Source organism: Theropithecus gelada, chromosome 14 (genome assembly GCF_003255815.1).
Source record: "Theropithecus gelada isolate Dixy chromosome 14, Tgel_1.0, whole genome shotgun sequence".
NCBI classification, from domain to species: domain Eukaryota; kingdom Metazoa; phylum Chordata; class Mammalia; order Primates; family Cercopithecidae; genus Theropithecus; species Theropithecus gelada.
In genome coordinates, this window is record NC_037682.1 from 53,217,015 (window position 1) to 53,485,212 (window position 268,198).

The 268,198-nt window shown below is 46.9% G+C and overlaps 2 protein-coding genes across 21 annotated transcripts in view; one reads left to right on the forward strand and one right to left on the reverse strand.

Moving 5' to 3' along the window:
- Nucleotides 1-9,976: 9,976 nt before the first annotated feature.
- On the reverse strand, nt 9,977-162,076 carry MICAL2 (microtubule associated monooxygenase, calponin and LIM domain containing 2). 17 transcript variants are annotated; one of them, XM_025356018.1, is made up of 28 exons: nt 161,925-162,076; nt 134,217-134,287; nt 111,251-111,591; nt 70,202-70,409; nt 66,141-66,257; nt 64,633-64,734; nt 60,749-60,904; nt 57,553-57,653; nt 53,392-53,649; nt 52,091-52,206; nt 51,105-51,231; nt 50,342-50,432; nt 49,024-49,171; nt 47,485-47,684; nt 46,828-46,934; nt 37,770-37,838; nt 34,121-34,270; nt 32,587-32,709; nt 31,319-31,537; nt 30,979-31,080; nt 29,631-29,756; nt 24,514-24,576; nt 18,016-18,123; nt 16,808-16,994; nt 15,265-15,353; nt 13,921-14,023; nt 11,228-11,287; nt 9,977-10,207 (listed from the first exon to the last, which is right to left on the reverse strand). In XM_025356018.1, exons 3-27 carry the CDS (start codon nt 111,512-111,514, stop codon nt 11,247-11,249), a joined length of 3,375 nt encoding a protein of 1,124 aa, XP_025211803.1. In that variant the 5' UTR covers nt 111,515-111,591; nt 134,217-134,287; nt 161,925-162,076; the 3' UTR covers nt 9,977-10,207; nt 11,228-11,246. The 17 variants fall into 17 exon arrangements, 11 of the variants coding, with proteins under 11 accessions (XP_025211803.1, XP_025211804.1, XP_025211802.1 ...); XM_025356019.1 differs by having other exon boundaries at nt 134,213-134,287; XR_003115585.1 differs by having other exon boundaries at nt 9,979-10,207; nt 11,130-11,287.
- Nucleotides 162,077-261,438: 99,362 nt separating this feature from the next.
- The window catches only part of DKK3 (dickkopf WNT signaling pathway inhibitor 3), a 47,666-nt gene continuing 40,906 nt past the window's right edge, over nt 261,439-268,198 (forward strand). For 2 of the 4 annotated variants that reach the window (XM_025357026.1, XM_025357028.1), the window contains exons 1-2: nt 261,901-262,096; nt 262,661-262,899. In XM_025357026.1, coding sequence (XP_025212811.1) covers nt 262,687-262,899 — 213 coding nt within the window. In that variant the 5' untranslated portion in view covers nt 261,901-262,096; nt 262,661-262,686. Of the gene's footprint in view, nt 261,635-261,900; nt 262,097-262,149; nt 262,400-262,660; nt 262,900-268,198 lie in introns of those variants that run through there. The other 2 variants (XM_025357027.1, XM_025357029.1) reach the window with 2 other exon arrangements.

The following is a 268,198-nucleotide window of genomic DNA, read 5'->3' on the forward strand; positions in this document are numbered from 1 at the left end:
CTCAGCCATCCAGTATTCCAGCCAACTCTTAAACAACTGGGTTCTCCATGCATCCACCTGAGCCCTCTCATCTTTTTACCCATGTGTTCTCTCTGGGAGATATAATCTCTTCGCTAACTGTATTTACCACCTATGAAGACGACTCAAGAAATTTTGATTTTTATGTAAAATCCTCATCTTAAAATATCAGACAGATCAAAATAAAACATGTCTGCAGCAGACTGAGCAAGTGGGTTGCTAGTTTGTAGCCCCCCTGGTGTGCATGGATGCTTGCTGTGTGCATGTGTCTACACTTCTAAATTAGTGTAACTGGGGATGGAAGGCATTTGAGGAATATAATCGGATGCTTCACTAAATAATAATAATGACATGGCGATGGTGGTGGTGGTGGCAGCATTAGTCATAATAAAAGCAGTAGCAGCTTACTTTTATTGGGTGCTCAATATATACCAAGAATTGTTTGAGCATTTGACATGTATTAAGTCTATTAAATCTCACCTGATCCTCTCAGAAAAGCATTGTTATTACCCCCATTTTCCTGCTGAGAAAACTCAAGCATAGAGAGGTTAAGACACCAGCACACGGTCATATATTCTGTCAGAGGACGGGCCTCAGTCTGCGTGTCTGTGAGCACAACAGAACCACAAATGGACAGTGTTTCGCGGGACCTTTGTGCTGGGAGTTTTGCTGGAAAGCGCCCCCAGTTCTTTACTCCCTCCCTATAATAGAGTTGCGCTCTATGCTGTGACTTTGCAGTCCTTCCTGCTGGAGTTGGTGGGGTGTATAGCCCTGCCCCATGGACGTGAGGCTTGGCGGCAAGGCTTGCTTTGACCTGTGGCAACCCGTGGATGGGACGTGAGCGGAGGCTTTAAGTGGGCTTGCTGGTTGGCTGTCACTCACGCTCCTGCTAGGTTTCTATGAAAAGAACTTGTCCCAGGTGGCCACTGCCCCTTCAGTCGGGGTCCCTGATGGAGGGCACATGGAACAGACCTGGGGCCAAGCTATAGCCTGGAGTCAACCCTGTCAATCCTTTGGGGCCTCCCTCGCCCGTTAGACCTACAGCCTGAAGCAGAGCTACCCAGTCAACCCACAGACTCCTGAGCAAGAAAATAGGTGCCATATGCCACTGAGACTGGGGAGGCTTGTTACATAGAATGACTGTGGCAAAGACCCAGCTCCATGCCTCGCTTCTTGTGTGCCTGTGAGCTGTGTGCCCAGATGCTTGTATATCCAATAAATGCTGTGTCCTCCTCAGATCCAGGCCTGTGCTAGGGGTTTGGGAATGAATCTGCCACCAGTCCCTGCCTTCAAGGATCTCTTTCTGTCTCACAAGGGAAATAAGGCATGTTCACAAATATCTATGTGATAAGATAAAGCAAGTAAGAGTGAGGCATGGAAGAGGCAGAAGGGGAGGGAGATCTGACTTCCATGCAACAGCAGCTTTGGGTTAAAGGCACTGCTATGATTGGGCTTGGGGATGAGGGGAGAGAGTGGTGGAGTCCAGAGTGGCCTAGTGGGATGAGGTGGCTGCAGGTGGCTGAGGTAAGCTCAGCTATGCCAGGCTGTAGAGGTACCAGACCCACAGCCACCACACCTCAGAGTCCAGACCAAACCTGTGAGGAACATCCAGCATCCTGCTTTTCTCTTCCCTCCTTCCATGAAGGGATGGAACAGACCAGGGCTCAGCCTGGCTCCCTGGGCTCGAGGAAGGTGGAGGGCGCAGCTGACAGATGGCCTCTCAGAGCACAGGGCTAGGGCCAGCATCTCTCACAGTGAACCCAGACATCAGGGCAGGGGGAGAGGTGTTGAGGTAGAGACTCGGTAAAAAAGAAGCTGGTACTTCTTCTGGGCCCCCTTTTGCCAATGTGCGGAGGCAAAAAGCCCCAAAGGAGGCCAGGCTCCTCCCCCGCTTCTGCTGTTTAAGACTCAGGCCATGGCTACTGCTGGGTTTTATGGGGTTCAGTGCCACCTCCAGGAAGAAACTCCTACAGTCAAGTGGCTACTTCCAGATATCTCTTTTCATTCCCAGACAGCTCCATCTGTGTGTGTATAACAGTAGTAATACTAGTAGTACTAGTACAAATACTGGACATAATACTAATGACAGTAACACTGACTCATCGAGTGCCCATATGCCTTCATCCACCCTAGCATCCCAACAGCCCTAAGAGAATGGTATTAGCATCCTCACTGGATGAGTGGAAAAGAGTGAATGCCCACCAGGCCAGCCAGTGAGCGCACAGCGCTGGGTGTCACCGCAGCTGGGCCTCCGGCTGCTGGGCACAGAGCAGCTGCACTTGTGGCCAGCCCCAGGTGAAGAGCCAGGTGTGCCCACCTGTGCTTCGTGCCCATACCACCAGACCTCTTGCTGCTTCCCCGAGGCTGGCTGCTCTTTAAGACTGCCTGAAGTCATCTTTGCTCATTTGGAGAATCAAGGACTCTAATGGGGGTTGGAGGTAACAGGAGAGGAGGTACATAGGAATCATGGGTGAGGAGAAGGATCCAGCACCCCGCAGGGCAGCTGTTGCCAGCCTGTGGCACGAAGCAGCTTTGCCCAGAACTGAGCACCTCAGCCTCATCTCAGCTCTGGCCAGATACCTGCTCCCTAACAAAAGATAAGACTCCAAAAATTCTAAGTTCCGGGTCCAAGGCCTACCCACAAGCCTGGGAAAGGCAGAGCCAGGCAGGGTCTGGGGAAATGTCTGTCCTCACACACGGCTCCCAGCAGCCAGGCCCCAAGGCCCTTTCCTGGCCAGGCCTCTGCCGCAGGGTTATGGAGAGGCATGGGGCTCCCTGGTTCTGCTGGTGAAATTGCTGCTGCTTTCCACTCAAGTCTGAGACTCTTCCACTCACTCCCAGAACCCAGGGAGATAACAACACAGCAGGCCTCCTGTGTGCTGCTATTAACCCCACTTTGCAGGAAAGGAAACCAAGTCTTGGAGGAGTTACAACACTTGTCTAAGGTCACATAGCTCCTAATGGCCAGAGCCATCTCTGGCCCCTGTCCACTGTTCTCTCTGCAGAAAAAAGTGGAGAAAGAAAGCAGCAAAACTAAGAGGATCAGGATCCAGTCAGGAAGACAGGGCCAAGCCAGGGAGTTCAACAGAAGCATCCAGACAGGAAATGAACTGCAATGGTGCTGGAAGAGCTGAAAGCCTAACAGGGATGATGAGGCAACCCAGACAGGAGCAGCAGCAGGCCACTGTCCCTCAGCAGCAGAGGGACGAGGAGAAGAGCTGGTGCCACCGGAGCCCAGAGGCCACAACACTGCTGCAAGGCAGGGAGCTGGGAGGGACACCCTGGCCTCCCCTTGGACCCTGCCCTCCAGCCCCACACCAGCGCGTCCAGCGGTCAAAACTAACAGTAAGCCAGTTGCAAGGGAGCTAGAAAATGTAGCTTGCAAGGGATACGCCTTTTCAACACAGTGCCCAGCCAGAGAAGGGCGGGGAAGGCATCTGAGCACACACAGGCAGATACCTGGGATTCTGAGCAGAGCGGCCTCTTTGCCCTCTTGTAAGTGGGGATACTACAAGCCCCCAGAGGGATGAAGGAGGGTCCTAGGAAGATGCTTGTGGCAGGCAGTCCTTCTGTCCACTGCCAGGGTATGTCACAAATGCTCTGGGAAGGAGACTTGTCGGTGCCAGAGCCAAGGTCCTTTTCAGTGTGTGGCCCTTTAGAGAAAAGGCACAGGTGCCAAGATGGGCTGGCTGCCCTCATGGGGGCTTCTGAGAGTGACTCCTCAGGGTGCAGTTGTGGGAATGGGCGTCTACGGATCTTCAGGGGGTGAACAAATTGATGGGCAATCCTGGGCCTCTGGCCCCTCTGCCCTGGGGCATGGCCGCCCTGCCTTGCTGTACTCCTTCCACGAGTGGGCCTGGCCTGTGTGTGTAGGTGTGCAGATACACGCGGACACACGCTCCACTGCCCATAGGCCAGGGTGGATAGCATCATTCAAGGGGCCCTGGCTGGCCCTAGCAGTAGCCTTCATGCAGGGAACAATACATTAAATGTAAACCTGAAGGAAGATGCAACCTTTGACAGGTAGTGCCAAGCCTCAGCCCCTTCCCCACGGCCCTCAGCAGAGCTGAGCTGCTCCTCCCGTGAAGCCCTCATCCTGGACACTGGGCCAGACACAGGGAAATTCTGCCACAGACGGCCGGCAATCTGGCACCAGCCCTCAGCACATGGCTCCCTCTGGACACCAGGACTCCTCCTTTGAGGTGAGGGGTAGGGGCACACGTTGTATCATCCCAACAGCTCTGCAGCCTCCAGAGTGTCAGGGAAGCTGAATTTCTTTGCTAATGGCAGCAGGTCTGGAGTCTTTTTCTTGGACCCTGCCTCTTTTCTTCCCTCTTCTTCCACCACTACAGGCATTGTGTCTGGCCGGCTGTGAGCCTCGAGCTTTGGGCACCAGCCAGGACCTATACCCACGTTCCTCTGAATGAGGTGGGCAGGAAGAACTCTAAGTTTCTGTGAAGGCAGCCCAGCAGCAACCCCATAAAGCAGGAATGAAAGTAGCCTGGGGCCCACCGTCCTTCCCTCCTGTTCAGATCCCGGCCAGAGCAGCAGCAAGACCCCAGCACTGAGTAAACAATCCCCATCCTGCTGCCACATGTCCCCAAGGGAGTCACAGCCAGGGCCTGGTGTGGGTTGGGGTGGGAAAAGAGAAAATCTGCTCTGGCACTTCTAGGCTCCTACAAATGGAAGAGTTGGCCTGTTTATCTGAGGGCGGGCAGGCAGCCTCTCTTGGTCTCAGTTACAGGCACTTGAGGATAACTGGACTCAGGGAATCAAAGCCATGCTGAGCCACCCACATGCCTTGTCATGGGGGCCGCACCCTCCAGCCCAGGTTATGGTGGGCGGAGTGTTCCCCACCCTGTCCCTTGTCTCACATCTGCCACCTGGATTCCTGTGTCAAGACCCCAGAGCAAGGCACAGTGAACAAGGGACAGAGGATGTGTGTGAGGCCGGTGGCCTGGGCCTTGATGCCCCAAAGGGGATGCTGCTGGAACAGCTCTCTGCTGCCAACCTTGGCTTGTCCCTGAGGGGAGGCGTCCAAGGCCCACCTGGTTCTGTGCAGACCCAGCTCTCTCAAGAGTTGTACATGAAGATGATGCCCCTCAGAAGGCAACACAGAAGCAAAATCAAAACTCCCTTCTCACAATCGGGAGTCTGCAGTGGCAGCCAGGACACACAACGTCAGATTTCTCTTCCTCCTGGTCTCCCTCCTGAACCACACTGGATGCCAGCCAGATCTTCCCCAGCCTGAGATGGTTGCATGCTCTGCAGTCTGAGGTCCAGGCCAGAGGGCATATATCCTAAAAACATTTTTTGAGGACCCACTATGTGCTAAGTACTGTTCTGTCGGGGTTATACAAAGCATTTAAAGGCAACCAAGATCCCTGCCCTCATGGAGTTTACATTCCAGCAAGGTTGGAAAACATAAATAAGCAATACACATAATAAAGGAGTGAATTACACAATACGTTGAAGGCAATAAATGTGTGCAGTGGAAAAACTGTCTAGTAGGGTAAGGGGGAGCAGGGATTGCCGGGGAGTGCAGGTCTCAGGACTAAAAATAGACCTCACTTGTGGGTATTGGAGGACACATGGACAAATTTGAATAAAGGACAGACTCAGCCATATGAATGCCAGGGAAGCACGTTCTTGGCAGAGGAAACAGACAGCACAAACACTCTAAGAGAGAATGTGGCTGGGTCAGAGTGTGTAAGGGAAAGTAGAAGAGGAGGTCAGAGTAGGGGCCAGACCCCACAGAGCCCTTCGAATCCATCATGCCTTTGGCATTTGCACGCAGTGAGCTGAGAGCTGCTGGAGTTTTGAGCAGCAGTGAAACATACATTCTAAAAGGATCATCCAGGCCAGGCACAGTGGCTCACACCTGTAATCCCAGCACTTTGGGAAGCTGAGGTGGGAGGATCACTTGAGGTCAGGAGTTTGAAAACAGCCTGGCCAACATGGCAAAACCCCGTCTCTACTAAAAATACAAAAGTTAGCTGGGTGTGGTGGCAGGTGCCTGTCATCTCAGCTACTCAGGTGGCTGAGGCATGAGAATCACTTGAATCCGGGAGGTGAAGGTTGCAGTGAGCCAAGATCACTCCAGCCTGGATGACAGAGTAAGACACTGTTTCAAAACAAACAAATAAATAAAAATAAATAAAAGGATAATCCAGCTGTTTTGTTGAGGATGTTGAGGGGTGAAGGGAGAAGCAGGGGCCCTCAGAGGGGTGGCTGCAATAACTTGGATGACAGTGGGCGGAGGTCAGTTAGTGTAGAGGTGGTGAGGAATGGACAGGTTCTGGATGTTCCTCAAATTTGCTAATGGATTTGGTGTGAGGTCAAGAGAAAGAAGAGTCAAGAATGACTCCAGGGCCTTTGGGCCAAGCAACAAGAAAAGGGGAATTACAGTCTCCAGAAATGGGGAAGGCTAAGGATGGAGCCTGTTTTGGGGAAATCAGCAGTTGAAGTGGACATTTGGGCTGGACATGTGCAATAGACATCAGGTGTGGATGTTAAGCAGGCAGCTGGGCACAAAGTGAGAGCCTGTGCCCCCTCTTTGCACTCACTAAGGCAAAACCAAAGTCTGCTGGCAGGTGGTGGCAGGGAAAGGGAGCTCCAGAGCTGAGGCCTGGGTGTCCGAAGGGAGATGGCTGTTGCCTTTAAAAAGGCTGGGGAATCAGAAACCTGGAGAAAAACATGGTGCCACCAGTGTGAATTGGGACCGCTGTCTAGCTCCCAACCTGAAGGTATCCTGTCAGGAGTTCTGAGCCCCAGTTAATCGAGAATGCCCAAAAAGTTTTCCTCTGGGCTCTCTGTGCTGTGCAAAATCAGGAAAGTGCTATTTAGAGCATGACAAAGAGATCTTGCTGTCCTGAGAGCCAAACACCTTGGAAAACCCTACGCTAGAGGCATCCTTAGCCCCAGTTCACAGAAGGGACCTGCGCAATGCCACTGAGTCCGTACCAAGTGCTGGAAGCAAAGCCTGGGCTTTGGTGGAGCCCAGACCCTCATCATGCACCGAGGTTCCTCTTAGAGCAGGCACCTGACTCCTAGCCTGGGCTGTGGGACTCAGTCCCTTCTCAGTGGAAGACGTGGCTCTAGACTCGCCTCTGCCTCCTCAGTATCAGGAGCTTCTTTAACATCAGTACTGACCTCAAGGCTGACACAAGGAGGTGAAGAGCTAATGAAGTTCTGCACATAAAGTTCTTGGCCCAGTACCTGGCACACAGAAAATGTTCCCTATATAACAGCTGGCTGGGGGGTGGGGGGCAGTAAAAGATTTAGTAACTTCTTTTACTTACTTAAGCCTTTTTTTTCCCCTTAAGTTGTAAAAATGAATGCATTTACAGAAATAAAGGGGAACAGCCCACCCACTCGGCTTGACCGACTTACACATTCAAGTTTCACAGAGATTTATTTCTTCTGCTGGATTATTTCCTCAGGATAAATTCCCTGCAGTAGAATTATTAGGCCGAGAAGTCAGAGCCCTTTTCTGGATCTCAATCAGGGTTGCCACAATGCTTCCCAGGAAAAGATTCTCCCAGTTTACTTTTTACTCAATACTTGGGATGAAGTTCATATTTTTTTCTTACAGTCAGTTTTACTTTTTTCTTTACTAATTCAGTAGATGCACCATAATTTTTATTTTCTTTTTGAGACGGAGTCTCGCTCTGTCATCCAAGCTGGAGTGCAGTGGCATGATCTCAGCTCACTGCAACCTCTGCCTCCCGGGTTTAAGCGATTCTCGTGCCTCAGCCTCCCAAGTAGTTGGAATTAAAGGCATGTGCCACCATGCCCAGCTAATTTTTTTTTAGTAGAGACAGGGTTTTGTCATGTTGGTCAGGCTGGTCTTGAACTCCTGACCTCAAGTGATCTGCCTGCCTCAGCCTCCCAAAGTGCTGGGATTACAGGTGTGAGCTACTGCACCTGGCCCATGTACACCATAATTAATTTACTTCCTTTAAAAACCAAGTAGGAATACTTTTTTAAATACTTGCTTTTTCTTTTTAGTGTTTACTTTTAAAATTTGCTTAAGTGTAAACCGCCTATTCATAGCCTTTGCCTATTTATCATTGACTCTTTAATCAACAAATATTAACTGATCATTTACACTGTGAGGGGTGCCCAGGAACATCTGTTTTAAATGAATTTTGAAAATACCATGCAATGAACTTCTTTGTTATTACATTTAGTTTATTTTTTCTCTATCTAATGGTCTATTTAATATTTTATTATTCTACACTAAGTTTTAAAAATGATATAATCAGATTTGTGCCATGTTTTTCCTATGTGTTCTTCTTCCTATTAGAGGATTTATGCTTAGAAAGTTGTCACCCCGTTATCTATTCAATATTTAATTTCATTTAATATTTAATTCTATGGTTTTACCTCTGAAATTTTAAGTCTTTAATCCAATATCTCTGAATTAAAGACTAGTCTACTAAAACTATGTATGTAGAATGCAATATTCAAAAAAACCAAACCAAAACCAAAACAAAATATTCAAATAAGTATGAGACAGCTGACTTTCACAAAGTTGATTAAACTTCTCTATGAGGATGCCCCAGAGACTTGACAGGCAAATGAATCTTGTGAGTCTCCAGGGCTGGGGAGGACTGGCAAGATCGGTATAAAATATCCCTCGAATGTCGTGACTATGGACCCCTTTGTTGGTGAAGCACCTCTTGGGGTGTCACGCTTTGACAATAAAGTGAGGATTTTTGTCTGCTTTACTCCCTGCTGTATTCCTAGTGCATTGTAGATGCTCAGGAAATACCACCTAGTTGAACAAACAAATAAGCACATGCAGTAAAATAGAACAGATCTCATCCAGTATAGCAATACTGAGCCACATCTCTAAGGTGCAGGGAGGTGTGGGGACTTTGCATGGTTTGCTGCTTTATCTAGGGCTTAGAATAGGCCTAGGACAAACATTTGCGGAATAAATGAATGCATAAAGGAATGAGTCACTTGCACAGCCCAGCACCTGACTTATAGTCCCTAACATCCCTCCTTGAATGGAAGTGGGAATACGTCACCCGGGTAAGAGTACAGAACCCTTCGTCATGACCTGAGGCAGCTCTGAAGGTAGATCCAGGCATCAGAGACCAGAGCCTCAGGCACACCCATCTGGAGGTGCCAGGGACCTCATAAAGTCCACAGGTGACTTTTCATACCAGTGTCAGAAGCCCAGCTACACCCAGCCAGGAAATGGCAGGCATCTCACCCAGGGTAGGCTGAGGACCAGATGACTTTGGCACTGCCCAGGCTAGCCAAGTGAGGCTCCAAATCTTTCCCTTAAACACAGCCTGGAGTTGCCCAGGGCCTGCCATGAGTGTTCTACTTAGGGTGGCACTAGGGCAGGGCCTCCCACCATAGGCACTGAATGCCCTGAGCCTTTGGGACAGGAGAGGTCTCTTAGGATGGCAGTGGCTGTCCATCTGATGAGCACACTGCCAACTTCATTGCCATCCTGAGACTGATGCCCAGTCCTTCCTCCTTACCTTCCACTCGCCACTCAGCTGTGGACCAGCACGAAGTGTTCAAGACCAACCTTTGCTAAATAGGAGCCTAAATTAGTGTAAGGTTCACAGGGAAAGCCCTCCTGTAGAGCCACGCTTGGGTGTGCGGTGGAAATGGGTGTAGATAGCTGTCAATACAGTCTGTTTCTAATCGCTGAGGGGACACTGACCCTCACCCACTATGCCCAGCATCTAGAACAGCAAAGTACAGTGAGTGTTCAAGAAAGAGACCCCAAAGCCTGGCCCAGGAGCATTGATGACAGTTTCCAAATATTACCCCTGGGTAATATTTCCTTTCAGAGCGCCCAGCGCAGACCGAGAGTCCTGTGTCACCTCAAGTGCAAGTCCCGCCAGCAGTTTAGGGAAAATGAACCCCCTACACCAATCCCTGTGTGTGAGGTTTTAGAAGCTTCCACGGCAAAGAAGAGAGGAAACAATGAGCTTTATAAAGAACAATATTTATTTCCATTTACAGCATCAAATACCATAAATAAAGCTAAACATTGTTTGTTTTGCTGTGTGCAAAATACAGGGTTCCGTGTGGCACTGTAAATGATTACCAAAGGTCACAGACATGCGTTGTGATGAGATGGGGAGGCTAGCTAAAGAGGAGGCTGAGAGGGGAGGAGGGCACTCTTTGGTTGACATTCTATAAAGGGAGGGAGACTCTGTAAGAGAAGATAAGACAAGAGCAACGACTTCGTACTGGCCAGGATCTGCACAAGCGCAGCGAGTGTGCAGCATGCAGGGCCAGGCAGGCAGGCCCAGGGGTCAGGGTGGTCTGGGCCACATGCAGGACAGACGCCCCCACAGCCTGAGACCGGCGAGGGTTGCCCAGGACAGCTCCACTGTGCTTGGTGTGTTGTTTCTCATTAAGAGCACGCTGGTGATTATCCTGCTGCGCCAGGTACAAGAGGCAGCAGAAATGTGTGCTTTAAGCAGAGTCACAGGGGCCTGGGGCTGAACTGAGTCATTTCTCAAAGATATCCCTGCCTGGGATGATGATGGCTCTAATTGAAGCTCTGGCATCATCTGGGGCTTTATGAGCCAAGGGACATAAGAAGAACCACAGCAAAACCCTTGCATCTACAGTGCAGGCTGCAACCAAGGCAGGATTTGCTAGAATACTTGTGATTACGTGTTCAACCTACAGAGCATGGCTCAAGCTTGGGATGAGGCCTGAGAGTAATTATGCTTTTTAAATCCCTCCAAAGAATCACCTATGGTTTTGATCAATGACATTAACAATCTTTACATTAAAGCCAGTTTAACAAGGGGCTGATATGTATGAGCTTTTTGAGGCTGCTCGATAGGTGTTCTTTTCAAAGGTGACAGAGGCCCCCTCATGGTACTGTCTCATGATCAAGGTCGACCCTCCCAAGAAAGTAAGTGGCTTCGCAGGTGCAACTGGAGAAGCATGCACACAGGCAGGCCCAAGGGAGACAGGAGAGGCGGGGCATGCACTTGGGGTAGACCAGGCTGCCGGCTCCACGGGAAATGAACACAGACATGGGTCTCAAGCTGGACACTCCCTCATGCTGTTAGCCAACCATGCCACCATATGAGTCCATCAGCATGCAAGACACTCACAGTTAGCACAACCAGTACCGCTGGCCGGGAGGACGGGGTGCGGAAAGCGGGTTGGGGGTTAGTACCACTCTTTGAAAATTGGCAAGAAAACCAGTCACCTTAGAGCAGAAGTGGGTGTCAGCCAAGAAGTGGGTGTAGCACTGGAAGGCTGAAATGAACTGATGGCCATGGTGTAAGATTGGAGAGAGAGAGAAAGATGGAAAAGAGAACTTAGTGTGGGGAAAAAAGGAAATGATTAACATCACGAGAAGGCACTGGAGTTGAAAATAAGGCAACAATTGAAAGAGGGAAACCTCCTCTGAAAGAGTCAAACCTCCTCTGAAAGAGTCACTGTTTGCTTAGACGAGAGGAACCTTTCTGGTTGTGACCAGCTACTTGTTTACAAGAGAGGATGCACACAGTTTGCATCTTGCTCCCTGATATCCTCTCGGCCCGCAGTTTACTCTAGTGTCTCCTATTCATTCTTGAACATGTTGTGGAGGCCTAGAGGCATTCACCCTCTGGGGTCCACCCCTGGGTGTTGGTGCTGCCCACCAGAAAGGTTCAACATCTCAGAGCATACAAACATCTCAGATTTCCGACAGGCACACCCTGTCTCACCACAGTGATTCAAACCAGTCTCCTTATGGCTGTACATGACAGTCTTAGAGATTCTGACTCTGGCTTCATGGAACACTCCACAAAGCATCTCAGCCTATCCTGAGCTGAAGATAATCACAATAACATGGTCATTCACATCATGACCTCGAGAATTTACTTTCTGTACTCAAACAAAAGGAATCAAGGGTTCCTCCCCCCATGCTGAACACTAAAATCCCAGCAAAAATTGGAGAAAACACAATGCAAGTCATCAGACTGAGAACAGTGCCAATAAGGACAGAGGCGCCAGTTCCCACAGAGTTGGCCATGGCTATGCCTCTGTTTTTCCCAAGGATTTCAGGGAAGTGTTTGTAGAAATGCACCTCCTCCTTTCTTCCCGCCCCACAGAAACTGTCATCTCAAAGCTCTCAAAGGTTCTGGCTCCTCACCCACACCCAGGCACACCTCTTAGTTAATCCAGAGGCATCTCTAGTGATGACTGCACAGAGCTATCTTGCGCCCAGCAACTCCAGATACACTGAGCCCTGTAGATGGCCTTTCTTTGGCAGCCCCTTGATTGTTCAGCCAGACCCTGCAGCTGTGTATGTCTAGGCAGCGTGGAGCAGGGAGAGCTGAGGACTCTTCTAGATACCCAGCGTGAAGAATGTAGGTGGGCCTGCATGCTCATTTTAACCCTTGCTAAGGCATATTTCCTTTGGATCAGTCCAAAAACAGCTTCTACTCCCAGCCTTCCCTGCCAGTCAAGATACAGTAGAGCTTCCCCTGGAGGTCAGACCTATTCCTTTCCCAGGGCATTGTGAAAACGGTTTCTGTTTTGATCACATATGCATCGCAGCGGAGCAGCTAAGCCGTCAGGATGTCCACAGGCAACGCTCACTGGGCAGGTCATGCTTCCCAGCAATAGCCTGATGTGCTAACAAACCCCCTCAGTCTCAAAGGACACCACATGAGTGGGCGAAGTCTTCCACTCCACTCGGCCTGACCAGTATGGACCCTGCAAGGCCTTGGCTCAGCCTGTAGCCTGGGCTGGGGGATCTGCTGGGAGCCACGGGGGCTAAAATGCCATCAGCTGAAAGAGCTCATCTTCAGCACTGCATCAGCTCCATGGTCAAATGCCAGTGGGCTTTCACTGCACTGCCCATTAGTGGAAAGGGAAAATGCATGTTTGTAGAATCTGTTGAAACCCCATGGTTCTTCCTCATTTGGCTGTGAGTTGGTATGAGGGGGAAAGCCTTTAAGCTACTATTTAACATCAAAACAAGGGAGCAAAACAGTCCTCCCCGCAAGGGGACAGATAACAACCAAACACACACTACTCCCTGCTTTTGTAAGTTGAATTCTATTCTGCCCTTCTACTCTTTTCTTCTAAAATAATTATGCTTTCGTGTTGTAAAAAGTATCCTGCTGCTGACAAGTGGCATCTGGGTACCTAAGCCAAAAGGCACTGGTCAGGAGATGGCACACTCACTTCCATATGTGTAAAATCTTAAATCATCCACTTTGCAGGCAGTGGCTCTGATAACTCACTGCAATGTTCAAGGGGTTTATAAAACTGGTTATAAGCTTCAAACCCATGTTAAGAAAAATTGACACTCATAGAAAAAAATGCTTTCTCTAGGCTTATTAAAATTTAAAAAATTGAAATGTAAACCCAGAAGTATGGCTCACTTTGGTGTACATATATATAAGTACAAAGCTACAGAAAAGATCCTTCATATCGTCCCTGGCCCTAGCACCGTGAATAGATGTTCACCCTGATAAGGCCAGGCAGAGGTGGCCCATGTGAAACTCTTTGGCTTTGAGCTAATTGCTTAGAGAATGGTAGGCTTCCTGGCTAGAGCCTGAGCAAACTGTAAATGCACTGCCATCTGAAGCCTCCCTGGAAATGTGAAGGCACTTTGGGGCGGCCAGGCATGTCAGCGGAGCTTGACTGGGAAGCACCTGAGCACCCAGTTGCAGATGCTCTCGAGGGAGCCCTCAGATTCCCTGTACATGGCTGCCAGGACCTCAGAGAACGCCCAGAGAAGTGGCAGCCCCAGGCTCAGGAGCTCGTACATGTAGCAGTAGTTGTAAGCATTGTCCCTGATATGGAGGCCAACGGCTTGCAGGAGTCCCTGCATCCAGTTACACAGGTCCCTCGGCAGCCTGAGGGGCCAGCCCAGCGCCTTCCTAAAGAAGGAGGTGGAGATACCTGGGGGGCTGCCTTCCAGGGTGCCAATGGCGGCCACTGCGCAAGAACTTTCAGTGGGAGTGTCTCGCAGAGGGGCTTCCTGCTCTTGCCATGTTGCCTCCTCCTGAGAAAGAGATCGAAATGAGGGCATTAGTCTGCAAGTCTTCCAGAGGACTACTTCAACAAAGCAAGCAGGAAGCCAATACAAACCGAACTCGCCAGACCCTGCAACCAGCCCCCACAATAATCTCAGCCCCCCAACTCATGCTGAAGCCGGTGCTGAACACGGGCACTTTTCTAGGCGGCCAACTGACCATAAGAGTCACAGGCCTTCAAAAATATGCATGCCTTTTGATCAGGAGTCTGACTCCTAATGATAAATACCAAGTAAATAATTTGAAATATGGATAACAATATGCATACCAGGATGTACACTATAAAAACATTTGTAAGATAAAAAATTCAAATGACATAAAGATCCAGTAGTGCAGAAGTAGTGAAGTAAATGATTGACCATTTATAGACTAGAATCTTCCAAAGGCATTAAAAATTATGCTCCAACAGGATTTTTAATGTCATGGGAAATTATTCTTGATATACAGTTAGTGAAGAAAAGGAAGAATATAAAACTGTAGGCATAGGATTCCACTTTGGTTAAAATATATTCCCATAGAAAAAAGTCTGGAAAGGGATGTTACAAAATGTGAACCGCGGTTTTCTCAGGGTAGAGTAGTTACAGGTGATTTAACTTTGCTTCTTTATATTCTCTCATTCCCATGTTTTTACATTGAACCTATATATTTGGGTAATTAGAAAAAAGTTTTAAGTTATGGGTTGTTGCTAGTGGTAGATGATTAATCAAGCTCGAGAGAAGATATTTGCTAAGAGATGCCAGAAGAGATGCTTCCAGAAACCATCTATAAATTCAGTGGCCTGGTCACTTGGTTGACTTCGAGAGCCTGGGAGAGGACTTAGAAAATGTAGACGGGTCGGTCCTATACCAGGCATTCTTGCAAACAGCACCTTGTGGCCAGGTGGGTTCCAGGTATGGAGGGCCACGTGGCTTTTGTGTGGCTAAGAATATCACCCCATCCCTGCCACATGGGCAAGCTCTTCCAGGCTTCTTATGAGAAGCCATCATGGCTACCGTCCTGGGAGCTCATCTTGAATGGGACACGCCCCAGAGGCTGTGGAACAGACTGAAGTAAAAGAACCCTCCACACCAGTAAGCAGAGGTTTTCTTCTTTATCTGTGAGTCATCTCAATCCCTCTAGGGCCAGAAAAGCTGGCCTAACTTTGAGGATCACTGGAAACCCTTATCAAGGGGCCCTCCCTGTTTCACCAGCATGTTTGAGACAAACATACCTCTCTTTGTTGCTTCAACTCTGCCCGTCTCTTCCGTTGTTTGCTATTGGTTTTACAGTGAATGAAGTGAGGCTTGCAGTAAAATTTGCCTGTAAAAAGAGGCACACACATCCAGAAAAATTTTTCTCCTGTAAACTAGAGCCACAGTAGACAAAAGCCAAGTGCACACCACTGTCCAAGTCAGAAAATAGCAACGATGGAAATAGCCCAGGGTGGCTCAAACTTGGGAAATGGCTTCCATCACCTTCCTTAAAGAAGTGGCACTGAGATGAGGTAGGAGGTGCCTCAGAGACAAGCTCCAGCAATGGGGGCTCTCCCGGGGATGTGGCTAAGACTTCAAACCATGGAGGCTTCCGTAGGACGGCATGCCGGCACCTGGAGAGGGCATGGGAGCTCTGAGACCCTACTCCCATACCACACCCCATGCCTCTTTTCCATCTGGCTGCTCCTCTGCATCCTTTATAGTAAATAGGAAAACATTAAAAAAAAATCCTCAAAGCAAACTGAGGCCAAGTTTCTTCATAAGACCAGTTGCCAGGCAGCAAAATGGACAGCTTCGAGTATGGACACCCTGAATCTTTCTTTGTGGAATACCTGGTGGGTGGGAAAGGCTGAGAGCAAATGGCAGCAGTGATGGTGAGGAAAAGACCCAGACGGGGCACACACTGGGAAACTGGCCACTGCCCAGGACCACTGTGCACCTTCCAGAAAAGCCTTCCTTGCTCACTGCTATGCTGGTAACAGTAGCAATAGTAAAAATTTTAACACGGACACTTACATAGGAATGCCTGTGTGCCAGGCACAATGCTACGAGCTTCACATGCATTAACTCGTCAGTCCTCACAACCACCCTGAGAGCTAAGGACTACCATTAACCTCATTTTACAGATGAGGAAACTGTTTAAGTAACAGGCCCAAGGTTCTATGGCTAGGAGGTAGTAGTTTAGTTTGAGGGCGTGTATTGAGCGCCATGCTATACTGCCTCTTGTTATAGATGACAGAGCAAATGTCAAGCGCTGAAAATTAGAAAATAATCATTCGTTCCAATGAGCACAATTCCTCCATCAATGTCTTTGTTAGGCCACTTATCAGAGGGAATGTCATTTTGATGGTTATTTTTAAGACACATACTATGTAAATAATATTAACATTGCATCATATGGTGAAACTTACTTCATGCCAGGTGTGGTGCTGAGCATGCAACAGAGGGTATTGGGTTGGATTTTCTTGGCCATACAGGGACAATGGAGGGTGGTGAGGCTACATAAGAAGAGGTACGTAGAGCCCTGGGCACACAGCAGGTGCCCACCAGGACCTGGTATGCCACACCACAGTGCTAATGCTACCCCTTCCCTGGGACCACAGGCAGCCTCCCCTTCTAGCAGGAGCTCCCAGTCTCCCTGAACAGCTTTCCTGATGACATCATACTTCCTTTTGGGGGTGTGTTAGGTGTCCTAGAGCCGCCAGAGGGACAGGAACCCGAGTCAAGGTCACATCTGAGGCCAAGGCCAGAGCCCAGTGCTGCCCTGGTCCCTGGGGTTACCTTCATCGCAGTCAAAGGTGTAGGCAGCCAGGCGCAAGGTGGTGGCACAGACGCTGCAGCGGAAACACTCCCGGTGGAAGAAGTGGCCCTCGGCGCTCAGCCGCTCCATCACGTACACACGCTTCTTACAGAAGTAACACGTGTCGCTGCCTCCCAGGTTAAGGGGAAATGACTTTCGCATAGATTCCTGGGGATCGGGAGAGAGGAGTGGTGTATTAGGGCTTATCCCAAGCTTTCAAATGCCAGGCTGAGGCTTTCAGAAATTCCACACTGAATGCTGGGGACCTCGTGGGCTTCTGTTTCCTGCTCCTGCCACTGCAGCAAAGAGGGAGGGGTAGGAAGATACGTCCTTAACCCAGACCCCAACCCTGCAGGGGCTGCTGTTAACCATACTCCCAGGAAGGCCGGAGACAACAAGGTAGGCCCCCCACCGAGGTTGGCTGCTCTGGTTTTTGGGGTGGGAGTGATCCTGGTCTGACAGAGTGGGCTTTACTCAAACGTGTCCTCCCCACGATATTCTTTCCAGGATCTGTCCTTGGGATTAAGTGTCACCTGGTTCTGGACAGAGGTCCTGAAACTGGCCTGCCGAGGATGTTTTAGGTGTCCTGTTCCCCTGCAGTGGCACAGGTCGGGTGAGGAAAGCTTGTGGCATCAAATCTGGTCAGTTATAGTCCTAATTGTGAATTGGGAGGGCACGGGCTTGGGCAGCAGTACCCCTGGGCAATTCCAGGGCAATGTGCCAAAAGGAAACAGAAAGAGTGGTCAACTAAAATTCCTGGTGATGGCAGCGAGCAGCCTAGTTTAGAGAAAGGGAGAATTCTAATCAAAGGGATATTTTCCCCATGACTTTTTTCTCAATCCAATGCAAAGAGTCTGTTCAGGTTGGACACTAAACATTGAAAGTGAGACCATTCAATTATGCTCACGGCCTCACCTGGGCCTTTCTACCAGGCCGTTCTCCAGAGCCACAGACAGCAGGAAGATCTCTATTTTCAAAAAGACCACAGGGGACCTGAGTGAGGTCTGTCTTTAAGGAAATGTAGGTTCCCTCTAACTTCTGCCCTGATCCAGCTCATTCTCAGCCCCCTCTTGGCCCAAGAGAAGAGGAGCCTCGGAAGGGCTAGAGCATCCTCTCCGCATCCCATGTGCCCGCCTTGGGATACCAGAGCCAGTGTCTGTGGGTGAAGGCTGGGGATGCATGTCCTTACCAGGTCTGGAGAGGTGGCCTGGGCCTTAGGTCTGTGATCATTCATGTACAGATTGACCAGGACTTCAGCTGCAGCCCCTATTCCGCTGGATACTTTCCCTACCGTCAGCTAACCAAGAGCAGAGGCAGAGGAGACAGAGACAAAGGTAGAGGCCAGTTAGCACCCAGGAGGAAAACACAAGCAGGATGGATGGGGAGAGTGCTCCTCACCCACATGCAAATAGCACCCCACGACCCAGGAGAAGCAAAACCAGAGAGGAGCAGACCGCGGGGATTCTGGAGATGGAGAAAATAAAATAAATAAAACCCTGTGGCCACAAAATCACAAATGCTGTAGGATTCCACTTACATGTGGTACCTAGAGTAGTCAAAATCGTAGCGACAGGCAGTAGAACAGTGGTTGCTGTTGTTTAATGGGTACAGAGTTCCAGTTTGACAACAACTAAGAGTTCTGGAGTGGGAGGATGGTGAGGGTTGCACACAAAGGATGTATTTAATACCACTAAACTATATCCGTAAAAAATGGTTAAGGCTGGCTGGGCATGGTGGCTCATGCCTGCAATCCCTGCACTTTGGGAGGCCGAGATGGGCGGATTACCTGAGGTCGGGAGTTCAAGACCAGCCTGACCAACATGAAGAAATCACATCTCTATTAAAAATACAAAATTAGCCAGGGTGGTGGCGCATGCCTGTAATCCCAGCTAGTTGGGAGGCTGAGGCAGGAGAATCACTTGAACCTGGGAGGCAGAGGTTGCGGTGAGCTGAGATCACGCCATTGCACTCCAGCCTGAGCAACAAGAGTAAAACACCGTCTCAAAGAAAAAAAAAACAAGGTTAAGGTGGTAATTTTTATGTCATGTACATTTTAACACAATAAAAAAATTCGGGGAAAAAAAAGATTAAAAACCAAAAGCCTTTTAGTCCTGGGTGGGCCACAGGACTATTACATCCACTGCGGGGTGCAAGGCCTTCCGAAGTTCCTGAGCCTCTCATTGCACAGATGCATACATGAATCCCAGAGAACGGAAGGGTCTATCTGAGGCCACTTAGCAAATAGATCTAAGATTCCAGACTGTACTCTGGTCTCCTGCCCCCCAGCCCTGGGGCATTCACAACTTTACTCAGCAGGGGGATGGGGTAAATGTAGTGCTCAGACCCAATCATTACCCAAAAGGCCCCAAAAGCTGCGAGTCAGATAAGCCAAGCAAAGAGAAGAAAATCAGGAGCCAAGTCCCCTCAGACAGAAAGGTAGACTGCCACACTGTGGCCACCGTCTTTCAGAGACCCCTTGACCCTGGGGGGCCGCAGGCAGCTGCTCAGGGACCAGCAAGACCAGGGGAAGGGTACGGTCCCAGCTCCACCACAGGCCAGTGCTGAGACTTGGCATAAAGCACAGAACTTCTGAGCTCAGTTCCTCATTTAGTAAAATGGGAAGAGCTATACCTGTCTCCTGAGTTTGTGGGAAGGACTAGGCGAGAGAATGTGCGTCCTAGCACCTGGCACTGAGCAGGCTCTCGGCCAGGACTACCTTGTGTGATATTGTGATATCATTGGAAATACATATTTGGACTCTGCCCCCTGGTTCCCGAGGCAGAGCTCCTAAGACCTTTGTACCTTCTTGAGTGACAGCAGCATCTGAGGCAGAGCTCCTAAATCCCTTGGGATTTCCTGCGTGACAGGAGCATCCTTTGCTGGAATGAAGTGACTCTTGAGCTCCTGGATAGCTTCAGGATGGGGCTGGTTGCCAGGGGAACCAACCCTGTGATTAAAGGGTTGGAACTTTCAGTCCCATACACTGACCTACGAGGTCAGAGGGGCTGAAGGTTGAGTTAATCACCAACAGCCAATGATGTAATCGATCACACCTTCATAACAAAGCCTCCATAGAAACCGAAAAGGATAGGGTTTGGAGCTTCTGGAGGGCGGACCATGTAGAGGACCCTGAAGGGCAGTGCCCCAGAGATGGTGTGGAGGCGCCTACCCTTTCCCACATGCCCTGCCCTGTGCCTCTCCTCACCTGGCTGTTCCTCTGTATCCTTGATAAGATCCTGTATAATAAACCAGTAACCGTGTTTCCCTCCTCAGGTTTAACTAATTTGCAAGGATGGCTCACAGAACTCAGGGAAAACATTTCCATTTATAGACTTTGTTGGTGGGGAGAAACATCCCCACTCTATTTGGTGACCAAAGGTGAGTGGTGTGAGAGTGGAGAGAAGCAGCTTTTGTTTTTTTCTTATACCTTGATTCCTCCCTCCCTTCCCTCCTCTAGATTCAGCCTGCCCCAGCCTGCCTTGAAGCTCCTAGGTCCCTCCAAGCAGGACCACAGCCCACCCTGTCAACAGCAGCAGTATGTGGAATGAGCGCATACTGGGCAGGTGGGACAGGATGGGGACTGCAGCAGGCTCCAGAGCCAGCGCCGGGTAAGGTCAGCTTGGAGACAGGGAGGCAGCAGCTCTGCATGGGCCATGGGGTGCATGGCCCAGTGACAGGCTGTGGGTGCCTGTGCTCCTGAGGGCACCTACAAATGCCTAGACCCCCACCAAGGTGTCAAAGAGCTGGGGAAGGGGTGGAAGCTGACAGCCTAAAGAGCATGGCACAATTACACATACCCGCTTCTGCAAACCACAGCTTGCTCTCCCCTTCACCCCTTCACCCCTCACCCCCAACTCTGGAAGCCTACCCTGGTATTGCTGCAGTCTCTTCTTGGGGGAGGCAAATACATATAGCACGAGATTCTAGAAACACTGCTCCTGATACCAAGATCGTAGAGGGAGGGAAGCTCTAGGTCCTCCCCAGCTTCTGAACCCAGTCTCTGGGAGTTGTGGCCAGCGAGAACAGCAATGGAGGCTGCAGGGCCTCTGGGCAAGAGTTGATAGCCATCGCCACACCAAATAACAGTAACTTGTGTGTGGGTGAAATGATGACCTCTATCAAAACCCAAGACTGCCCTTGGGAGGCCACATCTAAACTGATAAGAGAAAGCCTCAAATATAAAGCAGGGAGTCCAGGGAACTGCAAAGCAAATGACAGGCTCACCACAGCTCCCCTATTCCTGGTAGCAGTGCCCATCTTCGGGGCCTAAGGCTAACTCACTGGCTTCCAGCAAAAGCACAGGCACTATATAGGGCTGAGCAGGAAAAGGAGCGCCTGGCAGGCTGGTGTGAACAAAGCCCAGGAGCCCCTTGCTCCCTTTCTCATTAGGAAGCCCAACATTACAGTAACTTTGAAATGGTCACTCCAGACCATGTGTGTGGCTTTGGGGCCTACAGAGGACCTGGATGCATGCTTGCTGGGGGTGTCTGATCCCTTGAATTTAGACAGATGGGACCTCATCAGAGTTTACCAAGCCTGCCACTTCTTGGGAGCAGCTGTCAGGCCTGGCACCCCCTTCCACCCTTGCCTCTACTGTGGCCCAACCTGGGAGGGATTAGGATTCTGCTTCCAAGCACACTGTCTGCCATTTTCAGGAGGCCACAAATGCCAAGAAATTTTGCCCCTGCTTCCAAGAAAGGTTCAGGTGTATAGCTCAGGACAATAAGTCATTGTTTGCCTGATGTTCCATCCCCTGCTGGGACCCCCAACTTGGCCACTCAGATAGGGGATACAAAGGACTTCCTGGGCTTTTATCAAAATAAAGAGGGGAGGAAAGTCAGGGAGGTCAGTTATACTCTTAGCACCGCCTGCCCAGCCCCTTGTGTGACTGCTTCCACTGGCCCAGTGTGTGAACTGGCTCCATAGTATTCTCCCAGAAAGGCACCACAGTGATGCCAAGATACCCACGCACAATTACTGCCTTCCCTGAATAAGCAGAGACTATACTTTCTGGAGCTTTTACTACAAATCCCTAATGAGATCTTATTAACCACTTAGCTAATAAGCACTTTGTGCACTGAGCTTCTGAGCAACCCTGACTTGGGGAGGCATTACTGAAGCATGCAGAGGGCTGCGAGGTTGCTAGGAGGTACTGCCAAAACTGAGCAGTTGCAGAGCTGCTCTATTGTCCTACAGCACAGGGCACAGTCTGGGTCATCTGGGCAGGGGATCCAGGATGAAGACCACATCTGGTTCCACCTGTCATTAGGTCCAAAAGCCCCCTTTCTCCCTGTGGCACCCACACATCCACCCTGAGAGGGTGACATTCTTTCTTTTTTTTTTTTTTAAGTAAAATGAAAGCACCCTTAAGGAAATCAGTATTGGGTCTCCTACTTGCCCTTTCCAACCTGATGAAATGCATTCCAGAATCACCAAGAGGTAGACCAGCACTTCTTTGAGAGGTCACAGGGAAATGAGGTGATGGAGAACTTGTCTCCTGGGATGAGGGGAGAGGCTTTGAAGCCCACCCCAAAGGCCAATGTGAAGGTGAATGTTGCCCTGGGCATCAAGGGTTATCTTCTATTTCCTGACAGCAGGACGGCCTTACCGGCTCTCAGAGTGAGGATATAACTAACTAACTGGCTTCTGCTAGCTCATTGCTCCTCAAACTACCTGTGGCTAATGACAGGTTTTTTTCTTTTTAAATATTTAATCCATTATGGCTGATTATTTCCAGATACAAAGAAAATAAACTAGAAATACGAGCACACACTTGAATGTGTGGCAGTATCAAATGGTTCTACAAGTTTCCAAGACTTAACTCTCTCTCACTTGCTATCATGGGATTATAGCCCAGTCCCTGCCTGTGGACCACACTTTGAGTAGCACTGCTCTAGTCAACTGGGGGAATCACCAGGTTCTCAGGATCCTGAGAAATAAATGCTCAACTCATGGAGAAATCCCAGATAAGTCATCCTGGTGTGGACCTCAGGGTTAGAGCCAGTGGTTCCTACCAAAGAGAAGCATGCACTGATGGCAAGCCACTAGGCTCCTGGGGAGGCTGGTCAAGAGAAGAGCTTATGATTAGGCTGGGAACAATTCATCTGAATGCAAAGTTGGGCAATCTGATGATCTAGTCAGAGATGATCATGTTCCAGCCACCAGTTTTTTAAGAATTAGTAATTTCAAAGTCTGCTTTTTAGTAATTAGTAATTTTAGTAATTAGTAATTTAAGAATTAGTAATTTCGAAGGGAGTGCTTTTGCAACCCTTTATACATCTCTCAATATTCTTGTAATTTTCAAGAATTTGGGTGTTTTTCATTACCTTCCCCCCCTTTTGAATTCTAATTATTTTTCAGCAAATTAATTAGAACATTTCAGGAGGGCAATCATCTTGCAACATATGCCATTTCCCTTCTGTGAGCCTCAGCTTCCTCATCTGTAAAATGGAGAGACCACCACCAACCTTGCAGAGCTGCAGAAAAGACTCCTGAAAGAACCTGGGCCATGCAGGAGGTACTCGGCAGATAGTGAGTCCAAAGCACGGCCACTGGGAGAAATGCTGGAGGGAATGGATACCCCATTCTCTGTGATGTGCTTATTTCACATTGAATGCCTGTATTCAAATACCACATACCCCATGCATATATACACCTACTACATAACCACAAAAATTAAAACAAAGCACGGCCATTTGTGCAGCGTTGCATTTCCATGTTCTAGGACTTCTCTCTTGTCTTAAATCACTTTCCGCTGCACAAGAATGGCATGGCCCACACAGGACGAGCCCCCTGCCTCCTCTCCCCAGAGCCAATCTAGATAGAAACACGGTGACGCAGCTGTTTTCACACACACTCATGCCAGAGACTGCAGAAGATGGCTAGACCTCTACAAAGAGGCATTTTCCAAGTGATCCTGTGACCCCAGCGTAGAATATGACGGGCCTCGTCTGGATATCAGAGCGTTCCTCACACTGCACCTAGCTGGCCCATCTCCCCCTCAGTTTGCACTGCCTGAGTGACCTGTCTTATTCACCTCGACATTCTTGGCACAAGGCAGATACTGTGAATGCAGGAAAAAGCAGGCTCCAGGCCCTGTTTGTGTGAGAACAATGGAAACGGCCCCTCCCTGCACCTGGAACTGAGCCAAGATTACCAGGTGTCCCAACTGCACTTCTCTACTGAGTTTGGCCACCTGCAACCATACAGCCTGCCAGGAGCATCGAGCAAGTCCACGTGGGTAAGGCAGCAGTGAGAGCAGAATGTGCAGGGCCTCAGAACGGAGGGCTCACAGGAAGAGGAGCTTTTGACAGGTAGGGCCAGAGGGGGTCTGCTGCATCCACTTGGGCAAGGACATCCTCACTGAGGAGTCCCTGGATAAGAAGACATCAGAGGACAGCCTGTTGGACCTGATTCCTCAGCCATATGCCCAGGGCTGGGGGTAGGCGGGCAGGCAAAGAACTGAAATCACTATGTTCAAGGGTGTCTGGAATTACAAGTTCAGAGCTAAGACGGAGGCCTTAGGGGCTGTGAGCTCCCAGTACAAGCACATGTCTGCCCACCTTCATCCCTGGTGCCAGGCACTGTGCTGCTGATCATTGCGCTTAACTCCCAGAGCCCTGCAGGTGGGTCTGATAATCCCCCTTTGCAGGTGAGGCAGCTAAAGTTCAGGGAGGCTCTAACTCACCTGAGGACGCACTGTTCTCAAATGGCTGGGATGAAAATGGAACCCTGAAGGTGACTTCTTTTCCTTTAGAAAGAGAGGGATCAACATGCATTTTAGGTAAATAAGATTTCTTTCAGAATTCTCTTCCACTGGGGAAAGAGAAGCTTTACAGGACACTTCAGGAATTTTGCATAGGTTAGGACATTGCAGTGTTCCAGTTACCCTCAGGAGTAGCTGCTTTCTTCTCCATTTTATAGGTTAAGAAACTAATGTTCAGAGAGGTTCACAAACTTGTCCAAGGCCACACAGTGAGTAATTTGTGCTCTGAACTCAAGTCTGATTTGAAACTCATATCCTTCTTCCATACCAGCACTCTGCAAATTAAAACCCCCCAGGCTGGGATGCACACAGGAGACCTCCAAAAGGTTGCCTAGCTCTATTCCCAGGATAGGAGGAGGAACAGTGAGGTTGGAGGCAGCCTTGAGACCTGTCCCTGAGATTTATCCTCCTACCAGATCAAAGGCAGATTGCCCCAGACAAAACTTCCCAGCATTTCCCTGTTTCCTTCTACTATGCAAATCTCTAGAGTAAACCCTGCAAATCCAGTTTTAAAACAAACACCCCCAAGGGTAGAGAAAGCTCCTTTTAAAATGCTCAGTGATCTTCTGACCCTGGAGGACTGAGGGGCAATTCCTAGCCCAGTGAAGGCCACCCCCAGCCCCCGCCCCGCCCCGATTGCCCAGCTGTGCAAACGCTCAGTGCCTTCTTATTCTTGCAAGAGCTCACCAGCATGGCAAACAGCCAGCAGCCAATAGCCATCCCATGGGCCAGATCAGCAAAGTGGCCTCCCTTCTGGAAAAGCGAAACTAACTAATGGCTGATAGGGAGCCGAGATCACAGAAGAGGGCTGGTTTGATGGGATGGTGCTGGGGACATAAAACTGGGCATAGGTCTCACAGTCCACAGCCTGGAAAGACAGACTCTGCCAAGGATCTGAGCTCCCCATGAGAGCCCTCAAGACTCCCTGTGACCATTCAGGCCAAGAAACCCACAGCACCACTCTGAATTTTACAGTGGAATATCAATCTGAGACAGTGGGCAAGTGGAGTCTGAAGGCAGAGCCCTGGCTCCCTGTCTTGGAGTCAGCAACTCAAGTTTGCATCCCTGTGAGTAACAAGTGCTCCTCATAGTAAGTTTGGCTAAGTCAGTTCCCATGAGGAGATGATTATTCCTGCATCCTCGGAATTGGCGTGGAAGACCCTAGGGCAGGAACAGAGACACGCTGCCTGTCAGGAAGTTGCCAAGGACTAACCATCAGTTTCCACGTGCATTTTTCTTCCTCTTGCTCCCCTGAATTCAGGCAAACTTGGGTCAATTGAGCAAAAAGAACAGCCCAAAATCTGTTTGGAAGAAGCATTAAGACCCCAGGCTCTAGGACAGAAGTTCCCTGAGCTGCACCAGGATAGAATAAATCTGTTTATCACCAAGTCATCACCTACTTTAAGGAACAGCCAGTTCTCTCCCCAAAGAAGGTTGTGATTCTGCCAAATTCTGCATGTGCAAAGCCCAGTGCTGAATCAATGGTGGGGCAGAGTTTGGGGAGGGAGGGAAGTCAAGGCAATGGGTGAGGCTGGCAATATCCTTTCTAAGACTGCTTGAAACTAGAAACTCACCACTCTATCCATAGCTGCCTAAAATGGACTCACAGTGTGACCTGCATGAGCCTGCAAGTGTAGGTACTCAGAAAAACTGAGACACAGAGAGGCTAAGTGACTTGCCCAAGAGTCCATTCTAAGAGTTCCTCCACCATTCCCAGCCATACTGTGAAAGAAACAGCCAAAAATTAAGATGTTGGAAGCTGTCAAAATAGTCCAATTACATCATCATCTAATGACCAATGCTGGCTTGGGAGATTGAATTTTTTAAAAGAACAAAAATAGGGCAATTGTTCTACCACAACTGGGGAGAAGCAAGGAACAAAGCTGTAGAGTTGGGGAGAGCAGATCTGGGGTTGGACCCCAAAGCCCTCCCTGTCCCTGAGTGTGGGGGTTTACATGGACACAGCCTCTGGGCCTCTGACAAGGCCTCCATGCACACGTGGCTTCTGCAGGACACAGGAGAGCACTGGCCTGGGAGTTGGAACACTGGGCTCCAGTCTCCTCCCTGAGCCTTTGCCTTATCTGTGACTCTGCTCCTGCTCAGTTCTCACGATCACAGGAAGAGCTCTCCAGCCCCCACCCAACCACTCCATTTAAAATCGCCACCCTTCCCTCCCCAGCATTCCAGGTCCCCACCACCAGCTCTAATTTTTTCATAGGAAATAGTGTCTTGCCCTCTAACACATTATATAATTTACTGATATAATATGTTGATTGCTGTAGGCTACTAGGGTGTAAGCCTCATTAGGGCAGGGATTTAACTCTTATTCATTGATGCATATCCTGACAGCCTGAAGTGCCTAAACATTGGATTTTCATGCAGTAAATACTTGTTTACTGAGGGTGGCGGTTCACGTCTGTAGTCCCAGCTACTCAGGGGTGGAGGGCTGAGGTAGAAGGATCGCTTGAGCCCAGAAGTTTGAGGTTGCAGTGAGCTATGATTGCACCACTGCACTCTCTGGGCTGGGTGACAGAGAAAGACCCTGTCCCCCCGCCAAAAAAAATTAAATTTGTTGAATGAATGAATGAATGTTCACACATTGGCTTTCGGAGTGACACTGGTGGAGAAAGCTCCTTTTGCAATGCTCAGTGCTCTTCCGACCCAGGAGGACTAAAGGGTAGCTCCCAGCCCAGTGAAGGGCGCCCCTGCCCAGCTGCGCAAACGCTCAGTGCCCCCTTGTTCTTGCAAGCGCTCACCAGCATGGCAAACGGCCAGCAGCCACGCCACAGGCCAGATCAGCAGTGGCCTCCCTTCTGGAGGAGAAAATTAACTAATGGCTGATAGGGAGCCGAATCTTCAGGGGAGGGCTGCCTGAAGAGCCAGAGACAGCGGCAGGCAGGGCCTCAGCAGGAGTGAAGATGATGTGATGGGGACACGCTTAGTGGCTGAAAGCATCTCTGTCTTACCCAGCAGCTGTGCATGCTCCCAGCAGGCTGCTCCCTGCCCTCTTAGAAGGACCGAATGCCCAGTGGAAACCAAGTCAGGGTATTTCAGAGGTGTGGGGGCTTTTTTTGCAGCAGTTCTGACCCCAACAGTGACCATGCCAGACTTTCTTGGGGATGAGAGAAAGGCAGGGACAAGAGACGGCCTTGCCTGGTTCTACCCTGAAGGGCCTAGGCAGCTAGAGGGGGCTGGGCCAGAGAGAAGCAAGGTGTGGGCCTGGCTGACCAACTACGGGCACAAGCCACTGCCTGGTCTGTGCCCAAGTGCCTTCTCCCCTCCCACCATCCTGCCAAGGGTGCCATGACCTTTTCCCATAGCAGACAGTATGTGCCTGGGGAAGGCACCTTTCCCTAACTGGGCAAAAAGCCTACCCTGCAACCTTGCTGACGGTGATGACAAAAGTGCCTGTCTCCACCCACACAGCTCACTGGAACGTGAGCCCAGAACCACTCTTACTGAGGCAAAGAGGCCCAGATAGGTCAGGAGACTTAAGGTCAAACAGCCGGCCTGTGGCTGACCTGGAGCAGGTGGCTGGGGATCTTGATATGCTGAACATGGCTATTTTCAGTGGCATTGAAGATCATGTGTGTGTTTCTCTGTGTTACCCGTTTCTGGGGTGCTTCCCATTCACATTGGGGGCCTCAGATGGGGAGGGGCTGGTAAGATTCCTTGTTCCTTTATTAGGGACTCTACCTATGCCGTTCTCCTCACAGAGGTGGGGGCCAACAGGGGTGGGACCCCTAATTACACACCAAGAGGCAGTTTCTAATTTTTCACTAATGCAATAGCATGGAGCTGGTTTGTGCACCAGTTTAACAGCACAGAAACAGACCAGCACTCCTTCTGGCAGTGGCACATTCAGCATGACACACAGAGCCTCGGTGGGAGCCAGACACACTGGCTGTGAACAGAGAAGCACAGTTGGCGGGGTGGAGTGGGGGAGACTCCAAACCTACTCCATGAGCAACAGCTCATGAGGTAGGCTTCACACCCATTTCTAGATTCATTCATTCCAGAGGCCAGGCTTCCCAGAAGACAGACTGTCTCCCACCCCAGCCTGGTATTGTTCTCCACACAGGAGGTAACAGGAGGACAAGTCAAACACGAAAAGCACCCCCAAACCCAGTCTTAATCATTGTTCGTGAGTGCATTTCATTAACTGCTTAACCAAAGTTAGCTCCCCACTCTTCTTATCCTCCATGCCGATCTCTGCACTACTGAGTCGTCCTTCTAGAACGGAGTAGATCCTGCAGTGGCTTCCTATGACCCAGAGGATAAAATGAAATTCCTTTATACAGAGTGGGCTCACTTCCACTCTCCATGCCACCATAAATGCTTTTATTCCCAAGTTCAAGTCACACCAGACATTCCATCTTTTCATGTCATGCAAGCTCTGCCTGCCTGCCTTTGCACAGGCTAGCCCCTCTCCAAAACGCCCTTGCCCTAAACTTCTCTCTAGCAAAATCCCCCCATGGAACCTTCAACAGTCCCTCAGTTCCCATATTACCTTCTCCGTATTACCTCCCAGTCTTCTCCCCTCTCCATTCCTACAACCTTGCCCTTTATACCTCTTATAGAATGAATGGTGTTACGTTAAGTTTATCATGTGAAATTGCCATCTTATTAGGACAAAACAGGCAAGTTTCGGCAGTATGTGATGTGATATTTGGTATCATCAAAATGTCATTTATTTCTATGCTAATGTGCTATTTCCCATCTCAACTGTAGTAAGGGAACGGCACTACCCTCTCTGTTTTCTCAGCATCTGGCACGGAGGTTGGCATATGGTGGGCCCTGATTAATGCTGGCTGGATGAATGAGCCCTGTTTGGCAAGCTTCTGTGCGCCGCCTGTTCTGCCGTGTTGTGTGCTCTAACACAAAACCAAAATCGAATCCAGCACTGTTGTAAAATATCTTACAAATTTTTATTCCAGCCAAGCCAGGCTCAAGATGTGTGTCTGTGCAGGTCAAGTGGAGCATGAGAACATCTGGGAACATGCAGGCAATGGGGAAAGCAAATTGTTCAGGACAACTACCTTTCTGGCAGGAGAAGCAGAGTCAATAGTTGATGGAGAGGAAGAAGCAGCTGGATCAGGAGACGGGAGGCAAGAGGGAGGAGACGGAGGATGAGTGTGAGACAGGCCTTTAGAGAGTAGTTTATTCTGCACAGAACAGAAATAGAAGAAACAAGGATTATCCCAGGAGTCACACCTGGTCATCATGCCTCGATCATGCAGTCCCATGCCTGTGCAATTAAGGGGGCAAAGAAAGGAGACCCATGTCTCTGGACAACACAGAAACCCCTGTCTTTGGAGCCAGAAAGAATTATCTGCCTCCTGGTTATACAGAATTCTGCTGCAACTATTCCAGCTCCCTTGTCACACCAAAATAGCTCATGCAGATTCAATCTGTTCCTGCCTACATCCGCCTCAGACACCAACGCCAATTACCAAAGCCCTCACCCTGGAGCTTGGTATGAAGTAGCAGCTGCGAGCTTAGGAGAGGAGAACCCTGGGCTGCTTTAGGGCAGGTGGCCACAGCAGGGGCCTCTATAGCTGCAGCAGGCAACTGTGCTAGCGTCCTGGCAGGCATGTGGAATCCTAAAAATGAACGAAGTGTAAAGCATCCTTCCCATACCAATGATTCCACCAAGTAGCAGAAGATGTAGGTCTGAAGGAGACTAAGTGAAAACAGCAGAGAGGTAAGTTCTAGGGACAGGCGTGCTGTGAGGAAGGGAGGACTTTACACATGCACCCACCTGCAGGATCTCATTATCAACTCATTTCCTCTTGAGCACACACTCTTCTTTTCGCGAATTTCCAAATAAGTACCTGGCTTGGAGGAGGCTGTACTTCCTAATTCTAAGGCAAAGCCATTCTTGTTAGCTTGAATTTATCCCATGGGGAAGTAGAGCTCCAGTTACCGCATATGGTTGGCCTCATCATTCAGTATCTTCCTGATCAGGGCCACAGGGAGATTTCTCTCCCACTCAAAAACATCACAAGCAACTGGGTAAAGGCACTGTGATTCTGCAACTGATGACTGTTTCCTCTTTGTGTTGACCCTTAGGAAGCTCAGAGCCTGCTTGGAAAATATCTAGGGTCTACTGGCTTGTGCTTCTGTTTAGTAATGCCTTTCTTGATCGGAGTTTACTTTCCTGTCTTAGTTTTCCCTTTCTCTTGATGTATTTACTTATTTTGAATCTTTGCATTTGGGTCTTTTTTAGATGCCAGCTTGTGTTATTTGATGGCTTGAAAAATAAATAGCTCCTCATGCTATAAAAGGAGGAAGGAGGAGAAAATTGAGCTCAGAGCCTGATTCAAGGTCACTAGGCTGGATGTCCAACATCTGGGTTCCTGGGGGCTCTGAAAGCCCCATGTTTACCTGCGGGAAATCCTCGTGTCCAAACATGGAGGCAAGGTGAGCCGCCTTCTCTTTAATGTTCTTTGTGTGAAATTCCCTGTTGGCCAAGTTCTGAGCCCTCTTCTGCAGTGAAGGTGAGAAAGGAGAAAGAAAAGAGAGAGAGTGACAGAGACTGAGACAGTTGCTTCCAAGAAGTGGGTGAGGGAGGCAGCCGGGGGCCTTGTCTGCTCACCACACACAGCAGGATGGGAGACAGGGCATGGGCAGAGGGAGGAGGAACCCACCTGGGTAGGAGGAGGGAGGGGAAGAAAGGAAGTCACCCAGACGTGGACAAAGACAGGGCAAACAGTGAGCCTTTCACCTGGAGAATCTTTTCCTCCACTTGCTGCAGCCGCCACAGCACCCCGGAAAGAGCCTGTGCCCTCGGGCGGGTAGAAGGCAGGGTAGCGAAATTTTCTGTCCCACCCAGCTGTAGGTCAGACTTGGCTCTGGCTCTCCAGGGCCTGCTCAGGCACTCGCTGCCAGCAGACACTTGCTTGAGCTCTCTGAGCACATGCCCCGTCACGACCACAGAAGGGAACTGGGAAAGAGGGAAAATTAAGCTTCCTTCCCTACTGTGGCCCTTTCACACCCCTCCCCCATGAGGGATCCCCCATGAAGACCAGAGACAAAGGGCGCGCCAGGTGCAACCCTAAGTAAGATTCCAAACCAGCCCCAGGTGTTGACTCTCCACCACCTGCAGCAAAATTGCCTGGCCTCCTCATTCACAACACACCGTCCGGGCCTCACCCCCAGGCCCTGAATCAAAACCTCTACAATGCTGGTTCTCAATCCTAGCTGCATATTGACATCTAGGGTACTTAAAAAAAAAAAGACCCAATTCTGGGGCCAACCTCCAGAGATTCTGATTGGATTGTTCTGGACTGGGCATGAGACTTTGGTAGTTTTTTAAAAGCTCCGCAGGTGAGGCAGACAGACATAAAATTGCGGCATTGTATTCACACCAACCTTACTCAACCTCCACCACCTGGGAGCAACACACAAATCCTAATGCTGACCAGACAACTTTGTGGCTTATGGTCAATGATAGTGATTTGGTTCGGATTCCAAACCCAGGAGCACTACCTGCCATAAGCCACACTCTGTGACTGCCAGCTGCCTTCTGCCCACTATGTAGGTCCTCAGCTACTCTGGCACCGGGAAGGCCTTTACCACAACCCAGCCTTACCCCTTCAATGGGTCCAGCCAAGTGGCCACCTGGGCCCATTCCAACATCACTTTTTCATTGATATGGAAATCAGCCTATTTGAACGGTCTGCAAATAATGCTTAGCATCATAGGGCATCATACAAAATACCCTGTGGTACAGTTTATTTTTCCCTAGCGGCACCATTGAGAACATGGTATTTGCTCAATTGATACCTCTGACTGGCTAAGGGATCAATAACATGTATTTTGTGATGTTGCATACTTGGTTATTCTTACCTATAAGTGTGGTGACATCAAGGTATGTCCAGAAAATCTACAATCAGCTCTACTTGTGGTGTGGGAAGAGCCACTGACCCCACCCCTCTGGATCAAAGTCCCCTCTGGCTTCACCAAAACAGCATCCACTGGAAGGAGCCCTACCTGCCTTTTCAGAGGAGGTGATGGGCTGGGTGTGGCCTCCTCCAGCTTGAGGCAGCAAGAGTGAACAGGAGGGCCAGAGGAAGAGCACAGGACGGGCTTACCTATCCCTGAGACACAGCGTTCCTGGGAGAAGAAAGGCGAGTCCAAAAAAGCAGCCACAGGAGACATGAAGGAAAAGGTGAGTCAGATTGAGAGGCTCAGAAGGAGGAGAGAAGAGGAGCAGGGAGACAAAGTTTGCAAGTGCAGAGGAAGCACTGGGCTGAGCTCCTGCAAGCCAGGCCCAGCTGGGAAACTTGAGCCCTGGCTCCCTGTCCATGTGAACAGCAAGTCCTGGAGTCCCCTTCTCATGGACAATGTGTGAATCCCAGGGTGGCTTTGCTTAAGCACAGACACAGGGCCTTAAGCAGGCACTGTCAGAGCCCATGCCAAGCCAGGGTGGCTGGCCCAGGAGTCCACCTGGAAACAGAAGAGCTTCCTGCACACTCAAGGACAGGGATGCTCTGGTGCTTCCGATGGAATTGAGCCCTCATCAGCACTTGGGGACTGTGAGGGACCAAGCCTCCAGAATGGGCAATCAAGACAATTTGTGGAGAATTACAAGTCTCCAGGAAATGACCCCTTATAATAAAATCCCTTCCCTTCCTGGAGAAGGTCAGTTCTCCCAGGAGGGACACAGTCCACATCAAGACTAAGGAGACATCTATGGTTGCCTCTAAAGCTAATTAACTATAGAGTCTCATTCTGTCATGTGACAGGCGTTCACCACAGAAAAACCAAATCTCTTTTCCCAAGCTTCTGTAATGTGAAAACAGCACCCTAAAGGAAGTTCAGGGGAGCAAACGGAACCACGAGGCACAGACCTCAGAGCCAGAGTCAGGAGGAAGCCTACAGCCTGATGCAGCATTCCGTCTCCTCCAACCTCACACTGACCCCCATCAGACAAAACAGCCCTGCCAGGCTGACCCTGGTGCAGGGAGAGAGGGGAGGGCCAGGAAACACCTGGGAAGATGGCCTTCAATACTGTGAGCTCGGACTCAGTTCCTCTGGTTTGGATGGATCTTCTCACTGTAGACTTTGTACTTTCCCAGCCAGCCAGCCTCTCAAAGCTCCCTTAAACTGTATCATCTCAAAACTGGCTGCAAACCAAGCCATGGTTGGAAAGCAAAACCAAATTAGGGAATGGATTTATTTAATGCAGAACAACCATCAGCAAACTAGGCCTATGGGCCATATCTGGCCTGCTCCTGTTTTTTGTAAATAAAGTTTTATTGGAACACAGCCAGGCTCGTTTGTTTAGGTATTGTCTACTGCTGCTTTCCTACTATAATGGCAGAGTTGTAACAGACAGTAAGGCTTCCAAAGCACTAAAAATCTGCTATCTGGCCTCTTACAGAAAAGTCTGTTGACTCCTGATCTAGAAGGAGTCTCCTTGAGACCAGGCCTGGCTGGCATATCTGAAGTCTACCAGTAGCCAGAACATTCCTGCTGAAAAGTCACCAGGAAGTCAGTCCAGTGAATATTTGACATGACTCACTTGCTTCATGAGTGAGGGGTTCCGAGTGCTCTCCTCAAACTTGGCCAGCAGCTGATTCGCCATGGACTTGACTTTGTTCTGATTTCCACCTTCTTTACTGCTCCCACACTCTTGATTGGAGCCCACGCTACGGCTGGAAAAGTTTGAAGGCTGCAAAGGTTGAAACGGGACACTGATGGTTGGATCCTGGAATCCAGATATCAGAAAGCAGACTTGGGGACTCAGGATGTGGGACTAGTTTCCTGCAGAAGGGCTCCCTCCATGGTCTGAGGAAGGGAGGCACAGGCAGCAGGGCCACCCCGCAGAGGCAATGCTCACAGGAGGGATGTAGGTTTCCAAAGGATGAGCACAGCTAGGCTTGGGAGCCAGGCGGTTGGGATTTGAATCCCGACTCTGATTTCTTAGCCCTGTGATGTTGGCGATTTACTTTACTTCTGTGACATTTTTTCATGTATAAAATGAGAACAGTAATCTATTTCACATGATTACTGCAAAAACCAAATATAATCATGAAGTGTTGAACAAAATGGTTTTCAAAAATACATCATCTGGCTGAGAAGAGGAGAAGAGCGGGGGCGGGGGGGCAATGAAGGAAGCAGGGTTGGGGGTCACTCAGGCAAGGCCTGGGCTCTGGAGATCTTTCTCCACTCTCCTCTGTAACCACCCCCAGCTTTAACCAGCCCTGCTCTATTTTTGCTATCTTTTTAAAGAAAACTTTTAATTTAGAAACAATTTTAGATTTACACAAAAGTTGCAAAGATAGCACAGACTGTCCCTGCATACCCTTCACCCAGCTGCCCGCGGTGTTAAATCTGGAATAATTGCTCCTGTCATCAAGATTGAGAAATTAACATTGGCACAATACTATTAACTAAATTATACACTTTATTCGGATTGCATCAGTTTTTCCACTAATATCTTTTCTGTGTCCCAGGATTCAATCCAGGATCCCACACTGCATTTCATCATCCTGTCTCCTTGGTTTCCTACAAACGCTAACAGTTTCTGTTACAGAATGACACTTTTTGAAGGGTACTGAGCACCTGTTTTATAGAAAGCCCCTCAATCTGGGTTGGTCTGATGTTCTCTCATGATTAGACTTCCGGGAAGGACACCACCGAGGTGAAATGCTCTTCTCATTCCAGTACAGCGGGGTGCATGATATCAATGTGACTTATAGGTGGTGATGTAGACCTTGGTCATTTGGTTATGCTATTTTATAAAACGGAGTTCCATATAAGATTTCTCTAGCTCAGCCGGGCGCGGTGGCTCAAGCCTGTAATCCCAGCACTTTGGGAGGCCAAGACGGGCGGATCACGAGGTCAGGAGATCGAGACCATCCAGGCTAACCTAGTGAAACCCTGTCTCTACTAAAAAATACAAAAAAAACTAGCTGGGCGAGGTGGCAGGCGCCTGTAGTCCCAGCTACTGGGGAGGCTGAGGCAGGAGAATGGCGTAAACCCAGGAGGCGGAGCTTGCAGTGAGCCAAGATCCGGCCACTGCACTCNAAAAAAAAAAAAAAAAAAAAAAAAAAAAAAAAAAAGATTTCTCTAGCTCATCTGCTAACAGTAAAAAATTGAAAATGACCAGTGTTTACTAAGAACGTCTGTTCCCCCTTACTGCGGGATCTCCTCCCACAGGCCTCAGAAGTATAAATGGTGCTGCCACAGCAAGTGGGTAGTAAGTTTTCCCAAGGACACCAGGAATGTCCCTCACAGGAAGAGACATTCTCACGACAACAAAGTTGTGTTCATTTAGAAGAAATTCACCAGAAAAGGCAAGCTATAGTTAATTTTTTAAAAAAGATCCCTAGGTGTGGCAGCCCCATGGAAACCTTTTATGTGGAGCCACTCTGAGTATCGGACAAACACAAACCGAAGAGGCACACCCTCCTTCAAAGTGAAATGTAACTGTGCACAACAGTACATGCTTGAGTGGGAAGGGGTATGCTTACTTGAGTGATCACTGTTTGTACAAGACCTGGCCCAGGACAGTGGGCCAGATAGGCCAGCACTTTCAGACATCAACAGGCCTACAAATCACCAGGAAATCAATCCTCAAAAGCAGATTTGCTTTCCGTAGGTCTGGGGTGGGCCCTGAAAGCCTGTACTTCTAATAAGAAACCAGCTGCTGACTAAGAAGACTCCCCTAAGCTGGATCTTGGATCACATTTTGAGTAGCAAGAATTTAGAAAGAATATCGCTTTGTTAAAACTGAGTTTAAGCAAACCGTTGCCCCAGGAGACTGTCCAGGGCCATCTCAGAAAGGGTAGACACAAACCAGATTTCTTCCCACTCCAACTCCTGTGTTGCCAGTAACAGAAACAACACTCACATACCCTTACATAAGCCACGGGTGAAAGGCAGGAAAAGACTTCTGCCTGAGACAAAGTGTACCCAAGGGAAGCTTCTTGGGAACAGGCAGGAGCAAATCCCATGTCCTGAAGCTAGAGAGCCAACACCCGTAATCTGGGAAATGGAACGTGTCTGTAGCCCTGTGCAGCCTCTGCTTCCTCTCTGTGTCTCTATTTGCTGGCTTCTTGCTTACACCACAGCCAAGAGGTGGAGAAGCAACAGTGCTTCTCGAAGTGCACCTTCAAGAAGCTCTAGGCAAATGTTCAACCCAAGGTGTTTTGAACTCATTGGGTAGAATGGGTTTGTTGATATTTTAAGATGTGAACTGAACTTGTTTTCCTTTGTCAGTGCTTCCCTTTGACCATCACAGATAATGGGTTGACTGGCTGGCTGCTGCTTTTCCCAAGGTGAACCTCATGACTCTATTTATTATAAAGCTCACTGTTGTGAGATGCAGCAAGTCAGACATGAACAACCATGTCAGCAAATATACAGCAATAAAAACTCTTTGACCATAAACAGTAGAAAAGTCCCTTCTACCTCCTATCCATCGGATATCAATGTATTATACAGCTCATTCCTCATGCCTCTGTGTCATCATTTTGAGGTCAGCCAGCAGGCTGGCGAAAGCTGGCATCCCACACTTCGCTGACAATATGCATGCTTATGGAGTTGGAATGGTTTTTTTTTTAATGATGTGTATATCTCAGGTCTCTTTTAAAAGCTGCCCAGGGAAGCAGGAACTGATACTCCTTCCGCTTGATCAATTTTTCAGAAGCAGGTGAGAGATTCAGGCTCTCCTTTGACAAAGTAACCTGTAATTTTCTTCTTTCACCAGAAGGTGGCACTTGTGGGCACCAGGACATTTGCCTTAAAGACTAGAAGCAAAGGAAACGCAAAGGGATACAAATGATGATTGGGAGAAAAGTGGGAGTGCTGATGCCTCTTTACTATTTACTATTAATAGTGGTTGTATATTGATTAGCATGTATCAGATACCATGTTCATCTTATTCATCTTTAAAAGTCCTGCAAAGTTTCATGTATTTCAAGTGTATCATTGCATGTTACAGACAAGAACATCCTGGGAGGTTGTGTTTCTCAAGGTTACATAGCTAGTAAATAGTGAAGCGAGATCCAAAACCCCAACTGTTTTTCCATCACGCCAAGTTTGGAACCCAGTGGTTCATGAGAGAGGGAAGGAACAGGGCCAGGCTGCTATCACAGTGAGGCCGCCTGTGGCCACTGGTTGTCAGGAAACAAGCCTCTGTTTAAACCCACACTGTGTACACAAACCTCGTCCAGGTTATTGAAGCCCTTCCGCCTCCGTTTGTTCATGTCATTCTCTCCGATTTGACCATCCACCTGCAATGGCCAAGAAAGCAGGGTGAGCTCAGGGGGCCACGAAGGGCTTCAGTCCCACTAAGATCCCTGAGGGTATAGGGCTGGCTTTGAGCTGGTGCTGTGGATGTGTCCCTGCCCACAAACAGCTGTCAGCCTACAGGCAGGCGTGGTAGTAAATTACTCTGCACTGTGACAAATGCTGTCACAGAGTTTTGTTCAGGCACAGTGGAGAGAACCTCACGCCACCTAGCAGCCAAGGCTTTGTCAGAAGGGGCCAGAATTACATCCCAAAAGATCTTCATGAAATATCAAAGCAAAAAGAATCCCAGTGACATAAGCAGGACAGGGATGATCTCCATTGCAATGTGGCCTTGGGCTCGGAGCAGTTCAACGCTTTGCCCAAGGCCACAGCCAGGTCTGCTGATGCTTTCAGTGTGCTGCCTTATGGAGACCACCTGGGGTCTCTCTGCACCCAGGGAGCCTCTCTCCTACAAGAGGGTGACCGGGCTCAACTTACATGGACTCTCAGGGCTCAAATAAGTTGCCCAGGGATTTGATGGCAAATCAAGTCTGCAATTCAGTCAGCATCACAGATACTAGTAAACAGTATTTTATTAACTTCAAATAAGCATTAACTACAGCCTGATGACTAGCCTGACCATACAGCCTGGTTTGCTGGAGGTGGGGGTAGTTCTGATTTACTGCTGTTTAGCCCCAGCCTGATTGTTAACAGTGCCCCCTTCACTGTCAGAAGTCTCCTGGTTTAGATGACACATGACATGGTTGCCCTATGAGAACTCCTCACAGCCCACTCTCTGCTGCCTGAATCTGGACATTGAAATCCAGAAAGCCCTGCTCTACCCAAGCCCGTTATATCACCCTGCAAGGGCTCCCTGAGGGCACTCAGCTGTCAGGCTTGTCTCCTCAGGGAATGAGCAGAACTCTAGAGGCCGAGCTGATGCTATGGCTGGAGTAGGAAAGACTGAATTTAGTAACTCCTCTGTACCCATGGGTAAGTCTACCCTTGTCGCTGGGCTAGGGTCCACCTAGGCTCCCCCATCCTTTTCTAGGGTAAGACCTCTCTGCTACCAGTCTTCAGCCACTGGAGCCTTCTCCAAAGAGCAAGCTCTGTCAGGATCAGGGAGCCATGTCCCACTGACCATAGATCGCTTCTTCAGGGAGCCTCCTACTGTCTCAGAGGGGCCCTCCATCGCAGGCCCACATTAAATCCAGTCTTTCTATCATTTTAGATGCAGGGGGAAGTGCTGCAGACCACCTGCTCACCTCAAACCCAGGCATACAGCCCAATCAGCCCCATAAATCCTAATCTACCCAATCACAGGAGGATTCTTTCACCTCCGGGTTGTTCTGAAACAACAACCCTAGGTATAGGTGCCCCAAACACAACCTAGTACGCACCCCCTCCCTCCAACGGAAAGCACCTGTCTCTTGTCCTCTTCCTCATCCCCTGCCCTCTCCCCACATTTACCAGCACCAGATTGTTTTGTTTTTAAAGACAAGATCAACCATAGTTTAGTCCATTGATATTTGCTCAAAAATTTGCCCCAGGCAGCACAAAACAACACATCAAAGGGCCCTGCCTTCTCTTGAACATTTTCCTCAGCTTCTAATAAATCATTATTCTGTGAATGGAAATGATTTTAAGCCAAAAGCTTGGGCAAACACCAAGAGAAACAGATGAGCTTATTTGCAACAATGTTGGGTCTTAGAGGAACAGGCTGTCTGGACCCCCAGCTCCACAGCCTGGGAATGCTGCTCTGGCCAGCCCAAACCTGGGGCCTGTGAAAGTACAGAATGTCCTACCCAACAAGAATGCTTCATGCATAATCTTAGGGTTTTCTGTTGTGTGTGTGTGTGTTTTTTTTTGTTTTTTGTTTTTTTTGGTTTCTACATTAAATGAGGATTTGGCTTTTCCTCCAAAGGGCAAAACATTTTACTCTCTTTTGTACTCAACAAGTGGGACTGTTCCACTGGAGCCTAGATAGATTGAAGACAGCCATATTAGCCATGGGCTTATGAAGGGCATTCCTGGGAAGGCCGTGCCCAGCCAGCAGCTCCTAAGAAGACTCCAAATCCTTCAGGGGGAATAAAGGACATGGACGGGGACAACCTCAGCCTCTCTGACCCACCCTGACCCATGGGACAACCAAATGTAGTCTCTGGAAAAGTTAGCAACACACATATCCGAATGGTTTCTACTTTTCTTTATGAATTTAACACTGAAGCACTGACTAAGAGCTAGGCTAAAACAAAAAGGTTAAGAACATTCGAACCTAGAGATTTATCTAATTTTTTCTTATCTGTATATCTATATTTGTGAACCATAATTGCTTCAGTACTCCCTTTTCCTCAGACCCTGTTTCACTCTACAAAGAATTGAAAGTACAAGAAGAAAGAAAATACTTATTGTGCCCAAAGAGAACATGAGAATAAATAACTTACGTTCTTTTCCCATTAAGGTTTCCAGCTCTTCCGCCCTAAGAACACTTTATCATGATTTCCCAATGATTTGAAAGAGTCTATATACCAAAAGGCATTTATTAAACTAATTCATTTTCCTATAAAAAAATCAAAGATGTAGATCTGCCAATCTGAACGTTTATTTGATCAGCACAAGATAACCATGTTCCCATACTGCCCGAGTTAATGTGATTTTAGCTCAAAGCAAACAAACTTTATACTTAGTTAGCTGGTATAGCCTAGCCCAGGAATAATTTAGATATGGGTCACAGGGGGAGAGGTTGGCCATTGCAGGCTATGGTTTTGTTGATTTGGGCAGCAGCTGTGATAGTTGGGAAGATGGCCAGTGATATCAGCAAGAGAGCTCTTTCTTCAAGGAATCATGGATTTGAGCATTGGTACTAATTATTTCCCAGCTGTGTGATCTCAGGAAAACCATCCAACTACTCTGACTTCAGTTTCCTTAACTCTAAGAAGACATCTTCTATTGTTTAGTTCATAAGCTGTTGTGAGAGTAATGAAATCACAGACATAAAACACTTCTTAAACTATAAAGTGCTAGACAGTAGTCTCCCCTCATCCATGGCAGATACGTTCCAAGGCCCCCAGTGGAAGCGAGAAACCGTGGATACTGCCAAACCCTAGATATGCTGTTTTTTTGACCTAGTGACTGAGACAGCTAAGGTGACTAATGGGTGGGTAGCGAGTGCACCGTGGATATGCTGGACAAAGGGATGATTCACATTCCAGGCATGATGGAGTGGGATGCTGTGAGATTTCATCATGCTACTCAGAATGGTGTGCAATCTAAAACTGTGAATTGTTTCTGGAATTATCCTTTTAATATTTTTGGACCATGGGTGAACACAGGTCACTGAAACCTTGGAAAGCAAAACTGCAGATAAGGAGGGTACTACTGTACAAGTATTAGACACTATTGGTGAGGTCAGTGTTAGTCACAGAATTTTATTTTATTTATTCTCTTTTTGGGGACAGGGTCTTGCTGTGTTGCCCAGGCTGGAGTGCAGTGGTGTGATCTTGGTTCACTGCAACCTCTGCCTCCCGGATTTAAGTGATTCTCATGCTTCAGCCTCCCAAGAAACTGGGACTACTGGTGTGCACCACACCGCAGGTTAATTTTTGTATTTTTAGTAGAGACAGGGTTTCACTTTGTTGGCCAGGCTGGTCTTGAACTCCTGGCCGCAAGCAATTCGCCCACCTCGGCCTCCCAAAGTGCTGGGATTACAGGCATGAGACACCGTGCTTGGCAGAGTAACAGAATTTTAAACATCTGAATTCTACTTCTGGCTTTGACATTTACCACCTACATGACTTATCAAAATGTAATCTCCCCAAGTCCAAGTTTCCCCACCTAAACATTGGCATGAAAATGTGTTCCCAGCCTTCCTCCAAAGGTGACAAGAGCAAATGGGATGTATATGAAAGTGTTTTGTATGCTGTAAAGGGCTCTATTGATTGTGGTTGCAGTACAGAACCAAGTGTTCAAGCCAGATCGCTTTACTCATCTTTTGAGAAAATAAGCGTCTTCATTTAACCATCATTTCTAAAGGAAGAGAACTATCATTTACTGAGCACCTTCCACCTGCCAGACACAGTGCTCAGACCTGCGGCACACATTTGCTCGCCTCATCTTTGCTGCAGTACTATGATGTACATGTTGTTACCCTCATTTTTCAGACAAGCAAAGGAGCTTTCTGAGAGGCTAGAACATTTGCCAAATCCCCAGCAGATGTAAATCTGTGTTTGTCTGCTTGACTTCTAACTGCATTCCCAATCTGTAAATCAGCTCTGAATCCTGGACTGAGACTGCACAGAGGAAAGGAGAGAGAACAGCTTCAGCCATGACCTGCGGGCACCTGGAGGGGTACTCCAGGGCCCTGTGCTGGCCTGGCCTTGGAAAGCGGCACCCTTGACTCCCCCAAGGCTTCTTTAAACCTCTGCAATGAGAAGTCCTGGAAACCTAGTGGGGAGCTTTGGCTGCTGGGTGTGTGGTTCTGTGAGAGAAGTCGGGGAAGTGAGGTGAGAGGAAGTTCATAAGGCAGGGTCCTTGCTTGTTTCGTTCACTGCTGCAGCCCCCGTACTGAGGAGAACTCCACATAAAATAGGCACTCGAGAAATGGTTGTCGAATGAGTGGATGGAAGGAAGAGGCACCTTCGCACATAATGCCACCCGGCTCTTCAGAAAGTGTCTGTGCAGGTGGCTCAGGAAGAGGAGAGTTGGGGAGGGGAACCTGGACCACTCAGACCGGACACTGAAAACGTCCGTCACATTTTGTGAATGCCACTCTGTCAGGGACCAGTGCTGGAGGATGAGGAGGACCTGGCTGAGCAGGATCAAACCTGGGGCCACCCACCTGGCTTCTGGGATGAGCTCTCCAGGGACAAGCGACAACTTCTGTTTTATCCCCCAAGGAGTGGGCTCAGGATGGGACAAAAAGTAGTGCTCTGCATATGTGTACAGTAATGACCATAGTGGCCATAAGTACAGGTGTCACCATGTATGGTAGGTCTAGGAGAGTACTGGTGGGTATTGTGAGTCTGAAGGTGTATGTCTGTGTGTGTGCCATGCACACAGGAATGACAGACGCCATGGTTATATGTTCAGGTGTCACCTGCATGCATGATGATAAGAGCCCTGGAGCCCCCAGGAACTGTCCCTTGCTATGAGGCTTTTAGATGCTCACCAGGACCACAGACAGATCTGCAGAAGCAGACCAAGGGCCTTTTAAGGGAAAATATAGTCCCCAAGTTCTCCTTTTTCCAGGCGTGGGCTGCCCAGTTTTCAGAACGAATCAACCCAATGGGTTGCCACTCACGGTGGGATGGAAAAGTTACTCTCTCTAAAAGTAAACAAGATCCTTGATGGAGAAAAAGGCCTTTCATTTTGCTTGAAGTTGATACATCTTGCTTGGATTGCATGTTATCAGGAAGATAAGATTAGGGGGGAAAGAAGAATTTAACGTCAGTGAAAATCAGGAGGGAGGTTCTTAAGCCTGACTCAGCAGAGAACCAGTGTATGCTTTTCAGATAAAGATGCCACATTGTAAACAAATGTGCACTCACAGCTCAATTCCCATATCAAGATATTCCTCTGGAAGATGGAGAGGAAGTTAGGGAGGGGCAGGGAGGAAGGTCAAACACAGATGCACCTACATGTACAGATATTGTCTGTATTTGAGGGGAGGGCTATTGTATAGACTCGTGCAAGCATGCCTGCCCTGTAGCTCCACTCCAGAAAGGCTGATGAGCAAGGTCATTGAGGGCTGCGTGTTTTGTTGTACTGATATCTTGGTGTAAATGTGAAGGAGCCCCTATGTATAGATGTGGAAGTATGCATGGATTTCAGAGTCTTATGTGCAGACATCCCCTGTGGCTGTGCAGGACCAGACCAGGGTGGACTCAGCGTTCTTTGCTAGTGGGAAATGTTGAGGCCAAAGAGCATTGCCATTAGATTCCCAAATCAAAAAATCATTCAGATACAACAAGGTATCTGGTAGGATGGGGCGAAGGAGGAAGGTACTTTCTATGTGGCCCTGATCACTGTGCTGGCATTGAATGGTAGACAGAATGCAGAGGTATCTCAGTGATGGCCAAGGCACAGTGTGGTGACCCAGTAGCCTTATGAAAGCACCCAACCCACCCAGAGGAAATGCTCCATCGCTCTGAGAACAAGTAATGCCCATGCCAGGCACTTCACTCAATGGCCACATCTCTACCTATCCAAAAATGGGGCAGAGTGCAAAGATTAAATGAGGCTGGGGGAGAGAACAGATCTATGGGCCTTGACTCCTCTCAAAATGGGTAGCCAAGGGACACACCCTGAAGAAGACTGAACAGGATTCAAAAGGGGCCAGAATTGGGCTGGGCAGAACCCTCCACCGCAAGCATTTTCTAGCAGAGCCAGAGGGAAGTGAAGTAAGGCCCTCAGCCCTTGGAAGGCCTGGCCAGCCTTGCTGATTCCTGACTTTTAACCATCCCCAGGTCCCAAGCCAGTGCTGGCCAGGCTGTTTCAATTCTGTCACTCCGTAAACAGAGGTGTGGTGAGTGAAAGGTTGAAACACCCCTCTCCAGTTCCCTCTGTGGGCCAAGCGGGAGAGACGCAGTGAATGGAGAAAGGCAGTACATGTCTGGCTCAGAGAGCTTCAAGAAACACTGACTGGCTTGCCTGGGGCCAAACAGCCGAAGACAGGGGTCCCTGGGCTGGAGGTAGAACAAGCTGACCACTGGTATCCAGAAGAGAGCCCCATTTGCTCAGTGGGAACACGGTGGGCAATGCAGCCCTCACACAGAGCCTCTAGGTGGGGCCAGCTCAGAGGCGGAGAGCGCTGGGTGCAGCTCATCATTTTAATTGCTTTGTTGCCATCTTCCTTGCCCAGCTAAGGCCTTGCTAGCCCATTCCTTCCTAGAGCTAGGGAGCCACAGAAGCATGAAGTATCCTGCTCCTGGAGTTGGCAAAACAGCTGCTGCAGCATCCCAGGGAGCAGGGAGTTCAGGCCTCAGTGGAAACAGTGACCACTGCTCACACAGCCCAGGGAAAGAAGGAGGCTAGGCAGCCCCACCCCCCCGGGCAGAGGGGCTGACTGGATATGGCTCCCTTGGCCAAGCTAAAGAGACTGTTGGCCACCTAGAGAGACTCAGAAACTTGCAGAGGCCTCCAGCCCACTGTCTTGTTGGTGGAGGGCACCCTGCCATGCTGGGGAGGGCAGGCAAGCTCTGGACAGGTACTTACAACTGCCCCCACCCCAAGCCACCCCTGCTCCCTCCAGTGCCTTCACTCTGGTCCTATTCTCCTCCACCCGTCTTCTCTTGTCTGCTCCCACTGACCACCCCAGGAGCTCCCCACTCTAGTCCTAGAACTCTGACATTTGCCATCTGCCCCAATGCATCCACATCTCATAGCCTGTCCTCAGCCCTCAACCTGGCTGGCTTCCCTGTTGCCTGGCACAGTCTCCAGGGCCCATCCCGTAGAAGAGCTCTCCTCCCTGAGCTTCCCAACTCCCTCCCTGCCTTTCCAACTGTCCCTTCCCCTTCCCATCTTCTTTCCTGGCTGCTCTGCCTCTGCCAGCCCCTCAAACTCCCTTGTTCCCTAAGGTTCGGACCCTTGGTTTTCAGTTTGCTCCCTATCTTCCCAACTGGACTCCAAGGTCAAGACTCACATCACTTCTGTATGTCCTATAACTAGATACACAACAAATGCCTTTTAATGAGTGGACTAATTAGTGTGAAGAAAGCATGGGGTAGGGGCAAAGCAATGAAGTACAACAGAGTAGCAGGTGACCTGGCCGAGGCACCCAGCCTCCATTTTTTTTTTTTTTTTTAGGTGGAGTTTTGCTCTTCTTGCCCAGGCAGGAGTACAATGGTGTAATCTCAGCTCACTGCAACCTCCGCCTCCTGGGTTCAAGCGATTCTTCTGCCTCAGCCTCCCAAGTAGCTAGGATTACAGGTGCCTGCCACCATGCCTGGCTAATTTTTTGTAATTTTAGTAGATACGGGATTTCACCATGTTGGCCAGGCTGGTCTCAAACTCCTGACCTCAGGTGATCTGCCTGCCTCGGCCTCCCAAAGTGTGGGGATTACAGGCGTGAGCCACTGCACCCACAGGCCTCCATTTTTATCTGTAAAGTGGGCACATTAAGCGAGAGAACTGGCATCATGCCTCCCGTGGAGATGTTAGCATCCACACGAAACTGTCACTGCTCCTTAGGTATGTGATGCCCAAACTATGTCCCGTGGCACCATGTGAACTCACAGAGGTGCCACAGAATATTTTTAATTTTCTAGGAGAACACTATCAGGTCTGTCAGACACCTTGAAAAATGCTCCTATTAAGTTATTTGGTCTTAACTACTTAATAAATGAAACTGTTAGGTATTTCTTTTGGTATAGGGACACCATGAAAAAAATTACGGAGACACTAAGGGTGCTATAAGTTGAGAACGTTTGGGAACCTCTTTATTAGGCTCTGAGCTCCTCAAAGGCAAGGTCCATATATTGTTCACTTCCGTATATTTGCTTCCCTCATCAGAAACGAAAACTGTAGCCCTAAAGTTGACCTATAGGAGAGCCCAATGTATATTTGTTGAATAAATGAATAAATACAAATTAATGGAACAAATGTGTAAATGGAGCATCACCACCATGCACTTCTGCCACTAAACTGATGGCCATCAAGTTCTAAACTGCTCAGCACAGTGAGAAATCATTTCATCCCCATCCCTCAGGAAGCAGAGCTGATCTGATTTACTTCTAAAAGCATTCACCAATGTGTCCTATCAGCTCGCTACCATGTCCTTCCTATAACCACTTTGAAGTCATGAAACTAGCTACACAGTGCCAGGAAGAACTTCCAAAAACACTCATAACTAATTCAAGTTCTACTAGTGTTTTCCGGGAGCGCCTGATCCATGTAACTTACTAGCCTCAACAGTCTGAGAATGTGACAATCTCCATTCCTCATACCCCGTCCATGTGCAATGGGAAATAAAACAAAAACCAGGCCGAAACTTACTCGTGGAGTCCTCTTCCTTGGAAATGTGAGGTTGAGATAGTTATTAGAAATGGATGATTTGGCCAAGCTGAGGTCAGCATTTTCTCCATAGTTTTTGCGCCAAGAATCTGTTGGGAAATAAAAGTGCAACTGTGATTTGGAACCAGGCTCCAGGAAGTATGGCTATAACAAGGAGGTGTTGGCCGGGCACGGCGGCTTACGCCTGTAATCCCAGCACTTTGGGAGGCCGAGACACGAGGATCACGAGGTCAGGAGATTGAGAGCATCCTGGCTAACACGGTGAAACCTCATCTCTACCAAAAATACAAAAAAATTAGCTGGGCGTGGTGGGTGCCTGTAGTCCCAGCTACTCAGGAGGCTGAGGCAGGAGAATGGCTTGAACCCGGGAAGCGGAGCTTGCAGTGAGCCGAGATCGTGCCATTGCACTCCAGCCTGGGTGACAAAGCGAGACTTTGTCCCCCCAAACTCAAGATGTAAATGACATACAGATCCACTTACATGCACAGAGGCTGGGTGAATGGAGTTTGGCCTCACAGTCAAGGGGAACACACTGGGCAGCCCCAGAACAGACCATACCAGTGTTAGGAGCAGTTAGACTCAGTGACAGGGACAGAGACGGTCCAAGGGGCCAAGCAAAATCTCTGTCCAGGTGCTTACCCACGGGCCTCAGTGGGGTGCCCCGGAAGAGCTCGTAGAACTTGGAGAGGTACATGACCATGCTGAGCTCGTCAGGCTCCTGGGCAGACACCATCTCTCTGCCCGTGGTCACTGGAGGGATCCCAAACTCTCGCTCTGCCACATCAAATGCGAGCTGGTTGTTCTCCACAGCGTCGTCTTCATTCAAAGAGTCAAAGTTGCTAGAGAATCAAAACAAAGTAGAGAAATTCAGGGAGAGGAGGCAGAGGTGCGGCGAGCTGAGCACCTTCAGGTGGTAAGGAGCACTGAGGGTGACACTCTGCCAGGTGTTGGCAGGGTACGGGGGGGAACAGTGACCCCACCCCTGCCCCCAGTTCTCACCCCACCACCCCACTGGTCAGGAAGGGACAAAATCAGACTCGGGCCATGATGACATTATTGCTGTCTGGACTAAAGCCATCAGAAGATGATTTAAACCTCTTGGGAACATTTATGAGCTATTTTACTTTTAAATACATCACCTTTTTAAAATTACAAAAGTAAAATGGGCATCTTGTAAAAAACATCAAATTATATAGCATATAAAGTAAAAAGGGAGCCCAGGCGCAGTGGCTCATGCCTATAATCCCAGAAGTTTCGGAGGCAGAGGCGGGTAGATCACTTGAGCTCAGGAGTTTGAGACCAGGCTGGCCAACATGGCAAAACCCTGTCTCTGCTAAAAATACAAAAATTAGCTGGGTGTGGTGTAATCCCAGCTACTCGGGAGACTGAGGCAGGAGAATTGCTTGAACCTGGGAGGCGGAGGTTGCCATGAGCTGAGATTGCATCACTGCACTCCAGCCTAGGCAACAGAGTGAGAGACTCCATCTCAAAAAAAAAAAAAAAAAAAGGAGAGTCCATCCTCTTAAGGTCACCTCGCTTCCTAAGGTACCAATTGCTAGCCCTTGGGTAGGGTTTGCTGTCAGTCTTTTTTGTGATTTGCACCTGGCTGTGAAGTTCTGCTGCTGCTGATTTAAATACAGATGCATCATGCTTCAGCATCACAGTGTTTCCTCAAACATCACCTGATCTTCCCGATGACCCTGCTGCTCTTTCTAATTTGTAGATGAAGAATCTGAAGCTCAGAGAAGGTAAGTGGCTTGCCCAAGGACACACAGCTTATGGATCTGGGTCTCAAACCTAATTCTATAAAACCCTCAAACTAGTCCCTGGAATTAGGTCTGGCCCATACTCCTCTCTTGAGGGTGGAGCTCCAAGGTGTGAATGCTCAAATTTCCAGAGTGTGGTGATGGGGGTCGGGGGGTAAGGGTAGTGGGGGGTGAGGTGTCAAGAATAACATCACTAAGCCTGAACCAATTTTTATCCTCACATATTAGGAACGCAGATCAAATGCACTGCTGACAGAGTAATCAGTGCAAAGCGAAAAGAACAAATGTTAAGAAAAATCTCAAATCGAAACACAGAAAAAGAAACATTGAACCAAGTAATGAAGATTCTGCATGCAGCAGAATAGCCTTGGCATCCCTTGTCTCCAGGGGCCAGCCTGGGCCCCAGACTCACATGAGCTCAGGCCGGAAGCGGTGAATGATGGCACACAGAGCCAAGCCGCTGCGCCAGGATGTGGTCAGGTCGGTGACGTTGACATGCTGGTAGCCCTCTGTCTGCTGCTGGCACCAGGTTAGGAGCTTGCTGGGCCGGATATCTGACTCTGCAAGAAGGAGAGCACAGGCAGTGAGGCTCTGCAGGAATCTCACACAGTCTGCCCTGGCGATCCCCTCTCATTGCCACCATGGCTGGGGACCAGGAGGAGCAGCCCCAAGGCAAGGGGGCAGGGCAGGGGGCCATTGGCATGGGTGCAGCTCCCTGAGGACTGCTGCTTGGGGGCCTGGTCAAGAGTGTGGCGGGAGGGGAGGGGAAGCATGTTCTCTTCCAGCAGAGTCCCTAAGACCTACTATGTTTAGGCCCTGCCAACAACATGCTCATCTAGTGGGGAAGACAGTCACAGAGGGGGTGACGATGACACAGTGCTGCAATGGAGGGAGAAACGGGTGCTGTGGGAGCACATTAGCAGGTTTGCCTGAGTCTGCTCTGGGAGAGGAATTCTCCAGAGAAAAGCGTAATGGGGAGGTACATTTGAGCTTGTTCTTTAAGAGCATCTAGGAACTTATCAGATGGAAGAAGTCATTCCAGGAAGATAGAAAGGACTGTGCGGTGGCAAAGAATCTAGAAAAACTTGCTATGTTTGTGTAACAGTGAAATGGTTGATTATAGTAAGTGGTTTATTACAGCAGTGGGGCACGTCGTGGTGCATGGAGGGGAAGAAGGAGTACAGCTGAGTTTGCCTAAGGAAGGAGAGGAGGCAAAGTCTGGACAGGCACAGGTAGCCAAAGAGGTCTCTAAGCAGGAGAGCATCCTGAGCCGAGTTGGGTGCTGGGAATTCCTCATTTAACCATCCCATCTCCCTGTGTTGAGCACCGGCCCTGTGTCCAGCGCACTGCTAGGCCCAGGATGACCAGGAAAAGGGTGAAGTGCATGAACCTCATTTCTACTTAAGGGGACAAGGCCCCCATGCTGGAAACAAGAGGAAAATAAGAACAAGTCCCAGTGAAATAATAACCCAGTTCATGTTTACTGTGCGAAGCTCTCAACACATACTAGCTCCTTTCATCCTCACAATGATGCTCTGGGCAGGGGTTCTCTTGGTCTTACAGAGGAGGAAACTGGAGTACAAAGAGGAGAGGTGCCTGCCCATGGTCTCACAGATAAAGGGGCAGAGCCAGGCTGGTTGCAGAGCCTGTGTCACCACAGCCACTGAGCAGGCCTCCTCCCCTCAAAGCCCTTCCCAGCCACCCACCAGGGTCCCAGGAGGGCCACTTACCCCTCCTGGAGAGGTTGACAGATCTCCTCACTGAACCCAGTCTCTCGAGAGGGTAGTGCTCCAGCTCCTTGGTGATGTACAAATGCTTCACCTATGAGCAAGAGAGACAACATGCTTGCCCACCAGTTTTCCCCCAAATCCTAGTCTCAGGGCCCCTAAACTCGACCTACCCCCAATTCAGTGCCTGCCACCATTTTCCTCTATTGCTAGGAGGCATGACCTTCGGCCAGGGAACCCAGGCAACTTGAATCATAGAGCAATGGGCCTCAATCTCCACCCAGATGCAGGCAAACTAAGTGGGAATGTGTGTAGCTAATTTGTGTGTATGTAATTAGCTAATTTTAAAAATTCACACAATTTTCTGTTCTATTGACCAAAAAGGTTGAGAGTTTGGTGGCTTTAAATCAGTGGAAGAAGAAAGTGACCCTAGGACCATGCGTGGTATGCAGAGAGCATGTTTGGCCAAGTAAATTATTTGAGACAGGTAAGATCAGCAATGCATATGCACAGTGACAATATATGTAAATACATGCACATATACATATATATATATATCTCCCCCGATATGTGTTCTAGTTCTGTCCTGTGGGCTAGAAAGAATGCTGACTCTAGTGGGGAGAAGAACTGGTCCCACCATTAGGCCAGCAGGCCTTGGTGGCCTTAGTCCCAGGAATGGACCAAAATTTAATGTGACCCCTCCCCACCGCCTCTTCCCACTGTTCAGTGCACAGTGACTCAGACAGGGCCCCAGGGATGCACTTGCCTGATGGGGCCTAACACAGTGGGAGTTGAGGTTTGGGTACCGCGTCCCTGGGTCCAACGTGTACTGCTCAAAGTTCTTGTTGATGTTCTCTGGGGTTGTCTGAGGTAACAGCCGGTAGAGACTTTCCCTGGAGGGAGGCGGAGCCTGGAGGTCAGGGATCACTTTTGCCACCTCAGGCCTTGTCCCCACCCTCCCCTACTTCCCCCTTCCTCTGGTTGAAGGGCTTCCTGGACATGTTTGTCTAACCCTTCCCTGAAATACCTGACACTCCTGGTTCTTGAGATCTGCAAAGTGGGGAGAAGGTCAAAGGAGCCGAGAGGAAAGGGGCACCTGGGTGACAGGGATGTTGGACTCCTCCACCCAGGCAGAGGGGAGGGACGCAGGGCTGGCAGCACGGTGGCCTGTGGTTTTGCCATAACCATGCTCAGCCACGCTGCCTCCTGCGGCCTGCTCCCCACGACCACAGGCTTCCACACCCAAGACTGTCAGAGGCCTGCCTCCGCCTGGCAGCCCTGACCTCCCCCTGTCCACCAGCTGTCACAGCCACGTGGCCAGCAGCAGGGGTCTGGGAGGAAGCCCAGGATCTCAGCAGTGGGAGAGGCCTGGAAAGCCAGAGAATCCAACCCCCATCCAGGACAGGGGACTCAGTACTGCCCTGGAAGATTCCCTTAAATAAACCTCTCTGGCTCTTGGGTGAACGAGCAATGCTGGGGAGTGCCAGCTGCAGGGCCAACCCAGATGAAGATTTCTCTTTGTCATCCAGGGCCCAAGGTCGTGGCCCCCAGAGCAAGTCACTGTAAGAGTCAGATCATGATGGAGAAAGCGTCCTGGGGATGCTGATGATCAGATCAGACCACACATGGGAAGGCAGAATGGAGGAGGCAGAGGCTCCAGGTATATCCAGCAGTCACCTGAGGGGTGATCTTGCCCCCTTTCCTGCCTGAGTGGCCCTGCCCCCCGTTAGCAGCCCTGCTGTCAAAGCTCACCTTTCAGCCAGCAGCTCCAGCGGAGGGGTGCCCTGGTTCCAGTTCTTCACCATCCATGCCGTGTCAAAGGCTGCCAGGAAGCCACGGGCACAGCCTGTACCCATGGGCCAAAATGGCTGCAAAAGAAAATGTGCAAAATTCCAGTTGATTCTGATAACTCCCAGTCTATGATCTCATTGTACCCAGCACACACTGACTACCAGGCCTCTGCAGGGCACTGAAGGGACAGAGAGGTGACAGGGCAGGGATGCTGCTACCTGTGAGGATTCACCACAAGGTCAAATAACTGTAGCAGAAAGTCAAACATAAAGGGTGCTATGATGCAGGCATCGCAAAACTGCTTTAGGGCTCAGAAAAGGCGAGACAAATTCCCACCCTGGGAGAGGGAGATGGAAATCAGAATAAGCTTCTTAAGAGTTGCATTAAGCTGATTTTCACAAATGGATGGGATTCTGATCCTGATCTACTTGGGAATGGTGTGGGCTACGGCATGGTGGTTGGAAAATGCTGGTGCCTGATGGAAGAACAGCCATCTGTTCTGGGTGTAACATGGAGCACGGGAGGAAGGCAGGGAGAAACCAAGCTCGGAAAGGAGTCTGGGCCAGCAGCAGGATGGGTACTGAGGGCTCAACCAAGGATCTTAGGTTCGAGTCCATGCACAATGGTTCCCAAGGACCAAGTCAACCAAGCTAAGTGCTGACTAATCTGCTCCATGAGCACCCAAAGCATGGTTTGGAATTTGACTCTTAACTTGGAATAAATACATAATCAGTGCTCACGCTAAAGAGAAAACTTTCTCCTTTCTGAAAACATTCATTTAATCTAAGGGTCCTTGCACCCTTGCAGATTTTCTGGGAAGAATTTTCAGCTGGGGAGCTGTGAATGGAAAAGAGACTTTGGGGCCCATACGCCTCTCCTGCACCCTGTGTGATCTCAAAGGCCACAAAGGGCCACCCACATGAGGAAGAAGTCTTGGCCCAGCTGAGGGTCCACACACTCTGAGAAGGATGGCCCACATGGCCCAGACCGGGGCTGCCTGATTTTGTACTTCATCAAAGAAGTCAGTGCAAAAGAGCCAGGAGATAGAAGAGAAGGCTCTCCTAACTACACTGAGTCCAAACAGGCTCCTCTGAATGCAGCAACAGGACAGGCTCTGAGGCCGGGACAGGCTTGGCAGAGTCCTGCCAACTGGCTGAGAGCCTGTCCTCTCCCCACTGCACAACAGCAGATACTGCCTGCCAGAATACAAATGTGGGATCTGTCTTGTAGAGAAATGTGGGGGCTCCGAGCGCAGGCGGTACCTCAAGCAAGCTGTCACCCACGAGGGCCACAAGCAGCTGGTGCGCCTGCCGCTCCCGCACCAGGGCCGCGTTCTCTGAGGCATACATGCAGGTAAAGTCAAACATGGCCACGTCAGGCTGCCCATAGTGGTTCATGGCAAAGTCTAAGGATGGCAGCTGGTAGTTGGTGGCAAAGTCTGCAGCTTCCCGGGCATAGGATAGCAGGTTGTCTTGGTTCACGTTCTCCGCACACAGCAGCATCTCTGTGTCGATGTAGTCCTGGGGAAGATGAAAACACAGTGAGGCAACCTCCCCCTCTAAAGGGCTAGCCTTCATACCCACCTCTTGGCAAAAGGACTTGGAATGGGTCTATACAGTGAGGCTAGTCAGAAAAGACATACAAAAACCAGGGCCAAGGGAATAAAGAGGAAATAAATCAGCCAGCTGTGAGGGTTAACACAGTTGTGATTAAGCATCAAATTGGGCTTTGAGCTTCCTGGCATCCAAGGCAAAAGGGAAATGTGATATGCTACAGAGCTTTCCTTATCACAAAGAAGGAAGCATAGAAATTCCTCAGGGGAGGCCATTTTTCCCTGGCATTAAATTCTAAAAGATCTATCTCACATAGGAATTGCAATAGGGCGCGTTGAGAGCTGGAATGAACAGTGCACTTGATAACGGTCTTGGAGCAAACAACGAGCACATTTCATAGGGCTGGTTCTCGTGAGAACTTTCAGTACAATTAAGAGACAAAGGAACCATCAGAAAGTGTGATTTTATAATAAATTCAGCTAAGTTAATGTGATCCAAATATGCCATGTTTAGTAGTCAAACAAGACCAGAAGAAGAAAATGGGTAACCTCTCCCACTTTCCGACATCAGTGACCCCTTCACTTGATGGGCTGAGGGCTCCTCAGAGCTTAGCTTTTTTTTTTTTTTTTTTTGAGACAGTTTCACTTTTGTCTCCCAGGCTAAAGTGCAATGGCGTGATCTCGGCTCACTGCAACCTGCAACCTCCGTCTCCCAGGTTCAAGCGATTCTCCTGCCTCAGCCTCCCCACTAGCTTGCTTTTGGTGCTAATTGTTATGCTCCTCTCATGGGGAGTGCAGAACCCTGAGCTGCAAGGACTGGAGTATCCATCCTGGAGGGACACTGGCAGTGAATCACAGGATGTCAGGATTGAAGAGAGCTGACAAGCTTAGTGTATCCCCAGAGTCCAAGCTGCTCACCGTGTGGCTAAAGAAACTAAAAGACCACCTTTCTCAAAGGTGACACAAAAAGTACAGACACCTGGAATGGGAGGGGACCAGTGTGTAACATGAACACAGGCTTTGGGGTCAGTGAGAGCAACAGGTCAAAGTCCACCTCTGCTGTTTACCAACTAAATCTGGGCCAGTTATTTAACTTGTCAGAGTCTCTGCTCTCTCATCTGTAAAAAGGGAATATCAAAACCTACTTCACAGAGCTGCGTGAGAAGACGGAATGAGTGTACACACGAAATCCCTAGCCCCATGTGGGAAGTGACTGATGAATAGGAATTCCTGTACCCTGTAATTCATGCTGGCTCCATATATGGCTTATGATGAAGTATATCCTGGACCCAGCCAAGGCACCCTCAATCACAAAGGTCTTCACAGTCACAGGGTACCGCGTCTACAGCCAGACTGACCACTGCCTCAATTTTCTGAGTAGCCATGATTTCAAATAGCCTGTTCTGGAAACTCATATTTCCCCCATCCAAACCAAACCCTCCAAATTGCAGCCAGCACTGGTCCAAGAGCTCTCCGTCAGGCCCCAGTGTCCAGGATGGAATTCCTGTTATTTGATTTCTTTTCTGATCCCTGTTTCTGCGGCCACATGATCACTTCTCTCTCCGTAGACGTGGAGGTGAGATGGGGGAAGACAGAAGGGAGAGGTCTCAAATACCCCCCCTCAAAACATGCCCCAAGCATCCCTAAGATGGAGTGGGTGACATTACACAATGAAGACAGTGCCCGGCATGGACTCCTCATGCAGGAGAGTGGGGACTCAGCAAAGGGAAGACACTGGGCTAGAGCTGGCTGGAAGCCTAGTGGCCTAGGGCTGCTGTGGGGTCTCTTAGCGGCTGGAGGGTCCCAGATGATTGGGGGGAATGGAAGAAAGAGCAATACCATAGGGAGCAGATGAGGAAAAGGACAGGAGGACAGAATCCCAGCCCACACATGTATGGGCCGGCAGAGGCAGGGGCCCAGGGAGGTTGTGGGCTGGGACATCCTCCTTGTGGGGAAGAGAAAGATGGACACAGCTGAGAGCCCAGAGGCACAACTGCTTGAAGAGAAACTGCTCTTCCGTCGGTAGCCATGGAAAGAAGCCCAGAGATCAGCTGGAATCAGTGGGGAAGCTGGAAAACCCCTTGTCCAGAGGTTAGTCATTCATTCAACAAACATTTACTCAGCACCTTGTGTGTGGCTATGCGGATCCATGTAGGGAGAAGAAAACAGAAAACTTGCCATGCCTCCAGGGAGCAAGAGAAGAATGTAAATTTAAACAGCCCCGGGAAGATGGGTCGGGAACTCGGCTGGACACCTGGAGTTTCAGGCTATAACTCTTGTTCCAGTCAGGTGTCCAGCCTGTGGCCTTCAATTTCTTTCCCATCTTGTACCTTAGGCTCCTCAGCACCAGCCTCAGGAGCTGCTCCCAGGGGCCTCTGAGGGAGAACGAAAGGCCTTGATGAAGACAAGCATGGGCCTGGAGGGGCTTTGACAACTGCCAGGGAAGCAAGTTGCCATAAGCAACAGGTTGCTGCCTGGGCAAATACCCTGGGATGACCTGAGGGTGATCTTTAGCATCCCAGGAGGCCAGGGTGCTCTGCAAAACACAAAACCTATCAAGCTTTGCCTGCCTGTCTAGCCCCTCCTCTGCAAAGGTGCCCACTACCCCTACACCCCTGCATCCCCCAGTTTCAGATGAAGGCGGCAACTTCAGGAGGCAGCTTCTGTGAGGCAGAGGGAAGAAGGGGACGCCGCCACTCCCAGACTGACAGCCAGCAGTGGGACACTGCGGAAACCCATCGCCCACCCATCTGCTGGCGTGCTCAGCCCACTTGACCAAGCCCACATTCACAGCCTCCGTCCACAGCTTAGGCTCTCAGCAAAGACCTGAGCTGAAGTGGAGAAGGCCTACGGGGCGGCTGGGTTACTAATACCACCCAGCCGGCTGCCAGCACACGCAGGAGAGAAGATGGGCGCATTCTTCTCTAACAAGCAGCAATGAATGGCCACCATGCTGCCTGGGCTCCAGGCAGACACCCAGACAGCAGGCTGACCTTGGGCTGCATGATCCTTATCTTGAGGTGGCAGCAGCAGTAGTGACAGTGGTAGCAACAACAGGGGCTCTGGAAGGGTTGAACACCTGACCGAAGAAGCTTCCAGTTAGGGGCCACTACTCCATGTTTCTTCCTTCCAACCCTGCTCTGTGTTTAAGCATGAAGTCACAAAGCCACAAGGCAGAGGCCAGGACGCCAGCAGGACAAAAAAGCCAATGTGCAACCAAGGCTGAGAAGTTACAGAGGGAATCTACAAACCCGCCCTCTGCCAGGCACTGTGCTGGCTTCTCTGTATATATCTCCTATTTGCTCCTTCCAAGAACCCTTTCGGGCAGAAACTATCATTCCTATTTTGTAAATAACACTGAGGTTCAGGAAGGATAAATAGTTTGCCCACAGTCTGGAGTTGGTACGTGGCAGTGTCAAGATGCAGATTGAGTCTTCTTTGACTGCATGAATAATGAAATTCCCCCACAAGGTGACAAGGGTCCACAGCGTGAAATTCACAAGTCAAAGGATGCCTATGTCTCATTACGACATGGAGCCCCCATCTGCCTCCAAATGACATGTGACCTCCCAGAGAAGAGGCAAGGCTGGATGAGACTTGGGAAGGAAAAGACTCAGTCAATCCACATTAACACCTGGTAAAGGTCTCACAACGGCACACGCCCATGTGCAGAAAATTCTCTGTGCATATTGGCGTGGGCTGCTTTATCCACCACTCATGTAACACCAAGAGAAAGAAGGGTGTGAGCGGGTGGCACCTTCCCCACTCCTCCCCTCGCTCAGTTTCTGGCAGGACCACATCTGCTTTCACACCTGCCGAAGTCACCAGCCCAGGTCACAAAGTCGGGAAATCGCAGCCAAGAGGTACGTACGTTAATGATGACACCTTTGTCGAGCAGGCTCTGCTTCTTGGCTGTCATGACAAAATAGTGGGTGCAGTCCTTGTAGTAAACAATGTTCTCAAGATCTATGCCTGAAAAGAGAAGCATTCACAAGCTCAGCGTTACTTCCTCAGCACCAACTGTGTGCCAGGGACTGTACTTTGCCTCATTATTGGTCTCGTTATTTATCTGCAGACTATTCATGTTAGCCCAGTTTTTAAGGCATACAAGGCTGGCAAAGATAAAACAGAGTGTTAGAATCTACCCAAGTCCAAGCAGCTAGCTTCTATAGTTCCATAGAGGCATTATTCTTGTTAAAACTCACAATGTCTGCAGGGGTTGTGGGCCAGCATTTATAACTTAGAGGCAGGTAATTGTGCAGAAAAGCCAAGTGCCGGCCATGGCCACAGAAGCTCAGCAATGACACGGCTGGGATTTGAACCCCAGGCCATCTAGCTCCAAGTCCTGTCCACTGTGCCCTCCGTGTGCCCATGGCTGCATAGAGCTGTGGGAATTCTCCAATGACCATGCCAAGGAATATTTCTACCATTTCCCTGCTTGGATGTGAAAACTCAAGGGCAGTGGTAGGAACAACTCAGGGTAGAAGGCTGGGCTATATCTTTTGGCACTTTCCACCAATCACAAGACACCTTACACACTAAGTTCCTGCATTTAAAACCACGCTGTGCAATGAGAGCTTAGCTGCATTGTTCTCAAAGGGAGGTCCCTGGCCAACAGCATCAGCATCACCTGAGGACATACTAGCAACGCAAATTATCGGGGCCCTTCTCCAGACTCACTGAATCAGAAACCCTGGGGATAGGGCCAGCACTCTGTGCTTTAACAAGCTCTAGGTGATGCCAATTCATACTCAAGTGTGAGGCTGACTGGCTTATTTGAAGGGAGATAAAGGAACAGCCACATGGCAACATAGCATTTACACAAGGCGTGCTGGGTAACTCTAGGAACACCTTTATTATAGTTAAATAGGATACAGGCATCAATGCAGAGGGCCCCCAGGAGAATCAGGAAGGTCACAACTGTCACTTTCTGAGGGCACTGTTGTGAAACAATGGCCGAAGGTGACAACCACAGCAAAGTTTAAAGGAAGTTCACTGAAACGTGGAAAAACACACTCAATGTCCTGCTCTCATTTCTATTGAGTGGCTTAAATAGTTACTTTCTTGGGTTTTAGGGGAAGGGAGGGTTGGAGGATTCTCAAATCATTCAAAAGGACACCATATGTTGGCAGGAAATATTCAAGCTTTTAATGAAATAATGCAATGGAGGTGAAACTCAGAGGGTCATGCAGTGGGCACACACCCTCGTGGCCAGTGAGAGGCACAATCTCGCTCAACAACTAATGCCATTCCTAGAAAATGATCTTAAATATCTGTAACAGTAAATAACTGGAAGGCCTACATCAGAGGTCAGCAAGTTTGTGTGTGTGTGTGTGACAGACCAGCTAGGAAATATTTCTGGCCGGTGGGCCCTATGGTCTCTTTCATGACCTCTCATGGTGGAAGCAGCCATCAACTGTCATGTAAAGAAATGTGTGGCTGGGTGACCATCAGCTTTTATGTATGGATGCTGAAATCTGATTTTTAAATCATCTTTATGTATCATAAAATATTTTTTTGATTGTTTTCTTCAGCCTATATATATAACCATTCTTAGCTCGAAGGCAGTATAGAACCATGTGGCCAGCCATAGTTTGCTAATCCTTGGTTTCAATGCTTAGGCAGTGACAATACATCAATTTGATGAGATCCTCCACAGCCCCTAAAAGTGACCAACAGGAGGATGATGTTTGGAATGTGATGCTGAATGAGAAAAGCTGAATAGTGTGGACACCGTGATTTGAGCTGCAGTCACGTAACAAGCAAGCACGCCAGTGGAAAATGACAGAAAAAGAGTAGGTGAGTCTGAAGACTATTCCTGTGTGAGGTGGTCAGATTGTGGATGATTTATTTTCTGTATAAAGATTTTATTTAACATTGTTGTTCCATTGCTTTTCAAGGAGAAATACGTGGGGTTTTTTTGTTTTTGGTTTTTGAGACAGTCTCACTCTGTCAACCAGGGTGGAGTGCAGTGGTGCAATTTCGGCTCACTGCAACCTCCGCCTCCTGGATTCAAGCGATTTTCCTGCCTCAGCCTCCTGGGTATGCTGGGACTACAGGTGTGTGCCACCACGCCCCGCTAATTTTTTGTATTTGTAGTACAGATGAGGTTTCACCATGTTAGCCAGGATGGTCCCGATCTCCTGGCCTCATGATCCGCCTGGCTTGGCCTCCCAAAGTGCTGGGATTACAGGCATGAGCCACCGCACCCGGCCGAAATAAATGTTTTTAATCAGGTTAAGAAGAAAGGAAAAATATCTGGAATTTGCTTAATTGGAGACAGGCGACTCATCCCCCTTTCCCCTCACCCTGTTTTTCTCTGCTGTCCCTATTGCCACCTGATGAGTCACTGGTTTATTTGTGTTTTGACTGTCTATTCTCGTAGAACATAAGCCCAAGAGGGAGGGATTGTGTTTTGCTCACTGCTCGTTCTCAAGCCCTAGAACAACATCTGGCACATAGTAGGCATTCAATAAGTATTAGTTGAGTGAATGAATCAATACCTCCTATCCTCTAGGCCCGTGGCCGGGTGACAACTGGTGCCAGTACAGGTTATGTTCCTGGGCATACCTGGATGTCCCTCTTGGGGAAGGGCAACTGCTACATTGCACAAAAGCACCTGGGAACCTTCAGGAACCATCCATAGGTGACTGGCTCCCTCCTCAGCATTCCCTAAATATCCTGCTGACCTCGGGCACAGTGCTGGCCACCTGCCTTAGGATGGTTTACACTGATATCCCTTACTGGACAGGGAGCCACTGTGGGAGGGATCGTGTCAACCTCCACTTTGTACCCCACAACACTGAGAATTGACACGTAATGAGCACTCAGCAAATGTCCACTATCTCCTTTCATGTACAACATCTAGAACATTCCCTCAAGAATCTCTCTTGTCCCAGAAGGAATCCTGTCTGTATTCACTGTCCTAGGGAAAATCGTTACTTCCACTGTATCAGAGTGAATCCCTCCAGGCCCAAGAGCCCAGAAAGCCAGCATACGCCTCTGCACACCTTAGAAACTGCAAACTTTAGACCTTGGCCTGGCTGGGAGAAAGGTGAAGGTCCCACCTGTTTCTTCTTTAAGGTCCTGAAAAAATTTCTGATTGAAGATGAAAGCCACGCCGCTAATCTCTTCCACCTTGGCCTCTGCTGTGCTGTTTCTGTTTATGAAGTTGGCGGTGATGGCAATTGCCAGCTTCCCACGGAATTCTTTTCTTCTGAACCCTGCATGAGGAGAAAGGAAAAAGTGTGTCTATCTTCTGGATTTGGTGTGAAAACTGAAAATGATTATTGGGAGAGCTGTTCCCAGATGCCTCCCAGGCCAGAGAAACCAGGATTCTGGATCTCTAGAGGACAGGAGCGGGCAGAAATGCTGAGGTTTGCTCCCAAGGCCTTTAAAAGTCCGTGAGATTTTGTCCTTTTCTAAAACCTATAGGACTTGGTTAGGCTTCAACAAACAGAAGGCCAAAGGGATCCTTCCCAACAGGCAGTCACAGGGCGCACCCTTTTAAGGATGTGTCAGGCATTGTTGCTAGATACACTCATGAGAGACCCGCACACACTTTGAATTTATAGCATTAAAACTACTCTGTTAGCATTTCTCATGGTGCCACCACCCCTGGCCCCCTTGAAAAGTAGATTACGCAGGACAGGGATTTTAACAAAGTTTCTTTGTATCTCCATTTTTGGGGGCTGTATTATGTCCCTCTCCAACACACACACACAGATTCATGTGTTGAAGTCCTAACCCCAGTACCTCAGTATGTGACTCTATTGGAAACAGCGTCATTACAGGTATAATTAGCTAAGATGAGGTCATACTGGAGTAGGGTGGGACCCAGCTTACTCCAGTATGACTGGTGTCCTTTGAAAAGAGGAAAATAGTGCACCAGTTCCCAGTAAGTGGCACTTAGTACATCTGCAATGCATATATAAATGAATAGATGGCATTCTAGCTCTCATTCGTTTTTTGTTTTGTTTTGCTTTGCTTTTCAGACAGGGTCTCACTCTGTTGCCCAAGCTGGAGAGCAGTGGTGCCAATCATGGCTGACTGCAGCCTCGACCTCCCAGGGTCAAGCAATCCTCTCACCTCAGCTGGCAAGTAGCTGGGACAATAGACATGTGTCACCATGACTGGCTTATTTTTTTTTAACTGTTTGTGGAAACAGGGTTTCATCATGTTGCCCAGCCTTAGTGCTCTAATTCTTGTTTTCAATGATTTACATTAAAATTGCTCTTGAATGGCAGTGCTATGGAGGATCACAGCAGCTGGTGCAGGGTAAATGCACCAGATAGCAATAACTGAAGCATACCTTTAGAATGACCCTGTATGGCTGATGCACCTGAATGTGTGTTCTGAGCTGGGGAATCCAGGAGTGGCCAACCCCAAAACTTGTTCCTTCTCTATGAGGGACATTTGAGCTCCTGGCCCATCCTGTAGAACATGGACCATACAGGGGGATCCAGGCCCTGAGTTCTGGGTTGGATGAAGGTTGCCAGGTGGAGGTTAAGAGGAGGGTGTTAAGTGAAAATGCTGTATAAACTGCCCACTGTTTACAAGCAGTTGTGGTTTTCCTGCCCGGGCTGCCACCACTGGGCTGTGAGGTTGTGCTGTCCAGCCCGCCGCCATTGGACCATTTCTGTAGGGAAGCCGGGTCACCTGTCCAGCCCACCGCCACTGGACTCTCTCCCTTGTGAATCCCTAATAAAACCCCATGTCTGTTTTGCTGGCTCTTGGTCTCTTCTTTGGCCTCTTGAACTTGGTACTTTCCCTATTGAGGTTCATGGGGGTTCGACATAACAGATGGTCACTTTTCAACAGTGTGTCTCCCTCCTAGTCCCCCATCTTGCTGTCATCTGACCTTTCCTGAGTGCCCCTGCCCCAGGCATGCTGTGTACTTGGTGTAACGCCAGGTGCCTGTCACACAGGTGCAGACCTCCAGATATAACCTTTCCTTAGCCACCTTTGGGAATACCCTGCACACCTGCTCGCCATATACTCCAGCCTCACATTGATTCTCAACTATCTGTCAAAAATCCCTTTTAGTGACAACCTTGGGTTTCTTTCTTTCCCTCCCTTCCTTCCTTCCTTCCTTCCTTCCTTCCTTCCTTCCTTCCTTCCTTCCTTCCTTCCTTCCTTCCTTCCTTCCTTTCTTTCTTTTTTCTTTTGAGATGGAGTCTTGCTCTGTCGCCTGGGCTGGAGTGCAGTGGTGTGATCTTGGCTCACTGCAACCTCTGCCTCCTGGGTTCAAGCGATTCTCCTGCCTCAGCCTCCCGAGTAGCTGTGATTATAGGCGTGAGCCACCGTGCCTGGCTAATTTTTTGTATTTTAGTAGAGACAGGGTTTTACCGTGTTAGGCAGGATGGTCTTGATCTCCTGACCTCGTGATCCACCCACCTCAGCCTCCCAAAGTGCTGGGATTACAGGCGTGAGCCACCACGCCTGGCCAACAACCTTGGGTTTCTATTCAATAGCCCTCCTTTAAGTTGTCTTTCATTAGACCTTTGTCAAAAGGGTCAGCAATGGCCATTATTCTCATCTAGCATTTCTTAGCTGGGGGTGATTTTGTTCCCAGAAGCGACTTGGCGATGTGTGGAGACATATTTGGTTGTCGCACCTAGGGGTGCTACCAGTGTCTGGGGGACCAGAGGCCAGGGATGCTGCTAAACACCCTGCAATGCACAGGGCAGTCTCTGTGACGAAGAATGGTGTGGTCCCAAATGTCTGCAGTATTGATACTGAGAAGCCCTGCTCTAGTTTACCTGTTTGGCCCTGAGTGGCTCAAATGGCTCCATCAATTTCCACCCTTCTTTCCAAGTTCATGAAATGCCCAACTATACTCAAGCTGACAATAGGTCCTGGATTCTCAAATATTCTAACTTACACTGTCATCAAATGTGCAAATTCCAACAGTACTACACCCAAGTCGGCAGTTTGCCTGTCAGGTATTGATGACCGATGGTTGGGGAGGTGGATATGGAAGGTAAAAGGGGGATGGTAAACAGCCCCGGTTACGTGGCAGATGGGAAGGTCCTGGGCCAGGCGGCCCATAAATCCTGCGTTTTCTAAGATCAGCCCTGTTCCAGGGAGCATGTCCCATCCTCAGAGTGATGTGTCCTCTCAGTCAGGCATCTGCAGCCTGCGGCTCTTGAGGTGGCAGGCTCAAAAAGCAGAACTGCCCTAATCTAAGAGATGCCATCTGGGGCCACATTGTTTACAACCCGTGGTCTCAATTTAGCATGGTTAGTATCAATGAGTACAGCCTGTGGGTGGATCAGTCTTGGCGTTAGGGTGGAGGGGGTGGAAGCATTTCCTGGCAATGGGGTTTCTCTCAAACCTGACTGGATCTTACCCCAAGAAAGATACTATGCTTCAGCTTTAGAACTCAGAGAAGTGTGGCCTTTGTACCTTGACAGTTTGGCAAGACATACCTGCCTGCCCAGCAGTGGGTGTACTAAAAGTTACAAAAAGAAGTGAGTTCCTCCTTCAAGTATAAATATTACATTTGAAAGTAAGCAAATACCATTAATAGTATTATAAAAATGTTTATCTTAGCTGAAGTAAGTATGAAAGTGCTTGGCACCACGGCTCACCCTCCAGGAGGTGCTCAATAAGGGATGTTCATTTTCTCCCCCATGGCACGTTATCTTTATGAAGCATTTTCACACACTAGTCCTTTCCCAGCCTGCATAACAACACTTTGAAAGGGTTCTGTGATCCACATCTTACAGGTGAGAAAACTGAGGTTCAGACGGAATGAGATGGCTGTCCCCTGAATTGCCCACCCCACAGGTGGATGGGCTGCTCTACCTCGAGAGGGACAGGACAGTCTGCGCTCCTATCAGGACCTCCATCCAGCTCTGGCATCTGCATCTTGCCCACTTTCTCCAACTCTTCCCCAATGTACCCTCTCCCATTCCCATCCCCCCATTCCCACAAGAAGAGTCTTCACCTTCCAGGGTGTTCCTGCGGCCATCGGCACCAATGATGACGTCAAACTCAAACTCCGACAGAGAATGGTCTGCAGGGAGAAATTCTGCCCGCCAGCCAATTTCTACCAGGACAGAGAAATGAGATGAGTTGGCAGAGAGAGGTGGGAAGAGAGTGATTATAACCCCCGTGTGGTGGCTCTGAGAAATGGACAGTGCAGCCAGGTCTATGCATCCCAGAGAGAGCCTCCAGGGGAAAGCTAGAGCAGTCCAGATTCACTCTCTAATCTGGTGTCCTCTGACCTGAGTGTCAGTTCAATCCAGGATGAAGTAAACCAGCAACACCAACTCCATGCCTGGTTTTGCTGGCCTCTGCTAGGAGTCTATCCTCAGTGCTCCATAAACTACTCTCATTTGCACCTTATTTTTCTCAACAGAGTCCACCATCTTCTCTTCACATTCTCCCACATTCTTCAGTGATTCTCATTGCTAAACAGACCCAAAAGGATGTGTAGGGTGTAAGGAAACCAGTTTTAAGGAAACCAGTTTTAATTTCTATTGCATGCTCAAAATGTTCTATTGTACAGTACACTGTCTTTTATTTTTTAAAAAATTCAGGTGAAGCCTGGATAATTAAGATTTAATGTCCACCAGAGGTCTGGAAAAGGTTAAGATTACAGTCTCCGAATGCCAAATGGTGAATGCTGTCCTGCTCCAAAAGCTAACTAAAGCCTCCCCTAAATTTTCAAATAATCTGGGCAGAGAACAGGATAAAACAGAAATGTACCCTAAGCAGGGAACTACAAGGTCTCTGACACTAATCTGGTCCCAAACTCAAAGCCCTTCCCAGGCAGTAGACGATTTTAATAATAAGTAAGATGCAGAGGCATCCGGAATAAACTCTCTGACCATGGTGTGTGTAAGGGATAAGAATTTAAACAAACATGCTAAAAGGAAAAAAGAGAAACATTAAGATATGCCTATATGGGTGAATATCATAGTTTATAAATGATACCTCAGTATGGTTAAGAGTATTATATGTAAAATAACATCTTGAACCTTATTTCACAGTTGCTCTAGAAGCTTCACTTCACTGGATTTTAAAATGTGCCATGGGTATAACAAGTACAACCACATATCTATGTGTGAAACACACACACAGCTTGAAGAACATGTGAATGAACCTTACCAAACAACCAAATCTATGTCTTCTGTCCTACTTATTGATTAGATTTCCTTTGCCAAAGTAGCATCCCCTTGGGACAGGGTAACCAAAGTATAGGTGTAATGGCTTAATCATAAATACCCTCGGAACCAAAGAGCAAACCTAAAGTCATAGCAATGGTAAAAAAAACAAAAACAAAAAACAAAAAACAAACAAACAAAAAACAGTAAAATACTCTTCAGTGGCATTATGCCAACCGGCTCTCAATAAGAATAACTCTTACAGAAACACCCTCTGGAAGCAGCAAATGGGATTTCTATTTTGTAGTATCTGCTTTCTAGGCAGAAAAGGAACATTATACTGTACTTTGATTTTCTTGATCTTCAGGAGGCTCTAGAACCTTCACGAACTCCACATTCACATGGATTTCAACTCCCAGCATCAGGGCCACCTTGAATAGGATGAGCTGTAGTTGGCGAATACCTGTCAGGCAGGAAGGAGAGAGGAACTGTCACAGCAATGCCTGAACACCACCTATATGCAGAATGCTACGTAATCACTGCTGCTCAGTGACCTTTGAGCACAGCAATATACCAACAATGATCATTACTGAGCCGGATTATGCACCAAGAGCTCTACGTTTTCTCGTCTAACTCTTACAGCGGCCCTTTGGAATCGTTATTCTCATTCTGTAGATGAGAAACTGAGGCTTAACAAGGTTAAGTGACTTGCTCAAGGAGACACAGAGCAAAGCTAGAACGTGGACTCATGTCGGTCCAATTTCTAGACCCTGTTCTAGCTGCTAGATGATGCTGTAACAAGAGAGACTCTGTCTTTCCAGCCTCCTTCCCCAGCTGGGCTCTAGGTTTGATGAAGTGAAGATGGAAAGAGGAGTAGGCAAAGACAGAGTAAAGGGCCTCAGTGAAGTACCTGATCAGTGACTCATTAGATGGGGCCTATGCCTCAGCTCTTAGACATCCAGTGGTGAGGAGTGGGTAGGAAATTCTCCCTACAAAGCTGGGTCATGGTTCCCCATCTCTTACCCACATTTCAAAACTCCCACAGTGAGTAGAATCTCATTTCTCTGTTTTGTCTCCTGCCATTCAGCACAAATGGGTATGCCTCCAAATACTTTTCTGCAGAGTGAAAAGTTTTAAACTTTTTTTTGTTTGTTTGTTTGTTTTTCTGAGATGGAGTCTCACTCTGTTGCCCAGGCTGGAGTGCAGTGGTGCAGTCTCGGCTCACTGCAAGCTCCGCCTCCTGGGTTCATGCCATTCTCCTGCCTCAGCCTCCTGCGTAGCTAGGACCACAGGCACTCGCTACCATGCCCAGCTAATTTTTTGTAATTTTAGTATTGACAGGGTTTCACCGTGTTAGCCAGATGGTCTCGATCTCCTGACCTTGTGATCTGCCCGCCTCGACCTCCCAAATTGCTGGGATTACAGGCGTGAGCCACCACACCCAACCAGAAGTTTGAAACTTTCTGTGGGCCCTTCTGTATTTGGTGGGCTTGACTCATTTAGCATTTATTGAGCATCTATACTGTGCCAGGTGCCATGCTAGGCACAGGAGATACAGAACACGCCTTCTAATGGAGGGAACATAGGTAAACAGAATGGGGCAAGACATGGTGGTTGGGGGAGGGTGGCAGTGGTAGAACAGGGCCTTAGTTGGGGTCCTAAAAGCCAAGAGAGGAGGGACTAAGAATATCAAATCCCACAGAGAGATGAAGGACTGTGAAGGTGACAAGAGGCCAGTGAACTTGGGGGTTTGGGAGCTTTTGGAGACCCTGGTGAAAATCTCTTTAGCAGAACACTCAGAGAGCTGCAGTGTCAGCTTTCAAGATGTGCTTGAACACAGCAGACTGCGAGGTTAGGAGGTTTGAATGGAAAGTATAGACCAAGTCTACGCCCTTCTTTCTAGAATAAATACCTTATGGCAAGGAAAGGTGGTGGGGCAACAATAGGGCTGGAGGTCTGGCATGAGGGGAGGAGCAGGAAGACTCAGTGACGAGGCAGGTGGAAAGGAAGGAAGGAAGCCAGAGGGACTGGAACTGGAAAGGAGGTGCCAGCTGTGATTTGGCATGACACATGAGGAAGGAATGGGTGCTGGGGCAGCAGCAGAGAGAAGCGGGCCTAGACCAGGAGCACTGGAGGGAGGCCATCTGCTAGGAATGAGGTCACCGTGCTGGAGGTTTGGAATGGCCACAATGGGAAGTGGAGGATGATGTTAACACAGACATGGAGAACTGTTGAGCAGTGCTGAGTATGATGATGTAGCTGGGGCTAGAGATGTGGCTGGGGTGATCCAAAGCCAATCAGCTTAAAAAGCCCAATCCACCTTCTGCCATGAACCAACCTACCAGGGGAGGCCTGACCTCTCCTTATAGTTATGAGGTTCCTACTCAGTCTGGTTCCAGCACACAGTAGGCACTCAATAAATTCTCCTTGCCTCCTTTCTCACAAGTACTAGAGCTACCCTTGACAATGATCATTCTGACTGTCTCCATGTTATTCTAGAGTCCCACCAGCACTACGGCACGCTGCAGTATTTCCAAGGACTAGGGGTTCAATTAAAGCCCCGTCAATGAGGGCAGAGAAGGGTTCCTGGCCAGGAAGCCAGCCCAACCAGCCCAGGGCCCCACAAGGCATCCTGGTACCTGGCTCTGCCCCATAAGAGAACTTGATGAGAAAGCGGTGCTCAATACAGTGGTTCTAAATTGGTAACCGACATACATTCTTCCATGGGTGGGAGAGCACATCTTGAAAGCTGACACTGCAGCTCTCTGAGTAAATCCAAATTTCCACTAGACTCCTGGAATTTTCTCATCTCAAAGTGGGAATAAATTCTGGGGCCACAGCTGGTAAATTCTCCTGTGTCTGAATAAATTATACCCTACGTGACTGATAATTCTCTCCAGTTGTTCCCACCCAAGCTTCATTCCTTTTTCCCATCAATTCTTGTCCTCATAAGAACATGGCTCTCAGGGCCCTCCTCCCAACCATCTCTACAGAGAAACACTGGTTGGGAGAAAGCAGCTTTTAATTCTGAAGTCTGGGGACCATGACTGCTTCTTGCTCACTGTACAGCATGGGATGCAAAGCATTTTCCTGAGCACTTACTATGTGCTAGGCACAGTGCTAAGCACATTACAAACTTGACCTCATTTAATCTTCTCAGCAATTCTAGGAGACAGAAATTAATCACACTTTACAGGAGATAAAATTGAGGCTTGAAGAGTGTAAGGGATTTTCCCCAAGTCACATAGAAATGGAAGAGACATATTTTGGACCCAAATCTGTTCAAACTCTTGAGCTTTCCCCATAGTGTTAACCTCCCTTTCATGGGTCACTATTGCTATACAATCATCCCTGAGTATATGCTGGAGAACCCCTGAGTATACCAAAATCCATGCATACTTAAGTCCTACAGTTGGCCCTGTGGAATTCAAGTATACAAAAAGTCGGCTTTCTATATAGGTGGGTTTTACCTCCTGCAGGTGTTTGGCTGAAAAAAACTGAGGTATAAGTGGACCCTTGCAGTTCACACCAGTGTTGGTCAACGGTCAGCTGCATAGAAAACAGCGAAAGACCTCCCCGCTGCAAAGCTGCAGGAAGGGAGTCTGCCTTTCCCAAAACCTGTCTGCACATACCTAGTCCTGAGAGCTCCAGGCTTGAGGAACATCAGAGCAGAAGGGCCTCAGCACTCATCTCTCCCTATATGAGCATTCAGGGATGCCCAGGACCTGAAGTCCACGTTCTCTATTTTCCTTCCTATTCTGGCTGAAGTCCCACCATGATGTTCTCTCTCTCTTTTTAAAACTCGGATTTTTAAAACTTTGGTATGGGATCCATCAGGAAACAAGGATCCAATTGTTTCTTTCCTCTGCTCTAAAACCTGCCATGGCTCCCCAGTAACACCAGCACAATGTCCAAACTCCTTTGTATGGAGGGTCTTGACTATCTGGCCCATTAATGGTTTTGTGTGGCCCCTTCCTCCATATTCCTTTAGCAAGTGTAACTAACCCTATTAAAGCACATTACCACCGACAGAATCTCAATGAGCTCCGTCAGGGTACAGACTATGCTATTTACCTCTGCCTCTGTTTCTCTGTTTCACTCATTCATCCAACAGATGTTTATCAAGCATCCGCTATGAGTCAAGCATTCTTTCATGTCCTGGAGATAGTCTGGTGATTAAGGCATACTGCAGTCCCTGACCTCATGGTGCTTACAGTCCACTGGGGGATAACCCAGGGCCCAGAACAAGGCACAAAGCAGGCCTTTTACTAGATGTCTGTTAGTCTGATATATGGTGTCCCCAGGGACTAAGATGGAACAAGCTGGGGACTCCTACACATGCAGAGATATGTCTCACCCAGGGCCAGTCCCCTCCCTTCATGGGATATCACTATAGACTCCACTCACTGATATGGTCGATGGAGCCAGCACAGAACTTCCCGTAGAACTTCTTGGCTCCCAGGCCCCGAAGGTCGTGGATGGTGAAAGGCCAGAGGTGTAGCACATTGTTCCGGGAGAAGGTGTCCCTCTTCTCCACCACGACCACTTTGGCTCCCAGATAGGCAAGTTCAATGGCAGTGCGCAAGCCACAGGGTCCTCCCCCAACAATGAGACACTGCAGAGGTGAGAGAGGAGAGAGTCTTGGTAACCTCTAGCATCACAGACACAAACCCCCAGTCAGCAGGGAAACTGAGGCACAAACCCCACTCTTCCTGAACCAACCAGCAAGTGCAAGCTGTGTACCTGTTAGGGCCTGTCATTCATCCACCCAATGTACGTTACCTGTGGGCCTATCACGCACCAGCCACTGCGCCAAGCCCTGTGAGGAGTGCAGAGGTAAAGGGACTTGGCAAGCAGGCACAGTAAGATGCACATGAAGTTCAGAGTCAAAGTGAACTGGGGTTAAGTCCCAGCTCCAGTATTTGACCACTTAGTTTCCTTATCTGTGTGGGTCTACTACTCTGCTCATAAGGTTATTGTAAATAAGATCACTTTTAAAAAGCATATGGTACATCTTTGTGGTCTTGAATTAAGTGATAGTGTCTTAGATATAACAGGAAAAGCACAAACAACTAAAGAAAAAATAAATGGGACTTCAAAATTAAAACTTGGTGCTTCCAAGACCACCATCAAGAAAGTGAAAAGACAACCACAGAGAAGGGAGAAAATAGTTGCAAATCATATATCTGATATGGGACCTGTATCCACAATATATAAAGGATGTACAACTCAATAATAAAAATACAAATAGCCCCACTAAAGACTGGGCAAAGACCTTTCTTCAGAGAAGATATACAAATGGTCACTAAGTACATGAAAAGATGCTCAACCCCATTTGCCTTCAGGCAAATGCAAATTAAAGCCACGGTGAGAAATCACTTCATACCTACTAGGATGACTATGATAGAAAAGAGGACAGCAAGTGTGGTGAGGATATGGAAAAACTGAAACCCTCATACATGGCTGGTGGGAAAATAAATTGGTGCAGATACATGAAAACAGTGTGGCCATTCCTCCAAAAGTTAAACATAGAGGTTTAAACCATAGGAGCCAGCAATTCCACTCCTAGATATATATACCCAAGAGAAAAGAAAACATGTTCACACAAAAACCTGTACGTGACTGTTCATGGCAGCATAATTCATAATAGCCCCAAAGAAAAAGCAACCTAAATGGCCACCACTGATGAAGAAACCAAATGTTGTATATCCATACAATGGAATATTATTCAGCCATGAAAAGGAAAGAAATTCGAATATACAAATGAACCTTAAAAACACTGTGCTAAGTGAAAGAAACTAGATACAAAAGGACACATATTGTATTTTGTTTATATGAAATGTCCAGAATAGGCAAATCTATGAGACAAAAGTGGATTAGTGATTGCCAGTAAATGGGGGAGGGAGAATTGGGGAATGACCGCTAATGGACACAGGGTATATTTTTGGGAGGTTCTGGAATTAGATAGTGGTGATGGTTGCATAACTTTGTAAATATACTAAAACCACCGAATTGTGTACGATAAGAGGGTAAATGTGAATTATGTCATAATAAAAAACAGTGCATGAGAAAAAAACATGGTACAGAGCTTGGCACGTACTAGTGTAAATGGTGTCATTCTTATTGCTGAAACCTAGGCCCTGTCTTCTGGGAATTCTCAGGCTAGGGATAAAATACATAACTTATGAAATAAATAACTAGAACCTCACGTGGCTTTTTTTTTTTCTGGAGCCCAGAGGGAAAAGCTAATCCTGCCTGGTAGGTTGGAAAGGATTTTCACAGAGGAGAGTCTTTAAAATTATTACTTTAGCCTACATTTGTTGAGCACTTACTATGGATCAAACAGTTTCAAGTGCTTTCTGTGTTTTAGCTCTTAATCCTCACAACAAATCTAAGCAACTATTATGGTGCCCCTTTCACAGATGGGGAAATTGAGGCACAAAGCAGCTGCTTAATTGGCTCATGCTTTTACAGATTGAAAGGGGGAGAGCTGGGATTCAAACCCAGGTAGTCTGATTCCAAAGCCCACCGTGTTGGACTGCTTCTGGTTTGCCAGGAATAAAAAAGAAAAAAGAACATTTCAACAGAGGTAACTGCCCTTTTCAAAGAGAAAGAGAAAGAAGCTCAAGGTGGATGGAGAGAAGGATACTTTGGGAGAAGAGATGGGAAGGAGAGAAAAGAGAAAGAGAGTTGGTCTGGAGCCAAATGGTGAAAGTCTTTTTTTTTTTTTTTTTTTTTTTTAAGACACAGTTTCACTCTTGTTGCCCAGGCTGGAGTGCAATGATATAATTTTGGCTCACCGCAACCTCTGCCTTCTGGGTTCAAGTGCTTCTCCTGCCTTAGCCTCTGAGTAGCTGGGATTACAGGCAAGCACCACCATGCCTGGCTAATTTTTTTGCATTTTTAGTAGAGATGGGGTTTCTCCACATTGGTCAGGCTGGTCTTGAACTCCCAACCTCAGGTGATCCGCCCACCTTGGCCTCCCAAAGTGCTGGGATTACAGGCGTGAGCCACCGCGCCCAGCTGGTGAAAGTCTTAAGTGCCAAAGGCATATTTTACGACCTTGGTCCTGTTGGCATTTGGGCCATGTGGGCAGAGGTGACAAAACAGGATTCTGCACAAGTCCCACACTCGGTCCCCAATGGACACTGCATGCTAAAAAGACAAGGATCCTTCCCCAGGGAAGACACACGATGACCTAGGAGAGCTATATTGGGCAAAAGCCTTTTCATTCATAGAAAATCTTACGAGGAGCACCAATACTGTCTAAAACCAGAGGAAAATGGCAATGGCAATACTCTGGCTGAAAGCATCAGAAGAAACTCTTTCCTAAGGCAGGAGTTTGCCTGGGGGATCTGACTACCCGCAGCAAGGCAACAGGCAAGGGCATCTGCACCCACTCCTCAGTTCTTGACATTGCAGAGGCATCTGGTAACTGTCCTTCTGCTTGAGATCAAACCTTATCTTAAAAAAACACATTCCCCTTCCTCTAGCAAATGTTCCATCATCCAGTTATCACTCAGCTGGGCCTGCAGGGTCCCAGAGGGAGAGTGCAAACAAGCATATCAGGAGCTCCCACACCACAATCAGTGTGGCTTACTGGTTGGAACCTTCCAGAGAGTTTGTAGACACCTAATTAGGGGAAATGAAGTCACCACTGAGATCCAGCTCAAGACTTCAGGGAGTGAGTGGGTGTGCAAGCCCATGTGCTTCCTCTCTGGATAGAGCCACCGGGAAAGGACCAAGCCCCACTTCCCAAGCCTGGCACTAGTCTCTACCTCACTCTCCACAAACAGCTCCTTGGCTTGGACATAGCCAGACAATGAGAGTCATTTCAAAGCACGACTCCAAGCCCCGACACTGGTGAGGTTTGCTTTGGGGTTAAGTCTGGATTCACTGCATTTCTTTGCAGTTAGCACATCTTTTCCTGTTTGCTGAGTTCTGTCCCTCTGGGGCCACGGATGGAGCAGGGGTAGAAGGATGTGGGGTGAAGAGGGGCAGGAAAGAAGGAAGGGAGGCCCCTGCATCCTTCTGTCCACCAGGCCCGACACAGCACTGCTCCCTGGACAAGGCAGGAGATCCCTTTCCCACCAGTCAGGGGGCTGCCATGCATTTTGCGGGCAAACAGTAGCTGGTGTACAGTTTCTGATTCTCTTGGCTAAACCTAAAATCCCATTGGCAAAAGCTCAGTTTTCCCACCATCCTGGGCCCCAGTACATATTTCGGGCCTGAAATTTCAGAGATGCCAGTCATACCGTAATCTAAAGTCAAAGCAAATACCAACGGGCCTAATTATATAAAGGGAGAAAATTTGGTACAGATGTTATCGAGGCCAGAGAGACGGCTTGTTGGCAGAGGCCAGGCCAGGTTTTCTCTGGACGTACTTGTTGTGATTAATATGGGAACTCGGTGTTCTGACAAGACGCCAAATACCATGGCAGCCACATGCCCGGGCAGAGGAGTGGGAGAGAGGAGGACTTCCCCAGCATGCCCACTGTAGATACTCTGGACACTGGATGTGGTCCAAACAGACCACAGATGCAAAGGGTTGTGGTAACTCGATCTGAAGGAGCTCTTTCCTCAGACCCAGCCAGGCCTTATGTCCAAGGAAGGAAAGCTTTTCATTAAAACTCAATGAGATTGTATGCTCCTTCCCTGTGCTCCCGTGAGCTCTATCCTTTCTGCTTCCCCAGAACAAGCTCTGCGAGTCATATTGTCTGTGTCTGACCCACAGCCAGTACAAGGGTTCCTCTAAGGCTGCCCCTGTCCTCTGCATTTCTGTGTGTTCAGAGCCCAGTACCAGGCCTGCTACCTAGGAGGCCTCAATTGATAGCTGATGGATGAACTCTCCACACCCTCTCCACCTACCCAGTTCTGGCTCTGCATCCACAACTGGGATGTTCAGTTCACACCAGTTGGGGATTCACGTTTACAGATTCCCACCCAAACTAGGGGAGCCAGGGTCTGCCAGGGCCACCAGTATCGTGGATGTTAGCATATCTGTGTGATCAGGTGACATAAATTATTACCCAGTGGGGAGCAGGGCAGAGCCAACACCAGCAGGAAATCCATTGTATAGATAAGCTCGGCGGTGTTCAGGCCTCCACGTTAGCACAGAGGAGAGACAAACGCTACATGGAAAAATCAGCTCTTTATCAAGGGTCAGGATGGGGGGATGGTGACCAATTAACCGACAGTCAGGACACAAGGACTGGGCAGCCCCAGCTCACGTGTGACTCCTGCTCCTCCCCAGGAGCCCCTGCAAACACAACCCACTTCTTGACATGGTGCATCTTCCAGCCACCCCTCTCGCCAGCCCACAAGTGGACAAGTGTGCTGGGGCTATGTCAGGAATGCATAAGAGATTCAGCCCCCAGAGGGAGATGCTGAGGGGACCAAGACCTAAGCCAGGGGTTAGCAGTCTGCAGGCTTCATTTCCGCTTCTGAATCCCACCCTCGTGTTCCTTGAGAGCTGTGTGTGCAGACACTGCAGTGAGGGGGAGTGCAGAAGCCAGCACCTGACCAGGGTGTGGTGTTCTCTAGCCCGCTTACCCACCCTGCACCTCACCTAGAAAGGACGGTTGTGAGACCTAACTGCATGGTGCCCAGCACATTCTACTTGCCAGGCACTGTCCTAATTGCTTTGTGTATTTCCTCCTTGCAACTGCCCCATGAAGGTGTTATTATCACCCCCATTTTATAAGTGAAGTTAACTAAGGCACTGAAAAGTTAAGCAACTTCCTCCAGGCACCCTTGTTAAGTCTCTTTTTGAGTAAAGACGGTAAGAAATGTCTTTAAAGTCACATAACGAATAAGCTGTCAGATCTGGATTTGAACCCAGGTGGGATTGGTCCAAAGTCTATGCTCTTACCGGCGTGACTGACAGTGAAGCCCGACCTCAGTGGTGAGCTCAGGATGAAGTGAGAGGACTTGGCTCCTTCCCTGCATTGAGCACACTGCGGCCTCCTGAATGGAGCTGGGGTTCAGGCTGGGTTCACAGGGGCTCTGCATGGAACGAGCAAGCCATGTCCAGCCTGAGCTTCATGTGCTTCCACAGGGTGGGAGGTCATAGGCTGGACAAAGCTTGAGCCTGTGCAAGTCACACTGGCAGGTGCCACCACAGTGGGAGTTTGGGCTTGGATAATGCAAGCCTCCTTTGGTGAGGGTGGCCCTGGCAGCAAGCTGGGCATGGGGGAGGTCATGCATGGTGCTGTCTCCCTGGTAGCCGTAGCCCTCCCAGCACACTGACCTGCAGGCCAGCTCCCCAGGGCAGTGCACTGGTGCCAGAGACGTGCCACCATACTTCCTGGTGTGGCTCTGCAGCCTCCCTGGCTCTCAGGACCAGCCACTTATCTGAATCCAGGCAGGAAGCCCCTGGCTGTCACTGGTTTACCGTGAATAAGAACAGCTTGATTCAGAATCGCAGGATGGAGAGTTTTCAAATCCAAGGTGCCACCCACCTGCCAGAATGTGTGTGTTGGGGGAGAGTTTGCAGTAGGGGCCTGGCTGCACGGCCTCAACTCTGCAGGGCAGTGCTGGGGTTTACTCACGAGAGATGGGGCTAACACTTGCTGCCTGCTTATAATGTACAAGAGCTGTGCTAAGCATGTTTGAAGAAATACATCTCACTTCATTCTTACAGTAACCCTGAATTAGGCATATTCATCGTCATTTGGCACATAGGAAACTGGAGCTTGGGAAGGTTAAATGACATGGCCATGGTAACAGAACCAGGGTGAAAACCTAACCTCTGATCCCAGGGAACATGCTCAAAATCACCTGAGGTTCTAGCTGTGGAGGAATCTCTGGGAGGGGGTTGGCCAGTAGGGGCTCCCCAGGGGAACTTGAAGTGCTGCTCTGGGCAAGGAGTTCCATCTCATCTGAATTGACATGGCCCTGACATCTCCAGACTCTCTTCTGTATCCAGTTATTCCTGAGTAAAAATTACACACCACTTCTCAATCTTAGAAATTTACAGAAAGAAAATGGAAAAAGGTATCCTATGCTTTGTACGTTCCCTAAAAAAACACAACTAATTCCTCTGAGAAACATTCCGTTTCTCTCTGTCCTTCCCTTCCATCCTGAGCCAGTGTTCTCCTCCTCCATGACCAACTGTAACCAGTAGCTGCAGGGTCTGGATTTTCAGGGACAGTTTTATTTGCAGACATTCTGCCTCTTGGCCTCAGAAGTTCGCTCACTGCTGTCTAGTTTAGAAGTTATAAGGACAATCCTCAAGGCTTGTACATCTCTGGATACTGGTTGGGTCTCATGGCATCTCCCCATTTAACACATAGGTTCCCTGAAGTCAGGGTGTGAGGGCTACCCCTGTACTCCTGCCAGCAGCAGAGTCGAACATCTCACTTGAGATCTGAAAGTGTGGAGGGAACAGGCCAACACAGACCCATCTTTGTTGATGCCTGTGCATCTTTATCGGGAAGACTTAGAGTAATAATAGTATTAATAATAGCAATAATGAAAACAAAGCTACTGCTTATTGCCTGCTTATAACATACGTGAATTGTGCTAAGCACATTATAAGAAATGCATCCTGAGTCATTCTTACAATCGCCCTGAATTAGGCATGTTCATAGCCATTTGGCAGATAGGAAAACTGGAGCTCGGGAAGGCTAAATGACTTGGCCATGGTAATAGAACCAGGGGAAGAACCTAGCCTCTGACTCCATACTCAAAATCCCAATCCTATATTAATCCTTCCAGGTTTCCATGGAGTGTTATGTGGCAGGGCATTAATATTCTTCTTCCCATCTAAGATATGTAAAGGACTAGTGAGATGGCTCTGGGGATTACAGGCTCATGTTCCCAAACCTCAGGAAACTGGCTGGCTGGGAACTAGAGAAGAAGAAAAAAAGATACGATGAATGCTAGATTGTTTGGTATTACCTCTCACTACTTTAGGAATTTAGAGAAGGAACAGATTAGTGACTTCAGTCAAGAAAGGATCCCTCCAGGAGATAGACCATGAATGGGGAATCGAGGCTGAAGACTGGAGAAAGAGAACAAATGGCATGCTGAGAAAGACGTGGTTTGCAGGGCAGTGGCTAGTGAAGTGAGGGTCAGGGTTGGTGAGGAAGGCGAAACCAGGCAGTAGAGAAAGAAAGAGCCAGATCATGGAGGGTCTTAGATGGCAGACTGAAGAGTCTGGACTTTATTCCCCCACTTTGGCTTTTATGAGCTTGGAATAGGATGGAGGTGCTACTATAGGACAATTGGTTCCAGAGCAATAACAAAGATGGTAAGAAGACAGAAAAGAAACTAGAGGTGGAGAGGCAGTCAGGGCAGCCTTTGAAACAGTTGACCTACTTTCTTGACTGTCTCGTGCCCTGCAGCTGCTGAGGCACCCTTGCTGCTGCTCCTCATCTTCCTGTCCTCTATACCTGGTAGTGCCTGGGCTCAGCCTTTATACCCTTCCCTTATTGATCTTGACACCGTCTACTTCCCCGCCTACATGCTGATGGCGCTCAACCCTGAATTTCCCCCAGAGTCTGGATTCCCCTAGCCAACTGTACACTGATATTTCTACCTGCTCCAATAAGCACTACTCACATAACAGATCTACAACTGAACTCTTATTCCCTCCCTGCAAAAACATGCTTTTCCCCCATCAACACGGTCTTGGTAAGTGTTACCTACTTTTCTACCTGCTTAGACCAAAAATCTTGAATCAATCTTGCTTGCTTCCTCTCCTCTTTCCTCACAACTAATCCACCAATAAATCTTGTTGACTACCTTCAGAGCAGATATAGAACCCAATCAATTTTCACCTGCTCACACAATGCCCCCTTATCCAAGTCATGGCCACCTTCCTTTGACCTGATGTCAGGGCTCCTATCTGGTCTCCCAGCTTCTAACCTTGTCACTTTGCAGTCTGTCCCCACACAGCAACCAGAGCAGTCCTCCTCAAGTCAGATCATGTCACTCACTCCAAGCTCACATCCTTTCATGTCTGCCTGTGGCACTTAGAAGTCAGAATCGGAGGATGTGGCTATGGCCTTAGGGGCCTATATGATCTCACCCTCCAGTTTCCCTTCTGTCCTCTGCTCCCACCACCCCTCCTCTCACACTCTAGCTGTACTGGCCTCACTTTGTTTTCTGTCTAGAACACTCTTCCTCTAAATATATATATATATATATATATATAGCTATTTTCTAATACAAAAAAAAGAAATCTATTGCAGAAAACACATGGGTCTAGTTTTATTTGTCTTCATATTAAACTCTACTTTTCCAAACAGCATTTTAAACATTTGTAAATATTTCCAGCATCTACTTTTATATTTTTCCATTGTGATTTTTTTTTGTTTTTTTACTATTAGTTTTACAATATTTTTTGGCAATATTTCATTATAACATTTTTCAGATATATGGAGAAACCACAAGACATCCAAATTCTCACCATCTAGATTCTGTGATTAGATTTTCTTCTCCTTGCTTTAGCACATATCTATTTACACCTGTCTATCCTTCTACTCACTCATCAATTTATCTTATTTAGTGGTGCATTTCAACTAAATAGCAGAATCAATACATTTCCTCCCAACCAAATATTTTAGGATGTATCTCATTGACTAGAGTTCAATATTTGCTCAAGTTTTTGTTTTGTTTTGTTTTGGTTTGGTTTGGTTTGGTTTTTAGAGACAGGGTCTTTCTCAGTAGCCCAGGCTGGAGTACAGTGCCACGATCATGGCTCACTGCAGCCTCGAACTCCTGGGCCCAAATGATCCTCCCCCCTCAACCTCCCTAGTAGCTGGAACTATAGATACACACCACCACACCTGGCTAATTAAAAAAAAATTCTGTAGAGACAGGGTCTGCCTATGTTGCCCAGGCTGTTGGGCCTTCAAGCAATCATCTTGCCTCGGCCTCCCAAAGTGCTGCTGGGATTACAGGTGTAAGCCAGCATGTCTGACCTGGGTTTAAGGTAAAATGTATATAAAATGAAATCTGCATACTTTTTGTTCCTACTGCCTGTATAATTGCAGAAAGGTGCACATATCTTTTTTTTTTTTTTTTTTTTTTGAGAGAGTCTTGCTCTGTCACCCAGGCTGGAGTGCAGTGGCACGATCTTGGCTCACTGCAAGCTCCACCTCCTGGGTTCACGCCATTCTCCTGCCTCAGCCTCCCGAGTAGCTGGACTATAGGCACCCACCACCGCGCCTGGCTAATTTTTTGTATTTTTAGTAGAGATGGAGTTTCACCGTGTTAGCCAGGATGGTCTCGATCTCCTGACCTCGTGATCCGCCTGCCTTGGCCTCCCAAAGTGCTAGGATTACAGGCGTGAGTCACCGTGCCCGGCTGAGGTGCACATATCTTAAACATATCATTTGATGTGAAAAATTACAATATATTTTCTTCTTACAGCCTCGGTTTTCTCCCTGTGAATGGTCATTCTTCAGCTGACCCTGCGAGTTCTTGTCACCTGGGCTCTGGTGCTGGTACCCTGGTGTGTTCTTTTAACAGCACAGAGCTCCTAGTCAAGGAGTCAGGCCTGGGTCTGGCCAGTTGTCTTCTTCAGGAGAACAGGAGACACAGGGTCTTCCAAGACCCAAAAAGGGGTGTCAGAGAAATCTCACATTTCTTTAGGAGGAAGAGGGGAGGCTTCTGAGATGGGCTGAGTCAAGATATATTCAAGGCTAAAAAAATGTAGGGCCGGTTATAACCTACATGTGGGGAAAAAGGCAGAGCTAAAATATATAAACAATATAACATCCAGAAATAGAGCAGTTCATTTTTGCCATTTTCTCTTTTTCTTTTTAGTTGCTTAGTAACTGTTCAAGTCTATCAGTTCAGTCATGCAGGGGTCCCCACACTGCAATAATAATAGCTAACACTCTTTACTACATGCCAGGCCCATTGTAAGGCTGTATTAACAACAATGCATATCCATCATCCACATTTTACGGCTGTAGCTATTCAGCAATGAAGCTAGGATTCAAATCCTGGTATCTGGTTCAGAGACCATGCTTTTAACCATTGTGCCACAGAGATAACAGCAGATAGGGAGAGGGCAATGGCATCCACCACCTAGACTTTCCTAGCCCAGAGAACTCCAGGCAGGACTGTAAGCAATGCTGTCAATCTACCCAATAACAAACATTTCCACTCGGCAGGTGCCATGGCCAGGGGCCACTGAGGTCACCAAAGGTGTCTATTAAGTGTCTTCCATATTATTGCCAGACCTGCTTGAAATATATTCACTCATTTAGTCCCTGCAGGAACTCCTAAGAAAATGGCATTGCTGCTCACATTTTGCAGTTGAAGAATTGAGGTCCAGAGGCAAAATGATGTAACATAGCCAGCATGTGCTGAACTCTGACATCATATCCAGCACCAGTTCTAAGTGTGTCACATGTATCAGTTCATTCAAATCTCACAACCAGCCCAGATTATGAAACCAAGGCATGAAATGCTTAACTAGCATGTTCAAGGTCACCTCACGCGGTATGTGGAGGAACTGGCATCTGAATCCAGGTGGTCAAGCTCCAAAGCAGAAACTCACATCCATCATGTTACACCTGCCTGACTTCACACAGCTGATAAAGGGCAGAGCTGGGAGTCACTGCCAGGTGAGACTCCTACATTGCCCTCTCTGCCACCTTTCTTTGAAGTGTTAGGGCCCACTGTCTTTCTAACTCCTTCTCTCTCCCTCACAGGCACTTGAATCCTCTACTGGCACCACCTCATCCCATGACCACAGACAAGGCTGACCCTATCCATGGTCAACAGCTTTGTTGTTATAGAGGCTGGCCTCTATAGAAAGCCCATGATGAGGCCTGGAAATGGATCTGCATGAGAAAAGTCCAGGGATTCCTTCAATTTCACCAATTCCTGTTGCTCTAAGGTCAGCAAGGGAGAGACTACTCATCTGAGCTTAGCAGCTGTTCCTGCAGCCCAGAGCTGGAGCCAAGGAGTGCAAGGCTATCATGCTGTTCTACAGCCATATCTGGACCGACTGCTATGTCCACAGCTAACCACCTTGCCAAGAACCTTAGAGTGTCCCCCTTCTCCTTTTATGAAGTCTCTTGCCCTATAGACAGGTGCTGAATGAACATAGCTTAGGGGTCTAAACACAACTTAATTCAGGCCTGCAAACAGGAAAAGACTCGCCAGCCCTTGACTGACGTTACTGGGAAAATAGCGGATATGGCTGCATAGTGAGGGACCTGAGATTAGAAGCAGGCGGCCTGTTTGCTCGCTGTGTAGCTTTGAACACAGCAGCTTATTACATCTGATGTCAGTTCTCTCAACCATAAAAGAGGAATAACGCAGTTCCTACCAGGCAGGATTGTTATGGTGATGGAATCAATACACTGCAGAATTGTTCATAAAGCAGCCTCGTATGGCATATGGCAAGCACTCAGTAAATGGTAGCAATGACCCATGGCTCCTCTCCTCCCTCCTTTCTCAGGAGGAATCCTTTATTTTATTTTTTGAGACTGAGTCTCACTCTGTTACCCAGGCTAGAGTGCAGGGACGTGATCTCAGCTCACTGGAACCTCCGCCTCCTGGGTTCAAGTGATTATCCTGCCTCAGCCTCCCAAGTAGCTGGGATTACGGGTGCCCACCACCACACCTGGCTAATTTTTGTATTTTTAATAGAGACGGGGTTTCACCATGTTGGCCAGTCTGGTCTTGAACTCCTGACCTCAGGTGATTCACCCACCCGCCTCAGCCTCCCAAAGTGTTGGGATTACAGGCGTGAGCCACCGCGCCTTGCTTCTGAGGAGAAATCCTTTATGTGAAATCAGATTTTGACCTCTAAGAGCTCAGAGTTCAGTCCATCCCATTTGGGGACATGGACACGGCGATCCCAGCAGTTCAAGGCTGGTGGCAGTTTGCATCCACTGACAGACACACTGCCTTTGCTGGGGTATCTCCAAGCTGGTGAGTGAGCCCCACCTGGAGCTGGGGTGCCCAGGAGGCTGCTGAGCTGACTTTTCCTGCACTGGCGAGCTGCCCTGCCCACCTGCACTTGCACGTGTGTGCACTGTCCAAGCTGAAAGGGACCTTAGATCCCTCAGATTCACACATTTTTTTTCTATAAAGGGCCAGATAGTAAATATTTCAGCCTTTTCACCAAACGCGGGCTTAAATCATGCTGTTCAATGCACCCCTCCTCATAACCCCTTGCCATTGGTGGGTTTTGGGAGGAGTGGGGTGGGGGGCGAGTCCAAGAAGTTATTTCAGGGATCCCAGAGGCCATTTTTTGTACCTCTGAAAGTCTAATGGAGCTCCTTGCTGGTCCTCCTGCCCTGAACGGCCTTCCTTTAGATCTTTGAATGTAGCTCCTTCTTGCCATTCAGGTCTGAGCTCAAACATCCCACTCCCTGTAGCTGATACCTTCTCAGCCCTACCCATTACTCTCTCACATTTCCGTTTGTTTTCTGCATAGTGCTTATCACAACCCAATCTCTCTCTCTTTTTTTCTCTTTCTTTTTGGAGACAGGGTCTCACTCTGTTGACCAAGTTGGAGTGCAGTGGTGCAATCACGGCTCACTGCAGCCTTGACATCCCAGGCTCGAGCAATCCTCCCATCTCAGCTTCCTGAGTAGCTGGGACTACAGGTGTGTAGCACCATGCCCAGCTAATTTTTTTGTATTTCTTTGTAGAGACGGGGTTTCACCATGTTACCTAGACTGGTATCAAACTCCTGAACTCAAGCAATCCACCTGCCTTGGCCTCCCAAAGTGCTGGGATTGCAGGCACATCTGGCCTACAGGTTTTTTTTTTTTTTTTTTTTTTTTGAGACATAGTTTCGCTCTGCTGCCTGGGCTGGAGTGCAATGGCATGATCTCGGCCCACTGAAACCTCCGTCTTCCAGGTTGAAGCAACTCTCCTGCCTCAGCCTCCTGGGTAGCTGGGATCATAGACACATGCCACCACACCCGGCTAATTTTTCTTTTTCTTTTTTTTTTTTTTTTCAAATAGAGATGGGGTTTCACCATGTTGGCCAGGCTGGTCTTGAACTCCTGACCTCAAATGATCTGCCCGCCTCAGCCTCCCAAAGTGCTGGGATTACAGACGTGGGCCACTGTGCCCGGTCATCTTTTCTATTTGTTAAATAGATCACTTTGTCTCCCTCTAGAATATGAGCTCCACTAAAGCAGGGACCTTGTCTCTCATTCATAGCTGTATCCCCAGAGGCTAGAGCAGTTCCTGATCCTTAGCAGGTACTGGTAAATATTTGCCAAATCAATCAGTCAATCAAATCAAATCAAATCATACCTTTACCCCAAATCAGGATGTACACTGAGGCTGACTGAAATACAATAGTGCATATTTATGAAGATACTGTCTTGGGGCTTTACATATATTATCTTATTAAATAAGGGATAAACTAACTTATAAGATAGCAACTATTTTATCTCCTTTATTTCAGGTGAGGACATTGAAGTTGAAGTCCTGCTACTTAAAGATGCTTATCTGGTAAAAGGCAGAGCTAAGTTTCAAACCCAAATCTGTTCAACTCTGGACTCATGCTATTAATCACCACTCTTGCTAAATTTTGCATGGGATTGTGACAATTTAGTGTGAACACAAATTATCTGTGGCTGATTAGAAATGCTGACGGCAGTGATGTGACTTTACACTTTACAAAAATGGAGAGAAGATATTGTCACCTAACATATGCAACCTTGTCTGTGAAACAACTTATTTTGAAGCACAAATTTTGGGGTCAGGGGAGAAAAGGAATAAAAGCTGAAAATAAGTAGGGCTTTTACTACCTTTACCAATGAAATAACTAGCTTCAGGTACAGGAAACAACTTCAGATGTCACAAAGCCAGTTAGAGGTGACAGAAAATCCTCAAGTTTCCCAAGGGAAAAGCCATTTGGTCAACTGCACCTTGATCCATCTTCTGGGGGTTGGATACACATCTGATATCCAGCCCACAGAAGATGGTTATGTAGGAGAGTCCAGAACCCTGATTCTTCAAGAGACAAATCCCAGTGTCTTTGCAGAAGAAAGCCTTTCCCACTAGAGGAACTTTGAGGCCTTGCAGATAATAAGAGAACAGCGAGCCCCTTAGTACATCTCACACATGCCTTCCAGGCCAGACAACCCATACTCACCAGTGGAATGTAGTTTTGAGTCAACTTGCAGCTGCCACAAAAGGAGTTAGCAGACTTTCTCAGAAGTTCTTGATAACTCCAAGTGGGTCACCTTACACCATAAAGTGGTTTGTAATTAAAATGTTTTTGAAACTGTGAACAGACCAAAGTGTCTAGACATTGGGAGGCTCCAATCCTACACCATCCCGACTGCCCATGATTACTGTATGATAGATACCCACAACCTGCCAAAGAACATGTTATGTTTTCTCTATCAGAGCATCTTTAAGGGCAAATTTCTGGAAAGCCTCTCCTCACAGCCTGCTGGGAGTTGCCTGGGAAATCTTTGGCCACCAAGAGGAAGGCATGCCTGGGCATCTAGGGCACTTTCCCTCTGGAGGCAGGCCTGGGCTTGCAGAATGTGAGCCATAGCTGGCTCAGGCTGGCTGCGGAAGCCCACATATGGAAGGCAGGATTTCCGGGACCCAGGTCTGATGCATCATCACTGTAACCCTTCAGAGAAAACAAACTGATTCTCCAGCTCAAAATCAGGAAGGTGGTGGAGGTAGTGGGGGTGGTGTGATAAGTTAGGTTAGCGAATACATAGTTTAAACCCCGCAAAACTATTAAAGGAAAATCGGGCATTTGGAAACCACTACCCTAGCTCCCTGCAATACCTGATCCTACCCATGTACCAAGGGGAAAAGCATATGTATCATTTATTTTTCATCTATGCGTTCATTCAAAAAACACTGAATGAACAGCTATTTTCTAGGCATCATATCGCGTGCTAGGGAAATACAGATGGACACATCACATTTTTTGACCATAGGTACTCACACTTTAGCAAAAAAACATAAAACAAACAAAACAACAACAACAACAACAAACACCAAAGGTTCCTGAGCAAGAGAACTTTACACATAGTGGGGACTGGGAAAGAGCAGAGGCAAGGACCTGGAAGGAAGCCACTTGCAGCAAATGCAGAGGTCCCACTAGGCAGGAAAGTAAAGGAGGGGTTGGATGAGACACATTTAATGTATAAAGGTTAAGAGATTACACATTCAGGCTGGAGGGTAGAAGGAAGAAATGAAATTGACTTATTTCTCAGAGTGGGAGAATGGTGATGCTGTGCACTAAGGCTGAAAGTCAGAAAGAAGAAATTTAGGGAGTGGGAGGGGTGAGGAAGCGTAAAATTATGAATTTAGTTTTCTACTTGTTAAGTCTGTCAGGTACTCATTGAAAATCTAAAAGATGCGTAGAAATCCTAATAGTTGATCCAGAGAGTCCACAGAGTAAGTGACACAGATTTTAACAATAATGCTAGTTTCTATTTAGTGGAGGTCTACCATGTATCAGGTATGCTACCTTCAATTTCATTGAGCCCTAACAAGAATCCTATAAAGTAGGTATGATTGTGTCCATTTCACAGATGAGGAAGTGGAGGCTCTGAAACGTTAAATAACCTGCCCAGGGTCACAGGTATCTGACTCTGGCCATTATGCTCTTTCTACTATGCCCTAAGACCTCCAATTTTAGTGTCATTGTCAATGAGAAAAGATTGGTTCATCAAAAGTGAGAGTAAAACAATGCTATCCAATAGAACTGGATTTCTCAACCTCAGCACTACTGACATTTGGGGCCAGATAATTTTTGTTGTAGGGGGCTATCCTGTGCATTGTAGGATGTTTAGCAGCATCCTTAGCCTCTTTCAGCTAGGTGCTAGTACCAACCACGCCACTCCCACAACAGTATGACAATAAAAAATGTCTTCAAATATTGTCAAATGTCCCTCTAAGGCAAAACAGCCACCAGTTAAGAATCACTGCAGTAGAAATATAATGTGAGTCACACGTGCAATTTTAAATTTTCTGATAGCCACAATTTTTCTAAAAAAGTAAAGAGAAATAGGAATTTAATTTCAATATTTTAATCTATTATATCCAAAATATTATCATTTCAACATGTAATCAACATAAAAGTATTGATAAAATATTTGATAATCATTTTTTATATTAAGCCTTTAAAATGAGGTGAGTATTTTACACTTACAGCATAGCTCAATGTGGACTTAACCACAGTTCAAGTGCCCCAGCCACGTGGCTTGTGACTCCCATAATGAACAGCAAAGAGCTGGAGAAAAAAAGGAGGGAATTGCCCACATACATGGATGGGAGGAGGAGGAGCAAAAGCAACACTGAACAGTGGGCAGAGAGGGTCACAGACAGCCTCTGGGGTCCTAGCAGTTCAAGCTTTTCCTTCCCCACCCCACCCCAGGAACTGCCCCTCCCTATCAACAATCTGCCTACCCCAGGGAACATGGGCAAAAGACGGGACTGAAGAAAGCTGGAGGGAAAGCCCAGGGAGGGTGCCCTGGGAAGCCCACCCACACAGACAGTGGGGAGTCACCCTGGGCTTTCAGGGAGGCAGCTGCCAGCCTCCAGCAAGATAGCCGAGAAGACAGATACGGACAACTCATCCACTCTCGGGAACACCCAGTCACCTCCACCAGCAGCTGCTGACACAGCGCCGATTCCAGCCCAAGGAACCGCTGAAACTAAGCCTTCAAAACCACAGCGTCTCAGTCCAGCTCGAGGGAGTTCCAGAAAAGCCGAGGCCGCTCCCTGGGACTACTCAGCAACAACTGACATATCCTAGTGGTAACTCAAGTGGAAGGGCCGGGGCCTGCCACTGTCTGGAGGCATTCAGTCCCTCATTTGGCCACTGCTGCCCCAGAGCGGGAGGTGTTGCTCTCCCCATTGTAAGGATGGAGACACAGAACCACACCCCTAGAAACAACCCTGGCCAGGATGCTTCTCTAATTATTTAGAAAAAAATATTAACTGAAGCACACATAATTCACAAATAAAGCAATCTTAGAGATGTTCTCCCTTGACTACAAAACCATTTAATGAATTAATGTTTGATGTAAGGAACAAGAAACCAAATACAGTTAAAAAATAGTCAGCTCCATGGGATTCCAGAGGAGGGAAAAAGAGAAAGAAAAGATGAATGAGGGCAGGAAGAGGGCAGAGGAGGACACACAGAAAGAGGAAGAGGCAGAGCCCCACACAGGGAGAGGGCAGAGGGAACACAGGATCAGAGTCCTCACTGGAGCCTCAGGCAGAAAGCACACCGCTGCTCTCATTCACGGAGGGAAATCCTATTCACCACTCAGGGGCTACACACAAGAATTAGCAGTCGCGGACAGGGACACAGGCAGATCACCTTGAGAACCAGGTGTAGGAGGACAGATGGGTACACAGCCCAGCTGCTCATAGGCCGGTGGGCCTCAGCCTCCCCACCTGGCTTCAGGAAGAGGCAGCTCTGCATCCTCTGAGCTGGCAGCATGTGAAGTGGACCTCCCTGCCGCTGATGTCTGGGGTTCCCACCACCTGTGCTGGGCACCCTTGAATGGCCCGGTATGTTCACAGTCAACTCAGCTCCCATTCTCCACACTCCCAGTAGGCTCTTGAGCCTTTAAGAGGCAAACTTCCCTGGATCCATCTCTCCTACTGTCCTCGCTTTGCAGCTGGGCAAACTGAGGCCCAGAGACTGGAAGCCTGCCTGTGTTCTTTCCACTATACTACAGGCAAAATGTAAAGACCGTGCATCTCTTTCAAAAAAAGAAAAATCTTTTTTTTTAAATTGGCCAGGCGCCCTCAAATCATGGGATAAATAATCTTAAAGAGGAAGGTCACATACAGTATTTATATACACATACAGTGCATGTGGAAAGGGCTTTGTAAATTATAATGCCTTTTACAAATGATAGTTGTCATTAAATTTACTCTACACAGAGAACTCATTGTCCTCTACACAAGTTTATGGACCTACTTTTAAAGGGTCTAAGGCCCACTTTGAACTTTGAGAGTTCCTTCTAGCCTATTATTCAACTAAACCAAAAAAAAAAAAAAAAAAAAAAAAAACAGAAGAAGAAAAGAAAAAAGCTCCCCCAAGCCATGTCTAACCTTTGCTTCATTCCTATTCTTGCGTAGGCAAGATCTTGTTTGTTTTCCAAAAACCCACTTCTTAAGCACTGGAGAGCTCTCAGCCACTTCCCACAAGTTTCCAGCAAAAGTGCAGGCGCCAGTTAATCCTGTAACGGAAGACCTCCCCCTGCAGCTGGCAAGAGGGCTCTCATCTCCCTGCCTAAGTGGAGAGGAAATGCGCACCAGTGCCCAGAGCTGGGGCTCCGTCAGAGCTACTGGGCCAACCCATTAGTTCCAGGACTCCTTTGCTGAGCACCTGCCATGTGCCTGGGAAGCACATCATATGTAGCAAAGGGAATTTCAAAGCCTTGGCAGTATTTTGAAAACGTGATCGCAGGCTGGCATTGGGGTTCAATTTGAAGCAGTTTATAGGAAGTGTGACAGAGTACAAAGGGTCACTCTGGCTTCCTCCAGGCCTCCAGAGATCCGAGATCTTCTTTTTTACACACTGTATATGGGTTTGGACGTCTTTACTGCCTCTGCGGGGAGAGCTGAGCAGTGCAGAGTATAGAACAAAGAACACTAAGAACTAGGGCTGAACAGAGAACTAAGAATTAAACACTGAAGTTCTCCTCCCCTTCAGGCACCTGTTCTCCTCCAGCCACAGTCTGCTCATCCATGAAATGGTAACAGTAACCTAACACACATCAGAGACTTGCTAAGAGGCTCAGTTTCCAGCCCCAGGCAATACAGCAAGTGATGGCTTTGAGATGGGTAGAGTCTGTCACAGGGATGGGAAGGAAGCATGAGTGGATCGGATCAAGATGAAAGGATGTAAGGAAAGAAGCTTAACTTCTTTGTGGGAAGGCACTATGGAATGGCCAATGTGTATACTTCTTCACAATTCCCTCTAGCACTGAACAACAGTAATGGTTTTTATCCCAGCAGTACTTATTGAGTGCTTACTGCTTTACCTCCAGCATCTAGAAGAGTGCAAACATGACTCCACCCATTCATCCACCCATCTACTTACCCACCCACCCACCCATCCCCCAGCAACCCATCCACCTACCCATCCATCCAGCCAGCCAGCCATCCATCCACCCACCCACCCACCCATTCCCCGACCCATCCAGCCAGCCTTGCTGAATGAAAGTTAACTTATTCTAGGCCTTCTACAAACACCTCTTTTGAACAGGAAGAATCTTGGAGAGGGCAGATGGGGACACCCTCCTTGGGCCATCAGCCTTTTCCTAACTCACTAGGCTACATGAAGCCTTGCTTCCTCTCCTCCTGCTATGCAAACTCACAAGGCAGATAGACTCAGGAGGCCTGGCTAACTAGAGAGATTCTGAGCACAAGGCAGCTGAGCTGACAGTTCCTTCGAGCAATCTGTGTGATGGGATAACCTCACCAACACCTGAGGCTAGATGGGGGCATTCGAAACTGTAAGGCTCAGTATGGGTCAGTTACTGCTGTAGCTACTAGCCACCAAATTAAACTCACCCAAACTCCCTCCCCGCAACTGACTGAAACAATGATTCCCCCCAGCTCACTCTTGTGACAGTTAAAGTACAGAAAGGCCCAGCAGCGGGCTTGGTTTACTACTGTATCTGGAATTTATTTATAAAATCTCTCAGAAGAGCTTAATTCCATCACAAACCTTAATGTCAGACATTCGCTGGGATAGATGACAGTTCAGGACACTCAGGAGGATGGCATTTCCTTAGTTTGCCGGAATTTCAGGCTGGAATTTCAGAGGCAGCTGACTACCACATTTGCCACCTCTGTGGGCAGGTATGCTGGTGGTCAGGGTCTGCAATGGAGCCCTCTCTTGGCACACAGATGCCCATTTTTAACCAGGAGGAGAATGGTGAACAGGGAGCAGCTTGCAGGACAGGGAGGCAGCCAGATAGAGAGCCCTCTGCTCAGAGTCCTTTCAAACAGTCCTGACAAACAGTAATCATGACGAAGGTAATCATCTTCTTCTATCCTGGCCACTGTTCTAAGTGCTTTAGACATATTAATTTATCTAGGCCTCACAGTCCCCCTCAAAGTTGGAGACTATTATCATTTTTCAATTAAGTAATATGCTTAAGGTCACATAGCCAAGACCTGGTGTGGTGGCTCACACCTCTAATCCCAGCAGTTTGGGAAACCAAGGTGAGTGGATTGCTTGAACTCAGGAATTCAAGACCAGCCTGGGCAACATGGCAAAACCCATCTCTGCAAAAGCACACAAAAATTAGGCAAACATAGTGGTGCACACCTGTGGTCCCAGCTACTCGGGAGGCTCAGGTGGAAGGATCACTTGAACCCAGGAGGTGGAGGTTGCAGTGAGCTGATGTGTGCCACTGCACACCAGCCTGGGCGACAGAGTGAGACCCTGTCTCAAAAAATAAAAAAAAAGTCACACAGCCATAAGTGGGATGCAAACTTAGGTTGGTCTGACCTCAAAGACCATGCTCTCAGGCCCTGTGCCATGCCACCGTCTCACTCTGGCTCGAAGAAATGAGAGCTTTGAAGGCAGTCTATGTCAATAGTGTCCACAGCACACCTACTTCTCCTATATGCTGAAGCAAGAGTGTCCCTCTCACCTCCACAGTCCCTAGCCAGCATCCTACGAGTGATAGTTAAGACCCCAAACATACCATCCACCTCTCTTGGCTCAGCTCAGTCTCAGATACATCTGTTTCCTTACACTCAGTTCCCTCGTGGGCCTGAGAAGGGCACAGGCAGTTAGATTCTGGGCTCTGAACTGGAGTGTAGGCTCTGTGTCTGGGCCAGGAAAAGGGGAGGACATGCTGAGTGTGGACAGATGTCCACCAGACCGAGACTCTGGCAATCATTTTAACGAGCAATGCAGTGGTCAGCCAGGCACACCATACATGTTCACCCACTCTGAAAACTGAACTGAAATAGAGCATGATTCCAAGGCCCAGGTCAGTTAAATGACCGAGCAACAAAACCACAGCAATGCATTACATCCGAACCCAGTGACTACAAAACTTTTCTGATTCAGGATTTTTTAAAAGGAGTCAGGACATGGTTTCATGAAGGCATTAAGCCATTTCCCCCACCCCACATGCTCCTAACTTCCTGAACAAAGAAAGCATCCCATCATTTTAGCGCCAAGATAACAATAGGCTGCATTTTCCATCTAAGAACAGTTGGCTTGGAACAGCAGATAGAGAAGCAGTGAGAGTAAACGCGGGTCTGCAGGGCCACTGAGGACAATGATTAATGGGTTTCCCAGGCCTGCTATCAGCTGGCGCAGGCAGTGTAGGAATAGGTCTCAGAATGTGTTACCCCAGGGTCCTCTTGCAAGCACTCCAGTGAGCAGAGAATCAGCCTACACATTCCCAACCAATGAGCTCAGGCTGGAGGTGAGCCAGGGAGAGCCAAGGTGGACAGTGGGAGGAGGGTCAGGAAGGGTCTGAACGTCTCGCTGCTGCTCCAGGAAGGGAAGACTAGCCATTCATGGAGGCCTTACGACACCACCTCTGACTCAAACAATGGACTGTGTGGTGTGACCTTAATTAAAGGAAAAATGTAGAATCATAGTGCATTTAAAAGACCTTAGAGAGGCCATCTACTAAAATCTCTCATATCACACAAGAGGAAACAGAACAGAGTTGGGAGGAAGGGAAAGAGGAATTTCTGTTTCTGACGATTTCCTATTGCTAGGAATGGTGTCATGTGTGTGTTAAAGCAGCTAAGGTGTGTTAGAATATTGCTGTTTTACAGATGTGGAAATTCGGTCTCAAGCCAGTAATTGGCCCCTGGTCACTAAACTAAAAATTAGAGGAGCAGAGATTTGACCTGGATCCCTTCCAAGCTCTTTTCAGCAACTCCCCCACCCCCCACCCACTATACTGGCAGGCCCCACATGGCTCCTGACCCCTCTATTCCCAGCTCTATGGCATCAGAACAGGCGTCCTTAACCATTTTTATGCCACAAACCATCTCAGTAACTTGATAAAACCTATGGACACCTTCTCAGAATATTTTCTTTAAATGCATAAAACAAAACATTAACAGATCTAGCATAGCTAATAGTAAGTAACAAGATCTAGTTGTAGATCTAACACCTTACAATAATCTCAATAATTATTCACTTATAATTTCTAGTTATTAGTGTAAATCCTAGCTTGAGATATCTGCAACCACTTCAAGAAGGAATGAAAATATTTGAGATTTCTAGTAGTGATGAAGTCACAGGCACTCCTAAGATGGATTTGTTGCCTACAACGTCCCTGTAATTGGGGAATATATTACATTTCAGTTAGAGGTTAGTAAAAATAAAGGGTTTTTTCTTCATTCAAGTTCACAGACCCCTGCAAATTAAAAATCCCTGTACCAGACCAGCACTACCATGAATCCCCAGCATGGGGGACAGTTGTCAACTTTTCCTTAAACCTGTAGGACAAAATAATAGCAGTTGCGATTTATTGAATGTTTTAATGTTGCAGGCCCCTGTGAAGCTAACTCATGTCCTACTGATAACTATTCTTTGAAGTGGGTGATACTGCCTTGGTCATATAAGGCAGAAAAGTTCGGTCTCAAGGTTGATTCCTAAAGCAAGTTAAACACATCTACCTACTGCATGTTCAAGTTTACAGATTATTGTAACTGAAGAGATTGCAAAGTAAGCTGTTAAAAAAAACATTTTACTTGAAATTCTCTTCTTGGCTGGATGGATTTTGAGTTCACATAAACAAAACAAAATAAATTAGACATTGAGGATGATATAAGGCTACAAATGCCATCCTTAACCCCAAATTGAAAACTACTAAATCCATCAAATTCATAGTACCAGGACTTTAACTGAGAATTTCTAATAAACAGGTGAAATTCTAAAACCAGATATTCATAAATATAAAATAATGCTGTTGCCCTCCTTAAATATTTCTGACAGAATTTCTTTTGGAAATAAAGATAAGAATAGGCCGGGCATGGTGGCTCACACCTGTAATCCTAGCACTTTGGGAGGCCACAGCGGGTGGATCACCTGAGGTCAGGAGTTTGAGAGCAGACTGGCCAACATAGCAAAACCCTGTCTCTACTAACAATATAAAAATTATCTGGGCATGGTGGCAGGCACCTATAATCCCAGCTATTTGGGAAACTGAGGCAGGAGAATCGCTTGAACCCAGGGAGGGGCGGAGATTCCAGTGAGCTGAGATTGCGCCATTTCACTCCAGCCTGAGCAAAAGAGCAAAACTCCATCTCAAAAGAAAAAGAGAAAGGAAAATAAAGACAAGAATAATATCTGAGCCCTCTCTGTATCCTTATCACCCAAGATTAACTGTTGAGGAAATAGTGTACTTGAAAATACAATATATCTCATATCTTTCCCAGAATCATTTTCTCCATTGAAGTCCTCAAAGGTTGAGTGAGTAGATACTAAAGTCTAGGACTGTTGGTTTTGAACACTGTCACAGTCTTCCGTTTATCCCCATGAAATTCTAGGCAAGTCCCTTAACCCAAAGAAGCCTCAGTTTCCTCATCTGTAAAGTGGGGATAATAATCCCAGCCCTTATTACCGCAGAGAGTTATTGTGGGAATCAAATGAGATACTCGATACAAAATTCCTCTGTAAACAGAAAAGCTTTATACCATTGTGATGTTATTAAACCCCAATAAGGGACAAGTCATTTGGTATGATCAGGAGCTTCAGAATCAATGTGGGAAGCAAAAATACAGGAGGTTCCTTCAGCACAAGAGATCATAAATCAGTGTCACTCACACCTGTGACTGCGCGCAGCAGCACCAGAAGAAAGACCAGTGGTATACCCTTCATGGGAAACCTTCCTGCCAAAAAAAATATATATATGAAAACACTGCAAGAGTCTGGACCTCTTAAAACTCAGATTTACAATTCCTTGCAAAGGACCATAACCCTCATTCTCCCCTCCCTCAAGGTGTCTCTTCAAGGAGAAGAGACCTTCAAGAAGATGGCAACCCACCACGCCCAATGTCTGAAAGAGGCCAAGTAGACAATACAAGGTAGCCATGGTCTTTGCTAACCCCAAGGCCTCTAGTGGCCCTGAAAAAAGCATTTCTACTAGCACAGGAGAATGAACCTTGGTTTCAGTGTGTTAGGGGATAAGGGGAAGGTGAAGATATGGGAGCAAGGAGTACAGAATTACTTTCCCCAGAAATTTGGTAGAGAACAGAAGAAGAAACAGAGCTGATGATATTGATTTTCATAAGAAGTCAGATGGCTGCTTAAAGGGAAGGGGCTGAAGAGACAGAGAAGGAGGTAAAGGATGGGAACAGCTGCTATGGGAATTGATACAGACAGGAAACTGGCTAGATTTTCTGAAAAGGCTGTCCCAGCAGCACTGAGAGGCTCAGCATTAAGTTATCATAACTTGGTAACAACACCAACCAGCTGGGCTCTGCAGCTCTCTCTAACAGTGCCAGGCAGCCCTCGAGAGCAGGACACAGAATTAGAGACACCAGAGTCTCTTTGCGGGGCGGGGGGCAGCCTGAAGTCAGGAGAACTGAGAAGCTGCTGAACATGATTGCAAAGGCACAATGTGGGCTCCAAGATAGACAAAAGAATGAAGCCCTTGGGAGGCAGGTGGATCAGGAGGACAGGGAGGCACTGGCTAAGGATGGGAATGTGGATTTGCAGCAGGTCTCATGAGAATGAGATGGTAAGAGAAGCAGCAGCTTCAAATCATGGTTAGAGAGGAGCATTCCAGTGGGAGTTTAGGTGGGACAGTTCTGGGCAGTGGAAAACTCCTAGGTGCGGCTCTCAGCTGGGCTGCTGGGGAGAAGGCGAGAGGTGGGAGGAGGTGGAGGCTGCTGGAGCTGCAAAGGTGGAGGATCTCCAAGGACAGGATTTCAGCAGACTGAACACAGAAAGTGCCTACAGTGCTGGGCAGAGGTAGGTGGAGGAGAGGCTGAGAACTAGGGGAGGAGCCTGCCCAGAAGGCAACCTGTGAGAAGGGAGTTGTGGGAAACAGGTTGGTGAGGCAGGAGCTGGGCTGATCAGACAGGGCATTGGGCCAGGCTAGAGCTGGAACTTTAATCCACAGGCACCGGGAGTTTTGAATCTGGGCAGTCACAATCTGAGCTGTGCTTGCGAAGAGTGACTCTGCAGGGCCAGTACTGGACTGGAGGGGAGGAAAGGCCAAGAGAGGTTAGAGGCTGGCGGGTATGATCACTTGAGTAAGAAATTAGTCAGTCCCTGAACAAAAGTGGGGCAGTGGGGGTGAAGAGCAGGGGACAAGCATGAAGAGAACTGCAAAGGAAGGTGTGATTGCATGTGGGAGGAAGAAAGGACATGGGCCTGGAGTCCCAGCTACCCGGGAGGCTGAGGCAGTAGAATTGCTTGAGCCCTGGAGGCAGGGGTTGCAGTGAGTTGTGATCATGCCACTGCACTCTAGCCTGGGCAACAGAGCGAGATATTGTCTCAAAAAACAATAGTAATAATAATGATAATGAAGTCTGATATGAGACATTTACCATCTAGTTTTTCTTAAGGAGACCATCTAGTCTCCTATTACTTGGAGGCTTCATTTAGGTAAACACGAACCTTAGCTTCCATAACCCCTTTATCTTAACTCATATATTTCTTTATGCCAACTTCAACTCTTCAGGCAAAGCTTAACTTTCAACCAATTGCCAATCAGAAAATCTTTGAATCCGCCTATAGCCTAGAAGCCCCCATGCCTGCACCCCCATACCTTACATGTATTGATTCATGTCTTTGCCTGTAATTTCTGTCTCTCCAAAATGTATAAAACCAAGCTATAACCCAACTACTTCGGGCACATGTTCTCAGGACCTGCTGTGTCATGGGCCATGGTCACTCTTATTTAGCTCAGAATAAACCTCTTCAAACATCTTACAAAAGTTGGGGTTTTTTTGTTTTTTGCTTTTTGTCAGCAGCTTCCATGCCTTCCCTGAACTCACCACCCTCCAGTCACTGCCGCGTGTTCAGCTAGTAGAAGATCCCTGAACCCAGTCCTTTTGGGGTTTTATGGCAGCTTCATCATGTAGGCACAGTTGATGAAATCACTGGCCATTGATGAGCGAGTTATCCTTCAGCCCTTCGGTCCTCCCTGGAAACTGGCTAGGCCTTTCAGGCAGCAACCTTCATCCTGAAGCTGCCTATGGGCTGCCAGCCACCAAGCATCTCATTACCATGCAAAGGACACTCTTATCACCCTGGAGATTCCAAAGGGAGAAGACCAAATATATATATTTCACAATATCAGATTACTTCAATGGGGTCATGGGGTTCAAGAGAGAGGTACAGGCCAGAAATAGAAATGTGGAGATTCATCTTCATGAGGGTGACAGGCAAGTATAGCTGAGATTTCCTGAGAAAGTAGGCCTCACAGAAACAAAAGGAGTTGGAGACAAACTCAGACACCAAATATGTACTACAGAAAAGAGAAATAAAGCATAAGACCCTTAAAAATTAATCAGAAAAGTTGTGCCATACCTGTACCTTATACCATATACAAAAATTAATCGAAATGGATGAAAGGCCTAATTGTAAGAGCTGAAACTAAAACTCCTAGAAGAAAACGTAGGGCAAAAGCTTCATGACAGTAATTTGGTCAGGATTTCTTGGATATGACACCAAAGCCACAGGCAGCAAATGGAAAAATAGACAAATTTGACTTCATCAAAATTTAAAACTTTTGTGCACCAAAGAACACTATCAGCGCAATAGAAAGATAACCCATAGAATGGGAGAAAATATTTCCAAATCTCTTATCTGACCAAGAGTTACTATCCAGAATATACAGAGAACTCTTAAAAGTCAACAAAAACAAAACACAAAACCTGATTCAAAAATGGGCAAAGGACTGGAATAAACATTTCTCTAAAGAAGACTTATGAGTGGACAATAAGGACATGAAAAGATGCTCAACATCATTAATCATTAGGGAAATCCCAATCAAAACCACAATGAGATGCCACCTCACACCCATTAGGATGTCTACTCTAAAAACCAAAAAATAAGTATGGTGAATATGTGGAGAAAATTCAACCCTTGGACATTGCTAGTAGGAATATAAAATGATACAACTACTTGAAACAGTAAGACAGTTCCTCAAAAAAGTAAAAATAGAATTACCATTTGACCCAGCATTTCACTTCCGGGTATATCGTATACCCAAAAGAATTAAGGCGTGATCATGAAGAAATAGATATGTATATCCATAGTGGCTGTGTCCCTAGCACCTGGCATGTAGCAGATATTTAAAATGATTTTCTTTTTTTTTTTTTTTTTTAAGCAGAGTCTTACTCCATTGCCCAGGCTGAAATGCAGATGTGCAATCTTATCTCGCTACAGCCTCTACCTCCCAGGCTCAAGCAATCCTCCCATCTCAGCCTCCCAAGTCGCTGGGACTACAGGTGCATTCCACCACACCAGACTAATTTTTTGTATTTTTTTTTTTTAGAAATGGCATTTTGCCATGTTGTCCAGTCTGGTCTCAGTCTCCTGAGCTAAAGTGATCTACTCACCTTGGCCTCCCAAAGTGCTGGGACTACAGGAGTGAGCCACCATGCCTGGCTGAAAATGATTTTTTGAATGAATTAATAATTATGAAAAATTTGACTCAGGGACGGCAATATAAAATATAAGGGTAAATGGAAACAGTTTGGTGGTTCCTCAAAAAGTTGAATTACCATATGAGTCAGCAATTCTACTCCTAGTATATACCTAAAATTACTGAAAATGAAGACTCAAACTGATACACGTCAGTGTTCATCACAGCATTATTCATCTTAGCCAAAAAGCAGAAAAAAAACCAAGGGTTCCTCGCTGGATGAATGGATAAACAGATGTGGTACATACATAGGATAGAATATTATTCAGTCCTAAAAAGAAGGAAATTCTGGCATATGCCATAGATGAACCTCGAAGACATCAGGCCAAGTGAATAAGCCAGTCACAAATACTGTATAATTCCACTTAAACGAGATACCTAATAGTTAAACTCTGGAGACAGAAAGAGAATGGTGGTAGGTGGGGACTGGGGGTGGGGAGGAGTGGGGAGTTACTGATTGTCGGTACAGAGTTTCATTTTTGCAAGATGGAAAACCTTCTGGAGATGAATGATAGTAATGGGTGTACCACAATGTAAATGTACTTCATGATACCAAATTATACATTTTAAAATGGTTAACGTTTTATGTTAGGTATATCTTACCACATTTTGCTTGAAAAAAACCTCAAACTCAATTCAGCACTGGAAAAGTTTTAAGTATGACTGGAATAACTTAGATATGCAAATTTACTTTTTCAACTGTAAATTTTATAAAATTTAAATACAGATGAAGCACTTCTGATTAAAATTTAGCATCTGAATTGAGATGTTCTATAAGAGTAAAACACACACCAGATTTCAAAAACTTAGTACAAAAAATGCAAAATAGCTTTAAATAATTTCATAGTGATTACATGCTGAAATAATAATAATTTGGATATATCAGTTAAATATATTAAGATTAAAAAAGAAAAGAATGAAATTCTGACACATGCTACCATATGGACAAACCTCAAAAATATTATGCTAAGTGAAATAAACCAGACACAAAAAGACAAAGATGATATGATTCCACTTACAAGAAACATTACGAACAAATTTACGCAAACAAAAAGATGAGAGGGTACCAGGGGCTGGCGGAAGAAGGGCAGAGGGAGTCTTTGCGTAATGGTTACAGAGTTTCTATTTGGAGTGAGGAAAAATTTTGGAAACAGGAAGCGGTGATGGTTGTACATCGTCCAGAATGTAACTAATGCCCTGAATTAATTGTACACTTAAAAATGGTTGAGATGACAAATTTGTTATACGTATTTTACCACAATTTAAAAAGACACATTGGGAATGCCCAAGGGGAAGAGTAAATGCAAGAGCTCGTTTTCTTAAAGCTAGAGAGGATCCACAAGCAGCTGCAAGTAAACATCAGCAAGTTCTCCTCAGCTGGAAGGGGACATGAAACCTCCCCTGGACTTAAATCTTATCGATTTGAACTTAAAAAGAACCTCCCCCTATATGTTCCTCAGATTTTGACAGCTGTCCCCTGCAGAAAGGGTCCTGAGAATAAAATCTTCCCACTGCAGATTTCCCATAGACCAGGCTTTGGTATAGCTCACTATCCTGTATTTACATCTCTTGAGACTGTAAGACTGATAGCAGGAGGTGTAGAATACACCAGGTTGCAGTGAAATCTGTCACATATAGCCAAAGGCTCTGAGCAGCCTCTGAAATTATAATAGACTAGGTTTATCTTTCTAGGAAGCTGTATAGAAGTTTGAAATGAGTAACTTTTTTTTTTTTTTGTGGTTAATACTTCTTTTTTTTTTAAATTTATTTTCTTATTATTATTATACTTTAAGTTCTAGGGTACATGTGCATAACGTGCAGGTTTGTTACATATGTATACTTGTGCCATGTTGCTGTGCTGCACCCATCAACTTGTCAGCACCCATCAACTCGTCATTTACATCAGGTATAACTCCCAATGCAATCCCTCCCCCCTCCCCCCTCCCCATGATAGGCCCCGGTGTGTGATGTTCCCCTTCCCGAGTCCAAGTGATCTCATTGTTCAGTTCCCACCTATGAGTGAGAACATGCGGTGTTTGGTTTTCTGTTCTTGTGATAGTTTGCTAAGAATGATGGTTTCCAGCTGCATCCATGTCCCTACAAAGGACACAAACTCATCCTTTTTTATGGCTGCATAGTATTCCATGGTGTATATGTGCCATATTTTCTTAATCCAGTCTGTCACTGATGGACATTTGGGTTGATTCATGCTGCTATAAAGACACATGCACACGTATGTTTATTGCGGCACTATTCACAATAGCAAAGACTTGAAATGAGTAACTTTTTAATGTAATCTAATTCTATATATAACACATAAAAATACATGTATATACTATATTTACAACTTCTCTTAAGTATATATTTCTATAACTATGTATGTTATATATTTCAATATTTGTATCAGGATATATGTTAGTACATGTTACATGGAGAGCTGGTAGCTTATGGCTGACCATCCTAACGAGACAGCCAAGTATAAAGAGGTCCCCGGAGAACCTCTGACCAGCCTGTGCACTGGGAGGATGGGGTGGGGCCTCGGGAAGTTTGCATCATTAGCAGGGGGAGGAGCCTGGCCTCTCCTGTTCCGGGTGGTACCTGGGATTCAATGTGTGAGATGGGGGCCTGTTAACAGGAGCCTCTCTCACTTTGCTGAGTTTTTTTTTTTTTTTCCTTTTCGCCCAATAAAGTCCATTTTTCTCACCCTTCAAGGTGTCTGTGAGCCTAATCTTTCATGGCCATGTGACAAAAACCCGGCTTTTACCTGAACTAAGGAGAAAGTCCTAAAACACTAATATCAGCTAAGAAGCATGCTGTCTCCCACCTCGTTTCTTGCAAAACTCACTTACTGAAAGGCCAAGTAGGAAGAGACCTAACTGCTTGAACCTGCAGACATTTGGTTCTCTTATACACAATTTGACTTCTTCCTCAGCTCAGTCGTCTTCCTCAGCTCAATCATTGTCATTCCTTTCACAGGTGTTGACCGCTAAGGAACACCCTGCACTCCAAACACCTACTAAGCATCTGCATTTGAAGAACTTAACCTGAGGCAAATACCTGTTACGTGTCAGGCATGATCCTAGGTGCTGGGAATCAGCCAAGAACATATAGGCAAAAATTCCTGTGCCCATGGAGCTTACATTTTAGCAGAGTTTCTGGGAACACTTTTGCCTGCATGATAAAGAGATGTATGTAGCTACAGCAACCCCTTCTACCTTCTTCCTGCTTTGAAAGCAAATGTGATGGCTGGAGCTACAGCTGCCACCTTGTAACTACAAGGTGACAAGCATGAGGAAAAGCTGCACTGTCCAATTTGACAGCCACTAGCCACATGTGACTAGTAAGCACTTGATGTGTAGCTAGACTTAACTGAGATGAGCTGTAAAACACACAGTATTTCAGAAATGTAATATACAAAAAGCAAAATATCTCAGTAATCATTTTTATATTTACTACATTTTGAAATAGTGTGGATATATTAGGTTAAATAAAATATATTATTATAATTTCAATGCTTCTTTATATTTCTAAAATGTAACTAATAGAAAGTTTAACATTATACATGGGTTTACAGTATATTTCTATTGGGCAGCGCTGGCCTAGAGAATCAGAGAATACAGCTACTGAACCTCCAGCCACCACCTCTCTCCTGACTTCTCCTTAAAAACATAAGCCCCTATTTGTTTTCACCTCTGGTCGCATCTCAGTTACCCACAGCTGAACACAATCTTACAAATTCAGCGCAGGAGAACAACCTGAGAATCAGGCTCACTGAACTGCCCAGGACCTTCCCTGTGGCAGGAGGCCGAACTGAGCGTGGTACTCCACCCTGTTGAGTAGGAGATAGATATATTCACACCAAGTGGGACAATTATCTGGTCAAGGAATATACTGATTGCCAAGATATTTTTAATTGTGGGAAAAAAATCAAAGCAGAGCAAAAGTCTCCAAAGAGCAAAGAAGAGGGAAGCCAGGGTTTACCTTTCAGTCTGGGAAGGAGAGTGTTAAACTGCTTCCTGGTTTCCTTTTTTCCTGCCCATAGATACAAATTTATTTGGATAATCCTGCCGGAGACTCCCTAGGGCCTTGTACAACCCTGGGTGGGCCAGGAGCTGCAAGAGGGTTTTCTTTTTTTCTCCAAGTAAAGGGAGACTCAGTCTTCCAGCTTCACAAGCCTATTGGCTAACTTCCCGTCTCTTTTGAAAGCTCCACGGGCAGCCAGATGCTAGGCAAGGGCCAGACAGGGCTGTGGCCACCATCCCCGCCTTGAAGGGAAGGAATGCTCAGATGCAAACTTAGACAGATGCTTAATAAGGAAATGAAAGGATTGTCTGGTATTGATTCCTGCTAACCCAGCATCAAAGCTTGGAAATATCGGGGCTCACACAGTAAAGCTCCAGAAAGAAGCCCTTTGAGCCACAGAGTTCGCTCCTCCATCCATGTGCATCTTCCCGTGCCAAGCCCTGTGCTGGGGGCTTTGAGACCCGGGGATGAGCCAGGCACGCTCCCCGTCCTTAGGAAGCTCACCATCGAGTGGGAAAAAGACAAAGCAATCAGTGTGGAGCACTGATCAGCAAGATAGCAATAGGACCAGAGAATCTAGGAGCCCAATGGGGCACCAAACCCAGATTGGGGATGGAATAAGAGGAGGCAGTGGGGAGGAGATAGTCAGGGAAGGCTCCCAGGAGGAGGTGATGTCTGCTTGAACTGAATCATAAAGAGAACAAGTTAGCCAGGCCAGGCCCCTGTTCAGCACTAACAGGACAGATCCTCTGTGGGCCAGGGCCCTAAAGTCTCCCATTATTTGATGAAATTTTCAAGAGAAATATAAGTGCATTCGATTTGATACACTTATATGTGTTCTTCTCTTAAAGAACATTCACTTTTACCAATACAGCAAACTTTTTTTTTCTTTTCTTTTTTTTTTTTTTTTTGAGATGGGGTCTTGCTCTCCACCCAGGCTGGAGTGCAGTGGCACAATCACAGCTCATTGCTGCCTTGACCTCCCAGGCTCAAGTCAGCCTCCCCACTCAGAATCCCCAGTAGTTGGGACTATAGGCATGCACCATCACACCCGGCTAATTTTTGTATTTTTTGTATAGACAGGGTATTGCTGTACTACCCAGGCTGGTCTCAAATTCCTGGTCTCAAGGGACCCGCCCACCTCGGCCTCCCAAAGTGCTGGGGTTATAGGAGTGAGAAATGGGGACTGGCAAACCAAACCTCTTAATGAAACAATGCATATGGAGCTATGTTGTGAGCTGTAAAGCTTGGTGGTGGTAATAAAACTGTTGTTGTTAAAAGGATGGCAGTAATCCCTGCCACATCACTGCTGGACTGCTCTTCACCCAGTGGCCCTGTTCAAGGTCACCTAGTCCAGGCTGCAGGACTCAGAGGACTCTATCAATGCCCACTCAGCATGGCCCAGGAAATCTAAGGAGGCAACGTCTTCCTGTGCTTTCTCTTTTTAAAGAAGGACTGTTTTTGGTGCTCCCTTGCACTATTGGTGGGAGTATCCACTCCAGGGAGGAGAATCTGACAATGCCTATAATTTTTAAATGTAGCATACTTACCCTTTGTCTCACAATTTCACATGTATACAAACAAGTGTGGTTAAGGAAATGCACTGCAGCACTGTTTAAAATGGCAATAGATTGGAAATAAGCTAAGCTAAAGAAATTGTGCTATAGACTGGGTACGGTGGCTCATGCCTGTAATTCCGCACTTTGGGACTCCGAGGCTGGTGGATCATGAGGTCAGGAGTTCGAGACCATTCTGGTCAACATGGTGAAACTCCATTTCTACTAAAAATACAAAAATTAGCCAGGCATGGTGGCACACGCCTGTAATCCCAGCTACTTGGGAGGCTGAGGCACGAGAATCACTTGAATCTGAGGGGCGGAGGTAGAAGTGAGCCGAGATCATGCCACTGTACTCCAGCCTGAGCAACAGAGCAAGATTCCGTCTCAAAAGAAAAACAGAAAAAAGAAATGGTGCTATTGTGCTCTAGCCATAAAATGGGAAACCATAAAAGGCCATGAATAAAAGAGTTAGATCCACACCTACTGAGAAAAAGCAATCTCGAAGATTCATTTTTCAGTGAAAAAAGTTCAGAACAAGTGCAGAAAAAATGTTTGTAGATTTTTTTCCCACTAAGAAAATACAGGGGGCAGTGCATGTATCCATATCACACATCCACAAACATGCAGAGATTTTCAGGAAGGTCATACAAGAAATGGGAGAGTACTTGCCTCTAGGAAGGAAAACTGGGGGAATGGAGAAAAGAAACTTCTTCCACACTAAATTTTCTTTCCTTTTTTTTTTTTTTTTAAATTAGCTTGGCTGAGGCTCAAATCCACTCTGTCTTGTCTTGTCTTTTTTTTTTTTTTTTTTTTTTTTTGAGACAGGATCTTGCTCTGTTGCCCAGGCTAGAGTGCTGTGGTGCAATCATAGCTCACTGCCGCCTTAACCTCCTGGGTTCAAGCGATCCTCCCACCTCAGCCTCCCACATAGCTGGGACCACAGCATGGTGGGGCGCACCATACTTAGCTAATGAAAACACATCGTTTTCTAGAGACATGGTCTCACTATGTTCGTCCCACTTGCTCGGTCTCACCCTATATTTTCTTATCCTACTTGAGTTATTTTTGATCATGAGCAGGCATTTTTTTTCAAAGAAACCTTTTCTTTTTCTTATAAAGAAAAAAATATATAAAGAAATACATACGGAAATATATAGATAAGTAAGGGGGCAGAAATATATGTTTATTTAAATAAATATATATGTGTACATATAAAGAAATAGTTATGTGTATAGTGTGTGTGTGTGGTGTTACGTGTGTGTGTGGTGGGTGTGTGGTATGTATGTATGTATATGTGTGTATAAGTGCATGTGTATGTATGTGTGTGGTGTGTGTATGTGTGTATGGTGTGTGTGGGGTTATGTGTGTATGTGTGTATGGTTTGTGGTGTGTGTAGTATGTGTGTATGTGTGTATTTGTGTATACATGTGTGAATTTGTATATATGTGTGTATGTGTGTGTGGTGTGTGTGTGTATGGTGTGTGGCGTGTGTGTATGTGTGTGTGTGATGTATATGTATTTGTGTATATATGTGTGTGTGGTGTGTATATGTGTATATGTGTGACTAAGTGTATGCGTGTGTGGTGTATGTGTGCAAAGGGTGTATGTGTGTGTATTTGCTGTAGAGACCAGGTCTCACTATGTCGCCCAATTTGGTTTCGAACTCCTGGCCTTGAGCGTTCCTCCCATCTTAGCCTCCCAAAGTGCTGGGGTTACAGGCGTGAGCCATCCCACCTGGCCTAGTTTTTTCATAAAAAGACAAAAAATTCTTTATTTAGAAATACATTTACAAAGTGAACTCAGTAAACCCGGATTAACCACTTTCTATGAAGACAGCTAAAAAGGAAAGTTTTTTCCTTCTCCATACAACATTGCTGTGAATTGGATTTACTCAAGCTCACATATAATGCCCAATGCACACACTCATGCAAATCCTCCCACACACTCCATGTGCAGCTGTGGTAACAAATGCAGCCATTGGTACAACCCGACTGGCAATCCAGGCTCAGAAACGTGTTCATTGTTGCAGGGCCGGCAGTTTACTGTCAGGTAAGCAGATAAATCCAGAGTTCATCTAAGCTTTTTCTTCAACTTGCGCAGTTTCACACCCCAGAGGCCATCTTCTGCTTTATCGGTTATGACTGGAACTGCCCGTATCAGGCAAAGTGGCCCTTGAAGAGTCTGAGCCAGTGCAGCCATGACGGGTGACTTCAGAGGTTGGGAATGTCAGACAGGTTTATCCAGGCCAAGGGGTAGCAGTCTTTGCTCCCGGTGTCACCCCTTCTACCCCTAACAGCCTCGCACCCTGCTCCGCTGCCTCCCTGCACGATCTGTGGAGGAAGCTGGGGACCATAGGACCGTCTGACCCTCGAGCACAAACCGGGGCCTGGGCTACCCACAGGGGAGGGGCCCAGGAGCAAAAGGTGTGTGGTGACCCTGTTGGATACTCATAAAATAGTCACATTCTTCCAAAAAGATAACGCAAGAGTGTTCATTACATAGGCTGGCCCGATTCCTGCTGGTGACAAGAGTCCATGAGTCATTTCCTGGGAGTTTTTATGGCAACAATGTACAAATACCCTCTGGTCTGTAATGGTACCTGTGACTACTGAGCAATCCTGTGAGGAGAGGTGGAAAGAACCCTGGACAGGACTGGGAATCAGAGGTTCATTGTTAATAGTTTCCCAGGTCCTCTGTTTGAGTACGAGACCTTCTGTTCACAGCCTGGACCAGGAGGTGTTTTCCTCCAGCCTTTCCTACCATCCATCCACTCTGTACTCTCCGGCTTTCACCCTTCCCCCAAACCCCATACACTCCTCCTTTCCCATTACAGAGCAACACACTCTCCCTAGAATATATGCACTCCCTCTAGCTGTTTCCTCAGTTCTACACGGCAAACTCCTACTCATTTGCCAAGTCCCACATCAAACCTCCTCTTCCAGGAAGCATTCCCAGACTACCCCCGTCACAATCAGTCATTTGCTTTTCTATACTCCTGCAGACCAATGTACAGACCTCTCTCTTAGCTTTTAAGATATTAATGATAATAAGGGCTAAATGTTTACTGATCACTTATCAGAATGCTGGACAGCCTTCTACAGTTTACAAAGGTTACCTTATTTAACCCTCATGGTAACTCCATGAAGTAGCTACTCTTATTATCCTCATTTTACAGAGAATGCTACTAAGGACCAGAGATATTAAGTAACTTGCCCAAGGCCACAGAGCTATTAGATACTTAGACAAATGCCTGGCACATAGTAGTTGCTCAATAACTATTCACCTGATGAATGATTAATAAGTAAATACAGAAATAATTACATATCTGTCTTTACAGAAAGCTCAAGTAAGAACCACATCTTATTCATCTTTCAAACTATCCTCTCTGTCAAATGCCTGGTAAGGTGTACGGCACTGGAAACACCTGCTAATGAGCAAATAAAAGAATATAAGAGCAAACCAGTAAATAGAGTTCAAATCCCAGTAATGCCACTATCTTCAGCTTTCTGGACCCTGGTTTGTGGCCTGTTCAATGCAGAGCTTGCACATAACATCTGCTTAAGTTCCTTCTAGCATTAAAGATTTATATATCAAAATAACCAGAGTCCAAAATGTTGTGATTATAGCATTTCCCACACCAAATTACATAGTGCAGGTTCTTCTCGGTTGTTTTCCTCGGGAACACGACTCAGTCGGGTGTGACATTTGAGTCCGGTGTGACCCTAATACAGAGTCAGTATCAATCCTGAAAGAGTTCATTTGGCTTGATCCTCAGTTCACCCTCATTCATATCCAAACATAGTCATGCCGAGGGAAAGAATTATTAATATTCAGTGCCAATAAAACCCTCATAAATCAATAATAAACAATAATCCCAAGTGAGATTTTGTAACTAGCACCTGAGCCATTGCTCTAGAGAACTTTCAGGCCACTCTCCTTGTCCCCTGGCACCTCCACTAGAGCCCTTCCCTCTTCCCCAGTCTCTCACTGCCGTGACACGCATGTGTGTATACACACACACACTCACGGGTGGCACGGAGGCAGGAGCATGGTGCTCAGCATATGGCAGGGGCTGATACATGCTTGCGAAATGCTTAAGCCTAGACCCACTCCAGGTGGTGCTGAGCTGCATCCACATCAGCACAAAGGTCAGGGTTCTGGCTGAATTACGTTTATTGCTGCTCTGCCTATGGCTAACCGGGAGCTTGGCTTTATGCCTGGTACCTGACAAACCTGTGTCATCTGGCTTAGCACTGATGATCAGCCACATGTATGCAAACGCCCAGCATTTCTTCCTTGACTAATGCTCAGCATAAACCATACACCAAAGGATGCCTGAACATGGTATGTGAGCAAGACAGTGTCTGTTCATGTTGGAAGAGGTGAGGACCCCTGTTCTGTGTTTTGACTCACAACAAGGAGTATAAGCACCGGCCTCATGGAGCTGGCCATTAAACACCCACACATGAATGTGATATGCAAGGAGCCTATATCATGGCCAGAATACAAATCAATAGTCGCTGTAGAGGACACCCATTTTTTGTGTGATTTTTTTTACTTCCTTCTTTCTTTCCTTTCTTTCTTTCTTTTTTCTTTTTTGAGATGGAGTCTCGCTCTGTCACCCAGGCTGGAGTGCAATGGTGTGATCTCAGCTCACTGCAACCTCTGCCTTCTGGGTTCAAGTGATTCTTCTGTCTCAGCCTCCTGAGTAGCTGGGACTACAGGCACCCGCCACCACACCTTTGTATTTTTAGTAGAGACGGGGTTTCACCATGTTGGCCAGGCTGATCTCGAACTCCTGACCTCAAGTGATCCACCTGCCTTGGCCTCCTGAAGTGCTGGGATTACAGGCGTGAGCCACCACGCCCAGTCAAGGACACCTGTTGTTTATCTGTCTCACACTCCCACATCCTTGGGGACCTGCTCCTCCCTCACGTCGATTATGTGATGCTTGAAAGGGCTGCCAATCACAGTAACCAGTTCCCCTGGCTTTGGCCGTAATAAATCCAGAGGTGGGCCAATCAGAATCCTTCTCAATGTTTTTTTTTTTTTTTTCAATATTGACCTGGGAAGAGACAGATTCCAGCCTTTTGGAATGGAGCTATAAAGATGTGAAGGAGAGGCTTCAAACATGGAGAAAAATGTGTTTGCAGGAGGGAAGCATGGAGCCAAAAGAGAGCAAAGCATCCAAGCCTCCAAGTTAAGGCCCCAACTTAAAGTGTCTGGACCTTCCTGTTAATATGAGTCAATGATTCCCCGTTCTTTGTGGTAATTTTGAGCTGGGTTTCTGAAAAGCACAGCTCAAGTAGCCTAACACAGTCACAGTTCATACTTACAATCATTCTCAAATGTATCTTCCACTCCTCAGCATTCAGGCGGTTTTTATGAGATGGGTTATCTCACATGTGAAAAATGTCCTTGTTCCTCCTCACAAGAAAGGCATAAAAATTCCTGGGCAAGAGGCACCTTACCCAGCATCCCTAACAAAAGGTGCTTTCTTTCCCTTTGTATCTCAGAAGCCAGTGGTGACCTGCCAACCACAAGATGTGATGACTGTTCTATTTCAAGCTACCAAAGCTTGTAAAATAGAGGCTGGCCACACTGGCTAGGTAACTGGCTAGTACGTTTTGGGAGAAGGGTCTCCTCTTGGTGGTCAGCCCTCCATTCTATCCCTCTACTCACTGACTCCCTGTGACAATCTGTCTTCAGATCACCAAGAGGGTCAGTCCCTCAGCAGCCACAGCATGTTGGGCGTATGGGGCAACAGCATTCCCTAATAAAACCAGAGCTCGGAAAACCCTCTGTGAGAGAATATAGTGCAACTGGGCCACCTGACTTTTATGGGACTTTTAAAAAAAAGAAGCCACCATACACAATTACTAAGAGGGGTGACACTTTGGAAGCTAAAAGCTTCCCCTCCTTTAAATCTGAAGAGCCACCCAGTGAACTCTGAACTATGAAGCCACAACAACGAGGAAGGGAGGCACTGGGCAGGAGTAGCACCCAGGACACTGGTCTCACCTTCTCCTCCCCCTTCCTTTTCCCTACCTCCCCCATCTCTTCTGCCTAGCTGGAGCGTGGCAGGTTATGGGCAGGTACTGCCTGGATGGCTAGCCTGCTCTGGGCTGAGGCGACTGGTCTGTTTCAACCTGATGGAATGCTCTTCCTATGTCCCGCAGTGTCAGTGTGCCCCAGGCTCACAGGAGCTTGGCAGCTGTCTCCCCTGGGGCAGTGGAAAGCAGCATATCCCATGGTGGACTCAACAGCTTCTCATCACCAAAACAAAAACACAACAGTCCCGATTGCCATGGAGAGTTCAATCCTCTTGTCCTGGGATTGGCACCAACTGGAATTCCTAGGGTTCTAGCTGAGCTACCTCCTGTGAGGTCTAAATACAGCACATTCGATTTTAACCTAAACACACAGCCTGAACCAGTGCTCAGGGCTGATAGCCCCCAACGGCCACCAGGGAAGTCAGCTGAGAAGCCTGCACTCTCAGCTGCCCATCTGGTGGTGGGCATTTCACAAATGTCAGAGAAAGGTTGTTCGCCGATGCTGTCTATGGCCAAATGATGGGGGATGCAATCGGTTAGTGTAGGCTTAACTATGAGTGCGGTCCTAGGTAAAGAAATGCATCCTGAGGAAGGGAGTGGGCAGGTGAAGAATGCAGGGGTATCAGGTAGAAGAGAAAGAGACAGGGAGGAAGACCCAGACCTATTTCTTAGCCAATTAATTCAAAACCAGGGGATCTTTCTAAAATGTCCACACGCAGGGGAACACAACTCTCTAACTCTGCCTCTCCCTGAGATTCAGGACTTAGGCCCTAGAATCAGACGGACCAAGATTGTCCTCTAGTTGTGTGATCTTGGGCACGACTGACTTCTCAATTTCCCCATCTCTAATATGGCCTGAAGGACTACTGCAGCTGTTCGTGGAAATCATGGCCATAAAGTACCTTGTACCTAGAAGCTGCTCAATAAATAGCAGCTACTAGAAGTAGTAGTAGTGGCAGCAGGAATAATAGAAGTGGGGGTAATATCAAGCACTGGCTTTTCTCTCTCAACGTTGCCTCTGGCCTCCCTCCCTTGGAGACAGCACAAGTGGAGGGAACCTCCCAGCCAGGAAAAGCTGATGCTTCGAGACAAAGGAAGCCTTTACCAGAGGAAAACAATGCAACATCACACCCACACCCAAGAACCTTAGAGTGCCAAAATGGCAACAGCTTCCTAACCTCCTAAATGTCAACCCACATGCCCTGCAAAGGTAAGACTAGGAGGGTTTCTCCTTACCTTGGTGTTCATGCACGACTTCCCTCGCTTATACTCTTTGTGGGAACCACGCTTATCCAATTTGTACCACAGGGCTTTGGCTTTCCAGGTGGTCACCTTGGACTTGAGCTTGGAATAAAAATTTCTATGGTCCAGAGGGTCTAGGTCCAGGTGTCGTGTAAGGATGTTGAAGGCCTGGAGGGTACCTTTGCACGTGGATGCCTGGACAAAGTTCTCAAAAACCTGCCCCGCCTGGGCCTGCTTCTCATCCTCGTTTTCCCCCATGGTTCAGGAGTCGTGTGTGGCAGTGGTGTGGCAAGGACACAGGCGAACAGCATGAAGTATCTGGAGAAACGTCACACCTGCGACAGTAGGAGGAGGCAGAGGTCAGCTTTGGACAATGAGGGTAGGGTGGGGGATGGGTGCTGAGAAGTAAAAATACAATTTCTTGAAGACATTCAAATATTAATCATACTATTTAGTGTTCAATACTAAACATAAACATTTATAAAAGATATAGAATTGTGCCTTTTGGCCTGTCAATGTGGCATTGCGGGTAATCTCTCCCCTATACTCTGCTCCTCTCGCTGGCTGAAAAGTACCACACACTGCACAAGGCTATGACCTGGCTAATGCCAATAGTACCTGGTCAATCTTGCTCTGAGTCAAGTGGTTCTGCAAACAGTGACTAGGAAAAGGGAAAAACTCCCAGGAAAGTACACTAGAGATAGCACCATTGAAAGTCTATCATTCTTGGTACTGCAAGTTGGCTGGCTGATGTGAATATAACCCAGCCACAATTCACTAATGCACAGACAGAAAAAACTCCAAAGAACATCTCTCTAGTTTTCATGACTGCCCACCTCTCCTTAGACACCCAGCTTTAAAGTCTTTCTTCATTAGTTACCAGAGGGCAGGGCTTTCCACTACACACATGACCGTCTCTTCTAAAAACTTCTGCTCCTGGTATCGGCTGGGAGCATACCATCTACCTCAGTCAGACTCACAGACAGACAGAGACACGTGGACCTCCTCCGCCTGTGCAAAGGGGGCCTGTGCTTTGTAAGTCCAGGCTGTGAACTATTTGGAACAAGTGCTTCGGCTGATGGAAGGGAAAAATGCGATGGGTGCTCATTCACATCCCAAAAATAGCTTGCCTGGGCTTTGGCCATAGTCCTTTCTGCACCATTCTAACCTCAGACTTTTCTTAGAAAAGTCACTTAAGTTTCAAAGGAACAAAAATAAAGTAGAGCTGATTTTCCAAAGCACTAGCTGTTTTTCCAGAATCCAAAGCTGGCGCAAGGAGACAAATGTGGAGGAGCTGGGGCTGACCCAGCTGTCAGGAGGGCTGGAGGGGTCTCTGAGCAAGAGGACACAGCAGACCGAGCTCCGCCGATGAGGCCTGTAAGGGGAGGTCAGCAACACACAGAGCACAGGCCTCACGGCAGCTCTGCGCTCCCCAGAGGGGCAGTGTTTATCGTGGACAAGTTCGAACAGTGGGATGGTTTTATAATACCAAAAGCAGAGAATGGTGTTTATCTTCCTCCTTAATCTCTTACTTATTCACTCGGCAACAATTTTTGGTGCATTAGCAAGAGTTGGGCACCACTCAAGGGGCTGGGAATATGTAGGCTCAGGCCCTGCCCACAGGGGAAGACGGATTACAAGACCACAGGCAAGTGCTTGTGGACTATGAACCAAGGGCATGGAAGCCCAGAGCAGGCGGTGTCCAACAGAGCCTTGAGGAGTCCAGAGGGGCCGCAAAAGGGAAGTATCAAGAAAGCTTCAATTTTAGGAATGAGATTTATTTTACTAGAAGACTGGGCAGTGGACATTCCAGGCCATGGAAATACCCACATAGGGATGTGAGTGTGGAAAGAGCAGGAGAGTGGTGGAATGACAGCACGTTCAAGGTTCAGGATTTGTGAGGAGGTGTGGTGGGGATGTCCAGCGCACATGGTGGCAGATGTCCCCTCCAGGCCAAGGAGGGGGCCTGGCCTCTCCAGTGGGTGGTGAGGAGCAGGAGACAGAGCAGCAGGAAGAGGCAAGTCTTTGGGAAGATGAGAGGGCAGCAGTAGACTGGAGGAGGAGGCTGGAGGCAAAGAGGCAGCTAAGGGGCTGTCCAGGCAGCAATGAGAAGAGGAGCTGGAAGAGAAGGGGGAAGAACAGCACATGCAAAGGAGCACAGGAACCCACTGGGCACCACCTGCCAGGAGGAGCCTGCTGGGGCAGGCAAGGTCTCAGACACTGGATGCCCAGACTTGGGGGTGAGGGGATCCTGGGGCCCTATCCTCCCTTCCCTCTTTCCCGGAGAGCTGCTGAGGTGCCTGGCACTGAGCTTGGCTGAAGGGAGACTATCAATCATTCCCTGCTCAGGCCTAGCAGCTTTCCTGCCCTACCCAGGCTGGTTCTTCCATGAGGCCTTACCCAGTGACCCTGGTCTATGACACTCAACAACTTAAGTAGACTGAGAAAGCGGGCTCTGTGCCCTGCCTGGTGCGATGAGCATGGATTCCTTTACAGATGCTCTCTGGGCTCTGTGAGCATCCACTCTGCTCACTCGGGCATGACTCACATAAACACTGCCTCCTACTGTGTCTCCACTTTCCCCGTGTGCAATGCTTGCCACCCAGAGAGCATAAACAGAAGGCGGGACTCATTTGCTTTGCAGAGCGTATTAACATTCTCAGTCTTTATCTATCTTTGGAACCACTTCTGTGCCCAGCATTGAACAAAGGCTGCAGTGGCTGGCCAACAAACACAAGGCTATTTGAACTTGCTTGCTACACTACAGTCTTTTCTGAGGACAGGCAAGTGGTACAGAGAAAACTGTAAGGCTTCAGAGCTATTGCCTCACACAAGCCACTTCTGATTCTCAGTTTCCCTACTGTAACAGACAAATTATAATCTCATCCTTGCAGGGTAGCTGTGAAGGGCAAGAAATGTGGATGACGGCAGAGCCGGGTCCCGGGAGGCACTCAGTAGATGTGGTAATGCACGCTGCATCCACCCAGGAGGCAGATTTGTACCTGGGGAAATGTACCAGTTTAGAAAATAGTTTTGTAAATCAGTTCTCCAAGTTGCCAACTCCTCCTTGTCTAAAATTATGAACAGTTTAGAGGCATCAAGTCAAACGATAATTTACAAACTGGAAGAAGCTGTCTCCTCTGCACCCCAATGGCCACCCCTCCTCCTCCAGAAGAAGAACGAACAACTTCGTCTTCGGGCTCCAGTGGAAAAAGAGCTAAAGGTGGTGCTGAGGGCTAGATAGGCGTGGGAACTCCAGGAACCAGCCCTTATCTAGAATGAGAGAAGGGGAGGTGGAGGGAGATGGTTCGACAGGAGAAGATAAGAGCAGCTTGGATGTGTAGCCCAGCAGCCCGTACCAGGCTCAGACTTGCCACCCTGGATCTAAACACCCGTTTCACTCTTTACAACTGGCTTTCCAAGTTAGGTCATAGACCTTAAAAATGACTCTAACACCCATGACGGGTAGCTTTCCTCACGGGATTAACATCAGAATATTTCGAGTCAGGGCAGCCTGAGTATGAATCTGCTCTCAAGCACTTGCTAGTTGTGTGACCCTAGGCAAGTTGTCTCATCCGTCTTGGCCTCAGTTTTCTCATGTGTGAAATAGGGATAATACAGGCTTCCCTCAGTATCCATGGGAGATTGGTTTCAGGATCCCATGCAGATACCAAAATCCATAGATGCTCAAGTCCTTTATATAAAATGATGTCATGTTTGCATATAACTTACACACATTCTCTCTTAATACTTCAAATCATCTCTAGATTACTTATAATACCTAATAGAAGTTCTATGTAAATAATTGCATTGCATTGTTTAGGAAATAATGACAAGAAAAAAGTCTGTACATATCCAGTATAGATGAACCATCTGGTTTTTTTTTCCCCCCTGAATATTTTCAATCCACAATTGGTTGTATCTGTGATGTGCGACCAATGGATATAGAGGGCCACCTGTTCTCCTCACTTCATAGAGCTCTAAGGAATCAGTGAGATCACGTATGCAATAACCAATACTCATTATGATTCTTCAAACAGCCCAAACATCATCATATCAAAAGGAAAGGCAAAAGAAACATCATTCAAGACTACTGAGACTAGCTTTCTGGGTCAAGGAGTTATATACAGGTTGAGTATCCCTTATCCAAAATGCTTGGGACCAGAAGAGTTTTGGATTTCTATTTTCTTTCTTTCTTTTTTGAATATGTCCATCATACTCACTTGATTGAACATCCCAAATCCCAAAAATCCAAAATCCAGAAGACTCCAATGAACACTTCCTTAGAGCGTCATACCAGCACTCAAAAAGCTTCAAATTTTGGAGCATTCCAGATTTCAGTTTAGGTATAGTCAACCTGTACACTTTAAAACTAGAGTGTCCCTAAAGGCCTTCCATTTAGAAGATCTGAGTTCAAACTCACTTCCTCTCTGTGTAGACTTGGACAAATCATTTATCTTTTGGGTTTTAGTTTCCCATGTATAACTAGGGAACTTCATAGAAAGTAGTTTTGGTAATGAACTGAAAACATACAGTATTCAGGATAGTGTTGGGAATGAACTGGGAAGGGCTGACCTAGCACTCAGAAGGACTCAGTGAGTCTGAGCTTCAGGTCTTTCTTCAGAGAACTGGGGTGCAAAACCTTTGGTGGCTATCCTTCCCCTCACCCCAAAAGAAGGTAGTCAGGAATTTTTTTTAAATCAGAGGACCCTGGATAACTAGCTCTTATTAAAGTCTTCCTTGTTAACCACCACCCAGCTGTTGTCTTTTTGAGGTTTGATATGCAACAGAAATAAAACCAACTAGACAGAAATATGAGGGTTTCTGTATTTTCTGGGAAGAAACAAGAAGTGATGCTTTAAGTTTCCAAGAATAGCCTTGAAGCAATTTGGTTTTTGCCAAGTGGAGTCTCTTATTTGTGGTTCTTCTGTCCCCTGCCTATGTGACTTCATGAGTCACAAAGCAATTTCCTTTCCCTGCCTCTAGCTGCTAAAAATTAAAATTTAGGGCCCCAGATTGCAGGCAACAACATTGGTAATGGGCTAAGCCCACTAAATCTGAGAGTCAAGCTCAAGGTTTACGTAGAGTCCCTGAGCACCTCTCCAAATGAGAGGAGGGGCCTCCCCATCCCAGTCTGCAGGTGCCTCAAAGTTAGGACTCCCACGCCTCCTGCCTTCCCTGAGCCTTTTCTCCCAAACGGCATATCAGACAGTGTAACCAGGCTTTCGATAAATGATGGAGTTTATACAAACTTAAGGAGAGATGGGGGTGGACACTAGGCAGAACCTTCCCACAAAGCAGCAGTTTGGCCCAGGAGAAAAGCTCATTCTTCAACCCACCCTTGAGGCTCACAGACAAAATCTGTTTCAAGGTCCATGCAATCTAAACACAAAACCCTCTTGCCATATATACTGCCAAGCAGCCCTGTTCAAACTTTCCCTCTCCAAGCTCGATGTCACTAAGGAGCTCTGGAGCAAGGCCCAAGTTCCTTGACAATGAAGTGGGGTGTTCACCCCACACTCACAGGGTGCTCAGGAAACAAAAAGCTCCAGTTTTAACTCTCGCACACAGAAGACCCTCAGTTATGGCCATCTGAATCCAACACCTGAGATGTGGCAGGAGCCAGCCAGGGGCTCAGCAGTGGGAGATGCCTTCCACACCTGGTGCATCCCCACAGAGCCCACCATGGGCAGGAACACCTGACTCCCAGGTGGGGCTGACAGACCCTATCTTCCCACTTGACCCAGGTAGGGCTGGCTTTCCACCTACCAGGGCACTAGGCACCCAATTTGACCAAAAGGAGCACTTCCAGGGTTGGGAAGGGACTGAGAGGGCCACCGTGTCTTCCTGGTAATCTCCTTCCATCCAGGTGTCCCCAGCCTTGACTCGGTCACTTCCACAAATAGAGGAGTGTGTACCGCCTCCTGGGGCTGCCTGCTCCACCCTTGCCTCCTCTGGAAGACAGCCTCAGTGAGATAATTCTTCTTAGTCATTCCCTAGAGAGATAAGTTCCACTTCTCCAAAGCTTTCTCTACTACTCCTGGGTGTTGCCTTGAGATCACCTCCAGGAAGCCAAAGCCCCTTTCCATGTGCACTGAAGGCACACATGGAGAGTCCTCTTATACATGCCGTCTGAAACCCCTACTAGGAAAGGCCAATGAAAGAGCACCCAAGAGACTCACCATGAAGCTCAACCAAGTTTCCAGGAGGTAGCAAGGGCCCAGACCTTCCCTCTTTTGCCACAGGGTGGGAGTGCTGGGGAGAGATCCCAGGTCCACTGCAGGCCCTGGCCTTCTATGCCTGCTCCTTCGCTGAGAACCCAAGTTCTTTGGCTCTTGCCCTTCTGGCCTCAGCCCTCTTCCCCACTTGTTTTCAATGGTTAGTGGACTCCATTGGTCTAGCTTGAAGGGGCCTCATACATTTCCCCCTTCCTCACCTCATCCATTGCTTCTTTTTTTTTTTTTTTTTTTTTTTTTTGAGGCGGGGTCTCGCTCTGTCACCCAGGCTGGAGTGCAGTGGCCGGATCTCAGCTCACTGCAAGCTCCGCCTCCCAGGTTAACGCCATTCTCCTGCCTCAGCCTCCCGAGTAGCTGGGACTACAGGCGCCCGCCACCTCGCCCGGCTAGTTTTTTGTATTTTTTTAGTAGAGACGGAGTTTCACCGTGTCAGCCAGGATGGTCTCGATCTCCTGCCCTCGTGATCCGCCCGTCTCGGCCTCCCAAAGTGCTGGGATTACAGGCTTGAGCCACCGCGCCCGGCCATCCATTGCTTCTTATAGCCACTCAACAGTACCAGGCCCCGGGAAGTCCCAATGAGGCAGTGCCCACCCTCCAGGCCTCCCCTCCTGGCATCAAGAAACACCTGTATGCTGACCAGTCACAGTGCTTGGAATAGCAGAAGGAAGCCAACGTCATCAGGGCCCAGCACCAGCCAGACACTCTCACCAGTGTTAACCTAAGGAATCCTCGCAACATGTCTATGTGGACATGGGGGAGGTATGACTTTTTTCTTTCTTTTTTCATTTTTATTCTGTAAAAAGCAAAGGCCTTAAAAAGAGAGAGAGAAATAATTGCAGAACTTGCCTATCTTCCTTTTCTGTAATGCAACTATGTTTGCCATGTGTGATTATTTCAGGTATGTATATATGTATGCATATGTGTATGTATGTATATATGTGTGCGTGTATATATATGTATGTGTATATATGTGTATGTTTACATGTGTGCATGTTCGCAGGAGTGTACATGTGTACACGTATGTGTATATGTGTGCATATGTGTATACATGTGTTTGTGTATCTATGGGTATGTGTGCACACATGTATGTGTATTCACATGTGTGCATGTACATGTGTATGTGTAGCGTGTGTACATGTATGTGTATGCATGTGTGTGTGTAAATGTACACGTATGTGTGGTGTGTGTGCAAATATATCATATACATATATATATCTAAAATTTTCCACAAGGATTTCTAGCCAGCACTCCATATCTTCATCTGTACCACTAAGTCTCTCTTCAAGGACCTTCTAGAACAGGGAAAGCCTTTGAGGTGGAAAGAACTCTGGCCTAGGCATGAGGAGACCTGGGTTCAAGCCCAGCCCACCCCTTGCACTGCCCATGGGAGGACACTGACAGCTGGCACTCACAGCGTACCAGGCCTTTACCACCCTGTCTCATTTCACCACCCTTGATTGATAGAAGACAGCTTTACAAAGGTGAAAAAACGCCTCCATATCATGCAGGTAGCTAGTGGGGATGCTGTGAAATGAACCCAGGCCATTTCACTTTGAAATCCATGCTCTTAGCCCCAGTCCATATGAGCCATATATACAGAAATAGTATGGTCTTCCTCTTCTGAAGCTGCTGTGTAAATTAAATCAGTTAACTTCTATTGTCTCTCAAGTTATTCTGGGCTTGGAGAATCTACAAGTATCAAATAAGGCATGGTCTTATAAGTCATGGTACAACCAAACAAGTATCAGGCAGCCCTTTAAAAATAATATTTATAAAGACATTTAATCCATGGGAAAATGCTTATGCCATAATGCAGAGTGAAAAGAGCAGGATATGGATCCAGTAAGCCAATATAATTTCAACTCCATAAAATAATATCCAGTGTCTATAAGAGAAGAGAAATAAGCCAGATGTGAACAGTGGTGATGTGTAGGATCGCATTTCAGATAGCTGTTAGTATACTCTTACTCTATACTTTTCTGTATTTCCCAAAGTTTCTACCAGGAACATGCATGACTTTTACAGCCCCTCTCACATACATATTCCAAGGCCAGGAGTCTTCTCTCCCTGACTGTCCATCTTAACAACAGGAGGTGGGCCTCCTGTATCTTATCTTCTCCAGGCCTAACAAGTGCTCAGGGCTGGGTGGAACTCAGGGCCTGGGCCCTTCGTGGCTACACAGCACTAGCAATGTGATCTTTCTCCAAAACAGAAAGGGTCATCCTGCATGAAACACTGACATTGTGCTAATTTAAGGAATTAGCTTAAATGTTGACAGGTCAGGGCCAAGTCCCCCAAGGCTGTGTTCCTTCTAGCCACTCCACTCGAGGGACTACAGGGCCCTTGCGTCCAGTGCAGCAGGTGTCTTCCAGAGCCCACGCTCTTCCACCCACATTCCAGAGCAGAATGGGGAAGGCATTGCCTCCGACTCAAATCTCAGCTGTGCCTGCAGGATCCCCTGCTGGTGAAGTCCCCAAGAAGGAAACCTGTGTACCTGGTTGACAAAATAATGTACATCTTATCCCACACGCAGAGCTCATCTTACCACCAAAAACTTTGCAGACGCTTCTGCATGTGACCTGAATCATCTTGGTACCACATTGGGTGCCCAGGAAAACTGTGAACTGTGAATCCCAATTTCTAGGAGGCCAGCCTATCTCAAAACTAACAGTGAGGGGTGCCCACAATAAACAAATTCATAGAGACAGAAAGTAGAATGGTGGTTACCAGGGCCTGGGGGAAGTGGGGAACAGAGAGTTATTATTAAATAGGTACAGACTCAAGGTCAGGAGTTTGAGACCACCTGACCGACATGGTGAAACCCTGTCTCCACCAAAAATACAAAAATTAGCCAGGTGTGGTGGCAACATGCGTGTAATTCCAGCTACTGAGGAGGCTGAGGCAAGAGAATCACTTAAACCTGGGAGGTGGAGGTTGCAGTCAGCCAAGATTGTGCCACTGCACTCCAGCCTGGGTGACAGAATGAGACTCCATCTCAAAAAAATAAAAAAGAAGTGCCAACTTTCAGTTTATTCTGTGGAAGGATGGTAGTGATGGCTGCATAGCAACATGAATGTACTTAATACCATTAAATCTCACACTTAAAAATAGTTCAAATGGGCCAGGCATAGTGGTTCATGCCTATAATTCCTGCTCTTTGGGAGGCAAAGGTGGGAGGATCGCTTGAGTCCAGGAGTTCAAGACCAGCCTGGGCAACACAGTGAGACTCTGTCTCTACAAAAAACAAAGAAAAATTAGCCGGGTGTGGTTGGGTGCGTCTGTGGTCCCACTTGTGGTACTTGGGGAGCTGAGGTGAGAGGATTGCTTGGGCCCAGGAGGTCGAGGCTGCTGTAAGCCATGATCATGCCACTGCACTCCAGCCTGCATGACTAGAACAAGAGCCTGCCTCAAAACAAACAAACAAACAAAAGGTTCAAATGATAAATTTTATGTTACGTAAATTTTACCACAAAACTAAAATGCAAACAAAAAAAACCCCTACCACCACTACCACCATCACCACCTCCCATAAGTGGGAGCGGCCCAAGGCCAGGGAATAGAATCTGTGGTCTAATTAAAAATCTTGCTAACTTTCTGAAATACTTTTGAGTTAAAATACAATAAACAAATCATTAGGTCAATGAAAGACATTTGCTGTTTTTTATTGGTTCAATGAAATAATTTTTATCTTTTTTAAAAAGTCATCTAGGCTTCTCTTATTCTTTCCAAATCTCATTTGACCTCAGGAAGGCCACCAAGGCTCAGCCTTGCCAAGTTCCCCATTTTTATCTCCTATTCTGTCTTCCCCAGACTCACCACAGGTACACTCCTCCCCCACCACTCGGCACCTGTGAGATATCCTTCAGTGCCCCAGGGAAGGTTGGGCACCAGCTCCCTGATCTTAGCTCTCAGAGCCTAGCATACATCGCCCTACCCAGGAAGAACACTCAGACCCTGTGTTCCAACAATTCCTACACAGAGTGGGTGGCACCCTAAATAAGCATACCCATGTTGCTCCCACATAAAGCAGATGGGGCCACAGGCACACAAGCACTACTGTCTTGCACACCACATCAGGGATGTAGTCTCTGGTCTAGACCTTTGAATCTTTTTATTCTTTTTTTTTTTTTTTTTTTTTTTTTTTGAGGCAGAGTCTCGCTCTGTCACCCAGGTTGGAGTGCAGTGGTGCAATCTTGGCTCCCTGCAACCTCCACCTCTTGGGTTCAAGCGATTCTCCTGCCTCAGCCTCCCAAGTAGCTGGGATTACAGGTGCCTCCCACCAGGCCCGGTTAATTTTTTCTTTTTTTTTTTTTTTTGTATTTTTAGTAGAGACGGGGTTTCACCATGTTGGCCAGGCTGGTCTCAAACTCCTGACCTCAAGTGATCCACCCTCCTCGGCCTCCCAAAGTGCTGGAATTACAGGCATGAGCCACCACGCCCAGCTAAGACCTTTGATTCATGATACTCTCCTAACCTCATCAAACTCCAAAATGCTAGGATCTATAGATCAAATGAGAACAGCATCTAATCCACCAGTGAAAGCTCAGCTGAGAGGTGTCTTTGGAGCGTTGGTGGGTGTCGTGGAGATGAGCTAGCTCACCACCAGCTGGACTGCTCCTTCCTCCTGGACCCTTGCTTGCAGCTGTGAGCCCAGGTGATCAGGTTCTAAGTCATGGAATCCGAGCAGGAGCGGCGAATGCCTCTTCTAAGACCGACCCATAAGAATCCCCCATAGTGATTTTTCGTGCCTTTTCTACTTCTGTCAGGGCACAAAGACCTTGGAAACTGCGTGTTGAAGATGGTGAGCCACAAGAAGGAAGGGACCCAGTCCCCTGGATGCCTGCATGGGGGAAAGCCCTCTTTGACCAGAACACATGTTTTGGACTTTACATATGTGAGCTATAATGTGCAGTATGTGAAGTCACTGAGAACTGGGAACTTATTTCTTAGGCAGGAAGCATTACCCTAGCTAATACAGTAGGTGTTAGTAGTGGGTATGTCAAATTTGGCCTGGATCAGAAGGCATTCCTTCCCAATGTGAAGGTCAACCACATGGGAATTAAGATGTCTCTTACCCCACTGTTGCAGGCCAACTTCCAATAACAACCAGGTCTGTCATTTTACATCTTACCTTCTATTAGTACCTCAGTGTCCTGCAAAAGTTGCCTGACCCCCGGAAATAAGCCTGCCCACCCCTCTACGTAGGCACTCACACATATACACCCTATCTTGAAAAAGACATCTTTTCCCTATTTGCAAATAGCATAAGACAGGAGACTAGAACAGATAAGCTAGTTAATTTCCTTGGTTTCAGAAACACCCCCGGGGCACTCAGCTCTTGAGTCCCTGGAAGCCAGTGTGATGTGGTGGAAAGAACATGGGCTTCTGAGTCACTAAGTGCTCCTTTGAGCAAGTCATAAACAACATAGAGTTCCTGTGAAAATTACATGGAGGGGTCTCTCACAGCGCTGGGTCCACAGATGAGCTCAATAAGCATCAGTTCCCGGGAAGCTGCGTGGGGATAATTCCTACCACCTCAAGCTCTAGGTAGCCCAAGCCAAACCAAGGCAGAAATTGATGCATTTTCACATAAAAGGTGAGGGTAGCTCATCCTCACCTTAACCAACTCTCTCTTATAGTAAGACAGCTAAAAACAGATTTTCCACCAAGTCTTTGCCCAGCACCCTCTTAAAGGCACTCTCCAGGGGAACCTTTGTATCTAAATGGCACTATGTCTCCTGACTGGCTGAAATTAGGCCTTTGGGACTTGATACCAGTCTGGAGGATACAGAGGGATGCTGGCGAAGACATATCGAAGTCGCAGCCAAGTGAACTTGAAAAGGATTTCTCTATGCCTGTTCACTGTGTGCATGGCACAGCAGCTGGAGCCCAGGATGACTGCAGAGCTGTCCCACCCAGAGCAGCTCACAGCCCAGCTATAGCTGGTGGAGTCTGTCCCCCAAAGATCCCCTGTTTTTTGTGTGCATTGTTTTTGTTTGTTTTTTCAGACAGGATCTCACTCTGTTGCCCAGGTTGGAGAGCAGTGGTACGATCACGGCTCACTGCAGCCTTGACCTCCTGGGCCAATCCCCCGTTCAGAAGAACTGTACCATTTGACCTCATTTTTCTCAAACACCCTTAGAAAAAGTTCATTGCTCAACAAAAGTTTATTTTTGTTTCTCTGATTTGTGAATTTATCAATACGAAGTCATTCCCCAAAATGAGCACAAATCCAACCAGTTAGATCTATATTTGCTTTTATGGGAGAAAACAAATAGCAACCTTCTTTCTTCCCCTCACAGCCTAGGTTTCCTGATAAAATAGTCCAGCCGTGCAATGTGCACTTCCTCACCTCCCACTCATCCATCGAACCACCACAATCTGGTTTCTTCTCACAGGCCACCCGGTGCATCAGGCCAACGTCACCACCAACTGCTGCTAAATGCAACTGCCACTTATGGGACCTTATCTTGAGGCCCCATAGAGAGGGCAGACCCCTCTCTAACTGCCCCTGAAAATGAAGGTTCTGGTCTTCACTCTCATGGACTACCACACTCCTACAGTTCAACCAGTATCTGTGTCCTCATGTCTCTGCAGGCTGTACTTGCACCACGCAGCTCCCTGCTGCATTTCAGGCCCCTGTGTCACCAACAATTGGACATTCTCCTCTCACTAGCTTTTAGAGACCTCACGTGTGGCCAATTTCCCTTCCAACCCCACCTGTTCCTTCTCCTGCAGCCCCAACCTCAGTGAGCAGCACCATCCTGACTCTGTGGCCAAATCCTTGGAGTCAAATTTCTCTGCCCCTTTTCCCTCATCTTGCAGAGCCAGCCAGTCACCAAGTCCTGCCTCTTCAACAGCCCCATTTGCTGCCTCCCATCCTTCCTAGAAGGGTCAGGTCTCCACCTGCTGTCACCTGGAACACTCAAAATCTCCTCCTCAATACCTTTCCTGCCTCCAGATTCACCTCCCTCCAATCCACCAGCCTAGTCCTCAAACTGTTGCCAGAGAGATCTTTATTTAAAAAATGTGCACTTGGTCAGGTTCCATTCCTGTTCAAAATCCTTCAACAGCTCCCTGACAATATGCAGGGTGAAGTCCAAACATCTTAATGGAGCAAAACAAAAACTACCTTCATGATCTAGCCCTAGCCCACCCCTCCAGTCTCTCCTCTCATCACTTTCCCGCCCCCTCATACTCTAGAATCAGGAACCATTTGCAGTTTCCCAATAAACTGCACTCCGACACACTTCCACCCACATGCCTTTGCTGATGCTGATCCCTCTATCTGGAATGCCTATCTGGACTCTGTTCACCTGTGAAAACCCAGTGGTCTTTAGGGCTGAAACATCAAAGGCAGCAGAGTGTCACAGGTCCCAGTTTGGACTCTGGAGTCAGGCAGACTGGTCACCAAACCCAACCCACCATTTACTAGGTGTGTGAGCCTGGAGGAGTTGCCTAACCTCTTTGAACCTCAGTTTCTTCATCCATAAAATGGGTATAATAACAGTCCTGACCCATGGGGTGACTTCAGGATGAAACACAGTGACGCCTGGCTGGGCTGCATCCTTAGCTGCACTGTTCTTCTTTGAAGCATTATTTTGCCCTCCCCGGGCCCCCTTTTCCACACTGTACTCTGGGGAAGTTTGTAGGATAGCTTTGCACATACCCTTGCATTGATCTACTTGTGGCCCCTCCTACCTCACCTGACTGTGTGCTCTGAAGCTGAAGGCTGCAAGCCCCAGGGCCTGGTGCCCGTGCCCCTGGCAATGGTGGGTGCTCAATAACCACTGCTGGTAGATACAATCAAATCAAGAGTATCACACACAATTCAGGGTATGTAGTGGCTAGAGTGTGGCTGCCCTTTGTCGACAACCCTGCCACTTCATCCAGGGCCTGGCCAGCTCTGACCTGAGCTACCATGGGCCTCCTCACTGATCTCCCGCTTCCCAACTCACTAGCTTCTCCTTTATCCTGTTCATAAAGCTCTCAAGGTTCCCTACAGCCCTTTTACAAGTCCAAGCCCTCCCGCCAGGCTCAGTGGGTTCCCACTCACCATCATGCAGCCCCCTCTTCCTTGTTAGGCTCAATCCCAAAGGCATCCAGGCTTACCCTGTGGCTGCCCTCACATCAGGTCTCTGCCTTACTTCTGCCCCTGCTCAAACCTAACCCATCCTCTGAAGCCCAGTCAGCTCCATGGTGCTGACTGAAAACCTACCACGAGCTGTGCCCCCTAGGAGCTTCACAGTCTATTCAGGAAATCCAAACAAACTCACAGTTATTGGTAAGAGCTGCCGGGGAGGTGAGTGCCAAGACATGTGGATGCCGAGCTGGAAGATGGAGTGACTCCGCACCTGAGAGAAGCTCCCTGAGAACGTGGCACCAGGGCAGGATCTTAAGGGATTGGCTGGAGCATTCAGGTTCAAAAGCCCTCCGCCACCCCGTCCCTTACCCACCTGTGTTCTTCTAACTCAGAGTCTACGCCTGACCTCACCAAACCTGGCTGTCAGGCAGATTTGCCCAGGAGGTCTACGAAAACTCAGTTTCCTGGGCCTGTTCCCAAACAGAATCCCTGCAGCCTGAGGGCCAAGAGGTAAAGATGCTTTTAACTCCCCAGGGAATTCTGTTGATCAGCCAACTTCGGGAACCACTAGCCACATTCGATTCCATTCATTCAATTTACTGATAACCTATATTGTGACCGGGGCCTTGCTAGGTGCCGTGGATGCCAAAGGAATAAGATGCTTCTTCCCATCTTCTGAGAAACGGGGGAGACAGAGAGTTCCCACACAGAGGTCACAGATCACGCCATTTGGCTTTTCCTTTAGCCTTGAACCTATCATGTCTTCTGTGCAGTAATTTTGTCTGGACAATCTAAGTGTAACCTTAAGGAAAGGCTGATATTTTTCATTTATTTTCTATTTCCCAGAGTATTCACCCCAGCTCTGGGTTCTCAGTTGATAACTAATATTTAAGATTCAAATGATTTCTGGATTATGGTCTTTTATAGCTAATTCACTCATTGATAAGCTGTTGACTGATCTTCATCTTTATAATTCCAGTGCCAATGTGGTGCCTGCTCCCAGCAGGCGGTACGTTTGTTGAATGAATGAATGCTTACGAGTAGAAATCTGGCTCCGGAGGGAAGGAACTGCTTCCACGGTAGCACCTTTAGAGTTCACTTAAAAGAGCTCTAAATTTTTCATCTGAATTACAGACTACCAATTTCAGGATTAATTTCCTGATATACAATTACAGAAGCTTTCTTGCTTATATCGTCATTAATGTTATTAACAACACAAATAACACCTTCCTGCCTCTCAGTAGTCTGCTGGCCTCTGAGATGCTTGTGCACTCCTTTCATGGGGCCGTTCACCCAACTGGCAGTCCAGCTGGCCACGTCCCTCACCCTAGAGTCTGCACAAGGGCCTGTACACTGCATTCAGCCTTTATAAGCAGGTGTATACACTTGCACAGACAGGTGAGCCCTGCCTGAGTCAGAAATAACTAATGGGCTATTCAAAGCCTACCAAAATGTCAATACACCTGGGAAGTCAGGATCTAAGATTTAGATGTAAAATCACCTGTGCTGTAGAGAGGCAGCATGACAAAGGAAGAGCCCCATCATGAGGTTCCTGGGAGACCTGTCCAAGCATGGGACATTCGGCCAGCTGGGGTTGGCTAGGTTTGCAGGGGTTGCCAGCAGAAAGATTTCCCCTGCTTTCTCCAGGGCCAGCATTCCCAGTGGTTCATTGTTGCTATTGATGTTTGTTCGTTTTAAGCCCTGAAAACAGGACTCCTCATCTTGAGGTGATGTGATTAAACATCATCTGTCTTTCCAGGTCCTGGCTAGAAGGTGTCTTTATCAGGTAACTTCCTTTGCGCCAATAACCAAAGGGGTCTTTTCTGAAGTGCATGCTGGGTCCTGACAGCATGCAGGCCACATAGTCTGAGGCCTGTTCACTTCCATTTTGTTCTGCTGGAAAACAGAAGAATTTCCTTGCTAGTCATTCATTCATTCATTCAACATTGATTACCATGTGCCAGGCAATGTACTGCATGAACCCAGCTTGACAGTTCTTAGGTACAACCTCAGGAGAGTGAACAGACCAGAAACTGGCAGGGTGAGACAGCTCTGAGAAAGGATTCCTTCCTTCATCAGGATGTGGCCTGAGAGGAGCTCTCTGCCCAGGGAAAATATGCCGCTATCAGAAGGCAGTTCAGACATCTGAACAGAACTGAAAGATCAGGACAGTTCTGACCCAATCCTCTACTGTACAGAGGAACTGAAGTCTCCCAGGAACTTCTCCCCAAATGTCTATAAAGCCAAGTAAGGTTACAGATGGCAAGTGCAGAAATGCATGTCTGAGAAGACAGGGTAGAACCAGTCTCTAGCTTACATTCAATTGCTGAACTGACAGGAGGAGGTTATTTGTCTGACAGGTTGTGTTTCACCTCCCTGGACTAGGCGCACGAGCACTGAGGTTTGAAAGCCCTTTAACATTTGCCTATTTGGTAATGGCTCGGAGGCTGCAGAACCATTGCAATGTAGAGTCATGAGCAGTGTAGCTCATCGCTACATTGAGAGCAACGCAGACCTGTGTGGGACAGGCTGGGGGAAGAACGCTGCCTCTCCAGGCCACACTCAGAGGCCACGTTCCTGAGAGCTCAGAGAGGCCGGGTCATAGGTTCCAGGGCCCAGAAAGGTCCTTGACCATTCAGGGGGTCAAAATGTCCCTTACCAGCCCCAAACTCCAACATCCAGAAGCCGCAGGGGAGGGGAGCCCCAAAGGTATGGCCCGGCTAGTGACTTTTCCCTGGTAGGAGGGAGACGGGCTCTCATCATCCTGATGAATACATTTCTGTTGGCTGAATAAAGACATTGGACTCTTTCCTTGGTATTTGGGCTCATGCTCTAAAAAACATGTTTACTAAAATAAGCCCCAACTGTTCCAAAAAAGATTTTTTTCTTTTCTCATAAAGATCCAAAACCCAAGGGCAGCAGATAGGGACTGTTGATGGAAGACCAAGAAGTCTTAGACTCCAAATCACTCTCTGTTTATTGGTCTGCTCTTCTCCACAGAAGACAATTCAGGCTCAAAGTTCAGTTTTCGAAACTCATTTCCTGGGGCAGACCTCAGCAAGGTATTCACTAAAGTGGGGGTGTGCAGGGACAACCACACCCAGGAGACAAGAGTTCCTGGAGCTCTCTCTCTTCCTCTCTCTCTCTCCACCATTATTCCTTCCACTCTAATGATCTGATATTTTTAAAAATTCTGGCTCACCCTCATGACAAATAATCTACTTCCTGGATACTTTTGCCTTGCAAATGTCATCCTTAGAAACAACTATATTTGTTGTTGGTCTTTATTTTTAAGTAGCTTTCTCACCCTAGAGCCCCAGCTCCTGCAGAAATATTGTGTGACCCTGTCTGGAATGCAAAACGATCCCTGGAGAGTCAGTCTACGCAGGAACTCACAAGGGTGTTTGCTATCAGCTTATCTGGCAAGAGGAATCTGAGACATTTTAAATATGAACTGTTGGTGTGGCCTGTCCCACTCCATTCACTTTGCCCCATCAATAATCACTTCCACTCATGTGTGAGACACAAAATGCAGAAAACCTACACAAACGCTCTGAAAATGAGCCCCCAGCAGAAGTTCCTTTCTCTGTACAGAAACATCCATCAGACAGCTGGAGAATTCATATTTGGAGAAGATTTCCTGGTCTCTGCTAATGTTTCTTTCAATAAATCTCACCTAGCAGCAAGTGTTTTGCAAAGCCCTGGACAGTCTACTTCTGAACTCCCCTCCTCTCTCACTTCAGAGCTTATCTCTCAACTGAATGTCTCATTCCTTGTACCCTCAGCTAAGAAGAAAGTATGCACACTACTCCTCCTTACTTCCAAACACCAAATCAGGCCCTTTCACACTACCACCCAGTTTCCTTGGAGAACTCTCTGCCTCCTTTTCTGCCTGGCAACCTCCTGATCATCCTTCAGTACCCAAGTCTCACAGCCCCTCCTTGGTGCAGTCTTCCCTGTGTGCTGCTCTCCTCTCAGTGCTTCCAGAGCACTTGGTATGGCTCTTTATAATGCTGATAAGGGAGCTATGAATGTCATCATATACATCTGTGCCACCACAGGCCAGGTCACAAGTCCTAGGAGTAAAGGGACTGGTCTTACTCACTTTTGCATCCCAAGAACCAAGCCCAGGACCTGGCATTTGGAAGTCCCGTATTAAATGTTTGACACTTCAGTCAATGCCTTGCCTATGTTTCCCCAGCCCTCCCTTCTGTGTGCAGAGAGCCATGTGAAATGTGGAGCCAGGAAAGGCTTTAGAGTCAGATACCCCGTGTTTGAGTCCTGGCCCTCGTGGGCAGGGACAAGTTATTTAACCTGTAACTGTCTCAGTTTTCTCCCCAATAAAACAGATAGACATGCCTACCTCTCAGAGAGCTGCTATGAGGAAAAACAAGGTAATATATGTAAACCTCGTGCTTGCCCAATGCAAAGTGCTCAAGATGCATTTCCTTGAGCTCAGCAGGAAGTGTTGGGTCAAATGGAGTTCTACAGAAAAAGTGAGTGGCTTCCATTCTGGTTTATGTGCCATCAGCATAGTGACAGGATGGCCAGCCTCTGACAGAAAGAGCCCCTCTCAGAGCCAGCGAGAGTGTAATCCATGCCCTTCGCTGGAGGTTCTCACAAGGCCTGCTTAGCAACAATGCTCATGTGATTTTGATTTGAATGGCAAACTCACAGGAGGATACTGCTGCTAAGGCTGGGCCATCATATAGCCTTCATTTCCTGTCTTGAATTAATCTTTCACCCCAAAACACATCATAAAACAGAATAATGGCAACTCAACAGTGTTAAGTCACTAAGTACAAATCAAAACAGCCTGCACATGAGAAGCCTAAACCTCTCCATGCTGTTGCACCCAGGTTTTATTAGGCCTTGATAAACAATGAGGTAGGAGCAGTGGGGGCCCTGCTAACACCTGAGACATTCAAGTGCAGCGTGGAGGAGAAAAGAGGAAGGCACGGTGGCTGAACCCACATGAGGAGGCAACATGGAACTGTGGAGAGAGCCACTTGCTGGGAATCAGGAGACTTGGCTTCTGTCTCACTTCTATCACCGGCTTGCTCTATGGGTGTGTTCGAGTCATGTCTCTGGGCCTCAGTTTCTTTACTAATAAATGAGAGAAGTGGATTAAAGGATCTATAGTTCTTTTCAGCTTTAATATTTTACAATTGTAAATGTTAGAGGCAAATCCACCTTCCCGACCTAGCCTTTCCCCTTTTCATGTTGGTTATTCATCTGAGATATCTCTCATCTCTCACTGAGCAACCTTCTACCAATGCTATTCCCTTTATTTCTCCAAAGTGTCTGGTCACCCCTGATCACAAGGGTTGGCCAACTTGGGGCCATATTCTTAAGAACATATTGACTACCCTCTGATCAAACAACTCAGTACAATCCAGGTACCCTGGGGCATCAAGGACTTGAAAATCCCAACAACCTTTAATCCCATTTTCCTCTGATACCAACCAACTTTCACTCCTTAGATCTCTAACAATCTCACCAGGTTAGAGTCCTCTCCCATGCTGCTTGGCAGGAGACTAGGGCAGCAACAGGGAGTTCTTATCTGCACTCTGGCATAACTCAGGGTGGGGCACGGGAGAGATGGCAAAGCTACAAAGGTCAGGATGAAAGTGCTTACAGAAGCAAGATCTGACCGCATGAGGAGGAGGGGTGATCTGGAGGAGAAGACAGTGCTAATCACAAGGACAAACTGAGAGAGGCACTGAGGACCAGGACCACAGAAGTCAAGGAGACTTCTTTAAGATGCCACCAAACTTCCACCCCTCCCTGACTTCCTGAATAAGAAATCTGAAGGCAGCTGAGGTTCTATGACTCGCCCAAGGCCACATAGCTAAGCTGTGGACAGCCAACACCAGAACATGGGTCTCTTGGTCTCAGCCCACTCTTGTGTCTACTCTATTCTGTTGACCTCAAGAATCTAACGAGGCCAGCTGGATCCCTTGCAGACTCTAAGAAACATGACCCAAGTGTCACTTAGGAAAAGAGCAGACCCAGCAGATATTTTGATAACTGCCTTCCGGAGCCTATGAATTCTTTCCCATCTCGACATGGTTTTCTTGTTCTTTCTCCAGCTCTTGCCACAAAAATATGGAAAAGTTCAGAGGTCAGTGACAAGGAAGAGGTAGGCTCCCTTGACCCTACAGAACCCTGCATATCTAAGATAATACACACCTGTCCCTCTTCCTCAGTCTAGAGAAGGTTGGTGGGGGAAGGGTAGAAGGAGGAGATGAGTGAACTGCCTGGAAGGCTGACCTGTTTAGGCCACAGGTATTATTCATGGGCAATTAGATGGGTCACTGAAGGTCTGTGACAACAAACAATAGGATCTGCTTCTGCCAAGGACCTCTCATAGATCAGTGTCTAACATATCATCTCAACGTCAGGAGGAGGAAGCTCCAAGTAAAAGTCAAGAAATTAATTATTCAGTGTGCGTGACCTAGTTCCCAGAGGTAAGGGTGGGTGAGAAGACAGCTCACCAGTTCCTTATCATGGCAAGAAACTCAAATATTCCACAGCGTAGTGTTCTCTTTGCTGCCAAAGAGGGTCCACTTATGGTTAAGAGTGGCCAAAAAAAAAAAGAGCCAAAAGTCACTCATTCCACAAGTGTTTACTGAGCTCCTCTTATGTCTCAGGCCCTCCAGGGATTTACTATGGTTGGAGTTTAGCAGAGGAGAGACATCATGGAATTTATAAACAGCAGGACTGGGCCATGCCCCAGCTCAGCCCTTAGACAGCTGCATTGCCTTGGGCAGGTTAAGCCTGCTTAAGGCAAATTTCTCATCTGTAAAATGGGAGAAGTCCACCTGCTTGATCATGAAGATGAAATGACCTTTATAAAACGTAAAGTGCAAAGAATATGAAGTGTAAACAATCATGATACAACATGACACACTTCCCCTGCCCCAGAGAAGTGTGTAATTTGGGAATGCTTTGGCAAATAATCCGGGGTACCTATTTGGCAAGCATCACATTCTCTGTAATTTGGGGAGATTTTATGTTTCACCCTGCCAATGGAGATGAAGCTGGCAGTCAGTCCCAGTCCTCAAGTCCAGGAAGTTGCAAGAAAAGGTGGAGTGAACACAGAAGAGTAGCCAGGACCCACCTGGCCCTGGGTCAAGCCTGGATTGAATGGATGAGCCAAGAGGGACCCAAGATTCCAAGGGGAAGAGAGAACAGCAGCACATGTGCTCAATCAGAAACAGAGCAGAACCAAAATTCATCTGAGGGCAACAGGATTGAGCCAGCCAGAACTGCTCACACTCCCCACCCCACACACATTTCAGACAACGTTGGAATTTACTGTTCATCGCCCGACCCTCCTCTGTGGACAAACTGTATTCTGTTTCTCCAGAGAGGGGACCGTTTCTCAGGCTGTGGCAGACTGGCCAATCAGCTCTTTGTCTGGGTCTTTCCCCAGAGACTAAGAATGAGAACTCCTGGAGCAGCTTTCCCTGAGGTCCAGTCGACCCCTTGTCATCCTGCCATTCAGGACTCCCGTGGACTCCTCACCCCACGTGATCCCTCAGCGCCCACCAGGCCAGCTGCCAAATGCCCTGACATGCACGCTGGCTGCCCCTCCGCTGGGGCCTCCACCCATGCCCAGGTTTCTTGGATTGGGTCCTGATGCTCTCCCCTCACACTCACCTTCATCCTCCCTCCTCCCACAACTAAACTGAGCCTCTTCAAGGCCCTGCCAAGGCTCACATGTCCAGGGAAGCTCCCGGAGAGAAGGGTGAGTTTTATTCATCCCCATGTTCCTTCTAACTCATGGCTTTCTGTGAGTTATTTGCCCTCCTGTAAACACAGATTTATGGTCCCAAAATGTTCTCTGATTGCTGTATACAGGAGCAGAGCAGAGGAGGAGGGAGGAGGGGTGCCAAAACGCCAGACTGGAAGTCCAGGGCCTGCATTTCGATTCTCCATTGGACACCAGTGAGTCCTGTCACCTTGAGAAAGTATCTTCAGGCTAGGCCTCAGTCTCCCTGTTTGGCAATGAGGGGTTTACTCTAAACAACCTTTCTAATTATAAGGTTTGACATTACAGAAACCAGGCTAGCCTGAGACACAGAAGACCTGAGTCCTAGGCGCTTATTAGCCTACCACCTGTGGCAGGCTATCCGACTCCTCAGACCCCAGCCTCCACATCTATAAAATAAACGAGGATAATATGACCACCCCACCCAGGGCACAAGGTTCCCATGGAACACTGCCCGTGATAAAGCTTTGTGGACCGTAAAGCCCTGATCAAACCTCAGGGGTGAGACTCCTTGAGTCCACAAACAGCTGCTGGTCCCCTGTGATGTGCCTGGTACTGTACCTGCCGAGAATTGCTGCCTGGCTCAGACAGGAAAGCTAGAGTCTGGTTCCTTGCCCTCAAGGCTCCCTCAGCCGGTAGGTGGGACAAGCAGATGAACGAACCTTAACTCAGTGGTGTATCTGAGGCATGAACACAGTGCTAGGGGAGTGCAGAGGAGGCGGTGCTGACTCAGAGGGAACAGCGCGCCCTGGGCATGGCAAGCTGCCCCAGGATGGTGGGAACATCCCACACTTTCCTAAGCCTAGGACCAGCCCCCAGAAGCTACTCCATGGTAAACAAGATCTGCCACTGTGACTTACTCACTGGATTCTCAGGCATCACAGTGGTTAAAGTCTTCTCTTTCTGGGATGAGACACACACAGGTTGCCATGTTCCTTTAAAAACAAGAGCCCAACAATTAATGTCAGTGACATCATCTTAGCTTACGCCTCCTTTCTAGTCTCCTCCAAGAGGTCGCGCATACTTGTGCACTTTGCCTTGTGGGACACTTCACCCAGCAAGAGGAAATGGACAGAGAATCTCTCTCTGTGCTCCAACAAGTTTTGCACATGAAGAAAGGCATAGCAAGATGGCTAAACAAATTCTATTGTTGGCTGCAGTCAGGGCACCCTAAGGGCTTATCAGATCTCTACACAAAGACTTTGCTGAGGAGTAGGAGGGATCTGGAAAACAATGCTTTATTCGCTGCTTTAGTAAAAACAGAAAGTGTCAGAATTTCTAAGCATGATACACAATGAAAGTAAATCAAGCAGGTGTAAAACTTGATAACAAGTCCCCAGTGTGAAACTGGTCCCATTGTCTAACGCTGAGTAAACTAGGGAGTTATGAAAGTGCACCAGCTGATCATGGCTGAGTTTCCTAAACCAATTATTCTCTTGGCTTCTAGTGACGACCCACATTATTTGATGACATCCTATTGCTTCTGCAGAACATACCTCTACACCTGTTTGGAAAACAAAGCCCAGAGTTATAAAATATTTCTAATGATTTACCTCCACATTAAAAAATAAATCAAAATATTTAAGAAGTAACCTCAAGGGGACAAAAACTAACACAGTTGTGAAATTTGACATCTATAAGAGGCAATACTCATACTCCAGGGAGGTATACGTGCACTTTGCTCAACAGAGTGGTGCCTCCACACACACACACATATACTCTCACACACACACACACACTCTCTCTCTTTCTCTCTGGCACACAAAGAGCACATATCATTAGAGTGCTGGGAGATGGGATACGATTCACTGTTCAGAAATCACAACCTGTTAATGGGAGAGAGCCTACGAAGTGCTGTGTACCGGTCACACATGGAACCATCAAGGGTGGAGACGACCTGCTTTATCTCAGTGGCTCCTCACAGACAGCAAACAGAGGCTTGCAGAACAGACGGCACTTGCCAAGGCCCCAGAGCAAGGCAGGATTGGAGCCCAGGACCAGCTGCCCCAGTGCTCATGGTTTTTCCCACCCAGCTGAGGGGAAGGTGTCCTGGACATCAACTCTGAGCATAGCCCTGGTGGGCCCACACACTGGGCGAGCCTGGCAAGTTCCAAGGGCGGCCACCTGGGCAGAAGCGGCAGCCCTGCCCGCCCATCATCATCATTATCAAGCCCACACCCCTCGGGGCCTGTGCCAGCTGACAAACAGGCCGGCTTGCCTGGGCCACATTCTATCAGCCTGAGCTGCAGGCTCTGTGCTGCTGCTTCCAGCCAGAAGTCAGAGTGGCTAGAGGCCTTGACTTGTCTGCCCCCTGCTTCTCAAGGGGAGCTTCTGAGAGCCGTGGGTGGGGAGCTGGACATCCTGGTACAGAATTGCATCATTGGTCCAACCGGAGTTTCAGAAGCCAGGGACCCTGTCAATGCTTTCTAGATCTCAGGAACAGAAGTCCCTATCCACGCTAGGGCATTGTGGAGACCAGCAGCAGGGACACGGGGCTCTCTAAGGTTCTGCTTGGGTTGTCTTCATGGTGGGTTGGAGGTAGGTATGACTGGACCAGGCTACAAGGGCTGACCACCAGTCAGATGCTCACAGAGGCCTGGGCACAGTGTCCAGCCACTCAAGGGACCAACTCGTACCCTCTGTCTGACCAACAGCCAAATACACTTTGAGCTCCCTGTAACACCAACGAATAGAAGGTCCTAGAGTCCAATACCTTCTGGCCTTTGAGCATCAGGGCCTCTGTTCCTTCATCTGTAAAATGAGGAACTTGATACAATTGGTGATTTCCTCACCTGGGACCCCATTCAGTGGCCCTGCTCCAGGTACCCTGACTTTCAGAGACACCGACAAAACTACTTAGTTGTTGTAAGAGGGAGGGATTAACCTGTGCACAGGTATTGCCTTGGGTAGTTAACACTGCTACCTCAGCTAATACTCCCAGCAACCCTGTAAGACAGGTAGTACAGTATCGTTACAGAGGGGGAAACTGAGGCATGGCCCAGCAAAGTACCTCACCCAAAGTCTCAATGAGCAGAGACCACAGCAGCCCTGGGACTACCAATGGAGCTGGCCTGAGTCCACACCCATGCTCATTCCCTGACACGATATTTTCCTTTGTAATCAACCAGCATGAAGAAATGCCGTCTCTCCTTGGACTTGCCATCAGGCCAGTGTCGAGCAAAGAAGCATGAGGTCTCTGGTCCCTCGTGGGCCTGATTTGGGTGATACAGGGAAGGTTTCCTGTGAGATTAAGTGGGACATGACAGGCCCAAGTGACAGGAACTCCGGGAACCTTCCTCTTGGATGTTTTTCAAGTCTAAGTTCTTCCCTGAGGGACCCCAGCACTTGGACAGGGCCTGGAGCCTCCAGGCACTCAGTAAATATTTGTTGAATGAAGAAATGAATAGTTTCAATGCACTAAAGACTTGTTCAAGAACCATCTGGTGTAGGTCAGTGTGAGATATATCAAGACCAGCTAAAACCTCACAGCCGACCCCTCAGCAGCATGCAGCAGGTAGGGGTCTCCACATCCCAGCCCCTCCCCAGACTGTGGACAAAGACTCAGGTGCTGAGCCAGACCAGGGGAGCTTCAGACAGAACAAGAGAAGTGTTACCCAGTGAGGCAGTTAGGAACTTGGGCCCTACCATCAGGCAAACCAAGGGTCCTATCCCAGCTCTGTCATTTTAAATTAGTTGGATGGCCCTAGACAAATCACATCATCTCTGTGAGCCTCAATTTCTTATTTTAAAATGTGGATGATGTTAGTACCCACTTCATAGGGCTTCTCTGAATATTAAATGAGATAATGCTATAAAGGACTTAGCGCGCTGCTCGCTCAGAGCAGGTGCTTCGAGGTGATGTCTGTTATTATCTGCATCAGAGTGGGTGGTTAAGGGCACTTCTGGAGCGCTCTGCTTGGATTCAATTCCAGCTCTCCTCCTAACTAGCTATGTGACTTTGGGCAAATGGCTTAACTTCTCTCTACGTCAGTTTCCTGGTATGTAAAACGGGTTGACGGTGAAGATTAAATGAGTTATGCAGGTAAACAGCTTAGAATGTGTCTTGCAAAGTAGTTCAAGAAAAGTGAGTATTATACTTAATTATTAATATTACTAGTATTCTTCTCTTTCTCTCTCCTGATAACAGACTCCACCCCATCTCCCACTCTCCAGCCAAAAAGGAGGGTATAGGACTCAAGGTGGGCTCATGGGAGTATCTTTTCTCCTTAGCAATGGTACGAGGGGTGTGCACATGCTCCAGACCAGGCCAAATTCCAATCTGAAAACTCCTGGGACAGGCCTGGTCCTCTCAGGGTGGCGGCAGGGCTGTGTGGGGCCAGCTGGGAGCTGCCTGCAGCCATGGTGCACTGAACAGGGGACTCTGGTCTAGGGATGCTGGAGGTCACATGCTGCCTTCCTGGGGCTTGATTCTTCCGCACCTCTTTCGAATCTTTGAGCCTCCCCGAAACCTTCCAATGTATCCTTTTTAATCTAATTTTTTGTGTGTGTGTAGAGACAGGCCCTTGCTATGCTGACTATGCTGATCTTGAACTGCTGGCCTTGAGCGCTCCTCCAGCCTCAGCCTCCCAAAGTGTTGGTATGAGAGGCATGAGCTATGCATCCCATTTTTGCTTAAGCTCATTCAAGTTTGGTTCCTGTGCCTTGAAACCAAAAAACTCTCAATTAATAATAGCCCTCAACAAGTGCCTGCTTTATCATCACCAAATCCCACCCAGGAAGAAAAGCCAGCTGCACACCTGGTGAGACCCAGGCAGCCAAGTGAGAGCAAATATGTACAGCAAGGTATCTACGGACTGAAGTGAGGGGAGGCCACTGCAAGCCCCTGGACCAGGGCCCTTCCTGGGAGAAGAGGGTACTGAAACCAACAGCAAGCAGCCCAGCCCTGTGCTTCCTGGCTGAGAACCGAGCCTCAGACCCAGCCCCAGGGCCATGCCTATTATGAGAGGGGAAGAAGAGAAAGAAGGAAGTTAAAGCTGATTTTCATTGACTTTGAAGTGGTGCAGGAAAAAAAAAAAAATCCAGACAGCTATTTAAAACAACTCTTTTTAGAGGAGGAAGTAAGGAAGAAAGCAGGGAGCATGGATAAGTGAAGAAAACTTGCCTTGTTTGAGTACTTAAATGTGCCATACACTGTGGGTCACACTCTTTGAGTTGTATAATCTTGTCTAATATTCAATGAAACACTGGGAACTGGATGATCATCCAGCCCATTTTCCAGGTGAAGAAACTGAGGCTCAGAAAGGTCAATAACTAACTCACCAAGGTCATGCCACTAGTGCCTCGTGCCTGTTCCACCCAATGCACTCCACCTCCTCAGTACATTCTGATTTCAATGGAGCCTGAGCTCTTTTTCTCACACAGCCCATTTCTACTGTCACTCACATCTGGGCTCAGATCCCTCAGAGGTGATGGCAATGTCCTGCTGCTCCTTTATTCATAATTACTCAGAGGAAAGGGCAGCACTGAGACACAAACAGGAGAGGCAGTATCTTGACAGCCCAGGTACATCCTTGGGCAAGTTTCCTTTTTGAGACCTTAGTTATTTCAATCCCAAAGAGCTCTAGTGTGATTTTACTGGATGGCATGTATCAGTGGGTTTCCTGCTCGTGAGGGCAAGATTTGCCTATGGCTGATAAGCAGCCAACAGGCTGTAAAACATCATCTCCCTTGCATGTTTTTTGTTTTATTTTTGTTTTTTTTCTCAGTCACCTGTCCCAAGAGATTCTGACTTAATAGGGACGACTATAGTGCCTCACGCATAGCACTGTGCTAAACAATATTATCTTTGCTTGTCTCACTTACTCACTACTTTCTGGACCAGCACCCAAAGATGATCTATTCCCGTACCCCATGCCTACTAATAGCACGGGTTTAATTCCCTTCAGGAAAAGAAGTTGCACCTTCAGGTGTGTAGCACGGGTTTAATTCCCTTCAGGAAAAGAAGTTGCACCTTCAGGTGTGTTTCTAAAGGGTTTTAAAGAAATGGAAAAAATGGCCAGGCATGGTGGCTCATGCCTGTAATCCCAGCACTTTGGGAGTCCAAGGCAGGCAGATCGCTTGAGGTCAGGAGTTTGAGACCGGCCTGGCCAACATGGTGAAACCCCATCTCTACTAAAAATACAAAATTAGCCAGGTGTGGTGGCACATGCCTATAATCCCAGCTACTTGGGAGGCTGAGGCACAAGAACCTCTTGAACACAGGAGGCAGAAGCTGCAGTGAGCCGAGATGGTGCCACTGCACTCCAGCCTGTGTGACAGAGCAAGACTCTTTCTCAAAAATAAAATAAATAATACAAAATATAAAGAAACAGAAAAAAAATCCATGGCCTGGTAGCAAAAACTAAGAACTAAAACATGCGGATGACCGCCCATCTCTCCTGCAGTATGGGCCATGAGATGAACACACAAATGAGCACAGGCAAGCGCCTTCTTCCACAGGCCCCAGGGAACACAGCACCAAGGTCTGCACAGGCATAAACTAACCAGTGGAGTAAGGAGTAAAGACACAAGCGTCAGTTGGTACAAAAGAAGACATAGCCAAGATGGAAGTGGTAGCCTCTAGTGTTTGCTGGAGAATTAAACTGGAAACTATGATCTGGAATGATATGAAAATCTTCCTGACAACAATCATGTCAAGAAGAAAAGCCCTTGGCAGGGCCTTGGCTGTATCTGTGGGTATAAGGAAAGTCAATAAGCCATCCCAAGCAGAAAGCCTCACCTGCTGACCCTCACAGGACACAGGCTTCATAATGCCACACTGCCCAGGGCCCAGCTGGCAGCTAATGGCTGTTCTCTTGTTTTCCAGCTGCCAGCTTCAGACAGTGGTTGCCCCAGTCATGGGGGATTATCCAGGCAGGTATTTCCCTTACTTTTCTTTTTCTTTTCATAACTTTATTCTCTGCTATTTTAAAAAATAAAAAGGAACTGGCTCATTTTCCCTGAGCGCATGATTCGGTTTCACTCCTGGGTGAGATATGGTGCCGCACAGCATAGCACTGCCTGGTGTTGGAGTGGCATGCAGTACACTAGCAGGGATCCATGGGCAACTTGAACCACATAGAAATCTGAAAGAGGGTGGAATGTTCAAGGGGTCGCATTTCCTGCGCTCCCCCCGCAAACCTGGTTTCCCTTAAACCAGCCAGGAAATATTATTCAACCAGCATTTGCTGAGTGCCCTGGCTGGGACTGCGAGGAACACTAAAAAGCATGGGAAACAGGGGCCAGGACTCAGGAAGCAGAGGTGGTAGAAGGATGGGTGTTGCCTCACGGCAGCCCACCCCTAGGCTTGGATCCCAGCCTTGCTGCCTGTCTGTTGTGAGACCTCAAGCAAGTCATTTCAGCCCTAAGGCTCATTTGCTCCCCTTTGTGGAATGATACTTACCTTATAAAGCTAGGGTGAGGATTCAATGAAATAATAGCTATCAAAGAATAACAAAAGCTGCCATGTGTTAGCCATTTACTATGAGCCTGGACCTGTGTGCAAAGTGCTTTGCATGGATTATTCCATCCAATTCTTACAACTTCCCTCTGAGGTAGGCATCACATCCTCAATCTCAAATGAGAAAATGAGATTCAGAGAAACGAAAATACTTACTGAAAGTCATACAGCTCATAAAAAACAGAGCTAGGATGTACCCAGCCTCCATGCAACTGCCTGGAACATGGTGGGTGCACAAAACATGTTCCCTGCCTTCCCTTCACGAAGCCGAGAGCGTGAGAAAGAACTCCCAGGAAACAGGTAAATGCTGAACTGGGGGCTGTTGGTTCTCTGCCAGGCAAGCATATGGAGAAAGGAGGGGGAACTGCATCTGAGACGGTTTAGGAAGCCTTTCTGAAGATGGCAGGGCTGAATCCAGACTTGGAGGATGGGGTGTTGAAAAGGCAGAGAAGAAGGAAAGTGCTAAAGAACCAAAGCAACGAGTTGGGGCCAGGGATGGCCCAGGTGCAGAGGAGAGGAGACCAGCCAGTTTGGAGGATGAGAAGGGGGAGCTGGTCTGACTGAGGGATGGGCAGTTTGAGCCATTACCTTGGGGCAATTCTACTGGGATCTTTCTCACCTGCACCCCAGAGGCCCTCCTGCCTCTGCTCCTCCAGTCACGCGACCATCACAGAGGGAACTGAGAAGCAGTTCCGGATGCCAAAGCCCAGAAACCTCTCTCTTCCCGCAGCAGGATCAGAGTCCGCCTCCATAAGCAGGTGTGTTTGCCAATTCCCAGTGTGTGCTGCTCTGCAGACCTGCCAGGCCCTAATTCTAGCCCAAGTGCTGAGGTGCCAGGAAGCTAAAATGCTGCCATGTGCACTTAAGAAGCACCACCCTCAAAGCCTCCGCCCAAGCATTAAAAGTTGGCAGGAGGGAGGAGGAGGCACAGGTAAAGCTGAGGCTGTAGGACCTGAGCCCCTTGTGGCAGGGTCCCTATCTTGCTGGACTTTGTATTCCTCGCACCTGCTAGGACACTGTAGGTACTTCCTCAGTAAACTTTTGTTGGGCTGAACTAAACAGGAGATTCTTCTGCTTAAGGAACAACTCCAAGGAGTTTAACAAGTCTGAATTACGCGTCTGAGCCCTGGGTTTAGTCCCATCTTGGCTAGAAGGATCATGTGCTTGTTTGCCTCCCAGGGAGTAAGTACTCCCCATCCCATCCCTCTGCCCTGTGGCCTCTGATTCGGCCCCTGCAGGCCCCTGGCCAGGCCCCAGGTGCTGATTCTGGGTTCTGCATCTCAGCATGTGCTCCTCGTCTTGCCTCCTCCACCTTCAGTTGCAGGGTTCCTCAGGGCACATTTATACTCAGGACAATTTCATACTCAGACACTGCAAATGCTTAAAGCTACAATGCTCTCCCCGTTGTCTCCCGCTCCCCACCAAGCTCCAAATGTGAGTCCCAGCCCAGACCTCAGATTCACAGAGAAGGGAAAATGGAGTGGGGATGATTTGAGCAACTCCAATCATCAATCAGCTCCGCTCAAGGCCATCACCATGTGCTTAGTTTGGGAGTAACAAGACCTGGGAACAAAGGGTGAAAGTAGAATTGTATAGGCTGGCACAGTGGCTCTCGCCTGTAATCCCAGCACTTTGGGAGGCCAAGATGGAAGAATAACTTAGAGTCCAGGAGTTTGAGATCAGCCTGGACCACATAGGGAGACCCTGTCTCAACTAAAAAGAAAAAATTAGCCAGGCATGGTGGTGTGCACCTGAAGTCCCAGCTACTCCAGAGGCAGAGCTGGGAGGATCATCTGGGCCCAGGAGATTGAGGCTGCAGTGAGCTGTGATCGCACCACTACACTCCAGCCTGTGTGACAGAGTGAGATGCTGTCTCATATAAATAAATAAATAAATAAATAATAAAATTAAAAGAAAAACAAATGAAAAACTCTCCATGTAATTGAGGACCACCAAAAAAAGAAGAAGAGGAAGAGGAAGAGGAAGAAGAGGAATAAGAAGAAGGAGGAGGAGGAGGAGGAAAAGAAAGAAAGAAAGAAAGAGAGAGAGAGAGAGAGAAAGAAAAAGAAAGAAAGGAAGGAAGGAAGGAAGGAAGGAAGGAAGGAAGGAAGGAAGGAAGNAAGAAAGAAAAAGGAAGGAAGGAAGGAAGGAAGGAAGGAAGGAAGGAAGGAAGGAAGGAAGAGTATAAAGGTTGGCTGGTCACATGACCTCCCCCCAATCCTCTTTAGGAAAAGGGCTAAAGGGGAAATGATGAATGGCTTTAGGGGAAGAGTCAATCTGAAACTCCAGAACAAAGCTTTCTGGGATAGGAAGGGGGGTACCTGTTTCATTACTTTCCACCTGCAAATTATTCAACACTGCAGAGCCTCAGTCTCCTGACCTGTTCACTGGGGAGAGTACCCAGTAACCACACAGGGTAACTGTGAAGACCAAATGAAATATGAATGGGAATGTGTTTGCAAACTGTAAAGCACCCTTGGAAATATCAGACATTTTCCAGATCATGGGAGGTGGGATCTTCAGGTTAGAATAAGTGGCTTGAAGGGTAAAAGGAAACCAAGAATCACTTCTTTTGGCGCAAATCTCTATTGACAGCATCTAGGACAAGGCACAAGTCTTCAGGGATTTTAGAAAGATGCTGATTGAATTCTATTCATAGTCTTGTAAAGGGGAGACCTACCTCCACATCTATGTAATAAGGCAAAACAGAATGTGTTACAGAATGATCCTGCAGAGATGGGACATTCTGTCCTGACCTCAGAGATTAAAAAGGCGTTTACAATAATATTATAATATAAAAATAATATAAGAATTGTTAACATAATAATAACTCTTTCAGAGTACTTGCTACGGGCCAGACACTGTTCTAAGTGTTCACATAGCTTCTCTGATATTAATTCTCATAACAACCCTATGAAGCAAGTTTGCAGATGACAAAACTGAGGCCCAAAGAAATTGACTCCTATCTTGGACTTACACGGCTGGTAAGTGATGGAGCCAGGATTTGAACCTGTCAGGCTCTGCTCCTTTTGGGAAACCAAAATGGGTTCCAGATAAACTCAGAGGGTGGCTGAAAGGCTCTGATAAGGCCTGCAGGGCTGAGTCACTGAAGAAAGGTACTGCCTCACACACACCGCCTCCTACCCATGCTTTCCCCTCTACATTCACACTGCCCTGATCTGTCCTCGAAGTTGGCCACACCTCTGCTCTCCCTGCACCTCTTTGTGGGTACCTAATACCAAGGGAGACTGATATGAGAACCTATATGTCAATGTTTACATGTACACAGTGGATCACTCATGGATTAATCCCAGCTCTGCCATTTACCGGCTATGTGACCTTGGCAAGTCTTAGTCTCTCTGGGTCTCTGCTTCCTCATCTGTAAGATGTGGTTAACACTGATTATCTTGGGCAGTTATTACAAAGATGAAATGGGATGATATGTCTAGTCCAGCACCTGGCATGTTGCAGTCTTGATAAACAACTGTTAAATAGGAAGACTTTACAAAGGATTTCCATTGCAAAATCATTTTCTTCAAGGTAAGATCTGGTAATAATAGTAGTACTTTTAACTAGTATTCACCTAGTATTCATCTGCCACTAACCTAGACCCACTAAGTGGATTATCTCATTTAATCCTGAAAAGCATCATTATTTTCTTCATTTGACTTGGCTTTAGGACAAGAAAGGATGTCCCCAACACATTAATTTTAAACACACATACATATATACAGACAGAGGGACAGACAGTCGAGCAAGACAATATTTTTAGGCACTTATTATATGTCAGGTGCTGTTCTAAGTATTCTACATTCAGTAACCCATTTCATCCTCTTAAAAACGTGCCTATACGGTAAGTACCATTTTATCTCCATTTTACAGATGTGGAGCTTGCAGCACAGTGAGGAAAGTGTCAAATAAGTAGACTTTTTTAGTCTACAGTGGTCATCTCCTCCTGAATCTCTGCTCCCCTGTCTCAGCCGCCTATATCCTGTCTGCTACAAAGCCACTAGGGAGATCTCCCCACACATGTCACTCCTCTGCTCAAGAGCACTCAAAGGCTCCCAACTGCCTAGCCGAAGACCCCCAACAGGTTGAAGAGGATCAACTGTGGGCTCAAGATCCCAGTAGGATCTGGCCTTGCCTCCTTCTCTATGGTCCCAGACAAAGTCCCAGTGACAGGATGAGTCAGTGAAACCTTCCCTAACCACTCTATTTAAAATTACAGCCCTCCCCCAGCTGCTCCCCTCCCCATGCAGCACACCCCATCTCCTTTCCTGCTTTGATTTTCCCCACGCTACCTCTCATCACCTGGCCTCCCACGCATTTAGCTCACTTGTTTATTGTCCCTCTCCCCTTCTGGGAATGTGGCAAGGGATGTTATCCTGTTTTGTTTTTTTCCCTGCTGCAACCCAGCACCTAGAACAGTGCCTGCCACAAAGTAAGAGCTCATAAATACCTGCTGAATGAATGACTGAGCAGACATGTAAAATGTCTAAGAAGAAAATGTCCCCATAGAGCAATGGTGAAAGAATGGCTAGCATGCCTCCAGCTTCCTGGAAGCTAGAGATGCCTAGACTGAAATGTTTGGGGGCTAGATCCTTTCTTGCCTATCTTCCTGAGATTTACAAGAGTTCCCTGTGAGACCCTGGGCCTTCATCCTCCCATTCCTGTTCTGAAGTTAAACACACTCCAACTCAATCTCTCTCTCATTAAATCCTCTTTGTGTCTGTCCTAAACTCACCTGCCTAGCCTTACCTCCCTCTGCCCACCTTCAAAGCAGGCAATTCCCCATTTCTCCTGGCCTCAACACCCACTAGAGATGCTCTCTTCTTACTCCCAACGTATCCATCTGCACTGCAACGACCCATCAGGATCCAGGTCAAACGCTGCTGCTGCCGCCGCCACCTCTGCTCCCTCCTCCGGGAAGCTTTCCAGGCCCTCCCCAGCCCACAGAAAACACTCCCCACACCCACCACTGCCTCCTCCAGGCAGATGGACATTAGTCACGAACTACCTTGTGGTTTTTCTTCTATGATTGAGCTGAACTGTTACGAAAATCTCCTGTTACTCCATTTTTTTTTTTTTTTTTTTTTTTAACACACATAAGCCTTGCTTTCCCAAGCCCACTGTAAATATTTTAGGAGAAGCTGAGCCTTATCTATCTTGTCATCCCCACAGCACAGAGCCTAGGACACATAGTAGGTGTTCAATAAATGCTTCTCAATTGCCCAGGGTAAATAAGTCACCTCCCCTATCAGGTCACTTCCTCAATTATAGGCACCTGGACTGGCCACTCCCAAGAGGCTGCATTTTTTCCTCAGAGCCAGCTGTGATCTCGGCTACCTGCAGACCTCACCATGGGCCTATGTTTTCAAAGGATGTTAGACCTATTTTAATCTCACTCCACTGCACTGGGCAGACGAGATGATTTGTAAAGCATCTCAGGTCTGGCAAAGGAAAGTACATACTTCTTCCAGGCAAACCCAGAGATTCAGAGCTTCCAATCTCCTTAAATACTGGAGCTCACAAGATGAAAAAAACCATGGTGTAAGTTTTAAGCGATTGACAGCAGAAAACCAGCATGAGGCTCAGGTGTACCCTTTGAGCACCAGCTATCACTAAACTGAGATTACAGTTTACTGCCATGGTCCTAAAATCCCAAATGACTTCTGAGGGAGGAGGCCCTGTTTACTGCAGACCCTCCACATGCTGGCCTGTGCCACGCTCCAGAGGAGAGCCTCCCTGTGTCCCCTCTGCAAGGTAAGTGGGCTGGGACCAGCCAGCTTTACACCTGAGGAGCTGAGGCCCAGGTGGGTAGGAGGCTGCAGAGCCCTGACTCAAGCAGGTGAGTCACTCATTCCACATGGCCTCATCAGTTCACATTAGCCAATCAGGCATCCCAGATTATCTGTTAGTTAAAGAAAAAAAACTGAATAGGAAATACTTGCACTGGATTCCAAAGTAAAAAAAATACAAAAGTATTCAGAAAAAGTTTCCCTCCTACTCCTATCCCCATCTACCTACCATGTCCCCACTCTAAAACAGGTCACCACTATTATTAGTTGCTTGTGTCTGTTTCCTGACCATGATTATGCATATACACACAAATATAAATATGTGTCCTTTACATTAACCGATAGCAGACTAGACACACTTCTCTGCACCCAGGTTTTATCTTTTAAAGGACTAGACTTGAGACAGGGCAGAGAGATAGAGTATCTCTACATAACAAAAACAAACAAAAAAAAGATACTGGGCACGGTGGCTCATGCCTGTAATCCCAACACTTTAGGAGGCTGAGGCAGGCAGATCACAAGGTCAGGAGATGGAGTCCATCCTGGTTAACATGGTAAAACCCTACTAAAGACACAAAAAAATTAGCAGGACGTGGTGGTGCACGCTGTATTCCCAGCTACTTGGGAGGTTGAGGCAGGAGAATCGCTTGAACCTGGGAGGCGGAGGTTGCAGCGAGCCAAGATTGTGCCACTGCACTCCAGCCTGGGTGACAGAGCGAGACTCTGTCTCAAAAAAAAGATGCACAGCTGTGTGAAAAGCCCATGAAGTAAAGAGAAATATTCTGAAGGACACATGGGTGAAGAGGGAAGAATGAGGCATAGAGATACCATGGAAATGGACCCCACTGGGCTGCTGCTGATACAAATCCCAGACTAGCCAGAAATGAGCTCTGGTGGGTAGGGCTGGGATCAGACACCCTGAGAGCGCAGGAAGCCCCAGTGGCTGAAGGCTAAGCCTGGCCTTGCAGAGACTTTCATCGTCTAGAAAGAGAGGATGTGTCCATAGAAACGGGGACTAACCTAGTTCCCTAATTCCCATGACAGTGGTGGAATGGGTTAGTGACCAGGAGGACACAGGAACTGTGGAGGAAAAACAATCATTTCCTGTGAAATTAGCAAAAGACCAAGAAGGGGGAAGTTGGTGCTGGAGACTCAAAGAACACAGACTTTAAGTGGCTGGGAGACCAGAAGAGCTGCTAGATGCGAGATGGAGGAAGTTAATGACTTGGACTCTGAATGTAACTCCAGTCAAACAATTGAGGAGACCGGGGCAGGGGAGCAAAGAACCAACACTGGAATAAAGAGCAGAGAGGAGATAGGAGTTTAGTTTTTTTGTTTTGTTTTTTAAAAACGGTATTTAGACATTTGCAATGACTTCAAGTCCCCTGGCCCGGGACAGTGACCTCCCAGAGTACTGAAAATGTTCACAGACAAGATGCTAAGCTACCTAGTGCAATCTCTGGGAAGCAGCCCAGGAACAGCTGAAAGCAGCCTCGGAGCCCTCGAGGAGCTGAGAACACGTAACATTAAGGCTGTTCATGTCTTTTTTTGATGAAGCACTTAATAGCAGATGCAGAACTGCAATGGGCATGGCATATCTAGCTTCAGAAAGGCGGCTTAGGTCAGAGAAGCAAAAGGGGGGAGACTAGGCTAGGGGCGGCTTCAATCACTCTTCCCAAAGTAAGCCGGTCAAAGATCAGAAGTCCACTGAGGGAAGGTCTCCAGCAGTGTGACAGAGGGATCCCTTCGATAAGCATTTATCATGACTTGGGTGACACTGTGGAACGCATACTTAAATAGGATTCTGATCCACGGAACAGGGCTGCGCTGAATTTTACAAGTTGAAACTTAACAGGAACGATCATTCTGAATTAGGCAGAAGCAAAATAGCAGGGTCTGCCTTTAAATTCTAAAGCCACACAAGTTTAGGACAGGGGAGAAGCAGCTTAGCAACAGCACATGTTAAAAAGACCTGGTCAGCAGTAATGTCCGCGATGTGATGCTACTGCCAGCAAAGCACACAGAGTCTTGGGTTGCATTAAGAGAAGAATAATGTCCTGAACTAGGAGGTGATAGCTCCCTTCTTCTGCTGTCCTCATACCATAAATACAATATATGGTCTGGACACTGCCTTCACTGTATAAAAAGATCTGAACAAATTAGGGCATGTTCAGAGGAAAACCACAGAGAAGGTAAAAATCCTGAACCCACACTGTGGGTTGTTAATCTGGAAGAAGACTCAGGAGAGAAACAGAAGGCTGTCTTTAAATAACATATTTCACTGATTAGAAATGCATTTTTCCCATTATAAAATGTCTGAAAGTAGAATGTGTCTAAAATCCCCCAACATCTAACGGTCTCTCCCGGGATGCAGCTGTGTCATAGCTGTCACCACTTCACATATGGAAATTTGACTCATTCCTGGTGGCATATCTGAACAACCATGATCTAAAGCATTTCAGGAGCCAACACTTTTAAGAACCATTTAAGGAAGAAATGTGAGTCCTGGTTGTTAACAAAAAAACTTTCATTGATGCCTTCTGGTAAAATCAAGAAAACACCAGAACTGACATAATGGGTGTCAGCAGCTGGAAAAAAAATTTCAGGGACAAGAGAGATGAAGAAATACATCCCCACTTGACTAGAAGATAATAATGAGTCAGAAAAACATGGACACTGATCAATCTAAGTCAAAAAGTGATTCAGAAGAGTTAGATTCTGAAAGTGAAGTTTTAGAAATGCCTTAACCAATTTACTTTTGTATATATGCAAGAGTGATACAAAATAAAAAAGTATGTCTAAAATCTAAAAAAATTCAGAAAATATAGAATAAAAATTTTAAGTGATGGCAAAGCATTGTGCCACAGTTTAATTGGAAGCTCTTTTTCTTTCTTGAGGGTACATGAAATAATGGTACATCTTTCAGTTGATGGTGTTAGAGATTTGATTTAAAAAAAAAAATTCTGAAGAGCTATTGGGCGGTAGACAGATTAGACCTACTGTCCATGGCACCCAAGAGGAAGAACTGGGACCAAATGCCAGAAGCTATAGGAAGCCATCAGGAGGAGTTCAAAGACAAGATGGATCACCTCCAACCTACAAACTCAGGCTAGACCACCACAGTGGAGTGAACAAGCATCCAGTGGGGTTGATGATAAGGCTCTCCCAGCCCTGTAGTTCCAAGGTATGAGAAGACCTTCTCACCAGGAAGAGAAAGGTGTCCCATCTTCCTTCACTGCACACACAGGTGCTTTGACTGAGCCATTCCCTTTAAAAAGTCATTAAAAGCAGGCCAGGCACAATGGCTCACTCCTGTGATCCCACTACTTTGGGAAGCTGAGACAGGCAGATCACTTGAGGTCAGGAGGTTGAGATCAGCTTGGTCAACATGGAGAAACCTAGTCTCTACTAAAAGTACAAAAATTAGCCAGGTATGGTGACAAATGCCTGTAATCCCAGCTACTCAGGAGGCTGAGGCAGCAGAATCGCTTGAACCTGGGAGGCAGAGATTGCAGTGAGCTGAGATTGCACCACTACACTCCAGCCTGGGCGAAAGAGCAAGACTCTGTATTTAAAAAAAAACAAAATAAAAAGTTATTAAAGGTAAAAGGCACTTAGGGGCCAGTACTGAATGCGAGGCCTGTGGCAACAAGGAACCCTGCCTGCATCTGTGCTCCAAGACTCCTGTGGGCCAATTCAGGAATGAGCCAGAGGGGAAGAGCCCACCCGCATGCCACTACGTGCCAGTCACTATGAGAGGCGTGCTACGCCCATTACCCCATTTAATCCCCACAACCTCCCTGTGAGGTAAGTAGCATCACTCCCATTTTACAGAGGACAAACCCAAAGTTCAGAGATAGTATGTGTGTGGCTTGTCCAATGTTTACAGTGACTGAAAACCCATGGTCCATCTGTGATAGTATGCTTCAAATTGAGAGTACTCCAAAAATCTTGGTTGACAGAATGAATGCACTGAGCGATCAATTTCTCAATCAGTGAACAATTCAGCTTGTTCTCATATGGGTAGCACTGATCCTAGGACAAAAAAGAAAGCAAGCCGATTTCAGTGCCCCACCACAAGCCCATTAAAACCTCCCATCAATTGCACTAAACTCATTACAATTGCTGCTTGCAGGAACAATTTATTCCATCACATAAAGCAAGAGCTTCCCTGAGACATACATGGTACAGAACAGATGCCAGCCCCACTCAAATGTCAAAGCTGAACATGCACCAGGTTGTGGTGCCTCCCACCTGCCAGGTTAACAAGGGAGCAGGCAGAAGCTGAGCTCAGCCTTTATCCATCTCCCTATGGCCAGGATGGCCAGAGAGCTGGGAGGCAACCAACCCTCTACCTGCTCCACCTGGCCAGGCCATTCAGTCCAGCTCCAGGTTTGCCAGCCTCCCAAAACTCCCTCCTCAACTAGAGAAGGAAACTCAATGTGCACACAGGAAACCCAGGGCAGGAGGCACTTGAAGGGGATCTTCAGGTGATTGTGAGGCTGTGCAGGGGAGAGAATCAGCATCATTCCAGATGATGGTACAAATGTTTTGAGAGCCACTGACTCCTACAGAGCCAATTCTTCCAAAGGCGCTTTCTTTGGAGCAGGTGGTCACCTGGGTTCCTGCACCACCTCAGCTCTGCTGCCTCCCTCACACACAGACAAAACTCCTGCTCCTGCTCCAGGAGTAGCCCCCAGAGGAGCTCAGCACCTTGACTGCCCTATTTATTCCCTTCAAATTGACCTTGAGGCAGGAGAAGGATTGGCGTGAAGGGCTTAGCCTGCAGCGAGGTGGTGAAAGTGGAACAGATGCTGTTTGCTACACAGAGTCAAGAGTCACCAAAGCTCACACAGCCACACTTGGGGGCACAAGCTGCAGAACGTGAAGGATGTCCCATATCCTAAGACCCTAACCAGGAGTTCCAAAAAGGGCTGCCCTCCTGATAAACCAAAGACAACACTTTGCATGCAGACTCCCTTCACAAAGAAGGCTGTGGGTCAAAAGCCACGATACAGACAAAGTAGTTTTGGAGGCCCAGTCTTACTGCCCCCCACCCTGTTCCCCACAGCCCTCCTCAGTCCAGGGGAATGGCGGCTGTCTGGCAGTGTGCACCTCCCCTGAACGGAGGGCAGGGCCCTGAAGGATGACTCTGACTATCCCTCTCTGACAGCTTCCCACAGTCTGCTGGGTTCAGTCCACACCCACACCACCGCCAGAACTCAGGTCCCTCTATGCCTCAGAGCAGCCTGATTCTAGCCTCAGCTTCCCTAGGCAGCCCCGTTTCTACCACGTGGTATCCTGACTGTGCCCTCACTTTTCTACATCTCTTTGTGCCGTTACTTCTGCCCATCTCTGCCTATGGAAATCATAACTATCTTCCAATACCCTTCTCAATCTACAAACTCCACCTCCTCCAGGGAGCTTCCCCTGGCTCCCACACTCTGTGGACATTCCATACTCTGTCTTGGTGTTCAGCCACAGGTGAGCTTGTCTAACGCACCTCCCTCCATGAGTTAGAAGAGCAGGCAGCTTCCAGCAGTCACCACAGGGACTTTAGCCCAGCAGCTGCACACTGAGCTCCAAGCCTGGGCCTATGGCCATTGATGCCCCTAGCACCCTATCTGCCGTCTCTCAGGATTCCCTCCTCCTCCTGTTCCCAGCTCACTCATCCTACACCCCATCCTCTCAAGGTTCAGCCCTTGGACGACAGCTAATCAAAGATAAACTCATCTCTGTCAACATATGGTCCTTCCCAGTTAAATTCTGTATTTTTAACAAAGGGCCTCTGCAGACAAGGGCTGGGAACAAAGGTGGGAATTCTAAGCCCCAAGGCTCTGGGGGAGGTGTTTATGATAAGAAAAGATCTTGGGACTGAGACCAGCCAGTGCTACAAGTGTACACAGCATAAATTCAAAGAATGTGGGAGGCTTTAGAAAGGGAGGATGAGGCTCTGTCCTTCAGTCAAGGCAGCCAACTGTGAGCACAGCTGCCTTAGACTGATCAAGGACCACAGCCTGGTGGGAAATGGTAGATGGAAAAAAGACCTGACTCTGACCTGGCTGGTTGACCTTGAGCAAGAAACACACCTCTCTGTGCACTCAGCATCAGAAAGCATCCGAGTGTCAGTTTCTCCACAGGTAAAACAAGGTGGCCAGGATGAGAACTAGACGATCCCATGAGGCCCATCCAACCTGACATCCCAAGGCTCTGTGACTCATGGCCTCTGTGGCCTCCTCCCTCCTGGGAGGTCAGTGTCATTTGAAACTACACCACTCTCCTGTCATCTCAAGCCCCACCTGAGTCCAAAGGGAAAGGGAGAGCTAGAGATCTCCCAGCCAATCCGCAGGCGGCATATGAGGGCAGGCCTCAACCACTGCAGGTGGAAAGAAGGGGCAGAAGTTGGGGGAGGGTGTTGCATTCTATGCTCTCATTCATGCCATCTGTCTCAGCCTAGACAAAAGACAGTCAGCCGGTTGCCTTCACCTCCTTGGCCAACCTTTTTTAGAGATTACAACTATCTGCTAAATTTAAGTGCCGGTCTAAAATCAGGACATATAAGGTCTCTAAGGCTGGATTTGAAGGGTTTCATAATGGATAGAGCATAAGAGCGATGAAGAATTAAACTTGGAGGCAATCTAAGCTGTCTTGTGCAGCCATGCCAATTAAAGATCTTTAAAAATAGCCTCTCTCCTCTCATGCTGTAGATGAAGTTTCAGAAATAAACAGACATCTGCTAGGAGCTTCTGAAGAGATACAACATAAACACCCCAGAAAGCAGCCATAAACAGCCCACAGCCCTCTCTAGGCAGCAGGCAGCGTTCTGTTCACCAGGGGAGGAGGGGGGAACCCAGGGCCCAGGGAAATGGAGAGGAGGGTTCAGGGGTCAAGGGCAAAGGAGGAGGTGGTGTCCAGTGGCTGGGGTGGATGGAGGTTGGCTCCCCACAGGGAGAAGGAAGTAGTGGGGCCAACTGAACTTGGTAGAAAATGGAGAACTGGCTGCCTTCTGCAGGGAAAGAAAAGCTCAGGAACTCACCTAGAGGATTTTCAGAAAGCCATCCAGAGAATTCCATACCAGTGTCATTCATTCTGGCAATGGGTCACTCATTAAATGTGAAAAAACAAAACAACAACAACAACAAAAACCCTGACATTTTGGAGTGCATATCCATGCAAGGTACTTCACAAATATTTTAATTTCATCTCCAGATCAAGCTCTTGAAATAGGTATAATTACCTCCTTTATGTAAACTAAAATACTAGGATTCATTAACTTGCCCAAGGCCACATGGCTCAGATTTGAGCCCAGGTCTGTCTTAGTGCTTTTTGTTTTTGCCTATATCACCTGCATCCACAACATGCCCCTGAGGTTTATTCTCAGAGTCCAGGCTCTTTGAACCCCCAAATCGAACACAAGGGGATTCCTAAAGGAGATAGCTGGCAGAGTAGGGTGGAAGGGGTAATAGTTAGGCCTTGGCCAAAGGAGACAATGGCCAAGTCTCTGCAGCCCTGTGGGCCCTGTCTCTTTACATCCTGGTCGCTTCTTAGCAAGCCCCAGGAAGAGCAGAAGGGGAACAGGCACCAGGTCATGCCTAGACTATGTCTGGAAGGATCCACAGGGGGCTGGGGACAACAGCTGCCAAAGAGGTAAGAACTGAGGGCTGGAGGACAGGGAAAGAAGGGAGATGTACTTTTCCTTCAATTTCCTTTGTACTGAGTGAATATCTTACCATGCATCTATGTGTGTGTGTGTGAAGGTAAGTCCTATGCATCTATTCATGTGTGGGATGAGTACCACACATATATGTACATATGTGTGGGTAAGTCACTTTTAAGAAAGTCCAAGATACAAGATAACCAACACACCCAAGTAAGACCTTCTAGGTCCTCTTGTTGGGGCAAACCTCGAATCCAGAAGAAGCCTGAAATTTCACACAGTGCTTCTTCCTCCTCCTCCTCCTTCACAACAGTAAGGTGTGGCAACTCCAGGCATGTGGCCGGGAAGCTCTCCCGACATGGACCCCATGGTCCCCAAGGCTCCAACTGCACGAGCCTCATAGGACATTCCCTGATGAAAAAGACTGAGTGAATCCTCTCCCTGAGTGTCTGGAAAGAGGTCAGAAATTCCTCTGTGTGTTTCTCTATTCTGTTTTCCTTTCATTTAGCCATCAGATACCTCCTTCCTACAAGCAGGGAGATCCTGATCTTATTACCTTTGCATCAAATTGTGCAAAGCCTGGCTGTCCTGACACACGGAGCTGACTTGACAGCAGCCACAGACTCTACACACAGCACCCAACCCCCATTCTGCTCCTTTCGGATGAACAGTTGTCCAATGAGGGCTCAGCAACCAAGCTCCTGGCAGACCCTGGGCCCACTCTGTTTCAGAGGGCAGCTCTTGTTAGTGAGAGCTGCTTCTTTATCCTCCCCTACACCTCATTATCCTGGCTCCAACAAACTATATACTGAGATCCCACAAAGCTTCACCAGATAAGTCAGTATTCAGATAAGTGGCCTGGGCCAGCCATTCAGAGTCATGGGAGCAAAGAAGTAGTTTCTGCACCTCGACATGTTGGTACTGCTACAGCAAGGCCAGAACAGGGCGTTCTTAGACTCCCATTCGTGTCTCTGGCATGTGATGGGCTTCCAGGCTGCGTGCATCAGGACCTTGGGTCTGGAGATGTCCCACAAACCAGCTGCTGCAATGGCTCAGGGGCCAGGGACCACCATCCAACCCCTTGCTGCCAGCAGAAAGAACGTCTGCACTAGACGTCCTCTCCTGCCCAGTGAAGGAGAAAAACCTGAGCCCCAAACCAGCAGGAAGCACAGCTCCTGTTCTTGTGCCTGCCCTTACCTCTGTCATTCATCAAAAGAAATCTAACCAAGCCTTGGAAGGAATGCAGGTGCACCAAGGTATCAGAACAGCCACTGGGAGGTGGAGGTGGGGATTTGAGAGAAAGAGGAAGGCAGTGAAATTCCCCTGACCCTCAGGGGAGAGAAACATTAGCTCAAATAAAGAACAAACTAAAATTTTCAACTCTAAAAACACCAGCACTATCCGCATACACACAGCTCACTGCCAGACACCACTGAGATGGGCAGTTTGTGCTGTGATGACGGCAGTGATGTTTAGACGCAAAGACAGGTACAGTGCAGTGGCACTTCAGACACTGTTCCATACATGGTCATCACAAAAGGCTCTTCATTTGAGACATGAGCAGCTGACAGAGAAGGGAAGCATCTCCAAATCAGACCCCGTGGTTGGCCCAATCCTGCAATGAAAGTTTGCTCGTGAACAGAGGGCCGGAGTCACCTATCACTCCCACCGGCTCTGAATTTCTGAGGCCATGTGATCGATGTTTTAGGAAGAAGAAGTCTTATCAGCCCGGGCCAGCCATGCTGTCTACCTTTGGGGAGGGTGTAGGGAGGAAAACAGAAACTGGAGGAGGGAGGAGTCCAGACACCCCAGAGTGACGGAGCAGGGTGTTTGGTCACTGGGCACTTTCCTGAGAGGACAAGACAGGCCACTGGAGCGTGGAACTTTGCCCTGCCTTGTCTTGGCAGTCTGCGTCATTTTGTCTTCCCCTGAGGGCTTAACCTTCCTGAATTAAAAAAAAAAAAAATCAAAATCAAGAGCCTAACATTAGAAAGATTTCATCTGGGGGACAGCAAAAGAAGAAGTAGCAAGGGAAAGAGGGGCCGGGCACGGTGGCTCACGCCTGTAATCCCAGCACTTTGGGAGGCTGAGGCAGGCGGATCATGAGGTCAGGAGATGGAGACCATCCTGGCTAACATGGTGAAACTCGGTCTCTACTAAAAATACAAAAAAAAATTAGCCGGGCGTGGTGGCGGGGGCCTGTAGTCCCAGCTACTAGGGAGGCTGAGGTAGGAGAATAGCATGAACCCGGGAGGTGGAGCTTGCAGTGAGCCGAGATTGCGCCACTGTACTCCAGCCTGGGCGACAGAGCGAGACTCCATCTCAAAAAATAAATAAATAAATAAATAAATAAATAAATAAATAAATAAAGGAAAGAGGGTAGGGCTACATGGGTTTCATAGCTTCCTGTCTCCCAATCCTCAGTTTTCTTTATTTTCTAACTTTTAGAAAGTCGGGTTATGTTCATCGTGAAAATAACGATCCAAGCAGATATCGAAATCCCAATAGTGCTGTGGCTTTATCTGCCCGTATAACTCCAATTACATGAATAATTCTGTCTACCTACTTCAAATTAGTTGAAAGAAGTCTTCTTTTTTAAGAAAATAAATATTTGGATTTTCCGTTATAAAAATAAAATATTTGTCTTACAAAAACTTTGAAAAAAAGTACTAAAAAGCAAAAGATAAAGGAAAAAGTCAACTCTAACACTGCCATCCAGAGTCAGAAGACTTAAAATTTCATTAGATTTTCTCCTAGGGCAAAAGGCTGGGCCAGGCATAGTGGTTCATCTGTGATCCCAGTACTTTGGAAGGTCAAGGCAGGCGAGTTGCTTGAGCTCAGGAGTTTGAGACCAGCCTGGGCAATATAGCAAGACTTTGTCTCTACTAAAATTAAAAAGTAAAAATTAAAAGCCTGCCTGTGTTAAAAAGGAAAAAAAGAAAAAATGTCCCAAACAAACCATGTATTCATGTTGAGGGCTGTTTGCAGGGAAGGGCCATTACTGGATGGGTAAAAGATGCCTATCAAGGTGTCCAGCACCCCTAAGGACATTTGGTGAGAGAACCAGGTGTGAAGTCCATTACCAAGAGAAGCAGGTACTTCTCCTGCCCTCCTGAGCCTCTGGTCTCCTTCATTAGGCCACCCACAAAGGTGCCAGTGGTAGTACTAACTCTATAGAACAAATTCAGACAAGATACTTGAAGGTTATAAACACTTATTTTCCATCAGTACCTGCCCCAGTTGTGGATGAATAGTGATTTGAAGAAGGCACCACAACTTGCCCAAGAGTAAGGCAGGTTAGAGAAGGCTCTGGAAGGCACAGGAGAAGCAGCACTGTCCAGAGACAGAAGAAGAAAAAGTGAGTGGTCTCCACCAAGCCCAGGGCCAAGTTTCTGGGTTGCAACATGGTCATTCCTGTGGTGGAATTCAAAGCTTGGACAGAAGTGACCTCAGTCTCTGTCAGCCCCATATGTGACCTGTGGAGGCCAGTTGCTGATCAAGGCACAAACGCAGCTGTCTGGGTTCCCCACCACAAACCAGCGCAGTGAGGGGGAGCAGCAAATAGTTCTTCTATTATTTTAGGATGTTTACAGACTGACGCGTGCTGAGGAAACGTCCACACGTAAGCAAGTCATTTTTTTAAAACCTCTTATCTAAGCACGTGCACTGGTAGTCACACAAATCCATGACTGGGTTCATTAATTCAAAGCACATTTCCTGAGTAGCTATGATACAACTGGACAAATGCTTATGGAGCTTCTGCGTGTCCCAGACACGGCGCTCAGTGCTAAGGATCCAGCACAGCAAAGAGATGGGCTTGTCTTAAGGGACTCCCTATGTAGTGGGGGAGACGGGCAGTTAACACAGAGGGTAATGGCTAGTTAAAGAGGGGGCGCTTCTCCAAACTAAAACCAGGCATAAAAGGACTAACGGCCTAATGCGGCATACAGACTGGATCCTCATTCGAACAAACCAACTCTAAAGGTCATTTCTGACACAATCAAGGTGGACAGGTGACGTCTAAGAAGCACTGTTAATACGTGCAGTAGTGAAATGTGGTTATGCAAGAGAATGTCCTTTTTAAAAGAGTTGTGTACTGGATTATATAGAAGCAAAATGACATGACATTAGACATTTGCTTTAAAATATTTCAGGAATAAATATTCCTTTCAGAGGGAAAGGGAGAAAAAGAGAGAGAGGAAGCCAGCAAGGCATTATCTCAATAACTGTAGAAGCTGGGCAATGAGTACATGGGGCTGATGAAGCTATTATGATTTTGTGTATGTGAAAATGTTTGTAATATTTTTGATGAGAGGACTGCGATACATTCTGGTAGATACCCTCATGGACATAGCTCAAATAAAGGCTAACAAAATACAGAGCAAAGAGCACAGAGGATTTGCAAAACCAGAAAATAAATCTGCCAAGTTTATGAGTGTTTTAAATGCCATTTCATAGTGAGGTGAGAAGACATGTTCATAAATAATTACAATATAGGGTGAGAAAGGGTAAGTACTGTAGCCCTACTCATCTCCAGGAGGTACATCCCAAGACCCCCAGTAGATGCCTGAAACCTTGGATAGTACCAAACCCTATATATGCTGTGTTTTTTCCTATACATACAAGAGCGATTAAATTTTCTTTACAAATGAGGTACATAAAGAGATTACAACATTAATGATAAAATAGAACAATTATAACAATATACTGTAATAAAAGTGATGTGAATGTGGTCTCCGTCTCTCTCAAAATACTATAATATTTTCAGACCATGGCTGACTGTAACCGAAACCTCAAAAGGTGAAACTGCGGATAAGGGAGATGACTGTGCAGCAGAGGAGCTATACCTGCCAAGCCTCCAGAGTTCAGAGACAGCCACAGGCTTTTCCTACTTCCCATAGCATTTAATTCTCCACACTCAAACCTCACTCATACATGCTGTGTGATGCAGGCAAGTTGTAACCTTTTTTGTTGTGGTCATTACTAGAGATGGCAGTCTTGCTATGTTGCCCAAGGTGGTCTTGAACTCCTGGCCTCATGGAATCCTCCCACCTCGGCCTCCAAAGTGCTGGTTTTACAGGCATGAGCCACCACACCCAGCCAAGTTGTAACTTTTCTGGGTCTCAGCTTCCTCATCTGTAAAATGCAGTTAACCCCACTTACTTCTTCAGAGGTGAAATGAAACAATAGAACGATGTAAAGAATGAAACATCTCAGCATGATGAACAGTATTCTCTTCTCTGACTCTTTAAAGAATAGAGACTGTTAGCCCTCAGAGGGCGTCTAGGATTAGCAATGTTCCACCGAGTTATTCTTTTACCCATACCACGTCCCGTCCTGCCAGAGCCAAGGCTTCCACCAAGAAGACAAGACCTCTACACTTCAGCAGTGGGAAGCAAAGGGTGCAGGCCCATGGCTGGGAGGCAAACCCAGGTATGCGTGTAGACATGGGTGGAGAGAATAGAAACATACCCCAATTATAGGCAGAGAAGGAATCTGGGATCATATGGCTGCTCCTTGCAGCCTGGGAGTGGGCCTCCAATGGCCACAGCCACACCCAGGCATAGTTCTTAAAAGCTGACTTATACTAAAATATAATTGATTAGTACCAGTTTTCATGATTTTCATGACATCATGAAAATAAGTCATGAAAATCATGACTTATCATGATTTTCTTTTGAAAGAGGAGATGAGCAGAAAGCTAGAACCCTAGGCCTGAAGGAAGAGGGGGGTGGAGATAAAAGTGATGTCATGTTTTTATAGAGTATGTTCAAACTGGATTTCAATTACCCCACAACCATAACACTACACCCCAACACCAGTGCCCCCACAAAAGTCCCACAAAACTAGAATCAGTCCCAAGGTAGAGGTTATTTCAGCTAACACAGTCCTCCTAGACTATACCAGAAGCCAGCTTCTCAGAGGTGAGGCCAGGTCAATGGCAGAAGCAGGCTTGCTTCCAAAATAGCACCCAATCCCTCCCCATAGCAATCTGGCCAACACTATCCACTACTCTCAACTAGGGGGAGGATAAGGGGTTTGCAGGTTGAACAACTTGGCTAACCTGGGTCACTTCAACTGTTTTGCCAAAGAAGCATCCCCTGAAATCCTGGTGGAGAGCATCTTTCTGAGGCTGGGAGGCTCTAGTCAGCACGCTGTAGGGCCATAGTCCTGCACACAGCACACCACTTCCCACAGCCATGAAACAAGAGCACTCGACTTACAATGACAGTGCCAGGACCTGGCTCAGACACTTGTTGTGTGACCTTGGGCACCTACCATACCTGAGCCTCTTTCCCCATCTCTAAAATGGGGAGGGCAAAACTCTTAGCGTTTTTGGAGAATAACCATGAATTTGGCTGCAAAAGTGCCACAAGACAAGACCTATTGCCCAGTAAGCACTTAATAAATCCGCCTTCTCTCTGCATGAAGAAAAGTGAGTTCTTATTGTATTAAAGTCTCCACGGCATCTCGCAGGGCTGCCCTGGAGACTGGAGGCCCACTTGTTAGGTCGACTGCCACTGGAGAGGGGGAGCAGGGCAGAGTAGGTGCAGGGGTCAGGGAACCTGGCACAAACATTGGAGGGCCAATTCGCCTCTGGCTTTTCTCCCGTGGGACCTGCCCACAAGGGGCCTGGCTAGTGACTTTATTCTTCACCAAAATCATTGTAGATTGTAGTTAACAGGCGACAACGACAGCAAGAGAGCCGGCACACTGCTCTAGGCCTGGCAGAGCCCTACAGGCTTCCAAATAAAAGTTCTTTCCGCCTCAAAAACCCAGGCCTCAGAATAAACAACGTGGAAGGAGACATACATTTACTCTGGTTTCCACATCTCCTCATCCCCATCCAGTAAAGGCTGTTCCCAGCTCTGCCAGTGAGGATGGCGGTGAATAAAAATTAACCCCACCTGCCCCGTCTGGTCCAGCAGTGGCTTAGACGCTGTGGGCAAGATTCCACCTCTCCCCGGGACCAGCCAGGCACCCACAGGGCGGGCGCCGCGGACACCCCGTGGGGGTGCTCCTGTGCCTGGAGCGAGCGCGGGCTACTGGGGATGCAGGGGACGCGATGCAGAGCGGACAGTGCCGCGGCCCCTCGGACCACTGCCACGACCCCATCCCCGACTCGGCTCCAGATCGCAGCCTGCCAGGCCACTGACATTTGGCCCAAGTTAACTTCCTGTTACTAAAGAGGGAGGGGACAAGGGAGGGGGAAAAGGGCGCCCAGTGAAGAGCTGGAACGGGGCGTGCAAGGCTCGGAACCCCAGTCCTGGGAAGTTTGGGGATGGTCTTCTGCCCGGTGACAGGCGGCACTGCAGGCGCGTCACTCCCACCCCGTTGTGGCGCTTGGGATTTTCTAGGCTTGGAACTGCAGGGTTTGGGTGTTGCGGGGCGGAGTAAGAGGTAGTTCGGCGTGCCGGTGGGAGGCTTTTATTGCGTTCTAATTGGTTCAGAGGCCGGCCAGGGCCGCCCCGGGCTTCCCGGCAGCGCCACCTGCTCGCTGTGCGCCCCGCAGGGTGGGTTTGAGGCGGGGGATGCTGCGGCCGCACCTGACCCTCCCGGGCGTCGGACAAGCCGCAGAGTCCAGCCGGGGCTGGCACGGTCCCCACCCGCGCCCGCCCGCCCTCCCCACCCGGAGGACAGCGCCGCCCCCGCCTTACCGAAAGTCGCACGGGCTGCCAGGCTCCGGGTCAGCGCCTGCCTCCGCCCTGGCCGCGGGCGCAGCGATCGGGGCCCGCGGGCCACTGGCGGAGCTGGGAGCAAGCGAAGCGGCCCCGCGCAGGCTTAGCCAGCCAAGCGCCTGCGGTTCTGCGCCGCGCGGTGGACCGGGCTGGGGAACGCCCCCGACAGCGGCGCGGCCAATGACAGGACAGCACGGAGCGCGCCCCGCCCCCGTGGGGCCGGCTGTCACCGCCGCTGCCGCCGGCGCACGTGGGCTGTAGCCCGGCCCAGAACGCAGGGAGTGGCCGGGCGCTCGCACCCTGACCCGCGCAGGTCGGAGACCAGGGAAGGGCTGCTGGGAGCGGGGCGTGGTAGCGCTGCGAGATGAAACCCCGGGTGTTGGTATGCGGGTATCAAGGGAGCGGCGAGGGCCTGGGCCTCACGCTCCTTGGTCTAGGAAGCTGGAAAGCAAACCACCGCATCCCCTTTTGGACATAGGGGAGCGGCATGGCACTTCTAGTACCGACTGTGTACGTCCTGTGGACCTCCCTCTTTGCTTGGCTCCTTGACCACCCTGAGCTTCCGCAAACCTCCTTGCTAACTAATAGGATCTTCCCCTTACCTGGCCGTGCTTAGGCTAAAGCTAGTGGGAGGGGGGCGGTGGTGCAGACTACCTGTGTTACCTTGGTCAGATCACCTAAACACCCTCTACCTTTGGCTGTCAGATCCCTATCTTAATCTCTGCTCTGCCCACCTTCCCGGGTTACCCTTACCTCCCACAGCTCCAGAGAGCAACATTCACAGACAGCACAGTGTGAATGGAGTGGGGCCTAGTGAGCACTCGGAAGCACTCTGTAGACTACAAATACTATAAAACACCTTCTGTTTAAATGGGTCTTGTAGCAGTTATCATGAAATGGGGATCTCCATGGGCAGGAGCCATATCTGACTCACCTCTGGAACCCCGGGCACAGGGCTTGACCCAGTGTAAGCATCAGTAAGTGTCCTTTGAACTGAGCTACCTAGGCAGAGGAAAACAGGCAGACTGGAGCACTGAGAAACAGTATTGTGGCTCCAAGCTGCTGGAATTTCCCCAGCACAAGACCACCTCCAGGAGACACCACGTTCCCTTGCCAGACAAGTGCAAACAGAAAGTTTGCCTCCCCAAACCTGCAGCTTATTATTATTATTTTTTCTCTACTCTACTTCTTGCCATGTAATCCTACTCTCAGCCATTTGGTGTTTACCAGGGATTGTCCTACCTGGCAGCTCTCTTAGCTCTCTCTTCAGAATTCAATCAACTTCCTGTAGATGAACTTTTCAGCAAAAACTGTTCCTGCCCAATTTGCAAGGCCCAGTCAGCTTGTACTCTCAGAGGGTCAGCACTCCAGGCTGATGGAAATCTGCCTGTGATGCCAGCTTGGGTAGTGCCCTTCACATGTGATCTCATCTAAGCCTGGCTTGACAGGTGTGTATTTTATCATCACCCTGTTTCACAGATGTGGAAACTGAGACCAGTGAGGTAAAACAACTGGTCAACGTCACATGGTTAGTAAGTATCAGAGTCTGGATTTGAGCCAGATCTGGCTCCAGAATCTACATGCCTAACCACTAGGTACTGGGGTCTCTACAGCACTGCCCATGCCTCTAGGGTACTGGACAGGTCAAGTCTAACCCTGAAAGAGCTGCTCTGGGCCTGACCCACTCCCAGTCTATCCAAACCATCTGTCGAGCTCAGGCCAGGGCACTGTAAGGGAGAGGAGACTCCACTGGGCTGGCCCTACCTTATTTGGAAGAGTGATATAGAAAATCCAAGGCAGTGAGGAACTTCAGGAAGCAGTGTTACATCTGTCCCTACCTTGACTGCACTGGACATAAAGTCTCTTGCTATTGACCTGTACCTGAGACACCCATGTTGTGGATAGAGATGGAGATAGAATAATTCATTCATTTAACAAACCCTTCTGCGAACCAAATGTGGTCCCTGCACTCATGTAACTTATAATGCAACAGATGAATAATCAGAAGTATAAAATGCTGGCCAGACATGGTGGCTCAGATCTGTAATCCTAGCACTTGGGAAGCTGAGGGCCGATCACCTGAGGTCAGGAGTTCAAGACCAGTCTGGCCAACATGGTGAAACACTGTCTGTACTAAAAACACAAAAATTATCTGGGCATCATGGCACATGCCTATAATCCTAGCTACTCGGGGGACTGAGGCAGGAGAATCACTTGAACCCGGGAGGTAGAGGTTGCAGTGAGCTGGGATCATGCCACTTTACTCCAGCCTGGGCAACAGCTAGACTCCATCAAAAAAAAAAAAAGAAGAAGAAGAAGAAGGAGAAGAAGGAGAAGAAGGAGAAGAAGGAGAAGGAGAAGGAGAAGGAGAAGGAGGAGGAGGAGGAGGAGAAGAAGAAGAAGAAGAAGAAGAAGAAGAAGAAGAAGAAGAAGAAGAAGAAGAAGAAGAAGAAGAAGAAGAAGAAGAAGAAGAAGAAGAAGAAGAAGAAGAAAGAAAGAAGAAGGAGAAGAAGAAGGAGAAGAAGAAGAAGGAGGAGGAGGAGAAGAAGGGGAAGGGGAAGGGGAAGAAGAAGAAGTGGTGCACAATGCTTTGGGAGCTGTATTCTTTATTATTCATATTTTTTTCTTTTACAGTTTTATCACCTTACCAATAGCACAACATTCTCCCTTGGTATTAAAACAAGCTTACTGCTATTTCAGGAACACTGTGGGCCAACCAACTTTAACAAAGATAGCATTGCTCAGCACAGAAGTTGAAGCAACTTAAAAATTAGAAGTTACCAATGCATTCCCAGAAACCTTGCCTCCTTTCCCCTACCCTACTCCCAATCTTTTTAACTCAGGGGGCTCAGATAAGAAAGACTCTTGCTAGGTGGGTTTGAGGGCTGAGAGGTGAGCTTTTCCTTGGATGCAGGGCAACCTGGGAACTGAGAAGGGCTAACTGCCTGGAGGGAAATAAAACCTGGGGACTTCTTGAGCCAGTGGCCAGAGCCACTCACCACCTCACACAAGCCACCCTTGCTGACCATCTTCCTGCAGTGTGAGGAGGAGTGGGTTAAGGATGTCACAACTCACCCTCCTCTGGACTAAGCAGGCACCATGTGATATCCTGCTGGGCTGTGACTATGTCTAGGAGTTATACAACTCAGCTCTTCAAATGAAAGATCTAACGTTAGGGCAAACTTTAGAGGAATATTTATCTAATCCTTTACCTGGCCAATGAAAGAAAAGAAGAGGCCAGGCGTGGTGGCTCATGCCTGTAATCCCAGCACTTTGGAAAGCTGAAGTGGGTGGATCACCTGAGGTCAGGAGTTCAAGACTAGCATGGCCAACATGGTGAAACTCTGTCTCTACCAAAAATACAAAAATTAGCTGGGCATGGTGGTACACACCTGTAATTCCAGTTACTTGTGAGGCTGAGGCCAGAGAATTCTTGAACCCAGGAGGTGGAGGTTACAGTGAACCGAGATCACACCACTGCACTCCAACCTGGGTGACAGAGCAAGACTCCGTCTCAAAAAAACAAAAGAGTGAGAAGAGAAAAGAAGGAGGAAGGAAGGAAGGAAGGAAGAAAGGGAGGGAGGGAGGAAAAGAGGGAGAGAGGGAGTGGAGGAGGGAGGGAGTAAGGGAAGAAAGAAGAAGGAAGAAAGGAAAAGAAAGAAAAGAAAAAGAGGCCAGGTGCAGTGGCTCATGCCTGTAATCCCAACACTTTGGGAGGCCAAGGCAGGCAGATCACCTGAGGCTAGGAGTTTGAGACCAGCCTGGCCAATATGGTGAAACCCCATCTCTACTAAAAATACAGAGCTTAGCTGGGCACCATGGTGCGCACCTGTAATCCCAGCTACTCAGGAGGCTGAGGCAGGAGAATCGCTTGAATCCAGGAGGTGGGAGTTGCAGTGAGCCGAGATCACACCACTGCACTCCAGCCTGGGCAACAAGAGCGAAACCCCATCTCAAAAAAAAAAAAAAAAAAAAAAAAAGAAAAAGAAAAAGAAAAGGAAAGAAATGGAGGCCCAGAGACAGAAGGACACTTCTGATGGTCACAGAGTGAGTGAATAAGTGTGTTCCAGGTATGCAATGTCCCTTTCTCACTCTTAGCATGACAGACAAACTAACTCAATCTCTTTATGCAGCAGGCTCAATAGTCTATATTTAATAGCCACCTCTTCCCCAGGCCACTTTTCCAGGATGCTGCTTGTGGAGGTTGTCTGGGAGATGCAGATGGCCACTTAGCATGAGAGGGAGGAAGGGAAGGAAGGCCCAGATTCATCCCTAAATATAGTTTCATCTCAGACGGAAGCAATGGCCTCCACAGCACTATGCATGCCTCCCCCTGAAAGAACCCAGCTGGTGCTCGAGGGCACCATCGGTTATCCACCTGATGGTGTTCAGAGGACTGTGGGGGTGGCAATTCTGGCTTCTTTTGATTTCCAGCCTAGCAATATGCTTGAAGAAAGGTCAGAGTTGAACTAAGTGGACTCCTGATGAGAGATTTTCTGTAATGAAGCCAGGGTGCCTCTCAAGACATTTGAATAGCAGAGAAGACAGTTGCACCAGGCTCTGGATCTCTTCCTAAATGCCATAGATCTAGAGAAGGGCAAAACAATGAGTGTGGTTCTCACTGGCTTCCTCCCCAAGCTGCTATCAAAGGGCTTTGGTCTTTCAGAAGGAAGAGGAAGACTGGTATCTGGACAGAGTCCAGTGACCTTGTTAAATGATGAGAAAGGGCTGATTGGCCCCAGGAACCTTGGGAGCTGTCTGTAGAGGACTTTCTAAGCCAGGAAGTGGAAACATTTGTATCTCCCACAGACAGACTCAGCAGTGTGTGAGAAGCAATATCCCTGGGGCCTTGTTCTAGCTCTTTATCATCTTCATAGACCTCAGAACAAACTGCTTGTTCATGGATAAAACATCTAAAAGTTTTCAAGGTCACTAAAAACTCATCAAGCCTACCACACTTTAAGTGGCTTTTCCAGAGGTGGTTTAGAGAAAAATGGCACCTGTCTGGGACCTGCTGAAGTCAGTAATGCCCTCGGAGGCACCCCATCATGTTGGGGAATGTGTGCACGTTGCCAGCAATGGTGAGAAAGTCAGTTCTGGAGAGCAGAGAGCTGTGGCTGCAGGCAGGAGGTGACATCCCAGCCAGATATAGCAACCAGAGCAAACAGAGACAGAGCGGATGTGCAGAAAAGAGGGGAAGAAACATAGGGGCATGTAAGTAGTCTAGCCTTAGCCCCAGATAGACTGGGGATTCACAGACAATTGTGAAATCCAGGGGCATAATATAATTCTGACCTCTAGAGATCAAACGATGCCACAAAACCCAAAGCACCCTCATGGCAGGCTGGGCCATACCTGCAGCCTGGGCAGATTCCTGTCCACATAAACCCAAGCCCATTCCAGAACTGCTGTAACTGATGGAGCTTGGGAGACAGCTTTCAACTTGTACCTCCAAACCCTCTCCAGAACAGCTGGCTAGAGGCAAGGACAGGAATATTCTTCTCTGTTCTAGTCCAAGGAGGGAACTCAGTCAAGTTCATCTGTCTATCCACCCATCATGTATCCACCCCAGAAATATGTACAGTACAGTTAGGCTGCAGGTATCATAGCCAAGTCATTAATAGCACAGACTCTGAAGTCAAGATGACTGGGTTTGAATCCCAGTTCTGCCACTTATTAACTGTGTGACCTTGAGCAAGTGACTTAACCTCCCTGCACAGCAGGCAGTAGGGGAATAGTAATGGGGAGATGCATGCTGGAACAGTGCCAGGCACATAGTAAATGATATGTAAGGGTTTGAGTAAATAAACTTGGTGATGATACCACTAAGGGTGTAGAGAACTAGAATCTATAGGAGGCATCAATTCTGTAAGCAAATTCTGGTCAGGGACTTGCCTAGTCCCCAGCCACAGACTTGTGTATGTGTTATAAAGGCAGGTACTATTTTCATTCACTCCTTAGAGATGAGAAAATGGGATCTTGGAGGAGTGAAACCCCTGGCCCAGAGTCTCCTAGGGGCCAGCATCTGGCAAAATGAATCGAACTGGTGGACTTCCAAGCCAGTGCTCTTTACACTTCCCAATACTGCCTCCCCAGATCTGTCTGGGATACTGGGGGACAGCGAGGAGGCTGAGGGGAGTGGGAAGACTTCACAGAGATGGCATTCCTTCCACTGAGCCGTGAGAGATGAGTGGCAGGCAGATGGGAAGGAGTGTGGTGAGTGCTCAGGACAGGCAGCAACTGAAACATGGAATCAGAGATGAGGGGCAGAGCAAGGAACTGCAAGAGATTCCTTCATTCATTCATTGAGCAGATGCTGATTGAGTGCCTGCTGTGTTCTACGCATTATTCTTGGTGGAGGGGATGCAGCAGGGAATAAAACATGAAAGTAATCCAAGGTGAAGCTAGAGAGGTGGCAAGAACCACACAGGGGACTGTGGAAGCTAGTTGTTGTATGCGGAGGAGGGAATTAATTGGCCAGCTCCTCCATTCCTGCTTGTTTTGGTAACATCCCTGCCCTCCTGGCTACAGAAATGGACACAGTTCCCAGGCCTGGTCAACCATCAAGCCCCAGTGGTGATCAGTCCAACAGCCAAGCACCTGGTCCAAGCAGAATTCTTTAAGACCAATGTATAGATACAGAGTGAGAGAGGCCCTCTTTCCATGAAAGTTAGGGCTACCAACAATTGTGTGCCATGTGCAATGGAGGAAACCTGACCACAAGAAGAGAATGAGAGAAAGAGACTCCTGTAACCGAAGACTGCAGGGGTGAAAGCTCCAGCCACCTTTCTCTGGGGTTGTCTCAGCTCTGCCCTCCTCTCTGTTGGCTTCTTTCCAGACTGGTTTTCCTCATGGTAGCAAGTGCCATTGCTCTCATTGCTGAACGCTTCCTTATCCACAAGAATATTTCTGGCCCAGTATTCCAAGCATGGTCCTGAGCTTCATCGGATTGGAGTGGGTCACATGCCCAGTTGAACTGGTGCCATAGCCAGAGGAATGGAATGTGCTGATTGTCCATGCAAGTCAAGGTCCCCTCCTAGAGCTGGGGTGGGCTCAGCTTCCCTGAGACACCTGGGGTGCATGGGAGAAGGGGAACATCTGAGTGAACGCTGAGAGCAGTTAGGAAGGAAGGAAGGACACATGGATATATGTCAGGTAGATCTAGCACAGGCAGTTGGTTTGCATATATGCCACTGACTTTCTAATGCAAACATCTCGGACTCTGCCTGAGGGCTCTCCCCTAGCTTCAGCAGGGAGCTCAGCCAATGCACCGGGCAGACCAGAAATACAGGTGATTTAACGCCACAGGGAGCAACCTTCAACACAGTGTGGGCAAGGGTTTGTGGATGTATACCCCTAGTTTCTCACCCCTCAGTGTGAGAAATCTTAAAGGTGGGTTCTCTATCTCTACCTCTGTCTCAGAGAGCCCCAGCAGGACTGGGCCCCACGTGTCACAGCAGTAACCTGTACTGGCTTCCTCCCTGTCACTTCTCCATCACACTTCCCCGGTCCCTTACTGGTGCTTCCTGTGGTTACTTCCCAATAAACTGCTGACGTTCAGACTCTTATCCCAGGGTCGGCTTTTGCAGGAACCCACCTGAAGACAGGAGCAACTCATCTGCGCCCCTGACTTTAAAACTCTTCAGGAGGCTGCTCTGTGTGGTGTGCAACATTGTAACCTCAGTGCACACTGCTTAAACAGCACCAGTGGGCGCCACTGCATCCAGCTAATTTTTGTATTTTTAGTAGAGACAGGGTTTCACCATGTTGGCCAGGCTGGTCTCAAACTCCCGACCTCAGGTGATCCGCCCGCCTCAGCCTCCCAAAGGGCTGGGAGGTGTCAGGAAATGTTTGTTGAAAGAATAAAAGGAAACTATTTAAAACAAACAAAAAATAGACTAGACAAGTGCTTGTACCACCCAGCCACTACTTCTCTAATGAGCCTGAACCCTAGTTATAGACCTGGGCCCATATGAAATTTCAGAAGAATTTCTACTTTTTACCTCTGGAAAAGTTACATCATCCTGACCTCCTCCCCTAATATCCCCTCCCCACCCCTACTTTCACACATCAGCCCTCACGGTAAGCTTCTAAGTGCAGTACATTTTGTAATGGATTAATACTTTTAAATGAAAATTAAGTTCCTACCTAACTACTTTTCTCTTAAAAGCTTTCTCCTAGGAACAACTCAGATGCCAAGAGACAACCTAGGGCAGCCCTGGCTCTGATTGGTTCAGAGGGGTGTTCTCCTCCTTTTCAGGTGAGCGAGGTGCACAGGGCCATTCCAAGCATTACTGTGATGGAGCCAAGTCCCCAGATAGAAAAGCCCAAACCAGCTTCACTGGTCAAACTCCCGTGAAAAGAGTTCAGCCTCCAACCCTATGTGGTCCTTAATGGTGTGACATGGAGCAAGCCAGTAGATGGAGATAATAACACTGTCTTTGGAAGATCAGAGCACAGATCAAATAAGATGGCATATGTAAAGACTCTCAATTAATGTTACTTGCCTTCCCTCCTATTTATAAGTGTAGTGGCTTTGTATTATAGCAACTTGCTAAGCTAGACCTGTTTCCCAGAATTTCCTTTCCTGGATGGTTCTGAATTAGGACTGGCCATAAGGGATATTTGCATGAAATTAGGAAGGATGTTTTTTTCTGTTTTGTTTTTTTTTGTTTTTTGTTTTTTTTTTTTTTTTTTGAGACTCCATCTCACTCTGGTGCCCAGGCTGGAGTGCAGTAGCACAATCTCAGCTCACTGCAACCTCTGCCTCCCAGGTTCAAGCGATACTCCTGCCTCAGCCTTCTGAGTAGCTGGGATTACAGGCATGCGCCACTGCACCCAGTTAATTTTTGTATTTTTAGTAGAGACAGGGTTTCACCATGTCGGCTAGGCTGGTCTCAAACTCCCGACCTCAGGTGATCCACCCGCCTCAGCCTCCCAAAGGGCTGGAATTACAGGCATGAGCCACTGCGCCCAGCCATAGGAAGCAATCTTTGTGCCAGGTCAGCACAGGTCACCAGGCAACACTGCCGCTCACGTGTTGCTGGCATGGGGCAGTTGCCAGGCTTCCAGCTCCTGCAGTTCACACAGATTCTCCTCCTTCAGCTTTGCTGAATCTAGGGCCAGGTGCGGGTTCACTTATTTGGTGAAATGTGCAACCTTCTTCTAAGGGTCACCACATCGTCCAAGTCAGAGGTGATGAGAAATAGACAGGAATTCCACCTTCTCCTCAAGGGATCCATTTGTCCAAGTTTCAGCTGGCTCTTGATTTGCCCCTCTTCATATTGGGTTTTCTTCTCACCTGATGACCCTGTGGATCTACAGCAATCCAAGTCCACAAGTAAACACTGAGGCAACAGCTTTCTGCAATCTCTTTGTCAGCTCCCACAATTATGTGAACTCTAATTCCTATAGTAATTCCCTCTTCTACATACTAATGATCTTGCTTCCCTGATCAAACCTTAACTGATACAATAGGTAAATAGAAACTGCCATTTTTCAAGAGCCTACAATGGGCCCATATATTACCTTATGTATCTTCACAACATCCATATAGCAGGCTGAGATTTTTAACCCCATTCTACACTTGGGGAAACCAAAGACCAGGGTGGTTAAGTCATAGGAACAGGCAGAACTAGGATTCAAACCCTGGTCTGTCCATCTCCTGAGCCTCAGCTCTTGTCACTTCGTCACTCTGAAACATATCACAAGTACATATCTCATTAGCAGTAAAACTGCTGCAAATGTGAGACATACTTCTTAGAAATAGGGAAAACTTTTAGATATATCCAAAGACTTTACCAAAGGAGTGGCAAAAAAAAAAAGGAGGCTATCTCCCCCACAAAAGATAGTAAAACACTGATGAAAGGAAATGAATTGTAGACTTGCTGGTCATCAGGTAAGTGGCAGATTGGGCAAACTGGTTTAGGCAATATCTCAAGTGCAGGGGTCTGATCCTTCTGTGTAAGGCAAGGCTGAAAAGAAATTTGACTTCTGGCAGAAATGCAATAGTTGTTTCTCTGCACAGTTTACCACTCAGCATTCTTCCCGCTGGCCAACAATCTCTGACAGTCCAACTGGGAGAAAATCAAAGAAGCCATTGAGTGAAGGCTGCGCTGGGTCTGTGCCCGAGAGTCACAGGATCCCAGAACAAAGTGGGAAGGCACGAGCCACAGCGGCCTTCTAAGAATGCCTGAGCGGCCAGCCCTCGAGGTTTTCTATTTCCCTAAGGACCAAGGGAAGCATCTTAGAACAAGGCTATAGCTGCTCCGTTGACCGCAAAGAGCAAAGCAAATTTATGTTGCATGGCTCACTCTGGGCAGAAGAGGGGGAATGGGAACTGGAAGAGGGGCAGAGGGAGGACCAGGAAGGAGATGGCATGAAACATCACCCTATGGATCCAACCTGTCTGTCCATTCCTCCCCTATCCTTCCTGAGCTCGGCTTCAGGCTTAGTGCTCCCCTTGTAAAAGGCCCTCCCTGTTCCTTTCCACCCAGTGAGAAGACTGTGGTCACCACCTTGGAAAGTCTTCCTTATTGCCCCAGTTCATGCTCCTTCCACATTCTGCAAACAGACTCACCCATGTCCCCGTGAAGTTTCACATCCTCGCTAGTGGTAGCTTACATGCCTATGACATCTCCTTCAGAGAAGCGCCCTATCTCTAACATCTTCTCCTCCTTGTATTAAACATAGGCTTTGTCTTTTTTATAATCAAAGCTGTGCCCAATTAAAAAGGTCAATCAAAAGGAATAAGGTAAAAATAAAAAAAGACATTCTCATTATCCAGGGATTGGGGCCATTACACCTTGGAGAATATGGATCAATTCACATTATCAACATATGCACTTATGAAATCTTGTAGTTGTAGAGGCCAGATGAGAGGGCTAAGGGTTTGGGTGTTGTAGTTAAACCAGCTTGGGGTAAAATCTCAAATCTAGCTGTATGACCTTGGATAAATGAGTCTCTGATCCTCAGCTTCCTCTTTCATCGAATAGGGGTAGTGAAGTTGTTATAAAGTTGTCATAAAGTTGGCCAGGTGCAGTGGCCCACGCCTGGAATTTCAGCACTTTGGGAGGCTAAGGTGGGCAGATTATTTGAGGCCAGGAGTTCAAGACCAGCCTGGCCAACATGGTGAAATCGTCTCTACTAAAAACACAAAAATTAGCCAGGTGTGGTGGCACACACCTGTAATTCCAGCTACTCGGGAGGCTGAGGCAAGAGAATCTCTTGAACCTGAGAGGCAGAGGTTGCAGTGAGCAGAGATTATGCCACTGAACTCCAGCCTGGGTAACAGAGCAAGACCCTGTCTCAAAAATACAATAAAATAAAATTCAAAGTAAATTCACAGTGTTGTACAACCAACACTATCTGGTTCCAGAACATTTTTCTTTCTTATATGGGAGCTGCTTCACACATAATTTCAGAACATTTTTATCACCCCAAAAGGAAACCCACGCCCATTAAAGTCACTCCACTCTCCCTTCCTCATAGTCCCCAGCAACTGCTAATCTGCTTTCTGTCTCTATGGAAAAATCACTATCTTTTATCTTCAGACTTTCTCTCTCCTTTAGTTTTTCCTGCAGCATTAATTGTAGTCAAACTTCTCTCATCAAACCAAACTAAAAAAAAGGAAACAAATCACAAAAAGAATGAAAAAAGATTTGACACATCTATTTGAGCCACTGCCCTGTCTCTTACCATCAAACTTCTTTAAGAGTGATCTATCCATACTTTTTCTCTCTGCGTCCTCCAGTTTCACTCACCCTAAACCCTGTAAGTTGGCTCTTGTTAGGACGACAGAGCCCTCCTTGTGGTCAAATCCCTGTTAGCGAGCCAAATATACTTTTGGCTTTTAACTTCCTTAATTTCTTTGCATCATAGGACATAGCTGACCACCCCTCCTTGAAACTCTCTCTTCCTTTTCTCTTTTTTTTTTTTTTTTTTTTTTTTTTTAGAGACAAGGTCTCACTCTGTCACCCAGGCTGGTGTGCAGTGGCGCAATATCAGTTCACTGCAACCTCTGCCTCCCCAGCTCAGGAGATCCTCCTACCTCAGCCTCCCAGGCAGCTGGGACTACAGGCATGCACCACCACACCTGTCTATTTTTTTTTTTTTTTTAATTTGTAGAAATGTGGTTTTGCCATGTTGCCCAGGCTGGTCTCGAACTCCAGAGCTCAAGTGATCCTCCTGCCTTGTCATTCCCAAGTGTTGGTATTACAGGAGTGAGCCACTGTGCCCAGCCATCTTCCTTTGTTTCCCAAACACCACCGCTCCACCTCAATTTTCTATGCCATAAGAGCTTCTCTTCCTGCTCTTCTCCCTCGATGTCTCTCCCTGGGTGACCACATTCCTCACCCCTGTCTCAGCTATCATATGGGCACTGGAATTCCAGCTGTCTCCCAAATTCCAGATTCATGTTCATCTGCCCTTGGATGTTGCTTCCTGGATGCCTTCAACACATCTCAAAGTCAACCTGTCCAAAGTGAATTGTTCAAAACCCTCTTAATGATCTACATTCCAAATCTCACTGATGGTATCAGCACCCACCCCATTTCCCGAACTAGAATTCTTAGTGCTTCTTCTTTAGTTCTGTGGTTTCTCTCTTTGCCTAAATCTTCTTTTCCAATTGGTTAACAAATCCTTTAAATTATAGTTCAGACACATCTCTTAAATCCTCTCCCTCCTATTCATCCCTATTGTTGCTGTCTTAGTTTAGGTTCCCAATATCTCTTCTCTGAACAACTATAATTACCTTTTTAAAAGAGACTGAGTTGCATTCTGTCACCCAGGCTGGAGTGCAGGGGTGCGATCATAGCTCAATGCAGCTTCGAACTCCTGAGGTTCAAGTGATCCTCACGCCTCAACCTCCTGAGTAGTTAGGACTACAGGCATGAACCACCACACCCAGCTAATTTTTCTCTCTCTCTCTTTTTTTTAATACATAGGGTCTCAAACTCCTGGGCTCAAGTCACACTCAGATTGCTCCTTCCTACTGTGCTATCCCTAGCCTTTTCAAGCAAACCTCCATTTTAGCATTTGTCACAGTATGATCACTTACCTGTCTCCTATCCTCTCACCTTGGCCTGCAAAGCACTGGGATTACAGGTGTGAGCCACTGTACGCAGCCTATACACCTTTTTAAAAAATTCATGACCAGGTGCAATGGCTCATACCTGTAATCCCAGCACTTTGGGGCTTAGGCAGGAGGATGGCTTCAGCCCAGGAGTTCAAGATCAGCCTGGCCAACATAGCAAAACGCCATCTCTATTAAAAATACAAAACAAAACAAAAAAAAAATTAGCTGGGCGTGGTGGTGCATGCCTGTAGTCCCAGCTACTCTGCAGGCTGAGGCACAAGAATCACTTGAACCTGCGAGGCAGAAGTTACAGTGAGCTGAGATCTTGCCACTGCACTCCAGCCTGGGTGACAGAATGAGACTGTGTCTTGAAAAAAAAAAGAGTTACATATGTTTTTTCCATAACTGACAGAGTGGCATTTTAAAATAGGAAAGTAATCTTATCATTCTCCTATTTAAATGCCTCTAGTCCTAGAAAATACAGCAAGTCTCCTCTGTATAGCCCTGACTACCTCCTCACCCTCATCTCCCTACAGGATCGGTTACAAATCCTCCATTCTCTACCACAGGCTTCTAGGTGAGGCTGCCTCCAATTTCTGGCCCCAGAGGTGGGACACATGACTAGATTAAACCACCAGCAGTCTCCACCTCTGTGGCCCCAGTCATTGGCTCAAGCCCAAACCAGAGCCAATGAAATGCAATGCTGGGTTTTTGAGATATAAGAACCTCAGACCTCTTCTTTGCACAGGATGTGAAGGAAGCAGGAACAGAGATTGGAACTGCTGCATCTTGCAACCAAGGGGAGACTTAGAATGCAGCCATCACTGGGAAAAAAGGAAAACATTATCCTGGTGACATCTTTTGAGACCTGGATCAAACCCTTTCCGGAACTATATAGCCTTTGGCCATCTTTTAAAAATTTAATGTAAGCCAATACACAGCTCCCCTGCTTTATGGTAGATACATCGGTGCATAGTAGATGCACCTGACAGTGATAACTTAAGCCTACCCTGAGAATGACCCTGCGAAACAGACGCATCTGAATGTGTGTTTAGAGTTCTGAGCTAAGGAATCCCAGAGTGGCCAACCCAGAGATTCATTCCTTATCTATGACGAACATCTGAAGCCCCCAGCCCAGCTACAATTCCATACACGGGATCCAGGCCCATTTGAGGGGTTAAATGAAGTTTGTCAAGTGGAGGTTGTTAGGGGGAGGGTGTTAAGTGAAAATGCCATGTAAACGGCATGGTTTTGCTGAGGCTGGTGCTATCTCTCTGGGAGTCGATAGGGGTTTGACACAACACCTCCTTACCCACTTCATTTTCTATTCTTAAGACAGTTTGAGCTGGGCTTTGTGTTGTTACAAACCAAACTCCCTACTCATTACCCTTGAAGCCAGTTTCCCAAATTTTGCCCAACATTAGAATCACCTGGAGAGCTTTTAAATCCCTCCGCCATGTCAATTAAGTCATAATACCTTGGTGTGGGAGGCAGGAATTGGTAGTTTTGAAAGATCTCAGGTGATTCCAATGCATGGTGAAATTCAGGAACCACCACTATGAGCAAAGTGAGCTGCTTCCTCTGGGCTTCCCTGGCCCCCTGCCCACCGATTTACCAGAGCTCTTCTTACACTATATTGCAGGCCTGCCTCCCCTTTTGGACTCCGAGCATCTCAATGGCAGACTCATGTCTCTCTCTTGTCTTGCACATGGTAGACCTCCAATAAGTATTAAACAATGAAGAAATGAATGAATCAATAAATGAGACAGGTCCATGCAACGTTCTTGTGTATTTTTTCATTCAAGTACCTTGTAATGGGCATAAGGTGGGGAAAAAGCTCTAAGAGTGTACCTTTGCCCAAATCCTGGTGATCCAGGGCAAATACTCTACTGTTCAGTGCCTCCTTGTCCTCGTCCATAAAATGTAAATAATAGCACTTACATCACAGCGATGTTGTCAGGCTTCCATAAGTCAATACGTGTAAAATTCTTAGAATGTTGTTTGCTATGTAGCAAGCAATGAGATGGTAGAGACTGAGTATAGCTGGCTCCTTGCAGAATCGCTTATGACTGGAAAGGGACACAGTGTGGGAAGAAGCAGAATAAAGAGTAGTTTGCAGTATTTTCATTTGTAGGCTGCAAGCCTTGAGCATGTTTAGAAGCTAAAAGGAAGAGCCAGGTGAAAGGGGGAAACAGGTGTGGAGAGAAGCAGATTCAATACCCAAAAGAGCCAGACCTGCAGTAGGTGGGGAGATGGGTCTGGAGCAGAGGGGACAGGATGAACCAAGGACCAGAGGGGTGTGGAAGCCTCAAGACAACAGGAATCACAGAGAAGACGGATGCACAATATTCACACCTGTGTGTGCTCTGGGAGTTGTTTTGCTTCTCACGCAGTTTTTTAAGTTAGGTGAATTTCATTAAGGTGGCTGTGAGTTTACTGCACTGGGGTGGAGAACAAATTACTGCTTGGTGGCAGAACAAAGGACTTGTGAAGTTCTGCTGGACTTGCCCTTCCCACAATGCCGATAGCACACAACCAGGTGCTTTCAGAGCCCCTGAATAGAGCCTGTTATTTGGACTCAGGACAGGTGAAGGGCTTACTGTTTCGTATTATTCATCACAGAGCATTTCGATCTATTTTAAAGGAACTCTTCCTGCCTGAGGAGAGAGGAAAGCACTTCTCTGTGAAGAACACAACTTTATAACAAGATTCGTTGTCATAGAGCTTTACCTGCAGAGTGTTTGTTATTCAAAGCTTATGTGCTTATAAGTTTGTCAGCAGAATGGTTAGAGGCCTCTTTACTATTTTAGATAGTAAGTTTCCAGCCAAGGATGTCCTTGAACACTCCTCCACCCGTCCCTGCTCTGTCTCCTTATCTGTAAAAGAAGGGCATGGGCCTGCCTGCTTCCTTCCTCCCTCCCTTCCATCAACATGTATTTGTTTGCGCTCCTATCATAAGCAGGGAACAATGTAGGTGCTCTGGAGAGACAAAATAAAAAATAAAAAATAAAAACCTGATTCAGCGCTTGTCCCTCCCTCAGAGAATCTGCAGTTTTGCAGGGAAATTATAACCAAAGTCACTCCGTTGTAGCTGAGTTTTTTTCTTTTCCTTTTTTTTTTAAGTTTCACTCTTTTGCCCAGACTAGAGTGTAGTGGCATGATCTCAGCTCACTGCAACCTCCACCTACTGAGTTCAAGCGATTCTCCTGCCTCACCCTCCTGAGTAGCTGGGACTACAGGTGTCCGCCACCATGGCTGGCTAATTTTTTTTTTTTTTTTTTTTTTAAGTAGAGACGTGGTTTCACCATGTTGGCCAGGCTGGTCCTGAACTCCAACCTTGTGATCCGTCCGCCTCGGCCTCCCAAAATGCTGTGATCACAGGTGTGAGCCACTGCGCCCAGCTGTAGCTGAGTTTTTCATCACTTCTCATTTAAATTCACTTTCAGTGGATTCCTAGTCCATCGCTCTGACTTCACTCATTTTTCTGCCCACTACCTGCCAGAAGGATCTTTCTGAAGCACTTGTCCCGTGTGAATGCTGCCCTCCAGCCCACAATATGACAGTTCCTTTGTTTTCTTTACTCACGTGCTGCTCTCCTCATCCTTCAAGCCCAACGCCATGCTTTCTCGGTACTCACACGCTCAGCAGAATGGATTGCTCCTTCCTCCTGCGCTGTCCCTAGCCTTTGCAAGCACATCCCCGTTTGAGCATTTGTCACAGTATGATCATTTACCTGCCTCCTAGACTGGGGAGGACTGGGCCTTCATTAGTCTTGGTACCTCAGTGCATGACCCTTAGTGAGTGATGAATTAATGATTGTGAAGTCATTGAGTGTCATATGTGAGAAATAGACAAAGACACCCCTCCTTTTCCCCTCCCAAGCCATAATCAGACTATTGGGGGAATCCTGCAGACCAGGGACATGGAGGATTTTTTTTCCTTAATATTTCATTTTCTTTTCTTTCTTTCTTTTTTTTTTTTTTTTTTGGCAATGAGGTCTCACTATGTTGCCCAGTCTAATCTTGAACTCCTGACCTCAAGTGATTCCCTCTACCTCAGCCTTGGAAAATGCTAGGATTACAGGCGTGAGCCACCATGCCTGGCCATGCTAATATTTCAAACAAAAGGAAACAAAGTATGACATCACAAACGCTCATGTGCCCACCATCCAGCTTTCATGAATCGTCTCCGTTTGCCATATCTGCTTCAAATATTTTCTTCCTTTAAAGACATAAACATAGTTAATGCATACTCTGTGTCCCACAGGGATCCATTCCCTTTCTCTGGAATTTGGTGTTCATCATTCTAATACATGTTTTTATGCACTCACTACAAAGGCATATGTTTCTAAACAATGTTTTATACTTTTAAAAATGTTTTTAAACACCTTACCTTCATGAAGACTCCTGTGCGTGACATTACAATTTGTTTTTCCTGTCAATGTTACCCAGATACAGGTGAGCTGCTTTCTGTTCCCTATCTTCTGCTCCGTTGTCTGTCTATTTGTGAGATGATTCTTTAACATCAGTGCCTTTATAATGTATTTTAATAGCTGGCAGGTCAAGTCCCTCCTCCTTGTTCAAAGACATGTAAGCTATTCTCTGACCTCTCTCTTCCGTATGAATTTTAGAATTAGCTTGTAAAGGTTTGTGAAATTCCTTATTGAAGTAGGCATTTCATTCAATGCATGTATTACTTTGAGAGGAATCCCCATCTTTATGGTACCGAGTCTTCCCCTCCATGCACCTGGTAAGGCTCTCCAGCTATCGAGACCTTTTGTGTGGGATGTGGCAGTGCACCCCAGGGCATCATTCCCAAGGCATCCCTAGCAGCAGAACAAAGAGCCTCTGAGAGACTTCTCACTGCGTGTGAGCAGAGACTAGCCAGCACTCCCCATCTCCCCATCTCCCCATCTCCCCAGCTACTGTGGAGCCTAGCCAGCAGGAACCAACTGCCAAGGTGAGGCCAGCCGAGAGATGGCAAATAAGCTGAACGCACGACTTCTATCGCCTCCAAATTCCACTTGCAGCAGACACTGCTAATCCACCCTAGTGCTCTCTTCCTCCAGACCCAAAGGCCTCAGCCTCCTTTCTCACATGGCACTTCAGGCAGCCCCCTGAATGAGTCAGGCACACCAAGTGAAACCTCTGTGAACCCAGCCTAAATCTCACCAAGCAGACAGGCATTTTCTGGGACCCTATGACAACCCATTACTGGTGGCTCTGAGGGGACTTCATGGGCCTGCACGGGGCTCTGAGCCCACCCTGTTCCACAGGCACACGTGCAGGCCCATCAGACGCATACTCCCCTCACCATTTTAAAGATTGCTCCCCCAGGGAGAAACAACGGATTTCAGGCAAACCAACGAGCTGAAAAGACTGAATGGAGCAATATTTTGCTGGGGGAACTGGTGTTGACTTTTCCTTCCAGCCACTAGGCTACTCTGTGTTTCTCAATGTGCAGAAGGCCTTCACAGCTGGTGCCTGAATGCCTGGTGGTAGATGCTATTTATGTCTCCTTCCTCCTCTTTTGGAAACAAATAATTACCATGTATTACAACAAAGATCACAACAGAGGTCTGTTTAGGGATCTCTGCCTTGCTCCCTTCTGTACCTTTTGTCCCAGCACCCAGTAGACACTTACCACATCCTGATGCAGATTAGAGCTCAGCAATGTTTGACGAGTGTCGTGTGTCAAGCCTTAGGTTAAAGGATACTTTGTCCTACTTTGCACCACAGTGGTGGGTAAAATCTCCATTTTGCAGGTGAGAAACAAAGGCTTAGGGAGCTAAAGTGACTCCTCCAATCAGGGCTATGTAGCTAGTCAATGACAGGATTGTGAACCAAGATCTACCCACCTGTGACGGTGGAATCTAAGTTCAGTGCCACATGCTCATTGCTGCCTGCTCTGGAAGGGAGAAGAGAAGGGAGGAAGGGAAGGAAAGGAAGAGGAGACACAGGGGCAGGGAGAGACCATGGAAGGAAGAGAGGGAAAGGAGGAAGTTGAGAAAGAGGGGAAGGGAGAGAAGAGGGCGTGAGGGAAGCTGGTGGTGGTGGAGGCTCCAAACCTGCCCTCCTCTTCCCTCTCCCAGAGTCTGTGTCCTGGGGGAGGTCCTATGAGTCTGGAAGCCCATTCCAGACTGATCTTGTATTTCCCTTGCAGTAAGAAGAGGAGGAAGAGGAGGAAGGTTAGGAATCCTCTCTGAAGAGGACATGGTTCTTGGAGGCCTGATTTGTATTGGGGAGAATCCTGAAACTAATTACTGAGGGAGCACTACCCTTTATGATGGGGACAGAAAAACCACAGCAACCCTATGGCCTCTAGTTTTGGAGATGGACTCAGCTAAAGACCAAAGGAAGCACCAGAAAGATGAACTGAAGAGTTTAATTTGGTTAAACATAAATAAAAATGAAAACCTCTCTAGAATATAGAAACTATCTCTAGAAGGCTGGGTGTCATGGCTCATGCTCATAATCCCAGCATTTTGGGAGGCTGAGGCAGGTGGATGACCTGAGCTCAGGAGTTTGAGACCAGCCTGGGCAATATGGCAAAACCTCGTCTCTGCCAAAAATACAAAAAATTAACCAGGTGTGGTGGTGTGCACCTGTTGTCCCAGCTACTCGAAAAGCTGAAGTGGAAGAATTGCTTGAGCCTGGGAGGCAGAGGTTGTAGTGAGCCAAGATTGCGCCACTGCACTCCAACCTGGGTGAAAAAAAAAAAAAAAAAAGAAACTATCTCTCGGGGTGGAGCTCTGGGGAATGTTTTCTCTGTTCAAATGTTCTACCAAGCAGATGTATTACAGTGGATGTGATTCCCTTTATTTTGCTTGATTTGCTGGACATCGTTCAAAGGTCATCCCCAAGTGTCAGTGGACAGATAGGAAGGAGAGTGTGTGCACTGAGGGCGTGGCTGTGGGCCCTGCAGGGGCGGCACTGCAGGGAGGGGCGGCACTGCAGGGAAGGGCTGGCACTTCTGTGGGCTCAGACGCTCAGGTGAGTTGCCCATTACCTAAGGTGCATTGCTAGGGCATTCAGCCAGGAAGGAACCACTCTGGACTTGCGACTTCACTTTCCCCCCTCCCTCTCTCCTGTTCCCACCCCCAACCCGGGCTCCTTCTTTTTTTTTTTTTTTTTTTTTTTTAGACAGAGTCTTACTAGGCCGGAGTGCAGTGGCGCGATCTCTGCTCACTGCAACCTCCGCCTCCACAGGGGCTCCTTCTGATAACTACTGAAGGAATTCTATGAGGCTATCTCTCCCCCAAGCTCTCTGGGGAATGGGCTTAATTAAAAACCAGTCCAGTTTGCCCCTCAGTAGGAAACAGGGCAGACAGGATGTTGGTACCAAAGCAAGCCAAAAACCTAGTCAGTATGGGAGGCATCTGCCTTCTTCCTGTTGTAACCCTCTGGGCTCAGCTCTGAGACATGCCGGGACAGGAGTAGCGGGGGCCAAGGGCCCTCAGGGGGGTTAACATACTGGCTGCTGACCTGGCAGGGGCTCTCAGGCAGGTGGGCAGGGCTCTGACAGGAAGAGTCTCTGACTTTTGCCAAAGATACTTGTTTTCAGGTGGGTAACAGCATCTAGCTTCTGAAGGAACTTCCTGTTGGAAACAGGAAGTGGTTTTGGATTCAGGAACAGGGTGTGGTCTAAAAGGAAAAATGATAGGGGAAGTTGGCAACACCATAGAATCCCAGCTGAATGGGGTTGAGGGGACTTGTCACTCACTGGAAAACCTGGGGCAGAAGCTCAGTTACCCAGATTGCTCTGGGGAAAGGCTGGAGCTGAGAACAGAGGTGGAGGCCCAAGGCGGGGAGCCTCCTCAAGGAACCTTGGGTCATAAACACAGATCTTTTTCCTTTTTAATTATTTTTCAATTTTTTTAGTTTTACTTTAAGTTCCAGGATACATGTGCAGAATGTGCAGGTTTGTTACATAGGTAAACACGTGCCGTGGTTGTTTGCTACACCTATCAACCCATCACCTAGGTATTAAGCCCAGCATGCATTAGCTATTTGACCTGATGCTCTCCCTCCCTCCGCCCCTGCCACAGGCCCCCAGTGTGTGTTGTTCCCCTCCCTGTATCCGTGTGTTCCCATTGTTTGGCTTCCACTTTTGAGCGAGAACATGCGAGGAGCACAGATCTTAACCCTTTTTCTCCCACTGCCCAGATGGGATTCCCACTACAAGGCCAGGTCTAATTTCAGCAGCTCCTGGGCCTGGGTGAAGCTAAATAAGACAGCTAAAGATCTCTAGCTCCTGTGGGTAGGCCTGGCTGGGGAGAGCAGAAATTGATACCTTTAGTCTCACTGTGTGAGTAATAAGGTAAGAATCTCAACTTGAACCTGTGAACAATCTATTTTTTCCTCCACAGCACCTAGTACTGGCAAAGCACTTGGCTTGCATTGCCTGGATCCACTCACTAATGAAATTAGACAATTGTATTTCCTCATACCCATGCTGAAGAATCCTTAGAAAAATGTGAAAGAGGAAATCAAGACACAGCGAGGTGAAGGGTACAAGCTCATTCATACCAGGGCCTTCCCACCTACTCCTGGCCCTTGAGGCAGTGATCACTGGTCAGTCACTGCATTCTTTCCTGCTGAGCCAAGAGCTGGCGACAAAGCTCAGGAGGGCCCTGCAGGCCTTCCTCTCCAGCTGCTCAGTGTTTGCCATTCCCTGTGTATTATGAAGTGGGTAGGCAGGGAGGCTGGAGGGAAAGCAGTGCTGCAAGGAAGAGGGAACCCTGGAAAATAAAAATGTCTGTCTCTGTTACTCATTGCTTCAATAATGCTATGCAACTGTGGCAGACTGTGTTTTCCAAAGATGGCCCCAACAATATCTCCCATCCTATATTCTCTTTTGAAATGTGACCTTGCTATTTCCCTATCAAGAAGTGACATCTGTGTTTCCAAGGGTCGATGCTGTGATTGTTTTGACCAATAGAATAGAAAGGAAGTGATGCCATGCCAGTACTGCCACAACTCTTACCTGGCCTAGCATCCTCTTCCTGCCTTGTGGAACCCAGCACCACGATATGAAAATCCCTTGCCCATCCAGAGGCCGTGTGCAGTCAACAGCCCAGCTGAGTCCAGCATGACAGCTGGTATCCAGTGCCAGCCACCTGGCTGAGCCATCCCAGGCACCCAATCAAGCTGAACCTTTCAGATACCTGCAGCCCCAGTCGACATCTGACTGTAATCATCTGAAAGCCCCCAGGTGGGAATTGCCCCACTGAGACTAGTCAATGCATAGAACCTTGGGAGACTGTAATAAATGAGTATGTAATACATTGTTTTAAATCACTAAGTTTTGGGGTGGTGTGTTACTCTACAATAAGTACTAGAACAGAAATAGACTACCCCAAAACATATGCCTTAAAACAACATGTATTCTTTCTCGTGAGTCTAGTTGCTCATACATCTCGGGTTTGCTGGCGGGTTGGCTGGAGTCTGGCTGGCCTGGGGTGGCCTCTGCTGGGACAACTCAGCTCTGCTCTGTGGGATCTTTCATTTTCCCATAGGCCAGCGCCAGCTTGTTCTCATGGCAGCAGGAGGGGTTTAAGAGAGACAGAAGACACAAGGCTTCTTAAGACCTAAGCGTGGAGCTGGCACACTGTCACTTTCAATAAACATTGTTTAAAGCAAATTTCAAGGCCGACCCATATTCAAAGGGTGGGGAAATGGATTCTGTCTCTTGATGGGAAGAGCTACACCGTCACATTGTAGAGGGTGTGGATTGAGGATGCAGAGGGTGTGGACTGGAAGGGATGGAAGATTGTGGCTGTTTTTGCAATCAGTCTATCACAATAACTAATGAGGACATTAAGAAGTTTGCTAGGAGCCGTGTGTGGTGGCATGCCTCTGTCATCCCAGCTACTTGGGAGGCTGAGGCAGGAGGATTGCTTGAGCCCAGGAGTTTGAGGCTGCAGTGAGCCATGATCATGCCACTGCACTCCAGCCTAAGTGACAGGAGGATGCTGTCTTTAAAAAAAAAAAAAGAAGAAGAAGAAGAGGAAGAAGTTAGCTGGGGAGTGTGAATTACAAGTTCCTGCTCTGTTTTGACTGACATCATTAGTTAAGCCTCCATTGCTCAGGGTTACCTTTCACTGTTTTAGCTTTCCAGCCTCTGTGGAGAAAGGAAAGACAGAAGGAAACTGTGAGGAGTTGTGTTTGGGTGGCCAGCCAAACTTGCCAAGTGCTCCAGTCCTGTGGCTTTCAACAGTGCTGGGCGACGCCCTGGTGCACTGTGGCAGTTTCTCAGGGCTACCACACGGGAAATGGTTGAGTATAAGCGTGAGAAAACCTGAGTCCCCACCTTAACCAGGGCAGCACTGTTCTTCCCTTGTGATTTCCTTTGCAGAAAGGTTATGCAGCTTTGAAAAATAAAAAGATTTCAAATCCAGTGAACTAGTCTAACCTCTCAATCTTATAGAAAAGGAACCAGTCTTAGTGAAACGGAGTGTTTATTCTACATTACTCTGCCACTGAGTGTCTTGGCTGGTGTCAGACTCCAGGCTGCTGACGTGCCATCCTACCTGAGCTCGTTCTTCTGCCTGATTCACCCCTCCCCTCACTGGGTTCGAGATGACAGCAGATTGCTGAAGCCCAGAGAACAGGAGATAACTGAGGAACATCAGAAGGGATGTCCCTGACCTGTCACTGCTCCAATTCTCTACTTTCCCACCATGGTCCGTAGTCCTCGAACCCCGAGCCTCAGCCACCGCCATTCTGCACATACACACCCTTACATGATGATCCTGACAAAGTTTGGTCCCCAGAACCACAGACAATTCCAGGCATCATATTGGCAGGCAGGCTGAGCTGGCTGGTCAACCGCAGGGTGGAGCAGGGCACACTTAGGGGAGCTGATCCTGCAAGGGTAGATGGAGCTCCATCTGGGAGAAAAACTCATCTCCCAAGAGAAGGCTTGGTCTTGCTTGAAGCCTGTGATCTCCTCGTTCTCCTCCAGGTTCATTCTCCTCCCAGTTTGTTAATTCTATTTCTTCCCAAGTTCATTTTTTTAGGACATAGGCTATTTATAGCTCCTCCTAAGTCCTTTCCAGTCTGTTTCCTGTTCAAGTATACTGCATTAGTCACCAAAGAGTGTCTCAAGCAATCTCTGTGTCCCTGCCTGATCCCAACCACAGGGAACACAGGGATGCTGGTCAGACTCAGGGCGGATCCCCTTGGAAAGATGGGAAGCAGGAGGCAGGATGCTGGCTAAGGGGGCTCATGAGGGCAGAAGGAGAATCTCTTATTCCCCATCCTCTGTGGCATCAAGCCCTGAGTCCTTCCTGGAGTTTATCTAGTCCTTAGAGACACTGAAACTGCAGCGGCACCTCCATTTGGCTGCATATTTTTGCCATTACTTGATGACCTATTTGCATGCAGCTCCTTGCAGAGAATTTCCTCTCAAGCCATATAGGGTGATTTCATTGCACCACATGAAGCTTTTATTTGCAGTCAGTGATCAAGGCTCCTTCCTGACTTCCTCCTGCCAGTCCCACATCCCTCCTGTCCACTGTGACCTGCCTAGGCTGCTCTGAGTTCCCTGCAAACTTGGTTCTCTCCAAGTGTGGTTGGTCCAGGAAATTGCCAGCTTCATCTGAGGAGTGGGAGCTGGAGATCCAAGCTGACTTTTTGTATCAGCAGGATGCCGACACTGCCCGGCAGCCCTGGCCACCTTGAGCGCTTCGATCAGCCTCCACAAATCCCTAGCAAAGGAGTTGAGTGTGGGGTTTCTGACCCTGAGCTTGCTGACCCTGAACTTTCTGGGGACAAAGGAGAGAAAGGTGGAGGGAAGTCCGAGGTTCTGTTTGCACAACTAGTCATCAAACAGCCTACATCCCAGAGACCAACATTTTCCCAAACTGTAGTCTCAGTACTCCCCAGCCCCAAACAAAGGGACTTAATGTCCCTTGAACAAAGCTTCTGAGGGCCTCAGAGATTACTTGCTCTAGGCTCTTCTTAAGGGTTAATGACCTCCTTAGTCCCACCCTCAGTGTTGCCCAACTCAAAGCAGCAAGGGACCAGCTGATCCCCACTGGTCACTGGGCACCTGCTTTATGCCAGGCTGCCTGCCGGGTGCTTCAGAAACAAGCCCTCTGAACTCTCTGAAATAGTTTTGATGAGAAGGTGCCTGAGCTAAACGCAATCTTCCTGTCTCACTCAGAGAGCTGGCATGCACACCAGCACCCTGAGCGGAGGAGGTGGAGGAAATCGGGCATGCAACGTGGATGCCAGGTTCCAGCCCAGGCCCAGGCATCCCAGGGCTACTCCTGAGCTGTGATGCACACTGACAATATGGCACAACTATTTTTATTTCCACTTGGTTTCCAACTGAGGAAATCATGACAGACTGTCTCCCCACATAGCACACTCAATTACATCCTTGGGAGCACAAGAGCCCAGAAGATGCCGTCAGGGATGGCTGAGTCAGGTGCAATCAAGGATGAGTTTGCTTCTGACAGTGCTGGAGGTCTCAGGACTGATCCCCAGGGGATGGGGGATCCAGGAGAAGGGTGGGGACATGAGCACCAAGCAGGGACTTCTCTTCTGGGACCACAATGGTAAATTTGGAAGTGGAAAGAAAGTGGAGGGTGACACTGTCATCCAACCTCCTCTTAAAACAAGGCTGCCTTCAACTTCTACCTTTTAGATTATGGAAATGAATGCACGTGCAGAAAAGTGCATAGAAAATTATACATTCTAATAAATAACTATAAAGCAAACACCGACGTCCTCACTACTCATGTCAAGACATAAATCATTGGCTGGGTGCAGTGGCTCACCGCTGCAATCCCAGCACTTTGGGAGGCTGAGGTGGGCGAATCACCTGAGGTCAGGAGTTTGAGACCAGCGTGGCCAACAGGGTGAAACCCCATCTCTACTAAAATTACAAAAAATTAGCCGGGTGTCATGGCACATGCCTGTAATCCCAGCTACTCGGGAGACTGAGGCAGGAGAATTGCTTGAACCCGGGAGGTGGAGGTTGCAGTGAGCTGAGATTGCGCCATTGCACTCCAGCCTGGGTGACAGAGTGAGACTCCATTTCAAAAAAGAAAAAAGAAAGACATGAATCATTGCCAGCACCCCAAACCCCTTGCGTGGCCCTATCTGATCACACTCATCCCCTATCCCTTAGAATTTGTGGTGTCTCCTTCTTTTCCCTTTAGTTTTACCACCTGAGTTTGCATCCCTAAAGAAAATAGTTTCATTTTACCTATTTTGAGATTTACATGAATAGAACCACATTATAGAGTTTATGGGGTTTCTCCATATCTGGCTTTTTTTGCTCAATTGTGTCTATGAGATTCATCCATGTTGTTGTGGTAGCTGTAGTGAATTATTTTTCATGGCTGTATAGTATTCCACTGGCTAAATATGCCATATTTATTTATCCATACTACTATTGATGAACATTTGGGTTGTTTCCAGGTTTTAAATACTATGAGCGATGCTGCAATAAGTATTCTTGGTATGTATATCCTGAAGCAAATATGCACATATTTCCCCAGGGTTTATACCTAAGAGTGGAATTGCTAGGTCACAGGATGTGTTTCTTCACCCTTACCAGATAACAACACATTGTTTTCCAAGTTGTGGTGCCTTTGCTCTCTTTGTTAGACAACTGTAACAGATACTTTGGGAAGGAGACCACAGGTCTAGAATTGCTCAACCCGCAGAGATGCTTCAGGTGGAAAAACTTCTCCAGAGAAATTAATCTGTATGTGCCTTTGTTTCTCTCTCTTCTCACTGCCTGTCCCTGCCTCATTGTTCCAGACTCTGCTACTGCAGTCCTCCATAGCTGAGCCCAGTACTCGCTGACCTCGGGTTCAGTTCATTGTGGTTTCCAGACTCAACTGGTTAAGGACATGGTGAACAGTTGTCATGTGAAGATTAGTCCAAGGGTAGTGGGACCCTAGCCATCAGACAGGAAGTCAGAGGAGACAACTCAGGATGGGGGCTTGAGCAGAGCTGTCAGCAGGATGGCACTACCAACTCTGGAACCTGAGGCATGATGGTTCTGCAGGACAGCCTGGGGCAGCACGGGGAGAAGATATTAGGATGCTCACTAGGCCCAGAGACCTGGAATAGACCCCGAACTGCCTTCAGCACAGCACTTACAAATCTTTCTATCAAGACCAAAAACTCACATAAATAGTTTAACAAAAAAGGAGAATTTGCAGACTTGAAACAAAATATAATGATAGGCCTGCCTTTAAGAGAAGCTTGATCTAGAATCTCAAACGATATCATCAGACTCAGGTTCTTGGAATATCTTGTCTCTGCTGTAGGAGAGTCAGCAATCACCAGGAAAAGGTAAGATGAAGCTGCACAGAAAAGATGAGACCCTGGAACAGGAACGGACAGCAGCAGTCCTGTCATCAGCAGGATCTATAACTCGGGACAACTCAGAAAGTATCCCCCCATCTCTGGACACGGTCGGTGCCCCTGGTGATCCTAGTACCTGGGGAACCACTCTCTTAGGCTTAGGGGTTGGCAGACACACACAGCCCTATAAAGGCATGTTCACATCCTCAGATTCCTAAAACTGTTCATCTATTATTATTCTGAGCATTTGGAGAGGGCTCCCAGAGAGGAAAAAAAAAAAAGGAATGTTCTTATTAAAGAAAAATTTTGAATATATTTTCTATACTAGAAATTGGAAACTGAGGTCTGATTTAAGATTTGGCGGTACTTCCAAATTGGGGAGGAAGTTTTATTTCTAAATGTTGTTAAAATTCCTGGAACATTTCTTTAGTGTATGAGATCAAAGGGACAGCATATTTGAACTCAGGGCTGTCTTGGAAAATCCTAGAAGTACAGTAGCTGCATTGATTTTAAATAGTATTTATTACGTTTGTTTTTTTAATTTAAAAAAAAAAAAAAGTAAAAGCTAAGTGGCCCAAAGTCCCACTGATGAGATAAACTCCTTGGCAAAAAAAAAAAAAAAAAAAAAAAAGAACCTCATGCATGCTATTTATAGAGAAAGGTATAAAATGAGAAAAAAAAATGAGAAAAAGCTAAATCCTCTTCCTTAGCCTCCCTTTCCACAGGGACCCACTAATCAGAGTTTCTTACTTTCTAAAAGATTATTTCTTTAGCCACCAGACCCAGAGCAAAGGAGAATTGGAGAATTGCTCTGTTAGAGGTCCCACCTGAATGAGGACAGACCCAAAACATTCCAGGCCTTCTGACCCCCTCCCAAGCATGCCTCCCTGCCCTGGCTCCAAGTGCAATCTTGCTAATGGACCTGGGCTGCCTCCCACTGCCCCCAGCAACTCACCAGGGCACCGCCTCTTGGGGAAGCTCACAGCAGAGGAATATTTACTCAATGAGAAAGCCCTAAAGGGAAGAATTTTCCCACTGATTACATGTCTGCTGCTTGAGAACATTCACTCATTTTTTCCAACAGTGATTCATCCAGGAATCATCAGAGACAGCCTGATGGAGATGATGACGTTCTTCCCTCCTAAGCTTTGATTAAGGTTATATAACTTTGTGCTGGTTTGTGCTTAGAAGCCTCATTTCCCCTTTGCCATTCAGCCCCAAAACTTAGGGCAGAAGACTGTATAGTGCCTGGGGTTTACGTTAGTACAAAATCTCTTTCATTAAGCATCAAGTCCTATATCTATAAACATGCCTTTACATGATACCGGACATAATGACACGGAACCTGAAGAAAAGGACAAGGCACTCGATAATTTGTATTTATTTATTTATTTATTCATCACATATGTAGGGACTGAGAATTTGCCGATTACCAGGAACTGCCCTAGACGTTTAACACTTTTATGTGAGGCCTTAAAAGACAGACACTTTCATGTCCTTTGCCTACTTTTTAATGGGATTTTTTTTTGTAAATTTGTTTAATTTCCTTGTAGATTCTGGATATTAGACCTTTTTCAGATGGGTAGATTGCAAAATTTTTCTCCCATTCTGTAGGTTGCCTTTTCACCCTGATGGTAGTTTCTTTTGCTTTCAGAAACTCTTTAGTTTAATTAGATCCCATTTGTCAACTTTTGCTTTCGTTGCAATTGCTTTTGGCGATTTTGTCATGAAAGTTTTGCCCTTGCCTCTGTCCTGAATGGTATTGACATGCACAGACACTTCTCAAAAGAAAACATTCATGTGGCCAACAAACATTATAAAAAAAAACTCAACATCACTGATCATTAGAGAAATGCAAACCAAAACCTCAATGAAATACCATCTCATGTCAGTCAGAATGGCAATTATTAAAAAGTCAAGAAACAACAGATGCTGGTGAGGCTGTGGAGAAATAGGAAGGCTTTTATACTGTTGGTGGGAATGTAAATTAGTTCAACCATTGTGGAAGATGTTGTGGTGAGTCCTCAAAGATCTAGAACCAGAAATACCATTTGACCCAGCAATCCCTTTACTGGGTATATACCCAAAGGAATATAAGTCATTCTGTTACAAAGATATGTGCACACATATGTTCACTGCAGCACTATTCACAATAGCAAAGACGTGGAATCAATCCAAATGCCCATCGATGATAGACTGGATAAAGCAAATGTGGTACACATACACCATAGAATACTGTGCAGCCATTAAAAGGAATGAGATCACGTCCTTTGCAGGGACATGGATGGAGGTGGAAGTCATTATTCTCAGCAAACTAACGCAGAAACAGAAAACCAAACGCCACATGTTCTCACTCATAAGTGCGAGTTGAACAATGAGAACACATGAACACAGGGAAGGGAACAAACACACTGGGGCCTTTCAGGGAGTGTGATGGGGGAAGGAGAACTTTAGGAAAAATAGCCAAAGCATGCTGGGCTTAATATCTAGGTGATGGGTTGATAGGTGCAGCAAACTACCATGGCACACATTTACCTGTTTAACAAATCTGCATGTCCTGTACATGTACTTCGGAACTTAAAATAAAAATAAAAATTTTTAAAAAAGATAAGCATGTTTTCCTGAGGCCAATAAATGGGGAAAGGCAGCTCAGAAGTAAGGCACAGTGTGTGCAGAGGTGCAAATGTCTGAGAGGAAATGCAAATGACTCACTATGATTAGATTCTGGAGTAAGTGAGGGCCAGTGGCAAGCATCAAGCTGGAAAGGTAACCTGGGGCTGAATGCTACAGGGCTTTCAATCTCAAAATCATCAATGGGGACTTGACTTTAATTAATTTATTTATTTATTTATTTTTGAGATGGAGTTTTGCTCTTGTTGCCCAGGCTGGAATGTGATGTTGCGATCTCAGCTCACTGTAGCTTCCTCCTCCCAGGTTCATGTGACTTGTCTGCTTCCGCCTCCCAAGTAGCTGGAATTATAGGCACCTACCACCATGTCTGGCTAATTTTTTTGTATTTTTAGTAGAGATGGGGTTTCACCATGTTGGCCAGGCTGGTCTCGAACTTCTGGCCTCAGATGATCTGCCTGCCTCTGCCTCCCAAAGTGCTGGAATTATAGGCATGAGCCACAGTGCCTAGCCTGGGACTTTATTTTAAAGGCCAGTGGGTACCATTGAGGGTTTTCAGTAGGAGAGCTGAATCACTCAGGGACCCAGCAGAAAGAGATGACACATTCAGACGAGGGTAATTTGAGGAGTCTTATGAAGGGACTATTTACTAAGGTTTGGGCAGCGTGTAGTACCACTACTAGGTGAAATGCTCTATGCAGAGCAAGTGATGTCAGGGCTACCGAGCAGGAAGGGATCTGGAAGGGGCAGTTCCTGAAGTCATGTGAAGGTCGTCACTTTGGAAGCAGCTGTGGCCTTCGGTTGCAGTAAGGAAGCTAGGGCATAAATACTCTAACCTCACTCTCCCCACCATCTGACCCCCTGCAGGTTCCCCAACACTGGCCAAACCGAACAGAAGCCAGAGGCCAAGGGAGGCCATTGTCATGGCCCATATGGGTCAGCCTCCCAGGGCAAAAAGCAGGATAGAGAAGGGCAGAGAGTGGATCAGATGCGCAAATGAAAGACGTCCTGCGTGAATGGTGTGATTGGATGAGCTGTTCAGCAAGACCATGTGGGCAGAGTGGAGAATGAAAGAGACAGAGGGAGGAGGACAGGAAGAGGGTTCAGGATCTGAATTAAGCATCATCATGGAAATGGGGAAGAAGAGAAGGATTCGAGGTACAACAGGGATGAAGGAGGAGGGAGGCTGGATGGTGGCACCATCAACTAGCAGAGGGAGCCTCTAAGAGAAGGCACTGCTACTGGACAAAGAAATCACTCTTTTCCAGCCAGCAAAGGTTGCTGTAGGTGGGAGGACAGATGGCTTCCCATGTCCCTGTGCTGGGCAGAATCATAGCGGTTTCTGCTGTCCTTCTCCTTCCACTTCTGTGCCTTTTTCTCTACCACTCAGCAGCTCCTGAGTACCCATGTTAGTGTAGGTCTGCCCTCCTCAAGGTTCCCAGGCTGCAAAAGGATTTCTCTGCCCCACTTCTCTCCCCTGTCCATTAGTCAAAACACCTGTCCTTGAAAGAAAAAGCAATTCCAATAAAAACTGAGTGACTGCTAGCTCTCTGTGGATACAACTGCAAATTTTAAAGGATCTACTATGATGAATCTCTAAAAGACTAAGATAAGGAGGTTTTTACTTTTAACTGTAGACATTCCCAGGGGCACTCGAAAGTCCCTGTTCCTTCCTCCTCAAAGAACACAGTGCCTACTCAAAAATGTGGTAATCCCTAATGTGGCATTATGTATTTACTCAGAACTTTCAATGGTGGGTGCAAATTTTAAGTTTCGCTTCTTAAGAAGTGCGTAGTACATTTGGAGACAGGGTAGACCTAAGCAGATTCTAAAACAACAAGGCAACTTCAGTAAGCTTTGACAGTAGGGTCTCCATGGGTGCCCTCTCCCTCCCCCAGTGAAATCTCGTTTTTCCACTGGCGGAGCTGCCTTAGGGTAATGGAAGGTGCTGGAGGGGGAAGCCGTGTTGCTAGGTAGCCATCTGCTGTCCTGTGGTTGCCCTGGTGATGATGGTTTGTGTGTACAAGGGGGTGCTTGGCGGTTACTTGCTGAGTGTCTGTATAAGCAGGCTGGACTTTTCCACCACGATACATTCCATGAAACCATGTCATAATGTGGTTCGTCAAAATTCCCCAGAGGAGCAGGATTTGTTCTCCTCGAGGGGTTGTGTTCCTGCCCAAAGACACAGCCAGAGATAAATCATAACTGTGATCAACAATCTGTCGTAAGCAGAAGGCACAAGTGCCCAAATATCCTCAGTGAGTTCCAGGGCTAAAATTATACTCCAAGGCTCACCAGAAAGCTATCGCATGACTCCATGTGAAGCCCTGTGTACCATGTTCACCCATTCACTCACTCATTGACTCATTCGGTGGCTGTAGGGGTCACCGTGTTTCTCTCCCAGCATCTATTCCACCTCAGATGATTCATCTTTTTAGCCAGGATAATGGGTTGAATTGTGTCCCTTAAAAAAGATATGTCAGCATCCTAACCTGCAATGCTTCAGAATGTAACCTTATTTGGAAATAGGGTCTTTACAGAGAAGATCAAGTTGAAATGAGGTTATTTGGGTGGGACTTAATCTGACTGGTATTCTTGTGGAAAGGAAAAATTTGGACCCAGACATGCAGACAGGGAAGCTGTTGTGAAGGCACAGAGGGAAGGCCATGTGAAGACAGAGGATTGGAATCATACATCTACAAGCCACAAAGGCCAGGACTTGCCAGCAAACCACCAGAAGCTAGGAAGAGGCAAGGGAGGATTCCCCTCCAGGCTTCAGAGGAGGCATGGCCCTGCTGACTCTGCAAGTTTGGACTTCCAGTCTCCAGAAGTGTGAGAAAATACAATTCTGTTTCTTCATGCCACCTAGTGCATGGTACTTTGTTACACAACCCTGGGAAACCATATAGCCAACCACGGTAGTACCATCCTGTTGGCCCAGTCCTTGCCAAGGAACCATAAGAGGAAGACTGCTGGGCTGGATTCAGAGAAAGGTTTCTGCTCTTTCCCCGACCTGTGCCTAGATGTGACTCTGGTAGTTGCTGCAGTCATCTTATGAGAGCCTAAGGGACAAAGCCCTTGCCAAAAAGGACAGAGAATGGATGGAAAGAACCTGGTGGCAGAGGACCTTGCTGAGTGGCCACTTCAGCCGAGCTGCTTGTCCTGCCACTGCACCCCCTGTTATGTGAAACAATCCATTTCCTTGTGGTGTAAGCCAGAAGTTGGACTGAAGCCCCCTGACACATGTCTGTGGATCGACTGCATGTGCCCAGCAGTTCTTCCTGCCACCTCCGTCTCAGGCTAACTGAGCCTCCACCCGTTCCCAACCTCTAGCCTGCATTTCAGTTATTTCAGTTATTGATTGTGGGAAACTTTGCAAAGATCACTGTAATGATTTCTCCTATCTCTGTGCACTTTGCGATATGACTTTACTGTTTCTCCTACCAAGCAGTGGAATTAATTTCTTCATCCCTTGAATCCAGGCTTGAATCCATGTGACTTGCTGTGGACAATAGGAAATGAGCAAATGAGACACAGGTAGAGGCTTAAGAAGCACCCACTTATCAGGGCTTGCTCTCCTGGCTACAATGGGAGCCCTGAGGCCAGGATGCAAATAGGCCTGAACTAGCCTGCTGGACAGGCCATGTGGACGCCAACCAAGGCGTTCCAGCTGACCGCCAGCACTAACTGCTAGATGCATGAGTAAAGCCACCTCAGAAGACCTAGCCTTTGCCACACTGCCAGGAATTGCAACAGCATGAATGATCCCAGGAGAGCAGAGCCCAGCTGAAATCACAAAACCCACAGCAAATAAAATGGCTGTTGTCTTAAGCCACAAAGTTTTGGGCTGGTTTGTTACACAGCAATAACTACTGGATACACTGACAATCTGACACAGCCCTCTCAAGTTCATTCACATGCCAGGCACTGTAGGAGGCACTGTGGATGCAGCCGGGAGAAAGAATACCCATGAGCTCTGCTGTCTTAGGACACTTATGACGTTATCACTTACCAGGCACTGTGCCAAAGCCTTTCCAAGGCTTTCTCATTTTTAATCCAGATGAGAATGTTACAGTATCACCACCATCTTCTGATGAAGAAACCAAATCTCAGAGGAAGTAAAGAAATTGCCAAATGTGGCAGACTGTATTCTCCAAACGCCGCTGCAACAATATCTGCCATCTAATATGCTCTGCTTGGACCATGCCAGGGTCCTATTAAGAGGCAGAGTATAATGCCCTTCTTGAATCTGGGTGGGCTTTGACTGTAAACCAATAGAATGAAGCAGAAGTGACCTACCATGACTTCTGAGGCTTAGTCATGAAAGATGCTACAAGTTCCATCTTATGAGCTGGGGCACTCGTCTTTTTTTTTTTTTTTTCCTTTACATGGAGACGGAGTCTTGCTGTGTTGCCTAGGCTGGTCTCAAACTCCCGAACTCAAGCAATCCTCCCTCCCCAGCCTCACAGATTGCTGGGATTACAGGCATGAGCCACCAATCCCAGCCCGGCACTTACCTTTGAAGCCTGGACTTCCAAGAAAGAAGTCTGGCGACCCAAGATTGCCACGCTATGAGAAATCCTAGCACACACAGAGAGCTCACATGTAGGTGTTTCAGTCTAGGCGGAAATCCCGGTGATTCTAGTCCCCAGCTGTTGAGTCATCCCCAGACATTGAACCTTCCCCCTTGAAGCCCAGATATCATAGATCAGAGAAATCCTGTCCCCACTGTGCCCTGTCCAACCCACAGAATGAGCATAATGAAATGGATGTTTACTCCACAGGGTTTTGGGGTGGCTTGGTACACAGACAGAAGATAGAATACCTATGTTTACATTGCTAGGTAACAGGAAGGGGAATGAAGACAGACTTCAAACCTAGCAGTTTCACTCTGGAGTCTGAGCTCCTAACCACTCCCCTGTTCTCTCCCCCTCCCCTCTGTGATCCTTCTGCTCCCACACTCCTCCCTCACCAGAAGAGAAGCGTGGCGCCCCTGATGCCACCACATCATCACCAGAAACCACTCCATTCCCCACACACTGGCACAAAGAGGCAGGAGCAAAGGAAGAGGTGTGCTTCTTACTCTGCAGCTTCCAGGACACCACCCTCTGTGGCACCTCCTTTTTGCAAGTTCAGTCACCCTCTCTTACCTTGGCTTTGTGAAAACACTCTCCTAACTTTTAGGACATGGTACCCCCCTTCCTCCATCGTTTCAGTTCCTGCTTCACAGGTGCCCTTTGCTCCCCCACTGAAGCCCACGTGAAAAAAAATGTGCCTACTATGTGAACCTCCAATGGATCAGGCACATGGTAGGGATACAACATTGAGTGAACTCCATATCCATTTCCTATGGCTGTTGTAACAAATTGCCACAAACTTGGAGGTTTATAACAATGCAGATTTATTGTCTCATAGTCTTAAAGATCAGAGGTCCAAAATGGGTCTCACTGTGCTAAAATTAAGGTGTTGGAAGGGCTGCGTCCTCTTGGGATTCATTCCTTCACCTTTTCCAGCTCCCAGAGGCTGCCTGGGTTCCTTGCCCTTTCCTCTACCTTCAAAGCCATCAGTACAGCACCTTCAAACCTCTGTCTGACTCTCCTGATTCCCTCTTCCACTTCTAAGGACCTTTGTGACAACACTGGGCCTGCCCAGATTATCCAGGACAACATCCCCATCTCAGGATTCTCAGCTTAATCCCATCTGCAAAGTCCTTGTGCATGGAAGGTGATATAGTCACAGGTTCTGGGATCAGGACGCGGACGTCACTGGGGAGACCATCATTCTGCCTACCGCAAGTTTTCTGATGAAGCACCCCCTTGGGTGAGGTTATATATTTACAACCGAAACTGCCACTCCTCAGCTGCATGTGTCTTCTCTCTTTTCTGGACACACACTTCCTTTTCTTGCAGTCAAGCACTATAACGACGCCACTGTTTATCAGAGAACAGAGTGCTGGCCAGTGGGGTGTGGGTGTAAGGGATGGGCAGTGCTTGCAAGCTCACACAGTCTTACACAACCACCTCAGATGAAAGCTTCCTTTTGCCCATCCATAAGTTGAGTGAAGAGGACCCAGAGGAAAGTAGAACCACAGGAGGGAAGAAGTCAGGGTCCCTGAATGACCCTAGAACAGTCTCCCTGCTCAGTCACTTTATATTTTGATATGAAAGTAAAATATTAAGACATTGACATTTGAAGGTTGGTTGTTACAGAGGTTAGTCTACACTGGGATTATGCAAGTATAAAAGTGTACTTTAAAAGAATTTGCAGGCAATCAAAACCACAGTGAGATACTATCTCACACCAGTTAGAATGGCAATCGTTAAAAAATCAGGAAACAACAGGTGCTGGAGAGGATGTGGAGAAATAGGAACACTTTTACACTGTCGGTGGGACTGTAAACTAGTTCAACCATTGTGGAAAACAGTATGGCGATTCCTCAAGGATCTAGAACTAGAAATACCATTTGACCCAGACATCCCATTACTGGGTATATATACCCAAAGGATTATAAGTCATGCTGCTGTAAAGACATATGCACACGTATGTTTATTGCGGCACTATTCACAATAGCAAAGACTTGGAACCAACCCAAATGTCCATCAGTGACAGACTGGATTAAGAAAATGTGGCATATATACACCACACAATACTATGCAGCCATAAAAAAGGATGAGTTCATGTCCTTTGAAGGGACATGGATGAAGCTGGAAACCATCATTCTCAGCAAACTATCGCAAGAACAGAAAACCAAATACCGCATGTTCTCACTCATAGGTGGGAATTGAACAATGATATCACTTGGACACAGGAAGGGGAACATCACACACCGGGTCCTATTGTGGGGAAGGGGGGTGGGGAGGGATAGCATTAGGAGATATACCTAGTGTAAATGATGAGTTAATGGGTGCAGCACACCAACATGACGCATGAATACATATGTAACAAACCTGCACATTGTGCACATGTACCCTAGAACTTAAAGTATAATTTAAAAAAAAAAAAAAAGAGAGAGAGAGAATTTGCAGGCCAGGCATAGTGGCTCATGCCTGTAATCCCAGCACTTTGGGAGACCAAGGCAGGTAGATCAGGAGGTCAGGAGATTGATACCATCCTGGCCAACACAGTGAAACCCCATCTCCACTAAAAAAATACTAAAAATTAGCCAGATGTGGTGGCACGTGCCTGTAGTCCCAGTTACTCAGGAGGCTGAGGCAGGGGAATCACTTGAACGCAGGAGGTGGAGGTTGCAGTGAGCCAAGACCGCGCCACTGCACTCCAGCCTGGTGACAGAGCAAGACTCTGTCTAAAAAAAAAGAATTTGCATAAACATACTTCATAAATGTTACATGGTACTAAATTTTGTAAGTAAATACAGCGTTGCTTATTTTCATTATAAGTTGGTCTATGACATAAACTCTATGTGAACAAGAAGTTTCCTTGACCAACAACAAAATGAAATCAGGGATTCTGCTACTAAGCTGTAGTCTGCCCTCTGCATCTGATTTACCTCTGTGCTTTGTATTGGCTGCTTACACAGTATTGAAGGAGTTCTGATGAACATAAATTAGTAACCGCACATGGTAACAAGTATTTTTTAACTTATTGTAAGCTCCAGAAACTCTTCAACAAACAGATTGTTAGAAAAGGTTGATTCTGAGGTCGACACAGAAACTAGTTAACTGCACAACAGGAGTTAATGTTTGAGAGAGCTACCACACAGATTTATTTTCTCATTGTTTACTTTCAAAAAGATCAACGATGATTTACCCAAAAATCTGCAGGAAAAATGAAACCAAACCAGGCAAGCAAGAACAACAAGATATGAGCCCAGTGGTCAAGCACCTGGAGTTAGGGAATATGTGGGCCAAGGTGCAAGAGAGAGAGAGGGAGAGAAAGAGGTAGGGTAGGGGGGTGCTTGAGGAGGTGTGGGCAGAAACATTCCCTGTGTTCTTGGAAATGTCATATATTCTCCAAAATGGTCCTCATAAGCAAATGACCAAAGGCCCTTACAACTAGATGATCATGTGTCTGGCTAGAGTAAGAGCTAGCTGAGGGTTCCTACTGTTGTTCATCAGAGTCTGGGCCCCCCAGCTCTGGTACATACAGACGTGGAAAGAGAGGCGGGGGAGAGCCTGGGACCCCAGAGCAGTCACTTCAAGGCAGGGATCAGCATTGGTACAGGGATTGGGTGGAAGGCAAGTCCTGAGGAGCCCCTGTTCCCTCTGCTGCCAAAAACAATAGAAAGTTCTGGAAGCCCTGCCAATGGCCAAGCAACACAAGTCTGAGAACTGGCCCCACTGTGGAACCCAGGACTGCAGGAGAAACCACTTCTTCCAGACTGGCCTGGGCAGCTCACACCTGCCGAGTCTCTGCTGCACCAAGAAGGAAGCTGGTAGGGAGGAAGGCCACTCCCATTAACCAAGCACCTATTTTGTGCCAAGCAGCGCACTACTCCCACTGCACATATTTCAGTTTGAACAGCAACACTGTGTGTGTGGTAGGTGATTTTAACACCTGATTGAGAGATGGGGTGCTTTTAACCCCTGATTTGAGCCTCAGCAAGATTAGAGAAGTCAGCCCCAAGAGCATGTGGCCATTCATGGCAGAGCTGGGATTCGAGCCCACACTGCCTGGAGCCAACGCCCCTGTGCTCAGACAGCTGCCAGGAGGCTCTAGCTGCACCTTTCAGGCTGCACACACCACGACTGTCAGGTCACCTCCTCTTAACTTGGCTCTGACAGAAATAGACCAGAGTGCGGAGGCACTGTGGCCCTCGTGTCACAATTAAAGCTATAAATGTTCTAAAGGTGGGGGGTTTAGAAAGCCAACCTTGGCTGGGAGTGAGTGAGATGTCTGAGGGAGCTGCAGAGCCAGGGTACACGGCGTGCACACCAGTGTGGCAGGGGACAATGTGCTCCCATCTTCAGAGGCCCTTTGGTCCTCAAATTTCATAGACCCAATGACACAGACCTTCTGGAACAGCAGGAGGCTCCTCAGAACACTCTGAACCTCTCATTGTTTACACAACAGCAGCTTCTATGAGATTCCCAGAGCTAATCCTTGTGCAGTGACCCATGTTAGAAGTGGGGAGACTGAGGCACAAAGAGATTTGCACCTAAACTGGGATTCAAAAACTGGTGAGGGCTGATAAGTGGGTGGGCTATGGTCCCCAAGCATGTCCATTACAGGTCTGATGCTCTGATGGTGGGTTTCAATTAGTAGCAGCAGTAAACATCTCCAAATAAAATTTTGACTTTACCTCTGTGTTGTGGGCCCTGCCATTTGTGAACCAGATGGGCAGTAGTGGATGGTGGTGCTCAGAGTTCTGGATGCCAGGGGGTTGATGGTGGTAGAAGCGGCCATCAGAGCAGGCCCCCCACGTAATTCCCCAGCTACATCCATAGAATGGGGCTTCTTTCATCATTGAGACAACAGATATGAGTCTTCATAAGGCCCCCAAACAACCAGCCTTTTCAATTTTGTTATTTGTTTTGTGACAGTATATAATCCTAAGTCTCTCTTCTAAGTGACACTGATAGTTACCTGAATCCCAGCAGCCCAACCAGAATTCCATGGATAACGAAACCCACTTTGTCCTTTTCTTTAATAAAGTTGTCACCCAAATTCCTGTCCTCTCAACTCTCCACTATGAAATATATAAGCCATGATTATTTTTCCAAATGAAAAGTGCATAGACTTTCCATAAGAAATTACTCAGGGTATTTTATTCAGCCAGAAATGGATAGAAACATGGATGTTTCTACAAAACTCTAATTTGGGTACTCTCTTATTTAAAATTTTTTTTCATGAAAATTAAGCAGCATTTTTGCATGATTGAATATTCCTGGGCATTTAGTTTTTTATGGTTGAATGTTTTATTTGAAAGTCTCCATAAATTCCTTTGTGAAGGCAGGTGGAGCAGCAAGAAGAGGAAAGGAGGAGAGAGAAGCCGGCGCAGGGCCTGGCTGCATAGGCCCAGAGCACGTGTCGGCTGGGCAAGGGAATGGGCAGATGAATGAATGGAATGATTGTCAAGCAGGGGACATATGTAATCATTGCTGCTCCCTGTCACCTGCAAGATCATCCAGAAATCTCTGATAAACAAACACCGGCCTGTTCAGGGCTCAGGGCCCTCTTGAGAGATTGGAGACTACCTGGGACCCAGGATAGAGCAGTGGCTAGTGAGTACCAGATGCCCTGAGGCAACACCTACCCTTCCCTGCTGGCCACCTGCTAGCTTATCAAGCCCTTCCATGGGGTTTCCTCCTGGGAGGAACACCCCTCCAAGGAGACGGAGCAGGGATCATCCTGTTGTACACTTGGGTTCTGCACCTGGAGCCAAAAGGAGCACTGTGCCCAGCTGGAAGAGGGGGAAGTCAGAATCAACATGCAAGTTGGATGTCAGTGTGCTGGGGCCACTCTAAGCACAGGAGACCTGACAGGTGTCAAGTCCCAGCCAGTGTCCCAACCTTCATAAACCTGCACACTTAGCTGTCTCTCCCCACAAGGCCACAAAATTGAATTTGTGGATTAAATTGTGAGAATAATAAGAATATCATATGTCCATTTTCTTTTTCTTTTTCCTTTTTTTTTTTTTTTTTTTTTGAGATGGAGTTTTGCTCTGTCACCCAGACTAGAGTGCAATGGCACAATCTCGGCTCACTGCAACCTCCGCCTCCCGGGTTCAAGAGATTCTCCTGCCTCAGCCTCCCAAGTAGCTGGGATTACAGGTGCTCACCACTGCACCTGGCTAATTTTTGTATTTTTAGTAGAGGCAGGGTTTCACCATCTTGGCCAGGCTGGTCTCAAACTCCTGACTTCATGGTCCACCCGCCTCAGCCTCCCAAAGTGCTGGGATTACAGGCGTGAGCCACCGCGCCCAGCCCATATGTCCATTTTCAAACAGCACACCCCCTTCATCTCAGACTCTCGAAAAGTACCCTAGGGGTCCAAGGCCCCACATACTCCACCCCTCCCAAGTGAGACTGCCCTTCAGTGAGAGACAGGGAGCTGGTCCCCTCTTCTCTGTAGGGTGGGACCATGAAATATTTCTGGTATGGGGGAAACAATAGGGCCATTTGACCCCAAAGATCCAGGGGACCCTACTTTTGGCTGTTGTCCACTAGAAAATCTGGGCAAAGAAACAGAGAGAACTGGTTAAAAGCACCAATCCTCAATTAAACCCACTGACTGTTTTTCTACATCAAAAATCTGAGCATGAAGAAGTGAACTAAGTGTTGAGTGGGAAGTGTCTCAAAATCTGCAGACTGCCAAGACCTACTAAGAATCTCAAAGACTTAACCTAACTTATTGAGGGGCAATGGCTCACTAGAACCCTCCCGAGGATGGTGAGTAGGATGACAATGACACATCAGAGACAGCTAAAAGAAACAGAGACATTCATCTTGAAAAGCATGCAGCCACTGTTTTTGAATCTCTGGGGTCTCCAAGAGGAGCAGGCTAGTTCAGAGTGGCCTTACAAGTGAGGAAAATGAAGGGAGGTACACACAGGGAGACAGCAGGAAAAACTGAGGAGGGGCCAAGAGTCAGAGCCATCAGACCCAGGCTGGGCTGACCCGTAAGGCCCTGAGCTCTCTGCCCCTGGCAGAATCACAACAGTCATTAATTCATTCATTGAATCAACCTGTCAAGGTGAAAATCAGTGTGATGAGGCCACCACTAAGCTTAGGAGACCTGAGCAGGTACAGTGGTAAAACTGTTCATTCAATGAATGAATGAATATTTGGGTACTGGAAGCAAGGCACTCAGGACCTTACAGGCCAGCCCATCCTATGTCTGGATGTACTGAAGTCTAGCAATGATTTGAATGCCAGAGGTAAGCCATGAAAAAACTAAAAAGTATACATACACAGTAGAGATAGGGTTATGCAAAAAAAAAAAAAAAAATTTAAACAGGATTATGGGAGAGGACACGCTTGTGTTTCCTTTGGATTGGGGAGTAGGAGTTAGCTTTTAGCTAGGAAAGTGGGAGGGGAGCATCAGGAGAGGACGGGAGAGAGTGACCTTTGAAATTCCTTCCTTTCTGAATCCACAGTCTCACAAAATACCACTGCCCATTTGCTTGCTAAGATCTGCAGAGTGAATGCAGTGCAGTGAATACGGCTGAGGCAACTTTGCACTAAGCCCCCAGTGGGTGTTTGAATAGGGCCAGGAGTCCCGAACACGGTGAAGTGGCGGCTTCTCCTTCCTCCTAACCGCCGCCCCCTGCATGTTCTGCCTGCCTGGCAGGCTGGGTTGTGTAACTGCTTGGGCTTGTGTTAAGAGCCTAGCTCAGCATGGAGCTTGTAAATCTTCTCTCACATCATGAAATGCCAGCAGTTTCACAGCCAGGGATTCCTGTTCTCATAAAGTCCCCACACCAGCAGACTTACATCTAAAGTGTCCTCTGGAATGACAGATTGATGTCAGAGCTGCCTGAAGCCAAACACCAGGGCAGGCAGCCTCGTGGCTCACTCGGAAGGAAGGGCTCCTCTGCAGCCCCTGGAATTGGATGTCATGATCGCCAGGCCTGGTTGGTGGGGCTCTGCCTGCAAAGGGACCCTGAAACACAGCTTCCTGAGGAGAAATGGAAATGATGGCCCCACACTGAGAACCAAGGACCTGGAACACATTTGTGTTCAACACTATTTGAGGGGATAAAAAGAAAAAAAAAATGCTTCTAAGCATATATACAGTTGTAATCCATATGGGAAATACTCACTTATAAGTAACTCTTAACCTTGGCTCCCATTAGAATGACCTGCAGAGCTTTTCAGAGATAAGCATACAGAGAGCTGCAGTTCTCTGGAGATCCTGATTCAGTAGAATCTAGAATCTAGAAAGGGGCCCCTGCATCTGTGGAAAGAGTTTCACAGGTAAAGATTTACCACCCAATACATAAAAACAACAAAAGATGAATAACAAGAAGGACACCATAGCAGCCTTCTAAAATGGTCCCTAATGACCCCCACCTCCTGGTATTCAGCACTTGTGCAATCCCCTTCCCTGGAGAATGAGCTGGACCTGATGACTCACCTCTATGCATACAACAGGGCACAAGATGAAGGAATGTCACTTCTATGACTAAGTTACAAAAAGGGAGTGGCTTGTTTGGGCACCTTCTTGCCTGCTCTTGTTTGCTTGCTCTCAGGAAAGCCAGCCGCCATGTTGTGAGTTGCCCTGTGGGGAGACCCACATGGCAAGAAATCGATGCCTTCAGCCAACAGCCAGTGAAGACTTGAGGCCTGCCCATAGCCACGTGGGCAAGCTTGGACATGCACCCTCTCCCGGTGGAGCCTTGAGATGATGGCTGCCCCAGGGGACACCTTGACTGCAGCCTTGTGAGTGATCCTGAGCCAAAGGCACCCAGAAGAGTGCTCCCAGATTCCCGATCCACAGAAGTTTTGAGATAATAAATGTGTTATTTTAAGCTGTTACATTTTGGGAATAATTTGTCATGCAGCAATGGGTAACCAATACAGACACGTATAACAAAACATGAATTTTGGGGCAGGGGGGATTACGAGTGATCTGTAACTTCTTCCTTTTGCTGATCAACATTTTTTCTTTTCCCTTTTCTTTCTTTCTTTCTTTCTTTCTTTCTTTCTTTCTTTCTTTCTTTCTTTCTTTCTGTCTGTCTGTCTGTCTGTCTTTCTTTTCTTTTCTTTTTTGAGACAGGGTCTCAATCTGTCACAGGCTGGAGTGCAGTAACATGCTCACAGGTCACTGTAGCCTTGATCTCCCAGGCTCAAGCAATTGTCCCACCTCAGCCTCCCAAGTAGCTGGGACTACAGGCATGTGCCAAGATACCTAGCTAATTTTTTTTTTTTTAAGGTGGAAAAGGAGCCTCGCTCTGTTGCCCAGGCTGGAGTGAAGTGGCGCCATCTCCGCTCACTGCAACCTCTGCCTCCCGGGTTCAAGTGATTCTCCCGTCTCAGCCTCACACATAGCTGGGACTGCAGGTGCCCGCCACCATGCCTGGCTAATTTTGTATTTTTAGTAGAGACAGGGTTTCACCATGTTGCCTAGGTTGATCTTGAAATCCACCTGCCTCTGCCTTCCAAAGTGCTGGTATTCCAGGTGTGAGCTACTGTGCCTTGTTTATATTTTCTATTTGTTTTCAATGTTATTATAGTTTATGTTCAAAATGAAAAATTATTTTAAAATTGTATTTTAAAAACTTGGAAAACATAGGAGAAAATGTTTCTGACTCTGTTAGGCAAAACTTTCTTAGACAAGTCACCAAAAAGGGCAATCTAAAAAGAAAAACAAGATAAATTGGACTTTATCAAAATGAAAATCTTTTGCTCTTCTAGAAATACCATTAAAAATATGAAAAGACAAGGCTAGGCATGGTGGCTTACGCCTGTGATTTCGTTACTTTGGAAGGTCGAGGCAGGTGGATTGCTTGAGGCCAGGGATTTGAGACCAGCCTGGTCAACATGGTGAAACCTCATCTCTACTAAAAATACAAAAATTAGCTGTGCGTGGTGGTGCATGCCTGTAATCCCAACTACTTGGGAAGCTGAGACACAAGAATCGTTTGAACCTGGGAGGTGGAGGTTGCAGTGAGGCAAGATCGTGCCACTGTGCACTCCAGCCTGGGTGACAGGGAGACTGTCTCAAAAACAAACAACAACAAAAAAACCCCGAAAAGACAAGCCACAGACCAGGAGAAAAGAATTGCAAATCATCTATCTGATAAAGGACTTGTTTCCAGAATATGTCAAGAACTCTGACAACACTAAGACAATCAACCAAATTAAAATTGAGAAAAATATTTGAACAGACATTTCTCTGAAAAAGATACACAAATGGCTAATAAGCACATGAAGGACATTCAACACCATTAGTCATCAGGAAAATGCAAATCCAACCACGAAGAGGTACCACAGGATGTGAAGAAAGTGGAACTCTCATACGTTGCTGGTGGGAACATAAAATGGAGCAACCACTTTGGAAAACAATTTGGCAGTTTCTTAAAAAGTTAAGTATAAACTCATCATATGACCTACTCCTATGAATCTAACCCAGAGAAATGAAAACATACGTCCACACAAAGACTTGTATGCAAATATTCACAGTAGCATTGTTCTTAATAGGCAAAAACTGGAAACAATCCAAATTTCCACTGACAGGTGAATAAGCAAAATGTAATAAACGCATCCAATGAGATAGTACTTAGCATAAAAAGAAAAAAAGTACTGATTCATGCCACAACATGAATGAACCATAAAAACAGTATACTAAGGGAAAGAAGCCGCACAGAATACATGTTGTGTGATTCTGTTTATACGAAATGTCCAGAAAAGGCAAATCAATAGAGGAAGAAAGTAGATTTGAGATTGACTGGGTTTAAGGTAGGAATATATTTGACTGCAAATGAGTATAACATGAAATGTTTTGGGTTGATAAAAATATTCTAAAACTGATTGTGGACATGGTTGTAAAAGTATATAAATTTATTACAAATCATTGAATTGTATATTTACTGCAGGCAAATTTTATGTTATGTAAAGTATACCTCAATAAAGCTGTAAAAAAGTTATATTCTGACTGGGTGCAGTGACTCACGCCTGTCATCCTAGCACTTTGGGAGGCTGAGGCAGGTGGATTGCTTGAGTCCAGGAATTTGAGACTAGCCTGGGCAACATGGCAAAACACTGTCTTTATTAAAAATATAAAAATGAGCTAGGTGTGGTGGTGCACGCCTGTAGTCCCAGCTACTTGGGGGGCTGAGGTGGGAGGATCTCCTGAGTCTAGGAGGTCAAGGCTGCAGTGAGCTGTGATTGTGCCACTGCAAGGCTGCAGTGAGCTGTGATTGTGCCACTGCATTCCAGCATAGGTGATAGAGTGAGACCCTGTCTCAAAAGAAAAAAGGTTATATTTATGACCTTGAACCCAGTGAGTCATGCTCAGGGCACCATCAGCAATGTATATAAAGGCTCACATCAACTGTGCTCGTGAGAGTGTGTGTATGTGTGTGTGTGTGGTTTTTGTTTTTGAGTTAATGAAAAACTGGAAACAACCTGAATGCCTGGCAACAGAATAATGACTAATAAGTGGTGATCCACTTGATAGAATAGAATGTAGCCATATTAAGTGGTACATACAAATAATTTTTAAGGACCTGGGTTAATGCTTAGGATAGAGTATCAAATTGTTATTATGGCCACATTTCTCCAAGAGTAAAAAGAGCTTATATATAAATGTTTATTTTTAAACACAGTTGAATTTGAGCTGTGAATGCATGACTCTCTATATATAATATAACCAGATGCATATATGAATATAGCTTTTTTTCCTTCTGGACATTTATACATAGTAAACTGCTGGTGGCTATGTAAGTGATATCTGTTTTCTTCTTTGCTCTTCATTATATTTTCTGATTTTTAAAAACATTTTGGCCTGGTGCAGTGGCTTATACCTGTAATCCCAGGACTTTGGGAGGCCAAGGCGAGTGGATCACTTGAGCTCAGGAGTTTGAGACCAGCCTGGACAACATGGCGAAACTCCATCTCTACTAAAAATACAAAACAATTAGCCGGGGTTGGTGGCTCGTGCCTGTTGTCCCAGCTACTCCGAGGCTGAGTTGGGAGAATCATCTGAGCCCAGGAACTTGAGCTGCAGTGAGCTGTGATTAAGCCACTGCACCCCAGCCTGGGCAACGAGAGTGAGACCCTGTCTCAAAAATAATAATTTTTGATTTTTAAAGATGGGGCATCACTCTTTCTGCCCAGGCTGGAGCGCAATGGCATGAACAGAACTCACTGCAGCTTCAATCTCCTGGGCTCAAGTGATCTTCTGCCCAGGTAATAAAAACATTGTTTTCTGTAGAGACAGGGTCTTGCTCTGTTGCCCAGGCTGATCTTGAACTCCTGGCCTCAAATGACCTTCCTACCTCAGCCTCCCAAAATGCTGGGATTGCAGGCATTAGTCACTGAGTTCAGCCCGATTATTTTTTTCCAAAAAGCATGTATTTGTTTTTAAAATGAAATAAAAAATTTGTTTAGAGAATAAAGAAAGCAAAGAGATGGTAGATCTCCCCTCTCCTGGTCAGATGAGAGGCTGTGGTTTCTTCCACGAAGGGTACACCCTGAGCTCAGTGAAATGATGCAGAGGGCCTCTCAGCAGTTGCAGACATCAATGGCAGTGAGCCCACCTGGAAACAGTGGCCTGAGTCCCACTCACCCCAGCTTGGACTCCTCGGTCCGTTAGAGATTCTGGTACAAGGCAGCCTGATGCAAGGACACTTCCCTTCTCAATGGCCAAGAGGAAGAGAGAATCCTGCATAGAGAGGCCTCCAGGGCTGGCTTGTCACTGCCAGGTGCCAGGCAGGAAGGGGAGCAACAACTTTGGAAACAGACACCTGAGACTCAATAGAAAGCATGGAAAGCCTGGGTCTACAGGATGTAGCTGTGGCACCAGAGAGAGGGTTTAAACAGTGGGGACTCAGAGACGTAACTGCTATGGAAGCCACACTCTCTGGGGCCTGAGGCAAGCTACTGATCCTCAAAGAATCTCAGTTTCCCCATCTGTAAAGTGGGAACAACGACACTGCCTAGTTTCAGAGTGGTAACCTGTATCACTGGTTAATAGGATTCAAGGTGTAAAGGGGTCATATTAGTTCCCGTGGGTGCTGTAACACATGACCACAAGCTGGGTGATTTAAAACAACAGAAATTTATTTTCTCAGTTCTGGAGCTAGATGTCCAAAATCGAGGTGTCAGCCAGGCCATGCTACCTCTGAAACCTGAGGGGAAAGCTCCTTTTTTGCTTCTTCCTAGCTTTGGGGGTTGCCGGTACCCCTTGACGTTCCTTGGTTTGTAGATGAATCTCTCCAGTCTCTGACCCTCTCATCACAGGGCCTTCTTCCCCATGTGACTGTTTTCTCGTCTTCTAAGGACATCTGTCATTGGGTTAGGGCTCCCTGTACTCCAGCACAACATCACCTTGATTAATTATGCCTGCAAAGACTCTCTCCAAATCAGGCCACATTCTGAGGTTCCGGGTGGACTTGAATTTTGGGGGGACACTATTCAATCTAGTATAGGGGCATTTGGGTGAAATAAATTTGGGGGAAACTGCCTATCATAACCTCTCCCTTTGAGTTTCACGATGCACATTAGGCTATTAAAGGCACTGAACAAAGAACTACAGCATTTCCCAAAATTGCACACAGAACCTATTAACATCTGGAGAAACTACCATGTCTCAGCCTAGGGGAGCCTGGTCTGCATTATAGGGCAGGTGGGGATTCTGTGAATGTAGCACACAGTAGTAGTTACACTATGGGAGCTTCATCAATTTCCCTTTCTTCCCAGTAGCCACAAGTCCGGACTTGGGGCCATGCCCTTGACTGCTACCCGTCTCTTACCAATGGCTTCTACCACATGTTACATGCTCTGGCTTCAGGAAGATGGAAAGGGGCCACCACCCCAAGGCTGAGTAGGGGAAATTCCAGCCTTATGGTTGACACCCAGAGATAACACTGCTGAAGAAGTAAGCTTCTCTTTTTTTAGGAAGAGAACTCTCCACTGAGCTCTTGGAAGGAAAAGTAGGGCAGGAAATGAAGTCTCTGGGATCCCAAAGCAAGGACCTGATGGAGAAAGCAGACAGCTTGGAGGCAGGTATTGGCAAGTGCACTAGGAAGCCATTGGGCTGCTCCCCCTCAGCAGGCAGCTCTGCACAAGGCCCTCTAGGAGCAAAACTCAGGAAGCTCTGGATTCAGATGCCACTACCAAGGAACAGTCCAGGTGCTTCTCCAGACCATGAGCTCCAGGAGGACAGGGACCCTGTCTAGCTTGCTCATGGCAGTGAGTAGACCGGTAATTGGTACATGCTAGGTGCTGAACAGAATTTGTATAAAGAGCTAACTAGTTAATAATTCACAGGACAGTTGCTTAGCCTGTTGAGGCTGCTATAGCAAAATATCATAAACTGGGTGGCTTAAAAACAACAGGCATTTATTTATTTATTTATTTATTTATTTATGGAATCTGTCTCTGTAGCCCAGGCTGGAGTGCAGTGGTGCAACCTCAGCTTGCTACAACCTCCGCCTCCTGGGTTCAAGCAATTCTCCTGCCTCAGCCTCCTGAGTAGCTGGGATTACAGGCATATGCCACCACATCCGGCTAATGTTTGTATTTTTAGTAGAGACAGGGTTTTGCCATGTTGGTCAGGCTGGTCCTGAACTCCTGACCTCAAGTAATCCACCCGCCTCGGCCTCCCAAAGTGCTGGGATTACAGGCGTGAGTCACCACACCCTGCCTATTTCTCACAGTTTTGGAAGCTGGAACCCCAAGATCAGGGTGCCAGCATGGTTCTGTTGTGGGCCCTCTATGGCTTGCAGACTGCCAACTTCTTATTGGAAAGAAAGCACAAGAGCTCTCTGGGGTGGTTTATTTGTTTATTTAGAGACAGGGTCTCACTCTGTCACCCAGGCTGGAGTGCAGTGGTGCAATCACAGCTCACTGCTGCCTCTGCCTCCTGGGCTCAAGTGATCCTCCCACCTCAGCGTTCTGAGTAGCTGGGACCACAGGCATGCACCACCATGCCTGGCTAATTTTTGTATTTTTAGCAGAGATGAGGTTTCACCATGTTGCCCAGGCTGGTCTGATTCCTGGACTCAAGCAATCTGCCCATCTCTGCCTCCCAAGTGCTGGGATTACAGGCATGAGCCACCATGTCCAGTCTGGGGTCCCTTTTATAAGGCTACTTATCCTGTTTATGAGGGCTCCACCATCATAACCTAATTACTTCCTAAAGTTCCTACCTCCTCATACCATCACCTTGGGATTAGAGCTTCAACATACAAATTTTATAGGGACACAAACATTTAATTCATTGCAGCAGCACTTTCTTTTTGTTTTATAATCTCTTTTCTCCTGAAATAAAAAAGACACGTATCCATGTTATAAAACATCAAAAACACACACAAACAGAAAACATCAAAACGTGCTAGAATCAAAAGATCTTTACGTGCTGGGTGTAGTGGCTTATGCCTGTAATCCCAGGACTTTGGGAGGCCAGGACAGGAGAATCACTTGAGAACGAGAGTTTGAGACCAGCCTGGCCAACGTAGTGAAACCCGGTCTCTACTAATACAAAAAATTAGCCAGGTGTAGTGGCGCACACATGTAATCCCAACTACTTGGGAGGCTGAGACAGAGAATCGCTTGAATCCAGGAGGCAAAAGTTGCAGTGAGCCAAGATCATTTGAAGATAAAATGGTAAGCATAATAACCTGGTTACAAAATGTGTTCATAGTATGATTTACTTTTAAAACCATGAATACGTAAGTATTGATAGCTACATGCAAAAATAGCTAGGTGGGGTGACAAAGTGAGACTGTCTCAAAAGAAAAAAATATACCTTTTAAAAAAGAAAAAATTTTAAAAAGATCTTTCTGAAGATCTTTTGAATTGTTACATATTATTTGACTTCGTGGATTCCTTGGTTGCATAAATGCAAGGAGTGACATTTTGAAATGGTCAACATTCCTCCCCTTCTGTATTTCCTTCTTCCGGGACCCTTCGCCCAATCAGATGGCAGCTAGACTGAGCTGCTGCCGTCACCTCAGGAAAGTCATGAGGTAAGAAATACACACATCTGACTTTCAACTTTTCAGGTGGCAGAAAATCTATTTTTTCTCAGCGGGTATGACAGATTAAAGATGACTGTGAAGGCCGGGCACGGTGGCTCACGCCTGTAATCCCAGCACTTTGGGAGGCCGAGACGGGCGGATCACAAGATCAGGAGATCGAGACCATCCTGGCGAACACGGTGAAACCCCGTCTCTACTAAAAAAGTACAAAAAAACTACCCGGGCGAGGTGGCGGGCGCCTGTAGTCCCAGCTACTCGGGAGGCTGAGGCAGGAGAATGGCGTGAACCCGGGAGGCGGAGCTTGCAGTGAGCTGAGATCCGGCCACTGCACTCCAGCCTGGGCGACAGAGCGAGACTCTGTCTCAAAAAAAAAAAAAAAAAAAGATGACTGTGAATTCTTCACCACTGCTCCCATTAGGAGGCGGGGTCCATGCCCCTTCCTGCTGAAGCCAGGTGGGTTCTGTGATTGCTTGACCAATGGAATAGGGCGGAAGTAATGCTATGCCAGTTGTCAGGCCCAAGATTAGAGACCGGCAGCTTCTGCCTCCTGCTTCCAGAGCCAGGCCCCGGGCCTCCGTGTGGGCGGTCTGACTTTCTGCAGCAGCCACGCCATGAGAATCTCGAGCTGTGTGGAGAAGCGCCGGAGACCAGACCTCATGTGGAGACAGGGCAGGAGGCCGAGGAGCACCCCAGCACCCCAGACATGTGCATGAAAAGCCTCCTTGCAAGTGAATCTCTCGGCTCCCTCCAAACGCTTCCCAAACTCTTGACCCACACTGTTGCGACCAAAATAGGGTTGCTAGAGTTAGCAAATAGAACTACAGGATGTTCAGTCACATTTGAATTTTAGATAAACAAGGAATTTTTTTTAGTCTAGGTATCTCTCAAATATTGCATGGGATTGCATGGGACATATTTACACTAAAAAGTTGTACATTATCTGAAATTCAAATTTAACTCAGGTTAAATTTTTATCTGTGTAGTAGAGATAGAAGTTAATTTTTTAAGCTTGAAGATAAAATATTTACAGTATTTACAGGTAAAAGATCTGCAGTATTTTATCTGGCAAGCGTAGACTAAAATAATATGTGTGTTTCATACCACTAAGTTTCACTGTTTGTCATGTAACAATAGACAACTAGGATAGTGGGGACAGAAAGGAATCTGGGATAGCTGGTACACCAAATGTGGAGGTATACAGTCCCTAGACAGAGCCATTTTTTTCACCCTTGGAAGCAAAAATAGAAATAAAAGACTTGGTGCCTCCTCCCCTTGCCTCCCTCTCCCAGGTTGAGTCTGTTCCTGTGGGGTGGGACACATGGCAGTGCAGAGACGTAGGGAGTGACCTCAGAAAGCAGAGGACAACTGGGTCTTTCAGCACAGCCAGTGGCCTGAGGGTGATGTCCCTGCATTCTAAGAGGGCATGGAAATGCTATCGTAGAGCCAGTGTGCCCAAAGAAGACTCAGGGCCAGGGTAAGGATGGAGGTGTGGACCATGACCCAGTAATGAATGGCAAGGAGGCCCTCTGTATTAGTCCATTCTCACACTGCTGTAAAGACATTCCTGAAACTGGGTAACTTATAAAGAGGCTTAATCAGCTCACAGTTCCATGGGCTGTACAGGCTTCTGCTTCTGGGGAGGCCTCAGCACAGTTACCATCATGGCAAAAGGGTAAGGGGAAGCAGGCAAATATTCACATGGCCGGCAGGAGAGAGAGAAAAGGGGAGGTGCTACACACTTTTAAACAAGCAAATCTCAGGAGACCTCTGTCATAAGACAGCCACAGGTGGATGGTGCTAAATCATTAGAAACCACCCCCATGATCCAGTCACCTCCCACCAGACCCTACCTTCAACATTGGGGATTACAATTTGACATGAAATTTGGGTGGGGATACAGACCTAAACCATATCACCCTTTCAGCGTGGACGCCCTTCCACCACCTCACTCTCACCATGTTTGGTACTAAACACCATCCTTGGCCCTGGGAAAAAGCCAAGGCAGCCCTCACATGGATTGAGATTAATTTCCTTCATTCAGTGAGGTGTGTCTCAGAATAAAAACTCAGCTCAGGTCACAGAAAATATGAAATGTATGTTTCTAGCCCAAATAAGTTCATAACATTTCTACCTGCCGCAAACCATTTTATACCACACTGCGGTTATATTCAAATTGGACAAAAAAATCTACATTTGTGTGCATTATTACTGACACCCCTAAGTTCTCTTTCACATGCCATGTTCAGGCTTCCAAAGTCAGTTGAGGGACCATTTCAAACAGTCACATGGCCATTGCAGGGCAGGCTGATTAAGAGCATGGACTCTGGGGCTAGACTGCCAGGCTCTGTCATCTAATGGCTGTGTGTCCTTGAGCTAATTACTTAACCTCCCTGGACCTCCATTTCTTTAACTGTAAAATGGCAATAACAGTAATATTTACCCCAGAGCATTGCCATTAGAATGAAGCAAACCTGGCTTATGGTATGTGTTCATAAGTCTTAGCCATTGTTTTTTCTTTGAGCACTTACATGGAGATAACATTTCTTATTATCTATCTAGTTATTGTTAGAGAGACTGGGTCTTGCTGTGTTGCCCAACTGGTCTTGAACTCCTGGGCTCAAGCAATCTGCCCACCTCAGCCTCCCAAATATCTGGGACTACAGGTGCACACCACCATGTGCGGTTTCTTACTGTTTTATAAAAACCAGTGGAAAATGGAAATGTAGAAATGTTGCTGCCTATGAAAATCAAATTGTGACAAAGATAGGAAATCATGCATACCAGAGGCAGGAAATCTTCATCCTCAATGAATACCCTCTGGATTTGTCTGTCACCTGTAGGTTCAATTGTTAAGGAAAAAAAAAAGATTAAAGAAAAACATACAAAATCTAGAAACACACTGTAACAGACACTATCAGTGCCCCTCCTTGTCACCTGTACCACATTCACTATTTCTGTGCACTCAAGCCTGGCCTCGGCTGCCTGCCTCTGGACTCGCCTCAGGACTCCCCCTGGGCCCTGGGGCCTGCTGTGTGTGTTCTGCAGGACTGCATTGCCAAGTGGTAATTTGCTTGCTAAATCATCTTTCATTAGCTCCCTTTCTTTTTTAGGGGGTAGGGGGCAGGGTTTTACTCTGTTGCCCAGATGGAGTGCAGTGGCATGATCATGGCTCACAGCAGCCCTAGACTCCTGGGCTCAAGCAGTCCTCCTGCCTCAGCCTCCCAAAGCGCTGGAATTACAGGTGTGAGCCACTGCACCCAGCTTATTATAGCTTTCTTTATATCCTTTTCTGTTTTTCTCTCTTTCCTCTACCTTGTCAGCATTTCTTGGAATCACCCCAAAAATAAACTACCTGCAATCAGATTTTTGTCTTAGATGTTACTTTTGGGAAAACACAAACTAAGACACATATTAAAGATTATATCTAAAAGGTTAGGCACAATTTAGTGATTTGATCCTGTTATTTGCAACAACATGAATGAACCTGAAGGACATTACACTAAGTGAACAAAGTTAGGCACAGAATGACAGTGGAATTGGCCCTCTCTACTCATGAGTACATCCTTGGATTCAACCGATGGTGGATTGAAAATGCAGTCAGGCCTATGATGATTGTGACTTTTCTTGTCATTGTTCCCTAAACAATACAGTATAACAGCTATATACATTGTGTTAGGTATTATGAGTAATCTCAAGATGATATAAAGTTGGCCAGGCACGGTGGCTCATGCCTGTTATCCCAGTACTTTGGGAGGCCGAAGCAGGCGGATCACATGAGGTTAGGAGTTTGAGACTAGCCTGGCAAGCATGGCAAAACGCTGTCTCTACTAAAATTACAAAAATTAGCGAGGTGTGGTGGTGGGTACCTGTAATCCCAGCTACTTGGGAGGCTGAGGCAAGAGAGTCACTTGAGCCCAGGAGGCAGAGTTTGCAGTGAGCCAAGATTGTGCCACTGCACTCCAGCCTGGGCAACAGAGTGAGACCTTGTCTCAAAGAAACAAAACAAAACAAAACAAAGATGATGTAAAGTATATGGGAGGCTGTGCACAGGTTATAGGCAAATACTATGCCATTTTATAGAAGGGACTTAAGCATCTGCAGAATTTGGTATCTGCAAGGGTGGGGGTGGTATGGAGGTCCAGAGCCAATCCTCCGAGGATACCAAGGGACAACTGTTTTGCCTGATCCCACTTACATATGGCAGCTGAAAAAGTCAAACTCAGACACAGAGAGTAGAATGGTGACTGCCAGGGACTGGGCAGCAGGGGAAGAAGGGGATATGGGGAGATGTTGGTGAAATGGTACAAAGTTTCAATTATACAGGATGAATAAACTCTGGAGAACCAATATACAGCATGGTGACTACAGTTAATAATACTGAATTGTATACTTGAAATTTGCTAAGAGGGTAGATCTTAAATGATCTCACCACACACAAAAAATGGTAACTATGTGAGTCATGGATATGTTAATTAGCTTGACTGTGATCATTTTACAATGTTTCAAAATCTTTCTGTAATATCAAAACATTACGCCACATACCTTAAATATATATAATTTTTATTTGTCAATTATACCTCAATAAAGCTGGGAGGAAAATAATTAGTGATTTAATAATGTTTTTAATTTGGGGAGTGGGATGTAAATATCTCTCATAACTTTAAAAGCTACTGTCAGGTTTTTTTTTTTTTTAATAAATTACATAAGTTTCAAACCTCTGACTTCTGGGCAGATTTCTAGGAACATAAAGCACTGCTTTGACTCAGTCACTCCATCCCTTGATGGACACTTGGTTTATTTTCAACGGTTGCTAACACAATGCTGCAACAAACATCCTTTTGGCAAAATCTGTGCACACATCCTTGATCTCTTTAGCACAGATTCCCGAGAGGGAGGTCACTGTGTTGAAGGATGTGCATTTCTATTGCCAAACTCCTTATTCTTCCACCGCCTCGCTAGGCCTGGGTCACAGTGTTTTCCCAGCTCAGTTCTCCACTTGCCTGTGTCCCTCACTGAGGGGCAGGTAGCTAGTTCACAGGGCACACCCAGAGGGGACATCCAGGGGTGGCACAGGCCTGTGTCCAGTCCCAGCCAGGAGAGACTAAGAGTCAGATGCAGGCTGACCCTGGGCACAAGGTTCAGGCCACTAGAGAATGGAAAGTTTACCCAGGGAAACCCAGGGTGGGGCTCCACCCTGCAGATGGCAGCTGCAAAGGCTAGCTGGCCCGTGTGGTACTTGTGTGCAAGTTAGGAAAGGTTGTCCCTTCCTCAGGTAAAATAAGAAAGGTCAAGTTAGTATAAGCAGCCCTGGCTGTGTCCACACACACCACAGCCCACTCACGGTAGCAGCATGCACACACACACTGGGTGCCACCCTCCCCACCCCCCCACAGCCCCTCCAGGTGAGGTAATCATGTCAAAGTCTTGGAGGCCTTAGAATCAGGCCTGAAAGGGTATCGAGCAGTTGGAGTGCAGATGGGACAGAGGCACACAGGTGTGCAGACAGTTTGTGCACAGCCCCAAGAGCCACTGTGAGTTTAGGTCAAAGGGTGTTCTCCCCAGCTACCTGCCTAGAGACCTAGTCAATCTGCCGTCCGGTGTGCTCATGTAAATTAGCATGTCTACCATGTGGATGACAACCCTTAGATGTAGGTGCCCTTGAGCAGTGCTCAACCTGACTTCCTGAACATGGGCCACAAGGCACCATCCTTTCAAGGTCTATGAGCTGTACCTGAGTGGCAGACCCTACCTGCTGGTAGGCTTCAGCTCCTCAGGCAAGACCTTCCAGCCCTGCTCAGCAGAAGCCCAGGGATGCAACAGAGACTTCAGTGACTTGAACACGGAGGGACCGAGAAGGCAGGATCCACCCCAGGCCGCAGCATCTCCAGAAGTAGCTCCCTGGGCTCAGACCAGCAAATTAAAGGCACTGAAGATAAAAGAGGGAGGCTTCAGTAAGCAGCTAGGCAAAATGAAAGCCCAAGGGCCGTTTTATGGCCTCCTAATGGGAAGATTCTGATGCACCTTATTATGCGCAATCAAGCGCTTATAATTACAGAAACCCGGGAGACTCAGAGGCGGCCTCCTGGCTTTGGCTTTCACTCCCAGCTGGCCTTGACAAATCACGATTTCTCATCTCCTCGCCCACAGGAATCTAGGAACATGCTAATTGCCCCAGATTTTGGCAGCAGGCCCCACCCACTCCTGGGCTAGACACCGCACACCTGCCCCTCCCCAGCCCAGGAGCTAGCGAGCTCTAGCAGTGTGTGTCCAGCCAGAGCCTGGAAGCCTCTGGGTAGAGCAGCCCTCACCCTTCTGCCATGGGTAAACAGAGGGACACTAGGAGTGGGGGCGGCCATGGTTAGCAGGATGGCCAACCTGGAAGGGCCAGTCCGACTGCTGCTGCCTGCTGCACACTGCATTTTGTTGATTTTATTGTTGAGCTCCCCCTATAAAAATAAGAGCTCCACGAGGAAGGGTTTGTATTCGTTTCCCATTGCTGCTATAACAAGTCCCCACAAACCTAACTTAGTGGCTTAAAACACAGAAATGTATTATCTTACAGTTCTGCAGGTCAGAAGCCTGAGTGTGCTCAAATCAAGGGCAGGGCTGCATTCCTTTCTGGAGCCTCCAGAGGGGACCCCAGTTCCTTGCTTTCTCCAGCTTCTACAGGCCGCTTGCTTTCCTTGGGTGGTGGCCTCTTCCTGCATCTTGGAAAAAGCCAGGAATCACATCACTTAGACCCCGGTGTCCATCCTCGCACCTCCTTCTCTGACTCTCTTGCCTCCCTCTTCTAAGAACGCTTGGGATTACATTAGGCCCACCTGCATAATCCAAGGCACCCTCCCTCTCTCCCAGTCAGCTGATGAGCACCTTAATTCCACCTGCAACCTTAAGTCTCTCTTGTCATGTAACATAACATAGTCAGGATTGCAGGGATTAGGGCATGGACATCTCTGGGGGCAGGGAGGATCATTATACCTACCATAGGGCTAGTGTCTCTTGTTCCCTAGCCCCAGTGACTAGAACAGAGTCTGGCTCATAGTAGGCCCTCAAGAAAGACATGTTGAATGAATTCATGAATAAATACATGAATAATTAGAAATACTATTTAAGGCTGGGTACAGTGATGCACTCTTATAATCTCAGAACTTTGGGAAGCCATGGTGGGAGGACTGTTTGAACCCAGGAGTTCGAGGCCAGCCTAGGCAACATAATGAGACTCCCAGTCTCTACAAAAATAAAAAATTAGCCAGGTATGGTGGAGTACACCTCTAGTCCCAGCTATTTGGGAGGCTGAGGTAGAAGGATCACTTGAGCCTGGGAGGTAGAGGCTGCGGTGAGCTATGATCATGCCATTGCACTCCAGCCTGAGTGACAGGGTGAGACCCTGTCACACAAAAAAAGAATAAATGCAATATTATAGCAAACAGCTATCATGCTTACTAAGTACCAAGCACTGTTCAAAGTGCTTTACAAATATTTACTCATTTAATCCCCAGCAGTTCTATGATGTACATTTTGTTATTATCCACATCTGTAGATGAGGAAATTAAGGCACCAAGGAGGAGCCTGCCCAAGGTGCCACAGCTAGTGAGTGGTGAAGCTGGGATTTGCTCTCATATTTACTGAGCCTACCTATTGTGCATCCAGCCCTGGCTGAGCATGTTACATTTCTGATCTCATTTCATCCTCAGAGAGGCCATAAGGGATGTGGGTGGAATAGGAACAGAATTAACAGGGACAGAATTAAGTCACTGGAGCAGCTGAGGAACTCTGAGACATTCTGTGGCTCAGCTGGGGCAATGAATTGTGTATTGCTTTTTGAGTCTCCTTTGCTAATTAGACCACGACCCACCCCCCACAAGCAGACCACAGGTGTCTGGGTTCCCACCATGATGCGGGGCTCCTGCCACAGCCCTTGCTCCCAGCTTCTGCCCCTAACCATTGCAACTAGTGCCCAGGCCCCTGCAGACGGCAGCAGGCCTTGACCTTCACCTGAAGCTGGACCTGGCAGGTCTGCCTCCGGGAAGGCTCTTCTCCAAGGGCACAGGAACTGGCTTCAAACCTCACCCAGAGCTCAAGTTGCTTTGCCCGTTTCCCTGATGACAACCACGGGGACCCCCATAGCTGGGCCCTATTCATGTTTTGCACATCCTGGAGCTGTTTGTTCTCTAGATGCTGGTCTTGGCCACCAGCCCTGTGACAAGCTGCCCCTCTGTGATAAGCTCCCCGCCGCCCCCAGAAGCATGCCGCAAGCACCAAAGACCACAAGCACCAAAACCTGCAGGAAGCCCCTAAACATGGCGCCCAGCTCCCTCCAGCCCTGCAGGGAGAGTGCTGTTCAGGCAGGGAGGGGGAACTGCGCTCTCTCACTCGCATCTTAACCTTTGCAATCAAAGCCAAGAAGAGGGAAACTCTTGTGCCTGCCAGCACAGTGGGGCATCGCATTTTCTGTTCCTGCCAGCACATTTTTCTAGGTCAATGTCAGATCAGGGAAATCCAATACTGCATGTCCCAATGTTTTATTTGAAAACAGAGAAGTTGCTTTCCAAAATAAATAGTGTTTACAAGTAAAGCCTGGAGAAGCCTCCGTTAGAAATGGACTCTGGGCCCAGGCAGGATAGACGTTTCCTGGAGGCTTTGATTGATGTAAACCCGACATCAGCCCCAGCTTCAGGCCTAAAAGGAGAGGCTGGGCTGAGGAAGAACACGTGTATATATGCATATGTATCGATGTGTGCCCGTACATGGGTATGCGTGTGCATTTGCACAAGTGTGCATTTGTATGTAGCCTTAAGGGTCTCTGGGTATGATTAGCACGAATAGTAAGTTGGGGGGGGGCTGATACATGTGTCCTTGTATGCATTTATGTGTATAGGCATGTGAATGTGAGTGTGTGTGTGTATGTGTGTGATGTGACACCCAGCCCTGTTTCTCAGACACCCAGTCCTCTTTCTGGACACTCCCTTCTCCTCTTTGTACCTGTTCTTTTTCTTTTTTCTTTTCTTTTTTTTTTTTTTTTTTGGACACAGAGTCTTGCACTGTCACCCAGGCTGGAGTGCAGTGATGCAATCTCCACTCACTGCAACCTCCGCCTCTCAGGTTCAAGCGATTCTCCTGCCTCAACCTCCCAAGTAGCTGGGATTACAGGTGTCCATCACCATGCCCAGCTAATTTTTCGTATTTTTAGTAGAGACAGGGTTTCACTATGTTGGCCAGGCTGGTCTTGAACTCCTGACCTCGTGATCCACGTGTCTCAGCCTCCCAAAGTGCTGGGATTACAGGCATGAGCCACTGTGCCCAGCCCCTGTTCTTTTTCTTAACTGATCGAGGGGCTGGGGCTCAGATCTTGACACACTGTGACAGGCACTTCCTCTGCTATATCTCTTCTTGGTGCCTACCCACTGCTCCCTCCCAATTTGATGTTAACTTGTGTAGACCAATACAGTCCAGTTTCTGGTTACTGCGTTAGGACCCAGCAATTTGAGCCCAGGCTATGTTAACAGCCCTCTGTAAATGGTACCATGCACTGCCCCGGAAGGTCTCTGGTGTCACTTCTCGCTGACGTCACCCTGACTGCAGGATCTCCCTCACAGACCTCCTACTTCTGCTGTCAGTGCAATCCTCCCCAGGCCTTGCCAATTTCCATGCTCAAGCCCCTGCCTGCCTGATGACTGCCTGTCTCATTAACCTCAGGCAACTCAGCCTGGTTTCCAAGATCTGAGTGATCTTCTTAGCAAATTCTCTTCTCGGTGTGTCCCCTTCATGAGCACCTTGGCCAAGTTGCCCCATGCTGTGTTAGCTCTGGCCCCTCCCTTACCCACCTCTAAGCATTTCTTTGCTCACACTGTTCCTCTATCCTAACACCATTCCCTGCTGCCACTTCTCTCTCATTTGCTCTGCCGGTCCAAACTCTATGCTGCTTCAAGACCAGCTCTAATCTCACCCACTTTGTCTATGAGGCCTTAGAAAAGCCTCCAGCCCCACACAACTTTCCCATCAGACTGTGGCTCATGGGATGACACACTGCCCTGTGTGTTGCCTAAGAATTGTTTTCAGGTTGCTTCACGGGCTTTATCTCGCCTTCTCACCTAGATTGCAATCTCCTTCTAGGCTAGAATTGAGCCCGGTGCTGCCTTTGAACGAGCTGTGGAACCCGACACAGGTCTGGACACAGTATAGCCAGGGGATGAGGGCTTGTGGGTGAGTGCACGCGGAAAGGCACACTTGGCTGAGGGTGGTAATGCCGCAAAACTGTGTCCTAGGCACTGTGTTTTGTGATTTATCTGCCCTAGCTTATCTAATAATAACTGTGGCGGCAGAGTAGTATTATCCCCAGTTTAGAGATGAGAAAACAGAGGTTGAAAGAGCTCAGGTGACCTCTCTGAAGCCACAAAAGTAGTCCAGTTGTCTCTTGCTAACTATGGGGGTTTGGCTGCCTGATCCCCTTGGATTCCAAAGTCTGCGGATGCTCAAGTCCCACAGTCAGCCCTGTAGAGCCCTTGAATACAGTACGCTTTGCTTGTAAACAGCAAAATCAGGGGTTAATCCTAGGTGTGTCTGACTGCCTTTCTCAGAACCTTATAACAACCGTATCTGTGGGAGGCAGCGTGCTAAGAGTGAACTCTGAAATTCTACAGCACACCCTACCCACAAGAGATCAGAGTAAGTTCTAGGGTGGCACTGTCCGACAGAACTTTCAATGATGGAAATGTTTATTTCTGTGCTGACATGAGAGCCACTGGCCACGTATGGCCATCGAGCACTTGAAATGTGGCTAATGAAGAACTGGATTTTAAATTTTATTTTGTCTTAATTTGTTTGTTTGTTTGTTTGAGACAGGGTCTCGCTCTGTCACCCAGGCTGGAGTGCAGTGGCGTGATCTTGGCTCATCGTAGCCACAACTTCCCGGGCTCAGGTGATTCTCCCACCTCAGCCTCCCAAGTAGCTAGGACTATAGGTGTGCACCACCATGCCTGGCTACATTTTTTTTTGTAGAGACAGGTTTCGACAAGTTGCCCAGCCTGGTCTCAAACTCCTGGAGTCCAGAGATCTGCCCACCTCAGCCCCCCAAAGTGCTGGGATTACAGTTATGAGCTACCACCCCCAGCCTGCTTATTTCATCTTAATTAAAACAAGTACTGTGGTTACATGTGACTAGTGGCTTCCATATTGGACAGTGCTTCCCAACCACGTCCATGTCAAGTTGACATAGAAAATACAACTTATGCAATAATGAGGCTGTTTGCTGCCAGAGGCAACTGCCTCAAGGGGTCCTGCCTTCCTGGCCCCACCCAGCCTCCCTCAACAAACCTGTAGGCCACTTTAGGCACACTAGCTCTTCACAATGGTCAAGCTGCCTGCCAGCTCCCGGCCTCTGGGTCTGGAACACCAAAATCATTGTGATCGTGAGAAATGCCAGCATAGGAGATGTGCAGGACTTTGTCAGTTCTTGTACGGCGTCCTTTCCTCCATTCCACACACAGTGCCTGGCCCTGGGCCGGGGCTGGGGTAAAAAGAACTCAGAGCCAGCACTCCTACGAGGCCCTCTGAGTCATAGGCTCCAAAGTATTCTTTTTGGTAGTACTTTGGCGCCCCCTCCTGGGCATCCTGCAGAGTTCAGGTGCACATAAATTTGCCAGGGGGGGACAAGGACTTGTCCCCGGGACTGACCACAGGGCTGTCAAAGACTTCCAGCCCAGCTGGCCAGCCAAGTGAGGGAATGCTTGCCCCTTGTCCAGGCCCAGCTGCGGCAGCTCTTTCTCCTGCAGGGAAAAGGCACTTTACCAGCAGCGCTGGGGAAGAGGCAGGGGACGCAGTTGAGTCTGGAAACAGAAGCATTCCAGAGCCCAGGTGTCTAGGCCCCCCGTGCACTCTTCACACTGTGCCAGCCCTGGATTTGCAGGGAGAAACCAGAGAGGATGACTGGGCGGAGGCCCTTTTGGAAGTAACTGGGAAGCAGGCGAGGATATGAGGTCAAGGCTGGTCTCTGAGGTGGAGGAGTTGGCCACAGGGAGAGAGAGGATAGGAAAGGACTTTGCAGTGGAGGGGGCAGCCAGGGAAAGCCCTGGAGGAGAAGGGGAGGATGGTCACCGGGGTATTAAAGTGGTCAGGGTGGCCAGAGTGGGGAGGATATGTGGAGAGGAGGGGGATGGTGAGGGTGCTGAGGTGAGGAGGCTGAGGTAGGAAGATCGAATGAGCCCAAGAGATCAAGGCTGCAGTGAACTGAGATCATGCCACTGCACTCCTGCCTGGGAACAAGACCCTGTCTAAAAAAATGTGAAAACCATTCTTAGCTCTCAGGGCACACAGACACAGGTGGCAGGCAGAGTTTGGCTTGAGAGCTGTAGTTTACTCACTCTCATTCTATCAGAAGGTGCCGGGATGGTGCATGGACAGGCCAAGCCATCTCCCACCCTCCAGCCTTTCCTCATCACTTCACTTTCAAGTCTCAGGAAGCCAGCAAGCTGGGTTTCAACAGCACCTCCTCCAAGAGGACTTTTCTGACCTTGCCAGTCCAAGTTAGCCTCCCCCACTGTATTACTCCATTTTCACACTGCCGTAAAGAACTACCTGAGACAGGATAATTTATAAAGAAAAGAGGTTTAACTGACCCACAGTTCCACAGGCTTAACAGGAAGCATGACTGGGAAGCCTCACGACACTTACAATCATGGCGGAAGGCAAAGAGGAAGCAAGGACCTTCTTCACATGGTGGCAGGAGAGAGAGCAAGGGATCTACCACATGCTTTTAAACCATTAGATCTCATGAGAGCTCACTATCATGAGAATGACAATGGGGAAAACAGCCCCCATGATCCAATCACGTCCTACCAGGTCCCTTCCTCCACACGTGGGGATGACAATTCTAGATGAGATTTGGGTGGGGACAGAGAGCCAAACCATATCACCCACCAACTTTGTGCCCCTTATAAAGTTACTGACCAGTAACTTACTGACCTCTGTGTGTGTATATGTGTGTGTGTATATATATTTTTGTGTGTGTGTGTGCATGTGTGTATGTGCGTGTGTGTGTATGTGTGTATATGTGTGTGTATGCATGTGTGTGCATGTGTGTGTGTATATGTGTGTGTATGCATGTGTGTGTATGTGTGCATTTGTGTATGTGTGTGTATTGTGTGTGTGTGTGTGTGAGCTCCCTTCCTTGCACCAGCCCTGTGCTGTCCAGTGCAGGAGCCCCTAGCCTTATGTGGCTATTTAGTGCTTGAAATGTGGTGAGTACAAATTGAGATGTGCTGTGGGTGTAAAATACACACAGAATTTCAAGCAGCACAGAAAACAAAAATATAAAATATTTCATTAATTTTCCAGCTCTTAGGGAAGTTGATGAATTTTAATTACTGAATTTTATTTTAATTACATGTTAAAATGATAAGATATTGGACATATTGGGTTAAATATATTATTAAATGTATTTTTATTTATTTCTTTTTACATTTTTTAATTTTTTGAGACAGAGTCTCACTTTGTCCCCTAGGCTGGAGTGCAGTGGCATGATCATGGCTCACTGCAGTCTCGAACTCCTGGGCTCCAGCAATCCTCCCACCTCAGCCGCCCGAATATCTGGGACTGCAGGGCGCACCACCATGCCTGGCTAATGTTTACATTTTTTGTGGAGACAGGGTCTTGTTAAGTTGCCCAGGCTGGTCTCAGACTCCTGACTTCAAGTAATCTTCCCACTTCGGCCTCCCAAAGTTCTGGGATTACAGGCATGAGCCACGACACCTGTCCTTCTTATTTTTTATTTTTTTGAGACAGGGTCTCGCTCTGTTGCCCAGGCTGGAGTGCAGTGGTGTGATCACGGCTCACTGCAGCCTCATCTTCCTGGGTTCAAGTGATCACTACCTTAGCTTCCTGAGTAGCTGAACCTATAGGAGCATGCCACCACAACTGGCTGATTGGTTTTTATCTTTTGTAGCAACGGGATCTCCCTATGTTACTCAAGCTGGTCTCCAACTCCCAGGCTCAAGCGATCCTCCCGCCTCAGCCTCCCAAAGTCCTGGGATTACAGGTGTGTGCCACCACACCCGGCCAGGCTGTGAGTTCTGACAGCAGCTGTGCTGGGTTCATTATTGTCACTCCAATGTCTAGTGCACAGAGTACGAGTGGGAGAGGACAAGCGCCGGGATGTCTGAGGGCTTTCCCATGCACCAGGTGCTGTGTTAAGCCTCATCCATCTCGTTTTATCCTCCCAGCAACCCTGTGCCAGGGATGGTGGCGTGACAGGGAGGCAGAGAGCAGGAGGGCTCATTCAGGCCCCAGGCTAGGGTCAGGGGTGAAGGGACAGGTGGAGTCCTCCCTGCTTTGTCCTCCCTCCCCACCTTCCTGCCCCCATTTGCATACTTCCTGGGTCACTGTCTTCCCAGCCATGGCCATTGTGAAATTTGTTCTGTCTCCTCTCAGACTCTGCCTCCCACTCCCACACATATCCAGACACGGTCCTGCTGGTGACAGCCACACGACCCCCCAGTAACCACACGCCCAGCCTGGCAGCCTTCCTGGGCCTCACGTGTGGTAGCTTTGGAGAAGGGCTTCTGACTCAGGCAGCCGAGCTTGCTGCCAGGTGGGAACTGGCTCTGGTCTCAGTGTGTCTCTGGACCCCTTCCCAATCCCAAAATGAAAGTCCCCACTTCAGCAGCGTAACCATCCTGGAATCTGCCCTCAGCTCAGGGAGCACCGAGTGTCTGCTCATGAAAATGGCCACAAGGTGGCACTGTTCCCACAACCACTCCCTTCCCCAATGGCAAGATCACGGCTCACACCTGCATCCAACAAAAATATTACAGCTTTTGGAAGAGGTTTTCCCTGGACTGGTTGGTGAATTTCTTTCTCAGTCTTCAGCTGCCAAAGGTTGTTTGGACTCGGGAATTCTGCTATAAAAAACAGTCATCTCTGATGCACACTTAAAAGTCAAGCAGGTTATGACTCACTGTCAATTCCACTACAAAGGAATTCTGTCCTGAGAGGCCCCGTGCACGCCTGACACATACAAGAGGAATGCACACATGTTAAGCAGGAAGCACGTGGGCCCTCCGTGTGCAGACACCAAGGCCGGGCAGAATGGCCCTACAGGTGATCTAGCCGTGTTCTGGTTTTCTTTTTCGTTTTAGCATCAGGATTTTTTATTTAGGAAAAAACAAACAAACAAAAAAACCGCACTGCCCTGCCTATGGAGTAGCCATTCTTTTATTTTCTTACTTTGTTAATCAACTTACTTTCACTTTAAAAGAAAAAGAAAACCAAAAAGATTTCACGTAGAAGCCAAATAAGTAAAATGAGGGTAAAATTTGAAAAATAAATGGCGGTTCTCGTTGCAGATGTGGGGATAAAAGAATCCCTTCCCAGTGAAGAATTTCCTAGAGCAGAATTTGAAATGTATCCATCTAGTCTCACTGGCTTATTTTATAGGAGAATAAACGGAGACTCACAGAGGAAAATGTCTTGTTCAAGATCACATATTACTTTGGAATGTTTTCATTTTAAATGAAAGTCTCAAATTCAGGTATTTTCACTGAGAAACAAAAACAGTTTTATTTTCTCTGACATATGTCTAGATGCTCTTCAACTTACAGTGACCCGGGGCAGAGGAACAGTACTGCCCGACACTTCTACAGAGCTCTGTTCATTTCAATGCTTTCAGCATCTGTTGCCCTGTCTGGCCCTCAAAATATCTCTGAGAGTTTGACAGGGCAAATGGATACCCTGTTTGCTGAGGCGAGACCAAGGCACAGAGAAGGAACTGGGCTTGCTTTAGGACACAAAGTGAGTGAGTGTCACTAAAAAAGAAAATGAAAGACTAGCATCCAGGACTTCAGCGACAATCCTACACAATCGTCTAGAGTTACGTTTATGCTATGTTTGGGGGGAAACAAACAAGCAAAAAAAAAGGAGGAGGCTGCTCGGTATTGGTGCTCAGGTGATGAAAAAGAAAAGTGAGGGCAGAGACTCCCTCACTGAGAATAGAACCCTGCCTTCTTCAGTTTTACATTTCATGATGAAGCATTATAGCTGGTATATTGCAGGATTCTGAACATTCATTGAATGAATACATAATCATGACGTGGATACATACATAAATACATTTAGCCCCTGAGACAAGTAATTAAAATTCTGTACGAGTTAACACCATTTCCATAACCCACACAGACAGAAACTCTTGATAGATGTCTTGGAGGAGAATGGCTGTCAAGGCATGGGCAGATGTGTTGGTCTCTCTCTCCTGTCTTTCTGAACAGTAATCTTCTGGAGAAAGGCAGGCTTCAAACAGTGCTGGATTCCTGAAGCATTTTTATTATTGAAATCTTTCATTTCTTCCCACCTACTAAGGATTTCTGTGCATTAAGTCTTGAGGAGTGTACTAAAGGGAAGTCAGCATATTTACTAATATAATATTTCAGAACTTAGACTTAAAATGAGAATATTTAAAGGTAGCCGTATGATGTTGAACAAGTTCTGGTTTGTAGTATAGGTGAACAAGTGGGGGAAGCAATGATTAGCAATTCAATTCTGCAAAACTTTACTAAACCCTCACATCCCCAAGAATAGATGCTGTGTAAGTGGGGAAACAAGGATGAGTAAGACAAGCCAACGGAGTTTGACAGATAGATGGGACAAGACAGGCACATAAATAACCACAAAGGAATGTTGCAAGCCTACCCATTCAGAACCATTAATGGTTTGGTATGTTTCCTGTTTTTTACTCACGGTTACATCATCAAACACATTCTCTTTATACATACAGTGCATCATTTTTCCCACAATGAAAATGCAACCATGTTATGCACATCTTTCTATAATCTTTCTGTGATATTAATGCATTGTGGGCAGCTTCACTCATTTTTTTTTTTGTGGTGGGGGGGAGCTTCTGTACTCTTTTCCACAGCAGCTGTAACTTTTTACATTCCCACCAACAGTGTACAAAGATTCTAGTTACTCTACATCTCATATGGTTTGGCTGTGTCCCCACCCAAATCTCATATTGAATTGTAGCTCCCATAATCCCCATGTGTTAGGAAAGGAACCCGGTGAGAGATAATTATATCGTGGGGCCAATTTCCCCCATCCTGTTCTTGTGGTAGCGAATAAGCCTCACAAGATCTGATGGTTTTAGACAGGGTTTCCACTGTCACTTGGCTCTCATTCTCTCTTCTCTTGCGTGCGACCATGTAAGACGTGCCTTTCACCTTCTGCTATGATCGTGAGGCCTCCTCAGCCACGTGGAACTATGAATCCATTAAACCTCTTTCTTTTGTAAATTGCCCAGACTCAGGTATGTCATTATCAGCAGTGTGAAAATAGACTGATACAGTAGTATTAGTCTGGTACTGGGAGTGGGGCACTACCATAAATATACCCAAAAATATGGAAGCAACTTTGGAACTGGGTAACAGGCAGAGGTTGGAGGAGTTTGGAGGGCTCAGAAGATGGGAAAATATGGGACAGTTTGGAACTTCCTAGAGACTTGTTGAATGGCTCTCACTAAAATGCTGATAATGATATGAACAATGAAATCCAGGCTGAGGTGGTCTCAGATGGAGATGAGGAACTTGTTGGGAACTGGAGCAAAGGTGACTCTTGTTATGTTTTAGCAAAGAGACTTGCAGCATTATGCTCCTACCCTAGAGATTTGTGGAACTTTCAACTTGAGAGAAATAGTTTAGGGTATCTGGTGGAAAAAATTTCTGTGCAGCAAGGCATTCAATATGTGACATGGGTGCTGTTAAAGGCATTTAGTTTTATAAGGGAAGCAGAGTATAAAAGTTCAGAAAATTTGCAGCCTAACAATGTAATAGAAAAGAAAATCCCATTTTCTGAGGAGAAATTAAAGCTGGCTGCAGAAATTTTTTTCTTTTCTTTTCTTTTCTTTTTAAAGACAGAGTCTCACTTCTGATGCCCAGGCCAGAGTGCAGTGGTACAATCTCAGCTCACTGTAACCTCTGCCTCCTGGGTTCAAGTGATTCTTCTGCCTCAGCCTCCTGAGTAGCTGGGACTACAGGCGTGTGCCATGATGCCTGGCTAATTTTTAGTAGAGGTGGGGTTTCACCATGTTGGCCAGGTTGGTCTCAAACTCCTGACTTTGTGATCCACCTGCCTCAGCCTCCCAAAGTGCTGGGATTATAGGCATGAGCCATTGCACCTGGCCCAGAAATTTGCCTAAGTAAAGAGGAGCTGAATGTTAATTCCCAAGACAATGGGGAAAATGTCTCCAGGACGTGTCAGAGGTCTTCAGGGCAGTCCCTCTCTCACAGACCCAGAGGCCTAGGAGGAACAAATGGTTTTGTGGGCCAGACCCAGGGTTCCTGTGCTGTGTGCAGCCTAAGGACTTGGTGTCCTGCATCCCACCCATTTTAGCTGTGGTTGAAAGGGGCCAACATAGAACTTGGGCCATTGCTTCAGAGGGTGCAAGCCCCAAGCCTTGGCAGGTTTCCTGTGGTGGTAAGCCTATGGGTGAACAGAATCCAAGAATTGAGGTTTGGGAACTTCCACCTAGATTTCAGAGGATGTGTGAAAACACCTGGATGTCCAGGTAGAAGTTTGCTGCAGGGATGGGCACTCATGGAGGACCTGTGCTAGGGCAGTAGGGAAGGGAAATGTGGGGTGGGCACCCCCACACAGAGTCCTCACCGAGGCACTGCCAGTGGAGCTGTGAGAAGAGGTCCACTGTTTTCCAGACCCCAGAATGGTAGATCCACTGACAGCTTGCACCATGTGCCTGGAAAAGCTGCAGACACTCAACACCAGCTTGTGAAAGTGGCCAGGAGGGAGGTTGGAACCTGCAAAGCCACAGGGGCTGAGCTGCCCAAGACCATGGAAACCCACCTCTTGCAGTGTAACCTGGATGTGAGACACGGAGTCAAAGGAGAGCATTTTGGAGCTTTAAGATTTGACTGCCCCATTGGACTTCACACTTGCGTGGGGCCTGTAGCCTCTTTTTTTTGGCCAATTTCCCCCATTTGGAAAGGTATATTTACCCAATGCCCATACCCTCATTGTATCTAGGAAGTAATGAACGTGCTTTTGATTTTACAGGCTTATAGGTAGAAGGGACTTGCCTTGTGTCAGATGAAACTTTGGGCTGTGGACTTTCGAGTTAAGGCTGAAGTGAGTTAAGACTTTGGGGGACTGTTGGGAAGGCATGATTGGTTTTGAAATGTAAGGACATGAGATTTGGGAGGGGCCAGCGGCAGAATGATGTGATTTGGCTGTGTTCCCACCCAAATTTCATCTTGAATTGTAGCTCCCATAATTCCCACATGTTGTGGGAGGGACCCAGTGGGAGATAGTTGAATCATGAGGGTGGTTTTCCGCATACTGTTCTTGTGGTAGTGAAGAAGTCTCACAAGATTTGATGGTTTTATAAGGGGTTTCTGCTTTTGCTTGGCTCTCATTCTTTCTTCTCTTGTCTACCTCCATGTGATATGTGCCTTTCACCTTCCACCATGATTCTGAGGCCTCCCCAGCTATGTGGAACTGTGAGTCCATTAAACTTCTTTTTTGTGTAAATTGCCCAGTCTTGGGTATGTCTTTATCAGCAGCATGAAAATGGACTAATTCAACATCCTTGACAACACATTATTTTCTGGGTTTTTCTGATAGAAGCCATCCTAAAGGGTGTGAGATGGTAACTCATTGTAGTTTCAAATTACCTCTCCTGAGTGGTTTATTCTAATTTTTAAATTTTATTTTAGATTCAGGGTATGCATGCACGTTTGTAAACTGTGCATCATAGGGGTTTGGTTTATAGATTATTTCATCACCCAGGTAATAAACGTAATACCTGATAGGTAATTTTTTGACCCTCAGCCTCCTCCTACCCTTCACCGACTTTCTACCCTCAGGTAGGCCTCAATGTCTGTTGTTCCCTTCTTTGTGTCCATGTGTACTAAATGTTTGGGTCCCACTAGTAAGTGAGAACATACAGTATTTGGTTTTCTGTTCCTGCATTAGTTCACTTGGGATAATGACCTCCAGCTCCATCCATGTGCTGCAAAGGACATAATTCTGCTCTTTTTTATGGCTGTTTAGTATTACATGGTGTATGTGTACCACATTTTCTTTATCCAGTCTACTATTGATGGGCATTTAAACTGATCCCATGTCTTTGCTGTTGTGAATAGTGCTGCAATGAACATACACATGCATGTGTCTTTATGGTAGAATGATTTATATTCCTGAGTATATATCCAGTAATGGGATTGCCGAATCAAATGCTAATTGTTTCAGGTTCTTTGAGGAATCACCAAACTGCTTTCCACAGTGGCTGAACTAATTTACATTTCTACCAACAATATATAAGCATTCCCTTTTCTCTGCAACCTCACCAGCATGTTATTTTTTTACTCTTAAATAATAGCCATTCCAGCTGGTGTGAAATGGTATCTCATTGTGGTTTTGATTTGCATTTCTCTAATGATTAGTGATGTTGAACATTTTTGTGTATGCTTGTTCACTGTGCATATGTCATCATTTGAAAAGTGTCCATTCATGTCTTTGCCCACTTTTTAATGGGGTTTTTGTTTTGTTTTGTTTTGGTTTGGTTTTTTTTGCTTGTTAATTTGTTTAAGTTCCTAGTAGATTCTGAATATTAGAACTTTGTTGGATGCTTACTTTACAAATATTTTCTTCCATTTGGTTCAGTTGTCTGTTTACTCTGTTGTTAGTTTCTTTTGTTGTGCAGAACCTCTTTAGTTTAGTTGGGTCCCATTTGTCAGTTTTTCTTTTTGTTGCAATAAATTTTTGTCTTCATCACGAAATTTTTGCCACGGCCTATGTCCAGAATGGTATTTCCTAGGTTAACTTCCAGATTTCTTACAGTTTTGTTTTGCATTTAAGTATTTAATCAATCTTGAGTTGATTTTTGTGTATGGTGTAAGAGGAAGAGGTTTTTTCTTCTGCCTATGGCTAGCCAGTTATCCCAGCACCATTTATTGAATAGGGAGTCCTGTCCCCATTGCTTGTTTTTGTAGACTTTGTCAATGATCAGTTGGTTGTAGGTAAGTGGCATTATTTCTGGGCACTTTATTTTGTTCCATTTGTCTTTGTGTGTGTGTTTTGTACCAGTACCATGCTGTTTTGGCTACTGCAGCCTTGTAGTGTAGTTTGAAGTCAGGTAATATGATGCCTCCAGCTTTGTTCTTTTTGCTAAAAATTGTGTTGGCTATTCAGACTCTTGTTTGGTTCTACATGAATTTTAAAATAGTTTCATTCTAATTCTGTGAAAAAAATGTCATTGGTAGTTTAATATGGATATCATTTAATCTGTAAACTACTTTGGGTAGTATGGCCATTTTAACAATATTGATTCTTCCCATCCATGAGCGTGGAATATCTTTCCATTTGTTCGTGTCATCTCCGACTTCTTTGAGCAGTGCTTTGTAATTTTCATTGTAGAGATCTTTCACCTTCCTGGTTAGCTGTATTCCTAGTTATTTTATTCTTTTTGTGGCTGTTGTGAATGGAATTGCATGCTTGATTTGGCTCTCAGCTTGGATGTTATTGGTGTATAGAAGTGCAACCAATTTTTGTTCTTTGATTTTGTATCCTGACACTTTGCTGAAGTTGTTTATCAGATCTAGGAGTTTTTGGGCAAAGACTTTGGGGTTGTCTAGGTATAGAATTATGTCATCTGCAAACAAAGATAGTTTGGCTTCCTCTCTTCCTATCTGGAGGCTGTAAATCCATCTGGTCCTGGGATTATTTTGGCTGGCAGGCTTTTTGTTACTGATTCAATTTCAGAACTCCAGATTATTGGTCTGTTCAGGGATTCAATTTCTTCCTAGTTCAATCTTGAGAGGTTGTATGGTTCTGGAAATTTACCCATTTCTTCTAGGCTTTCTCATTTGTATGAATAGAGGTGTTTATAGTAGTCTCTGTTTTTTTCCATTTCTGTGGGGTCGGTGATATAATGTCCCCTTTGTCATTTCTGATTATGTTTATTTGGATTTTCTTTCTTTTTTTCTTTATTAATCTTATTTCCTTCTCTTGCCTGATTGCTCTGGCTGGAACTTCCAGTACTATGTTGAACAGGAGTGGTGAGAGTAAGGATCCTTGTGTTGTTCCAGTTCTCGAGGGGAATGCTTCCCATTTTTGCCCATTCAGTGTGATGCTGGCTGTGGGTTCGTCATAGATGGCTCTTATTATTTTGAGGTATGTTCCTTCAATGCCTGATTTCTTGAAGGTTTTTAACACGAAGAGATGTTAAATTTTATCAAATGCCTTTTCTGCATCTATTTAGATAATCATGTAGTTTTTGTTTTTAGTACTCTTTATGTGATAAATCACATTTATTGATTTTTATATGTGTGGAACAAACCTTGCATCCCTACTTCAGCAAGGAGGATTTGCTTTTTGATGTGCTGCTGGATTTGGTTTGTTAGTATTTTGTTGAGTTTTTTTTTGTATCTATGCTGATCAAGGATATTAGCCTGAAGTTTTCTTTATTTGTTGTGTTTCTGCCAGGTTTTGGCACAGAATGATGCTGGCCTCATAGAATGAATTAGGGAGGATTCCCTCCTCCTCTATGTTTTTTAGAATAGTTTCAGTAGGAATGGTACTAGCTCTTCTTTATATATCTGGTAGAATTTGGATGTGAATCCATCTGGTCCTGAGCTGCTTCTGGTTGGTAAGCTTTTTATTACTGATTCAATTTTGGAACTTGTTATTGGTCTGTTCAGGGATTCAGTTTCTTCCTGGTTCAATCTTGGGAGGTTGTATGTTTCTAGAAATTTATCCATTTTTCTAGATTTTCTAGTTTGTGTGAATAGAGGTGTTCATAGTAGTCTCTGAAGGTTTTTGTATTTTTGTAGGGTCAGTGGTAATATCCCCTTTGTCATTTCTGATTGTGTTTATTTGATTCTATTCTCTTTTTTCTTTATTAGTCTAGTTAGTGGCTTTCCATCTTACTTATTATTTCAAAATACAAACTCCTGGATTCATTGTTCTTTTGTATGACTTTTCACATCTCCATTTCCTTCAGTTCAGCTCTGATTGTGGTTATTTCTGGTCTTCTGCTAGCTTTGGGGTTGGTTTGCTCTTGTCTCTCTATTTCCTCTAGGTGTGATGTTAGGTTGTTAATTTGAGATCTTTCTAACTTTTTGGTGTGGGCGTTTAGTGCTATAAACTTCCCTCTTACTTTAGCTGTGTCCCAGAGATTCTGGTATGTTGTACTTTATTCTAATTAGTTTCAAAGCATTTCTTGATTTCTGCCTTAATTTATTGTTTACCCAAAAGTCATTCAGAAGATTGTTTAATTTCCATGTAATTTTATGGTTTTGAGCATAATCTTATTGATTTCTATTTTTATTGCACTGTGGTTCAAAAGTGTGGTTGCTAAGATTTTGGTTTTTTTTGAATTTGTTGAGAATTGTTCTAGGGCCAATTGTGTAGTCAGTTTTAGAGTATGTGCCATGTGATGATGAGAAGAATGTATATTCTGTTGTTTTGGGGTGGAGAGTTCTGTAGAGGTCCATCTGATCCGTTTGGTCCAATGTTGAATTCAGGTCCTGAATATCTTCGCTAATATTCTGCTTTGATAATCTGTCTAATACTATCAGTGGAGTGTTGAAGCCCCCACTATTATTATGTGGGGGTCTATGTCTGTTTGTAGGTCTCTAAGAACTTGCTTTATGAATTTGGGTGCTCCTGCATTGGGTGTATATATATGTAGGATAGTTAGGTCTTCTTGATGAATTGAACCCTTCACCATATGTATTGCCCTTCTTTGTCCTTTTTTTTTTATTATTATCTTTTTATCTTGGTTTGAAGTCTGTTTTGTCTGAAATTAGGATTCCAACCCCTGCTTTTTTCTGTTTCCCATTTGCTTGCTAGATTTTTCCTCCATTCCTTTATTTTGAGCCTATGGGTGTCATTATGTGTGAGATGGGTCTCTTGAAGACAGTATACTATTGGGTCTTGCTTTTTTATCCAGCTTGCCACTCTGTGCCTTTTAAGTGGGGACATTCAGCCTGTTTACATTCAAGGCTAGTATTGATATGTGTGGAATTGATCCTGTCATTGTGTTGTTAGCTGGTTATTATGTTTGCTTGTTTATGTGGTTCTTTTATAGTGACACTGGTCTGGGTGTTTAACTGTGTTTTTGTACTAGCTGGTAGCAGCCTTTATTTCCTATATTTAGTGTTTCTTTTAAGGTCTCTTTTAAGGCAGGTGTGGTGGTAACAAACTCCCTCAACGTTTGCTTCTCTGAGAAGGATCTTATTTCTCCTTCACTTATGTAGCTTATTTGGGTTGATATGAAATTCTTATTTGGAGTTTCTTTTATTTAAAAATGCTGAATATAGGCCCCCAATCTCTTCTGGCTTGCAGAGTTTCTGCTGAAAGGTCTACTGTTAGCCTCATGGGTTTCTCTCATGGGGTAGGTGACCTGCCCCTTCTCTCTAGTTGCCTTTAACATTTTTTCTTTCATTTTGGCCATGACAAACGGATGACTATGTTTTTTGGGGATGGTTGTCTTGTATATTATCTTGCAGGGGTTTTCTGCATTTGAATGTTGTCCTCACTAGCGAGATTGGGGAAATTTTCATGAACAATATCCTTAAATAAGTTTTTCAAGTTGTTTGCTTTTTCTCCCTTTCTTTCAGGGATGCCAATGAATCAAATATTTGGCCTCTTTACATAATTCTTGATTTCTCAGAGGTTTTGTTCATTCTTCCTTTTTTTTGGTCTGAGTTACTTTAGAGAACTGGCCTTTGACCTCTGAGATTCTTTCCTCAGCTTGGTCAATTCTGCTGTTAATACTTGTGATTGTATTATGAAACTCTTAAAGTGATCTTTTCAGCTCTATCAGATCGATTTGGTTATTTCTTAAAATGGCCATTTATCTCCTGTGTTGTTTTATTGTATTCCTTAGATTTCTTGGATTGGGTTTTGACTTTTTCCTGAATCTTGATAATCTTCATTCCTGTTCATATTCTGAATTCTCTGTCATTTCAGCCATTTCAGCCTGAGTAAGAACCATTGCTTAGGAACTAGTGTGGTTGTTGTGGAGGTAAGAAGACACTCTGGCTTTTTGAGTTGCCAGAGTTCTTGCACTGGCTCTTTCTCGCTTGTGTGGACTAATGTTCCTTCAGTCTTTGAAACTGCTATCCCTTGGATGGGAACTTTTGCTTTTATCTTTTCTTGATGCTGTTGGGGGTTTGATTGTGGCATGTGGTAGGTTCAGTCTACTGGTTATGCTATGGTTCAGTCTAATGATTATGCAAGATTTTAGGGGGCCAAGGCTCAGCACTCCTGGCCTGTGTGCTCTAACTCTGGGGGGCTGGCACCGGCCCCCCCAGCTTTGTTTTCTGGCCCCTTGAGGCTAGAAACTTGCTACACTGGAGGGGTCAAGGTGTTCCCAGTCCACTGGCCACAACATTCCAATAGGTGGTGCCAGCTAGAGAACTTCATCAGGGTGATGGCAGTAGGATCCGTGCTCGGTCACATGTGCCAGCAGTCATGGCAGTGCAGCAGGGTGCATATGTCAGCTAGGGTCGGGCACTAACGGGAGTAGGACTGCCGCATTCCTGCACATGCTCATTGCAACAGCGGTGGCAGCATGGTGGGAGCAGGGTGCTGGTGGAGGTGAGGTTGTCAGTGTCCACACTCACACCAGTGGCAGTGGTGGAAGGTGCAGGGTGCTGGCGCGTGTGGGCCTGCCAGCCTCCATGCATACATTCACTAGCTGCATTCATTCTAAAGATTTTCCATGCCATTCATCCTTCCAATAATTCCTGAGTGCCCACCATGTACCTGACACATGCTATGTGTCATGTGACAGGGAATAAAACACAGTCCCTGCTTGAAGGTAGCGTAAACCATATGAATGTGCCATAATTCAGTAAATCATTTCTATATTACTGGACATTTCAGTTGTAATACTTTTTCTCTGTTGGTAACAATAATTAGAGTTAAGATTTATTAAGCACACACAAGCATTTTATGTAGATTATTTCATTAATCTTTGTAAATAGCCCACAGGGGTAGATCTATTATGGATGAAGAAATGGGAAATAACAGTTAGTCATTTACTCAAGCACATGCAGCCACTAAAGTGGCAGGGCCACGATTCAAACGTGGGCAATTTGACTTCAGAGCCCAGACTCTTCAGTAAGAACTATAATAAATATATTTGTTTGGATTTCTTTTGGCATTTATGTAAATATTTCTCAAGAATAGATTCTTAAAATTGGGATTAGTGTGCCAAAGAGTATACAAATATTTTTTAACATTTTAAGAGGGAAATGAAAATATCTGTTCTGCATTGTTGCAAGATCATTTTTGTGACCAATCAGCCTGTGCTGTTCAGTAGGGCAACCCCCAGCCACATGTGGCTACTGAGCCAGTGAGAATTGAGATATGCTCTATGTGTAAAACACACATGGGATTTTGAAGACTTAGTATGAAAAAAAGGAATGTAAAATATCTCATCAATAATTTTTCTATTGCTTACATGTTGACAGTATTCTGTGTCCATTGCATTAAATAGAATATAATATTAAAATTTATTATCCTGTTTCTTTATATTTAATACAACTACTAGAATGTTTAATGTTTCATTTTTATCAGACAGCACTACTGGATAAGAGGCTGGATTCACTGTGGGGTGAGAGGCTGGAGGCCCCTTTGGAATAATTCAGGTGGCACATGATGAGGACAGGCTTGGAGCAGAGGCCTTGTGAATAGGCTGGAGCTGAGGGCCTGCCCCAGCAGGGTAATGAGGTTTTGGTGCCCAGGAAGATCATGGTTGTCAGACTCCTGGTTCCTGCCTCTGCAACAAACTCCCCTTCTCCACTTCGATTTCTCCACAGTCTTCTTTCCTCAAAGCAGAACTGTTTCCCCACCTGCAAGGCTTGGCCAGTTTCCCACTTTCCAAGCCCAGTCCTAACTCAAAGCAATGTACACCAAAGTCCTACCAAGCCCCAGATAGTCTAGTTGGCATCTAGTTGGCATCTAGTTGTTGCTCTGTTTTTTAACCAGTTCAGAATTGTTTTTCCAGGTCGTATAACTGGACTTCTGCTGAGGTGTCTGGCTCTGAGTGCTTTACAGCAGCCACCTAGAGCCCAGTCCTTGGGAGGGCCAGGTCCTGTTTGCAGCCTGGAGACCAGGGCTCTATGTCCCCTAAAGGACACAGAATGGGAGATTTGCCCAGTGTGGAGATGCCACTGCTGGGCTATGTCCTTCTACCATCTCTCTCACTTTTGCCTGCCAGTAAAAAGAGAAGATGCAGTCAAGAAAGGTGAGCTCCCTGGAACCAGCAGGGAGGGAGAGAGAATGCCGCCTCTGCTCTCAGGAATTTTCTGTTCCCTGTTGCCCTCTCCTTGGGCTTAACCCATGGCCCATGCCTCTCAAACCTCAAAGACGTGGGGCTGCCTGCTCTCCTCCAGAGATGGGGCCCAGAAGCAGCCCGAGGAAGACCTGAAAATGGATAATGGCCACCTTGACCCAAAAGTGGCAGGACGTGTGTCTCTAAGAGATGTAAGGAAGGCTCATTTGAAAGTGACAGGACTTGTGAAAGAAAGAGCAGATTCAGATTTGGATATTTTCCCCACTGCTTAGACTTACTGATTAAAAAGCCACTGTACTTTCTGTGGAGGAACAGTCTCTTCTCATAATAGGGACAAGGTGGTTCTTGTTGTTTTTCTCTTTTGATAGAGGTGAAAAATGAAATGTGGCTTATCTCATTCTTGTTCTCATTCCTATTCTTAGATCTCATTGTTATTCTCAGGGAATGTTTAAGCTTCCACTGTCTGACCTCTGTATGATAATACAATCTATTGCAAATTTAAGCTTATTTGTCAAAATGTGGAAAGGGAGAATTATTGGGAAAATTTTTATATGAGGGGGGAAAAAACAACAAAAGCCTAGACTGTAGGCGCTAAAATCTATTGCAGCAGAATTTCTGGATGTGAAGATCAGACACTGATAGTTTAAAAGCTTCTCAGAAAATTCTACACGCATCTACTGTTAAGAAACTGGACAAAATTAAATATCAATGACTAAGGCCACTACATATTACTTTAATTTTGAGTAACTTTTGAGTAAGACCTCCTCCTCCTCCTCCTCTTTTGGGTTACACACACACAAAAATGAATTTCCTATGAAAAAAATCACCATTTCTGTTGCATCTGTTAATGTATAGTGAAGGTTGGTGTATTAGTGTATTCTTGTACTGCTATAGATAAATACCTGAGACTGAGACTGGGTTATTTATAAAGAAAAGGGGTTTAATTGGCTCACAGCTCTGCAGGCTGTCTAGGAAGCATGATGGCTTCTAGGGAGGCCTCAGGAAACTTACAATCATGGTGGAAGGGGAAGGGGAAGCAGGCGCATCTTCCATAGCCAGGGCAGGAGGAAGAGAGAGAGGGACGAGGTGCCTCACATTGTTCAACAACCAGATCTGGTGAGGACTCTGTCATGAGACAGCACTAGAGGGATGGTACTAAACCATTAGAAACCACCCCCATGAGCCAATCACCTCCCACCAAGCCCCACCTCCAACATTGGGGATTATAATTCAATATGAGATTTCGGTGGGAACACAGACCCAAACCATATCAGTTGGCAAAACTAACTGGCCTTTCATTTCTCTTTCCACAAAAACAAGAACTACGCTCTTTCCTCTTAGAATAAGCATGTTTAATCTTTACTTCTGATGTATAATTTTGGCCTGGAAGATAATTAAAAATATGGTATTGGTGAGTTTATATATGGTGACAATAGAAACTCATGAAAAAGTGGCATCATATTATTTTCTTACTTGCTGGTTTTCCAAATAGTCATTGAATATATGCATTAAGGTATGACTTGTGTTCCATGAAATATTTTAAATCCACTCTAATTACACTTTACTGGGTCTGCCTTTTGCCCTTCCATGGGTAAAAGGGTGGTTTTGTTTGACAAGGCCTTAGTGTGACACAGGGGAGCTGGGCAAGCCATGAGCCGCAAGGAGGTTCCAACCACTGCCATTCATTAGAGCTGGGACCTCCAACAGCAGAAATAGGGAATGAATTCAGAATTCCAGCAGGGTCAAAGAGGTTATGGATGACTCACAGATGAGTGTGAAAGATCAAATAGAATAGCACCAAATTTAGGGTAGCTGGGCAAATATTTAAATATCTTAAGAACCAAAGAAAGGCAGACTTAAGGGAACACTTTCCATTATCTACACATAGCAGCACAACCATCATCCCCAGCCCATGGCCATGTAAAGGTAGGCATTGCCACTCTCAGTTACATACCCAGCGCTCAGGAGTGGCATTGGAAACAGTGAAGCATGTCAGCTCCCATCTCCGCATCAGGCCTCAGGCTTCCATGAGCAGATATAGTGCATAGGATAGAGCAATAGCATTAGAAAGGCTTTTGAAAGAATCTTTATTCATGATTTGAATGAGACAGTGGGAGGGTTAACTGCCTATGTGTTAGAGCATTACTTTGATTTAGCGAAGGCTTGGGAGCAGGGGGTGTTAAAGAAAAAATTATTCATGACACTTATTAAAGAACAGCAAGGCAGGCCTAATTCAGGGGAACTATTGCCAGAGGTATGGGGGCTTCTGCGGTGGTGTTTGGCAGTGGGGCAGAGAGATTGGGCTCAACTCTGAATACAACAAGGATAAGTGGGAATTTAAAGTTAGGGAGCAGTGTAGGATGTCAGGCGTGAGCAGCGGCTATGTAGGCCAGTGGTGTGGGGGTAAAAGAATTTACCAACACAGTTGTAGATAAAGAGAGGCGGATTTATTACAGAAAGTATAAAAATCCATTGCCAGGGAGCAACAGGCAGCCAGCAAGAGAGGAACTGACTGCAAAGAAACAAAAGCTTTCTGGGGATTTTACAGAATAGTTCTTGGGTTACAGGGTGCTATGTGCTGTACTGATAATGCCAAGGTTGCAGTGAATTAACTTGGAATTTTTCGTATCAGCCAAGGGTCTGGTGACAGCTGGGCGCAGGAAGATTGTGAGTTATTTGTGTCCTGGACCATGAAGAAAGGCACACTTGTAGCTTATCTGCTTTTTCTTTTGGCTTTCCCCTGGTCACACCAGCCTGATTCCTTTTCCCTAATTAGGACTCCACATAGGTGTCACTGGATGGAAAACTATCAAGTGGAAACATTGGGGTATGAGGGAATTCTGGCCAAACAGACCCAACCCATTTCTTGCTAAAGATAGGCCAAGGTGTTTGGACATTGCCTGTGGGATAGTGGATGAGGAACCTGACCAGATATCGAGGGCGAGGGGTGCACATTACAATGATGTAGCAGGATCCTTACTAAAATTGGATAATGCAGAAACAAACACAGAAACCCAAAAGTCAGAGCCTAGTTAAAAACAGAATTTGAAAGACCGACTAAAGTTTAATCAAGGAGAGAATCTTGGTCAGTGGTGCAATGGAGCTTTTAAGGTAGGCCTGAAGCACACGTCTCCGAGCTGCCTCTCACTCGTCACTCCTCCACCAAAGCTACCTCTTGGCCTTGCCACATCTGGGAATGTGGTACTTCGTGACTGAAGAGGAGGAAACTGGGGTGGGGGAATGTGCGGGTGCCTGACAGCTGCAGAAATAATTGTTTTTTTCTGAGATCTGACATGGAGTGATGGGGCACAGAACCAATTCACCTATTTATTCCACATTTACTGGGCGGTATTGTGCACCAGGCCTTCTGCTAAACGCCAGTGCTGAGATTAATTACATGATGTCCTGGACATCCAAAGGCTCTCAGACAAAGATATGATTATAGAATGGTAAGGGGAAGGGGACATGTGTAAGTCCCAGGTGCCATAGCAGCACATTTGAGGGGCTCCCAACCCAGGCTGGGGGGGGGCGGTCAGGGAGGGTGAAGGAAGGTCCAGGGAGGCACCAGAAAAAAAGGAACAAAGTGCTTTGTGAGAGCTTGGAAGAGCTATCATGGAAAGAATCAGAATTTTTGTGTCCTTTCCAGTTCTTATTTTTAAACAGGTTGATCCTATTTGTATTTGATTTGCATTTGGGGGCTACCATTATTCTCACCCAACTCTGCCTCTGGAGGTTAATATTTGGAAGGCCTCGGAACCCTCCTTCTGCCTACCTCACTCCTGCCCATCCTGGCTTGTACAGAGTTTGTTTTTTGTTTGTTAAACAAAGCCAGGAATGTGAATGAAATGTGCAACCGAGGGGTTAATTTGATCAGGTCTGCCTGCCATGCTTGTTTTTCGTTATTTTTTTTCCCCTTTACCCATTAAGCTGAAGACCAAGGTAGCTGAAGGCTGTGCCACTGAATGCAGAAACATAACCTTCACTGGCTACTTCATAGGTAACATTCACAGGCCACCATGGCAATGCTTGAGTCTGTTGTTTTTCAGAAGCTTGGACCAGTTTCTGCCCAGTTCAAACTGGTTGAGACCTTCAATCCTTCAACTGGGCCTGGGCACGAGCCTGAGAGGTGGCCTCTTATGTTCGAGGGCCAAAAACCCCTCTTTCAGATCACGCTAATGTTGTCATTTTCTGTACATCTGTCCTACGAAATGCCATGAACTCCAGCTATGCTTCTGCAGAATGAACCTGTTACTTCATTTTTATCCACTTTCAATAGTCTTTCCCCATGCCTTAACCACCCCACTTCCCTCACCCATACATATCCCTAAGTCTTATCTTCCGGGAGGCAGATTTGAGAGCTGTTCTCCCTCCTCCAGCAAAAGAAGAATTCATTCTAAGGTAGCAGGAGTGCCTCATGAATCTCAAAGATGTGGGGAGGCAGGCTGCCTCTGGAAGGGGCAGGAACCAGGGACAAGAGTGCCATCTCTGGGCCTGGCCTCTGCTTCCCCCGTGTGAGGGATTTGTTCTTGCCTTCCTCTGCTTACTGGTTTTCTCTGTGTCTATGCATGTGGTCAAACTCTAACCTGAAGCCCAAACAAGAATACACTTGACTTCAGTGTGTACTGGCAGCCCAGTACATGGGCTGTGGTCACCTCTCTCAGACTTGGAGTGTTGGACTGGGGTGCCTGATGCATGTGAAACTGGCCCAATTGTCCCACAGAACTGTAGTTTCTGTGGTTTCTATAGTTTCTTTTGAATAAACATAGAAATTGATCCCCCCAATGTTAAAACTTAAGAAAGTTACATTTCTTTGATCTGAGTTCTTTTCTCAGGAAACCAACCATCAGGCCTCCCAGATGTGTCAAGGAACTGAAACGTACTAGATCATCACATCTGGACAATGAGATGCCAGATCCCTCACCTATCACGATTGCCTAAGTGACCCCTTGCTTCCTGTTGACCAACTCTCCTTCCTTGCGCTTCCCTAATTCCTGTTTTCCCGCACGTAGTTACATTTCTTCTCTACCATATAAACCTCTGATTTTAGTTGGTCAGGGAAATGGATTTGCGACTGACCTCCCATATCCTTAGCTGCAGCACCCAATTAAAGCCTTCTTCAGTGATTGGCTTTCTGTGCAGTGAGCAGCAGGACATAGACTGAACCCTTGGTGTTTCGGTAACACATGGCCTTGCTTTTACCGTTGGTTTGCAAAACCTCAAGGCCTCTTACACCATTGAAAATGAAAAATCATGAATGGATTTGGGAAGCAGGGTTTAAATTGTGTTCTTCTTGCTTTCTCTTTTCTTTCTTCTTTTAAGGACCTGGCTAATAACAACCTGTGGCACAACTGGGAAGTATATATTTGGACCTTGACCCTGATTCCTGACACACAGGTCCTAAAAATCCTTGGAATATCTGGAGTGATAAGAGTGTCTTTTGTATGCTAATGAGATGACTGGTGGCTGGGGGACACTGCATAGCTTCAGGTCTGAACACCAGAAAGCCCAAGGTATGACTAGAGGACTAGAACTTTCAGCCCCAACCCTGACCTTGGGAGAGGCAAAAGGGGCTGGAGATCGAATTCATTACCAACGGCCAAGGATTGGATTCATTATATCTGTGTGTTAGAACCTCCATAAAAACCCTATAAAATGAAGTTTGGAGAGCTTCTGGGTTGGTAAATACCTTGGGGTGCTGGGAGAGTGGTGCACTTGGATGGCACATGGAAGCTCTGTGCACCCTCCCCTCACACCTTGCTCTATGCGTCTTTGCTGTTTGGTTGTTCCTGAGTAGTATCCTCAATAATAAACTGGTAGCAATAAGCAAAGCACTTTTCTGATATTAATAAGTAAAGTAAACAAATGAGCAACAATGAGTGCTTTTCTGTGAGTGATTCTAGCAAATTATTAAACCTGAGGAGGGGTCCATGGGAACCCTCCATTTATATCCTGTTAGTCAGAAGCACTGGTGACAAGCTGGGACTTGCCATTGGCTTCTGAAGTAGGGGCAGTCTTGTGGGACTGAGCCTTTAACCTGTAGGGTCTGCACTACCTGTGGGAACTGAATTGAATTCTAGAACACCCAGTTGGTAGTCAAAGAGTTGGAGAATTTGTTGCTGTGGAGAAAACTCACATATTTAGTGTCAGAAATGAGAGCAAAAACTATTCACAGCCACTTAGTCAGCATTCACTGAATCCCAAGCACTGTGACCTTCACACGCACAATCTCATTAATATACTTGACAACTGGGAAAATAGGTAGAATCATCACTCCACATTACAGATGTGGAACTCATCGCTGAGAGAACTTGAGCAACACAAGCTCATCAGCTGGGGAGGGGACAATCTGGAGCTTCAACCCAGGTCTGACTCTGAAGTTAGCACTGGTTTTTAAAAATAATTAATTAACTTCTAATGTTTTGCAAAGGTAATAGATGCACCAAATTTCATCAGGTCCAGAAAGGTAAATCATAAATAGTGGAAATTCCATGCTGATATTTGCATGGTAATGCACTGCACTGTGCAGTACACTGTACAGTGTTTTGCACTTCTTTTTTGCCTTTGCAATTTGTCTTGGCATCATTCCATGCCTCACTTTTTTTCTAGTAATTTATTAAGGTGAAATTCACATAACATAAATCGTTTTAAAGTGAACAGTTCAATGGCACTTAGTACCTTCACAGTGCTGTACACCTCACCACCTCTATATAGTTTCAAAATAATTTTCATCACTTCAGAATAAAACCCCACACTGATTAAGTAAACAGTTTCTCCTCTTTTCTCCCACCCCTTCCCCAGCATAGGGCAATCATGATGAATTTATCTATTTTGGATATTTCATATAAATGAAATCATACAACGTTTGTCCTCCTATGGCTAGCTTCTTTCACTTAGCATAATATTCTGGAGGTTCACCCATATTGTAGCTTATATCAGCACTTCATTCTTTTTATGGTCAAATAATATTACATTGTATGGATATTCCACAATTTGTTTATCCATTCATCTGTTGAACATTTGGGCTGTTTCTGCCTTTTGGCTATTATGAATAGTAGTACTATAAACATGTGTGTATATGTACTTGTTTGACTCCCTGTTTTCAATTCTAGGAGTAGAACTTCTAGCCATATGTTAATTCTATGTTTAACTTTTTGAGGAACTGCCAAACTGTTTTCCAAAGTGACTGAAACATTTTTATATCCCTACTGTATTAGTCCATTCTCACACAGCTATGAAGAAATACCCAAGACTGGGTAACTTACAAAGGAAAGAAGTTTAATCGACTTACAATTCCACATGACTGGGGAGGCTTCAGGAAACTTACAGTCATGGTGGAAAAGGCAGCAGACATGTACTTCTTCACATGGCAGCTGGAGACAGAAGTGTCAACAGGGGAAATGCCAGACACTTATAAAACCATCAGACTTCATGAGAACTTATGCACTATTATGAGAACAGCATGGGAGAACCACCTTCATTATCCAATCACTTCCCACTGGGTTCCTCCCATGACATGTGAGGATTATGGGAACTACAATTCAAGATGAGATTTGGGTGGGGACACAGTCAAACCATATCATTCCACCCTGGCCCCTCCCAAATCTCATGTCCTGACATTTCAAAACACAATGATGCCCTCCGAACAGTCCCCTAAAGTCTTAACTCATTCCAGCATCAACTCAAGTCCAAGTCCAAAGTCTCATCTGAGACAAAGCAAGTTCCTTCTGCCTATGAGCTGGTATAATCAAACAAAAATTAGTTCCTTCTAAGATACAATGGAAGTACAGGCATTGGGTAAATACACCCATTCCAAGTAGGAGAAATTGGCCAAAACAAAAGGGCTACAGGCCCCATGCAAGTCCAGTATCCAATAGGACAATAATTAAACCTTAAATTTAAAAATGATCTCCTCTGGCTCCATGTATCACAGCCAGGTAATGCTGATGCAGGAGGTGGGCTCCTGCAGCCTTGGGTAGCTCTGTGCCTGTGGCTTTGCAGGATATAGACCCCTCCTGGCTGCTTTCACAGGCTGACACTGAGTATTTTTGGCTTTTCCAGGTGCAAGCTGTCAATGAATATACCATTCTAGGGTCTGAAGTATGGTGGCCCTCTCTTCACAGCTCCACTTGGCAGTGCCCCAGTGGGAACTCTGTATGGGGACTCCAACTCCACATTTCCCTTCTGCACTGCCAGAGCAGGGGCTCTCCATGAGGGCTCTCTTCTTGCAGCAAACTTCTGCCTGGACATCTTGGCACTTCCATACATCCTCTGAAATACAGGTGGAGGTCCCCAAACCTCACTTCTTGTTTTTTGTTTACCTGCAGGTTCAACACCACATGGAACCTTCCAAGGCTTGGGACTTGCACTCTCTGAAGCAATGTCCCGAGCTGTTCATTGGCCCCTTTTAGCCACTACTGGAGCTGAAGTAGCTGGGTCATAGGGCATCATGTCCTGAGGCTACACAGAGCAAGGGGGCCCGGGGCCCAGCCCACAAAACCATTTCCCTCCTAGGCCTCCAGGCCTGTGATGGGAGGGGCTGCCATGAAGGTCTCTGACATGCCTTGGAGATATTTTTCCCATTGTCTTGGTGATTAATATTCAGCTCCTCATTACTTATGCTAACTTCGGCAGCTGTCTTGAATTTCTCCCCAGAAAATGGGATTTTCTTTTCTGTCGCACTGTCAGGCTGCAAATTTTCCAATCTGTTATGTTCTGCTTCTTCTTGAATGCTTTGCCACTTAGAATTTTTTCCCAACAGATACCCTAAATCATCTCTCTCAAGTTCAAAGTCCCACAGATCTCTAGGGCAGGGGCGAAATGTCACCAGTCTTTTTGCTAAAGCATGCCAAGAATGACCCTTACTCCAGTTCTCAGCAAGTTCCTCATCTCCATCTGAGACCACCTCAGCCTGTACTTCACTCTCCAGATCACTACCAGCATAACAAGTCTCTTGGAAGTTCCAAACATTCCTACATCTTCCTGTCTTCTGAGCCCTCCAAGTCTCTAGAAAGTTCCAAACTTTCCCACATTTTCCTGTTTTCTTCTGAGCTCTTCAAAGTCTTCCAACCTGTTACTCAGTTCCAAAGTCACTTCCACATTTTTGGGTATCCTTATAGCAGTGCTCTACTCCTGGTACCACTTTACTGTATTGATCTGTTCTCACACACTGCTATGAAGAAGTACCCAAGACTGGGTAATTTATAATGGAAAGAGATGTAATCAATTCACAGTTCAGCATGGCTGGGGAGGCCTCAGAAAACTTACAATCATGGCAGAGGGGGAAGAAAACATATCTCTCTTCACATGGCGGCAGGAGAAATACTGGCAGGGAAAATGTCAGACACTTATAAAACCATTAGATCTTGTGAGAACTCACTCACTATCACGAGAACAGCATGGGGAAAACTACCCCCATGATCCAGTCACTTCCCATAGGATCCCTCCCAAGACGTGGGGATTATGAGAACTACAATTCAAGATGAGATTTGGGTGGGAACACAGCCAAGCCATATCACCCACCAACAATGTATGAGGGTTCCAATTTCTCCACATCCTCACTAACATTTGCTATTTTCCATTTCCTTTTTATTATAGCCATCCTAATAAGTATGAAGTGGTATCTCATGGTAGTTTTGATTTGCATTTCTCTAATGACTAATGATGTTGAGCATCTTTTCATATGCTTGTTGACCATTTATATATCTTCTTTAGAGAAATACCTATTCAAATCTTTGCCCATTTTTAATTTTTTTGTCTTTTTGTACTTGAGTTATAAGAGTTCTTTATCTATTCTGGATACCAGATTGTTATCAGACACTATCCCCTCACTTTCTTTGTGTCTTTGCTCAAATGTCACCTTATCAGAAAAGTCTCTCCAAAGTACTACATATTTTAAAAGGCAACTCTTCCTTATTCTTCTCAGCCCTTTTTCTGCTTTATTTTTTTCATAGCACTGATTACCACCTAAAGTATTATTTCTTTCTCTCTCTGTGTGTGTATGGGGGGGGGTGGTAGTATTAAAACAGGGTTTTGCTGTTTTGTTTGTGTCTGTTCTTACACCTAGAACAGAGCCAATGACATTTAAGCTCCCAATATACAATTGTAGAATGAATGAATGAGGATAGAGCTGCCTAATTCTTTTGATAGGTGAAGACAGTATATCATTGTAGTTTGATAAAATGTGACCCTTTAAACACAATTTCTCGGTCATCTAATGTTTGTTTCAAGAGATACGAAGTCCTATTTGGTCACTTAAACTATCAGCTGTCCTCTCTGAGATGTATGCAGCCATCAGCTGGTAAAGGCGGACTTCTCTTCAATACCTGCCTACCTGTATTAGTGTGTTTTCACACTTTATAAAGAAATACCCAAGACTGGGTAATTTATAAAGGAAACAGGTTTAGCTGACTCACAGTTCCACATGGAGGAAGAATTCATGTGGGAGGCCTGAGGAAACTTACAATCATGGTGGAAGGCAAAGGGGAAGTAGGCACCTTCTTCACAAGGCAGCAGGAGAGAGTGAGTGCAAGCAGGGGAAATGCCAGATGCTTATAAAGCCATCACATCTCTTGAGAACTCACTCACTATCACAAGAACAGCATGGGGGAAATCGCCACCATGATCCAATCACTTCCCTCCCTCGACACTTGGGGATTACAATTCAAGATAAGATTTGACTGGGGACACAGAGCCAAACTGTATCACTACTCTTTATATACCTGGGCCTGAACCACTTATGCTAACATGTGTCAGGCACCATATCCAAACCAGTTGCTAATCTGCTCTCTTTTTATCTTCTTGTTTCTGACCTCCCTTTGCCTTGTATGTGAAACTCAGTGTGTTTTCTTCAGTTCTGCTCTTTGAATATCATCAGTGTTTTGTAAATATCACTTTTTGTCCTCCTGCGTTTTAGAACTCTCTACATCGGTTCGTTATCTTAAGCAGATTTTTACCAATTTCTCCACTCTTGGTCCTGTAATTTGAACCCAAGCAAGCATGTTTAGGGGTAAACTTCTGGCAGAAAGTAGAAAAGTAGAATGTAAAGCATGGAAAACACTTCAACTTTTAACTTTATCTATAGTCTAAATCTCTCTTTTACTTGGGGTAGAATGCTACCAGAAATGCCTGCACTCCTACCACCAGGGGAAGCTTGTTTCCCCAGTACTAAAGGTTTGGTCCCTGGACCAGTAGTATTAGGATCATCTGGGAACTTGTTAGAACTGCAAAGTCTAGGGCTTAATCCAGAGCTTGTGTTTAACATCCAATCCCTCTGCCCCCAAGTGATTCTGACACTTGCTGAAGTTTGAAGAAGATACATGTTGGTATGTGTTCCTGGCAGTGGTTGCCAGTGAGTGAATTTCCAAAGCAGCCCAGCCAAACAGGCAAGAGGTTATCATCTTGCAGAGATATGAAGCAAATGCACCCACTCCTGGAAAGGAATAAATGGAGCATGGCAATGATAGAGGAATCAAAATGAGAAGATACAATTTTAGCAGTATCTATCCAAACTGTTCCAACCCTGTGAAGTCTTTCCCTTGTTACCAGTGGGACTTTAGACAAGTCCCTTAATTCGAAGCTTGTTCACATTTCATCAGAGGTCCAAAGGGAAATCATATCTCAGGGAGAAATGTGGAGCTCCTGAGATTTCGAGGGAAAAAAAGGAGTCTAAAATATGAGCGCCTCAGCCACAGGACCTAGGCGTGGACGGGAGCGTGTTCTGGGTACAGAGCATGTTTATTATGTGAACTTCTTTTGACCCAGCCATCCTGGCAGCATTGTGCGCCGAGGCTGATAAAAGGTTTGCCTGCGTAAACAGAAAGATCTGTCTGCTCCAAGACCCTCCATAACCCTTTGTGGTCTAAGCAAAATTGCTGCGGACACTTCCCTCTCCCCGCCTTCCCATGAGCCCCAGCTGGGCACACACAAAGGGAGCTCTGTTCCTCACTCACTTTGCAAAGCTTTGTTGGCTAGGCCTCATAATGATGTGGATGCTGATAGTATAATAACAGCTAACATGCACGAATGCTTACTCCTTGCCAGGCATATTGCTAAGTGTTTTAAGGAACCATTTCTTGTAAGACTCATAACAGTCCCAGGAGACAGAGACAGTTCCTGTCCTCCTTTTTTAGATGAGAAAAATGAAACTCAGAGAAGTGGAGAAATTTGTCCAAGTCACCTGGGCAAGGAGGAATGCAGAGCTGGGGTTGCTCCCAAGGCCCTGATTTTACAATTAAATTGCATGGCCTCTCAACATGTATCTGTTTAAAAGTAGGTTTTATTATTCTCAAACGAGAAACTACATAAAAGATGAGAGAATTAATGTTTGGAGATATATATTAGTTTATCCAATATTACAAATCTAGAAGGTAGCAAAACCATGACTAGAACACAGTTCCTCTCCCCACAGTGTGATGCTCCACTGCTTGCTTCTTTCTCTGACAAACCTGACCACAGACAAAGCTGCCTTGCCTAAGAAGTGGCCCTTCTCCCCTGTAGAGCTGACTGAGGGTTTTGAGGGGTCAGGGGCCAGGAGCTCGGTGTTGAACACACCTATTTGAATCCCTGGCTCTGATCTTGGGCAAGTAACTTTACTTTTCTTCCATTTTATTTTAATTTGGGTATAATTTATATACATCAAATTCAGTATTTTTAGTGTACAATTTTATAAGTGTTGACAAATGTATACCAATATCATGTATCCACCACCACAATCAAGGTATAAGATCCTCCAAATGTTCCCGGGCTCCTTTATAGTCCACCTATAAAGGACTATAGCCTCTGGCAACCAGTGATCTATGTACAGTCCCTATAATTCTGCCTTTCCTATAACATCATATAAATGGGATCAGCACACAGCCTTTTGAATCTAGCTCCTTTCACTTAGCATGATACATTCAAGATGCATCCACAGTGTTGTGTATACAAGCGGTTAATTGCTTTTCACTGCTGACCTACAAGGATCTTAACATAGTAAAAAATCAACAGAAGCTGCCCCACCTAACTGGAAACACCCTGAGAGCAGCACCTGTGAGTCTTGGCTTCTGTCTTCAAGATGGCACAACTCTCCTGGAGATAGTGGGAATGAAGGTGACTGGAAATCTTAAAGGCACAAACACATCCTGTGCAGCTATCCTAGATGGCTTGATTGACAGCTGGTGGGGGCTAGCAGCCCTGTGGTTTGAACTGGACAGCCCTGGGATAGGTAAGTCATGGTAGGTAGGGTCAGAGCCAGAACCCAAACCTGGGCATGTTTAGTCCAGGTTCAGCTCTGTCCCTTACTCCAGCAGCTTCCAACCACAACCACAGGAAGGCAAGCACTGCTGGGCCTGACCAGGCTATTCATAGGTTAGAAGAGAGATTGATGGGTGGGAGGAATTCTTGGTAGTGAGGCCTGATAAGAGACTCCTCAGCAAGGATCTTCCCTTACAGTCTGCAGAACCAGGACGGGGTCACAGCATCACGAGGCCCCATCTCATACCTACTGAATCAGCATCTCTACATGCAGCACCCAGGCATCTGTATTTTTTTGTCAAACTTCTAAAAAGGTGATGCTATCATGCAGCCAGTATCAAAAACTGCTCTAGAGAAGAAATAAACATATCATTCTGTCCCAAGCGGTGGAGAGAATTGGGCAGAAACACATTTCTAGATATTCTTCCTCTGAAATTGTCTAATAACTTCAATTATTTGCTTTTCCTTTTGTGGCACTGATTCTGCTAAAATTCTCTTGCTCCTCAGTCATCCTCCACCTCAGACACACATGCAAGAAAATACAGAGCACATGCATCCACCTGCTGAATAAAAAAGCAAGACAGCCAGGCTCGAGGCTTGTCCCTCCTATGCTGTGTTTCAAGGCCAGAACATGTTCCTCTGGGTCTCTTTTGCTCACCCACCCACAGAAAGTTGGCAAATTAAATGTATGTTTTGGACATTCAGTAGCTGTTACTCATGGAAACCCTGAATCTACGTGAACACTCTTTCCAAAGCCAGATGGAATTTCCACTCAGAAAATCTTGGCACCAATTTCTTTGGAACAATAGCAAATTACAGGCAGGAACTGGGAAACCTCCATTATATTAGTGGCTGGCACTGCGGGCTAACGAGGAGGAGGCGACCCTGGTGTCTTCTCCCTGTTCGGCAGGACCTGGTGGCCCTTCGATTCCTACTCATGGGTCTCAAGGCAGGATGGCAACTTCTTCTAAAGGAGAACTTCTTCAAAGAGGAATGCCTCATTAAAATATAAGCAGCCCCAACAGAAACATGTGTAAGAATGATCAGTGTCTAAATTAAGGCAGTTTGATAGACAGTAACAGAAAGCCATCAAACATAGCTCAAACCAAAAGGGAAGTATACAAGAAGAACACCAAAAGCATCTTACCATCCTTCAGGGCTGATGGTGCAGCTGGATGTCAGAAAGGCTCGTGCAAGGCTGGAACCAAGAACAACAGTGACATTGTGGAATGAAACAGCTACTCACTTCCTCCCACTCTCCCTATCCCCCACCACGCCCAGGTTCAAGGACAGCGAAGTTTTTCTCTTACTCACTTCAATGGTTTCTCCAGCTTCAAAGTCCAAGGAAGAATTCTGATGGGTCAGGCTTTAGTCAGATCTTCATCCATGGTCCGGTCAAGTGGGGCACTCGTCCATGCTGGTACCTTGTGACCTCCCGGTCCCATTATAGTGAGACCAGGGATAGGCGCCCTTCATGGGCATTCAAAAAAGAGTCCACTTTTATTATTTCCTTCACCCTCCCTTCCTTTAGTTGCCAGTTTCTCCTTGTCCATTCCTCCATCTTACTGTCTCATGATTGCCTATTTACCTGTTTCTTTGTTACACTGTAGATTATTTGAGGGCTGGGATCTTAGCCCCTGGCAGGCCTGCCTTTATTCAGCTATCCATATTAAGTCCTAATTCTCTGCAGGCCCTGCGCTGCCCTTGGGATGGCTGCAGGGACCAGCATCATTGCAATCTCATGTGACTTACATTCTAGCAGAGACAACAGATGCTAAATAGTCATGCAGGCATATTCTCTCTGATCACAACTCTTCACATTTTTTTTCTCAAGTTATGGTCAGTGCAGTCTGTCTAAGATGGAAAAGAGGAAAAAAAGGAAAGGAAATATATAATAAACTCTCCCCTTTTCTAATTAACCATTCAGAATGGTTAAAGTTTTACAAATCATTGAATAACGGTCATCTATCCAGACTCAGTGCCCTTATGTTCCAGATATCTGAGGTTTCCTTGTTTGAGGAGTGTTCCATCCCTGCGGGGCTGAGGGGGAAGAGACAGGTAAGTCCCATCTATTCCCCTTTCCTTACCACATCCCCATTCACAGCAGGAAGAACCTAACTATTCAGGCAGACAGGATGCCTTTTATTATTGTTTTTTAAAATTATAGATTCAGGGGGTGCATGTGCATTATGCTGGGCTTTGGTCTTCTAGTGAACCTGTCACCCAGGTAGTGAGCACAGTACCCAATAGGTAGTTTTTCAACCCTTGCCCCCTCTTTTCCTCCCCACTTTTGGAGTCTCCAGCACCTGTTGTTTCCATCTTTAGGTCCATGTGTACCCATTGTTTAGCTCCACTTATAAGTGGGAACATGTGCTACTGATTTCCTATTTCTGAGTTATTTCACTTAGGATTATGACCTCCAGCTACATTCATGCACACATCTCAGGTATATTTACCCAAATGCCTGTACCCCCACTGTGTCTTAGAAGGAAATAACATGTGCAAAGGACATGATTTCATTCTTTTTTATGACTTTTTAATGGCTTTTTTATGCCCATTCTTTTTTATGGCTGTATATATGGTACATATATATATATATATATATATATTCTATGGGGTGTGTGTGTGTGTGTATATATATATATATCACTTTTTAAATCCAATTATCTGTTGATGAGCACTTAGATTGATCCTATGACTTTGCTATTGTGAACCTGCTGTGAGTGCAGGTGTCTTTTTGGTAAAATTATTTCTTTTCTTTGGGTGTATACCCAGTAGTGAGATTGCTGAGTTGAATGGTAGTTCTATTTTTAGTTCTTTCAGAAATCTTCATACTGTTTTCCACAGGAGTTGAACTATACATTAGACTGTTCTCACAGTGATAATAAAGACACACCTGAGGCTGGCTAATATATAAAGAAAAGAGGTTTAATGGACTCACAGTTCCACATGACTAGGGAGGCCTCACAATCGTGGCAGAAGGTGAAGGAGGAACAAAGTCACATCTTACATGACGGCAGGCAAGAGAGCACGTGCAGGGGAACTCCCCTTTATAGAACCATCAGATCTCATGAGACTTATTCACTATCACAAGAGCAGCATGGAAAAGATCCACCCCCATGATTCAATTACCTCCCACTGAATCCCTCCCATGACATGTAGAAATTATGGGAGCTACAATTCAAGATGAGATTTGGGTGGGGACACAGCCAAACCATATCATTCCACCCCTGGCCCCTCCCAAATCTCATGTCCTCATATTTCAAAACCAGTCATGCCTTCCTAACAGTCGTCCAAAGTCTTAACTCATTCTAGCATTAACTTAAACGTCCAAGTCCAGTGTCTCATCTGAGACAAAGCAAGTCCCTTCTGCCTATGAGCTGGTAAAATCAAACACAAGTTAGTTCCTTCTAAGATACAAATAGGGGTACAGGCATTGGGTAAATATACTCATTCTAAGTGGGAGAAATTGGCCAAAGCAAAAAGGTTATACAGCCCCATACACGTCCGAAATCCAATAGTGCAGTCACTAAACCTTAAAGTTTCAAAATGATCTCCTTTGGCCCCATGTCTCACATCCAAGTCATGCTGCTGCAAGAGGTGGGCTCTCACAGCCTTGCGTAGCTCTGTCCCTGTGGCTTTGCAGGGCATAGCCCCCCTCATGGCTGCTTTCATTGGCTGGCATTGAGTGTCTCTGTGGCTTTTCCAGGTGCACGGTGCAAGCTGTTGGTTGATCTACCATTCTGGACAGTGCCCCTCCTCTCACAGCTCCACTAGGCACTGCCCCAGTGGGAAGTCTGTGTGAGGACTCCAACTCCACATTCCCCTTCCACATTGCCCTAATAGAGGTTCTCCATGAGGGCACTGTCCCTGCAACAGACCTCTGCCTGGACATCCAGGTGTTTCCATATTTCCATGCATCCTCTGAAATCTAGGTGGAAGTTCCCAAACCTCAATTCTTGTCTTCTGTGCACCTGCAGGATCAACCAACACCACATGGAAGCTGCCAAGGCTTTCGGCTTCCACTCGCTGATGCCACAGCCTGAGCTGTATGTTGGCCCCTTTTAGCCACAGCTGGGGTGGCTGGGATGCAGGGTACCAAGTCCCAAGCTGCACACAGTAGGGGTGCCCCAGGCCCATGAAACCATTTTTCCCTCCTAGTTCTCCAGGCCTGTGATGGGAGGGGCTGCTGTGAAGGTCTCTGATACAACCTGGAGGCATTTTCCCCATTGTTTTGGTGAGTAACATTCTGCTCTTTGTTACTTATGCAGATTTCTGCTGCTGACTTGAATTTTTCCCCAGAACATGGGTTTTTATTTTCTACTGCATTGTCAGGCTGCAAATTTTTCAAAGTTTTACACTCTGCTTCCTCTTAAATGCTTTGCCACTTAGAAATTTCTTCCACCAGGTACCCTAAATTATCTCTCTCAAGTTCAAAGTTCCACAAATCGCTAGGGCAGGGGCAAAATACTGCCAGTCTGTTTGCATAGCAAGAGTGACCTTTACTTCAGCTTCCAACAAGTTCCTCATTTCCATCTGAGACCATTTCAGTCTAGACTTTATTGTTCATATCACTACCAGCCTTTTGGTCAAAGCCATTCAACAAGTCTTTAAAAAGTTCCAAATTTTCCTACATCTTCCTGTCTTCTGAGCCCTCCAGGTCTCTAGGAAGTTCCAAACTTTCCTACATTTTCCTATCTTCTTCCGAGCCCTCCAAATTCTTCCAAATTCTGCCTGTTATGCAGTTCCAAAGTCACTTCCACATTTTCAGGTATCTTTAAAGCAGTGCCTCACTACCCGGCACAAATTTGCTGTATTAGTCCATTTTCATGCTGCTAATAAAGATACACCTGACACTGGGTAATTTATATTTAAAAAAAGGTTTAATTGCTTCACAGTTCAGCATGGCTGGGGAGGTCTGAGGAAACTTACAATCACGGCAGAAAGTGAAGCAAACACGTCCTTCTTCATGTGGCAGCAGCAAGGAGAAGTGCAGAGCAAAGGAAGGAAAAAGGCCCTTATAAAAACATCAGATCTTGTGAGACTTATTCACTACCATGAGAAAAACATGGGAAAGATCTGCCCTCATGATTCAATTACCTCCCACAGCGTCACTCCCATGGCACATGGGGATTATAGGAGCTACAATTCAAGATGAAATTTGGGTGGGGACACAGCCAAACCATATCAAACTAATATACATTCCCACCAATAGTGTATAAGTGTTCCCTTTTCTCCACATCTTTGCCAATATGTTATTTTTTTGACTTTTTAATAATAGCCATTCTGACTGGTATGAGATAGTATTTCATTGTGGATTTAATTTGCATTTCTCTGATGAATTTAGTGACAATGAGCATTTTTTTCATATATTTGTTGCCCACTTGTATGTCCTCTTTTGAAAAGTGTCTGTTCATGTCCTTTGCCCACTTTTTAATGGAGTTACTTGGAGTTTTTTTATTTGTTCAAGTTTCCTATACATTCTGGATATTAGTCATTTGTCAGATGCAGAGTTTGCAAATATTTTCTCTCATTCTGTTGGTTGTCTATATACCCTGTTGATTGTTTCTTTTGCTGTGCAGAAGCTTTTTAGTTTAATTAAGTCCCATTTGTCTATTTTTGTTATTGTTGCATTTGGTTTTGAGGTCATAGTCATAAATTCTTTGCCTAGGCCAATGTCCAGAAGAGTTTCTCTTAGGTTTTCTTCTAGTATTTTTATAGTTTCAAAGCCTACATTTAAGTCTTAATCCATCTTGAATTAATTTTTATGTACGGTAAGATGTAGGGGGTCTATTGTGATTCTTCTGCATATGCCTAGCCAGTTTTCCCAGAATCCTTTCCCCATTGTTAATTTTTGTTGACCTTTTTGAAGATCAGTTGACTGTAGGTGTGTGGCTTCATTTATGGGTTCTTTATTCATTCCATTGATCTATGTGTCTATTTTTGTGCCAGTACCATGCTGTTTTGGTTATCATAGACTTGTAGTATTGTTTGAAGTCAGAAAATGTGATACCTCTACTCCAGCCTGTTGTAGACGCCCTTCCTCACCTCACAGTAAAGGAGGCCACTGCTGGGCCTTGGGGAGGTCAGCATTTTGTCAAGAACAAATCTAAGAAAAAAGTCTACTTGACTACAAGAGATTTTATTGAGTTGTTTTTGTTTTGTTTTGTTTGGAGGATGGTGCCTTCTGCTTTTATTTACCAATTTATTCACAAAACATTTAAAATATACCAAAAATAATAAAAAAGAACCAGCCACACCCATGTATCCTGATGTAAATAATCATGGTTGATTAAACAGATGTGAATATTTGGAAACTTTTGTTTCAGAATTCCTCCATGCTGGTACACTCCCTTTCTTGAAGAAATAAAATGTTATGAATACAACTGAAGACATCCTCCATCCCTTCCTTGCCTCCCACCTCAGAAGTAGCCTGCACATTTCTATATTTTTATTATATGTGAGCATCCATAAACAATACCTGCTATTTTTCCGCATTTCTAAGATACGCACAAATCGTAACCCATATATGTCATTTTGCAAATTGCCTTTTCTACCTCATATTATATTTTTGAGAGTTGGTGATGTTGCTGCCTATAAATGTTGTTCATTATTCTACCTGCTGTACAGTATTCTATTATTGTAGAAGCCCCGGTCTATCCATTCTCCTGCTGGAAAACACGGGCAAGTAGTTTCCACATTTTTTGCCATTGTAAATACTGCCTCAGTAAACATCTTTATATGTGTCTTCTTTTGCACGTGGTCATGAGTTTCTGGAGGGTGGACAGCTAGATGTGAAATTGCTGTGTGCACTTTCTAGGCAATTTTCAGCAAGTTATATCCGCCTTGCTGCCATTTCCTCAACCATGAAATGAGAACCCAGTTTATGACTTGGTAGCTCCCTCATAGAGAAAATGTGAGAACCTAAAATTTTAAATAATAATTCCCGAAAGTGTTTCCAATGCGTCAAAGGAAAAAATCATCTGTTCCTAGTGGATACAGAGCTTAGCCAGTGACACAATGGGAATTGCGGAAATGTAGAATGTTCTCTACTCTACATATGATTGTCCTGGATGGTTCTGCACTCTCTGCCTGCTCTGTGCCCCTCATCTCCCAATGGCCATCCAGACTGACCCTTTCTCCAACAAGTCCCTGACCCCACTGGGCTCCCCAGTCTGAGCTCTTTGGAGCTGACACTCCCTGTCCAGATCTGGTTTGGGCTCAGCTCCGCAGCTGGGCCTGGGGCTTTTCCTTCAGGTCCATGAACGTCTCAGGCTGGTGAGAGGACTGGCATGGAGCTGGGCAGGAAAGCCACTTATATTTGAGACCTGTAGATTTTCTTACCGTTTCTTCTCTCTCTTTTTCTCTCTTTCTCTCTCCCTCTCTCTTTACTCTTTCTCTCTCTTTCTTTCTTTCTCTTTCTCTCTCTCTCTCTCTTTCTTTCTTTCGCTTGTAGTGTAACCTAATAATTGAACTGTTGATAAATTATTACATTTGGGAATACAAAATGTTGACTCCATACAAGAAAACAAGTGTCCCTTTGCCTGACACTTGAGGCACTTCAATATATAGAGATTTTTAGGTTCAGTCTGAAAGTCAAGACCTCTAGACCGCATGGCAAAAGATGTAAGGCAGAAGACAATCTTACTGGGGAAATTCGTGGTCTTTAAGCCAGCAACATGAAGGACTGGAAGACCATGATGTGCTCTGTAAACCCGCACCACTGCAATTCCTAGCTCGGCCCCACAATATGCCACCACAGCACCCTCCAGTTCGGCATTAGTTTCTTCCTAACGTCCACCCTGCCTGAAGTGACATGCTGGGGCATGTGGAGACTCAGCTCCAGGTTCCTGGACGGGCTCAGCCACCCCCAGAAAGCTAATGAATGCTCAGCCAGGGCTGCCAGACGCCCAGGGGACAGAGCAGGAGATGCCGCGGAAAGGGGCTTTCCCTGCAGTTCAGGAGGGCCCTGTCCCCAGGCCCAGAAGTAGAAGGGAAAGCGGCTGGAAGCTGTGTTTTGGCGGTTAACAGTAATGTGGGTAGTGCTGCAGAGAAAGGCAGTCTTGGGGCGTCAAGATGGAGAGCACCAACTGCAGAGTCAGCTACACTCAGGACCTCTGGCCAGCCCTGCCTTCACCTGCTGTTTGGCCTGATAGTCTAACTTCTCTGATTCTCCACTACCCACTCCATATTACGTTTTTGAGACTTGTCAATGTTTTACATTAGGGCTAACTGGGACGCACACAAAGCTGGTAACTTGGCCGGGGAGGGAAGGTAGGAAGGAGCAGAGCTGGCTGCAGGTGTCTGGTCCTGACCACTCCTCTATGCCACCCTTGAAGAGCTTGCTGACTTTCTCATGACGTTCTCCCATTCCAGGAGTTGCAAGTGCGTTGTCCTGGCTGGAGCACGGTGTCAACCATGGCAGACTAAGGCCAGCAGTGATGGCTTGAACGCCAGGCTGGGGGGCTGGGAATTTTCCTGAAGATTGCACAGGACGGAGGTTGGCTTGGAAAGACCATGGTGGGACTGAGGAACAGTCCTCCCACACACAACCTCGATGGGCTGTTGCAAGCCTGGAGGCCAGAGAACGCAGGGGCCTGGGATGCCTCGGGGGCAGGGGGAGGCAGTGAAGGAGATGGCTGCCTTCCATAGAGCTAGTGGCGGAGGCAGAAGAGGAGGGTGTGGGGCGTGAGGTGGACTGCGCCCCGGCTGGCCAATGGCCGGGCTGCGGCCCCTCCTCAGGGCGGGGTGGGCCTGGTGGGCGGGCGGGGCTCGAGCCGGGGGGGGGGGCCTGGTGGGCGGTCAGGGCGCGGGCTGCGGGCTCTCTCGGGTACCAGCGCTGCCGCACCCCGCCGCACTCCCGCACCCGCGGCCCGCCCACCGCGCGGTTCTCGCTCCCGCAGCCGCACCCGCAGCCCGGCGGCCTCCCGGCCGGAGCGAGCAGATCCAGTCCAGCCCGCAGCGCAGCTGGGTCCAGTCGGGGTGGGTGAGGGGCGGCGGTGGAGGAGGGGACGACTTGGCTGAGCTCAGCCTCCCTTGGGTGGGTGTGGGGCGGGGCACTCGAGTAGAACCCGACGCCAAGGGGAGGGGGCTGACCTGTGCTCTGCCCACCCCAGGTAGGGGCTGAGAGAGGATTGGGGTGGAAGTAGGGGTCGGGCACTCTGACTTGGTGGAGGAGGGGTTAGGGTTTGAACCGGGGACTAAGTCGAGGTGAGCTGGGGCTTGGGAGCTATTAGCGTAGAGCATCCGGGTTCGGTTGCTCTGGCGAGGGCTCCAGCATCGCAGGTGAGAGGCAGAGCTCAGCTTGTGCTGGAGGATGGGGGTGCCGGGTCCTGGGGCGATCCGGGCTCGGGCTGGAGCGGGTGGGGTCGCATCTTTTCGGGTGTAGAGGAGCTGCGTTTTCAGTGGCCTCAGTTTCCTCCTGTCTCCGGGCGGGTGCGGGAAAGAGGGGCGCCAGAGGCGGGCGGCTGGGCGGAGCGGGGCGGGGCGGCGGGCCAGGCGAGGGGGGTGGTCCGCGCGCCTCTGATCGCGTTCCGGGACACACAGGCGGCGGCTGCGGGCGCAGAGCGGAGATGCAGCGTCTCGGGGCCACCCTGCTGTGCCTGCTGCTGGCGGCGGCAGTCCCCACGGCCCCCGCGCCCGCTCCGACGGCGACCTCGGCTCCCGTCGAGCCCGGCCCGGCTTTCAGCTACCCACAGGAGGAGGCCACGCTCAACGAGATGTTCCGCGAGGTTGAGGAACTGATGGAGGACACGCAGCACAAATTGCGCAGCGCGGTGGAGGAGGTGGGTGCGCGCTGGCGGCGCGGGGCTCTGGGAAGAGCCAGGCTGGGGGCAGCGAAGGCTGGGAAGGCGTGGAAGAGCGCTGGCCAGGGACCTGGGGTCCCGAGCAGGGGCTGGGAAGGGCCCACAGCCGATGCAGAGTGGCCTGGAGGCAGCGCAGGGTGATCCCTACTCCCGCCTCGTTTTGCCTCCTTGCCAAAAAGTCTGGATCTGAGCCTGTGCACCGAGAGGCTCTGCAGCTGGACCCTCCCGAGGTAGCTGGGGCCACCTGCCTGCAGTTGGCGTCAGGCATGCCGTTGGCCTTCCCTATTGTAAGCGAAGGTTTGCAGGGCCCCTGGTATTCCAGTACTGTGGTTTCACAGAGACCCGGGGCAAGCTCCAGGCATCGCCAAGTTCTAGCTTGTCTGTTATGCTTTGAGCTTGTTAGGATGCCACGCAGGGACAAAGAGGCAAAGAGCCCTGAGCTTTGCTGGCAGTCTGTCTGGGCTGTCTTGCTTCTCATGCAATGTGGGGGCAGAGAGGGAAGATGGAAATCCCAAATCTCAGCACTGTATGAGTGGCGGATGAGGATGTGAGAGGCAATCCCCCTTCCACCCAACAGTGCTTTGCAGTTGTCCTGGGCTCACGTCCTCCTCTGCCACTCAGTAACAGGGTGACATTGGGCAAATCATTTATATCCTGCACCTCAGTTCCCTGTGAGAACTAAATGTCGTAAGTGTGGGCATCTGGCAAGTAATAGGTGCACAGTATTTAGCAACTATTATTATCAGATACCACGTACCTTAGCAAAGTTTTGCCTAGCTTCTGCCCTCCATCACCTCCAGGTCTAAACACTGTGGGTGGCGTCTTGTTCTGTCCTCTGTGATGGGCACCCACGCATGCCAAGGGCTGCCTGGGAAGAAGATGTCACTGACCCTGCCCTCTCCATCCAGGTGCGGGGAGCTGTCCCTGGTGCCTGAGGTGTGTAGGCGTGGGCGCTGTTGGGCCGGGCTCTGTCTGTAGCCTGTGTCTAGAGAGGAGCCAGCCATCCCAGTGAAGGAGCCAGCAGGAAACTAATGTCCAGGCTGGTTAACCCCTGGTCTGGTTTCACATCCCTGCTCTCTCCAGCTTGGTAGCCCCCTTGGACAAAGCCTTAACTGCTGGCCCTCGTCTCCAGGGAGAAGTTGCTTTCTCCCCGCAGCCCTTTGTAGTTTGGGGCTATTTCCCCTTCCACTCCACAACAGTTAGCCTGTGGAGTTTGCAGTGAAGGGGACACTGGCTTTGGAGGCAGTGACTTGGGCAGCTGTCCTTGAATATCCACTGGACAGGCCCAGATCCCAGGACCCATGATCTTTCTGTTTCCTGTGATTGCAAAACGATCATGACATGGAACAATTAAAGGCTGAAGGGATTCAGATAGGCCCCCATGTCTCTTAACTCTGAAGCTTCAAATTAAATGGGGTTCGTGATGCCTCTGGTTCTAGGGCAGGCCGTCTGCTTTCCTTATACAGGTTCTAGAACTTTCCCTCTTGCACACAGATTCCTAGTAAGACTGAGTAAGTCACCTCTATGTTTTTGTGCCCACCACTGTTCAGAAAGTCTGCAGCCTGGTCCTCTGACGTTAGCTTCTGGTGAGGCAGGAGAGGGAGCAGCAAGGGCCTCTTCAGTCTCTTCTTGAGCAGAGCGGTGTGGGGCTCTGCGGGACCTAGTGACGGGGTCTTCTCCATGGGCGTTATCCACACTGGGCTTTGCCAAGACCCCAGCTTTCCTCCCTCTAGATGTGGCTCTGTGTAGGTTGGGGGTTGAAGTTTGCCACCAGAGGAGATGCTGTCTCTTCTATCCCACTGTTTCCCAGAAGTGTCCTCGCTGGCCGTGGGTACAGGATGAGAGAAGTTGAATACCATGGCAGGAGAACAGGCAGTGGGGACTGACCTTCCCTCATCCAGTCCCTGCTCTGCCACTTACTGGCAATGGCATCCTGAGTCTGAAGTGGAGAAATGTCCACCTCTTAGGGTAAGGTGAGAATTCAATGAGATGATGCAAATAAAGCAAATCAGTGAGTTGGGGAGCCGTCCTTGAATATCCACTGGTCAGGTCCAGAGCCCAAGATCCATGATCTTTGTTTCCTGTGATTGTGAAACAATCATGACATGGAACAATTAAAGGGTGAAGGGAGTCAGATGGGCCCCAATGTCTCTTAACTCTGCAGCTTCAAATTAAATTGAGCTTGCGATGCCTGTGGTTCTGAATAGAATCTATCTTTTAAAATATCTTAAAGCATTAAAAATTAATCTTAAAATGTTAAAAGTATCTTTTAGATATCTTCAAAAATAGAATACAATAGATTGTTAATAGACTGTGGTTATTAGTATTAATTTTTTGTAAAGAGACTACCAGAATGCCCCTTAAATCTCATAGACACAGGATAATTGGCATTTAGTCATTGTTCAGGGGAAAAATAAAAAAAGACCTGGGCCAGATGCATTATTTGTTTACATAGTTGCATCATGAATCTGCTTTCAAGAAACTTCCTGGCATTATCAATGTTCCAGCTGGCTCAAGCTGTTGAAGTTTCTTAAGGGGAAGGACAAAGCAGGTCTAGTTGTACAGCCATTATTGGGAAAAGCAAATCTTCAAATGGCTTCAATCAGGGATATTACTACTTTCCTACATTACTGTTCTGTATGCTACCAATGTATTCTGAAGATATAACCACTCTGTTTCTCCTCCCCTTATTGCTAGCTCTGTAACTCACTAGTTTTAGAATGTTCTTACTGCCTCACCTATTCTTAGCAAGAACTCCAATACCAAGCCTGGATTCATCTCTTTAATTTTTCCTACTATACCCCTTTTGCAGACACACAGATTTAACTCACTATAAATGCCATTTTTAACAGCATTCACATTCCTCCTCTATGAAACAGCTCCTTTTGCTTCAGACTTAAGTTTCTCTTGCTAGTGGCAATAATAGTTGCGGTTGAAATTTCCATTGTAAACTATACTTTTAGTTCATGGTGCCATTTAAGAACCGTTAGCTCATTCTGTTGAAATAACCAGTGGCTGAGCTGGGGGGAAAAGTTTTATAAAAAGACTATCTGCTCAGCCTAGAGGAAACTCTAGGTTTGGCAACTTGTCAATTATTTGAAAGCCAAACTGATCCCTATGGGAATTTAAAAAACACTAAAACATTCTCTTCTTCTGGGTGGATCCTGTCCAGCACCTTCAGTCTTCTCTTCCCAGCTGTATCTTTTCTGTCACTAACCAGAGTGGTAACTGAGGGCAAGGTCCTTTGCTTTTTTTTTAAAAAAAAAAAAAGAGTCATTTTCTTGCCCATTCTGTCTTCTCTCTCAGCACCGTTTCTTCTGCCCTTTGTTGGCAAGCTCTTCAAACACATGCTATCAGCTGTCTGCTCTTCCTGCTTCTAGCTATCCATTCCCTTCAGAACTCTGGCAAAACAAACTGGCTTCTTTTGAAACTGCCTTCTTAAAGGGCAATATGATGAAAACAGCTATGAATTTCATCTTTGCTGTGTGGCAGGTAGTGTCTTTCATGCCTTAATTCTTGTATCTACGTCATGGTCCTTAATTCTTATATCTACTCAACAAAGTAGGACATCCCTATTTTACAAATGAGCAAGCTGAGGTTTAGTGGGGTTTGGTATCTTGTCCAAAGTCATACAGCTACTTTGTGGCAGAACCAGGACTTGAACCCACCTTGTCTGACTCCAGAATCCTGGTACTTTCCACTGTGTTCCTCTCTGAGGATGCTGCAGGCAACGACTTGACTCATCCAGTGGCCATCTCTCAATGGCTTGATCCTTCTAGACTTACTTAGAGTCTTTCCCACCTAGAAGGCCCCTACCCAGATGTAGCTCCCATCTCCTACACCTAATTCTAGCCAGTTCCCTGACTCCCCTCTCTTTCTGGTCTACTCGTTATATTGTTTTCCCTCTAGCCTTCTGGAACTTGCTGTAGTTCCCTATTGCCCGGAACAGAGATTCTTAACTGGGGGGTCAGAGGGAGGGGAGGGAAATCCTCAGAATCATCTGAGAAGCTCAGTAACATCGGGGGTCTCACCTCTAGAAATCCCAATTCAGCAGGTCCATGAAGGGATCCAGATATGTCTATTTTTTTAACTTTTGGACGTGACTCTGTAATCACAGCTTTCCCATTAAGATTGCTGTGAATATTCAGGGCATCTGGTGCAACGGCTCAGATATTGTCAGTGCCCCAAACATGGGGGCTATTCTTAGAATTATTGTTGTTATGAAGCCAGTGATCAAGTTTCAAACATCTCAGCAGCCATCTCAGAATCCAGCACAGCACTGTGTACATGGTGGCCACTGACTAAGTCCTTGTTGAGCCTTTCTGCCTACCAGGTTTTCTTCACACTTCGAGTTTAGAGTTTTCGTGTTGCGTTGAGACATGAGGATTCTTTCCTTCTATCCTCCTCAACTCAGCAAACCTGGTGATTAAAGCAGGGGCTCATCTAGTACTTGAGGGGATAGAGGACAGTGATTTTTTAAAGAGGAAAATATTTTTTGAGCATTCTTTTTTAAAATAAAAATAGCCCCCAGTCAAAACTAGCAGTGTAGAAAAATTGCCATATATCAAGCAGAACTTCTCTTTGTGTCTCTCATTTTAAATTCCTAGACAGAGTATCTGATTGGCTCAATTAGTCTATGATGTGGCCTCCCTTTGGGTCCCATCAGCTGTGAATAGGTGACATTGTCAACTGCCCGCTCATCAGGGCTAGGACAGGGTGATAATCTGGAAGGGGAAGTTGAGTGCAGACATGAGGTCACTGACGTATCTGGTATAGGTGTTATGGAGGATCATGAGACTGGAGGATTTGAGGACAGTGGCCACAGAAACCTGACACCAGAGAAGAACATACATTCAAGAAGACCAGAAGGAGTGTGGACCCCGGGAACTGGTTAACTGACCCTCTACAAAGGTCCCTTTCCAAGGATTTCCTACAAGGGTACCCAAGAGGTAGGGTGGGGAAGGAGACACAGCTGTGGCCCTACCTACAGGGAGTAAGTTTAGGTTCCCTCCATCCCCTGCCCCTGCCACCACCACCAACAGGCCCTGCCACAAGGATTTAAGAGCAAATAGTGTATTTGGGATGTGTTCCCAGAAGACACTAGCAGGAAGTGGGGAAGTGAGATGAAAGAAAAGAAAGACAATCGGCCGGGCGCGGTGGCTCAAGCCTGTAATCCCAGCACTTTGGGAGGCCGAGATGGGCGGATCACGAGGTCAGGAGATCGAGACCATCCTGGCTAACACGGTGAAACCCCGTCTCTACTAAGAAATACAAAAAA

Excerpts from the sequence above, each read along its gene's own strand:
- MICAL2 (XM_025356018.1), bottom strand. The coding sequence starts at position 111,514 with ATGGGGGAAAACGAGGATGAGAAGCAGGCCCAGGCGGGGCAGGTTTTT. Across the intron at positions 49,172-50,341 it reads TGTCAACCTCTCCAGGAGGG|AGTCAGATATCCGGCCCAGC; the intron begins GTAAGTGGCCCT and ends TCCTTCTTGCAG. Across the intron at positions 31,538-32,586 it reads CACCTCCTCTGAAAAGGCAG|TTCCCTTCTGTGGTCGTGAC; the intron begins GTAGGGCTCCTT and ends CCTCTTTCCCAG.